Source organism: Panulirus ornatus, chromosome 10 (assembly GCF_036320965.1).
Source record: "Panulirus ornatus isolate Po-2019 chromosome 10, ASM3632096v1, whole genome shotgun sequence".
Lineage (NCBI taxonomy): Eukaryota > Metazoa > Arthropoda > Malacostraca > Decapoda > Palinuridae > Panulirus > Panulirus ornatus.
Genome location: NC_092233.1, coordinates 57,032,185 through 57,274,359, shown reverse-complemented (window position 1 = coordinate 57,274,359; position 242,175 = coordinate 57,032,185). Strand labels below are relative to the sequence as shown.

At 45.5% G+C, this 242,175-nt stretch overlaps 2 protein-coding genes and 1 long non-coding RNA gene across 4 annotated transcripts; 2 read left to right on the top strand and 1 right to left on the bottom strand.

Moving 5' to 3' along the window:
• Positions 1–50,391: 50,391 nt before the first annotated feature.
• On the top strand, positions 50,392–203,523 carry LOC139750966 (pentatricopeptide repeat-containing protein 2, mitochondrial-like). Of its 2 annotated transcripts, XM_071665936.1 has the most exons (8): positions 50,392–50,557; positions 69,100–69,238; positions 180,110–180,341; positions 182,988–183,090; positions 187,966–188,160; positions 191,339–191,527; positions 196,592–196,714; positions 203,353–203,523. In XM_071665936.1, the coding sequence occupies exons 3-8, from the start codon at positions 180,220–180,222 to the stop codon at positions 203,506–203,508; spliced, it is 888 nt and encodes a 295-aa protein (XP_071522037.1). In that variant the 5' UTR covers positions 50,392–50,557; positions 69,100–69,238; positions 180,110–180,219; the 3' UTR covers positions 203,509–203,523. The 2 variants fall into 2 exon arrangements, with proteins under 2 accessions (XP_071522037.1, XP_071522036.1); XM_071665935.1 differs by lacking the exons at positions 50,392–50,557; positions 69,100–69,238 and adding an exon at positions 172,269–172,418.
• A 4,517-nt stretch (positions 203,524–208,040) lies between these two features.
• Positions 208,041–219,729, top strand: LOC139750968 (uncharacterized). The gene is made up of 2 exons (XR_011713258.1): positions 208,041–208,417; positions 218,519–219,729. It is a non-coding gene; the product is annotated as an uncharacterized lncRNA (long non-coding RNA).
• A 3,113-nt stretch (positions 219,730–222,842) lies between these two features.
• On the bottom strand, positions 222,843–233,056 carry LOC139750967 (peptidyl-prolyl cis-trans isomerase 5). The gene is made up of 4 exons (XM_071665937.1): positions 232,866–233,056; positions 228,667–228,874; positions 225,065–225,249; positions 222,843–223,178 (listed from the first exon to the last, which is right to left on the bottom strand). The coding sequence occupies exons 1-4, from the start codon at positions 232,968–232,970 to the stop codon at positions 223,038–223,040; spliced, it is 639 nt and encodes a 212-aa protein (XP_071522038.1). The 5' UTR covers positions 232,971–233,056; the 3' UTR covers positions 222,843–223,037.
• Between the last annotated feature and the right edge of the window lie 9,119 nt (positions 233,057–242,175).

The window sequence follows — 242,175 nt, the reverse complement described above, 5'->3', positions numbered from 1 at the left end:
CGACAGTACGACCCTCGAGTACGAGGGTACGACCTTTCAGCAAGAGCGCTACAGTACGACCTTTGAGCATTACGATACGACCCTTGAGTACGAGCGTACACCCTAAGAGGTAAGTACAAGTACAGTTGAAGTACATGCAACGAGAAGTGCAGGTAGTACAATTACGGTACAGATTATAAGGTACAGATGGCAAAGTACAGGTACAGTCGAGCAACTACAGCGATGACAGTGAAGAAGTTAATGACAGGGGGAGAGAGAGAGAGAGAGAGAGAGAGAGAGAGAGAGAGAGAGAGAGAGAGAGAGAGAGAGAGAGAGAGAGAGAGAGAGAGAGAGAGAGGTGGCCACCGTGAAGGGCTCGCTCTGCTCGCCAGGTCGAGTGGGCGGGACCATATTAGGTCGTATGTCCCTCACAACCCGACCCTGATGACTCACTCTCCCTCACCCCTCACCATCACTCGCCCCTCACCCCCATCATCTCCCTCACCCCTCACCATCACTCACCCTTCACCCCCATCATCTCCCTCACCCCTCACCATCACTCGCCCCTTACTCCATTATCTCCCTCAACCCTCACCATCACTCACCCCTCACCCCCACCATCTCCCTCACCCCTCACCATCACTCACCCCTCACCCCCATCATCTCCCTCACCCCTCACCATCACTCACCCCTCACCCCATCATCTCCCTCACCCCTCACCATCACTCACCCCTCACCCCATCATCTCCCTCACCCCTCACCATCACTCGCCCCTTACTCCATTATCTCCCTCAACCCTCACCATCACTCACCCCTTACCCCATCATCTCCCTCACCCCTCACCATCACTCAGCCCTCACCCCATCATCTCCCTCACCCCTCACCATCACTCAGCCCTCACCCCATCATCTCCCTCACCCCTCACCATCACTCAGCCCTCACCCCATCATCTCCCTCAACCCTCACCATCACTCACCCCTCACCCCATCATCTCCTTCACCATCACTCACCCCTCATCCCATCATCTCCCTCACCCTCACCATCACTCACCCTCAACCCCCCCACCATCACTCACCCCTCACCCCATCATCTCCCTCAACCCTCACCATCACTCACCCCTCACCCCATCATCTCCTTCACCATCACTCACCCCTCACCCCATCATCTCCCTCACCCTCACCATCACTCGCCCCTTACTCCATTATCTCCCTCAACCCTCACCATCACTCACCCCTCACTCCATCATCTCCACCATCACTCACCCCTTACCCCATCATCTCCCTCACCCCTCACCATCACTCAGCCCTCACCCCAACATCTCCCTCAACCCTCACCATCACTCACCCCTCACCCCATCATCTCCTTCACCATCACTCACCCCTCACCCCATCATCTCCCTCACCCTCACCATCACTCACCCTCAACCCCCCCACCATCATTCTCCCCCACCCATTGCAATCACCCTCCCTCACTCCGCGTGACGAATGGGGTACCACAGGACTCACACACAGCCTCGGGACCTACACTGTTCCCCATTACCAACCTGGAGCCAAGACCCCGAACTGTAGAATCCTGAAGTGTTGCTCCGTCTGGGACCTGGGGAACACATCCAGTCAGATGAGGACAGCTTAGAGACTGAGCTGGCTTGAGACGAACTGACACAGTAGTGAGAGACGAGGCCAAGACACGGCAAATAGACTTCATTGTCAACATATGCACAGGAATGCATTTTTGGTGCCAGTGACCAGATGATCTTTACACTAAGAGGGCGAGGTGGCGCCTTGTCTTCAGTCTTGGCGCTCACTCTCACTGCGTCTCACGCGCCCTTATTGTCATTCCAACGACCATGATGTTCTCAGTCATTCCCCCATGAGTTCCACACTAGCTGAGGTGAGTCTGTCGACCCTAGGAACCCTTCGACGGAGGAGGTCTTCCCCTCTGGGTGGCTGAGTTTCGTTCCCCAACTGTTGTCGCTAATATCCGTCTCCGCTTCATGTGTTCTTGATCATAGGTGACGTCACCAGTATTGCTGGACGACTGGGTTTCACTGAACGACTTCGCTCCCTCGCTGAGGAAATGAGCCCCGTTTTCAAGCGCTCTAAGGATGACGCTAATGTAAATAACGTAAATAAAGTAAATAGACTCAAAGGCCCAAACTGAAGGACTTTGACGCAGTGAGTTTGTGAGAATGGCTTGCTTTTTTCCCTCCTCATCTTCGCCGTCTCCAACTGCAGGAATGACTGCCTTACATCCAGGTCCCCCCGGCACCACCACGCCACCATCACCCTCGTCAGGCTAGAGGCCTGTAGCATATACATACACCTGCAGCGGTCTTCGATCTCCTGCTCAGGTTCAGGCGTCACTAACCACAATATTTGGAATCTAATCCCACTCACACCTGAGAAAACAGTCTTTAACCGACTCACGCAGACGATTCGACTCCCTAAGCACGACGGTCAAAGTCCAGATTGTCGTACCTGAAGGTTCGTACTGTCGTGCTCAAAGGATCATTCTGCAGAAGGTTAAGGGTCGTACAGTCGTAGTTAAGGGTCGTAACGCCATGGTTCAAGGGCCGTTCTGTCGTGCTTAAGGGTAGTCTCGTCGTGCTCTGGGGTCGTAGCCTTGTGCTCAAGACAGGGGTTCCGTCTTGTTCAGGGGCCGTACCATCGTGCTGACAATGCACGGCTGTTGTGAAGAGTCATCCCGTCGTGTCCAAGGCTCGTACCGTCGTGCTCAAGAGGTTCAGAATCCTTAATCACCGTCAGTAGTCAAAGCATTAAGAACGCCCATCCCCTACCTGTCAGCCAGTCGTGGTTGTACCGTCGCTATAGCGCCACAGAAAAGAAGGTTAACCCACATCATTTTTTTTCTTTTGGAGTTGCAAGTTTTACGTCAGAGGATATGAGAGAGATGACAGAAGACCTGAAGCTCTAGCTCAAGATGATCTGCATGCAGGACGGTAAAAGGATCCTAAGTACCTAATCTACAAGCACTGAGAAGGGATAGCAAATCAAAAGGTTCCTCCCCACCCATTACGATAGATGGAGACAGGCAAATAAGGAGGCAGAAGGCTCCTCTTTTATGTCAAGGTGTTGCACCACACCTTCAGCGTGATGTAAAGGTGTCCTGGGGAAGGTGTTTCAAGTCTAGCCTAACTGGAGTCCAACCACGGAAGCAGAGTTGATGACGAGACGCCACCTTACGACGGGGAAATCTCCTCTCGTGCGAAGTGTCTTGTTTACGGTGTCGGTTTGACGAGACTACCAGTACCATCGCTCCGGGCGAGCCTGGTCTCTCTCTCTCTCTCTCTCTCTCTCTCTCTCTCTCTCTCTCTCTCTCTCTCTCTCTCTCTCTCTCTCTCTCTCTCTCTCCCACAGCCGCACTCACCGGACTCTCTTACACCGACGAAGCACTCCACACGTAACACCTGATTCCCAAAGTCTGCGATAGATGGCCAGGAGAGTGCCAGGGTCGAGGTCGTATGTTCTGCTTTATTTCTGTGTGTATATCCAGTTTTCGTAGCTATCCTGTAGAGGGGGAAGGAGTTCTCCACTCATGGAGTGCCCCCCACATCTCTTGGACATACCGTACACCTCCCAACACTTCCGTGTGTTGTCTACGTTCACTATCTCATGGCTCAGTTCTTTCCATCATTCATGTACCACTCCTACACAACAGATGTATTCCTTTACACACACACACACACACACACACACACACACACACACACACACACACACACACACACACACATTCTCTCTAATCCAGTGAATACCTCGCGTTAGCTCTGCCTTGTGGCAGTATCACTCGGTAGGTACTCGTAGGTAAAGCCTTAAAGTCCACGTCAGAAACCATAATACCAGAAGGTCGTACCGTCGTGCTTATGGGTCGTCCCGTCGTGGTCAAGGGATATACTATCGCAGTCGCATGTCGTACACACGTCGTGCCCAAGAGACTTACTGTTTTACCTCCAAATGCTCAGGAACGTCCATGTCGGACATGAACTTGAGATTTACAGACCCTTTGTGATAGGACAACAAGACCCCTGTGTTCACCCTAGGGCGAGGGAGCATCCTGCGTCTCCAGCAACGCACTGACCACAACAGCTTGGTGTATCCCATCCCCTTGTGTATCCCATCCCCTCCACCAACCCCCACCTGAAGACACGTTGCCTCCGCCCTTCACCAACGACTCTGACTGCATCCTAACCAACATCAACTCTACTGAGGACAGAAACAGGTGATCGAAGGATTATATTCACATTGAATGTTGTGTTCAGACAGGATGCGTCGTCCGTCAGTTGTGTGAGTGTAAGATGCGTCAGTCCTGGCTGGACGACCTGACCACCTTACGACATGCAAATTGGTAATGCCATTAAAGCAGACAGGTTTGTGGCGAGGCTAGGCAGCAGACTTACCCCGAGGGGGCTGCTGACGGTTGGCTGTTGCACACACACACACACCAGGGTGCGACAATATGAGCCTGTTTCTGATGTCTGGCTGTTCCACACACCCCCAGTGTACAACAGCAAGAGGCTGCTGCTGACGCTTGGCTCTTCCACTCACAAGGATGCGACAACATGTGACTGTTGCAATGACATTAAGAGACCTGTCATTGCTCGGTCAAAGAACGACCAATCATTTCTGTGTTAAGGACGGGATCTATATTTGCTGGGCTCAGCAAAGGTTCCTCTCACTGCTAGGCTCAGATAAAGGAAAAATATCATTTCCAACACTTGCAAAATATTACTTGAATATTACTTGCTATCAGCACGTATCACGGATGTCAGGAAGAGGTGTGTGTGTGTGTGTGTGTGTGTGTGTGTGTGTGTGTGTAGCAGCCACCTGCAGCAGAAGTGGTCATCCTGACAGGAGACTTGCACTGAACCCCCAACTCTGGCGCCATCATTCCGACGTTATCTCTCCAGCAGTGCGAGTTTACAAAGCTCTGCGAAGTCCTCTTTGGTCTCTCCACTCACCGTCGTGCGTGAGGTGTGTGAGCTGTGGTCTCTCGTGGAGGAGAGTAACCGATCTAACAGAGGAGTGGTCACCGCGGACGGTGACATCACCGAGGCGTTAATGACACTGGTTACGACGTCTGAGAGACTCGGTCGTCCCCCTTCCTTCTGTGAGCACCACGACGGTAAGCATCGACAGCACGTTTGCTGTGTACGAGGGTTCGAGCCTCCGGGGTAGATTCTTGTACTGGCACCGCCATTGAGATTTTCTCCCTCCGCCCTTCGCTCACTTGGTTGGTTAGTTAGTCCCGATGTCATACTAATCACCAGATGATATTGGACGAACCTCACATTTTTCGTACGGAAGGGAAGCGTTAAACTTCGTCAAAATTGGCTGAAAACTGGCAACAAAATCCTGAAGTTATCATCAAGTCCAGCAGGGCAAAATTTTTTTTCTCTCTCTCTCTCTCTCGTTGGCTGTGGCTGGGAATACCTGGACTGGACCGCCGCGCCTCCTGCCCTCATCTGCGCCTCGCTGCACTCGTCCCCCCCATGAGCATCCCACCCGTAGGAACTGCTGTGACACTCGCTAGTCGTCCAAACACAGCCCCTGGAAAGGTGCCCTAGAGCGGTCTGTCGTTACAGCAGGTAGAGGAGGAGAAGGAGGAGGAGGAGGTGTGCAGCATTAACAGCATTCCTGCAGGCGATGTCCTTGAGCTGGGCTCACGGGTCACATTGCTCAGGCCGGACCTGCCACCTTACTGCACTCCAGGTTTCCACCTCGTGTCCACCTCCGAGCCCACGACTCTTAGGGAGGGACCGACACTTGTGAAGATCTGGTGACAACACGCTGGCGAAGACCTGTTGACAGTACAGGATTACGTTGCATGGGCCACTTGACGACGAAGACGAGGGAGAGATATATATGAGTGTGTCTGCGAAGGATGCCCACCACTGCTTAGGGCAGTCCGTCTCGCCGAGCAGATGGCGCCACCTAGCCTTCGCTTTACTGCCTTCAACTTTACTCCTTTTTATCTTTTATGTGTTGCCTTACTTTCACGTGATGAATAAGCTAAACCGATAACCAATTCTTGTTTTATTACCAGGAGAAGTAAACGTGGGGCGTGGTGATTGGGAAAGGAGGGGGGCGTAGTGATCGGGGAAGGACGGGGGCGTGGTGATTGGGAAAGGAGGTGGGCGTGGTGATCGGGAAAGGATCGGGGCGTGGTGATGGAGAGGGAGGGGATGGGGGGAAGGAGGAGGGGCGTGTGGGCGGGCGGGGATGGATGAGGCGTGTGGGCGTGGTTAAGGCCGCGTGGTAACTGCGGAGGAAGAGTCAGGCTCTGGGGGCAGGTCAGCCCCCGCCAAGGACACCTTCCTCACGCTCTCACCGTCAGCACGGACGCCCGCCCCCGCCGTCAGCACGGACGCCCCCGCCCCCCTCCTTCAGCACGGACGCCCTTCGTCAGCACGGACGCCCATCGTCAGCACGGACGCCCGTCGTCAGCACGGTCAGCCATACAACTTATCAAGGCTAAGTACGTTGGAGGTAATGTCTACTCGGAAACAAAGGGCCCAGGGATGATGATACGTAATCCAGAGAGATTATGCAAATGACACCACCCATTGTCTACCGACGACGTAGCCCGCAGAGGACAACTGTAAATGGAGACCCACCCCACACAAATCCTTCTCCTTCTTCTGCGAGCCTGGCACTTCGTATCGGTCACACGACTTGCGTCTACAAGCTCACGAAAGGGATCGTGCTTCTCACGGCGAGGCTTCAGCGGTCCGACGGAGCTGGGAAGCAGCACTCATGAGGCACTTGAACCTTCCCTCCCTCTCCCGGTAGCAGGTACGAAACGTGGGTGGAATATTGTCGATGGGGAGAGAGTGTAGTCCCTCACTCGCTGCCCCATTCTCTCGAGGGCAGCTCACAAAAGCTGAGGCTTCCCAACGCCCAGTCTTACAACAGGAGGCTCATTCCACACTCTTACCCTTGAGCTAGAATCTACTCCTTTTCATATATATATATATATATATATATATATATATATATATATATATATATATATATATATATATATATATATATATATATACACACACATAAAGGCTCCTAAGGGCGCCCAAAGACTGAACTATTTTCAGTAACAGGTCAATGTTGACAACTCTTTTAAGGTGAAAAGTGTTTCATTTTCTTTTTGGCGAGTCTTGGACGCTATTGAAGGTTGACTTTTCAACTCGCGGTATAACCCTCAGGCAGGAGGTGTCCGGTAACACCAACGGTGTTGATGATGATAAGCAACGAAGACCTTTCCCCTGGCTGCGTTGTGATCGCTGCAGGAGTTTGTTGGTAAGGGGCGACTGAAAAGCTAGACGGAGGGAAAGGGGGTGAGACCAGACGACCTCGTCCAGCGGAGGTTTCCCTTGAGCACCGTCAGCAGACCTCTACCAACAGTGCACTTGACATGGACCAAGTGTGTGTCAGTGTGTGTGTGTGTGTGTGTGTGTGTGTGTGTGACAATAATGTCATGCGGTGTTCAGCTCTGGTCAGGTACTCACATGCAATCCTCCTCTCAGCACGTGCGCCTCCCTGCAGCAACACTGACCGTCTGCTGATCACTTTGTTTACATGATACCCGTGTCACGCGGGAGGCGCCAGCGGTGCACGGAGCACTGGGTGGGGGGGAAACGTACGCGAAGCACGGAGCACCGAGCCTTCTGTGTGACAGGAACACTTGGAACACCAACCACTGACTGAGGCCACAGCCCAGCCAGCCGGCCCAGCTTCCCGTAAGGAACCCGCTTGGCCCACGCGGCCCGCTTCACTGGCCCGCCCACACACACCGCCCACCTTACACGGTGTGTGCTTCCCCACCCACGTGCCCGGCCCAAGGTCAAGAGCCAGGAGCGGAGAGCAGCAGCAGCAGAGAGCGGACCCCACCACGCCTGACTCTGGCCTCAGATTTATCACACGTCATATTTAATTATTTCTATTGAGGACGATGAATTTGGGGCCTCCAAATACAGAGGCGGCCAAGCAGGGGGCTTCCTGGAGCCCCCGTGGGCGAGTGCGTGAGGACCAGCGGAGCCTGGAACACCTCCAAGGGAACCTCACTGAACTGGTTCTTCTCGTCGTCGAAGGCAACGTCCTGAGCCGAAACCCTAGTGCAATATGACACTTGAAGCCTCCAACACTCACCCGCCTCAGATGAATAACACCATCATTCCCCTTCGTTGCGAGGCTGGTAATCCATGTATTATTCAAGGTAGAGGAGTTGTTGTGTCTGGTGCCAGTTTCCATGAAAGGCGACGGTGCGCCTGCTTGCTACACAGCCTGTGTCGTACCTCCAGCCCCGCGCACCACGCAGTCACCACACACACTCACAATTCTTCAGTCATCGTCTCGAGCCATTATCGCCCCGCGGACTTGGGAGGAGGTTATGCTTAGCATTTGCCATGTGAAGTACTGCCGTGTGGCGAGCGACGAGCGCCAACGTCATTCATTCCCAGTAGAGGATCATTGTGTGTGTGTGTGTGTGTACCACTGAGACGCTGTAGCGGCCTCCCCACCACACCTCGGCCTGGCCACCGGCAGCAGTGCTTCCCCTTCCTCTCCTCCAGCGCCCGACCCATGCTGGATTCTGAATCCCTTCCGTGGCCCTCCCAGCTGTATTTCCCAACAGCGCCTCCTCCTCGTCCTATCATGTTGCCAACAGCACCTCCCCCGTCCCGTCGTGCTGCCAACAGCGCCTCCCCCGTCCCTCCCGCTGCCAACAGCACCTCCCCCGTCCCGTCGTGCTGCCAACAGCGCCTTCCCCGTCCCATCCTACTGCCAACAGCGCCTCCCCCGTCCCATCCTACTGCCAACAGAACCTCCCCCGTCCCGTCGTGCTGCCAACAGCACCTCCCCCGTCCCGTCGTGCTGCCAACAGCACCTCCCCCGTCCCGTCCCGCTGCCAACAGCACCTCCCCCGTGCCAGCCTGCTGCCAACACCACTTCTCCTGGCAGGAAATACCACAGTCGAGGTCATGTGTTTCTCTATCCTGGACACATGTTCTCCTTCGGTGATGACAGATGTTTTTCTCAGACGATGCAACGCCAAAGATATTCTCGGAATCTGTATGATCTACATTGAAATGTGTCGGTCGTGCTGTAATCTTGGGGGGGGGGCGTGTATAATAATTACCTGCTGGTGAGGTACTGGTGGAAGGCCATCACTGTGAAATTATCATACAACTTCTCAAATGGAAGGCCATCACTTTGGAATTATCCTACAACTTCTCAAACTTTTATAGATTACAAGCAGGTGGGAGATATAACCTCATTGTTAGGGGGTTATACTCTTCGTCTACTACTCTCATACCATAAGATATATCTTCACCATATTTTCTAACGTTATCCCTGGGGATAGGGGAGAAAGAATACTTCCCACGTATTCCCTGCGTGTCGTAGAAGGCGACTAAAAGGGGAGGGAGCGGAGGGCTGGAAATCCTCCCCTCTTGTTTTTTTTTTTTTTATTTTCCAAAAAAGGAACAGAGAAGGGGGCCAGGTGAGGATATTCCCTCAGAGGCCCAGTCCTCTGTTCTTAACGCTACCTTGCTAACGCGGGAAATGGCGAATAGTTTGAAAGAAAAAGAAAGATTTTCTAACGTGTTGCTTTCAGTGTTCTGTAACCCTACAGTAACACTTACTGTTCCTGGTGGACCAGGTAGTGGTCCTACAGTAACATCTGACCTCCCACTGCAACTATTGCTGCTCCTGACGGATGAGAGAGTGACGTATCTCCCTACCCCCTACCTCAGCGTTACTGCTACTGTTACGTAACACTATGAATTTCACCAGGTAACACCCGTCACCCTCAGAGGACATTATATCACCTAACCAACCTGTTAATCACCTCCACTGTCATGTTATACAGTGCTAAACAACCTGTTAATCACCATCACTGTCATGTTATACAGTGCTAAACAACCTGTTAATCACCATCACTGTCATGTTATACAGTGCTAAACAACCTGTTAATCACCTCCACTGTCATGTTATACAGTGCTAAACAACCTGTTAATCACCATCACTGTCATGTTATACAGTGCTAAACAACCTGTTAATCACCATCACTGTCATGTTATACAGTGCTAAACAACCTGTTAATCACCATAACTGTCATGTTGTACAGTGATAAACAGCCTTTTAATCACCAGCTTCACTCAATCTTACTATTAAATCACATGAACATAAATTCGCTGGTTGAGACATACAGATAAAAAGGAAAATAGAAAATAGTCAAATGAGACACATTCTCAAAATAAGAAATAAGTGAACAGCAATAAAGTCAAATGACAGATAAAGAGTTTTATGAAAATGATATAAATCGAGAAGAAATATGAGACAAATAGATATTCCGAAGAGAAATATATAAGTAATGATGTCAAATGAAAGTCAAACTTTCAGATGAAGTCAAATGAGACATATTTCCTACGTACGAAATACATGAAACGTCATATGGTCAAATGAGGGTCAACGTTCAAGTTAAAAGTAGATAAAAACATGAGTCAAATGAACTTTCAGATAGGAAATGTCTAAGACAAGCAAAGGAATCGAATGAAAGTAACCATTATCTGCGGGCGATGACGCTGGTGTGTGTGTGTGTGTGTGTGTGTGGGTGTGTGTGTGTGGGTGTGTGTGTGTGGGGTGGGGTGTGTGTGTGTGTGTGTGTGTGTGAGGGGGGGGAGGGAACATTTGCCATCAACGAGACGCTCCAGCCTTCAGCAAACACTTCCTAAACTACGGTTGAGAGAGAAAACGTATCTAATGTTGACCAAAAGGGGTTTTAGGGGGGACTTAACCCATTTTGAACACTATGGTAAGGACCCTTGTGTATACAACGGAATATCATTCGAGTGCGATGGTATACGACCTTCGTGCATGACGGTATATACGGCCCTTGAGTATTACCAAATACGACCCTCTGAGCATGACGGTATATACGACCCTTGAGCACGACGGTATATACAACCCTTGAGCATTACGGGATACGACCCTTTGAGCACAACGGTATGCGACCCTGGTATACGATGGAATATCCTTTGAGCATGACGGTATACGACCCTTGAGCACGACGGTATACGACCCTTGATCACGACGGTATACGACCCTGGAGTACGACGAGAGAGAGAGAGAGAGAGAGAGAGAGAGAGAGAGAGAGAGAGAGAGAGAGAGAGAGAGAGAGAGAGAGAGGTGCGCGCACGCCAGCATAATGCCTGAGGCATCCAACTCGTTCTCAAGTACCTTGAGAGCCATAAACACGGAGGGATCTTCCTCCCCTTACTCCTCCTTTATTCAGCTTCGCTTCTCTCCCTAGAGCACAGCTCGCTGTCATCGTGACAGTCTCCGCCGTTGAGACAACAATAATTACGTCAAATTACCTTTGGAATGACCGAATTTCGACAAAACTCTAATTTGGTCGTTAGAGTTATCCTTTGACAGTTTACTAAGGGATGATAATAATCTTGGGCCTCGGGCCTACCACTCTGGCTGCCAACTTGATGACTAGATCATCTTGGATTATATGATTCAACTTGAAAACTGTTTTTAACAAACTACGTCTCATCCCTCTCTCGTGTGTGTGTGTGTGTGTGTGTGTGTGTGTGTGTGTGTGTGTGGTACCTCCATGCTATTGACTATGTTACCACGTCTGTAACCATTATTGTTACATACACTACCAACGTCTTTGGTCCTCTTGTTTTTTTTTTTCACTTTCACGCCATGAAAGTGAGAGTAAAAAAACAAAGTGATGCTTCTAAGTGTCGGAGGAGCCTCTAGACGATCCATCATTCCCCCCCTGTGTGCTCTGCTGTACTAACTTTGAGTGATGTGGTGTCAATAATGTTGGTGAGGGATGGTGTGGGGCGTTCTTCTCTTGTTGCCACGCAATGCTCTCCTGGGAGCTTCTCTCTCTCTTTAATGGCCCTTCAGGAGGACCTAACCGCTTTACTCACGTGAAGATAACATCCATGAACAGATTTGTTGCACTGGAAAGAAGATGAAATTTAACCCGTTGAATACGACAGTACGATACCTTGAGTTCGACGGTACGATACCTTGAGTTCGAAGGTACGATGCCTTGAGTTCGACGGTACGATGCCCTGCGTTCGACGGTACGATGCCTTGAGCTCGACGGTACGATGCCTTGAGTACGACGGTACGATACCTTGAGTTCGACGGAACGATGCCTTGAGTTCGACGATACGATGCCCTGTGTTCGACGGTACGATGCCATGAGTTCGAATGTACGATACCTTGGGTTCGACGGTACGATGCCTTGAGTTCGACAGTACGATGCCTTGAGTTTGACGGTACGATACCTTAAGCATAATGAAACGACCTACAGGTACGATGGCTCGGCGTTTGACCTGACCTTAGCGAGTCGTGTCAAAGTTCAGGCCATCATGCACAAGGAACGCACGATCGTGCTCATGGCGACGTCGGACCTTCGTATTCAGGAGGTTAAGAATATCATCCTTTCTGAAGTAATGGCTATAAGAAACCAGTGATTACAGAAAATGGTGTTTATCTCCCATCAAAATCATTATATACGAGAAGGAAGGTAAGTGGGGGGTGGCCAGGCGACGAGACTAGACCAGCAGGTGTCAGGCCAGCATGTCTTCTCCTGTAGTGAGGAACCTAAAAGCTTCTCACTCCTCCATCCCTCACCCCCAAGCCCGTCTCCAACCCCCATTAGCTCATGGCCCTCCGGAGGACTCGTTTCTCGCCCAAGAGTGAGAGTGAATGGCCAAGCGAGCTTGGGGGAACATCAGGCCACTCCCTAGTCTCCAGTGATGAGCCACCTTCTCGCCTCTCTCTCTCTCCTCTGATAATCTGTGCCGGTAACCCAGGCAAATCTATTGTGTGCACCCCCCCTCCATGCCTCATCCTGTGAGCATCAGCGCAAAAGCATTACAGGGGGTCACAAAGGGTCTTAGTCAGACCTCCAGTGGGTTGATATTACGTAGGATGTTACAATTCATAAGGTGTTTCATTACGTACATTACATAGTTTCGTATAGTAAGTTTTACCGACTATAGCCTAGCCTTAATCTAGCAGTTACAACATCATGTAATCTGCTGATAATATTACTCTCTCCATATACATGCTTTACTTGACACATCTCACTGTGATAGAAGATGTTTCTATTTGTGCTTATCTGAACTTGTCTTCGTGCTTCAAAGAGGTCAGTTAGCTCCTTTCTAATCACAGTTTTGAGGCTTCAAAATCACCTTTACTTAGTGCAAGTTTGGCTAAAGCATCAGCTTTGTCATGCTCACAAAGGCCTATATGGGAGGGAATCCATAACAATTTGATTTGAATCCTTTGAGCAATAACGTCTGAGTATCTGTGGTCTGGCTTCAGAGACCAGCATGTTACATTCTGATCTCATAGTATGAGGGGCAAGTAGAGAAGATAAAGGATCAAAGATAATCAAACTGACTGTAGCAGTGATTTCTACCTACGCAAGAGCGATAAGTATGGCGAACAATTCAGTTTGTAGAGTAGATGCTCAGTTGTTTATCCTAACATTTTTCTCTAATCTATTTCCATTGGGCTGGAACACACTAGCAGCACTACCTGCCCTCCCAGTGGTAGAGTCGCGAGAACCGTCAGTATAGATGCACTGGGCTATGTTATTTTCAGTCTGGAGTTTTTATATATGTTCAAGAGCACCGGTCTTGTCTAAGTGTTGAAGGTGAAGATTATAAGTAATTAGATTCTTGGGGCGGATAAGTAGGTGTAGTGACGTCAATGGGAGGTATCTGCCAGGGAGGCAAGAAGTGCTGTTGCTCTCTTACTTAAGACAAATTGTGTACACCAAACATTGCCGTGTGGTTGGCTGTTGTTTGGGTCTATTTGGATTCACTTGTGCCATGGCGTACGTAGTTTAACAGTTCTTTGGAGACAACACTAACTGGATCACCACATAGCTGCTGTCCCTCATCACGGATTCAGAACACAAGTTGATTAGCTTTAGATCGCATAGAAAAACACCCCTGTGACCAATAGATATCCGACGTCCCTCGCGGAGGACATGTAGGAGGAGGAGGTGGAGAACATGGTGAGGGAAGAATCGTGTGATGAGGAGCCGCACGCCTCCGAGAGAGAGAGAGAGAGAGAGAGAGAGAGAGAGAGAGAGAGAGAGAGAGAGAGAGAGAGAGAGAGAGAGAGAGAGAGAGAGAGAGAGAGATCAAAGGACGAATCCTATTGATGCCGAGTATTACCTGACACTGAATTTCTTTTTTCCTGTCGGTAAACTGAGCCGTAGGGAGACGATGAAAGAGGAACATGGTCGTAGCAGCTATTGCTTACAAGACGAGACATGACATGCACTCGACTAACTGGAGGGTTATAAAGCTACGCGGATACAGGTGGGTATGAGGCAACTTACAGAGGTGGGCTGAGGGCCCAGTATAACTCTAAACACATTACAGAAGGGGATTGAGGGCCCCCACGTACTCTAGACAAGCTAAAGACGTAGACGAGGGGCCCAACGGACCCCAGACAAACTACAGACGTGGACGAGGGGCCCCACGTACTCCAGGTAAGCTACAGACGTGGACGAGGGGCCCCACGTACTCCAGGTAAGCTACAGACGTGGACGAGGGGCCCCACGTACTCCAGGTAAGCTACAGACGTGGACGAGGGGCCCCACGTACTCCAGGTAAGCTACAGACGTGGACGAGGGGCCCCACGTACTCCAGGTAAGCTACAGACGTGGACGAGGGGCCCCACATACTCCAGGTAAGCTACAGACGTGGATTGAGGGCCCCACGTACCCTAGACAAGTGAGAGAGGTGGATCGAGGGCCCTGTGTACTCAGTATGGCGGGAAGGCCAGACATGCGTGTAGGTGAAGCCGTGACGACACACTGGGAGGTTGAGGGCCAGGACCATGACATAGTTCACGCGGCCACCGCCTGAGGCCACTCGCTGCCGCTCCCGACGTCGCTTCAGCTGCGGCAACTTTCATTCTTGCTGCGGCAACACTCCTGCTGAGCTACACTGAGAAAACCTCCAGGACGCTGAAGTGGTGCTGAGGTACACCATGCTCTCAGCATCTCATCTCTCCATCACAACGACCTCATCTCTCCAACACCACCACCACCTCAGCTACATCTCTTCCATCACTGCCACCTCATCTCTCCATCACTGCCACCTCAGCCAAATCTTTCCATCACTGCCACCTCAGCCAAATCTTTCCATCACTGCCACCTCAGTCTCAACCCTCCATCAATGCCACATCTCTCCAACACCACCACCTCAGCTTCATGTCTCGAACACTCTCATCCTCGCGTCGTGCCTTCGACCTGACCCTCAAGGGCCACTTATAAAGGTCAAGCTAACGTATCGGACTTGGTGATCAAGCTTTTCTTCCTGACCTGACAGCCACTGACCCTTCCACTGGATCTTCATCTACCTGTTCCACCTCTTCCGTCTTAAGGTCGGGCCCGAAGCTCCTAAACCACTTTGTATAGATTTGATCTGTGCCAATGGTGTGTCGGTTAGCGATCCCGACCGTGACGCATTCAAGGGCAGGTCCAGGGTTGAGTATGGCTTAGGGTCGAATCCTGGTTACGGCAGTCGATCCACAGTCAACCCAGCTCTTCATCCACCCTAGAGAGGGTCGGTCGATAAAATGGGTACCTGGTTCAGGCTAAGGTATATGCTGCACACCCCATGCTCCTCCTGTGAGCGGTAGCGCCAAAGGATCACAGAGGTCACAAAGGGTCTTAGTCACACCCCAGTGGGTTGATATTACATAGGATGTTATCTTATATTATCCCACCACTCCCTCCCATCTTTCCACCTCCTCCTCCCTCCCCCAACACCTTCACCTTCACCCCCTCTCCTCAATCCAATGCTCCATCTCCCCCTCTTCCACACACCCCTCCATCACCGCTTAGCACTGTCTTCCCCCACAATACTAGACGACACAGTCGTGTAAGGCAGCAGTAACTCGTGATTATGAACTAATTAAGAACCTCTGGCAAGCAAAACCCTAGCTCACGACACACTGGGGTTAGAACGAATGTGTCTACAACACACACACACACACACACACACACACACACACACACACACACACACACACACACACACACACACACACACACACACACACACACACACACTTACGAGACCAGGCCTCCACAAGTGTAAAACTCTCTCTCTCTCTCTCTCTCTCTCTCTCTCTCTCTCTCTCTCTCTCTCTCTCTCTCTCTCTCTCTCTCTCTCTCTCTCTCCTTAATGTACAAATGGGTAATTACACAAAAGAGAAGGTTGGATGGATCATTATGTCTGGTAGGCAAGACATTATTTGACTCCGTGGTGTAGCGGTTAGCGTTCCTGACCGTGAAGTATTCACGGGCCGCCCAGGGTCGAATCCTGGCTGCGGCAGTTGGTCCACAGTCAACCCAGCTGTTCATCCAATTCTAGAGGTTAATCGATAAAAAGGGTACGTGGCTCAGGCTAGGATATATATATATATATATATATATATATATATATATATATATATATATATATATATATATATATATATATATATATATATATATATATATATATATGCGTCTCTACTATCGAACTCTGTACTATATCAACACTATCAATAGTCACTCCATCTTGAGAGCGAACCCGCTCGCACCCATACCACACTTGGGCAGTACTGCAACCCACCCATGTTAATGTACAGAACCCACTGAACACTCTGTGCTTGCCTTCACCAACCTATGCTAATGAACAGAACCCACTGAACACTCTACTGAACACTCTTTACCTGCCTTCACCCCTTTCTAGCCATGTGCCATGTATACGATCGTGAATATGATACATTCATGTACTATGACTGTCTGAGTCATGTCAGTATTCGTATGTGAATCATGCAACATGTATATGATGTATCCTGAACCCTCTATGTATTGTGGCCAGAGTCATGTTGCACATTGCAAACTCGAAATGTGATTTGTTTTCACTCTCCACTGTAATGGTTTTTTTTTCCCTGTTACTAAGGATAATATCTTCCACGGAAAAGAACCTTGATATTCTTACGTTACTTCCCTTTGAATTATGTCATTGCAAAGGGGTGTTAGATGAGCTCTCTCGGGCACTATACTTGCCTCCACTTACCACTCCTCACGTACCCTTCATCTACGCTGTCACTAATTTTGTGTACGTAAATTTAGACAAACAGATGTTGTAAATCTAAACCTAGACCTACGGAGAGCACAGGTGTTAAACCTCGCCTATGGAGCAAGCCATCATACGAGGTGTAGTGTTTTGTTCACTACTCCTGTCGCCACAGAGTCGCTAATAGTTAGTCGCATATTTTCTCTTCAGTTCTATTTGACACACACACACACACACACACACACACACACACACACACACACACACACACACACACACACACACACACACACATATATATATATATATATTTATATATATATATATATATATATATATATATATATATATATATATATATATATATATATATATATATATATATATCTTTCTTTTTTCTTTCATACTATTCGCCATTTCCCGCGATAGCGAGGTAGCGTTAAGAACAGAGGACTGGGCCTTTGAGGGAATATCCTCACCTGGCCCCCTTCTCTGTTCCTTCTTTTGGAAAATAAAGAAAAAAAAAAAACTGAGGCAGGTACCTATTCCATCGACCAACCTCTAGTGCTGGATGAACAGCTGGGGTTGACTGTGGACCGACTCCTGCAACCAGGATTCGAACCTATACCATACTCGACCCTAGGCGGCCCTTGAATGCGTCACGGTCAGGAGCGCCAACCACCGCGCCACCACGGGTGTGTGTACCTTCATCTCTGATATTCCCACTGCTTACGATTGGACCGTCTGTTGCCCAACAAATCATCAAAGACCTTTACGTATTTACTCTCTGGCAACCTATGACACGATGATGCCCTGTGCTCAGCTATCGTGGCAAGATGCCCGCCGTTATCTTCATCACTCTGTTATCTCAGCTGGAGAGTGTGATCTGCTGAGGACATTTTGCGTGGTAATGTTGACTTGCGTGACGAAGGGGTGAGTGGTGCCTTCTGTGAGGCACTGAGCCAGAGTGAAGCAGGTCAGGCAGAGAGATTCTGTTGTACCCGTTTATATGTCTGTCTGTTGTACCTGTTGAGTCCCTCTGTTGCCAAGAACTCTATGTATATATAAATCTGTTGGAAATGAGATCAGCTCTTTGTTTATGGTAGGGGTTTATTGATGTTGTAGTTCTCAGTGGTGATGAGATACAGGTGCAACCTGTTGTTGTTGTGGTGGTGGTGGCGGAGTAGTGTGTGTTTGTGTGTGTGTGAGTGTGTGTGTGTGTGTGTGTGTGTGTGGTAGAGGTGTGAGTGTCGGGCTGGGTGAGTCACAAAGCCTTATAAGGTTCAGTTGGAGCTACAGCTCTGGACGTGGACGAGACCCATACCGCCTCCCTCCCTCCTCCTCCCTCCACCCTGCCACTCCCTCAGTCTCACTCCATTATGCCCCCCCCTCTCACCCCCCCTCCCTCCTCCCCCCATCCCCCCCCTCCTCCCGTCTAACCTTAATGGCCCTCTCGTACTTGTTACACCTTCCTGTAGCAGTGTTACGACAGCCCGCGTCACACAGTGTTACATCATGCGATGGAGAACTCGCTCCGTTCCGTGTGGTGCCAAGGAGGTCAGGCGTCATTGGCCTTCCACCACTGGTGTCAGGGGGGTCGTCATCAACCATCACTGGCCTTCCACCACTGGTGTCAGGGGGGTCGTCATCAGCCACCACTGGCCTTCCACCACTGGTGTCAGGGAGGGGTCAGGCATCATTGGCCTTCCACCACTGGTGTCAGGAGGCAGCTGTCACTGGTCGTTCATCTCTGGTCATAACATTAATTTAAATAAACCAGATGCAAGTGATGCTTCTGGTTGTCAAAGGCCAGCTGACCCGTGTGCCGCTAGGTGGCAGCATCCAGCTGTCTCGTGTACCGCTGGGTGCCAGCGTCCAGCTGACTCGTGTGCCGCTGAGAGCCAGCGTCCAGCTGACTCGTGTGCCGCTGGGTGGCAGCGTCCAGCTGACTCGTGTGCCACTGAGAGCCAGCGTCCAGCTGACCCGTGTGCCGCTGGGTGCCAGAGGCTGTGTGGCGAGCAGAACTTAAGGACCCAAGAGGAATGAAGTCTGACGTACTATGAGTGCCAGGACCAGTCGACCTAAGGGTCATGACTAAGGGTAGCGGGTGCCATAGTAGGTGCAAAACACACACACACACACACACACACACACACTAGGTAGCAAGGCGAGTCTTCGTGGGTCAAGTAATTAGGGGAAACTCTACGTGGTGTTGGTCGCAAGCAATGTGCTTGGGAGTGGGTCCCGCGCCAGGGGATCGCCACATATCATATTCCACACTATAATTGGTACGTTGGCCAGGCATGCTCAGCCGATACTGGAGCTGTGTGTCGACTTGGTCGTCCCTACCTTTACCAGCGAAGGCTTGGGTGACCTGGGTCACAGAGAGCTGGGGCGAGTCAGCGAGGCCACGGATGACAAGCCGCCCCCGAAAGGAGACATGGAGCCCCTGATGAGGAGAAAGCTCCCCCGGTCTTGCTTGCCCCAGCAGGAGGTGAGGTGAGGCTTAAGAGGCAAAGCCCTTGACTAAGACTTCCATCTAGAACAGTACCTTATCCAAGACAAGCTCCAACGGCAACGTGACCGCAGAACAGTAGCGCGGGACGAGGTCGGAGAGGTCAGATGCCTTCATCCAGTCGCTCTTACCGAAGTTCCCATCAAGAAAAGATCGAGGGTCGAGAGTAAAAGGCCACGTGACGCAGGCAACAACGAAGATCTCGGCCAACGCCAAATACGGCTTGTGTTTTACGTCTTGCCCTAATGCTTGTCCTTAGGGATCCCTGACCGCCCCAGTAAGGCTTGGAGGAGACGTAGGACAGCTTCAGGAGGAGGTAGCAGGGGGCGTGGAGGATGTAATGGGTGTAAGTATGTCGGAGGATCTACAGAAGGCACCAGGAAAGGCCGCAAGGAGACATCAAGGACATGGGAAAGGTAGATAGATATACAAGAGAAATCCACCGAGAGAGACGGGGTCAGCCAGTGGTAAACTTGGAGGTATGGGGGAGCCAGCAGACGTGTGGGAGAACCATAAGACGCGTGAAAGAACCAGCAGACGTGTGGGGGAACCAGCAGAACGTGTGGTAGAGTCACCAGACGTGTGGGGGAACCAGCAGACGTGTGGGAGAACCAGCAGACATGTGGGAGAACCAGCAGACATGTGGAGGAGCCAGCAGACGTGTGGAGGAACCGGCAGACGTGTGGGAGAACCAGCAGACGTGTGGAGGAACCAGCAGACGTGTGGAGGAACCAGTAGGTGTACATGTGAGTCAGAACACAGTAAGCCTTCAGGAGGCAAACTTCCCACCCCCATCCCCAACCCTCTCCCTCCCTCCCTACACTGGTGGAGGGGAAGGGTGACAGTGCATCGTGGACGGTAACCATAGGGAATGCGGTTAAGGGGGAGGTAATCAGTTGGAAACGAGTTCGTGAGGCACTCAAGATACAGACCTAAGTTATGGTGTACCGTAGGGGCAGGTCATGAGGTAATCATAGAACAGACATGAGGCACAGGTGTACCGTAAGGGGCAGGTCTTGAGGCACTGACAGAAAAGACATGAGGTACAGGTGTACCATAAGGGACAGGTTATGAGGTAATCACAGAAGAGACATGAGGTACAGGTGTACCGTAAAGGAGAGGTTATGAGGTACTCAAAGAAGAGACATGAGGTACAGGTGTCCCGTAAGCGACAGGTTATGAGGTAATCACAGAACAGACATGAGGTACAGGCGTACCACAGAGACAGCTTATGAGGTACTCACGGTACAGAAATGAGGTACAGGCTTACCACAGCGGCAGGATATCTCACTCTTGATGTATACTATACACTATACAAGACTCACACGACAAGCGCTGCTTGGCATACCAACCTCTGGAAGAAGAAAACACACAGTGTTACCACAAGTCATTGCAACACATCAGTCAATAGAATGATCCATAACTCCATGCTATGTACTCTGAAGGTGTGAAATTACAGACATTATGATACAGACTTGACACACTGTAAGTTCCTCAACCTTGACACTCTATGAAGTTATGATGATCCATTGTGTGAGTTGAAGAAGTTTAGGATGATTTAATGTGTGTTAAGACAGTTGATGATGATGATGTATTTGTGAGTGTTATGATATATTATGAGTAGTGACATTTCCTTTTAGGATCCCGTGACGTGACAGGGTCATTTGCCTTTCTTTTGTATCATGTCTTAATTTTCTTTAACTTCTTTTCGTTACTTTACCCTTCCTTACCTTCCCTTCTTTACCTTACTCTTCCTTACCCTACCTCTGTTACCTTACCCTTCCCTGCACTAACTCCCCTTATCCAACCCTTACGGTCATTCCAAAAGATAAAACCTTACCTAATGACAATCAAGAAATGACTATCCCACTAAACAAGTGTTGTGATTCAGTGTTTTTACAACCGAACGTCACTTTGGTCTACCACAAGAACTAGCTACGAGGAATCAAACGAAAAGGTATATATATATATATATATATATATATATATATATATATATATATATATATATATATATATATATATATATATGATACCTAAGCTTTTTTTTAACGTTGGAGGCTCCAATCATGGACAAAGATCTTCATCAAAGCCAGGCCTTAATTGAAATATAGGAAGGATTATGAGAAGAAAAAGGAAGAGACAAGAAAAACCATATACGAATGTTGGAGTAGATGTTACAGTAATACCAAGTATGTTCACTGAGTCAAGACGTGGAATTACAAAACCGGCGAAGGAGAGAGGAAAGTTGTGAAGAACTTTCGATGGAGAGATGGGCAGGAACTGGGTCTTGGAGTAATTAAACTCAACCAAATTTCGTCTACCTTGCTGAATATATCCTGTCCAAATCTGATTCTAATGAGAGAGAGAGAGAGAGAGAGAGAGAGAGAGAGAGAGAGAGAGAGAGAGAGAGAGAGAGAGAGAGAGAGAGAGAGAGAGAGAGAGAGAGAGAGAGAGAGAGAGAGAGAGAGAGAGCTGAACTGAAGGATGTGGAGGAACGCAGAGTTGAGTCCTCAGCGTATGAGTGCATTTGTTTATGTGTGGAGGAGAGGAAATCGTTGATAAAATGGAAGAAAAGTATCAGGGACAGGACAGAACCTTGAGGGACACCGCTGTTGATGGAGAAAAGGGGTGAGGTCTGATCCATCAACAAGAACGGAGATAGATCGGCCAGAGAGGAAGCTAGATATGAGGGAGCAAAGCGAGGGAGGGAAGCCAAATGATGAGACCTTAGAAATGAGACCCCCCGATGCCAAAACCTGTCAAAAACTTTGGATATTTCAAGGGCAACTACAGAGGATTCCCCGGTAGTCGCATTTTGATGAGACAGAAAGCAAGACCAGTAATCGTAACATGGAGGGTGGAAGATGGTTCCGGGCACCACTTTGACACTCCTCAGTCATGACGGTAGCACCAACCAAAGCAGCTGCTGTCAACCACCTACTAGTGCTTCGATATGTCAAGGATCAAATCCTAATAAGTCAACAAGTTCTGACGGCATATTTCCCAGAACCTCGATCGTTGTAAGTCGGCAAGTGGCATTTCCCCTCATCAAAATATTAACCAAATCGCTTAAAGAAGCGTAGAGTGACTGGAAGGTTGCTCACGTAACACCAGCATTCAAAAAAGGACAAAAATAGGAAATACGCGTCAAACTACAGTCCTCTTAGATCTCCTGTTTAGGAAAATCGTAAGAAACAATAAGAAGAATGAGAATCGGTAAGTATTCAGATGATACACTAATGAAACCTTATCAAAATGGGTTTAGCATTAGATTAACTTTGAAGAATCATACAGAAGGCTTTAAGTCGTCTCTTGTAATGACTGGGATTCCAAAAATACTTTTATATATTATAATGCATTTACACTTCCATAACACTTATACTTTCATAAAGCTTACGACAAAACATTACATGAAACACTGCAAATGAGAATAAAGTTCACGGTGTGGGAAATGTAATCCGTGGGTGGGTAGTGAACTGGTTCACAGGGAGGGAAGGCAAGGCTTGGGAATACATGGGAGAGCCTCCAACTAGCCAAATGTGACGAGCTGGGTACCACAAGGATCAGCCCTGGGACCCCAGCACCCTCCGTTTTCTCTTATTACCAACCTGGACACAGGACGAGAAACTAAGAAATATAACCTAGTTAAAAAAAAATGACTATTTAAAGATTCAAAATGATTTAAACAGATTGATGAAGCTGTCAGGGATACAGCAAATGAACGTCAGTGTACACATCATTGTAACACAAAGTTATAATCTAAAATACGAAAAAAAAAAAAAGAAATAATGCCTGGATGCATTTAATAACGCAAAGTCAAGCTTCACAAATAACGACATTGACTTTACAACGACCTATGCAATCATAAGTTAGTAACAACGTCCTGGCCAGACCTGAGCTGAAATAGGTTTGACACTTCTGGTCAAGGAATTCGATCAAAGACGAAGAAAGCTAAAGAGAATTCTGGAAAGAAAAAGAAAAAACAAATTCAGTTGAGGCGCTCAGATATATAAGCGTTGAGAAGCAACACTCAAGAGATCAAGAACCATCCTGTTTATAACCCACTGATTCACGCATCCGGTAGCCATCAAAATACGACATTAGTTCGACCATATAACATACGAAAATTGACTCACGGTTTCATTGATATTCAGAATTAAATGTAACAGTAACATAGGCATTGTCTTTAAAGAGTTATAAAGCATTGAAATACATTATCAAAAGATGTGTTTTCCATACGAAGCCTATCATCACCTTCGAATCAAGGACAATTTAATATCTTTGTGATTTTCATTCATCTCACGTCCTCTGCACAGATGTGAAGCTAATCTGTTATGCAGATATACATATTATCAGCTACACAGAGGTACAGATAGATCTATAGTTTAGTTATTCCTCTCATTGTGAAAAAAAAAGAAAAAAATTGTACGTAATAATGCTCGAGGCAAGTTAAGAAAATTCATTTATCTATATATCTATATTCTATATCTATCTATCTATCTATCTATCTATCTATCTATCTATATATATATATATATATATATATATATATATATATATATATATATATATATATATATATATATGTGTGTGTGTGTGTGTGTGTGTGTGTGTTTTCAGTGGATGTTTTCGCTGAGTGACGTCTGTCTACTCTCAGGGTGGTGCTAGTAGTGGTGGTAGTATCAGGCCTCATCCATCTCCTGATTCATTAAGTATAAGGGTCCCTACTTTTCCCCCTAAAGTATAAAAGCCCAACCTTTAAGGGCCCACACTTTGTCCCCTAAAGCCTAAGCGTCTGCCCTTGCCCATACTCCTATAGAAAATGAATTACAAAATCCCATTTTCTTTTTTAAAATTATCCAGACGAAGGGGAAACTGAAGCAGTCTGGACTTTCTCCACTATCCATCTTTAATTAGTATTGGTCGCTGCACGTCGTTAGCTTACTGTGCCCGTAAGTGGAATGTCCGACAGCCATTGATTAAATGGACAGGTTCTGTTGTTCATTAGCATAAACAAGGACCCGGATGACTGTCCATCAGAAGATTTTATGCGTCGCACCCGTAGTATACAGAAACTGACGGCCATTAATCTGGGTGATCGCTAACATACATTCATGTATTCTAGCCTCTCTCTCCCAAGAAACAACGGTCTAGCTCAGCTGCAAGGAAATAGTGATAGATAGATAGATAAATAGATAGATAGATATAGATAGATAGATAGATAGATAGATAGATAGATAGATAGATAGATAGATGGATAGATAGATAGATAGATAGATAGATAGATAGACAGATAGATGAATAGATAAATAGATAGATAGATGATAAATAGATAGATAGATATAGATAGATAGATAGATGAATAGATAGATAGATGAATAGATAGATAGATAGATAGATAGGTAGATAGATAGATAGATAGACAGACAGATAGATAGACAGACAGATAGATGAATAGATAGATAGATAGATAGATAGATGATAAATAGATAGAGAGATAAAGAATAGACAGACAGACCGTCAGATAGACAGATGGACATATAGAAAGTTAGAGGTCTCACTTGAAAAATATATATATAATAAATCCTTGTGGTAGAGATACCACGCGACCACAGGCAGTGACCTCCTCTAAACATTTTCCCACCACTCCTTACGTGGATATACTCTCTCACTTCATACTCCACATACTCGTAAGGCTAGCTACCCTCCCTCGAGCTAGCTACCCTCCCAAGGGCTGTCTACTACACTCCCCCAGGGTTATGTACACTCTTCAGGTCCTAGCTATCCTTTCCCTTGCTTATCTACGCTCCCTCAGGGCCTGCTTATACTCTCCAGTGTTATCTTCACTCTCTAGGGTTAGTTACATCCATCCCTAGGGCTTACTACACTAACTGAGGGCTAACAATACTCTCCTAGGGCTAACGACACTCCCTCATGGCTAACTACACTCTCCAGGAGGGTTACTGTCTCCGCCTCAGCGAACTACATTCCTCTCCACGGTAAGCTAAGCCACCCCAGCCACCTACAGTCTCCATCACAGCTAACTTTCCTCCTTCTACGGTAAGCAAGACTCCCCCTTTCCCCTTCCCCTCTCCAAGATGGCTGGCTACAAGAAGCTCCATCCCCCGCTCCCGCCAGGCTGGGCCGCCTCTTCCCCGAGGTCAACAACTCGTGTCCCAGGCCGCCCTCATGCAGCGTTGTGAGGGGCTGGGGATGATCTTGGCAACCCTCCACCCGCCTCCATCAGATACATGCACACCCTCCAACCCATGCTTACTGCTCCCCGTGCATACTAACCCCCCCATCATCCCCCAACCACCCCTCAGTGCATGCTTCCACCCGCCGCCGCCGCTGGCCGCCCCCAGCCTTCGACCTGTAAGATCAGCCCAACTTTCATTACCTTACACGTCAGTGTGAGTGGGGCGGTCCGTGCCCCGGTCTGCACTCCCACCCACCTCCTCTCCCCAACCTCACTCAACCCCGTCCAACAGGCACCAAAGGCTCTAAAACCCGCAGTCTCATAGGGTCATTGAAGAAAAGTCACTCTTGGACCGGTGGACAATGTGTGGTTTGGCATGCTGTTGCTGCCTGAGTCTTGACAATCAATGTGGGGGAGGGAGGGGAGGGGCATTGTAGTGAAGGTTGTGGGGATGGTGAGAGGTTGTGGGGACGGTGCAGGTTGTGGGGATGGTGACAGGTTGTGGGGATGGTGACAGGTTGTGGGGATGGTCATAGGTTGTGGGGATGGTGACAGGTTGTGGGGATGGTGACAGGTTGTGGGGACGGTGCAGGTTGTGGGGATGGTGACAGGTTGTGGGGATGATGACAGGTTGTGGGGATGGTCATAGGTTGTGGGGATGGTGACAGGTTGTGGGGATGGTGACAGGTTGTGGGGATGGTGACAGGTTGTGGGGATGGTGACAGGTTGTGGGGATGGTGACAGGTTGTGGGGACGGTGCAGGTTGTGGGGACGGTGACAGGTTGTGGGGATGGTGACAGGTTGTGGGGATGGTGACAGGTTGTGGGGATGGTGACAGGTTGTGGGGATGGTGACAGGTTGTGGGGATGGTGACAGGTTGTGGGGATGGTGACAGGTTGTGGGGATGGTGACAGGTTGTAGGGATGGTGACAGGTCGTGGGTATGATGGCAGGTTGTGGGGATGGTGACAGAAGATGGTGACATGATGAAGACAAGACGTTAGAAAAAAAACTAAGAGAAAAAACATTTGGCGTCCTGACCTGCAACGGGGGAGCCCAACAGGAATGGAATTCAACAGGGATAGAGTCCAACAGGGATGGAATTCAACAGGGATAGAGTCCAACAGGGATGGAATTCAACAGGGATAGAGTCCAACAGGGATGGAATTCAACAAGGATAGAGTCCAACAGGGATGGAATTCAACGGGGATAGAGTCTAACAGGGATGGAATTCAACAGGGATGGAGTCCAACAGGGATGGAGTCCAACAGGGATGGAATTCAACAGGGATAGAGTCCAACAGGGATGGAGTCTAACAGGGATAGAGTCTAGCAGGGATGGAATTCAGCAGGGATAGAGTCCAACAGGGATGGAATCTAACAGGGATAGAGTCCAACAGGGATGGAATTCAGCAGGGATAGAGTCCAACAGGGATGGAGTCTAACAGGGATGGAGTCCAACAGGGAATGAACAGAAAGGATTATGATGGGATGGGGAAAGGGGTGAATTACGAAGCCTTCGGAAAGAAGAGGGAGTGGAGAAGGATGGAGGGCAACAGAGAGTAAGATGGAAGTGATGGAGGAGGAAGGAACGTAACATTTATGAAAAACCAGAAGATCAGCAGGAAGACGTGAGAGTGGGTGTAGTGTGGGCGGGCAGGTCTGCGATGAGGTAAGTCTGGGGTGAGGCAGGTGTGTGGTGAAGCAGGTGGGGGGGGGGTGAGACAAGTGTAGAGTGAATCAGGTGTGTGGTGAAGCATATGTGTGATGAAGCAGGTGTGTGATGAAGCAGTTGTGGGGTGGGACAGATGTGGGGTAAGACAGGTGAGGCAGGTGTAGGGTGAGGCAGATGTGAGGTAAAGCAGGTGTGGGGTGAGACAAACGTTGGGTAAGATAGGAGTGGGATATGGCAGGTGTGAGATGAGACAAATGATGGGTAAGGTACGAGTGGGATATGGCAGGTGTGAGATGAGGCAAATGATGGGTAAGGTACGAGTGGGATATGGCAGGTGTGAGATGAGACAAATGATGGGTAAGGTACGAGTGGGATATTGCAGGTGTGAGATGAGGCAAATGATGGGTAAGGTACGAGTGGGATATGGCAGGTGTGAGATGAGACAAATGATGGGTAAGGTAGGAGTGGGATATGGCAGGTGTGAGATGAGACAAATGATGGGTAAGGTAGGTGTGGGAAAAGGCAGGTGTGAGGTGGGACACATGTTGGGTAAGGCAGGTGTGGGATGAGGCAAGTGTGGGGTGAGCAGGCTGACGCCTTTCGTAGAAACCCCATGAGAGTCCTTGTTGGGGTCTCACCCCATCAACTCTCCTGGGAGGCTAGGGTGGGCGCTCGCTCTTCCCCCCCAAGGGTGGGGGCAGCTGGGGGATGGTGCCTCCAGGGTGGGCCAGGGGGAGGAGGGAGAGCGTGGGTGGGCATGGGTCAGTGTCTCTCAACCATAACGGGGTCTTTGTGGACGTGGGCGGGCGTGGGCGGGGCTTCCCTTGATACTCGCCACTCTAAATCCTCCCCTGCCTGTGTGGACATGCCATACTGCACCACTGGGAGGACATACGCCAACGTAAAGAGAGAGAAAAAAAAAGAAATACCGTTCCAGCGTGTGTGTGTATGTGTGTGCTGACACTTACTTACTTACTCACACCCTTTTTTACACTAATCAGTCGGTCGCACCCTTAATCAGCCAATGCAAACTCAATCACCCACCCACGCTGACCATATCAGTCTCACGACTGATTTACCAACTTCCTGCCCTGATTTTCTTTTTTTTTTGCTCGTTTCAGTTCTAATTGACCAGGTCCAGCATTAACTTGTTGGTTAAGAACCGTAATTTAGTAGTTCAGGTTTTAATCTACCGTCCCCCAGACCCAGTTTGCCGGATCCATCTCAGTAATACGTATGTGCTGTTGGTCAGGAGGTGGGTGTCTGTGGTCGTGTGTGGGGATCGGGAGGTGGCTGCATATGGCTGGTAGATCCTGGTACACTTTCCTGCTTTCCTGAACCCACATTGGGAGCTTTTCCCTCCCCGATCCTCTGTCTTCCTTCATCCCGACCTCCTCTATTCCCTCATCCTCCACCACTAGTTCTTCATCCTCCACCATTACTCCTTCATACTCCACTACTATTCCCTCACTCTCCATCATTATTCCCTCACCTTCCACCACTATTCTTTCATCCTCCACCATTATTCCCTCACCCATCACGAGTATTCTCTCACCTTGCCCCAACGCTTCCTCACCTAAGCCCTCTGGCAAAGGAACTCCACAACCACCCCCTTCCAAACGACTTCATCGTCCTGTTGAACATGCGACAGTCGCATCCCCAACCCGACCCTCTCCACCTGCTGCTCCTGTTATACCAAAAAATCTGGTCCTTGCAACCAGTCTCAAGACTCTGACCGATAGTAACTACCGGCAATGCACGATCGTATTTAGGAATGTTGTTTACATTCTGAAATACCACTTACGATAACTAAAGGCGTGTGTGCCTCAGTGTGTGTATCTGGGACAGCACTGCTGCTAATATTAGGGCCCGGACCTCACCATCAAATCTACAGTCACGTCCATTCCTCCACTATATACGAACACAACCCTAGCCACTGTGCATAACTTCCCATCCTTACCACCACCCAGTCATAAGTTACCATGATCATTCTGCTCCACTTACAAGAGACATTTCTTTACTGAAAAGTCGTTCTCATCGTAATCCCGTTTCCTACCCTAACTGCGGAATAGTGACTGCAGGATACACAGTTCTCTACTACATATGTATGTATATACATATGTATGTATATCCCCCTCTCACATCATGACTGGAGCATCTGGCACTCTACCGGAAACATATTGGAGGTTGTTTTCCCTCTGGATGGTTCATCATATCCTCATCCAATGATCATCATCGCCTGTAGCCTCTCCACTCATCAACAGGTGGGGTAATTGTCGTCATTGCACATCAGTAGGCCTCACCTGCCATGATAGGCCTCATCAATAGTTACTATGTCCTTAACGAACGTCGTGGAGGAAGTGTATACGTCCACGGCGACTTCTGAATGAACACAAGTGATGTTTAAAATGCCCATCGACAACCCCACCCCCCTCTCTACACACCTGACCTCAGCGCACATCAGCTATAGCGACATCCGTACAAGTCTACGCGCTCCGAATCATCAACAGGTGCGACGTCAACATTAATTTACATCTATGACGTCACTTCTCCCCAGCTACTTAACTCCTCCTCCCTCCTCATACCTCACCACCCCCTTCTCCCTTCCCTTCCTCCCCACCACGACCCGGCTAACCCGCCGCACCGGGCGGGGAGAGAGAGAGAGAGAGAGAGAGAGAGAGAGAGAGAGAGAGAGAGAGAGAGAGAGAGAGAGAGAGAGAGAGAGAGAGAGGGCCAGGTCTATCTGATCGGCTGTGGATGACCTTGGCAACATGAGTAGAGAGAGAGAGAGAGAGAGAGAGAGAGAGAGAGAGAGAGAGAGAGATGGCTGAAAACATTAACACAACTTTCTCCAGATGGTAATGGCTGCCTTGCCACCCCCCCCCTTCCGCAACCCCCCCCACCGTTCAACACCTGCCCGACTCAAAATGTGTCTTACCTTCGACAGGAGAAAAAAACCTCTCAAGTGTTATATATATATATATATATATATATATATATATATATATATATATATATATAAACACTACCCTCATACCCTGAAACACGAGGGACGTGTTGATTAAACTACCAGACGCTAGTTAACTTGTTAACTTATGATGGTGTGGTTACACAATGGTTTTAAGCATGGACGACTATTGCGCCACATCCAACCACCGATCTGCTTATGATACACGGGTTATGAGCGTGTACTGAAGTCTGTAGGATGGAGTGGGCAGGTTAAGGTGGTGTCTGGAGACAGACAGAGTGAGGGGTGCAGTGTATGGAAGGGTATGGAGGCTGAGTGTGTGTGTGGAGACTGAGTGTGTGTGGAAGGAGGGTGTGGGATGTGAGAGGGCTGTGTGGAGGTAGGAGGCCGAGTGTGTGTGTGTGTGTGTGTGTGTGGAAGGTAGAGTGCGTGGAGGGTAAGAGTGTATGGAGGCTGAGTGTGTTGGAGGGTGGAGTGTATGGAGGTGGAATAATGTACGTAAGGTAGAGTGAAAAACGGGGGAAAGTGCATTTTGTGTGAGGGTACGAGTGTGTGGAGGAAGGTGGAGTGTGTGGAGCCTGAGTGTGTGGAGGAAAGCGATATCAACAGCAGATCATAACACACGGGGCTGAACTGAACAAGATACATATACAGAGCCTGTACCTTTCTTCTCCCAGTATGGACGCCGACCTCAGCCTCTTCTTCCATCACAGACTCAAATCATTCATCATTCTTCCCAAAGTTTACAAATTTCTTCCCAATTATTGCCTCTTAACTCGAAATTAAAAAAGAGTACTTTTGTAAGCAATTCAAAGGTCGATAATGTACAAGGAAAGTTTCGTTTCAATGACTGTTAAAAGGCAAAATTCCTATCACCTGCGATAAATAAAAAAAAAAAGCCACTAATGCTCAAGGTAAAACAATTCAGTACTGGGGTACGATAATTCACAGGTACGATACTTAAACCTAAGGGTACGGTACAACAATGTACGTCTAGATTGCTACAACACAGAGCTTGAATAATTCTTATTATTATCATCACTTACGAGGAGCTAAGGAAGGCAGCATTGCGAAAGAAAAGGTACAGGAATTATCAGCTGTGGCGCCGGCCGGCTAGGATGTTCCAGTTTTCACTTTCCGTGATGGTATCGTACGTCTGACAGTGACTCCAGCGGCAACAGTATAATCACGAACGTCTCGTACTCCCCTTGGCCACCCGGAGCATCGAGTTAGCACGGTAAGCAGAGGATGTGGATTGCGTGACTTTCATAATGTTTAACAATGAATTTTGTGCTATAACTCACAGACCTACCGTGTTGTAAGTGATGTTTTCCACAGTTGAGAACTAGCACCACCTTCCCTCACTGCCGTGTCACCCTAGCTCCTCTGAAGACCAAACCAAACAAGCCCAAAACTGGTTATTGATTTTTTTTTTTTTTTTGTTTTGCCCACACGAAAGGGAATCATTCACCATAATCCATTACATTAGACGAACGGATCAAATTCTAATGAACGGGTGAGATGTACGAAAATCAGGTGTGTTTAGGAGTTTGATGATGACGAGTGTGTTTTGATGATATATTTGAATACAATTGCATGAAAGGAGGGGGAAGTGGAGCACAGGAGGCTTGTTGAGCGAGGGGGGAGGGACAATGAGTGAGTGTGACCGGCCTAAATTAAGAGGCGCCAACCATAACTCTGTTGACACTTGGCCATCATGACCAGGAGCGAACGACAGGTCAAGCACTGGGCGCCTCTCCCTTTACGATCTCTCTCAGAATGTACAGACTATCTGGAAGAGGGGGTGAAGCATGGTGTGTGTGTGTGTGTGTCCAGAACAGACGACCCCCTTCAACTAAGCAACCCTCGTCTTGCTTTTGATTTGCTCTTGTGCGGCAGCTGGTCGTGGCGGGCGGCCGTGCGGGCGGGCGGGCGGGCGGCACCACCACCACCGCGGGCGGCTCCCCTAACCAAACATTGCCATCCCCACAGACTCTAAAACCGCACCGGCTCTCGCCTTACCTCGTCAAGCCATGAAAAAACTAACAGCTACCACTGGAGAGGCATCGCCCGTATCGTCTTTCCTACACTCCCACCACCGCGTTCGCTTCCTCTCTGGCTTTTACCTCGTCTTATAGCAGAGGCTACGTCTCGGGCTGGATGGCTGTGTGGCTGGATGGTTATGTGCCCCCCCTTGTAAGGACGTCCTGGCGTCAGGAAAATATTCTTGTGTAAAATGTCAGTAAGAAGAGACAACAGTTCTATGATTACCTACGACGAAATTATATCTTAAAGGTAGTATTACAAGGTGTTATTAGGCCGATTATCATATTTTTTTAGCATCAACCACAATGGTTGTTTAGAGTCACGTCATTACTGAAAGGGATCACAAGTTTGCATCACATTATGATGCACTTTAATGCCCTTCAAACTTTTGTTTACGTCGGTACAATGCGGTCCTCCAGCTACCTAGCCAACCAAGGACAACCTCTCTCGATGATCTCATCTTGAAGCGTAAGGTGGGGAAAAAAAAAAAAAAAAGAGTCCCTCCAAGGCTATAGATAATTCTGGACTGAAGATCCTGTTTTTAGGGACCAGAAAAGCCTTCTCGCATTATATGAAGGATCCCTCAGGCCTTCCATGTTACCCTGTTGTGGGGAAACTTCAGCCAAACATCCCAAATTCACATTGTCCTTAGGATAGGAAAGCCACCTCGCATCGGTGACTCTAGCTGACCTTCCAGAGAACCAGGTGGGGGAACCAGGCTGCCCCTAGAGGTGTGTATGGGTGGAACTCCTCAAAGTGGTGATGCATCCACTCCTCCAACACCCTGGGTCATTACGTTTATAGGCGCACCATATCACCCCGCCTGTCAAGTACGTGTTCAAGCTCCCCTCCGGCCGACACAACAGGAGCCCAGGTGCCCAGGCGACACAACAGGAGCCCAGGTACCCAGGCGACACAACAGGAGCCCAGGCGCCCAGGCCCTCCTCCAGGCGACACGATCCCAGGCGCCCAGGTCCCCCTCCAGGAGACACAACAGGAGCCCATGTGCCCAAGTCTTCCTCCACGGGAATACACCTTCCAGTGGTGCCCAGGTCTTCTAGGGAACACAAACCTTCCAGTGTTGATCACTTCTGTGGATTGATCACGTATGGTTTCGTGTGATGCATTTGACAACGTTCTTCGTGACCATATTTTCTTCTCTTTGCGTCAAGGAAAATCTCTATAACTTCCCACGTATCATGAGGGCCGCTCAACCAAGGGTCACACCTGCAAGGGAACAGCAGCGCGCAGGACACCTGTTTTATGGGCAGGTCAGGTGCGTGCCCAAACTTAGCATCTGGTGCTGACAACACTCACTCCAGATTAAGTCTGGACCCTCCTCCAGTGGTGGCTAATTACACAAGACCGAATTATACATCACACCTTCTGTGTACTGGGCTTCACTAAGACGGCTGGCCACAGCAACACCTTTCTGACACCACAGCTGGCCACAGCAACACCTTATTGACACCACAGCTGACCACAGCAACACCTTATTGATACCACAGCTGGCCACAGCAACACCTTATTGACACCACAGCTGGCCACAGTAACACCTTACTGACACCACCGCTGGCCATGGCACCATTTTACTGACACCACAACCGGCCACAGCAAAACCTTACTGAACTACAGCTGGCCACAGCGACGCCTTACAGAAATCACAGCTCGCCACGGTTGGCCACAGATTCATCGACTTGGAAGCAGCGTTCTGTGGTGCTATTTCACTAATCTATGCGTAAGTACATGGGGCGTGAAGTGTATGGTTCCAGAGGCTGCAGCCGAGACAAGCGTGTGAGTGCGTGTGTGTGTGTGTGTGTGTGTGTGTGTGTGTGTCCCTCTGAGGTGGGCGAGGTCCTCTGGCTGCCGAACCTCCTGCTGGGGTCACAGGTCTGAAAGAAGACTAGAACACGTCCTCATTTCAGACCTCTACTCCCCGTGACCTCTGCTACTAGTGGGGTCCAGAAATCTGTGGTATATACGAACAGTGTTTTCCCCTCTCTTGTTTAAATACTTTTGTCAAGAAGAAAAGTTTCCACAAATTGTGTAAGAAACGCTAGCGTGCCATCATCCACCCTATAATGTGAGAGTCAGGGCCCGATCAGGACTAGATCAAGCCCCCATTCCTGAGGGTTAAATCTAGCCCAGCACTGAGGGCGAAATCAGGCCTAGCCCTGAGGGTCATATCAGGCCCAGCACTGAGGGCGAAATCAGGCCTAGCCCCGAGGGCCAGATCAGGCCCAGCACTGAGGGCCAGCCAGATCAGGCCTAGTCCTAAGGGCCAAATCAGGGCCAGCCCTGAGGGCTATATCAGGCCTAGTCGTGAGGGCCATATCAGGCCCAGCCCTGAGGGCTAGATCAGGCCCAGCCCTGAGGGCTAGATCAGGTCCAGCCCTAGGGGCCAGATCAGGCCCAGCCCCAAGGGTCATATCAAGCCCAACCCTGAGGGCCAGATCAGGCCTAGTCCTGAGGGCCATATCAGCCCCAGCCCTTAGGACCATAACAGGCCCAGCCCTGAGGGCCAGATCATGCCCAGTCCTAAGGGCCACATCAGACCGGACAATAGGATCAGACCTGGATCAATCATGAGACCAGTCGTCAGGGCCAGACCAGGTTCACTCATGAGGCTGGTCTTGACCACCAGTTAGACACTTGCCACTTTATCCGGGATGATAACCCGTTCTCTTATCCTGATTAGCATACGATGTGTAGTCCCTTGTACCTCACTAAGGCCAGGGCCATAACAGATGTACTGGGCCACCACAGGTGTACAGGGCCATCACAGGTGCATTGAGACACCACAGATGTACAAGGCCATAGCAGATGTAAAGGGTCATCACAGGTGCATTGGGACACCACAGATATACAGGGCCATCACATGTGCATTGAGACATCACAGGTGTTATTGGGGCATTACAGAGGCACTAGGTCACCACAGGGGTATCGGACCATGACAGATGCACTAGGGTACCACCGATGCACCAGGGCCAGCACAGATGTACTGGAGGTAGTGTCTCCTATACATTTACCAATCCAACAATTTCGACGCGTGGGGACAACGTATTACAGTCGTGTTAGAGGTCACCTTCAGGAGGTGAGGTTCACCGTCAGGAAGAGATGTTCTGCGTCAGGAGGAGAGGTTCAGCGTCAGGAGGAGAGACTCAGCGTCAGGAGGGGAGGTTCACCGTTAGGAGGAGAGGTCATGGTCAAGAGGAGAGAATCAGCGTCAGGAGGGGAGGTTCAGCGTCAGGAAGAGAGGCTCAGCGTCGGGAGGAGAGGCTCAGCGTCAGGAGGAGAAGTTCAGCGTCAGCAGGAGTGGTTCAGCGTCAGGAGGAGAGGCTCAGCGTCAGGAGGAGAGGCTCAGCAACAGGAGTAGAGGTTCAGCGTCAGCAGGAGAGGGGTCCGGCAGGAGGTAGGTACCCCCTGGCGCTGGAGTATATCCTCACCTGGCAATAAACACACTCCCGCCTCCTCTCACACGTCCTCGGGTTACACTCGCTAGGATTGTGGTGGCCAGGTTCATGTCTTGCACCAGTACTGATCTCTCTCTCCCTCTCTTTACCAGCGCCCTCACGCAACCCCTCTCCCTTCTACCACTCACCCCCTTCCTCTTCCATAACCCTCCCACTGCCCATTACCTCCCACCATCCACTCTTGCCAATCATGACGCCAATCGTTAAAGGTGCTGGTTCATACCTTCCCCCTCGGCCAGCTCAACCTGTGCCCACTCACCCTCCTGCCCATTCATTCTCCTCCCACTCACCCCAGTCCACTCATTCCTTGCTCGCTCCACCCCTGCCCACTCATCCTCCACCCACTCATTCCCTGCCCGCTCCACCCCTGCCCACTCATCCTCCACCCACTCATTCTCTGGCCACTCACTCCCAACCACTAACACTCCTCAAGGACCCCCTGCAGCAGCAGCTTCATTAGCAGCAAAAGTACAGTAAACAGAACAGATTTCCTACATGCTATCACCGAGGCTATGACGCTATAGTGGCTCTGTGGTGGGACTCTTTTGGCACTGTTGTGGCAGTGTGGTTAATCTCTTGTGGCACTGGTGTGGTGGCACTGTGGTTGATCTTTTGTGGCACTGGGGTTAATCTCTTATGGCACTGTTGTGAATCTTTTGTGGTACTGTTGTAGCACTGTGGTTAATCTCTTGTGGCACTGTGATGGCAGTGTTTTCGCATCACGGTGGAAATATTGTGACACTGTTGTCACACTGCTGTCATTACTGTGGCACCGTGATGGCTCCATTGTAGCACTATCATGACCCTGATGTGGCACTGTAGTGGAGCCATTACACTGCCAGGGCAATACTATTGTGGCAACTGCAGCTGTGATGTTGTGGCACTGTCGTAGCACTGTGGTGGAACAGCTGTGAGTGTCGTGACAACCATGGACCTAGGGTGCTGTGGTGGCACTCTTGAGGCAATATAGTGGCATACGGTGGCAATGACTTCAGTGTGACTGGTAACACTGTATGCTGTCAAATGTGGCGTTACCATAAGACCAGTGATGGTGGCAGTGGTGGGAGGGCTGACACCACCACCTGCCAACATCCAACACGCTGGCAATGGCTGGTTCACCACCACAACGACATTGATGAAATTAAAGGAAGGGGCGTAATGACTCCCCCATACACCCCAGCCCTGTGTGAGGCAGAACCCCACCCCGACGAGCCTTGAGCGGTGTGACACGCGCCAGGCTTTCTCTACCGCCCCTCCACACGCCTCCTGGTCGCCCTCCACAAGCCTACTACTGGTCGTCCTCCGCACACCTACTGGTCGTCCTCTGTACGCTTACCGGTCGCCCTACACACAACTCTCGGTCGTCCATGTTGAAATCCTTTATCCCTGGATCATTCTTGTCATTTTAGTTCAAGAGAATTTTAGACATAGATCAAGTTACAGTACGAAGATCTTGAATGAGATTTCAAAGTTCCTGAGGCTATCTGACACCCGTGACAACAACGTATTAACAAGCCTCGTTGGTGTAGATAAACACAGCAACAGTATGTGAAGGAGATGACTTTCGCTCTGACCTCCATCGACAGGAAAAAAAAAACAAAAAACAAAAGCGCATCAGGAGTACCATGGGATGGGGGAGGAGGGGCTATGGAGGAAGCCGCAGACACAACTTCCCAGGCCAGACCACGACGCAGTCATTACCGGATACGAGAGAGAGAGAGAGAGAGAACTGCTCTGCAGGAATGTCGCCTTCAGCAGCCAGCGAGGCGGAGGAGGACGTACGCTATATCATTCATCTATTGCCCAGACCTTCCAACATGCTTCAGGAGACAAGGTCCATCACACACACACACAGACACACACACAGAGAGAGAGAGAGAGAGAGAGAGAGAGAGAGAGAGAGAGAGAGAGAGAGAGAGAGAGAGAGAGAGAGAGAAAACTCTCGTCCTAACTACTGGGTGAAAAAAGAAATGAAACTGTTAAGTCTTTCCACTTCGTCAGGAAGACACGATGGGGTAGGAATGCAAGGGGCTGACTGTGAGCACCACGGGGTCAGCACAAAACATCGTCACTCAACACCAGACGTGGAGTGAAAGCTTGGCTCGTTTGCCCGCCAACCTCACTCCATTGTCATGGCGAAGGAGAGGAATGATCACTGGCGTCAAAATCCTTCAGCGCACACGAGACACAGAGCCCAAGTCTACATGGAAACAGCAATGATGAACGCACTTCATGACTGATGTAAACGTGATGTATAGCGTGATACACATGATATAGTTCTCTCCCGTGTGTCGAGGCCATTAATATTCACTCTCCCAAAGGGTTGGCCTTGAGGCTCCCGGAGGCGAGGCTGGTGGCTCCTCCATGAACGTGCCTCTAAGACAATAGTTATTATGATGCCGAGGCCGTGACCCCGCGCGCCACCCTCACCAGCCACAGACGATTGGGATGGGTCGACACCTCTGGGGAAAGGGGAAGAGAGGATCCAGGAACACTTAAGTATAGACGCATAGGGTTTTCTCTGAGTGCAAAGAGAGTTGGACGGATCTGCGTCCTCAGATAGAGTCGAATCCTCTGCGTTGCAGGGAATGTCACACGCTCCCGGTTGGGTGTCTATGAATCTTACAAATTTTCTATGTGATTTTGAGGCATGGGCTCCTGATATATTCTCCCTCAACCGTTCAACGGTTTTTGTTCATATTGAATAGAGACAATTTATATTGTTATCCATCATTTTTAGGATATAGAATTTCCACGTATGCAGAGAGACGTCAGCACCCATGATATTTTCTGACTGTTGAATGTAAAACAAGACGCAAGTGGGAAGGAAACACCGTGGGAAGATTATTGCGGAAGAAAACATAGAACACAGGTGAACATTACGCTTGGAACACTGGTGAACATCACACGTGGAAGACAGGTGAACACCACACATGGAACACAGGTGAACACACGCATGGAACACAGGTGAACACACTCATTGAACACAGAACACACTCATTGAACACAAGTGAACGCACTCATTGAACACAGATGAACACCACTCATTGAACACAGATGAACGCCACTCATTGAGCACAAGTGAGCACCACTTATTTAACACAAGTGAACATCAAGTATAGTTAAAGCTATGCAAAGTTGACGACGGAATGGGTCGGTTTGCTTCATGTTCCTCTACGAACAAACGTCTTCCAATATTGAACATAAGATTTCAGTTTTTTAAGAGCTTACGTTCACCAGACTCACTGTTCAGTACGTTCGCAGCTTCGGCGAGAACACGTCGTCTACCTCACAGCAACAGCAACAAATTTATGTTTTATTCTATCACGTTAAGTGACCTTTTTGTCATCCTTATTACGGGAAAGGAGAACCGTTTTCGTGGTTCTGTCCATTGATCCCATCCCACAGTTCCAGTCCATCATCTCGCGATTCATCTGTTATGTCTGGCACCAACGTAAACAAGTTCGCTCCACACGCACACTTCCCCTGAGGACGTGTCTCGCCACATGACTTTCTCCGGTGGTCTTACTGAGACAAGCCATGAGGGAATGGCACAAACTCCTGTTCGTGTTTCTATAGCTTGAACGTAACTACCGTCACTTGAAAAGGGTTTGTGGATGAGTGGGTAGTTATGAGGAACACTGCCTCACTGCCTTCCCAACCCAACACACTCGTAAAAATCACACCCCACAGATGCTGCTGTTTCTGGTCATCACACAGATCCTGATGTGATTATCAGTACGACTACGTTCTCACACTCCATCTTTTTCCTTATCTTGCCCCGACACTTGTGTACTCAAACCCCTTGTTATCAAGATAAGACTAAACACCTCTGAATGGTGGGGGCGGCTCTATCTATACCTGATGGATCTGTGTGGAGGAGAGTTGTATATTGCTACTGACGAAGTGTTTGGCGTCCAGCTTATCTCGGTTAGGGACCTGAAGATTGCTCCTCTCAATGGGACACATTCCATCGTACCTGAGAGGCCCTGTATCTGTTATTATGAGCAAACCAGAACATGTTAGATTTAAGCCGATTTCCCATCAATTTCAAGCAATATGATTGAACTATAGGCCCGTCCACAGCTGTGAGTTCATTCAGGCCCTCAAACATCAATATCTAATCTATCATCAAGTGAAATGTCTGTCTGGCACACTTTTAATCAGATGGTAAGGATAGCTCACAAGCTACTTACACTTTCTTCCCCTTGTTCATATGACCCGTGCCCCTACCCACACACACACACACACACACACACACACACACACAGATAACGAAGGGAAACGATTCGTGTTCGTCAGGGTTACGCTGTCTCCGTTGCTTGTAATGAATGATCCGGCGGTTTCTTCGTTATTAGGACGCATCTGTGTAGCAGTTAGCGTTCGTGACCGTGACGCGCATTCACGAGCCGGGCCCGCCCAGGGTCGAGCATGGCATAGGTTTCGAGTCCTGGTTTACGGCAGTCGCTCTACAGTCAACCCAGCTGTTCATCCATCCTTAGGGGAGGGGGGGGGGGGTCGACAAAATGGGTGTATCTGGCGTTAATTGGAATGGCCTTGATTAGGCGACAGTATGGCTGGGAGATAAACACTGTACTCGAGTGCAAGAATCAGCAAAATATATTCTTAATTGTTCCATTTATTGATTCTGACGTCTGGATGAACCTGACGTCTGGATGAATCTGACGTCTGGATGAACCTGACGTCTGGATGAATCTGACGTCTGGATGAATCTGACATCTGGATGAACCTGACGTCTGGATGAACCTGACGTCTGGATGAATCTGACGTCTGGATGAATCTGACGTCTGGATGAACCTGACGTCTGGATGAACCTGACATCTAGATGAACCTGACGTCTGGATGAACCTGACGTCTGGATGAACCTGACGTCTGGATGAACCTGACGTCTGGATGAACCTGACGTCTGGATGAACCTGACGTCTGGATGAATCTGACGTCTGGATGAATCTGACATCTGGATGAACCTGACATCTGGATGAACCTGACGTCTGGATGAACCTGACATCTGGATGAACCTGACGTCTGGATGAACCTGACGTCTGGATGAACCTGACATCTGAATGAACCTGACGTCTGGATGAACCTGACGTCTGGATGAATCTGACGTCTGGATGAATCTGACATCTGGATGAACCTGACGTCTGGATGAATCTGACGTCTGGATGAACCTGACATCTGGATGAATCTGACATCTGGATGAATCTGACGTCTGGATGAACCTGACGTCTGGATGAACCTGACGTCTGGATGAATCTGACGTCTGGATGAACCTGACATCTGGATGAATCTGACGTCTGGATGAACCTGACATCTGGATGAATCTGACATCTGGATGAATCTGACGTCTGGATGAACCTGACATCTGGATGAACCTGACATCTGGATGAATCTGACATCTGGATGAACCTGACGTCTGGATGAATCTGACGTCTGGATGAATCTGACGTCTGGATGAATCTGACATCTGGATGAACCTGACGTCTGGATGAATCTGACGACTGGATGAATCTGACGTCTGGATGAACCTGACGTCTGGATGAATCTGACGACTGGATGAATCTGACGTCTGGATGAACCTGACGTCTGGATGAACCTGACATCTGGATGAACCTGACGTCTGGATGAATCTGACATCTGGATGAACCTGACGTCTGGATGAATCTGACGTCTGGATGAATCTGACGTCTGGATGAATCTGACGTCTGGATGAATCTGACGTCTGGATGAACCTGACGTCTGGATGAACCTGACGTCTGGATGAATCTGACGTCTGGATGAACCTGACGTCTGGATGAATCTGACGTCTGGATGAATCTGACGTCTGGATGAACCTGACATCTGGATGAACCTGACGTCTGGATGAACCTGACGTCTGGATGAACCTGACGTCTGAATGAATCTGACGTCTGGATGAACCTGACATCTGGATGAACCTGACGTCTGGATGAACCTGACGTCTGGATGAATCTGACGTCTGAATGAATCTGACGTCTGGATGAATCTGACATCTGGATGAACCTGACGTCTGGATGAACCTGACATCTGGATGAATCTGACGACTGGATGAACCTGACGTCTGGATGAATCTGACGTCTGGATGAATCTGACGTCTGGATGAATCTGACGACTGGATGAACCTGACGTCTGGATGAATCTGACGTCTGGATGAATCTGACGTCTGGATGAATCTGACGACTGGATGAACCTGACATCTGGATGAATCTGACGTCTGGATGAATCTGACGACTGGATGAACCTGACGTCTGGATGAATCAGACGTCTGGATGAATCTGACGTCCTGGATGAACTGACGTCTGGATGAACCTGACATCTGGATGAACCTGACGTCTGGATGAACCTGACGTCTGGATGAATCTGACGTCTGAATGAATCTGACGTCTGGATGAATCTGACATCTGGATGAACAGACGTCTGGATGAATCTGACTCTGGATGAACCTGACGTCTGGATGAACCTGACGTCTGGATGATTGACATCTGGATGAACCTGACGTCTGGATGAATCTGACATCTGGATGAACCTGACGTTGGATGAACCTGACAGTCTGGATGAATCTGACGTCTGGAATGAATCCTGACGTCTGTGATGAACTGACATCTGGATGAATCTGACGTCTGGATGACTCTGACGTCTGGATGAATCTGACATCTGGATGAACCTGACGTCTGGATGAACCTGACATCTGGATGAACTGACGTCTGGATGAACCTGACGTCTGGATGAATCTGACGTCTGATGAACCTGACGTCTGGATGAATCTGACATCTGGATGAACCTGACGTCTGGATGAATCTGACGTCTGGATGAATCTGACGTCTGGATGAATCTGACGCCTGGATGAATCTGACATCTGGATGAACCTGACGTCTGGATGAATCTGACGTCTGGATGAACCTGACGTCTGGATGAACTGACGTCTGGATGAATCTGACGTCTGGATGAATCTGACGTCTGGATGAATCTGACGTCTGGATGAACTGACGTCTGGATGAACCTGACGTCTGGATGAATCTGACGTCTGGATGAATCTGACGTCTGGATGAATCTGACGACTGGATGAACCTGACGTCTGGATGAATCTGACGTCTGGATGAATCTGACGTCTGGATGAATCTGACGACTGGATGAACCTGACGTCTGGATGAATCTGACGTCTGGATGAATCTGACGTCTGGATGAATCTGACGACTGGATGAACCTGACGTCTGGATGAATCTGACGACTGGATGAACTGACGTCTGGATGAATCTGACGACTGGATGAACTGACGTCTGGATGAATCTGACGTCTGGATGAATCTGACGTCTGGATGAATCTGACGTCTGGATGAATCTGACGTCTGGATGAATCTGACGACTGGATGACCTGACGTCTGGATGAACTGACGTCTGGATGAATCTGACGACTGGATGAACTGACGTCTGGATGAATCTGACGTCTGGATGAATCTGACGTCTGGATGAATCTGACGACTGGATGAACCTGACGTCTGGATGAATCTGACGTCTGGATGAATCTGACGTCTGGATGAATCTGACGTCTGGATGAATCTGACGTCTGGATGAATCTGACGACTGGATGAACCTGACGTCTGGATGAATCTGACGACTGGATGAACCTGACGTCTGGATGAATCTGACGTCTGGATGAATCTGACGTCTGGATGAACCTGACGTCTGGATGAATCTGACGTCTGGATGAACCTGACGTCTGGATGAATCTGACGTCTGGATGAATCTGACGTCTGGATGAACCTGACGTCTGGATGAATCTGACGTCTGGATGAATCTGACGTCTGGATGAATCTGACGTCTGGATGAATCTGACGTCTGGATGAACCTGACGTCTGGATGAACCTGACGTCTGGATGAATCTGACGACTGGATGAACCTGACGTCTGGATGAATCTGACGACTGGATGAACCTGACGTCTGGATGAATCAGACGTCTGGATGAATCTGACGTCTGGATGAACCTGACATCTGGATGAACCTGACGTCTGGATGAACCTGACGTCTGGATGAATCTGACGTCTGGATGAATCTGACGTCTGGATGAATCTGACGACTGGATGAACCTGACGTCTGGATGAATCTGACGACTGGATGAACCTGACGTCTGGATGAATCAGACGTCTGGATGAATCTGACGTCTGGATGAACCTGACATCTGGATGAACCTGACATCTGGATGAACCTGACGTCTGGATGAATCTGACGTCTGGATGAATCTGACGTCTGGATGAATCTGACGTCTGGATGAATCTGACGACTGGATGAACCTGACGTCTGGATGAATCTGACGACTGGATGAACCTGACGTCTGGATGAATCAGACGTCTGGATGAATCTGACGTCTGGATGAATCTGACGTCTGGATGAATCTGACGTCTGGATGAATCTGACGTCTGGATGAATCTGACGTCTGGATGAATCTGACGACTGGATGAACCTGACGTCTGGATGAATCTGACGACTGGATGAACCTGACGTCTGGATGAATCAGACGTCTGGATGAATCTGACGTCTGGATGAACCTGACATCTGGATGAACCTGACATCTGGATGAACCTGACGTCTGGATGAATCTGACGTCTGGATGAATCTGACGTCTGGATGAATCTGACGTCTGGATGAATCTGACGACTGGATGAACCTGACGTCTGGATGAATCTGACGACTGGATGAACCTGACGTCTGGATGAATCAGACGTCTGGATGAATCTGACGTCTGGATGAACCTGACATCTGGATGAACCTGACGTCTGGATGAACCTGACGTCTGGATGAATCTGACGTCTGGATGAATCTGACGTCTGGATGAATCTGACGACTGGATGAACCTGACGTCTGGATGAATCTGACGACTGGATGAACCTGACGTCTGGATGAATCAGACGTCTGGATGAATCTGACGTCTGGATGAACCTGACATCTGGATGAACCTGACATCTGGATGAACCTGACGTCTGGATGAATCTGACGTCTGGATGAATCTGACGTCTGGATGAATCTGACGTCTGGATGAATCTGACGACTGGATGAACCTGACGTCTGGATGAATCTGACGTCTGGATGAATCTGACGACTGGATGAACCTGACGTCTGGATGAATCTGACGACTGGATGAACCTGACGTCTGGATGAATCAGACGTCTGGATGAATCTGACGTCTGGATGAACCTGACATCTGGATGAACCTGACGTCTGGATGAATCTGACATCTGGATGAACCTGACGTCTGGATGAACCTGACATCTGGATGAATCTGACGACTGGATGAATCTGACGTCTGGATGAATCTGACAACTGGATGAACCTGACGTCTGGATGAATCTGACAACTGGATGAATCTGACGTCTGGATGACTCTGTGATTCATCCATCGGTTCCTTGACGACCGTGTCAACTTCTCTGTTTCCAAAGTTTGTCTCAAATTGTTTGAGTGTACGACCAAGCAAGCAACCCCATCCCATCCTTTTCGTTTCTTTCACTGGCTCTGGAACATCTTGAATAAATTCATAAGAGCCGTACTTAATGTACAGAGGCCATGGTAGCTCTGAACACGTAATACTTTTGGATGAGTTCATCTTTAAAAGGCTAGTTAGTTCCTAACACTCTTGTCAAATGGTTGTCGAACCTTAACTGCTGGTTGTAGGTTAGTGTGTGTAGTGTGTGTGTGTGTGTGTGTGTGTGTGTGTGTGTGTGTGTGTGTGTGTGTGTCCAAGTGACTCAGCATGGTGAATCCAGCAATGACCCAGCATAGTGACCCAGCATAGTGACCCACCTACCTCATCCTCAACACAAATCTAATGACCCCACACGTAGAAAGTTCATGACGTAACAGATCACGTGCCGGTGATCAGCCCGAGGTCACGTGCTCAACATGTTATCACCCAATCCCATCAAATGAGCTGAAGTTATTTTGCCGACGATCATGGTGATTATCGCCGGCAAACGTGGGGTCCTCCTTAGCTCCCGTCAGGAGCTAGACGTGGAACAAAGTGGTCATTATCGTTTTACAATGACCATTCCATCTCACGTTTATAAACATAACGAGCTACAGGTGATTTGAGAAGTCATATAGTAGTTCTCAAGGGCTTAATCATCTAAGAGAGAAGACTTAAGTGGCCAACGAGGGGAACACCTCGTTTAGATAAGGTCACTGTCCAATACACGATTAAAGGCATGGTCAAATATCAGAGGTCAACTCCTCCAATGACAGGAGTTTCAATTTTAGCTCTTCTGAGAACGAGACACTGTAATGACTTGGGTAAACAGGATAACAATTGCAACTCACGTTCCCAGAACCCGTCGGGGTAGCCGACGATGACGTAACTGGTGTCGCAAAGGACCCACTGACATGGTGTTGGACACTAGCCTCAACGAAAACTGCTGCTGGATACGTGTGTCATTGGCCTACACACACACACACACCCACACACACACACTCACACACACACACACGCACATACAGTTCTTCGAGTGGTGTGTTGTAAGGGTTAGAACAACCAGGGGACATAACAGTTGTGGCTGAATACAGTAAACTTAAGGACGACGTGGTCAATGCAGACAGCAGACAGAGCTAAAAAGCTGTATGAGAGAATGTTCAAGACACGTGGGGGCGGCAGGGGCCCAATGAGTGAAAAACTCCCTCCTTGTAAAGTACCGTTAGGTAATTAAACACACACACACACACACACACACACACACACACGTACACACATACGCCACATTCTTCATAATGGAGCAGTGTGGCACAGACAATTATGTGTTGTGGATGAGACGAAGGTGAATTCAGAGGAAGTGAAACTCTTTGTCCCCCCCCCCAAAAAAAAAAAAGAAATGAAAGGGAAAGTACATGGACGGGAGACGCAGTACGTTTTCTATGTAATCCCCAACTCAACACATCTGAGTATCAATCACTGGGTCAGTATATCTGTATATCATCGTTTCCTTCTTTTTTTTTTCAGTCAAAATGACTCGTTCAATGCCGGACCTTATCATTGCTTTACTCGTTTCAACACAAGCTTTGGCTCTGGCTTCGTCGTGTTCATGGCTCAGGTTAATGCTAGACGTGCCCACGATTTTAAATAGCTGAGCTGCCCTCACAGCACTTTGTTTTTACTTGCACATTCTTGGGTGGTTTAGTTTAGCTCTCCTAAGTCAGTAAGACCGTCTCTGGTGAGGTAAACCGACATTGTTTACCTAATCGGAACGCAAGAAGTCAAGGCATCTTGTATCTAGGAACAGAAATTCCATTTTCATTCCTTGTTTATTTACCTTAATTATCGTGTCTCGCGGATAAAAATATCGTCATTACCGTTGCTTTACTGGTACCTTATTTTTCATTGGATGAAACTGAGAGACAGTTACAGTCCGTCAGAACGAACCACTCGAACAGCCAGACAAACTGGGGAGGCTCGTTAACAGCCATTCCCTCGTTTGGGAGGACGATTCAATTGGCAGAAGAACAGGCAGAAGGTCACAGGGGCCTGGTGGATGGCCATGTGTAACACACAGGTCTCGCGGCTCGTCCCTCGCTTGACCTGAATCACTGAAATCTGCTTCCGGTAAAAGCCAGAGTGAGTGGTTAAGGTAATGACCTGAATTACACCCACCGTTGTTAGGTTCCCCCATCATGCGTGGCGGGATGGCACTGGGGAACGATGGTACGACCAATGAGTGTGTGAGAAGGATGAGATGACCCCTTCACTAGAACCCTTAAGGGTCAGAGATAAGGCGACCCTTCACTAGAACCCTTAAGGGTCAGAGATAAGGTGACCCCTTCACTAGAACCCTTAGGGACCAGAGATAAGGTGACCCCTTCACCAGAACCCTTAAGGACCAGAGATAAGATGACCCCTTCACTAGAACCCTTAGGGACCAGAGATAAGGTGACCCTTTCACTACAACCCTTACGGGCCAGAGATAAGGTGACCCTTCACTAGAACCCTTAGAGGCCAGAGAAAAGGTGACCCCTTCACTAGAACCCTTAGGGGCCAGAGATATTCAAATAAGCTTAAGAAAGGGCCAGGATCCCTGGCACTAGAGAACCAGCAGTTCGACCGTGAGTGTTAACGAGTCACCCATAAAAGCCTGAGTTTTATCAGTCGTAGGGCGACTGGCAGGTGCCAGGCGCCGGAAAAGGGCATGAGGCCAACACCGTTATGGCCGTGTGGTCTAACACTCTTATCCCCCCTTATCATGTCTCTCCGCGGGGCAGGACTAGGTCAAGCCACATCCCTTAACACACAGCTGCGGGCCGTGGCTACGACCCCCCCCCCCCCCACCTCACCCCCGTCACCCAAGCAAGACATTGAGCCAAGCCCTTGGGACGATGGGCTGACCTGTGACCGTCTGTGGAAAGAAGACTGAAGTGTCGTCATAATGACGTTCTCATGGTGGTGGGGAGCGTCGACGTTGGAGGACACAGGTGCCTCCTGCCTGCTTCAGAAGGAGGAGGAGGAGAGGGAGAGGGATGTAGGAGGAGAGGGAGGGGGATGTAAGAGGAGAGGGAGAGGGATGTAGGAGGAGGAGGAGGGGGATGTAGGAGGAGGAGGAAGAGGGATGTAGGAGGAGAGGGAGAGGGATGTAGGAGGAGAGGGAGGGGGATGTAGGAGGAGAGGGAGGGGGATGTAGGAGGAGAGGGAGAGGGATGTAGGAGGAGAGGGAGGGGGATGTAGGAGGAGAGGGAGAGGGATGTAGGAGGAGAGGGAGAGGGATGTAGGAGGAGAGGGAGAGGGATGTAGGAGGAGAGGGAGAGGGATGTAGGAGGAGAGGGAGGGGGATGTAGGAGGAGAGGGAGGGGGATGTAGGAGGAGAGGGAGGGGGATGTAGGAGGAGAGGGAGAGGGATGTAGGAGGAGAGGGAGGGGGATGTAGGAGGAGAGGGAGGGGGATGTAGGAGGAGAGGGAGGGGGATGTAGGAGGAGGAGGGAGAGGGATGTAGGAGGAGAGGGAGAGGGATGTAGGAGGAGAGGGAGAGGGATGTAGGAGGAGAGGGAGAGGGATGTAGGAGGAGAGGGAGGGGGATGTAGGAGGAAGGGGATGAGGGAAGGGGGGGTTGATGCCAACCTAAGTTGCCACGCCTTTCATGGACGTGACCTTGGCTGTTAGAACCTAACTTAACCCAAGCTAACACTTACTTGTCTTACCTCCAAGTTGTCAACTTTCTCCCAAGTGCAGTTTCGTGTAATGATCGCATCATCAGGGGAGATACAAGAAAGAAATATAACAGTCAGTTGATTATATATATATATATATATATATATATATATATATATATATATATATATATATATATATATATATATATATATATATATATATATATATATATATATACTAACTGCTACATTTTTTCTTGTATCTCCCTAGATGATGTGATCATAACACGAAACTGCACTTGGAAACTTCTCGTGTTTCATTTCCTTGTGGTTAAGAAAGAAATATTTTCATTTTCCCCGTGGACTCATAGGAATATATATATATATATATATATATATATATATATATATATATATATATATATATATATATATATATATATATATATATATATGGATGGATATATGAATTTTGATTTATCTAGTAGAAAAAAGCCACCGTTTGAGTTTTTACATTGCACTGTAATCGTGTTTTTAGACAAATCAGAAAATGGCAGAACGACACGAACGTGTGTGTGTGGTGGTGATGGTAGTGATGGTGATGGTGGTGATGGTGATGTTGATGATAGTGAGGGTGATGGTGATAGTAATGGTGGAGTCTGTCTTTCCAACCTGGTGGCATCCAGCAAATCCACCACAAGAAGCCATCATCACTATCTACAGTAAATGAATCACACTTGTGGTGAATATCCTTCCATAGAAATGGTCGTTAACTGACCCCTTGATTAGTAGTTTTACTCTTATTATCACTGTGACATAGTATGGCGCAGACCACAGGTGCTGTACACAGACCATGGCCTGACACACACCCACCCCGCCCCAACAGTCTTTCTTAAAGAATAAAATGATAGCAGTTTGAAATCGCACGTAAAGTATCGTATTTAGCAGATCCTATACATGGAAACGGATGTAATTTTCTTGGAACTATTACGTCTCCTTCGTTAGTCTATAAGGAAGAGAAGAGTGGCTGGGTTTGTGATGGCCAGTACCTAGGGCAAATACTCGTTGTATCTGGCTCACACAAATCATCGACGCTGGTAAACAAACAGATGACACCTACTGCTGCCATCTGTTGAGGAGACCCGCCACTAACATCACTGAGTTACCAGTTAGCCCATTGATGGCAAAAAGGGGCTGGATTTCTATCCTCTCGTCTTTCCTTGGGACAAACGACCTCTGTCTCCGGCGGCCCACACAGTGAAATGAGACGGTCACGAAAGAGCCCTTAGGGGTACACAGTGCACGGGTTATCACCTTTTGTTCGGCTGTCGCTCCAGTCATTCAACAACGGGAAGGGTTCCTTCTTATCCACGGCCGGGAGAACGGAACAAATGGGAACTCCAGCAGGTAGGTCATGCGAGCGACCCTCACCTCTGTAGCCGGGTGTTATTATTGCCTCCGTCCTTGACAGCGCGTGTCCGGCTTGTCTCCGTCATCGTACCGATTGTCTCCTAACCCCTTGAGCTACCTAAGTACGACCCTTGACCCACCCCCTCCTTCTTCCCCTCCGTCGTCGTACGACCCTTGACCCCCCTCCTCCTCCTCCCCGTCGTACGACCCTTTGACCCCGTCGGTACCACTCGTCGATAACAACGTTACGACTCTTGAGCAAGAGTTTACGTCGACCTTTGGGGAGTTATGGCCTGACCCCTTTGACCTGACCCGTAGGAGCTGGCTCGAAGGCCAGGCCCTAACACCCAAAGGCCACACCGTCGTGCTCAAGGGGTCGTACTTTCCTCTGTCAGGGTCGTATATTCTTTTTGAAATCAAGAGGATGTTTTCCCACAGTGAGTCCGAACCATGTCACCCTCCTCTAGTGTCGATGTTCTCTAGATACTCCACCTAGACATGGAGTATCCCTCCACCTACCCCTAGAGATGTACCACTCCACCTACCCCTAGAGATGCACCACTCCACCTACCCCTAGAGATGCACCACTCCACCTACCCCTAGAGATGTACCACTCCACTTCCTCGTAGAGATGTACCACTCCACCTACCCCTAGAGATGTACCACTCCACCCACCCCTAGAGATGTACCACTCCACTTCCTCGTAGAGATGTACCACTCCACTTCCTCGTAGAAATGTGGCACTCCACCTACCCCTAGAGATGTACCACTCCACCTACGCCTAGAGATGTACCACTCCACTTCCTCGTAGAGATGTACCACTCCACCTACCCCTGGAGATGTACCACTCCACCTACCCCCTAGAGATGTACCACTCCACCAACCCCTAGATGTGTACCACTCCACCCCCTAGACATGTACCTTTCATTCATATTATCAACGAAATGCTTTTTCTATGTACATTTAGACACGTGAAGTTTTCATACGTGAAAAAAAAAGAAGATTGAACCCCTTATATAATCCTCCGTGCCTCCTGCAGGAGATCCCATGTTGTTGTGGTTGGGTGAATGACTCAAGAGCTTTCTTGCAGACAATGTCGCCCACTTAGCAAGAGTTGTTTGCGGTGGCAAAGGGACAGTACTTTCTTGGTATTACTTTACTGATACTTTCCAAGTATCTGGGATACTTTCCAAGTATCTGGGATACTTTCCAAGTATCCGGGATACTTTCCAAGTATCTGGATACTTTCCAAGTATCCGGGATACTTTCCAAGTATCTGGGATACTTTCCAAGTATCCGGGATACTTTCCAAGTATCTGGGATACTTTCCAAGTATCCGGGATACTTTCCAAGTATCCGGGATACTTTCCAAGTATCTGGGATACTTTCCAAGTATCCGGGATACTTTCCAAGTATCCGGGATACTTTCCAAGTATCTGGGATACTTTCCAAGTATCCGGGATACTTTCCAAGTATCTGGGATACTTTCCAAGTATCTGGGATACTTTCCAAGTATCTGGGATACTTTCCAAGTATCCGGGATACTTTCCAAGTATCCGGGATACTTTCCAAGTATCCGGGATACTTTCCAAGTATCTGGGATACTTTCCAAGTATCTGGGATACTTTCCAAGTATCCGGGATACTTTCCAAGTATCCGGGATACTTTCCAAGTATCCGGGATACTTTCCAAGTATCCGGGATACTTTCCAAGTATCCGGGATACTTTCCAAGTATCCGGGATACTTTCCAAGTATCCGGGATACTTTCCAAGTATCTGGGATACTTTCCAAGTATCTGGGATACTTTCCAAGTATCTGGGATACTTTCCAAGTATCCGGGATACTTTCCAAGTATCCGGGATACTTTCCAAGTATCCGGGATACTTTCCAAGTATCCGGGATACTTTCCAAGTATCTGGGATACTTTCCAAGTATCTGGGATACTTTCCAAGTATCCGGGATACTTTCCAAGTATCCGGGATACTTTCCAAGTATCCGGGATACTTTCCAAGTATCTGGGATACTTTCCAAGTATCTGGATACTTTCCAAGTATCTGGGATACTTTCCAAGTATCCGGGATACTTTCCAAGTATCCGGGATACTTTCCAAGTATCCGGGATACTTTCCAAGTATCCGGGATACTTTCCAAGTATCTGGGATACTTTCCAAGTATCCGGGATACTTTCCAAGTATCCGGGATACTTTCCAAGTATCCGGGATACTTTCCAAGTATCCGGGATACTTTCCAAGTATCCGGGATACTTTCCAAGTATCTGGGATACTTTCCAAGTATCTGGGATACTTTCCAAGTATCCGGGATACTTTCCAAGTATCCGGGATACTTTCCAAGTATCTGGGATACTTTCCAAGTATCTGGGATACTTTCCAAGTATCCGGGATACTTTCCAAGTATCCGGGATACTTTCCAAGTATCCGGGATACTTTCCAAGTATCTGGGATACTTTCCAAGTATCTGGGATACTTTCCAAGTATCCGGGATACTTTCCAAGTATCTGGGATACTTTCCAAGTATCCGGGATACTTTCCAAGTATCTGGGATACTTTCCAAGTATCCGGGATACTTTCCAAGTATCTGGGATACTTTCCAAGTATCTGGGATACTTTCCAAGTATCTGGGATACTTTCCAAGTATCTGGGATACTTTCCAAGTATCTGGGATACTTTCCAAGTATCTGGGATACTTTCCAAGTATCTGGGATACTTTCCAAGTATCTGGGATACTTTCCAAGTATCCGGGATACTTTCCAAGTATCTGGGATACTTTCCAAGTATCTGGGATACTTTCCAAGTATCTGGGATACTTTCCAAGTATCTGGGATACTTTCCAAGTATCTGGGATACTTTCCAAGTATCTGGGATACTTTCCAAGTATCCGGGATACTTTCCAAGTATCCGGGATACTTTCCAAGTATCTGGGATACTTTCCAAGTATCTGGGATACTTTCCAAGTATCCGGGATACTTTCCAAGTATCCGGGATACTTTCCAAGTATCTGGGATACTTTCCAAGTATCTGGGATACTTTCCAAGTATCTGGGATACTTTCCAAGTATCTGGGATACTTTCCAAGTATCCGGGATACTTTCCAAGTATCTGGGATACTTTCCAAGTATCCGGGATACTTTCCAAGTATCTGGGATACTTTCCAAGTATCCGGGATACTTTCCAAGTATCTGGGATACTTTCCAAGTATCTGGGATACTTTCCAAGTATCTGGGATACTTTCCAAGTATCTGGGATACTTTCCAAGTATCCGGGATACTTTCCAAGTATCCGGGATACTTTCCAAGTATCTGGGATACTTTCCAAGTATCCGGGATACTTTCCAAGTATCTGGGATACTTTCCAAGTATCTGGGATACTTTCCAAGTATCCGGGATACTTTCCAAGTATCTGGGATACTTTCCAAGTATCTGGGATACTTTCCAAGTATCCGGGATACTTTCCAAGTATCCGGGATACTTTCCAAGTATCTGGGATACTTTCCAAGTATCCGGGATACTTTCCAAGTATCCGGGATACTTTCCAAGTATCTGGGATACTTTCCAAGTATCCGGGATACTTTCCAAGTATCTGGATACTTTCCAAGTATCTGGGATACTTTCCAAGTATCTGGGATACTTTCCAAGTATCTGGGATACTTTCCAAGTATCTGGGATACTTTCCAAGTATCTGGGATACTTTCCAAGTATCTGGGATACTTTCCAAGTATCTGGGATACTTTCCAAGTATCTGGGATACTTTCCAAGTATCCGGGATACTTTCCAAGTATCTGGGATACTTTCCAAGTATCTGGGATACTTTCCAAGTATCTGGGATACTTTCCAAGTATCTGGGATACTTTCCAAGTATCTGGGATACTTTCCAAGTATCTGGGATACTTTCCAAGTATCTGGGATACTTTCCAAGTATCCGGGATACTTTCCAAGTATCTGGGATACTTTCCAAGTATCTGGGATACTTTCCAAGTATCTGGGATACTTTCCAAGTATCTGGGATACTTTCCAAGTATCTGGGATACTTTCCAAGTATCCGGGATACTTTCCAAGTATCTGGGATACTTTCCAAGTATCCGGGATACTTTCCAAGTATCCGGGATACTTTCCAAGTATCTGGGATACTTTCCAAGTATCTGGGATACTTTCCAAGTATCCGGGATACTTTCCAAGTATCCGGGATACTTTCCAAGTATCTGGGATACTTTCCAAGTATCCGGGATACTTTCCAAGTATCCGGGATACTTTCCAAGTATCTGGGATACTTTCCAAGTATCTGGGATACTTCCCAAGTATCTGGGATACTTTCCAAGTATCCGGGATACTTTCCAAGTATCTGGGATACTTTCCAAGTATCCGGGGTACTTCCTACGTATCTGGAGTACTTCCCAAGTATCTGGGATACTTTCCAAGTATCCGGGATACTTTCCAAGTATCCGGGATACTTTCCAAGTATCCGGGATACTTTCCAAGTATCCGGGATATTTTCCAAGTATCTGGGATACTTTCCAAGTAGGGGGGTACTTCCACGTATCTGGAGTATTTCCCAAGTATCTGGGATACTTTCCAAGTATCCGGGATACTTTCCAAGTATCTGGGGTAAAACTTCAATCGTCATGTATGAATGCTAACACAAACTTTGTAATAATGTGTGGAAGAGATGGTCTCTGAAGCTACTGGTTTTGCAAGAGGTAATTACATAGTGTTGTAGGGTTGTTATAGGGTTGTGCTAGAGTTAATGATATCCACGTGCCACTTCACCAGTGTGGCCTGGCCAGACAGGACAGGGAAGTGTTACCACCAGCTAAAGGTCGTCATGCTAACATTAGCACCATATCCGCTAAAGGTCGTCGTGCTAACATTAGCACCATATCCATCATCGCTTTCGCGTTGGTATGTGAAGAGTGAGGGGGTTGTGGTGGGAGAAGGTGTGTGGAGTGAGGGGGTTGTTGTGGGAGTAGGTGTGTGGAGTGAGAGAGGGTTGTGGTGGGAGTACGTGTGTGAAGAGTGAGAGAGGGTTGTGGTGGGAGTACGTGTGTGGAGAGTGAGAGGGTTGTGGTGGTGGGAGTAGGTGTGTGGAGTGAGAGAGGGTTGTGGTGGCGAGAGTAGGTGTGTGGAGAGTGAGAGAGGATCGTAGGGAGAGTAGGTGTGTGGAGAGAGAGAGAGAGAGAGAGAGAGAGAGAGAGAGAGAGAGAGAGAGAGAGAGAGAGAGAGAGAGGGCTGTGGCGAGAGAGAGAGTGTTGTACAGAACCACAATTTCTCCCTCTTTTGGTCTTAATCTGAGAGCTGTGGCTCGGTATGGCTTCCGCAGTGTTATTACCGTTTCTCAATGGCTCGTTTGGCCAATGGGTGCGTGTACGTACGAGTACCCTACGACGGGTTTCGTGTCCTTACATACCCACCAACGAGTACCTACGAACGAGGAGCTATCTGAAGAAGGTGTTTAACACATCTTACTCAACGGTAAAAGAGAAACCGCTTTATATAGATATCCTTCTCGTCATTTAACCTCCACTTTCGCCCCAACGACATCTGAAGGACTTGTACAGCCTGAGGCACACATCAGTGGTGGACTTATCAGCATCATCTGATGTGGTACTGTGGTGTCCAGGGCAGGCAGGTGTGTTGGGAAGGGCAGGATTACTCACTGGGCTGAGTGCACCTTGCTAATAAGTCCACAAGGTAAACGGGGCTCAAGGCAAGGAGGCCCAGTGCAAGGGGGACCTTAAGACAAGGTGGTCCAGGGGCAGAAATGCCCCCAAGATAAGGGGACCCCCTCCGAAAAGGGGGTCCCCATGACTATAAGGGGGAGGGTCCCAAGAAATGGGAGACCCAAAACATGAGGATTCCGAGACAAGAGTGTGCCCCAAAAGAAGGAGGGTCCCTAAAAGAAGTAAATGGCTAAATTATCTTCACGTGAGTGGCACGTCACTGACCACTTTGCCTCAAATAAATCCCAGTAACGAGAATCAAAGTCTATCTTGACCTTTCCTGTTTCTTGTGTGTTGTCCTTGATGTAAACAGATCAATAGTAAATATTGTTTTCGTAATGGGATTGAAATACTTATCCATGTTGGGTTAGTGGTGGTGAAGATATGAGAGTTATCTCGCTGTTTTCTCTAGATAACTTGGTGGCTCACTGACTGGCATGGCGCTCTTTAGCTCCTCGTTAACCAACACGACATTATAGCATCGGTTTTTTATCAGCGTTCACTCTAACCCTCGTGTTCAACACCAGGTTTGAAATAGCAAGATGTGTGGTCGAGCTAAAGGCGAGCGTTGTGATAGTGTTTTGCTTGCTTGGTCCTAGAGGGCCGTGAATATCGAGACTAGCCACACAAACACACTGTCACACTGTGGTGCAGTGGGAAGCGTTGCTATCCACGAATCTTAAATCCCGTGTTCGAATCCCAGGTTAGGGCAACTAGCTCTCGGTTAACCCCAGCTGTCCATCCTTCCCTCTGGGTCTGGTCGATGAAGCGGTGTGTATATGTATGTATAGCTAATGTTAAGACGCGATATATATATATATATATATATATATATATATATATATATATATATATATATATATATATATATATATATATATATATATATATATATAAGGTTAAGAGAAGGGGCAACACGAGTGTAAAACTGTTCCCCACGTAACACACAAATAGTAACCACACATATTTGGGAACCGCGCACACGCACATGACCACGGTAATGGAGAGTGTGACTCAAGGGACAGACGGTGCGAGAGGCTGGGTACAGACACCTAGCACACGCACACACACACACACACACAACCATCATGCAAGACCTTCACACCAAACACAGCGGACCTGTTGTGTTTAGGGGTCGGTCACTCGTTAAGGCGGGAGGTGGATGAGTTCTGCTTCCAGCAGCTGAAAAGGAGATCACAGAGGACCTGCACTGAACGTTAACCACCTGATAACGACGGTACGACCCTTCTGTACCTCGATGACGATGGTACGACCCTTCTGTACCTTGATGACGACGGTACGACCCTTGTCCACGGTGTGTGTGTGTGTGTGTGTGTGTGTGTGTGTGTGTGTGTGTAAGTATATAGCCATGTGCCTATCTATATTCCATATTGTGCGTAACTTAAGTAATATCGGTCGAGTTTGTTAACTGATAAGAGAGTAGTAAGAGCCCAGATAACACCTCAGTAGGTCTACAGATCAGGTAGAACCCACGTAAGGTGCCCAAGCCATCGTGACGTCACCAAATTATCACAACAACCTCCCTCACATGCCAAGCCGCCGCCTCCCACCAGCCAGCCACCACGGGTAGACACCACCCAGCCACCAGGGGAGGAAGAGGTCTCCCATCGTCACCACCAGGGGGGTGAGGCGTGGCGGGGTGTGTGCCCAGCTCAAAAAAGCGTGAAGCTGTGGACGTGACAAGTGGTGGAGTGTGGAGATGTGGCGTCAGGTCGAACGAGGGACCAGGAGAATACTGTTGGAGTCGGCGAGGTGAACTGAGGTTTGGAATGCGAGGATGTTACAATGAGCCGACCTCTCCCTGCCAGGCACTATAGAGGGTGCGTTCACGCAAATGACCTTCGACCGGATTTGATACTGCTAACTCCCTTATATTTGGCTTTTAATGAGATCCACGACTGAGGGTCGACACTACTGCCAACCGTTCCAATGAGTTTGCGAAAGAAAATTTACAAGAGAGGCCACGGTATTGTCCCCAGCCCAGGTATAATTCCTTAGTTAAGCCTGAAGAATACAATGAATGTTTTAGCATAATCCTTTTACCGAGTGTGGTCATATTAGACCTAGTGGACCTGGCCATGGATCGGGGCATTTCAGGCCAAGGATGAAGTAACTTGCCTCACCTCAGACTCCATTAGCCATGGGTAGGAGGGGCACCTCTCGACTGAGGTAAAGTATTATCATTGTATCATCTAAGGCTATGGGTAAGGGCACCCTTAGCCTGAGGTCAGGTCCCTGGCAACACCTCAGGTTCCACTGGCCTTGGGTAAGGGGCACTTCTAGCTTAGGGGGGTCAAGTTCCTCCCCCACTTCAGGTTCCACTGGCCATGGGTAAGGGGCACCCCCCTGGCCTGAGGTGAAGAAGACCCCCCCCTGACCCAACTCATCCTCCACTTCACTCTCCTCCCTCAGTGACGTCCCGGAACTCTTTCAAGTCTAGAGGACCTTGATTGCCGACTCATGGTGCCCGAGCACCAGCTGCTTGCTTCACCAGGAGCGGAGAAAGAAGTCTTATCGTTATGACAGGACTCATCCACCACGACTGACCACCGATGGTTCCCTTTCAAACATCGTGCGCAAGAGCAACATAAACATCGCCACTATTTATATACTTCTACGTTACCTGAGACGGCGATACGGGCAACTGAGGCCCTGATCAAGGCCATCCCATTAACTTTCTCTCTATATATATACCTTAGCCAGGTACTTATTTTACCGACATCTACAACCTACGCCAGTCATCTACAACCTACGCCAGTCATCTACAACCTACGCCAGTCATCTACAAGCTACGCCAGTCATCTACAACCTACACCAGTCATCTACAACCTACGCCAGTCATCTACAACCTACGCCAGACATCTACAACCTACGCCAGTCATGTACAACCTACGCCAGACATCTACAACCTACGCCAGTCATCTACAACCTACACCAGACATCTACAACCTACGCCAGTCATCTACAACCTACGCCAGTCATCTACAACCTACGCCCGTCATCTACAACCTACGCCAGTCATCTACAACCTACGTTAGTCATCTACAACCTACGCCAGACATCTACAACCTACGCCAGTCATCTACAACCTACCCCAGTTATCTACAACCTACGCTAGTCATCTACAACCTACGCCCGTCATCTACAACCTACACAAGATATCATCTACACAGTCTACAGCTCTCCTTCGTTTCTCAGTTTTTCATCATATTGACACCCCCTGACTTGTTACCCGTCTTAACCACACACAATGAAAAAAAAAGCGAAGCGTGTTCTCATTCGTTGATACTCGTGCCTTACGTTCCTCTCTCTCTCTCTCTCTCTCTCTCTCTCTCTCTCTCTCTCTCTCTCTCTCTCTCTCTCTCTCTCTCTCTCTCTCTCTCGAAGCTTCAATAAAAAAAAAAACTGGTGTTTCTCCATCAGAGGAATGATCCTCGAGTACTAATTACAGAGGACGATCGAACGACCCACTCCAGAGACCTACTCCTACAGAGACCTACTCCTACAGAGACCTACTCCTACAGAGACCTACTCCTACAGGGGACTACTCCTACAGGGAACTACTTCTACAGGAGCTACTACAGGTGAACTGCCGCAGGAGAAATGCTGAAGAACCGCTGAAGGAGAAGATGAAACAAGGAGTGAACTACTGGAATTGAAAGATAGGTAGACAGAACACCTCTCATGACGATAGATAGACAGGACACCTGTCGTGACGATAGATACGTAGAATATCTCTCGTGTCATGACGGTCGATAGACAGGACACTTATCATGACGTTAGATATAGACAGTTACATCCAAAGTCGAAGAGAAGAACTGTTCACAGAGAAACATACATTGTACGATTCACGTCTTGTGTCCTGTTTCCTGTTGGAAGAGCGGAAGGAAATGGGTGGCATTGCCTAGCTTTGATTCCTATACCGTTAACGGTTACTCATGAACGTGATTACTAGGAAAAGATAAGGGGCACTGTCTCCATCAGCCCTTCTCATCTGTTGTATAGGATTGACTCAAATACCTCGTACTGAACTCTTACGTTGTGCAGGCTCGTAACTATTTCGTACACGCTCGTAAATCGACGAGTTCTTTTTATGGACACCCGGGATGTATCGTTTAGCGTTCCTGACCGTGACGTATTCACGGGCCAGGCCCAGGGTCGAGTGTATAGGTTCGAATCCTGGTTGCGACAGTCGGTCCACAGTCAACCCTGCTGTTCATCCACCCCTAAGGGTTGGTCAGTGAAATGAATACTGGCTCAGGCTAGGATATATATATATATATATATATATATATATATATATATATATATATATATATATATATATATATATATATATATATATATGTGTGTGTGTGTGTGTGTGTGTGGTAGGGTGGCGGTAGGAATGGATGAAGGCAGCATGTATGAATATGTACATGTATATATATGTATATGTCTGTGCATGTATATATATGTATACATTGAAATGTATAGGTATGCATATGTGTGTATGTGGGCGTTTATATATATACATGTGTATGTAGGTGGGTTGGGCCATTCTTTCGTCTGTTTCCTTGCGCTACCTCGTAAACGCTGAAGACAGCGTCAAAGTATAATGAATAAGTAAATTATATAGCGTTAATGGGATGGCCTTGATTAGGGCCTCAGCTGCCCGTGCCGTTTCAGCTAACATAAAAAAAAAGACACGATAAAAGTAGGGGACTCCAACGTACAGTTTAGTGGGTCGGGTTCTCGTCTTGGTAATTACGTAATGATCACCGGAGGGCAATTAACAGGCACCAGAGTTCCGGGCTCGTGTACGGATGAATGGTTAGACTGTACCACTGAAGGGGCACTTGATGATGATATTACCTGAGTGTGTGTTGATGATCTGGGCTGAGTGTGTGTTGATCTGGGCTGGTGTGTGCACGTTTGTGTTGATCTGGGCTGGTGTGTGCACGTGTGTGTTGATCTGGGCCGGTGTGTGCACGTGTGTGTTGATGATCTAGGCACGTGTGTGTTGATCTAGGTACGTGTGTGTTGATGATCTGGGCTGAGTGTGTGTGTGTGTATTGATGATCTGGTCTGAGTGTGTGTGTGTGTGTGTTGATGATCTGGTTTTAGTGCGTGTTGATTATCAAGTGTGAGTGTGTGTGTGTGTGTGTGTGTGTGTGTGTGTGTGTGTGTGTGTGTAGATATCTATTTATAAATTGACATACAATTTAGATATATGGAAAAATCTATACAAAGGGCGAGTACTGTGATAACTGATGACCTCCGACCTAAGGAACCTGAGCCACATGAACGATATGACCTTGTAAAATGTAAATTACGATGTAAACTGTAAATGTGGGTGAGTTCATTTACATCAGAATTATGATGTGCTGGTGTCAACAGAGCCCCCCCCCCCCCCCCCCCCACCCTCCCAAGGCTTAAGGCGTGTGGGACGCTCTTCAGCCCACAAGGGACGTGTGGGATGTCCTCAGGACTACATGGGACGTCTTTAGGATCACTTGAGCCGTGCGGGATGCCCCAGGCCGACATGGTCGTCTGGGATGTCCCTAGGACCAGTTGGGCTGTGTGGGGCGCCACCAGGACCACTTGGGACGTGTGGAATGGATCCAGGAAGAAACAAGTGAAGTGGGACTGTTCCCAAAAATAAGCGGAACATAAGGGACGCTCTCGGGACCACTGGGGACGTGCAGGATGCGCCCAGAACTACATGGGGCATGTGGAACGTCCCTAGGACCATTTAGGACGTGTGAGATTCCCTCAGAACTACCTGGACGTTTGGGATACCTTAAGGACCAACTGGGACGTGTGGAGACGCCCCAGGACCACGTAGAACTTAACTCGCGTTGACACTTTGTGTGTCGAACCTCTGGAAGGGAGGCGGGGGCAGATATGTGGTTGTCGAACCCGTGTGCAGGCTGGGAGTCACCAACGTGTATGTCGAACCTCTGGGCGTGGGTCACCACCTCGCCCACTAAAGGTGGAGTTCAGTAGTGGGTGGTGAAGTGTCATCAGAACCTGATTTATTTCTTTTTCTTTTATTCCTGGCGGTGAGGAAAGGGTTTCCAGCTTACGTAACTCGGAGATTATAAAGAACTCGCCTCCTATGGATTCCAACCAACGACCCCTCGTCCCGTCTACATAACATTAGAGGCGTTCCACCTGTGGATTCGACCCAGCGACGCCTGGTCGAGCTTACATCATCTTGGGGTCTAAGAAATGTCTCATCCATGAATTCGAACCAACGACCTTTGGCAGCGGCACCGCTGTTCCCTATACTACAGGAGGGGGGTTCGCTGTGGCATATTTTACCAAGTTCAACTCGAATAAGTTTCATCAGCTGCACAATATATGAATTACCAACAGACACCCGAAGTAGCATGCTTCTGTCTGCTGCACAGTCCCCTCACATTCTCATCTAGACCTCCTGTCTGCCGTTCCCCCCTGACTGTCAGCTGCACCCTCCTGTCTACTGCTCCCTCCGTCGTCAGCTACACCCTCCTGTCTACTGCTTCCTTCGCCGTCAGCTGCACCCTCCTGTCTACTGCTTCCTTCGCCGTCAGCTACACCCTCCTGTCTACTGCTCCCTCCAACGTCAGCTGCACCCTCCTGTCTACTGCTCCCTCCAACGTCAGCTGCACCCTCCTGTCTACTGCTCCCTCCAACGTCAGCTACACCCTCCTGTCTACTGCTCCCTCCAACGTCAGCTGCACCCTCCTGTCTACTGCTCCCTCCAACGTCAGCTACACCCTCCTGTCTACTGCTCCCTCCAACGTCAGCTGCACCCTCCTGTCTACTGCTCCCTCCACCGTCAGCTGCACCCTCCTGTCTACTACTCCCTCCACCGTCAGCTGCACCCTCCTGCACTGTTAGCTGTTATTCCTCCTACACTTTTAGTTGCACCCTCCTGTCTGCTGCTTCTCTTTCATTCCCAGCTGCTCTCTGCTGTTCCTTGAGCACTGTCAGCTGCAGCCTCCTGTCTGCTGTGCTCCCTGCCCACCTGCAGTGTCAGCAGACCGTCTGGTCAAGCAGACTCCAACGTCGTGGCTCCAGCAGACTCCTGGACTGTGTGTGTGTGTGTGTGTGTGTGTGTGTCAACAAGAGAGCAAAGTCGTATCACAACACACTTTAGAATGCTCTCCACCTGCTCTCCATACACAGCCTCACAACAGTTCCCACTGCCCTACAACCTCCACACAACAGCCCTCATACTGCCCCATAACAGGTCCCACTCTGCCTCGCAACAGCCCCTAATGCCCCACAACTAGGCCCCCCAGAAAGGCCTCACCCTGGGACCAGACGCTTCCAGGAGATAACCCTAAGCAGAAACCAGCGTTGTGACGACACACATCACTGTCACTGGCGGTGACCCAGACACCGGTACTGAGGACTGTGGAACGACAGCACACACTCTGAAGCCCCAGGAGACACTCAGAAGCACCATGGATCCCCATCAGATACTCAGAAGCACCATAGATCCCCATCAGACACTCAGAAGCACCATAGATCCCCATCAGACACTCAGAAGCACCATGGATCCCCATCAGACACTCAGAAGCACCATGGATCCCCATCAGACACCCAGAAGCACCATGGATCCCCATCAGACACTCTGAAGCACCATAGGTCCCCATCAGACACTCAGAAGCACCATGGATCCCCATCAGACACCCAGAAGCACCATGGATCCCCATCAGACACTCTGAAGCACCATGGATCCCCATCAGACACTCTGAAGCACCTTGGTCCCCATCAGACTCTCAGGAGCACCATGGGTCCCCAGGAGACACTCACAGGTTCCAGGAACCTCAGGAGACACTCACTGAGACAAGGAGACACTCAAAAGGACCAGAAGGCACTCACTAGGACCAGGAGACCCTAACTAGGACCAGGAGACCCTCATTAGGGCCAGGAGACCCTCACTAGGACCAGGAGACCCTCACTAGGGCCAGGAGGCACTCACAAGGACCAGAAGACACTCACTAGGACCAGGAGACCCTCACAAGGACCAGGAGACATTTACAAGGACAAGGAGACGTTCATTGGGACCAGAAAACACTTTTCAAAGGACCAGGAGGGACGAACAAGCACTCAGGAGGGGAGAGTCTGAGGCGCCAGGGACCCCCCAGCAAGTCCCCGGACGCTAACTTTCCCTTCCATGGCCTCGACCTCTCCATATGAAGGCAAGACGGCCCCGTCGCAGTGGCATTTGCTTCTGTTAATGGTGGGTCGTGGTGGGAGGGGGACAGTGGCACCCCGTTGGTTGTGCCGGGACATTGGGGGGTTTGTGGTGGGAGGGGACACTGGCACCTCCTGGGACGTGTCGTTACATGGTATAGAAAATGGGGTGTCGTCACGAGATGATACAGTGGTCAGTTGATGTGGTAGAGGTTAGACGGGATGGAATAAAAGAGGTCGTTGGACGTCATGGAAGGGTAAGGGTACTAGAAGACGTCGTGGAAGGGTGGGGGTACTGGAGGACGCCTTGGAGGAGAGGGGCTACTGGAGGACGTCGTGGAGGAGTAGGGGTTCTGAAGGACGTCTTGGAGGGGTAGGGGTACTGCAGGACGTCTTGGAGGAGTGGGGGTTCTGGAGGACGTCTTGGAGGAGTGGAGGTACTAGGGGGGGGGGGGAGGGTTCTGGAGGACGTCTTGGAGGAGTGGGGGTACTGGAGGACGCCGTGGAGGAGTGGAGGTGCTGGAGGACATCTTGGAGGAGTGGGGGTACTGGAGGACGCCGTGGAGGAGTGGAGGTGCTGGAGGACATCTTGGAGGAGTGGGGGTACTGGAGGACGCCGTGGAGGAGTGGAGGTGCTGGAGGAGTGTGTTTAATGGAATTGTTGTGACGGTGTGTGGTGATCTGGCACATGTGGAGGTAAGCAAGGACCGGGAAGGTGTGTGTGTGTAGGGGGGGGGGGGTTGTGTGGTCTTCAAGATGCATGTGTGGGGGTTGTGTGGTCTTCAAGATGCATGTGTGGGGGTTGTGTGGTCTTCAAGATGCATGTGTGGGGGTTGTGTGGTCTTCAAGATGCATGTGTAGTGGTTGTGTGGTCTTCAAGATGCATGTGTGGGGGTTGTGTGGTCTTCAAGATGCATGTGTGGGGGTGGGGTCGGCGAGGTGCATGTGTGGGATGGGGTAATCAAGGTGCATGTGTAGGATGGAGTCGTCGAGGTGCATGTGTGGGATGGGGTCGTCGAGGTGTATGTGTGGGAGGGGGTCGTCGAGGTGCATGTGTGGGATGGGGTCGTCGAGGTGCATGTGTGGGATGGGGTCGTCGAGGTGTATGTGTGGGATGGGGTCGTCGAGTTGCATGTGTGGGAGGGGGTCGTCGAGGTGCATGTGTGGGAGAGGTGGTCAGGTACATGTGTGGGAGGGGTTCGTCAAGATGCATTTGTGGAGGGTCGTCCGGTACATGTGTGGGAGGGGTTCGTCAAGATGCATTTGTGGGGGGTCGTCTGGTACATGTGTGGGAGGAGGCCGTCAAGGTGCATTTGTGGGGGGTCGTCAGGTACATGTGTAGGAGGGCGTCGTCAAGATGCATGTGTGGGAGGGAATCGTCAAAGTGTATGTGTTGTGGAGAGACGGGAGAGTTGTGAAAAAATCATGTTGGACGTAGGAAAGCCGACTGACCCGACGGAAGATGTGGGGCAACAGATGTGTATCAGTGTCACGCGATATCCGTCAGTGGTCAAGATACGGACGCTGCGATATAAAGACGATAGGAAAGATAGCGACTTGAGGGTCACACACACACACACGCGCGGCATTTGTTAGAAGTGGTGATCAGATTTCATCAGTGAAGTGTTTGAGATGTCCTAATTTGGCGAGAGTGCGACAGGATAAGCCATAGCTACCACCACACACCAACACGGACTCGCTAGTAACCCTAGTAACAACAAGACAGTGCTATACTCTCGCCTCATACCACTATGAGCACAGGCTCAATTGCTAGGTGTCTCAGGGGTCTAACGAGGGACTTCGGTCCTTATCGCATGACGGAGGAGGCTGTGCATGGTAAAGACAGTGCTATACAGAGGGGCAGTGTGCGGCCCCCTGCGACAGTGAAGAGCGGGACAGTTTGACGAGACGACACGGACAGGAGGCGATGGCAGTTTGACTGTGACAGGTAAACAACATAACGACTGTTGATTGTGTTGGTGGTGATGGTAGTGGTGGAGATGTTGGTGGTGGTGGAGGTGGTGATGGTGATGGTGGTGGTGTTGGAGACAGTAGGTGAGACAGCAGAAGGCAGGCGGTACCAGTAGACAGCACCAGCAGCGTCGTCATTACCATAACACGGTGACTGGCAATGGGTCAGTGTTGCTACAGTCTAGCCAACCCCCAGCCCCCCGCGCCTCCCACACTCACCTGCTGCCTCCCACACTCACCTGCTGCCTCCCACACTCACCTACTATCTCCCATACTTGTCTGCTACCTCCCACACTCATCTGCTGCCTCTCACACTCACTCATGCCACCCACACACCTGCTGCCTTCCTCGCTCACCTGCTGCCTCCCACATTCACCTATTCCTGCCTCCTACGCTCACTTTCTGCCTCCCACACTCAACTTCTGCCTCCCACATTCACCTCCTGCCTCCCACGTTCACCTCCTGCCTCCCACATTTACTTACTGCCTCCCATACTCGCCTTCTGCTTCACATTTACTTATTGCCTCCGACGCTCACCTACAGCCTCCTACACTCGGCTGATACCTTTTGCGCTCACCTACTGCCTCCCACACTCACTACCTTCCACATACACCCACTGCCTCCCACGCTAATACCCCCCACTCACCTGCTACCTCCCACAGTCCACCCCTCACCCCCCGTCTCCCAAACTCACTGCCTCTCACACCCACCTTCCAAACTCACCTATTGCCTCTCACACTCGCCCTCACCCTCCCACACTGGCCTTCCAAACTCGCCCACTTCCTCTCGCACTCACCCTCTGCCTCCCAAACTCGTCTGCTACCTCCCACACTCACTCGCTTGTCTCCCAGACTCGCTTAATGCCTCTCACACCGACCCTCTGCCTCCCACACTCACCTGCTCCCTCCCACACTGGCCATTCTGCCTCCCACACTCACCTGCTGCCTCCCACACATACCTGTTGCTCCTCACGCTTAGCTTTCGTGAGACTTTAGGACGGGATAACTTGCTTGTCACATTTTCTTGGATGACAAATTGTTCACGTAAAACAAAATACAAAACACACATTCACGTGTATATATATATATATATATATATATATATATATATATATATATATATATATATATATATATATATATATATATATATATATATATATATATACACACACTTGTTTTGTCATTTCCCGTCCAGCGAGCACACGACTGCAGGCAGCCTTACTAGAAGAAATCTTCGCTTGGCTCATTCGCTGTTCTTCGTTTCGGAAATTGATAATACAAGAGGGGAAGATTCCTAGACCACCTCTCGTCCCTTCTCAGACCCTATTACGAAGGAGGTATATGGGTACTGTTCTTTGTCACCTATTCCTAAGGACAATTAATATAAATATATGGCTTAGACATCAATTTGGCTGTGGCATATCTAAAGACATATTGTTATTGTTTATATTTATGTATATCATGATAGTTTCTGATGTCCATTTTATCCCAAAAATATTGATGAATTGACAGAGTCGTTACGTGGTCCCTGAACCCACTTCTGTAACTCCCAAGGGTTAATATAGTGACCCCCACAGCTGACTCATTAATCTTACGTATGGAAGTACGTTAGGGGGGTCCCCTCAGCCCATCTAAGACACTTTACCAGGAATACACGAGGCCCTTATTTCTAACACTTGTCTAGAGTACGTGGGGCCCCACCCTTAGCTTCACTGCTGTATCATTTTTGCCTGGTCTAGAGTAACGTGGGGGCCCCACCCTTAGCTTCACTGCTGTATCATTTTTGCCTAGTCTAGAGTAACGTAGGGCCCCCACCCTTAGCTTCACTGCTGTATCATTTTTGCCTGGTCTAGAGTAACGTAGGGCCCCCACCCTTAGCTTCACTGCTGTATCATTTTTGCCTGGTCTAGAGTACGTAGGGCCCCCACCCTTAGCTTCACTGCTGTATCATTTTTGCCTCATCTAGAGTACGTGGTGCCCCACCCTTAGCTTCACTGCTGTATCATTTTTGCCTGGTCTAGAGTAACGTAGGGCCCCCACCCTTAGCTTCACTGCTGTATCATTTTTGCCTGGTCTAGAGTACGTAGGGCCCCCACCCTTAGCTTCACTGCTGTATCATTTTTGCCTCATCTAGAGTACGTGGTGCCCCACCCTTAGCTTCACTGCTGTGTCATTTTTGCCTGGTCTAGAGTACGTAGGGCCCCCACTCTTAGCTTCACTGCTGTATCATTTTTGCCTGGTCTAGAGTAACGTAGGGCCCCCACCCTTAGCTTCACTGCTGTATCATTTTTGCCTGGTCTAGAGTACGTAGGGCCCCCACCCTTAGCTTCACTGCTGTATCATTTTTGCCTCATCTAGAGTACGTGGTGCCCCACCCTTAGCTTCACTGCTGTGTCATTTTTGCCTGGTCTAGAGTACGTAGGGCCCCCACTCTTAGCTTCACTGCTGTATCATTTTTGCCTGGTCTAGAGTAACGTAGGGCCCCCACTCTTAGCTTCACTGCTGTGTCATTTTTGCCTGGGTTGTGTTTGGCACTTGGCCCAACACCCTCCCGCTCTTTCCTCTCCTCCTCCTCCTCCTCCTCCCTCCCCCGTGTAACTTTCTTGACATTCCTCAACAATTGTATAATTCTTTACTCTTCCAGTGTGCTGCCCAGTGTCTGTGATGCGCCTCGCCCACGCCAATGATACATGAGGCTGTTCCACCACTATTATGAAACGCCCTTCAAATTTCCATGGGTGGTGGAGGTGGTGACGCGCCACGCCATCATCTGGCCTAAAGAGGTGAGGGGTGATTCATTGTCAACATTTCCTGGTCTACCTATCTCGAACGCATCAAAATCACCATAATCTACCACATGCATCTACGTTTGGCCAGGTGTCGTCGTGGGTTTTTGGACTTGAGTAGATCTGCAGGTGGCAAATACTTTCCAATGAGTCCCCCCTTCCTTCCTTCCTTCCTTCCTCCTCCACCAGCCCCAAAGAAAACAGCTGATGTTGCCCTACGTTGAGCTTGACGGTAATTTGCATGTTAAAGAACTTGGTGACGGTCGAGAAAGGACCAAGATCCTAACAGGATTACAGTCGATGTTTACATAGAGTCGATATGTCATATTATCGAGTGTCGAGTAGGACGTGAAACAAGTGTTTCTCCCTAGATGGTGTCATACAAGAATTCTGTCCTTGGAACAGTAATAGAAGAAGAATCCTTCCCTTTGAATAACAGCTTAGAATCCTTTCCTTTAGGGTACCAAATACGTAAGAATCCATCCATTAATTTGCAACTCGACGTCCCTTTACTCGAATTAGATACACAGAAATGCTACCCTTAGATTAAGGTATGAGAATCCTGCCCAGAATTCTACAACACAATTGTCCCGCCCATCCTAGGATTCGCTTCATCAAAAAAAATTCTACCTTGGAATTGGGAACACAAAACATACTTCCTAGAATCCACATGACTGGAATCCTCTCCATTAATATCACAGTACGAGAATTCTTTCATGGAATATGCAACACAAGAATCCTTCCCTTATAACACAGGAATCCTTCCCTTGCAATACAGGAATCCTTCCCTGGCAACACAGGAGAATCCTTCCCTTGCAACACAAGAATCCTTCCCTTGCAACACAAGAATCCTACACCACCTGAAGTCGCAGGACACTTGAACTGCAACACACCTCAGAGCCATCATACTTACGAGCCGAGATGAGGACATGAGTATGTGTATGATGGCGAAGGTTGAAATAGAGATCCCAAAAAATCCCAGCGTGAATTGAGCAGAGCAGCCTATCCCAGTCCCAGCCTATCCCACCGGGCGTCGTAGACCCAGGCTGTGGAAGCAACAGTGATGGTCTTACCGTAGGGGTGGTGGGTGGTGGGTGGTGGTGGGTGGTGGGTGGTGGGGCGTGGTGGGGTGTGGTGGTGGTGATGAGGAGCGGCAGGAGGATGGTGTGTGTGTGTCCGCGGCCACAGCGTAAGGCAGACTGAGGGGGCCTCGGCCCTGCATGCCCGCCCTCAGCCTGCCCCGCCCACCCTCCCTCACTCACCACCACCCAGCCCACCACCTTCACCCACCCACCCACCCAGCGAACATCTCTCTAAAGCATCAGAAACCCGTCTGACTGCTTGTTTGTGTGCCGCCTTGCCTGCTGCACTGGCCTGGTGTTTACGTTCTGTTTCAGGTGAGGTGCCTGTGTGGCCCGAGGGCAGGTAGACTCGTAGGTGAATCTGACGTCCACCTCCACCTGCTGGCCTGTCCTCTAGGTGACACCCATCCACCACCTGGCCTGTCCTCTAGGTGACACCCATCCACCACCTGACCTGTCCTCCAGGTGCTACCCATCCACCACCTGACCTGTCCTCTAGGTGACACCCATCCATCACCTGGCCTGTCCTCTAGGTGACACCCATCCACCACCTGGCCTGTCCTCCAGGTGACACCCACCCATCACCTGACCTGTCCTCCAGGTGACACCCATCCACCACCTGACCTGTCCTACAGGTGACACCCATCCACCACCTGGCCTGTCCTCTAGGTGCCACCCATCCACCACCTGGCCTGTCCTCCAGGTGACACCCACCATCTCCTGCCACCCAGGTGCCACCCACCACCTGTCCTGTCCTCCAGGTGCCACCCACCGCCTTTCCTGCCCTCAGGTGCCACCCACCACCTGGTCTGCTCCCCCAGGTGCCACCCACCACCTGGTCTGCTCCCCCAGGTGCCACCCACCACCTGGTCTGCTCCCCCAGGTGCCACCCACCACCTGGTCTGCTCCCCCAGGTGTCATCCACCACCTGGCCTACTCCCAAAGTGCTGCCCAGCACCTAGCCTCCTCCCCCACCCTCTAGGTGCCACCCACGTCTGACCCACCTTCCACGTGCCACCCAACATCTTGCCTACCCCCCCAGGTGCCACCCACCACCAAGCCTGACTCCCAGATGCCACCCACCACCTGGCCTGACTCACAACCACACTACACCTCTCCTCTGCCCTGGCTGGACTGGTTCCCGCCAACAGTCATATTCTCCACCTGATGAAATGTCGTCGCTCTGCTTCCTATGCCTCCTCCACCTGTGGTACAACTCCACCTTTCCCCGCCTTCTGTTACAGCTCTACTCGCTCTCCACCTACCAGATGACCAAAGCAGTGCACTTCCCTCCCCACCGACGCTGCTTGGGTACGCACTACCCACAAGCGGCTGGTTAGAAGAACTGGAGACAACCATTGGAATCATGACACTTGTTGTTACACGTACCGTCCAAACACATTACCCTTGACGACAATTTGTGTAGACCACATGTGTGGGCCTGTGGTCTTGTGGTGTCCTTTTTGCCCCCCCCGAGAGAGATGGCGTTCCTTTTTGCCCCCCGAAGAGAGATGGCGTTCCTTTTTGTCCCCCCCTAAGAGAGATGGCGTTCCAAGAACGTTTGACTGGACCATTAGTGGTGGAGGCACACCCCCTGTCGCACGTCCCTTTCCCCAAGCACACAAACACAGCCTTCCAGGTCACGTCACACCACCTCCTCTCTCTCTCTAGGCCACAGCCCTCCCTTATGATGTTTTTTTTTTTTTACCACCCATATGTCTAGTTTCTCTGCTGCTTTTCGACGGCTTTTATGACCGCATCCTTTCTGCTTAAATAACCAAGTGTGTCTGACTACTTGCTTATTTGCCTTCCTGACCATCTCCCTTTCCACTGATGTCTTCATAGACGTATACATGCTTTACCGTCCCGGGGGTATGCCTTCTTGTTCGCCAGCTTATGTGGTCGACTGCCTGTTTGCCCGCCATCTGTTTGGTTCGCTGGCTGTCTTCTGACATCTCTTCTCCCGTCTGTCGGCCTACTTAATCCAGGATTGCAGTTCTTGCTTTCCTACCGTCCTGCCTGCCTGCTGGTCTTCAGTCTACCCCACTCTGAAGTCTCACTTTCCACACGTTTTCCACTCGCTTCGTCTCCATCAGGTCTAGGTATTTTGCTTGTTGTAGGCACGTCTGCTGGTCTACGGACCTCCCCGCCCTGATCGGCTCCTACCATCCCTCCATGCTAACACACACACACACAGACACACACACGCTGGGGTCTCCGTGGTGTAGTAGTGTTACTGACCATGAGCAAGCACGTGTCTGCCCGGGGGTCGGAACTCGCATGTGTCTGAAGTCTGGACATTGGCAGTCGGCTTACACCCAACCCAGGTCATTATCCTCCCCTTGGGGCTTAAGCCGAGGTGTGTGTGTGTGTGTGTGACGGCAATTAAATAGACGACTTCCTGCAGAGGAAAAATTGCCTAAAAGATAAACAATAGAGTCTCAGGGAATGGAAGTCAATGTCTTAGACAGAACTATTGCATCTAAACGGTCAGAATTCTTTGACACTGTGCCGCAAGGAAGGCTAATTGAGAATAGAATAAGGAATAGATTCCTTCAGTGGATAGATTATCTAAATGGTCTTTCACTGGATAGATTATCTAAGTGGTAGGGAACAGAGGATACATAGCAGAGAATCCTCTTTGTAAATGGGTTCAGGTCACCAGTAGAGTGTCATAGGGGTATCATGGGAGCGTTAAACTCTTCTTGACCTATGTAGATGACATGTCAGAAGGTATGGAACTCTGACTTGGATATGTTTGCAGATGACTCAAATGTTTTAGACGTGAGTGAAAAGTAGGAAAGGTTTCATCCACTCACAAGGGGGAAGTAGACAGGCTGCTGCAAAGTGGGTCTGATACATGGTTGATGAAATTCAACCCGAGCAACTGTAGTGAGGATGGGAGAGACACCCCGTGAAAGAAGGCTTCAGTATGGATATTATGTAGTAGAAATCTGTATGTGAGAGGAACTTTGGAGTTGATATCGTCTATACCCTGTTGCCAGTGTCTCACACTAAGAGGACACTAGAGGAGGTCTTCTTGTGAAAAGGGTTCTCCTTTTTGGGTATATGGAAAATATCGTGGGCGTAAGGGAATAGAAATTATGCCTCAGATTTACCTCTTCATTTTGGGTATAAGTGACCCAATGGTGTTCCCTATGTCCCTGTCTTGGTGCCTCTGGTATTCGTAATCTCTATATGTATTACTTGCCGGAAGTCTCTCGTACCGGAATGTATTCTGCAAATGGTGTTAGAATTAGGAGAGAGAGAGAGAGAGAGAGAGAGAGAGAGAGAGAGAGAGAGAGAGAGAGAGAGAGAGAGAGAGAGAGAGAGAGAGAGAGACGGGGGGATGGGGGTTCAAACATTTGTTAGATACATGGTCGATGGGGTTCAGTCTATCGCATAAGGAAAATGATGACAACTGGAAACACCGAAATGAAACTGAGTGATAATTATCTTTCATCATCCCAGGAATATGTAGGAATCTTATGGTAAGAGGGAATTAAGAGATCCTTTAACACCCTGTCTGTTACATCAGGATATTAGGATATTGTTCATGGAAACGAAGGACATATGTTTGAGTGTCAAAAATACCTTTGGATCCTTGAGCAAACACGTGTAAAAAAAAGAAATATATTTGCATGAAACTGGAGTAAACAAGTTGGTCCCTCCACTTATGGAGACATTTAAATTTGCTGGATAGTCTCCAAGGGAGGAGGATAATATCTGTACATGCGTGTACACACATACAGACACGCATGCGCAGGCAAGCACGCTTTCTAGATTCATAGCTTCGTACACATCCCATGATCCCTGATGAATCCCTCGTCTCCTTACCCAGGGCAAAAGTGAGGACCATGGCTTGGTTGATGATTGTCCTGGTGTATTATGATCAAGGTGGGGCCGCCCCCATGGTCCGTGTCTGGCCAGGTATATGGCCAACTGCCTGCCTCCCCCGCAAGCAGAGGACAGAACAGGTGACCTTACCGGTGGGGACCTGCTTGCCTCCCACCCACACCTTCCCAAACCCCTGCTGCCCACGCCTTCCACCACGCCTTCCACCACACTTGTTGATCACATCGGACACCCATGCTGGCCACACCAGCCGCTGGCCACACCAACCAACCCCTGCTCGCCACCAAGACGTATATATTCAAACACCCTGCGTAAAATTATGTGGCCGATTTTCCTATACGTTCCTTAGTTTGAGCAGAGCTTTCTTATGTCTGTTCTCACAACATGCAAACCCCTCAGTAGCCCAGGGTTAGTTTCGTATTCCATATTGTTCTTGTGTCTTCCTAAGAGGGCTGAGCAAGAGCTTGACTTGTTCCCTCGTAACTCCTTAACACCTGCCTCACCAGGAGGGGGACCTGGTCGTCACAACGTACCACCATGTGCCTCACCAGGAGGGCGACCTAGTCGCTGCTGAGTACCACCATGCTCTTCACCAGGACGGGGACTAAGCTTTCGGTACCTCTGGTTTGGTTTCGATACAATTCAAAGACGAGGTGGCGGTATGGGTTTGTCACAGTCATTCTGCTTTGACTGTTCGTGTCACAAAATTGTCAGTTTGTTTACTACCACAGTCAGGCTATCGTAGTTGGTGACCATGACGTAAACGTAATATGGTCTGATAGTAACCTTTCCCAACGTCGTACTTTCCATCGGTTTCAATTAAGCTTCACTTGTCGTTTATCGACGAGCGTTGCAACCGGCGGACGTCACCTTGCAGGATGTTGCACTGTAGAGACGTTCGTTTTAATAAGATAATTATCATGAGCGAACATGATAAGCTAAATCCTCTTTCTTTTTTTCCCCCATGTTATTTATAGTAGTGAAAGATAAGAACTGTCCCAACACTGAATTCTGAGGGACTCCGTTTGTGACCTTGTGGCTTTTCTTCCTCTCACTTGTATGTCCTCTTCTTCCACTTATGTTCTTTCCCCCTCACGCTATCTCACTCGCTCTCTCATATGTCCTCTTCTTCGCCGCACTAACTAATTCTTACTCCATTTTTCCTGCACGTCGTCAGTATTCCCTGGGACTAATTTTCCCCTAACCCTCTCTGGGCGACGTTAACTCCCTCTAACCTCTCCAGAAGTAGGGAGTTCACCCGTCTCTCTCTCTTTCCACCGCGATTTAACTCTCGTAAAAGACCAGAGGGTTTGGTGACACATGACGCTCACTCGCTGAAAGCCACGGTCTCTCAAAGTTTACTTTGTTCCAAGGAAGAAAAATCTAAATTCTATCTCCCTTGATTATCCTTTTTCAATGGTCTCAACACCTCGTTGGGTAATGGCTTTGTGGTTTGGTAATGGCTTTGTGGTTTGACATTAGTTGTCTGCTGCTATTTTGAAAGACGATATATCCTCCATCTGTGTGGGCGTACTTCATGACGATATTGTGGTCTAAAGTTATTTCTCTATCATGCTGTTGAGAAATAGGATCTGTACTTCTTCAGCGGAATCTCTCGCCCAGCTTAAGAACAGGGCCAGTGGAACAGGTCCTTCATCCAGTGTACCAGACACTCCCCGAGATCATCCTCCTCCTCCAGCAGAAGACTTAGACCGAGGACCTCGATGTCGATGCTGTTTCCCGAGTCTTCTGCATCCTTCTGATGGTCCTCCTATTCTGTAGGGTCTTGCTGCCTTCCCACCCTGGTGTTGTAGGGGTTTCTTACTCCAATTCAGCAGATAACCTCGTTAGAGATCGTCATATCTTTTATCTGTCCTTCCCATGTATTGTCCCACAGTAGGTGACCTTGTCATACACCATCAGGTCCTCTGTTATCTGTCCTTACCATATATTGTCCTCCAGCAGATATAGCCTCGTCATAGACAATCCGTTCTTCTATTTTCTGTCCCTCCCATGTACTGTCGTCCCTCAGCAGATCACTTTGCTATAGACCATCAGATAACAACATCATAGACACGGAGTTCTTCTGTTAACTGTTATTTCCATATCCTGTCCTCCAGCAGATAACGTCATAGACCATCAGGTCTTCTGTTATCTGTCTTTCCTGTGAACTGTTGCCCAACAGATAACGTTGTTATAGACTAGGTCTTCTGTGGTACAGGATTTGACGGTTGGGAGACAGGCCAGTGGTACGTGGTACAGATGGCCATGGTGGGGAGACAGGCCAGTGATACGTGGTACAGATGGTCATGGTGGGGAGACAGGCCAGTGGTACGTGGTACAGATGGTCATGGTGGGGAGACAGGCCAGTGGTACGTGGTACAGATGGCCATGGTGGGGAGACAGGCCAGTGGTACGTGGTACAGATGGTCATGGTGGGGAGACAGACCAGCGACACGTGGTACAGATGGTCATGGTGGGGAGACAGGCCAGTGGTACGTGGTACAGATGGTCATGGTGGGGAGACGGGCCAGTGGTATGTGGTACAGATGGTCATGGTGGGGAGAGAGGCCAGAGACAGGCCAGTGGTACGTGGTACAGATGGTCATGGTGGGGAGACAGGCCAGTGTTACGTGGTACAGATGGTCATGGTGGGGAGACAGGCCAGTGGTACGTGGTACAGATGGTCATGGTGGGGAGACAGACCAGCGACACGTGGTACAGATGGTCATGGTGGGGAGACAGGCCAGTGGTACGTGGTACAGATGGTCATGGTGGGGAGACGGGCCAGTGGTATGTGGTACAGATGGTTATGGTGGAGAGAGAGGCCAGAGACAGGCCAGTGGTACGTGGTACAGATGGTCATGGTGGGGAGACAGGCTAGTGGTACGTGGTACAGATGGCCATGGTGGGGAGACAGGCCAGTGGTACGTGGTACAGATGGTCATGGTGGGGAGACAGGCCAGTGGTACGTGGTACAGATGGTCATGGTGGGGAGACAGGCTAGTGGTACGTGGTACAGATGGTCATGGTGGGGAGACAGGCCAGTGGTACGTGGTACAGATGGTCATGGTGGGGAGACAGGCCAGTGGTACGTGGTACAGATGGTCATGGTGGGGAGACAGGCCAGTGGTACGTGGTACAGATGGTCATGGTGGGGAGACAGACCAGTGGTACGTGGTACAGATGGTCATGGTGGGGAGACAGGCCAGTGGTACGTGGTACAGATGGTTATGGTGGGGAGACAGGCCAGTGGTACGTGGTACAGATGGTCATGGTGGGGAGACAGGCCAGTGGTACGTGGTACAGATGGTCATGGTGGGGAGACAGGCCAGTGGTACGTGGTACAGATGGTCATGGTGGGGAGACAGACCAGTGGTACGTGGTACAGATGGTCATGGTGGGGAGACAGGCCAGTGGTACGTGGTACAGATGGTCATGGTGGGGAGACAGGCCAGTGGTACGTGGTACAGATGGTCATGGTGGGGAGACAGACCAGTGGTACGTGGTACAGATGGTCATGGTGGGGAGACAGGCCAGTGGTACGTGGTACAGATGGTTATGGTGGGGAGACAGGCCAATGGCACGTGGTATAGAAAGGTTGGGAGCAGAGGATAAGGCACCGGTGGTGGGGGGGTTGGCGGCCCACATACGGTTGATGTCCGTCTGGCTGTAGGGTTGGTCCTCGCCCTTATCTCGTCGGATCTGTTGACATCTGTCGATGTGGGATGAGACTTTCTTCCCCAGAGAGGTTGGAGACAGTTCTTAAAAGCAATGCCTCACAGTTGAAGGTTGAGTCAAGAGGATGAGATACGAGTCGTAACCTCTCCACCCTCGGCGTCATTCTTGCCAGAGAAGATAGTGGTCATAGTTTTTCCCAGCGTCAAGATGCGACAGAATCTGGAGACAGAAGGCAGTCAACCCTGACCTCCATACTGGCGCGGCGCAGAACTTGGCCTCCCTACCGAGAATATCACTCCATTACTAATCTTGGTTTCCGGCCACACACACACACACATACTTATATTTATAAGGCATTACCCGTGTGTGTGTATGTGTCCCTGGCAGAGGGGCGGAGGCGGAGCTGGTAGCTGAGGGTGTCACGTCTGATGACGTACTCTAGCGCCTCGTCCAGCAGGAGATTGCCTCATTATGCCTGGCTGTAGGGGAGGAGGGGTCAAGTAGGAGCGGCACCTGCTAAGGAGGCTTTGTAGGTCAGACCCACAACCACCCTCTCCTCCCTCGATGATCATCATCGCCCCGTCCATACCAAGAGAGACGTGCCAAGCAGATAACCCGTAGAAAGTGGATGATCTGTATGTGACGAGGGACGTGCAGCTTACGCCTCTCTCTCTCTCTCTCTCTCTCTCTCTCTCTCTCTCTCTCTCTCTCTCTCTCTCTCTCTCTCTCTCTCTCTCTCTCTCTCTCCCTTACGTCACGGGTGAGGTTCAGCTGAGTCATGGGGGGGGGGTCTGGGTTCAGCACGTCCACACGTCAGCATCTTCGGTGCTGATTTTCGAATGACAGAATGAATCAAACACCTGTGCTTGGATGGCTACAAGCACACCTGCCTTTTTTTGGGCCACTCATTCACCACAGCCTGACCGTGTACACCTGTTGTCCTCCGACCCACCCACCCACCCACCACACCTGATGTCCTCCCACCTACCCACCCACCAACACCCGTTGTCCTCCCACCTACCCATCCATCGCACCTGCTGTTCTGACACCCACCCACCACACCTGTTGCTCTGCCACACACCCACCACACCCGTTGCTCTGCCACCCACCCACCACACCTGTTGCTCTGCCACCCACCCACCACACCTGTTGTCCTCCCACCTACCCACCCACCACACCCGTTGTCCTCCCACCTACCCATCCACCGCACCTGCTGTTCTGCCACCCACCCACCACACCTGTTGCTCTGCCACACACCCACCACACCTGTTGTTCTGCCACCCACCCACCACGCCTACCCGTCCCCTAAGCCCATCAGAAGTACAATGGGTGCGTAACACAGGCGACAGAAAACCGTCATGTGTCAGTCTGACGGTACCAGCCAGTCATGGCTGCTGGCACCAGGTCGTGGCACCACCACGACCCTGGGCCAGTGTGGTACCAGGTCGTGGCACTACCACGACCCTGGGCTAGTGTGGTACCAGGTCGTGGCACCACCACGACCCCTGGCCGGTGTGGTACCGGGTCGTGGCACCACCACGACCCTGGGCTAGTGTGGTACCAAGTCGTGGCACCACCACGACCCTGGGCCAGTGTGGTACCGGGTCGTGGCACCACCACGACCCTGGGCTAGTGTGGTACCAAGTCGTGGCACCACCACAACCCTGGGCTAGTGTGGTACCAAGTCGTGGCACCACCACGACCCTGGGCTAGTGTGGTACCAGGTCGTGGCACCACCACGACCCTGGGCTAGTGTGGTACCAGGTCGTGGCACCACCACAACCCTGGCCAGTGTGGTACCGGGTCGTGGCACGACCACGACCCTGGGCTAGTGTGGTACCAGGTCGTGGCACCACCACGACCCTGGGCTAGTGTGGTACCAGGTCGTGGCACTACCACGACCCTGGGCTAGTGTGGTACCAGGTTGTGGTACCACTAGCTAGGTAGGTAGGTAGAGAGAGAGAGAGAGAGAGAGAGAGAGAGAGAGAGAGAGAGAGAGAGAGAGAGAGAGAGAGAGAGAGAGAGAGAGAGAGAGAGGTTAGTCACAGGAGAAAGTGACGGGGGATGGCATGGCTCGTGGCCACCAGACGTGAATTGTGGTCCTGCTGGTAGTGCTGCTGTTGTTATTGTGGTTGTTGTGGTGGTTTGTTGTCGTGATTGTGGTGGTGGGTGTAGTAGGTGGGTGGTAGATGTGGCCGTAGATGGTCGCCTCCCTAACCATACTCACGGCTCGTGTCGTCTGCGACCCGACCTGGCGCGTCAATCACAAGCAACACCATCTTCTCTGACCTCTCCATGTTGATCCCAGGATCACACATCACATACTGTATTGCTTTACCTTACGTATACACCAGCATCAATATATGTACACCTTACATGCTGTAATGCTTTACCTTATGTACACACCAGCATCACTATATGTACACACCTTATGTACACACCAGCATCACTATATGCACACCTCACATACTGTATTGCTTTACCTTACGTATACACCAGCATCACTATATGTACACCTTACATGCTGTAATGCTTTACCTTATGTACACACCAGCATCACTATATGTACACCTCACATACTGTATTGCTTTACCTTACGTATACACCAGCATCAATATATGTACACCTTACATGCTGTAATGTTTTACCATACGTATACACCAGCATCACTATATGTACACCTCACATGTACTACTTTACCTTATGTACACCAGCATTACTATATGTACATCCCACATGCTGTACTGCCATGATGCAGGCTCCCACTTTATGTACACTAGCATCACTATATGTACATAATAATGAAATGACGAACACCCGTTGTTCAGTACCTGCTGATGAATCCAAGGCACACTATACAATGGTTGGTTCTCTCTCTCTCTCTCTCTCTCTCTCTCTCTCTCTCTCTCTCTCTCTCTCTCTCTCTCTCTCTCTCTCCAACAGCGTTGCCACGCTGGGAACAACGTTGTTCAACACGATCAGGGTAGTTAAGCAACTTGGAGGGGTAACAGTATTAGACGATTGTTGGCACAGACGCGGTGTCTCAAAAATAAGTCTCATATGTACTGCGTGTGTGTGTGTTGTGTGTGTTGTGTGTGTGTGTGTGTGTTGTGTGTGTGTGTTGTGCGTGTGTGTGTGTGTGTGTGTGTGTGTGTGTGTTAATCATACAACCTCAGGACCCCTTTTCATGGGTCTCCTTGTGCTTCAAAAGTTACGCTCCACACAGGAGCAGTGAAATCCTGGACTCCTTTTTAAGAACGAGAGAAAGTCCTCAGAGGGTATTTCCTGTCTGTACACTGACGGAGGAGTCCGGTAACACCTCTCTATGTTATATGGACGGTTCGACGAACTTGAGAGAGAGAGAGAGAGAGAGAGAGAGAGAGAGAGAGAGAGAGAGAGAGAAAGTCTTTAGACATAGAGGAAGAAGACCAGCAGTTGCCTCTCTCTCTCTCTCTCTCTCTCTCTCTCTCTCTCTCTCTCTCTCTCTCTCTCTCTCTCTCTCTCTCTCTCTCTCTCTCTCTCTCTCTCCATGAACGTCCCTTCCGCTCTTCCTCGCTCCATGTTGACCCAAGTGTAGTGTTGTGTGTCAGTCATGTAGGTTAAACTTCTACTTGTATGTATCTATGTATACCAGGACACACACTGCTGGGCTTGCTTGCTCTCTCTCTCTCTCTAATTAGTAAGTGATATCACTGTTATCATCACTATTATCATCATAAATATTATTACTTTCATTATCATTATCATTATTTATATTATTTGTAGTAGTAGTAGTAGCAATAGTTAGTAATATTCTTATCATTGTCATCAATATTCTAGAAAACAAGACAGGTTAACTGTGTCATATATATATATATATATATATATATATATATATATATATATATATATATATATATATATATATATATATATATATATATATATATATATATATATCCCTTTTATCAACAAACGAGAGAAGACGAGGAACAAGCAATGTAATGTCGGCCACGTAAACTATTAAGAGCCAATGCGATGGCAGTCTGGGGAACTAGCGACGGCTGAATAGATAAAAGATGAAGAGAAGGGAGGATCAGAAGTGAGAGCTACTTCGCTTGTGAGCCGTGTAGCCTTGGACTGGATTCTGTCAAGAACGGTTAAGGAGGATTGGAATGTACCTCCCAAGTGTTGGCATTGTGGTCTATGTGAGAGCCAAAATGGCTCATGGAAAGGAGGGCGAATTTCCTGTGTGTTATGGACGGGTTAAGAAAAGATGTGGTCCGGTCAAGAAATGATATGGTCCGGTTAAGAGACATATGGTTCGGTTAAGAAAAGATATGGTCTTGTTACGAAAAGATATGGTCCGGTTAAGAAAGATATGGATCGTTAATGGTTCAGTTAAGAAAGATATGGTCGGGATAAGCAAGATATGGACAGGTTAAGAAAGGCATAGACAGGTTAAGAAAAATATGGTCGGGGGTTAATAAAGATATGGACGAATTCATAAAGATAGGGTTGGGTTGATAAAGATATGGATAGGTTAATAAAGATATGGACAGGTTGATAAAGATATGGATAGGTTGATAAAGATATGGACAGGTTGATAAAGATATGGATAGGTTGATAAAGATATGGACAGGTTGATAAAGATATGGATAGGTTGATAAAGATATGGATAGGTTGATAAAGATATGGATAGGTTGATAAAGATATGGATAGGTTAATAAATATAGGTGTGGACGGTTGGTAATGTTGTCAAATATATTCATCTCAAGTGTAAACTAAAATTGTGTGTTTCTGGCGAGTCCAGTGTCATGGTGTGAGTGGAGAATGCCTTTTCGCTGCAGACAACATGTTGATGGAAGTTTGTATTCTCTGCGAGACATGATGAATGCGTGAGTCTTGGAACCCCTTGACATATTACAAGATTATAAATTCAACTGTCTGAGGTCAGTGTGGGGGAGGTGACATTATTGTGGTTTGCTTGAGGCATGTGAAGTTTGCTCAGCAGACGCTGTTCCTCAGCTCTCTCTCTCTCTCTCTCTCTCTCTCTCTCTCTCTCTCTCTCTCTCTCTCTCTCTCTCTCTCTCTCTCTCTCTCTCTCTCTCAGGATTACTCGTTTAGCTTTTTTTTGCTTCGTTAAACCTAAGCTAGAGATTTGAATTGATATCTATCCCTTCCATACACCAGACACTCACCACCCTCTGGTCGTAACGTCTTGGCTTCATTCAATCTCATTGTCTTTTGACTTTTCTCCAGTTGTTCTGGTCTCCCCGAGGGCCCCTGTCCGAAACTGAAGCCTCTGTTGCCTCCAGATGAGGGGCCCTTTGTGGGCCCACGTTTATTACTGTTGTTGCTAACAGAGGAGACCTCGTGAGAGGGTCATTTTTACCATCGTTGCTGCTAAGAGAAGGGCCCTTATGGGCCATGTACACTAATGTTATTGCTAAGGGAGGGCTCCTTGTTGGGGGGCCATGTTTACTGATGTTGCTAACAGAAGGGCCCTTGTGGGACCACCTTAACTGATGTTGCTGCTAACAGAAGGGCCCTTGTGGAACCACCTTAACTGTTGTTACTGCTAAAAGAAGGGCCCTAGTGGGACTATGTTAAATGATGTTTGCTGCTCACGGAAGGGCCCATGTGGGACCACATTAACTAATGTTGCTGCTAACGGAAGGGCCCTTGTGGAACCACGTTTACAAATGTTGTTACCAAGAGAGAGGCGGACCCCTCCTCTTGTGGGGACATGTCCCTAGTGTTGACGGGTTCACCTGATGGAGGCAAATTCTATTACTTCTCTCGTGTCACGTGGTTGGGTGTTTTACGTGAGGGTGTTTTTTGGTCATGTGGGAGTTGTGTATCGGTGTGGGATAACTGACATCTTGAGGAAGGTGCTGATGAGCACCAAGGGTAGTATAGGGACAACTCGCCATGATAATAGGTCGTGGAGGAGTGCCAGTCTTATGGTGTTATGCAAGATAGGGTTGTGTGTTAGTCTGGTGTTTTGATCAGAAGGGATATAATCTCTCTCTCTCTCTCTCTCTAGTTTGTTTGTATTATACTTGCGTGCCTCCGGTTGTGTTGCGGCTCCGGTCACGGGCGAGAGAGAGAGAGAGAGAGAGAGAGAGAGAGAGAGAGAGAGAGAGAGAGAGAGAGAGAGAGAGAGAGATTCTTGGATAAAGTGAAAAACTTGCTTTTGAATAATGGTCAGGTGGTAGCTGGTAGGGAAGACATGAAAAGGCAAAGAATTTCAAAGCTTAGGCGGTTTAGGAAAAAGGTTTTCAGGTGGCAGGTATTAGGGTGTGTATGGAAAGAAACGGACATGAATAAAAGTTTAGTTTTCTATATGTTTGTATGCATATTATCTCACCACGTGCACACTATCTCACCACGTACATATTATCTCACCACGTACATATTATCTCACCACGTGCACACTATCTCACCACGTACATATTATCTTACCACGTACGTATTATCTCACCACGTACATATTATCTCACCACGTACATATTATCTCACCACGTACATATTATCTCACCACGTACATATTATCTTACCACGTACGTATTATCTCACCACGTACATATTATCTCACCACGTACATATTATCTCACCACGTACATATTATCTCACCACGTACATATTATCTCACCACGTACATATTATCTTACCACGTACGTATTATCTCACCACGTACATATTATCTCACCACGTACATATTATCTCACCACGTACATATTATCTCACCACGTACATATTATCTCACCACGTACATATTATCTCACCACGTACATATTATCTCACCACGTACATATTATCTCACCACGTACATATTATCTCACCACGTACATATTATCTCACCACGTACATATTATCTCACCACGTACATATTATCTCACCACGTACATATTATCTCACCACGTACATATTATCTCACCACGTACATATTATCTCACCACGTACATATTATCTCACCACGTGCACACTATCTCACCACGTACATATTATCTCACCACGTACATATTATCTCACCACGTACATATTATCTCACCACGTACATATTATCTCACCACGTACATATTATCTCACCACGTACATATTATCTCACCACGTACGTATTATCTCACCACGTACATATTATCTCACCACGTACATATTATCTCACCACGTGCACACTATCTCACCACGTACATATTATCTTACCACGTACGTATTATCTCACCACGTGCACACTATCTCACCACGTACATATTATCTCACCACGTGCACACTATCTCACCACGTACATATTATCTCACCACGTACATATTATCTCACCACGTGCACACTATCTCACCACGTACATATTATCTCACCACGTGCACACTATCTCACCACGTACATATTATCTCACCACGTACATATTATCTCACCACGTACATATTATCTCACCACGTACATATTATCTCACCACGTGCACACTATCTCACCACGTACGTATTATCTCACCACGTACATATTATCTCACCACGTACATATTATCTCACCACGTACATATTATCTCACCACGTGCACACTATCTCACCACGTACATATTATCTCACCACGTGCACACTATCTCACCACGTACATATTATCTCACCACGTACATATTATCTTACCACGTACGTATTATCTCACCACGTACATATTATCTCACCACGTGCACACTATCTCACCACGTACATATTATCTCACCACGTGCACACTATCTCACCACGTACATATTATCTCACCACGTGCACACTATCTCACCACGTACATATTATCTCACCACGTACATATTATCTCACCACGTACATATTATCTCACCACGTACATATTATCTCACCACGTACATATTATCTCACCACGTGCACACTATCTCACCACGTACATATTATCTCACCACGTGCACACTATCTCACCACGTACATATTATCTCACCACGTACATATTATCTCACCACGTACATATTATCTTACCACGTACGTATTATCTCACCACGTACATATTATCTCACCACGTACATATTATCTCACCACGTACATATTATCTCACCACGTACGTATTATCTCACCACGTGCACACTATCTCACCACGTACATATTATCTCACCACGTACATATTATCTCACCACGTACATATTATCTTACCACGTACGTATTATCTCACCACGTACATATTATCTCACCACGTGCACACTATCTCACCACGTACATATTATCTCACCACGTACATATTATCTCACCACGTGCACACTATCTCACCACGTACATATTATCTCACCACGTACATATTATCTCACCACGTGCACACTATCTCACCACGTACATATTATCTCACCACGTACATATTATCTCACCACGTGCACACTATCTCACCACGTACATATTATCTTACCACGTACGTATTATCTCACCACGTACATATTATCTCACCACGTACATATTATCTCACCACGTACATATTATCTCACCACGTACATATTATCTTACCACGTACGTATTATCTCACCACGTACATATTATCTTACCACGTACGTATTATCTCACCACGTACATATTATCTCACCACGTACATATTATCTCACCACGTACATATTATCTCACCACGTACATATTATCTCACCACGTACATATTATCTCACCACGTACATATTATCTCACCACGTACATATTATCTCACCACGTGCACACTATCTCACCACGTACATATTATCTCACCACGTGCACACTATCTCACCACGTACATATTATCTCACCACGTACATATTATCTCACCACGTGCACACTATCTCACCACGTACATATTATCTCACCACGTGCACACTATCTCACCACGTACATATTATCTCACCACGTGCACACTATCTCACCACGTACATATTATCTCACCACGTACATATTATCTCACCACGTACATATTATCTCACCACGTGCACACTATCTCACCACGTACATATTATCTCACCACGTGCACACTATCTCACCACGTACATATTATCTCACCACGTACATATTATCTCACCACGTACATATTATCTCACCACGTGCACACTATCTCACCACGTACATATTATCTCACCACGTGCACACTATCTCACCACGTACATATTATCTCACCACGTACATATTATCTTACCACGTACGTATTATCTCACCACGTGCACACTATCTCACCACGTACATATTATCTCACCACGTGCACACTATCTCACCACGTACATATTATCTCACCACGTGCACACTATCTCACCACGTACATATTATCTCACCACGTGCACACTATCTCACCACGTACATATTATCTCACCACGTGCACACTATCTCACCACGTACATATTATCTCACCACGTACATATTATCTTACCACGTACGTATTATCTCACCACGTGCACACTATCTCACCACGTACATACTGTCAAACCACGTACATATTATCTTACCACGTACGTATTATCTCACCACGTGCACACTATCTCACCACGTACGTATTATCTCACCACGTACATATTATCTCACCACGTACATCCACTCTCTGTATGACACATGTTTTCTGTGCTACATGCACCATGTAACATAACCTGCTATTGTTACATACAATCTATGTAACATATGCTGTTTGTGCTACAAGCGGTGTCTACATTATATAAACTGTTTGTATACATACACTCTCAGTGTAACACAGATTTTACGTGTTATATACACTTTCGGTGCTGTAAAGACTGTGTTACAAAGACTGTCTGTGTGACATAGTGTCAGTATGACATACTGGGTGTGTGTGAAGTAGATCTACCCTGTAACACACACTATGTATGACACAGTCTCCGCGATATAGAATGTGTTACATAGATCCTCTGTCCTATACGACCTATATCATGAGACTTGCATAGGAGTCATGAGGCTTACATAGGGGTCATAAGCCTTAAATAGGGATCATGAGCCTTGCATAGGGATCATGAGCCTTACATAGGGATCATGAGCCTTGCATAGGGATCATGAGCCTTACATAGGGATCATGAGCCTTATATAGGGATCATGAGCCTTACATAGGGGTCATGAGCCTTACATAGGGGTCATGAGCCTTACATAGGGGTCATGAGCCTTATATAGGGATCATGAGCCTTACATAGGGGTCATGAGCCTTACATTAGCGCCATGTGCCTTACATAGTGGTCATGAGCCTTACATAGGGATCATGAGACTTGGATAGGAGTCATGAGCCTTGGATAGAGATCACGAGCCTTACATAGGCGTCATGAGTCTTGTATTACGATCAAGAGCCTTACATAGGGGTCATGAGTCTTGTATTACGATCAAGAGCCTTGCATAGGGGTCATGAGCCTTGGATAGAGATCAAGAGCCTTACATAGGGGTCATGAGTCTTGTATTACGATCATGAGCCTTACATAGGGGGTCATGAGTCTTGTATTACGATCATGAGCCTTACATAGGGGTCATGAGTCTTGTATTACGATCATGAGCCTTACATAAGGGTCATGAGTCTTACAAGGGCGCCATGAGCCTTACATAGGGGTCATGAGTCTTGTATTACGATCATGAGCCTTACATAGGGGGTCATGAGTCTTGTATTACGATCATGAGCCTTACATAGGGGTCATGAGTCTTGTATTACGATCATGAGCCTTACATAAGGGTCATGAGTCTTACAAGGGCGCCATGAGCCTTACATAGGGGTCATGAGTCTTGTATTACGATCATGAGCCTTACATAGGGGGTCATGAGTCTTGTATTACGATCATGAGCCTTACATAGGGGTCATGAGTCTTGTATTACGATCATGAGCCTTACATAGGGGTCATGAGTCTTGTATTACGATCATGAGCCTTACATAGGGGGTCATGAGTCTTACAAGGGCGCCATGAGCCTTACATAGGGGTCATGAGTCTTGTATTACGATCATGAGCCTTACATAGGGGTCATGAGCCTTACAAGGGCGCCATGAGCCATGCATAGGGGCCATGAACCTTACACATTAGGATCATGGGCATGAGTGACTGGCCTTCAGCAGTGTACCCTTTCTAGCTCTTTCACTGTTCTCCCAGATGCTGTTCTCCGTCATCACTGTACCACCACCACCACTGCTGAGGTGGCTACAGTGGCTATCCAGTGTGAGTTCGTCATGTAAGCTCCTCGCGCGTCTTTGCATCATAATACTCTGCAGTCCTCCACTGTGACTCACTTAGCTAGATAACCTTATTATGTGACCCATACTATCCTCGTTATGTGACCCATACTAACGTCGATGTGACCCATACTAGCCTCATTATGTGACCCATATTAACCTCATTATGTGACCCATACTAGCCTCATTATGTGACCCATATTAACCTCATTATGTGACCCATACTAGCCTCATTATATGACCCATACTAACCTCGTTATGTGACCCATACTAACCTCATTATGTGACCCATATTAACCTCATTATGTGACCCATACTTTGATATTAATGAGTTCATGGGAAATTGTGAAGTGATCTACCTTATGGCTGACTTTCGTAATGTCTGTATCTCCACAGCAAATACCTCAGAACTTTTACTTTATGACGTCTTTTAATGAACCAAACCTCTCTCTCTCTCTCTCTCTCTCTCTCTCTCTCTCTCTCTCTCTCTCTCTCTCTCTCTCTCTCTCTCTCTCTCTCTCTCTCTCTCTCTCTCTCTCTGTTCTAGCCCTCCCCTCTGTACTTCTAGCTAAATGAACCCTTCGTTCTCACTCCTTCGTTATGAACTTCGCGGAACTTTCCCTTAACTGTACGTAATATAGAACTCCATCTTCCCAATACTGTTCTTCAACAAATATTGCTCAACTCTTTGTACCTTCCATGATCACCACCTCTTCTTTCAGTTTGGATTGCCTCGCCCATATTTGTATGTCCTCATCAGTTGGATAATTATATCCAGTCAGTACATAAGCCTTTCTCCAGTTGGTGTATCACATCTGATATCATTAGTTTCTTTGTGAATGATCAGTATCAATACTACAGTATAGAGGGAAAGGGAATCTAAACCCTTGAGGCCCCCCCATCTCCTGAACTTTTTCCCTGCTAACATAAGAGCATTCTAAACCTTTATATACTGTCAACACTCACAGTGTCATAGGCTTATCTATTTCCTTATAATCTACTATGATGCTATGAAAATCTATCTTTACATTCTTTTTCAACATTTCTATGATTATGTATTCTTTCTTATATACATTCTCGTTATGGCCTTGATTGGATTTTTCCTCTCGTCCCATCTCTCGAAGATCTGTTCACCGTCTACTTCCTCAACCTAGTCCAAAAACTCGAAGGTCACAATCAAGTCACCCCTCCTTACTGTTCTCTTTCCGCGGTGGGTAAGTATGTGGCCTTTAAAACCCTCGCCGTAACTCGGCTCTCTCTCTCTCTCTCTCTCTCTCTCTCTCTCTCTCTCTCTCTCTCTCTCTCTCTCTCTCTCTCTCTCTCTCTCTCTCTCTCTCTCGTGATAGCATCTTGGTTGCACTTTTCTGCGTACTTCTCTCTGTGAGTTCTCTTTCCTTCTTTCAAGGCACCAAGCCAAACTTCATAAGCATTATCCTCACCTTGGCTTAATGGGTGATGTGTGTAGCGTACCGAACACTTCCTTACCCCACGTACTTTTTAATGGCCGCAGTTGTTGTAACATTTGCCAGCAGACAGACAGTTCGCTTCCTTTACAGTCCTCCTAAGATGGACAACCTCTTGGGACTGTTTAGGTAAAAATGTCGACTCCTGAGTCCGTCTCGAAGACAAATTCCCTCAGTTTATTTCCTTGTAGATGAGAATCGTATCCTCCATTCACTGTGCCTCCTCATCTTCATGCCTTTGCCTTTCACTCGGGTTGGATTCCATGTACCACGTCTCCGACTCAAAACTTTGGCGTCCACGTCTAAGGCCCATTGTATGTTGATGCAATCTTCATGATTCTTTACTTGCCCTCATGTGTACGCTCGCGCGTGTGTGTGTGTGTGTGTGTGTGTGTGTTGAAGCCTCACCCAATAGTGTTGGCTTATCTCCTCATCCGGCACACGTCCAATAAAACTTTATTATTGTTCTTAAAAGGATTTCAGTTCATTATGGAAAATACCTGGAAATGTTACCACCCACAAATATGGAACACACTTCAGCTGGCTACTGAATATTTCATATTCTGCTTCGAGGTAAGGAAAACAAAGAAAAAGATCTGGCATCTGAATTGACCATGTTGAGGAAAAAACATCTTGTGAAGTTAGTGTTATACATGCAGTCTGATGGCGCAAACTCGAATCGTTTAGTGTTGTAGTACGTATCTTAAACTGGTTAATGTACGGAGCATTTATTACGAAAAAAAGAATAGGAACTGAACAGGAAATAGCGTTTGTTTCATTGATAATGTCAGAGATACGTTATGGGTGGGCTCAGATGTGCCATGGCTTCATCTCTTGTTTCGATCGGTGTATGTCTACTCCTGCTAAGGTTTTGATCACGACCCTTTGAGCGTAATGGCCACAACCCTTGAGCGCCAAGGTACGACCCTTGAGCATGCAGGTACGACCCTTTGCGTGGGATGACCTGGATTTTTTAAGGGGGGGCCCTTAAGGATCAAGCCAAAGGTCAGACAGGCATATCCAAAGGCCTCAGGTATCGTGGTCAAAAGAGTCGGAAGGCTTATCCCAAATTGTGTCCCGGGGGTGGAGTAGACTGGGGTGCTGGTGATCATCATGTAGTGGAAGGCTGCGGAGCTGGTGGTCATCACCTAGCGAGAGCCTGGGGAGCTGCTGGTGGTCATCACATAGCGAGAGCCTGGGGAGCTGGTGGTCATCACTTAGCAAGAGCCTGGGGAAATGGTGGTCATCACTTAGCAAGAGCCTGGGGAAATGGTGGTCATCACTTAGCGAGAGCCTGGGGAGCTGGTGGTCATCACTTAGCGAGAGCTTGGGGAGCTGGTGGTCATCACTTAGCGAGAGCCTGGGGAGCTGATGGTGGTCATCACTTAGCAAGAGCCTGGGGAGCTGATGGTCATCATGTAGCAAGAGCCTGGGGAGCTGATGGTCATCACTTAGCGAGATCCTGGGGAGCTGATGGTCATCACTTAGCGAGAGCCTGGGGTGCAGGTGGTCATCACTTAGCGAGAGCCTGGGGAGCTGGTGGTCATCACTTAGCAAGAGCCTGGGGAGCTGGTGGTCATCACTTAGCGAGAGCCTGGGCAGCTGGTGGTCATCACTTAGCAAGAGCCTGGGGAGCTGATGGTCATCAATAATAGGGAAAAAAAGGATTATTGACCTGCGCAGAAGAAATGCTACACCGCAGATGAATAATATAATCTATAAACACGACATACATTTCAATGGATTTCACATCTCAAGCATAAAGACGAACAGAAGCGTCAGAAGAATTAATGTAGTGTCTACTGCATTGTTTCAAATGACATCATCTGTTCGAGGGAACCAATGAGGGCAACAGTGGTAGAGGATCGACGAGAAGTAATGATTGAACGGCAGAAGAGGACAACGACCCACTTCTACCACCGAAAGTGGATGACCTGTTCCTAAAGAGGCTGTCCAAGTCAATATGCACGAGGAAGTACTGGTATAAAGGCCAGTGACAGTGCAGAGGAGTGAGAGAACCATCTGCTGGAATGAGTGTTCAAACATATGACTATGAGGTGGGGTTGAAACTACAGAAGCGACAGAACAGATCTGTTCAAAGAAGAAGAGAGGTATCCATCTTCACACACACACACACACACACACACACACACACACACACACACACACACACACACACACACACATTCACATTGCAATATGACAAAAGATGACTATACAGGGTTTTTGTTGTTGTTGTTGTTGTTGTTGTTTGTTGTACGGTATAACCATGTGTACACAAGACATGACTCCCAGGCAAGTCAATCTATTTTTATCATTAACACTAGTCCTACTTACTGGCCAGCAGACACTGACCTTAGACAGACGACTGGATATAGGAGTTGGGTGATGCGAAGAAGCATTTTCATTTTATTCATTAAAAAACATCATTGACAGTGATTACGAAGCGATTGTCATAGAATTCGACAAAGTTCAGACAGGGATCAACTTAAAGAAAAGAGAGAAAAAGTCTCTGGTTCTGACGAGTCGACCACTGATGATTATAGATACAGGGAAGGAAGCACTGAATTAATGAATGACAAGGCCCCAACACAGCTCGGAGCCAGGAGAGAGTGCAGGAGTGGAGCAAGGCAATCATCTCCCCAGTATATATATATACAAAAAAAAAAAAGGTGATAGTATAACATGTAATTTCTGAGGCTTTCCACTCCTCCTCCTACACACTGGAATGAATTATGATAACAATATTGAACATAGAATATGAAAGTCCATCAAGAGAGAGCTACAAGTGAATGGTACCCTGGCCTTTCGACCAGATACAAGCACCTCTGATCATATTCTGCCACTGGATGATGCCTAGGCTGCTCTACGAACTGGATGTCACTAGATACTGGTGATCTATGTTGGAGGCTTCAGTCATAGACAAACGTCCACATCAAGGCTGGGCCTTAATTGTTATATAGAGAGAATGATAAAACGGTGAAAAGAAAAGGCAAGGGGAAAGTATTTATGAAATTTTTTGAGAAAGTGACAAACCTGCCTTTTGAAATGTGCCAGGTCATAGTTATTGGGAAAAACGTGTGAAGGTAGAGAGTTCCAAAGCTTCGACGCGTAAGGAAAGAAGCAGTTGTCCAAAGGGACCATCCTTGAGTTGCTGATGGCCATACAATAATCATGTGACGCAGCAACTTTAGACTATCGCGTGATCTAGCTAGTGGTGTAAGCACACAAGTAGCCAGCTCTCGGGAGCAAAAATCCAAGTAGTATCTATAGCATAAGCAAAGTGAACCAACATTGCATCATAGGGCAAGGGGGGGTCAAGCTTGGAAGTTAGCCTAGGACAATCTATAAGGCAGATCGCTTTTGACTCAACTGTGTTAAGTAAAGATGCAGAGCCATTGCCACCCAAATGTGAGAGCAGTATTCCATACAAGGACGAATCAATCTATTGTATAAACGGAGCAACTGTTCTGAGGAAAAGAAATTTCGACATCTAAACAGGACACCCAGTTTTTTTTAGAGGCAAACTTAGCTATTCCTGTAATGTAAGATTTACAAGAAAATGTATGTTATAGTAATGCCAAGTATGATAATTGAGACAAGAGGTGGAACTGCAGACTCGTCAATGGAAAGACGAGAGTTGTGAGGAGTTTTCCATAAAAAGATGGGCAGAAACTAGGTCTTGGAAGCATTAAACTTAACGAGATTTTGTATTCCCTACTGAGATATCCTGTCCAAGTCTGAGCTTATTGGGGAGGCTGTGTCAGTACGAGATGCAGGTTGAGTGAAAGAGGAGGAGGCAGTTTTAAAGGATGTGGATGAATGCAGTGTTGAGTCATCACCGTATGAGTGCACTGTATTATTTGTGGAGGAGAGGAAATCGTTGAAAAAAAGGAGAAAAACTGTAGGGGACAGGAAGAACCTTGAAGGACAACGCTGCTGATAGAGAAAAGGGGGGAGGATGATCCATAAACAACCACAGAGATAGATCGGCCAGAGAGGAAGCTAGATATGAAGGAGCAAAGTGAGGGAGAGAAGCCAAAAATGGGAGCTGAGAGATGACATCCCGCTGCCACACTCTGTCAAAAGCCTTAGATATGTCAAGGCCAACTACACAGGACTCCCCAAAATCTTTCAGGGATGATGACCAGTCACTATTAAGTTAGGAAAGAATATCACGAGTGGATCTCGCCTTATGGAATCTATACTGGTGATCAGAGAGAAGGGATTCAAAGACTTTGGAAATGGTAGAAACGGACAGACGAGCAAGCACACGTGTAAGTTCAGAGGCACACTCCATCCTTACACGAGAATGGATGCCATCAGGACCGTGAACCTTGCTTGTGTCCTGAGAAAGAAGTGCTTTTCGGACAATCCATAAAGAGATTACCGGACGAGGCATAGGATTAGTCGGAGGAAGATCAGGGAGTGAGGGATTTGCAAAGAGCGATTGACATTAAAACGACTTAAGATATTCAGACTCTGTTCATTATACTTATAGGTGATATGGTAATGTCTTCCCACTTGTTCCTGTCTATGTCATGTAGGTAAATGTGGTAACGTCATATATATATTTCGACCTAAGACAGTAACTCTTATGCACGACGGTTCGACCTTTGAGCACGACAGCAGGACCCCTTGAGCACGACGGCACGACCCTTGAGCACGACGGCACGACCCCTTGAGCACGACGGCACGACCCTTGAGCACGACAGCAGGACCCCTTGAGCACGAGGCACGACCCTTAAGCACGATAACAGGACCCTTGAGTACGACGGCACGACCCTTGAGCATGACAGCAGGACCCTTGAGTAAGACGGCACGACCCTTGAGCACGACGGCACGACCCTTGAGCACGACAGCGGGACCCCTTGAGTACGACGGCACGACCTTTGAGCATGAGGTTATGAGCTCGGGCTTAGAATGATGGTCCGTTCTCTCCACAAGGGCAGTAATCGTCGCATCCCATTTCTTTATTTTCGGATTTCCAGGATTTCGTGGCTGGTCAAAAATCTGTCAGATGGGAAGTCGGTGGAGGTCCCAGCTTCTGAGGGGGTTACAGAAGGTGTGCACGCGCCTGTCCTGCACGTGTTGGGGGAGTCTATGGAAATCCTTCCACACCTCCTTGACCTCAGCGAGCGAGACGGTCTGCACCAGTGGTCTCCTTTCCCTCCGAACACGTCCTTATTGGTGGACAAGTGAATGAGATTATTCAGGGCGTGACTCCATCCCTTCCGGCAGGCAATTTTTGCACCGATCGAGAACACCGCCAGTCCTCAGACCTAACCTTGCGGTACGCCGCCAGTCACCTCAACCCACGTGACTGAAGGTTCCCTCTCACAGCGTCCCCTGTCCCCTTCCAGCGAGATAACTTTCCATCCAGCCTGGAAAATAGAGGGGTCTTCATCAGCGCCCGTGTAAGACAGCGTTCAATTCTCTCTGGCAATTCTGATAAGATACAGCCCATCCAATTTTTAATTTACTTCAAGCAGAACTACTTATTATGTCATGGAAGTTTAAAAAGACTCCTGTTTGCCAGTGATAGGTCTTTCCCTCCAGCCCTACAACATACCTTCCCATGGTGGACCCACAGTGTATCCGGGTAGTTGAAGTCTCAGAAGATGGGAAACTGATCGACTTACGAGATGTTTTCGCTCGTAACTTTAACTATGTACGTAGGATCTACTTTAAGTCAGACTCGTATGATTAAAAATCACTCTTGTAGCTCTTACCTTTTTTTCTTTTTCTTTCGTCAGTATACTGAAGTCTGTATGTCAATGTATGTTCTGAGTTTACCGTGTCATTTTGGGAACCAGTCATCTTAACAATCTTCAAATATTTCTTGAATTATGTGAAGAACGTCACATAAACTGGATATATCGTCTTTCTCAGTTTCTACGTAATGTCGTCTGGTAAAAGCTTCAATCGCGGTTCACTCATTTACTGAAGTGTTTTAAGAACAGATACTTCGTGTCTTATTCTATATTACCAAACGAAAACTACCACCATAAAAAGATACATAAAGTGAGTATTAGCCAATTAAAAACGAGGCCCATGAATTCTTCCCAAAGTTAAAACGGTTCGAAAATTAAGTTAATGAATCTTAACTAGATGAGGATGAGAATTAGTTGAATTCTAACTAATTGAAAATATATCATTTGAATCCTAACTGGCTACATGATAGTTGTCAAATAGACAATTAAGAGCGATTTAAATCCTAATCGTAACTGTGACTCCCTTGGTGTGGCGGTTAGCGTTCCTGACCGTGACGCATTCACGGGCCCGCCTAGGGTCGAAAGCATAGGTTCGAATCCTGGTTGTGGCAGTCGGTCCACAGTCAACCCAGCCCTTCATCCACCCCTAGGAGTTGGTCGATAGAATGGGCACCTGGCTCAGGCTAGGATATATATATATATATATATATATATATATATATATATATATATATATATATATATATATATATATATATATATATATATACATTCCTATGAGTCCACGTGGAAAATGAAACACGATAAGTTCCCAAGTGCACTTTCGTGCAATAATCACATCATCAGGAGAGACACAAGAAAGAAATATAGCAGTCAGTTGATATACATCGAAGAGACGAAGCTAGGACGCCATTTGGTAAACATATGCGATTGTCTTGGACCAAATCGCATGCTGCCTCGGCTCATATAAAGAATAAATCAGTTACGCCCTAGCTAGTTAGAAGTAAAGTAGTTACACTTAGACTAGCATAATGAGACGAGAGTTGAGTGCTAACCTATTCAACCTTTACAGTCAACAACAGGACTGGACAGCCCGGGCAGGGTACAATGAATTCACAGACTTTCTCTGGCCAAGATCTGCTGTCTGTGTGACACTCTGGGCGGAGCACCGTGTTCACCCAGGGAGACCGACCTGAGTCACCGTGTTCACCCAGGGGACCGACCTGAGTCACTTCGTTCACCCAGGGGACCGACTTGAGTCACCGTCTTCACCCAGGGATGACCTGAGCACCGTGCTCACCCAGAGAAGAATAGAAAATGGGAGGAACACACCACTCTCTTCACCAAGGGATGAACGGAACACTACGAACAGCTGGGGACCCAAGAGGCTGGGGTAGCAGCTGGAGGGTTAGACAACTGTGGACCCCAGAGCTTTGGGTAGCAGCTAAAGGGTTAGACAACTGGAGACCCCAGAGGCAGAGGTAGCAGCTGGAGGGTTAGACAACTGGGGACCCCAGAGGTTGGGGTAGCAGCTGGAGGGTTAGACAGCTTGGGACCCCAGAGCCTGGGGGTAGCAGCTGGAGGGTTAGACAGCTTGGGACCCCAGAGGCTGGGGGTAGCAGCTGGAGGGTTAGACAACTGAGTGACCCCAGAGCCTGGGGGTAGCAGCTGGAGGGTTAGACAACTGGGGACCCCAGAGGTTGGGGTAGCAGCTGGAGGGTTAGACAGCGGGGGTAGCAGCTGGAAGGTTAGACAGCTGGGTGATCCCAAAGCCTGGGGTAGCAGCTGGAGGGTTAGACCGCTGGGGACGGCTGGGGTCAGGGAATTAGTCGCTGGTGACTCATGACAGGACTGGGGGATGTCATAAGGCCGCTCTATAGCCATATTAAGGCCTCAGCTACTGACCCGGTACAGTCGTCTTCCCCTACACGTAGTGAGAGCCAGCCAGTGTGGCGCACACACACACACACACACACACACACACACACACACACACACACACCTGCCCAAGTCTGGCACACAAGAGAGACGGAGCATTTGCCACAGTGTGGTGGTGGTGGTGGTGGTGGAGTGGGGGTTTGGATGTGGTGGTGGGGGTGTGGGTTTGGACTGCCATGCTCCAGGGTGGGTAGATGCATTAAGGAGTTGCATCCTTCCACGAGTATGAGTTTATGTGAAGTGATGATAATGATAATATCAATAATGATAATGATAATGATAATGAACCTTTCTGTGTGTGTGTGTGTGTGTGTGTGTGTGTGTGTGTGTGTGTGTGTGTGCGTGTGTGTGTGTGCGCTCGCGCAAAAATTTAACTACTGACCTCACCCATTGTGGTTGGGTCAAAGGTCAGTTGGTATCGAGGTTGTAGTGATGATAAAGGCCTTTGTAGTGAAGATGAGGGAACAGCGAACACTATGGAACTAAACGGGATCATGAAGTTATTATTGTCGTTTGTATAATGATGGCCAGAGGGGCTGCCTGTTTACTGTTTTGTCGACCAACACAAACAAACAGACAGACAGACAGGTCCAAATGTGGCCAGAAGAAACAAACAGTTGCCACTTGACGAATGAAACTCAGTTGTGAACATGACCAAGGTGAACAGACAGGTGTGAATGTAACCAAGAGAGACCATACTAGACTCCCACACACACACACACACACACACACACACACACACACGTACCCATCAATATACGTGCACATAAACACCTACACCTATGCTTGTGTATCGCCACGTAACATCTTTATAATTCTATTATTGTCGGCGATTTATCAAGATTATGGTAATACTTTAAAGTCCACTAGATACGAGGTGTTGCATGTGTGGGTTGTGACCCCTGGTGAGTGTGAGTGTGTGTGTGTGTGTGTGTGTGTGTGTGTGTGTGTGTTTCCTCTCGTAAGTGTGCATGTCTTCCTATGTACGTGTGTAAACGTTATATCTACTCATACAGGTATACACTGTCCTTACGTATATTTCTCTGTGTATACATGTAGGGGAAGCGTGATGTCACTTAAGATTTGCCCCACGAGAGACAAATTCAATATGTTTTTACAAGCATGCTGGATAAAGCTGGAGCAGAGCTGTAAAGCTTTGTGGGCGGGTAAGCTGCTCTGGATGTGTGTGTGTGTGTGTGAGTATGTGTGTGGTGTCTAGAGGGTGTCAGTGGCTGGGGGGGTATCTGAGTGGGTGCGTGTGTGGGTGGGTGGAGAGTGTCTGTGGCGGGGAAGGGAGGAGAGAGGGAGTCGAAAGGGTGAAGACCATGATAAAGAACACTTCGCTCTTAAACTCAGGCAATGAATGTGGCGAATCAACAGTACATCCTCGCCAGACTCGCAGTAATCCTGAGTCATGATGGGGATAGGGGACTATTGACCCATAGGTCACTCTAGAAAGGCGTCATGAGTCAATCTACCGACCCACTTCCCCAAGCTGCACTCCCCTGCTTTGGTCTTGTGTCAACCCTTGGGGCACGAAGGTCCAAGTCCCTTGGGCATGATGTGTCGTCTTGGTGACGAGGCTAGTCTGTAATAATGATGGTATTGTTAGTTTCAGTCACTGACGTGTTTCCTCCAACTAGTTTCATCGTCTAGAGTCACTCTAGGCTCTAGAGTGACTCCGAGGTGGAGGGGAGACTAGGGGCCTAGTGAGACAGTAGGGGTTGGGACGTGGTTAGAAGCAAGGCTGATGTGTGTGACAACGGGTCTTGGTTTGGCTAATGGTAACCACTGTTTATGGTGGCTCAGCTTAAGGTGATGTTAAAGTTGAGTGTAAGGTAGGCAGAAGAGGTATAGTTAACGTTCTTAAGAATAACAGAATGTCATTGTCGGCTCCCGCCGAGCAAGTGCATCCATTAAGACAACATTTTGATTACCTCAGGGACAGGAGACATATTGCTGTTGCAATATTACTGTGGAACACGTAGGAGTCTCACAGTCTGGTATGAATTATATGATAGAAGTGGAAGGAATGAATTCATAGAGATTATAGACACTAATGTTAATGTAGATAGACGAAAGATCTTTTTAAAGGAATCCAAAACATTTATTCCTACATGAATAGTTTTATATTCTTTTGATATCTTTTCAAGGACACCAAAATATGTAATTCTGTATTAATAAGTTTGAGGTTTTTGTCACTTATATTTGACTGCAAGGTACACTTGATAACCATTAGGTTGTAGCGCTTTACAAAGTCCACGAGAGCACTCGATCTTTTATGAGGTTGAGGAGACAATCGAGTCCCATCCTTCTGACCCGTGGGACGCCATAGGTAAGAGACTGGAAGGTGAAGGTGGCTCCCTGGGAAGCGTACAGACTGACGACGCTCACTGAGGAAGTCTACAAGTAATTGAATTGGACTTCTCAGCTGCCCAATGATGATGGCTCTCTTATTGATTATATTGTGGTCGACGAAGTTGAAACCTCAGATAAATTTAATGAAGAAAAGAGCCACAGAAGTTTTGCGTCTCCAAATGTTGCGATAGACAACATCCAGTAGCTATTGACCTACTGTGTGGTAAAGGAGGTCTTCATGTCTAACCACTGAGGTTCTTTGGAACCTAAGGTGTCTGTGTCAATAGTCAAACGAGAATCTTTCAGACAGTCAGTCGAGAATCTTTCTCAGATCAACATGGGGATCGCGTTGAAGGTCAGAGCTTGCTGTGTGCTTTTTGTGTGTGTACAACTACCAATTTGTGCTGTATATGGAGGAAGTTGTACTCCCGTGGGGCCCGATCTCTTTTCAAATAAGGTTTTTGCTTAAATTCATCTTTTGGTATGTTCTTTGACTGGTAATGTTTTCCTGATGGTCACGTAAAAGTTTATGATTATCTGCTTCTCTGTCTCCAATATTCGTCACAAAGTTTCTCTGGTTCCTCCTTTCTTATCCTGCTGTACTTATTGTTCTCTAATACCTTTCCAACCTTGGCTGGCTATAGTGGCTACGCCTTAAACTATCTCAGTTTTCAACATATATCATTGAACAGTAGCTCTTATTTTTCACCGTCCCTCCTTATTTTGAAGTTAGAAGTCCTCTTGTCCCAATTTCTTCGCTGTGAATTTCACCGGACCTTCCACAAAAAAGGACTTGGATCCTTTCTTCAGATCTTCATTTGACGAATCGTGTTCCCTTGGAAATCATTTATTTCTACGTAGTTTCGGGGATTATATTTTCTTTGTTCCCTCTATGTCCTCAATCTACTACGTCAAGAACTCTAGTATATCTTGATCACTTTGTATCGTCTGTAATTTTCTCGGTTTCCACGTTACTACGTGTGGAGGTGTAAGATCTAGTAATGCTGCTGTATAATTTCCTGTGATACTGGTGTGTGTGTGTGTGTGTGTGTGTGTGTGTGTGTGTGAGGAGGTTGTAGTGAAGTGTGTGGGCAGGACCGGTCAAGGGAGCGTGGGTAGCTTCCTATCATTGCCTCAAGCATCGCCCAAAGTTGGTGCCCCCCTCCACCACCACCACTCCGCCAGTAGTACGACCCACGGTCTTCACCGTCCGTGACCTGGGCGACACGAGTCATGGCTCCGGGTAGGGACATAAGGCTCCCTCCCTGATGGGTCCAGATCCGAACGCACGGTACCTGACCTGGGAGACAAGAGCCACGGGTCCAGGTCAGGACACGCGGCCGCTGCACCAGGAAGCGTTGGCTGGGCAAGGGGAGGTGTGTGGGGGGGTCGGTCAGGTCAGCCAGCACTTCTTCATCGTCTTCACCATTGGTGTGTGTGGATCACTACGGTCCAATGCAATCGTGAGCCTTAAGGTCCCCATGAGAACATGGCCCTGTCTTCTCCCGTTCGTATATATTCATGGCTCTTCTGTACGATGGCTTCCTGGTGTCTTGTGAACCATAACGTAATGATACGAGAGGGGCTCTTTGCCTCCCTCTGGTGACAGAGGAAACCATCCCTCCATCCCACACACACACACACACACACACACACACACAGACACACACACACACACACACTTCGAACGACACCGACAGCTCACACAGCAGTTGGGTAGTAAACAAGTGACACCCTCCCACCACCAAGACCTCCTCATGAGCCTCGACGCCCCACCCCTTTAGACCGCCGTTCGTCATAAACAAACGACCCTTACCAATATTAGCTCCTGCGGGAAGATACAAGAACAGTCCTATACCTACCATGGTGAGCATCATTAAAAAAAAGAAGTCGATGACCAATAGGTTCGAATCCTGGTTACGGCAGTCGGTCCACAGTCAACCCAATTGTTCATCCATTCTTAGGGGTTTGTCGATGAAATGGGTACCTGGTTCAGGCAGGCATGTTTACCAAATGGCGTCCTAGCTTCGTCTCTTCGATGTATATCAACTGACTTATATTTCTCTCTTGTGACTCCCCTGATGATGTGATTATTACACGAAAGTGCACTTGGGAACTTATCGTGTTTCATTTTCCCCGTGGACTCGTAGGAATATATATATATATATATATATATATATATATATATATATATATATATATATATATATATATATATATATATATATATATATATATATATCGTTAATGGGATGGCCTTGATTAGGGCCTCAGCTGCCCGTGCATAATGTATATACCATGGCATTCACACTAAAGATCCTTGTATATCCGCCACCTCGATTATGTAGATGTCCCGCACTCGTGTGCTTATCCAAAGTGTGGAAATATCCAGCCCACCTTGATCTTAAGGTCATCTCTGAGGTGTGAACTAGAAGTTACTATCACGACCTCTCCAGTTAATGTAATGTCTGTCATGCCTCACCTCTGTGTTTTCAACCGAATGGCTGCCTAGATTCAATAACCGTTATTTAATTATCTATCTGTTTAGATACTCATCATTTACCCACCCACCCACACACACACACACACACACACACAGACTGGCCTCTGCATTTTGACGTCGCAGAGTTCCCAACACCACCACACAGCATCACCAACACCATCACACAAACATTGCATCACCACCACCACCTCCACTACCACACAACACTGCACCGCCAACACACATCGCACCACCACCACAACATCGCACCACCACCACCACTACCACCACAACAAAAACATCGCACCACTTCATACGCACCACCACCACTACCACAGCTACAACATCGCACCACCACATCATCGCACCACTACCATAACATCGCACCACCACCACACAACATCACACCACCGCCACACAACATCGCCCCACCAACACACATCATCGTACCACCACCACAACATCGCACCACCACCACACAACATCGCCCCACCAACACACATCATCGTACCACCACCACAACATCGCACCACCACCACAACATCGCACCACCACCACACAACATCACACCACCGCCACACAACATCGCCCCACCAACACACATCATCGCACCACAAACACAACATCGCACCACCACCACACAACATCACACCATCGCCACACAACATCGCCCCACCAACACACATCATCGTACCACCACCACAACATCGCACCACCACCACACAACATCACACCATCGCCACACAACATCGCCCCACCAACACACATCATCGTACCACCACCACAACATCGCACCACCACCACACAACATCACACCATCGCCACACAACATCGCCCCACCAACACACATCATCGCACCACTACCATAACATCGCACCACCACCACACAACATCACACCACCGCCACACAACATCGCCCCACCAACACACATCATCGCACCACCAACACAGCATGGCACCACCACCACACAACATCACACAACCGCCACACAACATCGCCCCACCCACACACATCATCGTACCACCAACACACATCATCGCACCACCACCACAACATCGCACCACCACCACACAACATCACACCACCGCCACACAACATCGCCCCAACAACACACATCATCGTACCACCACCACAACATCGCACCACCACCACACAACATCACACCATCGCCACACAACATCGCCCCACCAACACACATCATCACCACCACAACATCGCACCACCAACACACAACATCGCACCACCACCACACAACATCACACCACCACCACACAACATCACCCCACCACCACACAACATCGCACCACACCGTTCGCTGGTTCAGGCGGTGTACACAGCGAGAGCCGCCACACAGCGCGAGCCGCCTACCATCCGCAGCAAATATAGCGTATCTGTGTGGGCAGCAGCTGACGGAATGTGGAATCGGAGAACAAATAGGTTGGCAACAAAGGTGAGGACCCTGGGATGACTGGGTAGAGGAGGAGGAGTATGGCGGGCGGACCACTGGCACACACCTGGGCGGAGCCACCACCGCCCAGCGCTCTACACAAGCTCTCATATTCCACGCGATCTACCATCATCAAGCAGGCCGCTGGAAAGGCAGTTTGCCGCTGGTTAGTAACGAGGAGGAGAGAAAAAAAAAAAGAAGAAACTACTTAGATCTTATCCTAAATGATTCGTGACGTTGAAAGAAGCAGCCAAGTGGAGTTAAGTCGGTGGTAAAAAAAGAGACTAAAAAAAAACTGATTTAGGTGCGACTCTATTTGGATTGAAGATTATTCTCTGTCGCGAGGACTCTGCTATCGATCCTGTATCAATCTTCGTAAAATGTGGAGGTCAGCCGCACCCCCAGGACTTCATGGATATACTTGAACCACAACGAGGGGGTCTTTCTGCCAAATTGGACTGTCGCTTTATGGACATAACAGTATTGTATGGCGTGTCTATTGGCACCTCAGCTGGTGGCTGATAGTATGTGAGGTGCACCAGGATGGTTGTTGGATGGTGAGGTCGGCTACGACCCTTGGGAGTGTGTGAGGTGCACAAGGATGGTTGTTGGAGGGTGAGGTCTGCTGTGACCCTTGGGAGTGTGTGAGGTGCACCAGGATGGTTGTTAGATGGTGAGGTCAGCTACGACCCTTGGGAGTGTGTGAGGTGCACCAGGATGGTTGTTGGAGGGTGAGGTCAGCTACGACCCTTGGGAGTGTGTGAGGTGCACCAGGATGGTTGTTGGATGGTGAGGTCAGCTACGACCCTTGGTGACGTTCGTCAAGGACTTAAAAGGATGGTGAATCCCTGAGCCGGGGACAACGGGCTTTCGAGGAGGATGTTATCCCTCAAGACCAGAAGTGGATAGATATACTTGCCAGATGCTATGGTGGAGGGGAAGGTCTGCCAGGAAGCATGGTGTGTGCTCAGGTCCCTTCAGGTCTGATACTTGGTGGCCAGGTTCCCTCAGGAGCAAGACCTGCAGCAGTTGGTGGTCAGGTTCCCTCAGGAGCAAGACCTGCAGCAGTTGGTGGCCAGGTTCCCTCAGGAGCAAGACCTGCAGCAGTTGGTGGTCAGGTTCCCTCAAGAGCAAGACCTGCAGCAGTTGGTGGTCAGGTTCCCTCAGGAGCAAGACCTGCGGCAGTTGGTGGTCAGGTTCCCTCAGGAGCAAGACCTGCAGCAGTTGGTGGTCAGGTTACCTCAGGAGCAAGACCTGCAGCAGTTGGTGGTCAGGTTCCCTCAGGCGCAAGACCTGCAGCAGTTGGTGGTCAGGTTCCCTCAGGAGCAAGACCTGCAGCAGTTGGTGGTCAGGTTACCTCAGGAGCAAGACCTGCAGCAGTTGGTGGTCAGGTTCCCTCAGGAGCAAGACCTGCAGCAGTTGGTGGTCAGGTTACCTCATAAGCAAGACCTGCAGCAGTTGGTGGTTAGGTTCCCTCAGGAGCAAGACCTGCAGTAGTTGGTGGTCAGGTTACCTCAGGAGCAAGACCTGCAGCAGTTGGTGGTCAGGTTCCCTCAGGAGCAAGACCTGCAGCAGTTGGTGGTCAGGTTACCTCATAAGCAAGACCTGCAGCAGTTGGTGGTCAGGTTCCCTCAGGAGCAAGACCTGCAGCAGTCGGTGGTCATGTTCGTCATAAGCAAGACCTGCAGCAGTTAGTGGTCAGGTTCCCTCAGGAGCAAGACCTGCAGTACTCGATGGTCAAGCCCCTCAGGAGCCAAACCTGACGTAGTTGTTGGTCATTCCTATTGGGAGCAGAACCTTTGGTACTTGGTAAGGCCCCCCCAGGATCATTTGAGGTGGCAAGGTCTTCGGACACTTTTGGACGGGCGCTGGGGCACCCGAGAACCTGTTTAGGCTATAAGGTTCCAATGATACTGAAGGGGCTCAGGAGATTCCAAAGACATGGAGGTTGCTAAAATCCCCCAGGACTCTGGGTGGCTGCCGAGGTCAACTAGATCGTGGGTGATGATGTCTCTCATACATCGTGGTGGTTAGTCAGGTCCCCAAAGGCTCTATAGTGGAGGTTGACCTCCAGGAGCATTCACTGGGTATTGAGGTCCTCCTAGGCCAGTGGCAATTGAGATCTTTTCGGACCTACGATAAATGGAGCCGTTTTACTAGGTCATCTGGGGGTTGGTTGAACCCACAAGGCTTTGTGATGATTCTCATTGGTGGTGAGTTTCTCCCAGGACCCATATGGTGTCCCAGGACCTGTGGTGAGGTGTCCCAGGACTTGTGATGGGTGGCGTAGTCTGCCAGGACTAGTGGTGGGTGCTGAGATGCCGTAGGACCTGCGAAGGGAAGTGCAGTCTACCAGAACCTGTGGTGGGTAGTGAGGCGTCCCAAGACCTGTGGCGGGTGGTGAGGCGTCCCAAGACCTGTGATAGGTGGCGTAATCTGCCAGGGTCTGAGGTGGGTGGTCAAGGGGGACGACACACCCTCACTTGAAGGTGGGGAAGGGAGGAGGAGAAGGGGGAGGGGCGGCTGCGCAGCTCCACTCAAAGTGGGTGGGAGGACTAGTTACCCTCTAGCTCTGCGTGTTCTCAAGGTTACTATACTACTTCTTATGGCGTGCGCGCGCACGTCCTTGGTCAGTTCTCCCGTTTGGTGTGTCTCATAAATCTTAAGAATTACTTGTTTACTTGCTGTCTGTTCGGAGTAGTGTTGGGGTAACTGGAGTTAGGGATGATGAATGGTCATAATGTGGTTCGAGATGTATCCGATATGCCCTTGATTTTTGCGCATGATGGCCTAATATGGCTCCTTTTTCTGTTTATATCCTGGTGATCGTGCGCTACGGTATACCGCCTGACCCTATAGTGTTCTTTGCTTATCCTTTACGGTTACTTTCTGTGTTAACGTCATGGTGTCATCAGAGGTGAAGGTTACTGAGGCTATAAGGAACGAGAGGAGGTTTCGTACCCTCGTAGCCATGGTTTATGGTCCTCCTGTCAACCTTTGAGTGATAGTGTTCCTTTCGCCAAACGGAAATACCATTAGAGAGACGTTAGTGTACACAAGAGACGTCAGATCTGCCCTCTTTCAGGTCACCATCAGTAGGAAACACTACATATCTGCCTCATTCAGGTCACCAACAGTAGGAAACACTACATATCTGCCTCATTCAGGTCTTCATCAGTAGGAAACACTACATATCTGCCTCCCAGCGACCCATTCCAAGACCCCCTAGCACCTCCCCAGCGACCCCTTCCAAGATCCCCAAGCACCTCCCCAGCGACCTAGCCCAAGATCCCACTAGCACATACCTTAGCCTGAGCCAGGTACCCATCTTATCGACCAACTCCTTAGAGGTGGGTTAACAGCTGGATTGACTGTGGACCAACTGCCGTAACCAGGCTTCGAACCTATGCCCTCAACCATGGGCGGCCCGTGGAGATGTGGATGCGACCATCCTGAAGGATGCTATGATATGGACCTTCAGTGTGACAGTCGTCCTCCACCATTCTTCCACACCAGCTCAACTGTCGTCCTCCAATAATCTAACAGGAATCGATCGATTACAGTGTAGCTGGCGCTACATCACGGCGAGGTAAAGACCAGACAATATTGCGCATGCGTGTGAACACACGAGCACAACACACACACACACACACACACACACACACACACACACACAGGTCTAGCCGGTGCATGGAGATGTGCGTCTAGACCCCGCCTCCGTGTACCAATCCTTTATACGCAGTCGGGAAAATCATCATCATTCACGGCACAACGATGCCAAACGTCCACAGACCAGCTTGAGGCTCAGTACGAGAAGACAAGGAGAGACAGATGTCTCTGCTGACAGCTTGTCTACCCAGGGTAGAAGACACCGTGAGAGACAGCTGGTGTGGACAAGTGTTGGAAACCTGACCACCTGTGAGGCTCCCCGCTGGTGGTGGCCAACCTGCACAAGAGGAAACGGAGGACGTCCCTCACATGATGCTGCTGGATCCTGTGGCCTCGCCTCCTGCAGGACGCAGGATAGGCGATTGGATCTCTTATCATGAATACGTGTAGGAGGATCGAGGACTTGCGAGTGTTGCTCCTTCTTTTGTGAGGGGGGGAGGGCACGAAGGCCCCCACCATGGGTAGGACCTCCTCACAAGGAGCCTCGGAACACCTGGCCACCTGCCCCTCCTTAAAGACACCGCGTCTCTTGGTACACCTCCGCACTCCCGGCATGAAGCCACCGCTCCCACGCTGGCGCATGAGAGAGAGAGAGACACTTGTCGCTGAAGGACATCGGAACGTAGATAAGCCCAAAATCAGACCAATAAACAAAAGGGTGAATCATACCCCGCTGTATAAGGTGTCTGTAGGTGGAATCCTTCACCAGCAACAGTGGTTCTGGCTGCGTGTGAGGTGTGGACATTGTCTAACACGCGTACAGGCTAGACCCCCCAGCCGTGCCTCGCTCCCTCACCCCACTAAGTAAGCCACACCTCACACCAAAACGAAGTCATGCTCAAAGGCTCGCAAGACACGAGACAGACACTTGAACAACACAGCCTTTCTAATTTGAAGGGCAATTTTGCTTCACATATGAAAACATAGGAACTACTTAACCATTTCTGATTTACATAAGAATTAATCTGTCTTAATGGATATGATGAAGCTGTCAAAGGTACATGGAAGTACATGGGAAGAATAGATAGCAGGAGACCTGATAATCCATATAAGTAACCGAACGTAGAACTCTACCAGCTTACTCGTGGGTGTTAGAAATCTCCGCTAGACAATATACCTCTGGAATTTACCTTCATAATTTACCTCAGGATAGTGAACCACCAGATGGTTTACCACTGATAGTTTACCTCAATGTAATATACCACTAAACAGTACAGCAGACGATAGTTTGAGTATTACCGGGTAGTTTACCTCATCAGAATGTGCCACTAGAGAGTAGACTATAACATAGTCTACATAGGATGAATTGTAACCAGTCGACCACCAGACACTTTAGAAGCATCAGGTTTTGCTTATACATTAGTATCACTATGATAGATGAGTAACGTTGCGAAAATCCTTAGCCTAAGGCTGCTGATTCTTGAAATGGGTTGACTAAACGTGTGTGTGTGTGTGTGTGTGTGTGTGTGTGTGTGTGTAGCAATGGACCTGGTCTGATTTTGACAACCAGGATAGAAAAAAAAAAAAAGAAATGAGTGAGAGAAAAGGAGTAGCGGAAGATGATCAAAGGTCCGCAGGTGTTTGTGGAGGTTACTGTAGCAGGTGGAGAGGTTGTGGGAGGGAAGGAAGGAGGTCTGTCAGGTGGAGGAGCATCACACAGCATCGGTGTAGCTGAACCAGGAAATAAAGGCTATTGACAGGCTGTGATATTAGGGTCTTATGTCTATACTTCTTTGGGCTACCTTCCTTGCTTAGCTCCTTCCTATCTAGCTTCCTCTCTGGCCGATATCTCTCTTTGGTTGTTGATAGATCAGCCTCCTCCCTCCCCCCTCCTTTTTTTTTTCTCCATTAACAGCTGCGTCCCTCAAGATTCTGTCCTGTCCCCTACACCTTTTCCCCATTTTATCAACGATTTCCTCTCTACAAACAATCCAGTGCACCCATATGCTGACGACTCAACACTACATTCACCGATGTCCTTCATTTCTGCTCCCTCTTCTGTCATTCGATCTGCATCTTGTCGTGACACAGCTTCCTCGGTAAACTCAAAGTTGGACACGATATCTCACTGGGGTACACAAAATCTTATGTTTAATGTCTCTAAGACCCAGTTCCTACCCATCTCTCTATCGAATACTCCTCACAACTCTCGTTTCTCCTTTGTCGGTTCTGTAATTCCAAATCTTTGACTCGATGAACATACTTGGTATTATTGTAACACCCTCTCTTTCTTGGAGACCCCACATTATGGAAACAGCTAAGTCTGCCCCTAAGAAACTGAGTGTCTTGTTTAGATGTCAAAACTTATCTTCTGAACAATTGCTCTGTTTACACAAGGGATTGATTCGTCCTTATATGGGGTACTGCTTTTACATATGGGGTGGTTCTAGCGCTGCATCCTTACTTGACAGAGTTGAGTCGAAAGCGGTCCAGCTTACAAACTGTCCCAGGCTAACTTCCAAGCTTGACCCCCCTTGCCCTACGCCACATCGTTGGTTCACTTCCCTCTTCTGTAGGTATTACTTTGGTTTTTGTTCCTTTGAGCAAAGCGCTTTTATGCCCACACCACTAGCTAGACCACGCAATACTTGGCAAGCTGCAGCGTCACATGATTATTGTGTGGCTGTCGGTAATTCAAGGGTGGGCCGTCTTCATATCTTCTTCTTTCCCTACACGTCGAAGCTTTGGAACACTCTACCCTCTCATGTCTTTCCCGATAGCAGAGTTTTTCTTTCTCCAAAATTCGAAATTCCTTCCCTTATCTTTTCTTTTTCCTTTTCATGATTCTCCTTCTATTTTAATTAAGACCCAGCCTTGACGTGGACTTTTGTCTGTGAGTGGAGCCTTCAACATCAAGAAGAAATCATAACAGTCACTCCTTACGTGGCTGTGTATATGTGTGTACACGTGTTTATAGACGAGGAAATACACAGAGAATGGGCTGCAACAAGGAGGTAAGGGGGAGTTAAACTTAGTGTCTACACAAACATTAGGACGGCTGTCGACTGATTACATTATTAATGTTTCGCAATGGTTGGGATACGACTGTCACTGCAGCGGTCTGAGCTAGTTTGGATGGACTCTTATGTAGTTGTGGCACCGAACTTCAAGTCGAAGACGAGAGGATCTCAGGTGACAGGAGGGTGACGGTAGCGCCAGTGGCGCAGTAGCTTTTTCCCCGAATGGTTGGATGAGGCCCAAGTGATGGTTAAGAAGCGCTGAGACGACCAGTGTATAATACTAAGTAAATATTGGTCAACGGTGTCTTAGGACCTAGAAGGAACTTCCATACCTTTCTTGCGATGTTGTAGCAGCTCGTGTTGTGTGTTGGATGAGGAGAGAGACACCTGGAAAGGAGGCACAGGTAGTCCTGGGATGAGTGGAAGTGGCTTAGACGGTTTTTGAGATTCAGATGTAAGGAGTCTCAGTGTCTTGAGGTACAGAGCGAAGACACGATGGCTGGAGGGGGAGGACCTGATACTGGCACTGACGTGCTGCTTCAGCTTAATCTATCGTCCAGGGTGACGCTGAGAAGCGCTGTGGACTGAACAACCCTGGAGGCGACGCGACGGGGGCCTAGTGAGACAACACTGGTTGGGACATACCTGGAAGCGAGGCTGGCGTGCAGGACTACAGTCTTGATGTGGTTGATGATGGCGTTTGTTGGCGGGGGGTCCAGCTATGGAGGCTCTTGAAGGGGGTTCTGGAGAGCGATGCAGTCGAGGGATCCTCCCCCTTCAACGCTGATCCCAATGTTAAACTTATAAACGCTCCACCAGTAGATAGGCGCATCCAGAGCATCATGAATGAGGATGAGGACGTATAAGGGTTCATCTTAGTGGTCTGTGAGACGCCACAGGTGGGGGACTGGAAAGTGAGTATGGCTCAACAAAAGCGTACAATCTGTCGAACCTCGCTGAGAAGCCTGCAAAATAGGGAATAAGACGTCTCCACAGCATGTGTTTGATAGTTTTATTGATGATTGTGTTATGGACGAGCAAGCTGAAAGACTTGGTGGAGTCAGTGAAGGTGAGAACAATGGAGATGTTCGTTTGTCTTTCTAAGTCACTGTACCCATACTCTTGGCCACTGTGACCACTTTTCTAATAAGAACAATAGAGATGTTTGTCTCTCTAAGTCACTGTATCCATATTTCTGGCCACTGTGACTACTCCTCTAATATTCTGGATCTGTCTTTCACCTCTAATCCTTCGCGCCATTACTCGGCAACTTCACCCCAATTGTTTCATCTGATCACACTCTTACAAATGTATCCAGTTTAATGGCACCTTCTCCTTCAGTAACCCCTTCTTAAACGTAAATATTGCCACGACAACAAAGCTGATTAGAACAACTTACGAAAATTCTGTCCTGACTTGTGTAAATTACTGTCTCTTATGTAGTGATGCTTCTGTCTCCATCAAACGCATAGCAGAGGTTATTGTTGCAGTTATCTCCTCTTCCTCCAACTGGACCTTTTCTTCCAATCAATGGTTCAACCGTTCCTGTTGTGAAACCATTCAGGCAAGGGATCAGGCATATCGGACTCGGAAAAACTCTCCCATCTCTGGCTACCATTCAGCATTTATCATTACTAATAATCATTCCATTTACGTTGTCTACGAGGTAAAGTGTTCCTTTAATCGAACGCAGTGCGATAACCTCTCCTCGTCATCCACTAATAGATCTTTCTGGTCTTTAGCCTAGGGCATCGCTAACAACTTCTGTCGCTCTACCTTTCCTTCACTTTTCCTTTTTGACGGTACTATAGCTGTCTCTGCCGTAGACAAAGCAACTCTCTTTGGTTCCCGTTTCTCCTGTAACGCCACCTTGGATGACTCTAACATTCCTTCACCCTCTGATGCTCCTCTTACCAATCCTATGCTCCTCCTCGTAATCTCTCTTCGAAATGTGCGAAAAGCGATTCTTTCTCTGGACACAAGCAAGACTCATGGTCCTGATGGCATCCATCCCCGTGTACTGAAAGAGTGTGCCTCCGAACTTGCACCTGTGCTTGCTCGTCTGTTCCATTTCTGTTTAAGAAAAAAAAAATAGATCTTTTCTTCCTGCTTGGAAGCATGCGTTGGTACATCCCATCCATTAGAAGGGTCACCGTCCTGTCCCCTCTAACTATCGTCCTATTACTTTTGACGTCACCCATTTCCAAAGTCTTTGAATCCCTCCCTCCTCAACTCCCATACCCTCAAGCGTCTTGAATCTCTCAGTCTTCCTTCTGATCAACCAGTATGGCCTCCGTTAGGGTAGATCCACTGGGGATATTCTTTCCTCTTTTACTAATTGTCTGGTCAACGTAGAGGTGGTCAATACAGAGAAGAGGAGGAAGTTTTCTTCCTCAAGCCACACAAATCTCTCTCGCATCCGCCTCCCTACACCACCACCACAGATGCTGGAGTGGTTCAGGGGGTTGTACATACCTTGGGAGGAGAGCTAGAGCTCTTCACACAGCTTTGCTTCGTGACTTCGATACGGAAGGTTTCGTAGAGGTTGGTGGTGTTGTGGTAGAAGGGCTAGTCCTGTTGCTGTACTGGTGTATTGGTACCAGGGGATTGTGGCCCAAGGGTACGTCTGCTAATTGTGGCCCAAGGGTACGCCAGCTAAGTGTCGTCCAGGGTACGTCGGCTGGGTGTGACCCAGGAGAGACGCCTGCTGGGTGTAACCCAGGGTGTACGTCTGCTAATTGTGACCCAATGGAACGTCAGCTGGGTGTCGTCCAGGGTACGTCAGCTGGGTGTGACCTTAGGAACGTCATTTGGGTGAGACCGAATGACGTATTACAGTATCATTATGACCACTATTTATGTGTTAGGAGGAGAGAGTTTTACACTTGTGTTGCCCCGTCCTCTTAACCTTGTGTATATGTACCATTTCTTTACCCCTATATGTGTATGTACATATGTACACACACACACACACACACACACACAGACACACACACACACACACACACATATATATTTATATATATATATATATATATATATATATATATATATATATATATATATATATATATATATATATATCATACATATTCGCCATTTCCCGCGTTAGCGAGGTAGTGTTAAGAACAGAGGACTAAACCTTAGAGGGAATATCCTCATTTAGCTTCCTTCTCTGTTCCTTCTTTTGGAAAATTAAAGGAAAAAAAAAAAAACCGGGAAGGGAGGATTTCCAGGCACCCCGCTCCCTCCCCTTTTTAGTCGCCTTTTACGACACGCAGGGAATACGTGGGAAGTATTCTTTCTCCCCTATCCCCAGGGATATATATATATATATATATATATATATATATATATATATATATATATATATATATATATATATATATATATATATATCCTTGTCTTCATCATGGTCGTGGGTCGTACCGTCGTGCTCGAGGGTCGTACCGTCGTGCTCGAGGGTCGTTCCGTCGTGCTCGAGGGTCGTACCGTCGTGCTCGAGGGTCGTACCGTCGTGCTCGAGGGTCGTACCGTCGTGCTCGAGGGTCGTACCGTCGTGCTCGAGGGTCGTACCGTCGTGCTCGAGGGTCGTACCGTCGTGCTCGAGGGTCGTACCGTCGTGCTCGAGGGTCGTACCGTCGTGCTCGAGGGTCGTACATTCGTCCTTAAGACCCTCGGGATCATAGGGTAGAAGGCGGGTTGGGTCGGCCGTTTGGCATCATGGACGCCACTCGCTTGAGCATCTGGGGTAAAGACAGTGTTACATATGACGGAAGGACGTTCGCCCATATATATATATATACAGTCAATAACGAGGCATAGGTCGTGTCATCAGGTTGGGAGAAAGGCATCACTGGCCGACGAAGAGGCATCGAAGAGGCATTTGCCGTCGCAGATGGACAGGAGGATGGACTGTGGTGTTTTGCAGCTAGAGGGAGACTTCGAGGGTTAGAACAGCCACGGGTGAGGTGAAGGACGAGAACCAAGAGACGATCGAGACACCGGTAGCGTCGGCCGAGCCACCTTAATGACAACAGAGTGTGTGTGTGTGTGTGTGTGTGTGTGTGTGTGTGTGTGTGTGTGTAGTTTTTCCTGGTGTCTCGTAACCTTGTGGGGTTTGGGCGACAAACACGTCAGGACGCCTCGCCAGGAGTAGCCCAGAGCTGCATAATACGTCCCTATTGGGACTGTGCGTCAGCCTGGCTCCCTAAGCGGGATCCTCAAGGCCAGGTTCCCCCTCAGCACAGCGGGGCATGACGCAGTCTGCTACCCACTACTGATCATATCTGTTGCCAATGAAATATTTCTGTTCATCACTAAGGCAGAGAGATAAGAGAGTGCCACGTCGTTTCTCTGTATAATCCCATAATAGCATCTTCCATCTTGGGGTTTTGAGCCATTGACAACAAGATGCGAGACACTGTATACCTCAGGGCTGACCAGACATGATTGTGGTGGTAATGATTCTTCGTTGGTTACTGAACTACGCTTGACGTACCTCTTTTGCACGGTGGTGTCAAAATAGATTGTGCGGGTAAATGCATTTGATGCTATTGATATCGTTGCTGCAGTTGTCTTAATTTGGGTCCTGACATCCAAGATCAGCATTACATTATCAATGGTAACTTGTGGTAAAGATAACATACAAGACCCATATTACGCCTCAAAAAGTTTGTGTCTATTGCCATTCTATCATTCCCTATCTATCTTGCCGTCTACTTGTACCACACGCAATTCTGGAAGGGTCCTTCTGCCTCATCATGAACCAGTAACGCAGACGTGGTGGCCACACCACCCACATCCCCTGGGCTGTCTAACATCGTCAGCATCACAATGCAGCTTAGCGGTGCAGCTGGGTCCAACCTCTCTGTTTACCTCCTCCAGCTAGCCCCAGGTGGGCGTCTAGTATGGTTCCTCCACTCTGGTACACCCGCTCGGAATTCTAGCGTTAATGTTTTCAGATTTATGTCTCGTTGCATAGTCTCCCTCCAGCACTTCCCGTCTCTCCTGTATCTCTTCTTGTTGCCGTCTCTAGTACTTCCAGTCTCCCTTGTGTGGCGTTTTGATGCACAGTCTCTGGCAATTCCCGTCTCTTTCGTGTGTCTCGTCTTGATGCAGTCTCTAGTACTTCCCGTCACAAGTCGTCTCGATGCGGTCACCCTGTCTCTCCAATCTCTCTGTCTCTCCAATCACACTAACGGCACATAATTCTACATGAACAGGTACACATGTCAGGGCATTATTGCTATTGTACAGGAGATAGATATCAGGACCCAGCAGGAGAAGGTGTGCAGGACCCAGCGGGAGAAACTGTGCAGGAGGGAGTGTGCAGAACCCAACAGGAGACGCTGTGCAGGAGGGAGTGTGCAAGACCCAGCAGGAGAAGCTGTGCAGGAGGGAGTGTGCAGGACTCAGCAGGAGAAACTGTGCAGGAAGGAGTGTGCAGAGCCCAACAGGAGACGTTGTGCAGGAGGGAGTGTGCAGAACCCAACAGGAGAATCTGTGCAAGAGGTAGTGTGCAGGACGCAACAGGAGAAACTGTGCAAGAAGTAGTGTGCAGGACGCAACAGGAGAAACTGTGCAAGAAGTAGTGTGCAGGACCCAGCAGGAGAAGCTGTGCAGGAGGGAGTGTGCAGGACCCAACAGGAGACGCTGTGCAAGAGGTAGTGTGCAGGACCCAGCAGGAGACGCTGTGCAGGAGGTAGTGTGCAGGACCCAGCAGGAGACGCTGTGCAGGAGGGAGTGTGCAGGACTCAGCAGAAGAAGCTGTGCAAGAGGTAGAGTGCAGGAAGCAACAGGAGACGCTGTGCAGGAGGGAGTGTGCAGGACCCAGCAGGAGAAGCTGTGCAGGAGGGAGTGTGCAGGACTCAGCAGGAGAAACTGTGCAGGAGGGAGTGTGCAGGACGCAACAGGAGAAGCTGTGCAAGAAGTAGTGTGCAGGACGCAACAGGAGACGCTGTACAAGAGGTAGTGTGCAGGGCCAACAGTCGTATGTTGTTGTCTCTCACTAAAAGTGTAATTGTAGCGATGCTTTATATATAGGCATGACTTAACGACGCCTCACGTCACGCATCCATGTTCACTGTATGCAGTCAGCACGAAATACTAACTGCCCAATTGCCGAACTGCCCTTCTCAGCAAGACGTAATGACGCTCACGATGCTGACGAGCCATTGTGGGCAGCGCGTTATTGTGTTGGCCAGTAGCTTCTCAGATGGTGAGGTGGTAATACTGGAGTCCCTCCTGGTCTGTTCTACAGGGGTGCAAGTGACTCATTCACGTGCCGCCCAGGGTCGAACGCGTAGGTTCGAATCCTGGTTACGGCAGTCGGTCCACAGTCAATTCATCTTCTCATCCATCCTGAGGGGTTGGTCGATAAAATGGGTACCAGGCTCAGGCTAGGATATACATTCTATATATATATATATATATATATATATATATATATATATATATATATATATATATATATATATATATATATATATATTCTTTCTTTCAAACTATTCGCCATTTCCCGCGTTAGCAAGGTAGCGTTAAGAACAGAGGACTGGGCCTCTGAGGGAATATCCTCACCTGGCCCCCTTCTGCTCTTATGTTTTATTTGATTTAGATTAGAATCGTCCTCTTGTTTAGTGTGCGTTTTAATGTTGTTTACTAAAAACGAAGGATTTTAATCTAGACGATGAAATATGGTCAGCTATTATTTAGGTATTCTAGTTTCTTCGGACAGTTTGAAACCTACCCAGGGTCATTCTAGGAGGTCAGGTCAGAGGTCATCTTCACTGTTCCACATTGATACTAAAACATTGTCTTCACCACACCCATGTGTTCACTATAGTCTCATCTTGATCACATTCACGGCTTCACTTCTTCCTCATCTTCACTATTCCCTCATTCTCAGTGTGTCCTGGTCTTCACCAGATCTTCATCTTCACATCACCATAACTACTCCGTTGGCACCAATGGCCTTTAACCTAATCATTACGAGTAAGGTTAAGGGCTACCTTAACTACACCCTTACCTTGCAATGTGTCCTCACCTTCCTTACAACATCATCTTCATCATACATCATCTTCACTACACCCTTACAGGTCAGGTCTTCCATACCTTCATGACACCAAAGTGACATTAAAAAAAGAAATATATTCTTTAGAAGTGCACTTGATATGTTTGTGTGTAAACAAATTGCATATCATTAAGAGGTGGCATTGCATGATAGATGTGGGACACGAATCATCACTTCAGTAAATTATGTGTATCATATTAACATTGCTTTTATACTTAATGGCACGTAAAGAGTAGAGGTTTGATGCCATTAAACCCAAGGGAACAATTTCAGGTTTGATGACTTCTCCCGGGTCCCTAGTAACTGATTCCAACTAGAATGATAAAAAAAAAAGGGAGATTTAGAAGCTAGTTTTAACGGTGGGGTGACGGTGGGGTTTGGCTCGCTATCGTATGTTAGATAAGTAGGACAGCAGCAGCAGCAGCAGCAGCGCCAACCCAGCCCAGCCCCGCCACCACACACCATCTGAGACCATGAATGGTGATGAACATGTTGTCTCTCTCTGCCACACCAGCAGACCCAGCGTGTGTTTAGGACTGCCTCCCTCACTAGTGTCACCTTCTCGAACGCAACGGCTACGACCCTTGTGCGACGACCGTACGACCCTTGGACACGATGATGCATGATCTCTTGACCATGACGGTACGACCTTTTTAAGCAAGTCGGTACGACGACTCTCTGATCAAGAGAGTACAATCCTAGAGCAAAAAGGTACGGCTATGAAGTACGATGATCCTCTCCTCCCTAAGGATTATGGAAGGAAGAATTCTACCCAGGTACCTCTGGCCTCATGAGGAAGGTTGAATAAGAGGGACAAACTGCAAAACAAAAAGAAGTCATTCAGAATCAATGCCTTGTCTTCGCTGACGTGCATCAAATCATCGTTATAATTAATCAACTAATTAAGTAGTGACTCTCATGCCTCCAACATATCCATAAAACTGCAGATTTTCAGCAATATGCGCTTTATTCTGACGTGTCCTGAAGTCTATTAGTTTACTGTGAGCAGACTGGCACAGTTTGCTTCATCAAGCTGGTTATTGGTCTTTAAGGTTGTTTTCCTACGTTAGCTGAGACGGCACGGGCAGCTGAGGCCCAAATCAAGGCCATCCCATCAACGATATATATATATATATATATATATATATATATATATATATATATATATATATATATATATATATATATATATATATATATATATTCCGATGTGTCCACGGGGAAAATGAAACACGATAAGTTCCCAAGTGCACTTTCGTGTAGTAATCACAATATATATATATATATATATATATATATATATATATATATATATATATATATATATATATATATATATATATATATATATATCCTAGTCTGAGCCAGGTACCCATTTTATCGACCAACCCTTAAGGGTGGATGAACACCTGGGTAGACTTTGGACTGACTGCCGTAACCAGGATTCGAACCGATGCGGTCGACCCTTGGGCGGCCCGTGAATGCGTCACGGTCAGGAACTCTGTATGTTCTAAACTACCTTCTACTACGCGTTGGCACAAATGTCGTTTGATGGTACAGTAGTTTCAAAGACGATGATGCATGGGTGGCAATACTGAATATCCAAAATGCAAAAGGACGGAAGAGTAAATGTGATTGGAAATGAAAGATCCCTAAGGATAATCTAAGGTGAGAGAGAGAGAGAGAGAGAGAGAGAGAGAGAGAGAGAGAGAGAGAGAGAGAGAGAGAGAGAGAGAGGTGATGGGGGTGGGAAGGGGGACATAAGTACACACTATGACTGAGAGAGAACTGATCATTCATCGTCTCCAAACATCTATACCATTCTAGCACGCCTTGCTCAGCTCTCTAAGTTATATATACATACCCCGCCTTACACAGTGACATGGTTGGTGCAAGAGGCTGGCGGGCATGACTATAGATGGTTGAGAGAGAAAGCTGTTGCCATGGATGATACTAAATGACAGAGTCATCCATGTAATCTTTCTTTTTTTTTTAATCGAGCAGATGCGTCCATCAAAACAATACATGCGAGGACGACGAAACGAAAAGGGGGGGAGTCCCATCTTTTGTGGCCCTTTGGAACGAGAGAACGCCGCGAGTGATGAGCTGCTGGGGGAGAGAGAGAGAGAGAGAGAGAGAGAGAGAGAGAGAGAGAGAGAGAGAGAGAGAGAGAGAGAGAGAGAGCATATGAGCAGAAGGCTAGGCAACAGTGGCATAGCGTCGGGCTGAGCAATGTCCATGGCGGCCTGTGATGTTTGTTGCTGTAGCCAGGTCCCTCGTCAGCTGTGCACACATCAACATCTCTGGCGTGCAACATTCACAACGACCACTTGATCGTGAGCTCATACGATGATGATTCAGGATATGTATATCTATTGAAAAAGTGGTGTCTGGTTTGATGGTAAGGTTCGTAATCCTCTACCTTGGCTGTGACCTGACATCCTTCTGATCGCAGCGAGAAGAGCTGAGTGTGTGTCCCCAGATGGAAGTTTGTAGTGAAGACAGTTTGTTGTGTTTTGGTGAAATCAGCCAAGGGGAATGTAGCAACTGTGGCTTAACTTCTTCTTGAGCGTGACACTTGAACACAAAGGTGTGACCCTTCGATATGATGTGACCCTTGAAGGTCAGGTCAAGAGCCAGGTCATCATACCCAAGGATCGTACCCTTGTCCTCAAAGGTTCAAGGGAAAGTAACAGGTGTGGTCAGGTGTCACACTGCTACAGCATGGGTGAAGGACAGGTGTTACACCTGCTACACATGGGTGAAGGACAGGTGTCACACCGCTGCCAACACCTGTTGAGCCCATCACTCTGGGTCAAAGTTCGCCACTGTGGTAGAGCAGATGCGCAAAGGAGCGATATACGACAGATGTTCTTCGAGCGGTACGAGAACAGGTGTGCGGTGCAGCGGTACACATCTAACTGGGTATAAAGAGGTACATGATGAGAGTGGAGGAAGGTACGTGTAACTTTCATCGCTGGTAATGGTACACTGGCCATGTTGAGGGATGGGGTGATGGTACACTGACCACGTAGGGTACGGTGGTGATGGTACACTGACCACGTAGGGTACGATGGTGATGGTACACTGACCACGTAGGGTACGGTGGTGATGGTACACCACTGACCACGTAGGGTACGGTGGTCATGGTACACTCACCACGTAGGTACGGTGGTGATGGTACACTGACCACGTAGGGTACGGTGGTCATGGTACACTGACCACGTAGGGTACGGTGGTCATGGTACACTGACCACGTAGGGGTTCGTGGTGATGGTACATCCTGACCCCGTAGGTACGGTGGTGAAGGTACACTGACCACGTAGGTTCGGTGTTGATGGTACACGACCACGTAGTTACTGTTGAGATGGTACACTGACCCACAGTAGGTACGTTATGGGATGGTACACTGACCACGTAGGGTACGGTGGTGATGGTACGCTAGTCATGTCGGTTACTGGAGACAATATGCCACTCCTTTCCCTCCGACGTAGGGCTAAGACACCAGAAACCCCTCCCGACACCATTGTACCTGCCAACACCACCGTGGTGTACCTGCTGCCACCAACCTACTATAGTGTATCTGCCACCACTACCATGGTGTACCTGCCACCACCACTATAGTGTATCTGCCACCACTACCATGGTGTACCTGCCACCACCACCATGGTGTACCTGCCAACACCACTATAGTGTATCTGCCACCACTACCATGGTGTACCTGCCACCACCACCATGGTGTACCTGCTAACACCACTATAGTGTATCTGCCACCACTACCATGGTGTACCTGCCACCACCACCATGGTGTACCTGCCAACACCACTATAGTGTATCTGCCACCACTACCATGGTGTACCTGCCACCACCACCATGGTGTACCTGCTAACACCACTATAGTGTATCTGCCACCACTACCATGGTGTACCTGCCACCACCACCATGGTGTACCTGCCAACACCACTGTAGATTACCTGTCACCACTACCATGGTGTACCTGCCAACACCACTATAGAGTACTTGCCACCACTACCTTGGTGTACCTGCCAACACCACCATGGTGTACTTGTCACCACCACCTTGGTGTACCTGCCAACACCACCATGCTGTACTTGTCACCACTACCACGGTCTACCTGCCAACACCACTATAGTGTACCTGCCACCACTACCATGGTGTACCTGCCAACACCACTATAGAGTACTTGCCACCACTACCATGGTGTACCTGCCAACACCACTATGGAGTATCTGCCACCACTACCACGGTCTACCTGCCAACACCACTATAGAGTACCTGCCACCACTACCATGGTGTAAGTTCTACACTAGCAAGGCCCCACCATCTCTCTTACTATCTCTGCTATCACAAAAAAATTCCCTTTTGTGTCATGTAATACAATTTGACACTAAAGCCTTCTTCTTATCATATCTTAACACTTTAAACTTCTGTATGTTATCTACATTCTTTACTTCATCATTACTGAGCCTACTCCAGTCGCCCAGCACCTCTGAACTACGACAGGACTTCACATTTATCTTGTAACATATTTCTTGTTGAATTTCACGATATGGCCTCTTGGTTCTTTGACATCCCTTACATCTCTCAAAGACCTTTACACCATCTCCGTTGTGTGTGATTATAATAATCATTTGTGTGTGATTATAATAATCATTTGTGTGTGATTAGAATAATCATTTGTATGTGATTATAATCATTATTTATGTGTGATTAGAATAATCATTTGTATGTGATTATAATAATTATTTATGAGTGATTATAATAACCATTTGTGTGTGATTATAATAGTCATTTGTGTGTGATTATAATAGTCATTTGTGTGTGATTAGAATAATCATTTGTATGGGATTATAATAATCATTTATGTGCGATTATAATAATCATTTATATGTGATTTCATTTGTGGGTTTATAATAATCATTTGTGTGTGATTATAATAATCATTTATGTGTGATTATAATAATCATTCGTGCGTGATTATAATTTTCATTTGTGGGTTTATAATAATCATTTGTATGTGATTATAATCATCATTTGTGATTATTGTTGGTGTGTTACTGGGTGGGAGTTTTACGCCCACACGTGTTGCCCCGTCATTGTAGACGTGGTGAGGTCACTGTAGACCCTACCTAAATGCACCACCACCACCAGTCACCATTACCTAGGGCCACGTCACCACTACCTAGGGCCACGTCACCACTACCTAGGGCCACGTCACCACTACCTAGGGCCACGTCACCACTACCTAGGGCCACGTCAAACCCTGCCCAGATACCACTCCTCTGGATGTCCTCCCTCCCACACCACAGGCATCACACACTCACTCTTCGCGAGTAGCAATTGGACGTATATTTGGAAGTCGTGACGCACTTGCATCCACGACTGGAAGCTGTAACGCACTTACGCATAAGCTTGGAAGCTGTGACGCACTTACGCATACGTTTGGAAGCTGTGACGCACTTACACATACGCTTGGAAGCTATGACGCACTTACACATACGTTTGGAAGCTGTGACGCACTTACACATACGCTTGGAAGCTGTGACGCACTTACTCATACGCTTGGAAGCTGTGACGCACTTACGCATACGCTTGGAAGCTGTGACGCACTTACTCATACGCTTGGAAGCTGTGACGCACTTACGCATACGCTTGGAAGCTGTGACTCACTTACACATACACCTGGAAGCTGTGACGCACTTGGAGCTCTCGTTAGCGTAAGGCACAAGCCGTGATAATGCCACAAATGCCAAGACAACTTGAAAGATCATATGGTTTCTTCGAAAGTGTTCTTTAACAGCTGCAGGAAACAGATGTGACGAGAATGGACAGGTGTGTTAAAGGACACAGATGTGCCGATGGTGAGGGACATGGCGCTTGAGATGGAACAGGTGTGGTTGATGACAGCTGTGCTTTAAGGGATGGAACTTACAAGTGTGTCTCTAAGGTGCTGATGACATGTGTCTGAAAGCACAGATGTCGAAGATGGCACATGTGTTCCGTTTGACAGGTGCGTTAACTGTGAAAAATAGAGTGCGATGTCGTTAGGCGAAGTTACTATCAGTAACCATTAAAGTAATCGATAAATACGGGTCATAGTTAGTGATCAGTTTATCTGAATTTTCGGACACTGAAAAAAAAAATGGGTGTAAAAAGTCAGTATACAGACGACAACTTGAAACCAACTTATGATGCTAAGTGATAACCACACTGTCAATATTAACCTCCTATGCCTCTGTGACTTACTTAAGTTGAGAGGTCACAAACTCTACCGTAAGAAGGTTGTGGTAGGGTAATGGTATAATGTATTGGTGGCAAAATGTATTGATGGCAAGGAGTACACCGATGGTGTATCATATTGATAGGACTGTTGTGATCGAACAGGATAATGTATTGATGCCCAGAGCTATCAATGAATTATAGTGATAGCAAGTATAGTATTCATAGAGTTGCAGGGTCCATAATGACACATGGATCAATGGTCATTACTCATTCCTCCCTCCTGAGCTGGGTCGTGGGTGCTGACTACACACACACACACACACACACACACACACACACACACGTGTTCTACACGCACGCGCGCGTGCACGTGATGACCCTTTGGTCATTTTCCTCTCATGTGGAAGAGTAGCGATGACAAGGTGGCTGGTTGAGCGGCGGACGGGTAAGTGGATGGCTGGCCTTACTGCCCAAGTGAAGGTCTCCAAGTGAACAAGGTGGTGAGGTACCCCAGGGTAATGTGTTCCCTCCGTCGTGGGTTCTCATCACAACTCAATGACCCAAACTCCCAACCGAATGACCCAACCAACCAACCGAATGACCCAACCAACCAACCAACCAACCAACCGAATGACCCAACCAACCAACCAACCAACCAACCAACCGAATGACCCAACCAACCAACCAACCGATCGAAAACCTACCAGACTCAAGGCTTCACGTCAGGATCCAGTATTTTTCAGCTTGAACTCGAATATCAGGCTTATCTGGGAAAGCTTATGTCATGTGTAGATGGCGTCTAAAAGCTGTATGATGATGATGGTTCACCGTTTAACATGAGGCAACTCAAGCTTGAAGGGAATTAACCCTTGCGGCAACTGAATGTTCACAACATGCAACACTGCCAGCACTACTCCAACACTGACACTATCAACAACACTGCTGGCACTCCAACATTGACGCTGACAGCAACACTGCTGGCACTCCAACCATGACGCTGTCAGCAACACTGCTGGCACTCCACACTGACGCTGACAGCAACACTGCTGGCACTCCAACCTTGACGCTGTCCGCACACTGCTGGCACTCCAACACTGACGCTGTCAGCAACACTGCTGGCACTCCAACACTGACACTGACAGCAACACTGCCAGCACTCCAATATTGAAGCTGACAGCAACACTGCTGGCACTCCAACCTTGACCCTGTCACCAACACTGCTGGCGTTCCAACACTGACGCTGTCACCAACACTGCTGGCACTCCAACTTGTGCCCGAGACCCTCAGAGTAGGTTGGGAAAACCTGAGTGCGTCTGGAAAGCCTTCGGGAGAGATGCAAGTCTCAGAGTGCGTCGGGAAAGCACTCTCGAGTGAGTTCGGGAAAGCCTCACATTACGTTAAGAAAGCCTGGGTGCTAGCAGCCCGTCGGGAAAGTCAAAAGCCTCTGGGCACGTCGGGAAAGCCGTCAAAGAAAACGATATCAACACGAAGTCCATCATCCCTCAGGAGATATAACTTGGCGCGCACACCTGCGCGCAGGCGACAGAGTTGGTGAAGGACGACCTCCACCCCGTCACACACACACACACACACACACACACACACACCTGCAGTTGTCTTCATCCCCCACCTCACCCCACCCGGCGCCTGTCCACAAACGGTAGCGGACAACATTATGTGACTCGTTGGAAAGTAGGGTTGAGAGACAGGTGTGTGTGTGTGTGTCATCAGCGGCTGGTGAGGCCGGGCCGGGACGGGGCTCGGCGTGTGGACCTGCAGCAGGCAGGCCAACCTGAGGGGGGAGGGAGCATATGACACCAGGCATCTCTATCGTGTCCGAAACGATCGGCCCACTTCGCTCACGACACCATCCGACACTGTGGACATCACGGAAGTGCTCGTTGGCGGATAGTGCACCCCGAATCCCCTCAGAGGTTTGATGATGGGACAATTAGCTTAACCCAGCAGGTGCGTCCACGCTGCCCTGGGGTTCCCTGTAGCGGGGTCCTGGTGTAAGACTGCTCATTGGGGGGGGGGGGGGGGTATGAGAGAGGGAGAGGACGTGTGAGTCATACACTGGGTTACATCCCTCCCTCCCTCCTCCACCCCCTTCTCCGCACGTGGTCGCTGCCACGTACTGTTACCTTGAGACACCGTGGTTATGTATGGTCACTACTCCCAGCATTCGATTGGAACTTGCGCTAGGCGACGGAGACGTGTTATGACCTGACCCACCCTTACCCCACCTCACCCACCACGCGACCCACCTCCCTCCCTCTCTCGTGTTCTCTCTACATCTCTCTTGTCCATTTATAGTGATGGTTCAGTGCCTGGCCTCGATGACGACTTCTTCTCTCCTTGGCTGCACCACTTGGCATACACTTAAGGTAACACTTGGAACCACTGGGTATGTACAGAGTCGAGCAAGCCAACTTCGACCATCGTTCGTCAAGCGAACCAATTGGTGTTTCGTCATAAAGTCATCCCTCGCTGGCGCACGCGCTCCGCGAGCGCGAACGGTAGCGCTAAAATACACGGCGATATGTGCACTAATGTATTCCTCCTTACCGTAAATGGTAGGTCAGGAATGTGAAATTCAGACCATTAAACGTCAGTCTGTTGTTCCGTATAATAAATCACTATAACCCCGTCATCAGTGTGTGATGACTGATATGGAGAAGAAGTCCTACAATGGAGTTAGGTACACCATGTCTGAACCTCAGTGGTATGCGTCATTACTAGGACCATATTCTTTTTTTTTTTCTTGGTATCTACTCTATGTAAACTAGTGAAAGTACTCCTGAATGATTGTGAACGTAAAAGACGCTCACCATCTGGCAACATGACGTAGAAAGGGGTAAAATTTTTTTTTTTTTCTACAGCTGCTGGAAACTACGTGGGTTCCCATGCTTACCACGGTGGGGGAAATTTCTGTAGGAATATGACACCTTACATTGTTATGACCGACCACTCTCGCATTCGCGTAGATAAGGAAGATAAAGACAAACTTTGACGGAGGGTATCCTTGAGGTGGTGGCGTCTGGCAGCGCGTCGTTGCGACATGATGCATGGTGTGATAGTAAGAGTTTAGCCACCTGAAAGAATTTCTTGAATAAACGGTAAATGGTAGGATTCATAGCTCGAATCTGAGGCACGGCTAGTGTAGACGGTTATCAAAACTATGATATAAGGGGATGTGAGATCTCTAGGGCAGCAATATGACAAAGAGAAATGGCGATAAACAATTGTGTTTGAGAGTCGTGTACGGCAACCGCAGGATTGTTGGCTCTGAGTTGCTAGAAAATCCATGTGCCCGAGACCACTTCTTTTTTTTTTTTTTTTCACTTCGTGTTGCGGGTCATTCATTCATGCCTGCAAGATTTATTTGAAAAGCAAAACATCAGTTATTATTCTTCTGATTTTTATGCGAGAGGTGCCAAATAGTCTTTCAGAATTTCCTGCTGTAGCTGTTAAATAAATTAGGGGTCGTTCCAACAATGAGTGAGCCTAGTGGCTCTTCTCTGACATACAAGTTTATCTGAAGGATTTGTGACCAGAATGTCAAGTGCATTATTTTTCGACCTGCAGTCTTCCCATGATGTTCTCCTTCTCCACCTATTAATGTCGACCATCTTGTGACTTGATATATTACTTGATTATGTCAAATACCTTAAGTACTTCATGACTGAGTGAAGAGATCCCAAGGAATTACAAACGATATTAGCAGGATTGTGTTTACGAGAACGAAATTGAAAATGATGAAGGTGGTGGTGTTGTTGGAGATGGTGAAGAGGTGGTGGTTGTTGTGGTAGGCACAAAAAGGGGATGTTCCTCGTTTCTCTTTCTGAAATCTCCTCATTTGAACGTTGATATATGGAACCGTTCATGGTAGAAAAAAAAAAAAGGGAAATGGCCCGAGCGAGAGTGTGACCCTAAGCACAAGTGACCCTCCCTCCCTCCCTCAGCCCCAACCCCCCAAGGGTGACCACATAGCACAGCCTAGCAACTGGACCAAATTGGAGTTACATGAGCGAGAGTTTCCGAAAGTGACCTCAGCAAAGACGAGGGTAGGGAAAGTGACCTAGACTGTTGTTGGTGTGACCCCAGGGCGAAGGTGCAGTGCACTAGGTCAAAGACGCACGGGTTGCGAAAGGTCGCCACAGGTCACAAGGGAGCATCACGACCGCCACGTCACTCGATGGCATTGTTGAAACAACTGTAATTATGAAAGGGGAATTAGCAGTACTGGCGTAGAAAACGGGGGGAATGAGTGAGAAACGCACATGAAGATTAAATGGCATGAAACAAGGAATAGATAAAGAATTACCGAAAATAACAGAAAGTGATGGAGTGAGAGGAGGATGAAGAGAACTGGGAGATACATGGAGAGATATGAGACACATATGAAGAGATGGAGAGAATGAAATGAAACATCTTTAAAAATAGTGCTGGCAACTGTGAGTTAGTGGCTACAATGGTACTGACAACTGTGACTTAGTGGCTACAATGGTGGTGGCAACTGGAGGTTAAATGGCTAACACAGTGCTGGCAACTGGGGGTTAAATGACTAACATGGTACTGGCAACTGGGGGTTAAGTGGCTAACATGGTACTGGCAACTGGGGGTTAAGTGGCTAACATGGCACTGGCAACTGGGGGTTAAGTGGCTAACATGGCACTGGCAACTGGGGGTTAAGTGGCCAAGATGGCACGGCAACTAAGGATTAAATGGCCAACGTTTTTCAAAGTCAGTTCACAGGAAAAAGCTGGAGATAACAAGAGGAAGGTATGAGAGATCTCTAGGAGAGCGAGAGATAGTATGAGAGGAAGGGGTCCGAGATGAGTGAAGGATGAGACTGATGAAGGAAGCGAAGCTGTGGCTGAAGGAAGCTAAGCTGTGGCTGAAGGAAATGAAGCTGTGGCTGAAGGAAGCGAAGCTGTGGCTGAAGGAAGCGAAGCTGTGGCTGAAGGAAGTGGAATTACAGTGATACCAAGTGCGTTCACTGAGTCAAGAAGTGGAATTACAGTGATACCAAGTGCGTTCACTGAGTCAAGAAGTGGAATTACAGTGATACCAAGTGCGTTCACTGAGTCAAGAAGTGGAATTACAGTGATACCAAGTGCGTTCACTGAGTCAAGAAGTGGAATTACAGTGATACCAAGTGCGTTCACTGAGTCAAGAAGTGGAGGTTACAGTAATACCAAGTGTGTTCACTGAGTCAAGAAGTGGAATTACAGTGATACCAAGTGCGTTCACTGAGTCAAGAAGTGGAATTACAGTGATACCAAGTGCGTTCACTGAGTCAAGAAGTGGAATTACAGTGATACCAAGTGCGTTCACTGAGTCAAGAAGTGGAGGTTACAGTAATACCAAGTGTGTTCACTGAGTCAAGAAGTGGAATTACAGTGATACCAAGTGCGTTCACTGAGTCAAGAAGTGGAGGTTACAGTAATACCAAGTGTGTTCACTGAGTCAAGAAGTGGAATTACAGTGATACCAAGTGCGTTCACTGAGTCAAGAAGTGGAATTACAGTGATACCAAGTGCGTTCACTGAGTCAAGAAGTGGAATTACAGTGATACCAAGTGCGTTCACTGAGTCAAGAAGTGGAGGTTACAGTAATACCAAGTGTGTTCACTGAGTCAAGAAGTGGAATTACAGTGATACCAAGTGCGTTCACTGAGTCAAGAAGTGGAATTACAGTGATACCAAGTGCGTTCACTGAGTCAAGAAGTGGAGGTTACAGTAATACCAAGTGTGTTCACTGAGTCAAGAAGTGGAATTACAGTGATACCAAGTGCGTTCACTGAGTCAAGAAGTGGAGGTTACAGTAATACCAAGTGTGTTCACTGAGTCAAGAAGTGGAATTACAGTGATACCAAGTGCGTTCACTGAGTCAAGAAGTGGAGGTTACAGTAATACCAAGTGTGTTCACTGAGTCAAGAAATGAAGGTTACAGTAATACCAAGTGTGTTCACTGAGTCAAGAAGTGGAGGTTACAGTAATACCAAGTGTGTTCACTGAGTCAAGAAGTGGAGGTTACAGTAATACCAAGTGTGTTCACTGAGTCAAGAAGTGGAATTACAGTGATACCAAGTGCGTTCACTGAGTCAAGAAGTGGAGGTTACAGTAATACCAAGTGTGTTCACTGAGTCAAGAAGTGGAATTACAGTGATACCAAGTGCGTTCACTGAGTCAAGAAGTGGAATTACAGTGATACCAAGTGCGTTCACTGAGTCAAGAAGTGGAGGTTACAGTAATACCAAGTGTGTTCACTGAGTCAAGAAGTGGAGGTTACAGTAATACCAAGTGTGTTCACTGAGTCAAGAAATGAAGGTTACAGTAATACCAAGTGTGTTCACTGAGTCAAGAAGTGGAGGTTACAGTAATACCAAGTGTGTTCACTGAGTCAAGAAGTGGAATTACAGTGATACCAAGTGCGTTCACTGAGTCAAGAAGTGGAATTACAGTGATACCAAGTGCGTTCACTGAGTCAAGAAGTGGAATTACAGTGATACCAAGTGCGTTCACTGAGTCAAGAAGTGGAATTACAGTGATACCAAGTGCGTTCACTGAGTCAAGAAGTGGAGGTTACAGTAATACCAAGTGTGTTCACTGAGTCAAGAAGTGGAGGTTACAGTAATACCAAGTGTGTTCACTGAGTCAAGAAGTGGAATTACAGTGATACCAAGTGCGTTCACTGAGTCAAGAAGTGGAATTACAGTGATACCAAGTGCGTTCACTGAGTCAAGAAGTGGAGGTTACAGTAATACCAAGTGTGTTCACTGAGTCAAGAAGTGGAATTACAGTGATACCAAGTGCGTTCACTGAGTCAAGAAGTGGAATTACAGTGATACCAAGTGCGTTCACTGAGTCAAGAAGTGGAATTACAGTGATACCAAGTGCGTTCACTGAGTCAAGAGTTGGAGGTTACAGTAATACCAAGTGTGTTCACTGAGTCAAGAAGTGGAATTACAGTGATACCAAGTGCGTTCACTGAGTCAAGAAGTGGAATTACAGTGATACCAAGTGCGTTCACTGAGTCAAGAAGTGGAGGTTACAGTAATACCAAGTGTGTTCACTGAGTCAAGAAGTGGAATTACAGTGATACCAAGTGCGTTCACTGAGTCAAGAAGTGGAATTACAGTGATACCAAGTGCGTTCACTGAGTCAAGAAGTGGAGGTTACAGTAATACCAAGTGTGTTCACTGAGTCAAGAGTTGGAGGTTACAGTAATACCAAGTGTGTTCACTGAGTCAAGAAGTGGAATTACAGTGATACCAAGTGCGTTCACTGAGTCAAGAAGTGGAATTACAGTGATACCAAGTGCGTTCACTGAGTCAAGAAGTGGAATTACAGTGATACCAAGTGCGTTCACTGAGTCAAGAAGTGGAATTACAGTGATACCAAGTGCGTTCACTGAGTCAAGAAGTGGAATTACAGTGATACCAAGTGCGTTCACTGAGTCAAGAAGTGGAATTACAGTGATACCAAGTGCGTTCACTGAGTCAAGAAGTGGAATTACAGTGATACCAAGTGCGTTCACTGAGTCAAGAAGTGGAATTACAGTGATACCAAGTGCGTTCACTGAGTCAAGAAGTGGAATTACAGTGATACCAAGTGCGTTCACTGAGTCAAGAAGTGGAATTACAGTGATACCAAGTGCGTTCACTGAGTCAAGAAGTGGAATTACAGTGATACCAAGTGCGTTCACTGAGTCAAGAAGTGGAATTACAGTGATACCAAGTGCGTTCACTGAGTCAAGAAGTGGAGGTTACAGTAATACCAAGTGTGTTCACTGAGTCAAGAAGTGGAATTACAGTGATACCAAGTGCGTTCACTGAGTCAAGAAGTGGAATTACAGTGATACCAAGTGCGTTCACTGAGTCAAGAAGTGGAGGTTACAGTAATACCAAGTGTGTTCACTGAGTCAAGAAGTGGAATTACAGTGATACCAAGTGCGTTCACTGAGTCAAGAAGTGGAATTACAGTGATACCAAGTGCGTTCACTGAGTCAAGAAGTGGAATTACAGTGATACCAAGTGCGTTCACTGAGTCAAGAAGTGGAATTACAGTGATACCAAGTGCGTTCACTGAGTCAAGAAGTGGAATTACAGTGATACCAAGTGCGTTCACTGAGTCAAGAAGTGGAGGTTACAGTAATACCAAGTGTGTTCACTGAGTCAAGAAGTGGAGGTTACAGTAATACCAAGTGTGTTCACTGAGTCAAGAAGTGGAATTACAGTGATACCAAGTGCGTTCACTGAGTCAAGAAGTGGAATTACAGTGATACCAAGTGCGTTCACTGAGTCAAGAAGTGGAGGTTACAGTAATACCAAGTGTGTTCACTGAGTCAAGAAGTGGAATTACAGTGATACCAAGTGCGTTCACTGAGTCAAGAAGTGGAATTACAGTGATACCAAGTGCGTTCACTGAGTCAAGAAGTGGAATTACAGTGATACCAAGTGCGTTCACTGAGTCAAGAAGTGGAATTACAGTGATACCAAGTGCGTTCACTGAGTCAAGAAGTGGAATTACAGTGATACCAAGTGCGTTCACTGAGTCAAGAAGTGGAGGTTACAGTAATACCAAGTGTGTTCACTGAGTCAAGAAGTGGAATTACAGTGATACCAAGTGCGTTCACTGAGTCAAGAAGTGGAATTACAGTGATACCAAGTGCGTTCACTGAGTCAAGAAGTGGAATTACAGTGATACCAAGTGCGTTCACTGAGTCAAGAAGTGGAATTACAGTGATACCAAGTGCGTTCACTGAGTCAAGAAGTGGAATTACAGTGATACCAAGTGCGTTCACTGAGTCAAGAAGTGGAGGTTACAGTAATACCAAGTGTGTTCACTGAGTCAAGAAGTGGAATTACAGTGATACCAAGTGCGTTCACTGAGTCAAGAAGTGGAATTACAGTGATACCAAGTGCGTTCACTGAGTCAAGAAGTGGAGGTTACAGTAATACCAAGTGTGTTCACTGAGTCAAGAAGTGGAATTACAGTGATACCAAGTGCGTTCACTGAGTCAAGAAGTGGAATTACAGTGATACCAAGTGCGTTCACTGAGTCAAGAAGTGGAATTACAGTGATACCAAGTGCGTTCACTGAGTCAAGAAGTGGAGGTTACAGTAATACCAAGTGTGTTCACTGAGTCAAGAAGTGGAATTACAGTGATACCAAGTGCGTTCACTGAGTCAAGAAGTGGAATTACAGTGATACCAAGTGCGTTCACTGAGTCAAGAAGTGGAATTACAGTGATACCAAGTGCGTTCACTGAGTCAAGAAGTGGAATTACAGTGATACCAAGTGCGTTCACTGAGTCAAGAAGTGGAGGTTACAGTAATACCAAGTGTGTTCACTGAGTCAAGAAGTGGAATTACAGTGATACCAAGTGCGTTCACTGAGTCAAGAAGTGGAATTACAGTGATACCAAGTGCGTTCACTGAGTCAAGAAGTGGAATTACAGTGATACCAAGTGCGTTCACTGAGTCAAGAAGTGGAATTACAGTGATACCAAGTGCGTTCACTGAGTCAAGAAGTGGAGGTTACAGTAATACCAAGTGTGTTCACTGAGTCAAGAAGTGGAGGTTACAGTAATACCAAGTGTGTTCACTGAGTCAAGAAGTGGAATTACAGTGATACCAAGTGCGTTCACTGAGTCAAGAAGTGGAGGTTACAGTAATACCAAGTGTGTTCACTGAGTCAAGAAGTGGAGGTTACAGTAATACCAAGTGTGTTCACTGAGTCAAGAAGTGGAATTACAGTGATACCAAGTGCGTTCACTGAGTCAAGAAGTGGAATTACAGTGATACCAAGTGCGTTCACTGAGTCAAGAAGTGGAATTACAGTGATACCAAGTGCGTTCACTGAGTCAAGAAGTGGAATTACAGTGATACCAAGTGCGTTCACTGAGTCAAGAAGTGGAGGTTACAGTAATACCAAGTGTGTTCACTGAGTCAAGAAGTGGAATTACAGTGATACCAAGTGCGTTCACTGAGTCAAGAAGTGGAATTACAGTGATACCAAGTGCGTTCACTGAGTCAAGAAGTGGAGGTTACAGTAATACCAAGTGTGTTCACTGAGTCAAGAAGTGGAATTACAGTGATACCAAGTGCGTTCACTGAGTCAAGAAGTGGAATTACAGTGATACCAAGTGCGTTCACTGAGTCAAGAAGTGGAGGTTACAGTAATACCAAGTGTGTTCACTGAGTCAAGAAGTGGAATTACAGTGATACCAAGTGCGTTCACTGAGTCAAGAAGTGGAATTACAGTGATACCAAGTGCGTTCACTGAGTCAAGAAGTGGAATTACAGTGATACCAAGTGCGTTCACTGAGTCAAGAAGTGGAATTACAGTGATACCAAGTGCGTTCACTGAGTCAAGAAGTGGAATTACAGTGATACCAAGTGCGTTCACTGAGTCAAGAAGTGGAATTACAGTGATACCAAGTGCGTTCACTGAGTCAAGAAGTGGAGGTTACAGTAATACCAAGTGTGTTCACTGAGTCAAGAAGTGGAGGTTACAGTAATACCAAGTGTGTTCACTGAGTCAAGAAGTGGAATTACAGTGATACCAAGTGCGTTCACTGAGTCAAGAAGTGGAATTACAGTGATACCAAGTGCGTTCACTGAGTCAAGAAGTGGAATTACAGTGATACCAAGTGCGTTCACTGAGTCAAGAAGTGGAATTACAGTAATACCAAGTGTGTTCACTGAGTCAAGAAGTGGAGGTTACAGTAATACCAAGTGTGTTCACTGAGTCAAGAAGTGGAATTACAGTGATACCAAGTGCGTTCACTGAGTCAAGAGTTGGAGGTTACAGTAATACCAAGTGTGTTCACTGAGTCAAGAAATGAAGGTTACAGTAATACCAAGTGTGTTCACTGAGTCAAGAAATGAAGGTTACAGTAATACCAAGTGTGTTCACTGAGTCAAGAAGTGGAATTACAGTGATACCAAGTGCGTTCACTGAGTCAAGAAGTGGAATTACAGAACCGTCAAAGGCGAGAAGGAAGTTTTGAGAAGTTTTCGAGAGGGAGACGGGGACACACTGGGTCTTGGAGGCATTAAACTGAACAAGATTGTTTACCCTCACTGAGATACCCTGTCCAAGTCTGAGTTTATTGAGGAAGTTGTGTCGAGACGAGATGCAGATCGAGTGAGAAAAGAAGAAGGAGCAGCAGTATTGAAAGATGTGGAGGAATGCAGAGTTGAGTCGTCAACAAATGAGAATATTTAGCTAGTTGTGAAAAGGAGGACAAAGTGTAGGAGACAGGACAGAGACCATGAGGGACACCACTATCAATGGAGAAAGAGGGGGAAGAGGTTGATTCATCAATACCCACGGAGATAGAGTGGCCAGAGAGGAGGCTAGATATGAGGGAGCAAAGTGAGGGAGGGAGGCCAAAAGAAGAAAGATTAGAGATTGGACCCCGATGCCAAACCTTGTCAAAAGCTTTGAGTATGTCAAGGGCAACAGCATAGGATTCCTCAAAATCTTCCAGGGATGATGACCAGACATTAGTAAGATAGAAAAGAATATCATTAGTGGATCTCGCCTTATGGAAGCCATACTGGTGATCAGGGAGAAGACTGTGATTTTCGAAGTGTTTAAGGATATGGGAGTTGAGAAGGGAATAAAAGACTTTGGAAATGGTGGATGTCAGAGCAATAGGACGATATAGTTAGACCGGTCAGAATGGTCACCCTTCTTAGGGAAGGGATGTATCAATGCATGCTTCCAAGGAGAAGGGAAAGTTCTAATTTTTTTGATAGAGATGACATAGACAAGCAAGCACAGGTGCAAGTTCAGAGGCACACTCTTTCAGTACACGGGGATGGCTGCCATCAGGACCATGAGCCTTGCTGGTGAAAATACAGAAGCAAGCACAGGTGCAATTTCAGAGGCACACTCTTTCAGCACATGGGGATGGCTGCCATCAGGACCATGAGCCTTGCTTGTGTCCAGAGAAAGAAGCGCTTTTCGGACAGCCCGAAAGGAGATTACGAGAAGGGGCATAGGATTAGTAAGAGGAGCATCAGGGGGTGAGGGAATGTTAGAGTCATCCAAGGTGGAGTTGCAGGAGAAACGGGAGCCAAAGAGAGTTGCTTTGCCTACGGGAGGACAGATAGAGTATCGTCAGAACGGAAAAGGGAAGGAAAGGTTGAGCGACAGAAGTTGTAAGCAATGCCCTTGGCTAAAGACCAGAAAGACCTCTCGGTGGATGACAAGGAGAGGTTGTCGCACTTTCTTTAGACAATCACACGCACTCTAATAAGACTGTTCAATGTCTTTGATAATACTGTTCAATATCTCTACTACCACTGTCCCTTATTAGTAATGTATATATATCATCTTTACTAACACTGTACATTACAAACGCAGTACGTTACCCACATCCTTGTGGCTACTCAAGACGCGACCATATAAGTAGAAATTCGTTTACATTTGCTATTAAAAATACTGAGAGGAATGTAGCGAGAGTCTGTGCATGACCAGCTGTTAGCGAGAGTTTGTGCATGACCAGCTGTGTGCATGACCAACTGTGTGCATGAGAACGCATGAATACATTGACACGCGCAGTGCTCGTGGTCGCTGAAGGTTGTTTGATGGTTTTGAGCACAGCTTAGCTGGATTGTGCACCATTTACATCTTAGGGGGTGTCTGTCAGGCTGGTGAAAATGTAGAGCTTCAAGATGCATGTTGATGGGATTTTGTAGGGGTTAGAGCTGCGTGTGTGACATGGGTGTGTAAATGTTAGAGCTGTGTGTGTGACATGGGTGCGTAAGTCTTAGAGCTGTGTGTGGCATGGGTGCGTAAGCCTTAGAGCTGTGTGTGTGACATGGGTGTGTAAATCTTAGAGCTGTGTGTGTGACATGGGTGTGTAAATGTTAGAGCTGTGTGTGACATGGGTGTGTAAATGCCTTAGAGTTGTGTGTGACATGGGTGTGTAAGCCTTAGAGCTGTGTGTGTGACATGGGTGTGTAAATCTTAGAGCTGTGGTGTGAGGAAGTCGTGTTAATGTTAGAGCTGTGTGTGAGGGAGTTGCGTAAAACTCAGAGGTAAATGTGATGTGTCCTTATTGAGCCTTGGGTTGAATATATGAGAGGTTTTGTAGAGCTTAGAGCTGTGTATTACGGTGATCTCTAAGACAAATTGACTGGTATTATCTACAATGTGTTGTGAAATCCCTATCGACTACATATGTAAACATTGTAAAAATGCGAACTTTCCCGTGTAACGTTGCCATGTGTCGCCGTTTGAAAAGTACCACTGGGTTAGGCCACAGTGACCTTTTGGTGACCCCCCGCGAAGGAAAGGTCAAAGTCGCGGAGCACATGACCTCGGGGTCGGGGAGGGGCAGCCCATCTGTCAGTGGGAGGTTCTGTAGTTGTTATAACAAGGTGGCTGTACTTCGGGTTGTATTACAGAGTTCTATGACAGGACCACTATACTCGGGTTATGCTACGTGTCCACTGTACTCGGGTTGTATTATACAGCCACTGTCATCATGTTTATGTTACAGGGTCAATCTGTTCGGGTTATATTACAGAGGTATGGTATAGAGCCACTGTATTCAAGTTATATTACAAAGCTGTATTGAAGAACCACTGTACGCAAGTTATGATATAGAGCTATTATACCCGGGTTATATTACAGGGACTTTGTAACCAGGTCATATTATAGAGATGTATTACAGCGCCACAATATTCAGGTTATATTTCAGAGCTGTATTACAGAACCACTGTATTTAGTTCATCTTAAAAGACCCATAACACAAGGGTTCACTTTACTCAGATGATATTACAGGGGCCACTGTATTTAGGTTATATTACAAGGCTATATTACAGGGCCTCTGTATCCAGGTCATATGACGGAGTCATATCTCAAGGCCATTCTTCTCAGCTCATGTTACAGGGGTCACTGTATCAAAGCTATGTCACAAAGCTATATATTACAGGGCCACTGTACCACAGGGTAATATTACAAAGCCACTGGACTGAAATTTCAGGGTTATGTTACAGACCCACTGTATTCGGGTTATACCCCCATGAACGGTATACTCGGAATATTATAACAGAGTCCAGATGTTTTATGACAACAACAGTGTTTATCCCTTGAGCACAACAGTAAGGCCCTTGGATTCAACGGTACGACCCCTGAGCACAACGGTAAGGCCCTTGGACGCAATGTTACGGCCCTTGAGCACAACGGAGAGGCCCTTGGACGCAATGTTACGACCCTTGAGCACAACGGTAAGGCCCTTGTACGCAACGGTACGACCCTTGAACACAACGGAGAGGCCCTTGGACGCACCGGTACGACCATTGAGCACAACGGTAAGGCCCTTGGACGCACCGGTACGACCATTGAGCACAACGGTAAGGCCCTTGTACGCAACGGTACGACCCTTGAGCACAACGGTAAGGCCCTTGGACGCACCGGTACGACCATTGAGCACAACGGAGAGGCCCTTGGACGCAACGGTACGACCCTTGAACACAACGGAGAGGCCCTTGGACGCACCGGTGCGACCATTGAGCACAACGGAGAGGCCCTTGGACGCAACGGTATGATCCATGATTAAAACAGTCTTAATCTTGGGTATGAGGACGCATCCTTTGACCTGACCCTTTAATGGTTAGGTCAAATTCGCACTAACAAGATGGAGGGAACAATCACACAAGCAGGGTGGAGGAAACAACGTTGTGGAGGGAACCATCAATATAAATGATGGAGGGAACCATCGACACACATATGGCGGAGGGAACCATCAACATAAATGATGGAGGGAACCATCGACACACATATGGTGGAGGGAACCATCACACCAACGTTGTGGAGGGAACCGTCAATATAAATGATGGAGGGAACCATCGACACACATATGGTGGAGGGAACCATCAACATAAATAATGGAGGGAACCATCGACACACATATGGTGGAGGGAACCATCACACGAATGTTGTGGAGGGAACCATCGACACACATACGGTGGAGGGAATCGTCACACCAACCTGGTGGAGGGAAGCATCACACCAACCTGGTGGAGGGAAGCATCACGCCAACCTGGTGGAGGGAAGTAGCCAGGTGCAACAAGCGCAGTGGAGGTCACCGGCCCTCTGGAAGCCCCCCCTGGTCGTCATGATTCACAGTTTTCACTTTTACTGGATGACGCTAACGACCCAACTATTGACGAGGGTCGTAACGAGTGAAACTGACCCTCTTCTGCCTCTTCTGCACTCAAGCCCATCTATTTAGTGATCTATTGCATTTATTACAACCTCTTAGACTTTAGAGTACGACTTTACGACCCTTAAGCACGACAGTACGACCCTTCAGCACGACAGTACGACCCTTCAGCACGACTGTGTGTCCCTTCAGCACGACTGAGTGTCCCTTCAGCACGACTGTACGAGTCTTGCGCACGACTGCGATATGACCTTGGAGCACGACGGACGGTACGACCCTTGAGCACGACGGTGCGACCTTTGAGTAAAACGATACGACCCTTAAGCACGAGGGGACGACCCTAGAGAACGACGGTACGATCCTCGAGCACTACGGCACGACGCTTGAGCACGATGATGTACGACCCACCCTCTTAAGCGCGACAGTACGACCCTTCGGTATGATCTGGTCAAAGACTTAGGCCATCTTGGTCATTCATTAGTCGTACCGTCGTGGTCGATGGTCGTATTATCGTCGTTTTCAATGGTCGTACCGTCGTGGTCGATGGTCGCACCGTCGTGGTCGATGGTCATATTATCGTCGTTTTCAATGGTCGTACCGTCGTGGTCGATGGTCGTATTATCGTCGTTTTCAATGGTCGTACCGTTGTGGTCGATGGTCTTATTATCGTCGTTTTCAATGGTCGTACTGTCGTGGCCGATGGTCGTATTATCGTCGTTTTCAATGCTCGTATGGTCAATGGTCATACCGTCGTGGTCGATGGTCGTACCATCGTCGTTTTCCATGGTCGTACCATCGTCGTTTTCCATGGTCGTACCGTCGTGGTCGTAGAGGAAAGGGTATCCCGTAAGTCGTGACTGATGACAGCTCTTGTCATTACACTCTGCTTTATCTTGGACTCGTCGTCAGTCTGGATCGGGTTCTGTGCGCCCATTCATGACTGAACCACCAGTTTGCCTAGTGGTCCACTGAGCACCACCACACTGGGGATGAACTGGGGGGAGACGACAGGATCTTCATTCAGTGTGGGTCACAGAACCTCCGGAGAAATTCTACCTTTCAGAGTGACCTTAGGATACAATGGTCTTGGAGGTTGGTTCGACCTTGTTCGATGTCCACTTTTCCTGTGGTTGGAGGTGGATGAGGGAGGGAAATGAATTGCGACAGACCCTGGCTGGGTGGAGGTGGGTGAGGGAGGGAAATGAACTGCGACAGACCCTGGCTGGGTGGAGGTGGGTGAGGGAGGGAAATGAAGTGCGACAGACCCTGGCTGGGTGGAGGTGGGTGAGGGAGGGAAATGAACTGCGACAGACCCTGGCTGGGTGGAGGTGGGTGAGGGAGGGAAATGAACTGCGACAGACCCTGGCTGGGTGGGAGGTGGGTGAGGGAGGGAAATGATCGGTCAGCTGTATTGTTGTAGTTTCGCCAGCACTTCCTCCCTCCTGACACCAATTTCACAATGAAAGTGAACCTTGTCATTAAGAGGACTATTGTATCGACCCTCCGGTTCGTGCGTTTTCAATACAATCTTTGCTTATTTATGGGCTTGCTCCTGCCACAAATCCCCTGTCGAAAGCTTCCCACGTCTACAATTATGCAGGTTCCGATGGGATGAAAGTTTGACTGGCGCAAGTTTTCGTCAGTTTGACCCTCCTCCTCCATCTACAGGTCAGACGAAGCCATAACCACTGCAACACTTGATGTTTTGGTGGTACGGAGCATGATGGCAGGTCTACCGGGACCTGTTGCAGGTCATGGGGGCAGCCAGGTGCTGGTGACCTGAGGGCCGTCGGTAGAATATGGGAGAGGCCGTTAAGAGGGATGGATAGGAGCAACCTGCTGGTGCTAAGGCCGCAGTTCCTAGTCCTAGGGGTAGTAGCTGGTCCTAGGGGTAGTAGCTGAGCTGGCTGGCTGGCCAGCGTTGTGGTGGGGATCAGACAAGGTTGCAGGCCGACCAGCTGAGGTGGTTTTCAGGGGGTCGTCTGAGTTCGATGTCTGGTTCTTGCCTTGTCGAGGTCCTCTTCACAGGTGTGCCTCTAGTTGATGTCACTTGGTCGAGGATCTTAGTCCTTGGGCGCCAGACTGGTGGTCGCACAGGGCCCCTTACTGGTCGGGAAGAGCCTAGACTGCTGATCTCCACACACACACACACACACACACACACACACACACACACACACACACACACACACACACACACACACACACACACACACACACACACACACACACTTGAATCTTCGCATATTACTAAGATTATGTCGATATGACCATTTAAACACATTTTCTTCAAGGAACGGACTGGTTTTTTTTTTTTCTTTTTTATTCGATTTCAAAAATGTGTACTTACATCCCCTCGCACGTTCTCCAGTCGTACACAGAGAGACGTACACGTGTGCACGGTCATGTGCGTCCGTGTGTGTGTGTGTGTGTGTGTGTGTGTGCTCTGTGAGTCATAGACTAGAGCCTTACAATTATCATACAAGAGAGGCGCCACCTGTCTAACCTCGCGAGTTTCACTGCCTTCCATTGTTAACCTACTGCCAACATTGCCAATAATGCTGACTTATTGTAAACACACAGCCACTGCTAACCTGCTGTTCAACTCTGCCAACACCAGACACGACTGACTTACTGCCAACGCCAGGCACTGCTGACCTAGTGTGCGAACACTGCCAACACCAGGTATCGCTGACCTACTACCAACGCTGTTGGCATCAGCTGTTGTTGACCTTCTACCAACACCATCCATTACAAAGCTTCCTGTCCAAACTGCCAACACCAGCCATCGCTGACCTACAGCTACCACTGCCAACACCACGTAGTAGTGTGGTCAGTAGTAACCTTCTGCCAACATTCTGCCTCAGGATTGCCTTCCATCAACGCTCGCCACAAGCAACGACCTGTGTGACGAATATTGACCACAAATGATATCCTCCTGCCAACATTTATATGATCCACTGCATTCATCATTGAACAGTTGTCACCTGTTGTCAGTATGAGTCACCAGTTGCCAAGACACGTCACGAGAGGACTGTTGTCAGCATTCTGATTCATCAAGTTCCATTTGCCAACAGTAGGAGTCCGCCACCAACTTGTGCCACCTGTAGAAACGACTGCCAACGCTCGGTGCCAACAGTGTCCTGTTACCACAGCTAAACACGACTTTTAGGACCCTTGAGCACGACGATACGACCCTTGAATACGACTGTACGACCGTTGAACACGAACGATAAAACCCTTGACCACGACGATACGACCCTTGAACACGACGATACGACCCTTGAACACGACTGTACGACCCTTGAACACTATGGTACCATCCTTAAGTAGGAAGAGCTGAACTTTGCCTTGACATACATAGGCCGTGTCAAAGTCCAGACCATCATATACCAAAGGGTCGCACCGTGGTGCTCAAGGGTCGTGCCGTCGTGTTCAAGAGTCGTACCGTGATGCTCAAGGGTCGTGCCGTCGTGTTCAAGGGTCCCACCTTGGTGCTCAAGGGTCCTACCATCGTGTTCAAGGGTCGTGCCGTCATGCTCAAGGGTCCTACCATCGTGTTCAAGGGTCGTACTGTCGTGCTCAAGGGTCCTACCATCGTGTTCAAGGGTTGTACCATCGTGCTCAAGGGCCGTACCGTCATGCTCAAGGGTCGTACCGTCGTGCTCAAGGGTAGCCAAGGGTAGCACCGTGGTGCTCATGGGTCCTACCATCGTGTTCAAGGGTCGTACCGTCTCGCTCAAGGGTCGCACCGTCATGCTCAAAGGGTCACACCGTCATGCTCAAGGGTCATACCATCATGCACAAGGGAAGTTCTCCCTCGTTCAAAGGTGGCAGAGTCATGCACCTGGGGATAACAAGGTCTGACCATATCATTCCCTTGTCTTTCTGTTGATCTGTGAGGTTTCTGTGACGGCAGAACAACATCTGTCGTGTTCCTACTGCTGGAGAGGAACACGTCGGCGACAGGTGTGTGTGTGTGTGTGTGTGTGTGTGTGTGTGGTGCCCCTCCTGACTGACTCAGCTTGACCCCCTTGTGTTCACCCCATCTGACACCTGACCGACCCACGACCACCTCAACTCACCACCAGCCAGGCAGGGTTAGTCGTCGCCTCCTCTCACCGCTATGAATGAAATTAAACGAAGGGGGTGTGTTGGGGGTTTGTGCCCGGCTCAGACGTTCGAGTAGTCTCAGCGAGGGTGAGACGGGATGATGGGATTCGAACGGGTCCTCATGATCACACTGCTGTGTCCGTAAGTGCAGAACATGCTTCCTACAGCGCCTACCCTATGGGACCTGAAGAAGAGGGAATGCTACACACACACACACACACACACACACACACACACACACACAGTGGGCCCACACCCAACTCAGGTCCTCACCCTCTCGTCGGTGCTGGTCAAAAAATGGGCACATGCCTTAGGCTGGTGTGTGTGTGTGTGTGTGTGTGTGTGTGTGTGTGTGTGTGTGTGTGTTTATACATAGGAAAGAAGACTTGGCCCATATGTAAAAAGATAAGAAATAGGACAACACGAATGTAAACTCATCCCCAACCATCGTTCCTCTGATCATGGAGGTAACAAGCGCTTAACGGCCATTGTGTTCTAAAATGCGACAGAAACTATACCATCGTACTATACCATTTTCTTTCATCTCTCTCCCTAGAATGATAGAGAGTGGGTGAAGCTTGGGGAAATATCTCCCAGGCGGCGTCAATAGGGCAGTCTTGCCCTCCGGCAGCGTACGAGTGTACTAGTGTACACAGTACACGAGAGCACACCCAGACGGTGGACTGGTATGAAAAGCCATATGAGACACTGCATCCAACCCCTCGCTCACCCTTTAGACTCCAGCCTTACTTGTGAATCAGAGAATAAAAGCATGAAAGAAAATGATTTACACGAATGCCAGAGTTAGACTGTGTTCAGTAGGCTGTTGGCTTCCCGGTCGTGCGATCACGAATGTTTTCAGCACCTCAGCTGGGATGCACAGTCCCCCTATTGGTCCATGGTGGAGGGGGCTACGTGGTGGTGGTAGTGTTGTGTCGGAGCGTCGTCCGCGGGAGACGTAACACCCTCTGTCTCGTCTCGAAGTGTGTGTGTGTGTGTGTGTCTACCTAGTGGTCTCTTGCCCCACCACTGATGAAGGAAGTTGACAAGGGGGGTGTTTACGCAGGGGTAAGCCACCCCACACCTCCACCCCATTCTACCCTCCCAATGCGTCTGAACGAAGAGAACTGGTCTCATAAAAACGTCATGACCACCTCCCAACCCAAATGACATGACAGTAAAACCATTTCAATATGTTTCCGTAAGTTTCTTTTTGACGTGGCATTGCTCGGGATGATTCTACACTATATATCGTTAATGTTGAAGGAGATAACAACCAGACTGTGACCCAATGAACATGAGTTATGATGCTGATAAGCTCAGTCGGTCCTTTAACTAGGCACCAACTGCCCTCACCACTCATTAGGTACTTAACGACCCTCACCATTCATTAAGTACTCGATTGTCCTCACTATTCATTAGGTACTTAAGTGCCTTCATTATCCATTAGGTACTTATGCCCTCACCATTCATGAGGAACCCAGCTGCCCTCACCATTCATGAGGTACTCAACTGCCCTCACCATTCATGAGGTACCCCTAACATTCGCAAGTACTCAGGAAACAGCGATCAAGTATGAAAAAGATTTATATATATATATATATATATATATATATATATATATATATATATATATATATATATATATATATATAACAACACGATACGTCCTAGCTTCGTCTCTTCGATGTATATCAACTGACTTATATTTCTCTCTTGTGTCTCCCCTAATGATGTGATTATTACACGAAAGTGCACTTGGAAACTTATCACGTTTCATTTCCCCGTATACTCATAGGTATATATATGTGTGTGTGTGTGTGTGTGTGTGTGTGTGTGTGTGTGTGTGAGTCGAATAAGCACCGCGTAGCCTCAGGAGGGAAGCTGAAGAGCGTGGGAGGTTCAGCGAGGTGGGAGTGTGACCTCCCAGTTAAGTCAGGTGCAGATGGCACTTAACCCATGATCCAGTCGCTCGTCAAGACCCTTTTATCTGGCCACAACTCTGTGGCAAGCTCGCTCAGTGAACCCATTAGGTTACACCGGTATAATCGGTGTTTGGGGAGGAATCATTACATAATGGTGCTTGAAACTGTATCTTCGAGTCTTGGATGTTGTTCGTCCAGTCGATCGGGTTACAGCCGCCCACCACCCCCGCCCCCTCGCTCCACTGCAACCCTTGCTTTATGTAAGGGTCTTACGATGCCAGGGTGTCCAGGGTGGAGGAGGGGGGGCTGTGGTCTGTGTGGCCCGTGGTGCGAGGACCAGCACACCCCAGGTGATGTAGAGGTAGGGCCTGTTGTAGCAAAGACGAAGGAGTGAATACCTAGGTTCCTAACAACCTTGATGTAGTTTAAAAAAGACTTACTGTGAGGAAATCACTTCGTTCAACATGAACAAGTTACACCCAAGATCCAGGTCAGCCCTCAACCAACTAAGGTGGGGAGGCTGGAGCAGCGGAGGAGTTGGTAACCAGGCCACTCACTGCAGGGGGTTCAAACCACCTACCAAAGGTGCTCCCCAAAGTCCAGCTGAAGGATTACATCAGACTCGGATATTTGTGAGGCATTCTGGAAACTACGACAAATGAAGAATGGTTCAACACATGTACATTGTACATACAAGACAAAGAAACAGGTATATCAAATCACACAAACTTATATATATATATATATATATATATATATATATATATATATATATATATATATATATATATATATATATATGCCAAGTGAAGGGGCAAGGGTAAATCATATGACACTTCATGTCGTTGGTGGTGTGTGGCCCATGGTGGTGTGGCCATCAAACAGGTGCTGCTGTGGTGTGTGGCCCATGGTGGTGTGGCCACCATACCAGGTGCTGCTGTGGGGTGTGTGGCCCATGGTGGTGTGGCCACCTCAGGCCACCTTGGGCAGTATGGTGTCCACTATAAACATCTCAGTAGGTGATCGCATCACATGACTTGCCTCTCTTATAATCCCTCTTCCCCTCCCTCACTGCCCACACCTGTCACCAGCCACTGCCCACACCTGTCACCAGCCACTGCCCACACCTGTCACCAGCCACTGCCCACACCTGTCACCAGCCACTGCCCACACCTGTCACCAGCCTCTCCCCACACCTGTCACCAGCCTCTCCCCACACCTGTCACCAGCCTCTCCCCACACCTGTCACCAGCCACTGCCCACACCTGTCACCAGCCTCTCCCCACACCTGTCACCAGCCACTGCCCACACCTGTCACCAGCCTCTCCCCACACCTGTCACCAGCCTCTCCCCACACCTGTCACCAGCCACTGCCCACACCTGTCACCAGCCTCTCCCCACACCTGTCACCAGCCACTGCCCACACCTGTCACCAGCCACTGCCCACACCTGTCACCAGCCACTGCCCACACCTGTCACCAGCCTCTCCCCACACCTGTCACCAGCCACTGCCCACACCTGTCACCAGCCACTGCCCACACCTGTCACCAGCCTCTCCCCACACCTGTCACCAGCCACTGCCCACACCTGTCACCAGCCACTGCCCACACCTGTCACCAGCCTCTCCCCACACCTGTCACCAGCCACTGCCCACACCTGTCACCAGCCACTGCCCACACCTGTCACCAGCCACTGCCCACACCTGTCACCAGCCACTGCCCACACCTGTCACCAGCCACTGCCCACACCTGTCACCAGCCACTGCCCACACCTGTCACCAGCCACTGCCCACACCTGTCACCAGCCACTGCCCACACCTGTCACCAGCCTCTCCCCACACCTGTCACCAGCCTCTCCCCACACCTGTCACCAGCCACTGCCCACACCTGTCACCAGCCTCTCCCCACACCTGTCACCAGCCACTGCCCACACCTGTCACCAGCCACTGCCCACACCTGCCACCAGCCACTCCCCACGCGTGTCACCAGCCTCTCCCCACACCTGTCACCAGCCACTGCCCACACCTGTCACCAGCCTCTCCCCACACCTGTCACCAGCCTCTCCCCACACCTGTCACCAGCCACTGCCCACACCTGTCACCAGCCACTGCCCACACCTGTCACCAGCCACTGCCCACACCTGTCACCAGCCACTGCCCACACCTGTCACCAGCCACTGCCCACACCTGTCACCAGCCACTGCCCACACCTGTCACCAGCCACTGCCCACACCTGTCACCAGCCACTGCCCACACCTGTCACCAGCCACTGCCCACACCTGTCACCAGCCTCTCCCCACACCTGTCACCAGCCACTGCCCACACCTGTCACCAGCCACTGCCCACACCTGTCACCAGCCACTGCCCACACCTGTCACCAGCCACTGCCCACACCTGTCACCAGCCACTGCCCACACCTGTCACCAGCCTCTCCCCACACCTGTCACCAGCCTCTCCCCACACCTGTCACCAGCCACTGCCCACACCTGTCACCAGCCTCTCCCCACACCTGTCACCAGCCACTGCCCACACCTGTCACCAGCCACTGCCCACACCTGTCACCAGCCACTGCCCACACCTGTCACCAGCCACTGCCCACACCTGTCACCAGCCACTGCCCACACCTGTCACCAGCCACTGCCCACACCTGTCACCAGCCACTGCCCACACCTGTCACCAGCCACTGCCCACACCTGTCACCAGCCACTGCCCACACCTGTCACCAGCCTCTCCCCACACCTGTCACCAGCCACTGCCCACACCTGTCACCAGCCACTGCCCACACCTGCCACCAGCCACTCCCCACGCGTGTCACCAGCCTCTCCCCACACCTGTCACCAGCCTCTCCCCACACCTGTCACCAGCCTCTCCCCACACCTGTCACCAGCCTCTCCCCACACCTGTCACCAGCCTCTCCCCACACCTGTCACCAGCCTCTCCCCACACCTGTCACCAGCCACTGCCCACACCTGTCACCAGCCTCTCCCCACACCTGTCACCAGCCTCTCCCCACACCTGTCACCAGCCTCTCCCCACACCTGTCACCAGCCTCTCCCCACACCTGTCACCAGCCACTGCCCACACCTGTCACCAGCCACTGCCCACACCTGTCACCAGCCACTGCCCACACCTGTCACCAGCCTCTCCCCACACCTGTCACCAGCCACTGCCCACACCTGTCACCAGCCACTGCCCACACCTGTCACCAGCCACTGCCCACACCTGTCACCAGCCACTGCCCACACCTGTCACCAGCCACTGCCCACACCTGTCACCAGCCTCTCCCCACACCTGTCACCAGCCACTGCCCACACCTGTCACCAGCCTCTCCCCACACCTGTCACCAGCCTCTCCCCACACCTGTCACCAGCCTCTCCCCACACCTGTCACCAGCCACTGCCCACACCTGTCACCAGCCTCTCCCCACACCTGTCACCAGCCACTGCCCACACCTGTCACCAGCCTCTCCCCACACCTGTCACCAGCCACTGCCCACACCTGTCACCAGCCACTGCCCACACCTGTCACCAGCCACTGCCCACACCTGTCACCAGCCACTGCCCACACCTGTCACCAGCCACTGCCCACACCTGTCACCAGCCACTGCCCACACCTGTCACCAGCCTCTCCCCACACCTGTCACCAGCCACTGCCCACACCTGTCACCAGCCTCTCCCCACACCTGTCACCAGCCTCTCCCCACACCTGTCACCAGCCTCTCCCCACACCTGTCACCAGCCACTGCCCACACCTGTCACCAGCCTCTCCCCACACCTGTCACCAGCCACTGCCCACACCTGTCACCAGCCTCTCCCCACACCTGTCACCAGCCTCTCCCCACACCTGTCACCAGCCTCTCCCCACACCTGTCACCAGCCTCTCCCCACACCTGTCACCAGCCTCTCCCCACACATGTCACCCTCTCCCCACACCTTTCACCACCCTCTCCCCACACGTGTAACCACCCTCTCCCCTCACCTGTCGCCAGTTTCTCTCAACACCTGTCACCAGCCACTGCCCACACCTGTCACCAGCCTCTCCCCACACCTGTCACCAGGCAATCCCCACACCTGTCACCAGCCACTGCCCACACCTGTCACCAGCCACTGCCCACACCTGCCACCAGCCACTCCCCACGCGTGTCACCAGCCTCTCCCCACACCTGTCACCAGCCACTCCCCACACGTGTCACCAGCCACTCCCCACACCTGTCACCACCTCCTCCCTGCTCAGCACTTCACCATCATGATCCATGGTGGCAATTACTCCACATTTGACGTCTTGATACAGAGCACCGTCCCCTCTAATACCTTACCACTTGACTGTGTCTTTCTGCCAGCACTGTACAGCACGATATTACTTGTGGTTGTATGCAAAATAGATTTATTTATTCAGTTATAAGGTAGAAAATCGTTCTATGCTCAAGAATAAGCAGTGCTTGCTAGTGGTGGGTTAGTTGTTGTGGTGGGTTATTTTCTTGTTGTAGGTGGGCTGTTGTCATAGGTGACCTGGGGTTGTAGGTTGGCCGCTGAGGTGGGTTGCTTGTTATGGTGGTTGGGATATTATGATCGGTTGGCTGTTGTGGTGGGTTGGCTGTTGTGGTAGGAGGAGGGTTGTTGTGGCGGGATGGCTGTTGTAGTAGGAGGGCTCTTGTGGTGGGTTGGCTGTTGTGGTAGGAGGGCTGTTGTTGTGGTGGGTTGGCTGTTGTGGTACGAGGGCTGTTGTGGTGGGTTGGCTGTTGTGGTAGGAGGGCTGTTGTTGTGGTGGGTTGGCTGTTGTGGTAGGAGGGCTCTTGTGGTGGGTTGGCTGCTGTGGTAATTGGGCTGTTGTGGTGGGTTGGCTGTTGTGGTAGGAGGGCTCTTGTGGTGGGTTGGCTGTTGTGGTAGGAAGGCTGTTGTGGTGGGTTAGGCTGTTGTGGTAGGAAGGCTGTTGTGGTGGGTTGGCTGTTGTGGTGGGAGAGTTGTTGTTGTGGTGGGTTGGCTGTTGTGGTAGGAGGGCTATTGTGGTAGGTTGGCTGTTGTGGTAGGAAGGCTCTTGTGGTGGGTTGGCTGTTGTGGTAGGAGGGCTGTTGTGGTGGGTTGGCTGTTGTGGTGGGTTGGCTGTTGTGGTGGGTTGGCTGTTGAGGTGGGAGGGCTCTGTTTCGCCGGGGAGATGATGAGACATTATCTGAGGACATGAGCATCACTCTGAATATCAAAAAGTTTCCCGACATTTACGGAAAGTGAGACAAGGTCTCTGCGACCTGGCGTCGGGGCTGGCCAGAACACTGTGTACAATAATCAATAAAAACAGCTTACCAGAGCTTTCGCAACTCGGCCATAAAGTAATTCAGAAAAGATGTTGAACTTTACAAACGCACTTAATTGTTTGGTTTGTGTGATTAACTGGTGCTGTTTATAATCCTATATAGATCAATAGACGGTGATGATTGTCGACATAGGTCTCTGCTCTTAAGTTACGAGTTGACTTGAGTTTACATGAGAAAGGCAGACAACAGGAGGGATGGTTTGACCACGAATGGGTTGTTTGGGAAAAGAAAAAAATGGAGTTTTAACTTGAAGGCTGGCTTGCTGGTCCTGGGACGTCTGCTACTGTGAAGAAGGCCAACTGTACATTTCCTGTAGGACGTGACTGAGGGGCGTTTAGGACGACATAAACACCAGAGATCCTGGTGGTGGTCAGGTAACCTGGTGTGATGACTGAAGGAGTGCTTAGTGAGGACCAGGTGTAGGACAGGTGAGGAGGTTGCTATCCGATAGATACGTAGACCAGGTGTAGGCCAGGTGTGGTGATGACTCTCCAATAGACACATGGACCAGGTGTGGGCCAGGTGTGGTGATGACTCTCCAACACACACGTGGACCAGGTGTGGGCCAGGTATGATGATGACTCTCCAACAGACACGTAGACCAGGTGTGGGCCAGGTGTGGTGATGACTCTCCACCACACACGTGGACCAGGTGTGGACCAGGTGTGGTGATGACTCTCCAACACACACGGGGACCAGGTGTGGGCCAGGTGTGGTGATGACTCTCCAACACACACGTGGACCATGTGTGGGCCAGGTGTGGTGATGACTCTCCAACTCACACGTAGACCAGGTGTGGGCCAGGTGTGGTGATGACTCTCCAACAGACACGTAGACCAGGTGTAGGCCAGGTATGGTGATGACTCTCCAACAGACACGTAGACCAGGTGTGGGCCAGGTGTGGTGATGACTCTCCAACACACACGTAGACCGGGTGTGGGCCAGGTATGGTGATGACTCTCCAACACACACGTGGACCAGGTGTGGGCCAGGCGTGGTGATGACTCTCCACCACACACGTGGACCAGGTGTGGGCCAGGTGTGGTGATGACTCTCCAACACACACGTGGACCAGGTGTGGGCCAGGTATGGTGATGACTCTCCACCACACACGTGGACCAGGTGTGGACCAGGTGTGGTGATGACTCTCCAACACACACGGGGACCAGGTGTGGACCAGGTGTGGTGATGACTCTCCACCACACACGTGGACCAGGTGTGGGCCAGGTATGGTGATGACTCTCCACCAGACACATGGAAAGTTCTGCACCTCGATCTCTCGATCTTATATGTTGCCTGAAGGTCGACTGATGAATATTCCTGAGGGTTCTGTACTCATTCTGCTCAATAATTTCTTCTGTATATGGCGAGACTGTGATAAAGACGGAGATAACATGAAATTTGTTAACATTAGTGTTTTCTGCTGTGTGGTCTGAGAGGGAAGAGGCACAGGACCTGCTGTTTCTCTCCGTCACGTACACAGCGTTTCATGTCTGCGTTACGAGCACTGATCCTGAAAGAAATATACTTACTTTTTTTTTTTTCATCTGAAGAAGAATTTAGTTATTTGTCATCTTCATCATCTGCTCTGGCTACAGGAACTTGTATCGGGATGTATGAATGAAAGATCTACACTGACAGTTCTTCTCTCTGGGGCTCTGGGGTGCGACAGTGTGTAGCTGTGTGTGTGTTAGGCAGTTCAAGCAACCAGTACCAGCCATCCTTGACACGTTCATGTTATTGTTTCCGGCCAACGTGAGCCTCACCTAGAGTGCGGCTTGTGTTCAATACCCGGAGTGTTGCTTGTGTCCAGCGCCTGGGGTGTTGCTTGTGTCCAATACTTGGAGTGTTGCTTGTGTCCAGCGCCTAGGGTGTTGCTTGTGTCCAATACTTGGAGTGTTGCTTGTGTCCAGCGCCTGGGGTGTTGCTTGTGTCCAGCACCTGGAGTGTTGCTTGTGTCCAGCACCTGGAGTGTTGCTTGTGTCCAGCACCTGGAGTGTTGCTTGTGTCCAGCACCTGGAGTGTTGCTTGTGTCCAGCACCTGGAGTGTTGCTTGTGTCCAGCACCTGGAGTGTTGCTTGTGTCCAGCACCTGGAGTGTTGCTTGTGTCCAGCACCTGGAGTGTTGCTTGTGTCCAGCGCCTGGGGTGTTGCTTGTGTCCAGCACCTGGAGTGTTCCTTGTATACAAAACCAGGTGTTACACACGAAACATGGCTCTTGTTGACTTAGCAAAGTGACAGAAGACCGTGTTAGCTCATGGCTTTAACTGAAGATTGTGTGTTCAGTAAACAAAAGACCAGTGAATATCCACTACGTGGCTGAAGTGAGGGGGATGAGTATTCTGAGGGAAGTGTTAGTGTTGACATTTTACTTGACTCCATATTAACAGTTTTGGTTAACGTTTCCACAAGGTCGTTTAAAGTTACCTGGTGCGTTTATGCTCCACATACGTCATTATGTAGAGAAAGAAGAATGAGTCTTGCAACTTACATAGAGGCTCTCTCCCTCTTCGGGATCTGACCTCCGAGACTCTAGGTCATGGACCATGACGTTAGAACCCTCAAGCACGAAGGACTTCGAAGACCCCGAAGCCCGACAGGACAAACCTTTAAGTACGACCTTACGATCTTTGAGCACGACGATACGACACTCGAGTACGACGTGATCTTTAAACCATACCTTTAAGCTTGGAGTCAAAAGCTAGGCTATCATGCCTCAAGGATCGTGCTCAGGGATAACACTGACGTTATATAGGGGGTAAACCCCGTTGCAACGCAGGCGATGATGATGCTTCGGATCCCCATCAGCGAGGGTCGAGGTTGGTGAAATTGCCTCCCGTTCGCCAAGACAGATCAACATGACCAGTAGCCAAGCAGTTGCTGGACCTCATCGTAAGCTAAGCCACATGTATGCACGATCTCTCTCATGAGTGTGTCGTATATATACGTTCTGACGAGATAGGAAAGCATCGAATCACTTAATTGTAGACTATAGCGTGTTTATGACAGATGAAAGTGATAGAAAGGGGTTTCATGTCTCTTCCTCCCTTGAACCTTCTCTATAGCACCGATATAGCCTAAAAAGTTCTCTCTCCAAGTTCAGGGTAAATCTGGGTGTAGCGTTTAGCGTTTCTGACCGTGACGCATTCACGGGCCCGCCCAGGGTCGAGCGCATGGGTTCGAATCTTGGTTGCGTCAATCGGTCTACAGTCAACCCAGCTGTTTATCTAGCCAAAGGGGTTGGTCGATAAAATGGGTACCTGGCTCAGGCTGGAATATTATATATATATATATATATATATATATATATATATATATATATATATATATATATATATATATATATATCAGCTGCCCGTGCCGTCTCAGCGAACATAGAATCAATATATTAGGTTGTTAGCAAGCCTATATAACCATGTTATCGGCAGTATTTGGCAGCAAAGAGAACACAACCAAACTGGTAAGTATAGACGGGCGTATCTTACGTGATAATTACCTCAATGATAATAGGCTACACAAAGTCCCTATTAGTGTTACTAAGAGAAATGGTATCTCTAACTCACAAAAAGATAGGCACTAAGTTAGAGATATCTTTAATGCTAAACAGCTTCTATTTAAGTATATTTTCAAGTGAATCATAAGACTTTAAGTGCTTGGCGAGGACCTGAAGTTCAGCCGTGTGGGGATCTGAAGTTGAGCCTTGCAGGGACCTGAAGTTGAGCCGTACTGGGACCTGAATTTGAGTCGTGGTGGGACCTGAAGTTGAGCCGTGCTGGGACCTGAAGTTGAGCCGCGCGGGGACCTGAAGTTGCGCCATGTTGGGACCTCAAGTTGAGCCTTGCGGGGACCTGAAGTTGAGCCGCGCGGGGACCTGAAGTTGAGCTTGCTGGGACCTGAAGTTGAGCCGTGCGAGGACCTGAAGTTGAGCCACGCGGAGACCTGAAGTTGAGCCTTGCTGGACCCTGAAGTTGAGCCTTGGTGGGACCTGAAGCTGAGCCGTGATGGGACCTGAAGCTGAACCGTGCGGGGGCCTGAAGTTGAACCGTGCTGGAACCTAAAGTTGAGCCGTGCGGGGACCTGAAGTTGCGCCGTGCTGGGACCTAAAGTTAAGCCGTAGTGAAACCTGAAGTTGAACCGTGCTGGGACCTGAATTGAGGCGTGGTGGAACCTGAAGTTGCGCTGCGCTGAAACCTGAAGTTGAGGCGTGGTGGAACCTGAAGTTGAGGCGTGCGGGGACCTGAAGCTGCTGCAGCTAGCCAGAGCATGGGGGGGCCTGGGCTGGCTGGCCCGGTCGGGCCGCGCTGTCAACCGTTGCTGGGTGTAGCCCGCGTTGGACTCATTTGATCCATTAGGGTAATTTCGATGCAGTAAGGTCAAAGACCTCCTGTTGATGTTGCGTCACCACGAATTTCGTTTTTGCTTCCGGACTACCTGATTTGTGAGTGTGTGCAACAAGCTTAATCTTAAATGACACCACTGGATGGGTCTGGTTTTACTGACAGAAAACTGTCATCGTCTCTGACACTCATGACGGACCAGGCCTGTCTACCTACATGCATGGATACACTCTGTATTCTTCAGTTTGGATCCCATGTCTTTAGATGTATATTGTCCTTGTTTTGTAGATCTCTAGGTCAGGTCATATTTCAGTTTAATCTGAGGTATAAGGAAAGTTATTCTGTATCTAATGCAATGTAGCTGTGCTCGCCCGTGTTGTTTTGTGAGGTTCGTGAGTTTGTATCCCGTCAATTTTGCACTAAGATTATGCTATATGACCATGGGACAGTATGGACGTTGTGTTCTCTTGTATACTGTGTATACCATGATCATGGTACTGCCCTGCGCTGACATTACCATCAATCATACATGAAACCTCTTCCGTAGAGCGTCAGAGAAGTGAGCAGTACCAGCGCTGTATTGCGCCCAGATGCGCTAGGCTGGCTCACTTTACGTAAGGCTGGGTGCTGTGCTTGAGGGACATGCATGAAGGATTTATAAAGTGGGTGTTGGTGTTGGTGGTGTAAGCCACGACCAGTTCCAGATGACTGGGGTGTAGAGAGCATGTGCTTCCCCGAGCTGGTCGGTGGGCGGTGTGTGCCCCAGGCTATTTTGCCGGCCCGCGTTTGTGCCTGGTGGGCGACTTGCTGCCGCTCCCTACCTTTGCCGCACCTGCCTTCGCCCACCGTCCTCTGGGCACCGTCGTCTCCTCCTCCATGAACGTTACGGTACGTCTCACGTCCCTCACACCAGTCACCACGGTACAGCAGGAAGACAACTTAGTAGTACTGAGGTCCTACTGTCGGTCTGAGTTGCCGTACTGGAGCGAAATGTTTTGTAACTGGAACTGCGCAGATGGCAAGGCTTGTGTGTGTGTGTGTGTGTAGGTGTGAGGCAGGTCCCGGATGAGCTGCACTCGACCACACCACGGCTTACAGCAACCTATTATGTCATCATTAGTTTTATTTTGCATAATAACTTGTTCCCGGTCAACCAACATCATTATCATTTGTCCAGAATGATTCGCGGACGAGTTAAGACGCTGATGTGTTAAGGTACAGTCTAGGTGCAATACTAGGCTGTGAGGCAGCCAGCGTGGGCGTCAGGCGGGGGCTAAGGGGGGGTGTGTGGGGGTTCTGACGCCCACCACCGACCTTCAGGACGCGAGGTGTCAGGACCCTGTGAATGTGGTCAAACCGGGAAGTGAACCTCAAGCGCTGTTTATTTATCTTCAGAGCAGATAGGGGGCCCACGGGTGTTGAACGCCCTTCCCGTACTGAACAAATAGGTAATTGCACCGTAAGACGGTAGGAAACTACTCTCTTATTGCTAAGCACTGGTCGCGGGCTTTAATGACAAGAATCAGGTTCGGGTCTGACTATGAATACAGGTCTATACATACATAGCTTGTTACCGATACCACTTATCATCCAGCTCCAACATACAGAAAGAATTAAATGGTGAAAAAAAGACAATTGTATCTTGAAAAAAAAAGTATGCTCCTCCCGCATATATGTGGAAAGGGGCGAGTATGCAGTCACCTGGGGATGAGAAGGCCTGGGAAGTGAGTCGATTGCTGTTTGCCGATGATACAGCAGTGGTGGCTAATTCGAGTGAGAAACTGCAGAAGTTGGTGACTGAGTTTGGAAAAGTGTGTGAAAGGAGAAAGTTGAGAGTAAATGTGAATAAGAGCAAGGTTATTAGCTTCAGCAGGGTTGAGGGACAAGTTACTTGGGATGTAAATTCTATGGAGAAAAATTTGAGGAAATGAGATATTTTAGATATGTGAGAGTGGACTTTGCCGCGAATGAAACCATGGAAGCTGAAGTGAGTCATAGGTGTGGGAGAGGGGACGAAGGTTCTGGGAGCGATGAAGAATGTTTGGAAAGAGAGATCATTATCTCGGAGAGCAAAGATAGGAATGTTTGAGGGAACAGTAGTTCCAACAACATTTTATGATGCGAGGCATAGGATATAGATAGGGTTGTATGCAGGAGAGTGAATGTGTTAGAAATTGAATGACTGAGAACAAAATACACAGAGACAACCAACCCGCTCATATCAAAAGAGATATTGGACATAAGTGGCAGAGATAGTAGTGCAATACACAGTCGTTACCAGCATACATGGCAGAGTTATTAGTACAACACCCAGCAATACCCGGCGTACATAGCAGAGATGTTAGTACAACACACAATGTACTGAAAGAGTGTGCCTCTGATCTTGCAACTGCGCTTGCTCATCTGTTCCGTTTCTGTTTACAAAGTAGGACTTTTCCTCCTCCTTGGAAGCATGCGTTAATACATTCCGTCCCTAAGAAGGGTGACCATTCTAACCCCTCTAACTATCGTTAAATTGCTTTGACATCCACCATTTCCAAAATCTTTAGATCCTTCCTCAATCCCATATCTTTTGTCACCTCGAAAATCACAGTCTTCTCTCTGACCACCAGTATGGCTTCCGTAAGGCGAGATCCGCTGGTGATATTCTTTCCTATCTTACTAATGTCTGGTCATCATCCCTGAAAAATTTTGGGGAATCGTGTGTAGTTGCTCTCGACATATCCAAAGTTTTTGACAGGGTGTGGCATCGGGGTCTCATCTCCAAGCTCCCCTCTTTTGGTTTCTTTCCCTTATTTTGCTCCTTCATATCTAGCTTCCTCTCTGGCCGATCTGTCTCTGTGGTTGTTGATGGATCAGCCACCCAGCTTTTATCCAACAACAGCAGTGTCCCTCAAGGTGCTGTCCTGTCCCCTACACTTTTCCTCCTTTTTTTCCAACGATTTTCTCTCATCGACACAGTCCAATGCACTCTTACACTGACGACTCAACACTGCATTCATCCACATCCTTCGATTCTGCTCCTTTTCTCACTCGATCTGCATCACGTCTTGATACAGCTTCCTCAATAACATTAGACTTGGGCAGGATATCTCAAAGGAGTGGACAAAATCTACTTAAGTTTAATGCCTCCAAGGTCCAGTTTTTACCCATCTATCTATCTTAAACTTTTCACAACTCTCGTCTCTCATCTGACGGTTCTGTAATTCCACCTCTAGACTCGATGAACTTACTTGGTTTTACTGTAACATCCACTATTTCTTGAAAACCCCACATGATGGGAATAGCTAAGACTGTCTCTAACAAACTGGGTGTCCTGTTTAAATGTCGAAACTTCTCTTTTGAACAGTTACTACGTTTATACAAGGGATTGATTCGTCCTTATGTAGAATACTGCTCTCACATCTGTGGTGGTTCTAGCTAGCTCTGCATCCTTACTTTACAGAGTTGAATCGAAAGCGATCCGACTTTTAAAGTGTCCCAGGTTAACGTCCAAACTTAACCCCTTTTGCCTTACGTCGCAATCTTGGTTCACTTTCCATCTTCTATAGGTATTACTTTGTTTTTTTGCTCCTGAGAGGTGTCTGGCTTTGTACATGGCAGAAATTACAGTATGCATGAACGTCCCTCTTCTCTAAAAGGAGAGAGAGAGAGAGAGAGAGAGAGAGAGAGAGAGAGAGAGAGAGAGAGAGAGAGAGAGAGAGAGAGAGAGAGCGTTGAACAGATCGCCTCAACAGCCATTATGTGAAGAATGACATCAGTAGTTAATTACCGTGGGTAGGGATGGGAGGCATGGACCATACACAGCAGATAAGGCCAGACATACACGCATGAGCTGCATCGAGCTAGGCTGGTTGGTATGAGGCCAGCGTGAGGAGGCCTCAAGTGGAGAGAAAACGATACAGTTTCAAACTGCTCTACAGAGGAGGAAACTCTCTTGGAGAGGCGCGTGTTGTGGGAGATGGATTTGGCGCGTCAAGTAACGCGATATAACCACTCGAGCTCCGCGCTGCAGCTCTTCTCCTGTGAGATTGAGGGTGATTTCGGAGACGTAAAGTTAGTGAAGTTGGTCTTGTATGATTGTGGAGTGAGCAAGCTCAAAGCTCGATCTTCATATAGTATTTATGCGGTCGCTAACTGCCCCTACTGTGAGATTCAGCGTTATTTTACTTCCAAAGTCTACGAGAATCTTTAATTGGTTGTTTTGGCAAATGGATTGTGAGACTCTCGAGAGATAATTAGCCTGATTTCAAAAGCTTTTCCTTTGCTTTATCGCACGATATGTAAGATTTCTGGAGATTGTCTGCCAAGTCCAAAAGGCTTCTAGCGGCGGGGTGGCGACGGAAATGGATGAAGGCAGCATATATAGACATGTGTATATATGCATATGTCTGTGTATGTATATGTATGTATGTATATGTGCATGTATAGGCGTATAAATATATATATATATATATATATATATATATATATATATATATATATATATATATATATATATATATATATATATATATATGTGTGTGTGTGTGTGTGTGTGTGTGTGTGTGTGTGTGTGTGTATGTGTGTGTTGGGGGCTAGGCCATTCTTCGTATGTTTCCTTGCTCTACCTCGCTGACGCGAGAAACAGCGATTAAGTATAATTATTAGATAATATATATATATATATATATATATATATATATATATATATATATATATATATATATATATATATATATATATATATATTATTATTATTATTACAATAGTTCAGTGGTGGGCGTGATCTAGTATATGGTGATAACCACGAGGAAAATGAAACAAGTTAAGTTTCTAAGTGCAATTTCGTGTAATCATCACATCGCCAGGGGAGATACAAGATTAAGGTAGAAAGCTTAGAACAGTCAGTTGATATGCAAGGAAAAGACGAAGCTAAGACGCCATTAGTAAACAAACATTACCGGATGGTGGTGTTCGGCTCTGGCATCATGCCTGTCATAAAATCGTTATCATGACACCACCAACTCGAACACCACCATCCGGTAATGTTTGTTTACCATCGGCGTCTTAGCTACGTCTCTTCCTTGTATATCAACTGACTGTTCTATGTCTTCCATCTCATTCTTGTATCTCCCCTGACGATGTGACCATTAGACGAGAGTGCACCTGGGAACTTATCGTGTATATAGTTCTGCGAGCGATGAAGAATGTGTGGAAATAGAGAACGTTACTTTGGAGGGCAAAAATGTGTATGTTTGGGGGTATAATAGTCCCATCTATTTATGATATTATATGGATGCGAAGCACGAGTTACGCTGAGGAGGGTGAATGTATTGCAGATTTAATGTTTGAGGACAATATGTGGTGTGAGGTGGTTTGATCGAGTAAGTAATGAAAAGGTAAGAGAGATGTGTGGCAGTTAAAAGTGTATGGTTGAGAGAGCAGAAGAGGGTGTGTTGAAGTGGTTCGGACATATGTAGAAAATGAGTGAGGAAAGGTTGACAAAGAGGATATATGTGTCAGAAATGGAGAGAACGAAGGAGAAATGGGAGACCAATTGGAGATGGAAGGATGGAATGAAAAAGATTTTGAGTGATATGGGCCTGAACATACAGGAGGGTGAAAGGCATGTACTACATAGACTTGGACTGTGCCAGGGCGTGTGAAACGCCTGAGGGAAAACAAGGAAAGGTCTGTGGGGCCTGGATGTGGATAAGGAGCTGTGGTTTGGTTGCATTACACATGGCAGCTAGAGAATGATTGCTAGTGGATGTGGCCTTTCTTCGTCTGTTTCCTGGCGCTATCTCGCTGACGCAGGGGGCGGCGATCGGGTTTGAGGAAGAAGAGATTGTATATGTTATCTTTTTTTTTTTCTTTTCCTTTATGCATTTGTGCTGTTTCCTGTGGGGTGGAGTGGCATCGAAATGGATGAAGGCGAGCAAGCGTGATTATGTACGTGTATATATGCATATATATATGGCCCATAGCCTAGCAGCTACATTCCCGCCTCTTGCACAAGGGTCCCGGCACATAGCCTAGCGGTTACATTCCCGCCTCTTGCACAGGTGTCCCGGGTTCGATCCTGGCTGTTGGAGGTTTGTATGATATATATATATATATATATATATATATATATATATATATATATATATATATATATATATACACGTGTATGTGCGTATATGTGTACCTATCTTCATGTGAGCGGACGTGTCTTTGTTTCTAGGCGCTACCTTGCTTGCGCTCGAAAAAAGCGATATATATATATATATATATATATATATATATATATATATATATATATATATATATATATATATTGATCTAATGAGATCACTGAATATTGCTACAGGGGAGATAATAATGAATGTATATAATACTTAAAGACCTTTTCCGTGGAGTAATCAACGTAGCATATGATCATTCACACAGGCGAGTAACCATATGAAAGTTCTCAACGCCAAAAGACCTTTTTCCAGAGGACTTTTTTACTGCAGTACATAACCATTCACACAGGAGAAAAGCTATATAAATGTCCACAGTGCCAAAAGACCTTTTTTTTCTTCTTAGGAGTCCCTTAACGCAGTACATAACTATTCACACAGGAGAAAAGCCATATGAGTGTCCACAGTGCCAGAAGACCTCTGCCCATGGTTTGTGAGCCATGTGGATATTTATTGACGAGGGAGGCCATATTCAGGTTTACAGTACCCAAAACCTTCCCGAGAAGTGGTTTAGTGGACCACACCGTTATTCGTACTAGAAGGATGCCATATTGATGTTTGCAGTGTTACAAGATATTCTTCTCTTGGAATAAAATATAATAGCACATGACTGTTCCTACAGGTAAGAAGCCATATGACTGTTTATACAGGTAAGAAGCCACATGATTGTTCATACAGGTAAGAAGCCACATGACTCTTCGTATAGGTAAGAAGCCACATGATTGTTCATACAGGTAAGAAGCCACATGACACTTCATACAGGTAAAAAGCCACACGACTGTTCATACAGGTAAGAAGCCACATGACTCTTCACACAGGTAAGAAGCCACATGACTGTTCATACAGGTAAGAAGCCATATGACTTCATACAGGTAAGAAGCCACATGATTGTTCACACAGGTAAGAAGCCATATGACAGTTTATACAGGTAAGAAACCATATGACTGTTCATACAGGTAAGAAGCAACATGACTATTCACACAGGTAAGAAGCCACATGACTGTTTATATAGGTAAGAAGCCACATGATTATTCATACAGGTAAGATGCCACATGACTTCATCCAGGTAAGAAACCATATGACTTTATACAGGTAAGAAGCCACATGACTGTTCATACAGGTAAGAAGCCACATGACTATTCATATAGGTAAGAAGCCACATGACTCTTCATACAGGTAAGAAGCCATATGACTGTTTATACAGGTAAGAAGCCACATGATTATTCATACAGGTAAAAAGCCACATGACTTCATACAGGTAAGAAGCCATATGACTGTTTATACAGGTAAGAAGCCACATGATTATTCATACAGGTAAGAAGCCACATGACTCTTCATACAGGTAAGAAGCCACATGGTTATTGATACAGGTAAGAAGCCACATGACTCTTCATACAGGTAAAAAGCCACATGACTTCATACAGGTAAGAAGCCACATGACTCTTCATACAGGTAAAAAGCCACATGACTTCATACAAGTAAGAAGCCACATGATTATTCATACAGGTAAGAAGGCACATGACTCTTCATACAGGTAAGAAGCCACAAGATTGCTCATACTGGTAAGAAGCCACATGACTGTTCATACAGGTAAGAAGGCACATGACTCTTCATACAGGTAAGAAGCCACAAGACTGCTCATACTGGTAAGAAGCCACATGACTGTTCATACAGGTAAGAAGCCACATGACTCTTCATACAGGTAAGAAGCCACATGACTGTTCACACAGGTAAGAAGCCACATGACTCTTCATACAGGTAAGAAGGCAATGACTCTTCATACAGGTAAGAAGCCACAAGACTGCTCATACTGGTAAGAAGCCACATGACTGTTCATACAGGTAAGAAGCCACATGACTCTTCATACAGGTAAGAAGCCACAAGACTGCTCATACTGGTAAGAAGCCACATGACTCTTCATACAGGTAAGAAGCCACATGACTCATCATACAGGTAAGATGCCACATGACTCTTCATACAGGTAAAAAGCCACATGACTTCATACAGGTAAGAAGCCACATGACTCTTCATACAGGTAAGAAGCCACATGACTTCATACAGGTAAGAAGCCACATGACTCTTCATACAGGTAAAAAGCCACATGACTTCATACAGGTAAGAAGCCACATGACTCTTCATACAGGTAAGAAGCCACATGACTCTTCATACAGGTAAGAAGCCACAAGACTCTTCACACAGGTAAGAAGCCACATGACTCTTCATACAGGTAAGAAGCCACATGACTTTTCATACAGGTAAAAAGCCACATGACTGTTCATACAGGTAAGAAGCCACATGACTCTTCATACAGGTAAGATGCCACATGACTCTTCATACAGGTAAAAAGCCACATGACTTCATACAGGTAAGAAGCCACATGACTCTTCATACAGGTAAGAAGCCACATGACTCTTCATACAGGTAAGAAGCCACATGGCTTCACACAGGTAAGAAGCCACATGAATGTTCCAGTGCCTGACGTCCTCTGAGTGTAGAATCTATACGGTGATGCACGTTGCTGAAAGTAATAGAAAATACAAAGGACTTGCAAAAGGCGACAGACCACTGGCTCCTCTCGAAGCTGTTTGTGATGTTGGAAGATATCAAAGACTCAGAGAATTGTGTGGATAAAGATAGAAGATATACAGATAATTCAAAGAAAATAACCTGCAAATTGTCACATTTCACTATGGGCACACAAAAAAATGAATGTCGTGGACTTGGCACATCGTTCCATATGTTTAGATAATTCCGTTGAAGTATTTCGCCTTATTCGGGGTAAATCGTTTGCCCACGCGTTCGTATCCATAACTACTAGTATAAATCAGACGAATCAAGTCTTTGGTGACTTGATCAGATCAACATTATCAAAGCCTTTGATTACTTTAAATACTTGTATTAGATCACCTCTTAACCTTCTCTTTTCTAAGCTGAATAGATTCCGTTGGACTAATCTCATTTGTTTTCAGTCTGGGAACCATCTTGGTGGCTCGGCGCTGTACTCTATACATTGTCTGTCTTTCTTTTTTTTTCAGTTATTGTGACCAAAACTGAATACGATGCTCAAGACGAGGACGCATCACTGAATTGTAAAGATTAAGGATGGTATCCCTGGACTTGAATTGGAAGGTTTTACCTATAAAACCAAGATTTTTGTTCGTTCATTTTTTCTCACTGCTTCTGTGCACTGCTTACTTGGCTTTAGGTCACCAGAGATTACTACACCCAAGTCTTTTCCCTCATTTACCTTTTACAGTTCAACGTAATTCATACTGTAGGCTGCCTTTTCATTTTCACTGCCAGTTTGTAGAACTTTGCACTTACCGATGGATTGAACGAACGGAGAGAATGAGTGAGTGGAAGTTGGCAAAGAGGATATATATATATATATATATATATATATATATATATATATATATATATATATATATATATATATATATATATATATATATATATATATGTGTGTGTGTGTGTGTGTGTGTGTATATGTGTCTGTGTGTGTGTGTGGTGTGTGTGTCAGCAGTGGAGGGGAATAAGAAGGGAGAGACCAACTAGGAGATGGAAGGATGGAATATAAAGAAAAAGATGTGAGTGACTGAGAATTGGAACGGTGTGGTATACAGGGGGCGACATACTGTCAGTGGACTGAACCAGGGCATGTGAAAGTGGCGTGGAAAGGTCTGTGTGGGGGCCCTGGTTGTGTATCAGGATTGAATAAATTGGCATCTTATAAAATTATCATATGTTCACCGATGCTGATAAGTGCGTCCCACGACCCAACTCTCCACCAGCCACTGGTACACGACCACCAAGAAATCGGACGAACGTTACTGGAAGACATTCGGGAGAAGAGTTGAGCAAGTTGGCTGGGCAACTCGGCTCGTCCTTTTAAAGTGGTGCCCAACCCCAGGCAGCGGCCATGTTGGGACACCGGCTCCCAACCGCCCTCACGCGTCACTTATGTTTTTTTTGTTTTAGCCTTTGTAGGAAACTTGTCTTGATGGCTGGAACCGTAGGTGGCTGGCTGGCTGGCTGGCTGGGCTCTCTCTCTCTCTCTCTCTCTCTCTCTCTCTCTCTCTCTCTCTCTCTCTCTCTCTCTCTCTCTCTCTCTCTCTCTCTCTCTCTCTCACTGACTCACCTCGCGTCGTAAAAAAAAAATACTACTGTTACTACGAGCCGATCATAGAATGTGGGAGGTGGTCATTCATCCTAGTCAAATATGAGATGCTCATTTTCTTTCTCTTTTTGTTTTTTTCATATGGACACGACGGGTTCATGACAAGTAGTTCCTTTTGATATTATCTTAGGGAAATCTTTAGGAAAAAAGAACACTTGCAGATGTTATTATGAATCTAGATAACTTCTTTCTAAAAAACCTGGAAACTACTTTCCAAACTTTTATACCAATAACTGACAAAAAAAAAGGAATACTTCACAAATCTCCTTATCTCTAAGGCATTTTTTTTTCTTTTTTTGAGAAATGGCAGCTTTTAAAAAGACAATGGCTAGGATATGGTTTCATCACAAAGTTCCTAGCAAAGTCTCATAGTCTTTGAGTAAGCCGTTTCCCTATTCTCTCACCTGTCGATTTGATTTGACAGTAAAACACATTTTCAATGGAGTGTGATCTTTTCAATCAAGACCAGAGAGCAAATTTATGACATGTCAGGTCCATGAATGAATTACAAGGTGACAGCTGTCATACTAACAGGTTAATGGAATCTTTAGATTTTTATTATAAATCTTAACTATTTTTGTTTACTTTATAAAATCAATATGAATTTCTAAGAATATTTTAGTCTATATTAAGAGCGCTGGATAGCCTTAGATGCTCCAGAGCTTGGCATTAAAGCCTAAGTTTTATAATCCAATCCAATCTTGGGATGAAGGAAGTCTCCTCCTCGACTTCATATCGTCGTCTGCTTTTTCGTCTCGAGCTTTACGTTATAACTCCTCTGTGGCCTTTAAGCTGGTCTTCGTCGTCTGTAACCTCTTGCGCTGTCTTCGTGCCTCCGGCGTCAGTATGCGAAATGCCCAAAACTCTTAACAGAGACATTCAACACCCAAAGCCCTTGAGAACTCACTGAGTCTCCAAAGTTCTTTAAGAATCTACCAGATTTCCACGGCCCTTAACATTAAACCCGCCAGTCTAGAAAGCCTCACCTGTGACCTCTATTACCTTCCTTCACATCATTCAAGTGTATTGACTTCCATCTTTCTTTCACTTCTTATCCACCACATCATAATATATTAAAAGACTCACTCCCAATCACCTTTCACCAAATGTTCCTCGTGCCACATCTCTCTTCACTAGAAAGAGGCGCGCTGCACATTGCCATTTCCTTACGTGAAGATTGTGACAGCAAGAAAGGGAATGATATAAATCTTTCCCGTAAAACTCATTAGAAGCAAATGGTTTGTTGCAGAGCAGGTAATCAGGCTCAAGGGTCTCAGGTGGAGAAGAATTGGAGAGAATAGAATATATGTGCAAGGATATGAATGACATGCTAGAAAGTGGAAGACAATATTGCCATATGCCAAGCGAGACGGGATGGGGAAAGAGATGTTGAAAAAAAACGTTAGAATAGCCGTTAGAATAGCTGAGGCAGACTACAGGGCCATAACCTACGTAAACATTTTATGGTCTTCTAGATTTCCATATATGTTGAGGAAGTGTGTAATTACGCTCGACAGTTCGCTTTGACTATTGTTCAGTACGTCATCTTGAGGACTGTATAGTGCCAAGGGAATGAGAAAGGGTAATTGTCGTGCTCATTTTCCAGGCAGGTGATCGGGGAAAATATGAACGACGAGCCGATCTCTTTAACAGATTTGGTTTGTGAAAACCTGAGCAAGATGATTACACTGCAAATGAATAAATGCCTGCAAACGAGAGAGACTGCCTTAGTGAGGGACATGTATTCACGAAGGGAGACCAAATGAACTCTGTTCTAGACAAAAAAAAAAAAAAGGTTTATTGTGTATTCCAAGATTACCAGAATGCATTTGATGCATAGGAGATTGATGAAAATACAACTGTATCATCGTGCAGGAATAAGGAAAATAATTTCTAATGGGAAGAAAATTTCCTCGTTGGAAAGAAATAAAAGACTGGCCTTCTGAGAATGGGTTTGAGTTATCACTGTTTTTTCCCCTAAGCTGGAGGTTCCATTCATGGACAGTGGTCCAATTCGCTGCCGAGCCTTAATTGATATATAAAGAAGATTATCAAAAGGAAGAGAGATGAAAGAGTAATTACGAATATTGGAGGAAGTGGAAAATCTTTCCTTAAAATGTACCAGGTCGTAGTTACTGGTAAAGACATGAGAAGGTAAAGGTTCCAAAGCTTCGAGGTGTAGGGCCAGAAGCAGTTATCAAAACCACCCTTCCTGAAGTTTGCCAACGGCCATACATTAATCATGTGACGCAGCAGAATGCTAGTGGTGGTGACACACGAGCAGACAGCTCTCGGGAGCAAAAGTAAAAAGTAATACCTATAGAAGAGGGAAAGTGAACCAACATTGCAGTGTAGAGCAAGCGGGTCCACTTTTGAAGTTAACCTGGGAGCGATAATTAGTCAAACTGCTTTCGACTTGACTCTGTCAAGTAGGGAAGCAGAGCAAGAGCCACCCCAGATATGAGAGCAGTACTCTACACAAGGACAAATTAGTCCCCCCCTTTTTTTTTTTTTTATCAACGGAGCAACTGTTCAGAAGAAAAGAGTTTCGACATCTAAACAGGACACCCAGTTTCTTAGAAGCAAACTTAGTTATTTCCGTGATGTGGGGTTTCCAAGAAAGAGTGGATGTTACAGTAATAGCAAGTATGTTCATTGAGTCGAGAGGTGGAATCATAAAGCCATCAGAGAGAAAAGAGGGTTTTGACGACTTTTTTTTTTTTTTATTGAGATATGGGGAGACAGTGAGTCTTGGAGGCATTGAACTTGATTAGATTTCGTCTTCCCCTCTGAGATACCCTGTCCATATCCAAGTTTATTGAGGAAGTTGAAACGAGATGAAGATCGGGTGAGTGAAGAACCAGAAATGAAGGATGTGGAAGAATGCAGTGTTGAGTCTTCAGTGTATGAGTGCACTTGATAGCTTGTGGAAGAGAGGAAATTGTTTATAAAAAGAAAAAGAAAATAAGGGACAGGACTGAACCTTGAGGGACACCGCTGATGATGTCTCGAGAAAAAAAAAGGGATGCTAATCCATCAACAACCACAGAGGTAGATCGGCCGGAGAGGAAGCAAGCTAGGTATGAAGGAGCAAAGTAAGGGAAGGTAGCCAAAAGAAGGGAGCTTAAAGAGACACCCAATGCTACACACTGTCAATAGCTTTGGATATGTCAAAGGCATCTACACAGGACTCCCCAAAATCTTTCAGGGGTGAAGACCATCAGTAAGATAGAAGTATCACCAGTGGATCTCGCTTTGCGGAAGCCATATTGATGATCAGAGAGGAGACTGAAATTCAAGGTGTTGAAGGATATGGGAGTTGAGGTTGGATTAAAAAAAAAAAAAATGGAAATGGTAGATGTCAAAGTACGATAGTTAGAGGGGTTAGAACGGTCGCCCTTCTTAGAGATGGGATGCACCAACGCATGCTTCTAAGAAGAAGGGAAAGTCCTGTTTTTTTTTTTATACAGAAACGGAACCGACGAGCAAGCACCAAGTGCAAGTTCAGTGGCACACTTTTTCAATAGATGTGGATGGATGCCATCAGGACTATGAGCCTTGCTTATGTCTAGGAGGGAAGCCATCTATGGACAGTCCGAAAAAAGATTACGGGAAAGGGGGGATAGGATTAGTAAGAGGAGCATTAGAAAGTCGTCCAGGGTGAAGTTAGAGGAGAAACGGAAACCAAAGGAAGTTGCTTCGTTTACGGGAGAGACAGCTATAGTACTGCCAGAACGGAAAAATGAAGGGAAAGTAGAGCGACGGAAGTTCTTAGCGATGCCCAACGTTAAAGGCCAGAAAGACCTCTCAGTGTATGACGAGGAGAGGTTATCGCACTTCCTTGGAATAAAGGAACGCTTCGCCTCACGAATAACGTACTTGCAGCTGAATGGGAGTCGGAGGAAGGAGAGTTTTTCCAAGCCCGGATATGCTTGATCCCTTACCTAACTGGCCTCAGAGCAGGAACTGTTGAACCATTGATTGAATGAAGAGATCGTCTTGGAGGAAGAGGAGATAATTTCTTCCTTTCCTTCAACAACAACCTCAGATATGCTTCTGGTGGAGACAGTAGCATCACCACATGAGACAGTAATTTATCCAAGGAAATTCAGAAAAAAAAAAATCTTATTATTCCAGTCAGCTTTGTTGAGGTGTCAATATTTACGCTTATACGAGGCTGCTGGAGGGGGAGACGCTATTGGAATAGATACATTTCTGAGTGTGTGGTCAGATGAACCATTTGGGGACGAGATTGTGTCGTTACAGCAGAATAGACTAGAGGTGAAAAACAGGTCGAGAATATTAAAAGATGGTCACAGCGGTCACGAATATGGGTACGGCGGTGGATAACCTGCTCCAGATCACTGAAAATGGAGAACATGTGGGCCTCAAATTAGCCCATGTCATCCGTATGGGAAGAATTCGGCCAACTCCTATGGTGGAAGTTGAAATCTCTTAAGTAGAGGATCTCTACTTGCTATTAAGAGAATGCCAGTCTCATGGCAGATTAGACTGCCCAAGAAAGATATGAAATTTTTTAGAATTAGGAGCGTTATGGGCGAAACAGAGAGAAAAAGTGTGGTAGTTGGGAGACAGACTTTGAGCCACATCAAAAAAGTTTAGGGACTCGAGGTCTTCGAGGCTTGTGACAGGTGTGTTGATGTTGGAAGAAGCACAGACACCACCTATGAACGGGAATCGTGAGTGGCGATTATAATCCGATATGAAAAAGGGGCAAGTAAAAAGCATTAAACAACTGGGTCTCAGAGAGAAGCAAGATATTAGGAGAGGTATGAAATAGATGGTGTTCAAGAGAAGCAAGGTTACTCGAGAGACCACAAACTTTGGTAGTGTGGATAGAAAATGAGGAAGATCTATCAGAGAAGGAAAGCTCATCCAAGCCCTTCCTCTCATTGGCAGTAGAGTCAGGTGGAAACCCGGAGATTCTTAACACCCAATGATGTTGGGGATTGGGGGCAACAGATCTATTCTTTATGATTATAAATAAACGAATGATTAAACGGGAGGTGGCATGAGTGCTTATATGAAGAAAATAAGTGAGTTTTGAGTTGGCGTATGATGCTTGTAAGAAGGAGATGGCAGGACCAGACCCGGTAGTCCCGTTTTGATGGGACAGAGAGTAAGACCAGCAACTTTAATATGGAGAGTGTAAGATGTTTCCAGGCATTCCACAGTCGGAGCGGTAGCACCAGCTTGGGCGACTGCTGTCAGCAGCCTAGTTCGTAATGGGTTGCGGCAAGGCTCGTTTCTGGAGCCATTGATTTTCTTATTCTATGCAAGTAGTTTGCCGAAAAAAGAATTGGATTCATACCAGTGGATGATGCTAAGGTCATGGAATAAGGAAAGAAAATTTAGGATTCCATCAACTTAAGGAACATTTGCGGAAGTACGGCAGCTGTTGTTGCAGGAGGGAGTGGAGGGTAGAGAGAGAGAGAGAGAGAGAGAGAGAGAGAGAGAGAGAGAGAGAGAGAGAGAGAGAGAGAGAGAGAGAGAGAGAGGTCTATCCTTACCTCATCCACTTCAGATCGATTTAGGTTCAAAATGCATGACCTAAACAGGAGCTAACGGGCCCTCTGTTGTCTCTCATGCCCTTGTACCAATGCATTCTCTCTCTCTCTCTCTCTCTCTCTCTCTCTCTCTCTCTCTCTCTCTCTCTCTCTCTCTCTCTCTCTCTCTCTCTCTCTCTATCTATCTATCTATCTATCTATCTATTTATCTCTATCTGTTAATACTTAACATACTTATAACAATTATAATCAGGGCTGCAATATAGAAAGGGAAGTATCACTAAAAAAAAATAAAAACATCGAGCACCCACTGCTCCCTGAACAAACTCCAAAATTGGACTGATATATCATTGACGAAGATGACCCCAGCTAAATTTAAAGTACTGGGTACTGAGCACAGTGACAGAAGGCCTCTGGAAGAACAGTATCTTCAAGGAAATAAGCTGCCAGAGCTTTGCTTCAGAAGTATTGTAAAGAAAACAAACTATCTGCTGACAGATATCGGAAATGCATGTAAGCACACGAGTAAATGAATGTTCAACAAGTTATTAATATCATAGGACTGGATTATCTTTATCAAGTTTGTCACTACACTAGAAGAGGCATAGATAAATACGAGGCAATGTCCACAGGAAGGCAACCAAGATGGTGAATCATAGCATTAAGAGAGCTGAGTTACAGTGAGAGTTTAGAGGAACAGAGAAAAGTGTTATGACCACAGTCTTCAAGTCTTTTATCCAAGTGTGATGGTGTCGAAAAATTTCTTGGAAAGATGCAAAACATAGAGAAATCAGAGCCCATAACAATTTACTAAAGCAAACAGTTTATCAGAAATGATAGGCAGAAGTATCATAAATGGATTAAACTGTGATGATGAAATGTCCAATCTATTCACACCCTTCTCTGCTCTTTGTACCCTGAATCTCAAAAATCTACAGATCAAGTCTTCAATTTTCTATATCTTTAATTTCAGAGAGCGGTTCTATTATCTGATATTGGTTGGTTATGTGTGGTTGCTGCATTTTTTTCTCTCTCTCTTATTCCTTCTCTCTTCGTTGTATTCTAGGTAAAACAAAATAAAATAAATTTACGTAGGTCGTATCTCCTGAAAATCCTGACCAGACGTAAAATTTTGGAGGAAATTCGGATTACGGATTCACGTGGCGAACGGACTGTAAAGTGTAAACAAAACAGTGATGGCCGCACTAACAGTTTCAAATACTTGTCGGAATATGTTTACCAGGTTACCGAGGTTATGTAGCTCAAACTCATCATTATCAATATGGCCTTTAGGTAAGAGTTTAGGGTTCTTTAAATTCACATAAGTATCTTGGTACGACATTGTCATAAATCACAAAGCCTATTAAAAAGAGAAGAGTGTGTGTCACCATTTTCAGGGATACTAAATGCTTTATGGCACATTTGACTTATGTTGGTTTTCGAGATGGGTATTTTGCTTTCATAGTTCGGTGTTGGAACAATGGCCACACTTTTTACTTTCATAAGTCAGTGTTCAGGACCGCGGCTTTATATCGGACACGCCATAGGGTGTAAATCCTGCCAACTGTTAATAGAACAGATTGATTTTACTGAACGATGATAAGTAATGCGATGAGGGTTTTCTATACTAGGGGAAATGTGTGGTTGATTTTTGAAGCGGCACTTAAGTGTGAAGAGAGAAGATAGAGAATGATTGAGAGCTGTATGTTCAATTGTACATTAATGTCAATAGTGATGTGGGCTATAAAGATCAGGGAAAATGTAGGATTTATTGACATGAAATCAGATGAAACACTAGTAATAATTGACAGAAAATCTCCCTAGTAAGCAAAATCACTTCTGCAAAGTGCATTGAGTCCATTGATAAAGCTGTGTTTTATTCCAAATCCATAAGCTGTTTCTTTGATATCCCTAAATTGGTACATTACCAACCTAAGGGTGGAATATATCTTGACCGATATATCATATAAAGAATACAGCAAACCTTTGGGACATGATTGTTATAATATTTTCATAACCTACGATAATAAATAAGGTAATTATGAACGGATACCTCAAAAGTAGCAAATGGAAGTCGAAGGGAACATGTGTACCTCATTGATCCAATTCATGCTATCCATATTACATTCTCTATCTTCCTTCCTTGCTCTGTCTCTCCTTCTCAGTTGCCCTCACCACTTTGTTCCCTTTACTTTTGACACATAGGTACTTATAGTTGGTCTTTCTTCACCCATCTTATCCATATAACCAACTTAAATAAGCACACCATATTTGATCATTTTGATAAGACTTTGACTCTTATCATTCCTTATGTGAATAAACTGCCTTATCTAAGAAATAGTCATCTGGGAAAGAGAATGCAAAGGAGGTGGATTAGCCTATTAAAAAGAGACAATCTTTAATTTCAGGATAAGGTAGTAGAAGCCACATTCAGACAATACATAATGGGAAGAGTAACTGTGGGAAAGAAGAGTGTAGTAGTGTTGATACTGGATAATTCTCTTGAGAATTTTAATAATTCAAGATAAGTATACAAAAAAACAGTGAAGGAAGAATCTGGGTGATACATGAAGTGGTAAAACATGCCCTTCTCAGGATAGATGAAATAATGATATTGGAAAATCTATTTTATAAAAGAGATAGACTAGGGAATTTGTATTCTCACAGTGACAGTTAAAGGAGATAGACTGGAGAATTTGTATTCTCATGGTGACATTTAATCATTTATATTTATCGAGGATGTAAGGCATGTGTACGTGTAGGAAGAGAGGAAAGTGATTGGTTCTCAGTGAATGTAGGTTTGCGGCAGGGGTGTGTGATGTCTCCATGGTTGTTTAATTTGTTTATGGATGGGGTTGTTAGGGAGGTGAATGCAAGAGTTTTGGAAAGAGGGGCAAGGATGAAGTCTGTTGGGGATGAGAGAGCTTGGGAAGTGAGTCAGTTGTTGTTCGCTGATGATACAGCGCTGGTGGCTGATTCATGTGAGAAACTGCAGAAGCTGGTGACTGAGTTTGGTAAAGTGTGTGAAAGAAGAAAGTTAAGAGTAAATGTGAATAAGAGCAAGGTTATTAGGTACAGTAGGGGTGAGGGTCAAGTCAATTGGGAGGTGAGTTTGAATGGAGAAAAACTGAGGAAGTGAAGTGTTTTAGATATCTGGGAGTGGATCTGGCAGCGGATGGAAACATGGAAGCGGAAGTGGATCATAGGGTGGGGGAGGGGGCGAAAATTCTGGGAGCCTTGAAGAATGTGTGGAAGTCGAGAACATTATCTCGGAAAGCAAAAATGGGTATGTTTGAAGGAATAGTGGTTCCAACAATGTTGTATGGTTGCGAGGCGTGGACTATGGATAGAGTTGTGCGCAGGAGGATGGATGTGCTGGAAATGAGATGTTTGAGGACAATGTGTGGTGTGAGGTGGTTTGATCAAGTAAGTAACGTAAGGGTAAGAGAGATGTGTGGAAATAAAAAGAGCGTGGTTGAGAGAGCAGAAGAGGGTGTTTTGAAATGGTTTGGTCACATGGAGAGAATGAGTGAGGAAAGATTGACCAAGAGGATATATGTGTCAGAGGTGGAGGGAACGAGGAGAAGAGGGAGACCAAATTGGAGGTGGAAAGATGGAGTGAAAAAGATTTTGTGTGATCGGGGCCTGAACATGCAGGAGGGTGAAAGGAGGGCAAGGAATAGAGTGAATTGGAGCGATGTGGTATACCGGGGTTGACGTGCTGTCAGTGGATTGAATCGGGGCATGTGAAGCGTCTGGGGTAAACCATGGAAAGCTGTGTAGGTATGTATATTTGCTGTGTGTGGACGTATGTATATACATGTGTATGGGGGTGGGTTGGGCCATTTCTTTCGTCTGTTTCCTTGCGCCTACCTCGCAAACGCGGGAGACAGCGACAAAGCAAAAAAAAAAAAAAAAAAATTATTTTATTTAATATACTTTGTCACTGTCTCCCGTATTAGTGAGGTAGCGCAAGGAAACAGACGAAAGAATGGCCCAACCCACCCACATACACATGTATGTACATACACGTCCACACACGCACATATACGTACCTATACATCTCAACGTATACATATATATACACACACACAGACATATACATATGTACACATAATTCATACTGTCTGCCCTTATTCATTCCCGTCGCCACCCCGCCACACATGAAATGAAAACCCCCTCCCCCTGCATGTGCACAAGGTAGCACTAGGAAAAGACAACAAAGGCCACATTCATTCACACTCAGTCTCTGGCTGTCATGTATAATGCACCAAAACCACAGCTCCCTTTCCACATCCAGGCCCTACAAAACTTTCCTTGGTTTACCCCAGACGCTTCACATGCCCTGGTTCAATCCATTGACCCTGGTACCACATTGTTCCAATGCACTCCATTCCTTGCATGCCTTTCACCTTCCTGCATGTTCAAGCCCCGATCACTCAAAATCTTTTTCACTCCATCTTTCCACCTCCAATTTGGTCTCCCACTTCTCCTTGTTCCCTCCGCCTCTGACACATATATCCTCTTGGTCAATCTTTCCTCACTCATTCTCTCCATGTGACCAAACCATTTCAAAACACCCTCTTCTGCTCTCTCAACCACACTCTTTATTACCATACATCTCTCTTACCCTTTCATTACTCAATCAAACCACTTCACACCATATATTGTCCTCAAACATCTCATTTCCAGCACATCCACCCTCCTCCGCACAACTCTATCTATAGTCCACACCTCGCAACCATATGACATTGTTGGAATGACTATTCCTTCTAACATACCTATTTTTGCCTTCCAAAATAATGTTCTCGACTTCCTTACATTTTTCAACGCTCCCAGAACCTTCGCCCCCTCCCCACCCTATGTTCCACTTCTGCTTCCATGGTTCCATCCGCTGCCAAATCCACTCCCAGATATTTAAAAGACTTCACTTCCTCCAGTTTTTCTCCATTCAAACTTACCTCCCAATTGACTTGTCCCTCAACCCTACTGTACCTAATAACCTTGCTCTTATTCACATTTACTCTCAGCTTTCTTCTTTCACACACTTTACCAAACTCAGTCACCAGCTTCTGCAGTTTCTCACCCAAATCAGCCACCAGTGCTGTATCATCAGCGAACAACAACTGACTCACTTCCCAAGCTCTCTCATCCACAACAGACTACATTTAATCATAGAGGCACATATCCTTAGAATGTGTACAGGAAAATTTCTTAGACCAGCATGCCATTGAATTTATAGAATTTATAAGGATAAGAGGGACTGATAACCACCATTACTAAATCATATCTTCACATATATTTTTCTCTGTTTACGTTGGAGGTTCCAGTCTTACACAAAAATCCACATCAAGGCCTGGTTCACTCCATTGAAAGCACGTCGATCCCAGTATACCATATCATCCCAATTCACCCTATCCCATGTATGTCTTGTACCTTCCAACATGCTCAGGCCCTGATCACTCAAAATCTTTTTCACTCCATATTTTAACATCAGTTTGGTCTCCCGCTTCTCCTTGTTCCCTCCACATCTAACACATATATCCCCTCTTTCAACCTTTCCTCACTCATTCTCTCCATATGTCCAAACTATTTCAACACACCCTCTTCTGCTCACTCAACCAAACTTTTTTTTATTACCACACACCTCTCTTACCCTTTCACTACTTACTTGATCAAACCACCTCACACCACATATTGTCCTCACACATTTCATTTTCAACACATCCACTGTTTTCCACACCACTCTGTCTATATAGCCCATGCCTCGCAACAGTATGATATTATTAGAATTACTATTCCTTCAAGCGTACCCATTTTTGCTCTCTGAGATAACATTCTCTTTCCACTCTTTCTTCATTGCCCCTAGAACCTTCGCCCCCTCCCCTACCCTATAACTCACTTTCGCTTCCATGGTTCCATTCCCTGCCAAGTCCACTCCCAGATATCTAAAGCACTTCACTTCCTCCAATTTTCCTCCATTCAAACTTTTATCCCAACTAACTTGTCTCTCAACCCTGCTGAACCTGATAACCTTGCTTTTATTCATATTTACTCTCAACTTTCTCCTTTCACACACACTCCCAAACTCAGTCACAAACTTCTGCAATTTCTCACTTGAATCAGCCACCAGTGCTGTATCATTGTCATTGAACAACTGACTCACTTCCCAGGCCCTCTCATCACCAACCCTCTGCATGCTTGCCCCTGTATCCAAAACTCTTGCATTTATCTCCCTCAACTCCCCATCTATAAACAAATTAAACAAGCATTGTGGCTTCACACACTCTTGTTGCAGACTGACTTTCACTGTGAACTAATCCCTCTCCTCTCTACCTACTCGTACATACACCTTACACTCTTGATAAAAACTTATCGCTGCTTCTGGCATCTTACATCCCACACCATACATTCTTAAGACCTTCCACAAAGCATTTCTATCACACCTATCATATGGCTTCTCCAAATCCGTAAATGCCAGAGACAGATCCATCTGTTTTTGTAAATACTTTTTGCACACATTCTTCAAAGCAAATACCTGATCCACGCATCCTTTACTACTTCTGAAACCGCATTGCTCCTCCCAAATCTGATGCTCTGTACATGCCTTCACCCTCTCATGTAATTTTCCAGGTGTACTCGACAAACTTATGCCTCTGTCATTTGAACATTTACCTATGCATGCATTCCTCCAATCCTCAGGCACTTCAAAGTGACTCATACATACATTAAATATCCTTACCAACCAATTAACAACACAGTCACCCCCTTTCTTAATAAAGTCAACTGCAATACCATCCAATCCCACTGCCTTGCAGGATTTCATCTTCTGCAAAGCTATCACAACCTCTTCTCTGTTCACCAAACCATTCTCCCTGACCCTATCACTTCACATACCACCCCTACCCAAACACCCTCCTTCTAACACTATCATCAAACACATTTAACAATCCTTCAAAGTACTCACTCCATATCCACATTGTTCCATCACTACCTGTTATCACTTCCCCTTTTGCTCCATTCGCTGATGTCCCCATTTTTTTCTCTTGTCTTTTGCACATTATTTACCTCTTTCCAAAACATTTTTTTATTCTTTCTGAAGTTAAATGATACTCTCTCACCTCAACTCCCATTTGCCCTCTTTTTCTTGGATTTTCATGAGAGGGTAAGCCAGTGTTGGACAATAGAAAAGGCTGGTTATATTATTTTGTACCTGGACTGTCAGAAAGCATTTAACACCATACTACATGAGAGGCTAATTAAGAAGCTGGATAACCAGGCTGGGAAAGTGAGGGGGGAGGTGGGAGACTCCTTTGATGGATAGACGATAGAAAGTGGAAGGAAACAAGGGATGCACGTCCGACGAGTTTAATCAAAATGAGTTGAGGTCACCAACAGAATGCTGCAGAGTTCTATTCTGGAACCATTACTCTTCTTGATGTATGTGAATGACTTGCCAGAAGTTATGGACTTTGTATGTTTGCAGGTCATGATGGAAGTGAAAAGCATGGAGAACTGCATCATAACAAGGGAACCTAGACAGACTCCAAAGTTGGTCTGATACTATTTGATGAAGCTCAACCTATGTAAATATAAGGTAGTGAGGATGGGTAATGGCAAAAAAAAAAGGCCTCAGAATGAATATCTTCCAACTGGTATTAAGTTGCAAGAATCTGAGTGTGAGAGGGGCTTGGTTACTACTGACATCATCCTTCACCTGTTGCAAGAGTCCCACCTTAAGAGAATAGTAAAGGAGACCAACTGTTTGCCAGCTAATATATAAGAACTACTTTCTTGGTTGTGGATAAGAAAATATTCAGCACACTGTTCACATCTTACATAAGGCCAAAACAAGAACGTGCCTCTTAGGTTTGGTCACCACATGTAAAGGAGCACAAAGATCTAACAGAGAAGGTTCAGAAGAGAGGAACAAAGGTGGTACCAATATTAAGAGAGCTGAATTACAAGGAAAGATTAGAAGCCTTAGATTTGCCTACCATGGAAGAGAGAAGGTTGAGGGGTGGCAGGATCACATCCTTTAGGTTTTTGAATCAGACTGATGATGTAGACAGGAAACGTTGTTTTTGAGATGTAAGAACAGGACAAGAAGAGAACATAACATGAAATTAAGCAAGAAACTTTGTTAGGAAAATGTAAAGTTGGATGATGAAAAGAATGTTCAAGAGATGGGGCCCCACAAGTGTAAAACTCTTTTCACATATGATACAGATAGGTAATTACATCCACCCTCTTCCTTTCTTTTGCGTTTGATGCCCAAGATGCAGCCATACAACACTGTCTTGACCACTGTAGCTGTAGACATATCCATATTTGACCTTGCTGACTGACCTCTCCTTTCATTTGCTCCTTTATGTGCCAAGACTGTAGCCCCTCCTCCATCCTGAGGCTCTTCAGTTCCCTGATTCCATCTCCTGCCATGTCCACTCCTAAGTACAGAGTGCACTTTACTGCCCTCAGGTTTTTCAACTTGAACTTCTTTCAAACAAAAAATCCATGCTGTACCTCATTACCTTACTTTTGTTTACATTTAACTCTGCTTTTGCCCCTTTCACACATGTGCAGATTCTTTTACTAACTTCTGAAGTATCTTTGTGGGGTATACATCAAGAGCCATATCACTTTTCACACATTTCCCATTTGCTAACAAACTACTGAAGCATCTTTGTAGAGTCTGTGACCAGAGCCATGTCATTTAATGATATTCGTGATCTCAGTATTTTCATTCCATCCACTGCCATGTCCAATCCTAAGTACCTAGTGCACTCTACTGCCTTCAGGGTTTCCCATTTAAAACTTCACTCAACAAAGTGTCCCTGCTGTACCTCATAATCTTACTTTTGTGAACGTTTAACTCAGCTTTTGCCCTTTGCGCATATTCAGTGATTCTTTAATCAACTTCTGGAACATCTTGATGGAGTCTGCAACCAGTGCCATGTTTTTAATTCAGTTTACTCCTTTTTCAGGCTATCATCATCTGTACACTCCAGCTGCCTTAGGACTCAATCATTTTGTATCCTCAAGAGAAAGAACTGCCATTCAGTTCACAAACAAGAAAGACCGATTTTTAGAACATATGATGCAAATATTGGTTTCAAAAAACAATTGTATGATTTTCACTGAGGACTTGAAGAATATAGTGCATCTTGCTGAAGCCAATGACAGAGACCTTTCTTTAGTTTTAGAAATGGCAAAAAGGTAAGAATTACAGTATGAACAAAAAAGGAAAGAATGTAGGTATTGTTGGTCCCCAACCATTTGACCACAAAATTCACTATTTTTATGTGTGTGTTTAGGGGGATCCATCCACTTACATACAGTTGATTTGCTATAAATGTCAATTGGATTCTTTGAAATGAAAATGAAAATATGAATCAGTATCTTACGGTAGTCTTGGTTAAAAGTACTTTTTACTTACCTTGCATTCAGCTGTAACATCCTCAGCAATTTTGTAACTTAAATCCTTCCACATCATCATTAGACATAACACAAAGCGTCGACATCCATGTGCATCATTACAAGATACTCAGGTGTATGCTTGTTTGATTTTATGATTGTGAATCACACTTCAGTCCCATTTATCTGTTTCATTTATTGCTATTGGAAAAGTTCAGGTGAATGAAAGTTTGCCATTGTAACAACATAAAAGAAATGTCACTGCTTGGAAATTATGGTCCTATTAGTTTAGTGTCTGTACTTGGAAAACTTATGGAAACTATCATTCAAGATAGAATTGTAAACCATTTAGAGGACCACTGCTTAATAAACAATTCTCAGCATGGTTTTCAACAAAATCGCTCATATCTGACAAATCTGCTTGATGTCTTTTATGGTATAATCAGTATGTATGACAAAAGGAAAGCAGTTGATGCTATCTATCTAGATTTTCAAAATGCTTTCGACAGTGTTTTGCATCAAAGGCAACTAGCAAAAATAGTCACCATTAATGGGGTTATACTTCTAAGGATAGGAAATTGGTTGACTGACTGTAAACAAAGTTGTGATTGATGGTCAAATATAAAGATTTGTTGATAATACAAAGCTGGGAAATAGATGTACAAATGAACTTAAACAAGAATAGCTTCAAACTGACATAGACAAACTCTTGAACTGGGCTCATAAGTGGCAAAATTTTTATATAAACAAGAGCAGAGTTTTACGGTAGTAAAAACAAAATGACAAGCTACAGATATGAATTCCGTTGCACTGTGAAAGGTGAATGAGGAAAAAAGACTTGGGTGTAATAATCTCTGGTGACCTAAAACCAAGTAGATAATGCAAGGAAGAAGTGAAAAGAGTTAACAAAATTCTTGGATTTGAATTTAAAAGTAGGAGAAATCATCTGTACTCTTTACAGTTCATTGGATCATTTACATCTTCAGTATTGTTTTGGTCACCCTACCAAAAAAAGACATAGGGAAAATGGAGAGAGTACAAGGTTGAGCTACTAAGATGATTTGTGGATTGAGAAACAAATCTTACGAGTTCAGATTAAATAATGTGAATCTATTAAGCTTAGAATAGAGAAGGCTAAAAGGTGATCTAATACAAGTATCCAAAATTATCAAAGGCTTTGATAATCTTCATCTGTCAAGTTACTTTAGACTTGATTCATATAATTTTACAGATAATGGATACAGACTTATTGGCACACATTTTACCTTGGATGAGGCAAAGTACTTTTTCTTCAACAGGATTGCTAATATATGGAACAAACTGCCAATTAGAGTTGCTGAAGGCAGTATGATAGATATCTATAAGAATAGACTTGATGAATACTTCACTTCAAGTCCACAACTTACATTTATTTGTACCTCTATAATCACAGGGTGATTTGCAGGTAATTCTCTTTGAATTATCTGTCTGCATTCTAACTTTTACCACACTAATCCATGAGTTTCTGATATTTTCCACTATCAAAAACAGCCTCAAAAGTACTCAGTGTCTGTTGCAGTTTGGATTCCTTTTTGTTTTTTTGTATTTTATACATAGTTTCTAGCAACACTTTCCTCACGTTTTCAAAATATATAAATGAACCACATATAAAAGCCCTACCTGGGGATAGAGGAAAAAGAATACTACCCTCATGTCTTCAGCATGGCATAGAAGGGGACTTCAAGGGGCAAACACTTATGTACGAGTATATCCCTTTTTTTCCAAGATTTCTCCAGTGACATGACCTGACTGGGTGTATTACTATCCTTCATTGACTGTTTGTATTATTTTTAGTCCATCTTCTTAATAATCTCCTTAGAAATTTACCCATACCTCACATTTTACCTTCTGAACTAATGGAGATACAAGATATTCTTGTGCTTAATCCACATCTACTAACTTTTTGATATTTCCCTTCCATCTCATGCAAAAGTTATTACATAATGAAGGAATGATATTTGTATGGGGTGGAAGGGATATATTATGAAAAAAAGTTGATGTTGATGTACCATAGGAGTATCTTTTATGTGCATTAGTCCAGCAGTAGGTAAAATGTGTGTTATGAGTGAATTTTTAAGGGAGGTTAAGTAAGAGGACGAACAAAAAAACAAAAAATGGGTGAAATAGGTATAGTAACATGCCTGGATTGAACCTTGTGTTTGGGGAAATTCTGGGACAGAATAGGATGAAGTCATATATAAGTGTTTGCCTCTTTTAGTTGCCTTCTAAGATTTGCTGGAGATACAAGGGTGGTATTTTTTTCTCCCGTATTACCTTATCCCCTGGGTTAAGACTTTTGTACCACTTTATATACTTAGATGAAATATCAGGTATGTTCTTTTAAAGAAAGATTTAAAACTTATTGTCTGTAGATATCATTTTAAGGTAATACTACATCATCTCTTGTAGGTTCAATCAGCAGCATCAGGGTGTACGATTTGGAGCATTTGTTTTTGGGCCAGTTGTTATGCGAATGTATTATCATCTAAACCAACCTGATGCTGCCTTAGCGGTAAGTGTATGACATTGTATTTGAACATTTCAAAGAAGGTACCCAGTACAATATTGTGCCCATACAGGCTTTTTAAATGCAAGCTTTGAAGAAAGGGGCAAGTATGCAGTCATGCAGTCTGTAGGGGATGAGAGGGTCTGAGAAGTGTCAGTTGTTGTTCGCCAATGATTCAACACTGATGGCTGATTCGAATGAGAAACCGCAGAAGTTAGTGACTGACTTTGGAAGAGTTTGTGAAAGAAGAAAGTTGAAAATGAATATGAATAAAAGCAAGGTTATTCGGTTCAGTAAGGTTGAAGGACAAGTTAGTTGGGATGTAAGTTTGAATGGAGAAAAATTGGAGGAAGTGAAGTGTTTTAGATATCTAGGGTGTACTAGGAATGAATGGAACCAAGGAAGTGGAAGTGTCATAAAGTGGAGGAGGGGGTGAAGGTTCTGGGAGCGATTAAGATTGCGTGGAAAGAGAGAATGTTATCTTGTAGAGAAAAAATGGATACAAGTAGTGAGATATGGGAATAAAAAAGGCAGTGCATGGTGGACAGAAGAGATTAGCAATGTTGTGGAAGAGATGAAAAAGGTATATGGTAGGTTGCTCAATAGGAATGTACCAATGGAAGCTCAGCAAAGGAAGAGGGAAGAATACATGATATGTAAGTGGAATGTTAGGAAGCTGATAGAGGAAAGCAAAGGAAGAATAGATGAAGATTTTGGAAGGAAGTTAAATGGAAAGTTTTGGGATGATAAGAAACTATACTTGAAGGAGGTAAAAATGGAAAGAGGTGGATGTGAGAGTGGAAATGTTGATGCTAAGGTGCTAAGGTTGTATGTAGCAGTAATACGAGAATAGGTCTGTTAAGTTTACCAGGGAAAGTTTATGCAAGAATATTAATTGACAAAGTCATGGAAGTGACTGTATGCAGAATAAGTGAAGAGCAATGAGGTTTTAGGAAGGTAGGGGATGGGTTGATTTGATTTTTGTAGTAAAGATGACCGTGGAAAAGTATTTAGCAAAAGGCAAGAAGTTGTATGCATCTTTCATAGATCTGGAGAAAGCATATGACAGAGTCGAGTGGAATGCTTTATGGGATGTTTTAAGGATATATGGTATAGTGGGACAACTCTTGGATGTTGTGAGAGCCTTCCATTGAGGAGCAAATGCATGTATAGAAGTGGATGGACAGCTGCGCAAAAGTTTTGGGATACATGTGGGTATGAGGCAGAGCTGTGATGTCACTGTGGCTTATAAATATATAAATGGATAGAGCAGTAAGAGAGATGAAGGCAAAACTAGGGAATGGGTGCAGAGATGGAATGTGGCAGTGATATATGGTGGCTAGTGGTAAGCTTGTTAGCATATGATACTGTGGTATTTGCTGAGAGTGAAGAGGAGTTGCAGAAGGTTGTATGTATGTATTGTGATGTGTGTAAGCATAGGTGATTGAAGGTAAATGCAAGTAAAAGTAAAGTAGTGGTGTTTAAAAGGAAACAGACTGAAATTACAGATTTTGTAAGACCATATAGAGTGAAAGAAGAAAGTTTACTGAATTGTGCTTTGGATATGGGGGAAAAATTGAGAGAAATTAAGTATCTAGGAGTTTTCTTCGGTAATTGTAGATATGGAAGGAGAGATAAGCAGTACAGGGTAGTAGAGTCATTGGGTTCCTTAATAGAATAATGAAAGGTGGAGGTGTAAGTATGGAAGTTAAGAGAGGATTAAGGGACAACATAGTCTTTCCAACAGTGACATATGCAGGGGAGACATGGAATGAGTCACAGAGATCAAGAATCCAGGCTGTGGAAATGAGCTATTTGAGAAGAGCATGTGGTGTGACTGGATTGAATGAAGAAACAAATGAGAGGGTGTTTGAGAGATGTGTTATGACGGGGAATGCAATGGGAGTGAACTGTGAGAGTGGTAGAATGGGTGAAATGTGATACTTTGAGGTGGTTTGTGCATGTGGAAAGAATGCGAGACTGGGAGTCTACAAGGAGAGTGTATGGGGAGATAGGGTAGGGTGGATGAATACTGGAGGGAGAGAAATATTGGATGAATGCATGGAATGGTGTACACAAGGAAGGCATATAAGAACAGGGATAAGTGGAGACTCTTTTGCATCCCTTAATGGGTGTTCTGAGAGGGAATGTGCATCAGAGATATAGATAGCAAAAATGAAGAGGACTCCCAGTTTCTTGGAGGCAAACTTATCCATTTCCATAATGTGGGGCTTCCAAGAAAGAGTGGATGTTACAGTAATACCAAGTATGTTCATTGAGTCAGGAGGTGGAAAGACAGAACTGTCAAAAGAGAGCGGAAAGTTTTTTTGAAAAGAATTTTCAATAAAGAGATGGGTAGAAACTGGGTCTTGGAGGCATTAAACTTAACCAGATTTTGTCTTCCACAGTGAGATATCCTGTCTAAGTTTGAGTTTATTGAGTGGGTTGTGCTGGGATGTGATGCAGATCGAGTTTGAGGAGCAGACTTGAAGGATGTAAAGGAATGCAGTTTTGAGTCTTCAGTGTATGAGTGCATTTGGTTATTTGTGGAAAAGAGGAAATTGTTGATAAAAAGGAGAAATAATTTAGGGAACAGGACTGAACCTTTAGGGATATTGCTGTTGTTGAAAATGGAGGGCAGGCTAATCCATTAACAACCATGGACATAGATTGGCTAGAAAGAAAGCTAGATATGAAGGAGCAGAGTGAGGTAGGGAAGCCAGAAAAGGGGAACTTTGAGATGAGACTCTTATGCCACACCCTGTCAAAAGCTATAGATATGTCAAGGGCAAGGGCACCCACACAGGATTCAACGAAAATTAAATATTTCAGGAATGATGACCAGACATTAGTTAGATGGGAAAGGATATCACCAGTGGATCTCGTCTTACTGGTGATTTGTTAGAAGACTGTGAGATTCAAGATTTCTAAGAATATGAGAGTTGAGGAGGGGTTCATAAACTTTGAAAATGGTAGATGTCAAAGAGAAGAGTTAGAATGGTCACCATTTTGTGGGTGTAACAATAATTGTATTGTCAAAAGAAAAGAATGCTAATTAACCAGCCAATCATGTGAGCGACTTTCAGTGTAGCTGTAGGAAGAGTATTTAGAATCACATTCCGACTGCTAAAGGTCTCCTTGTGAGGATCACAGTTTTCATACACATTACTGAAATGCTAAGTCACCAATAAATCTTAATTGTGACATGCTAAATGGGTAAGTGCATGGCAACATAAATGAAGGAAGGTGACCTGTACTACTGTGAGTAAGGAAACATGTTTCTGTTTGCAGGCCATAGTGTTCCTGCTAGTAGTATACAGCTGTGATATATTTTCCTTTGCCATCTTCATGAAGTACATGAGGAATAGGAGCATGTAAATACCTTTGATTATTTTACTATTGATGGAAAATGATACTGGGTATTTTATATGCAAATAGAGAATGTGAAATTGTTTTTCCTTTTTCTCTCTTGACGGTTGTTGTGTACCCGTATTCTTATCCTTTCACAATAAAATGCAGAGTGTCCCAGACTCACAATTGGGTTACATTCCTAATTGTGATTGTAAGTTGAATTATTAGTAAGTTGGAAAACATAAAGAAATACATACAAATAGAGTAAGCACCTATACGTGACTGTATAGATATTAGCTGTTGTATTCCAAAGTAGGTATAGTTAATTGAACATCACATTAAGGAATACTTGAAAAAAGATGCAGTTGTGTGGTTCATAAGTATGAATAATTGATTGCATATTGGACTAGGAATTACATAGTGTTTGGGAACTCTTTCATAAGTATGGGTGTTCATAAGCTGATCATTCTTAAGTCAAGAACCCCTTGTATAGGTAAATAATGATATTTTAAGAATTTTTTGAGTTATTTATATATTTATAATGACAGCAAAGCAAAGTAATTCATCTTCCGCATCCTCAGCTTTGATAAGTTTAGTTCTGTATCCCTGTTGAAGCACATCTAGTGTTTACACAACATCCCTGTAGAAGCACATCTAGTGTTTACATAGCATCCCTGTAGGAGTACATCTAGTGTTTGCACATTATGCCTTTTGTAAATGAGATTTGTAATACAAAGTAAGTTTATGCATATCTGTATGATATTCAGTTTTTGTAGACATATATCATGATCATATATTGTGTTGTTTAATGGTTTAGAGTAAAGTAGTTCATTTATAAGGCAATTAAAAATCCTGAATGTGATATTGGTATTCTTTACAAGTCAATTATTAGTAGATGCATTGATTGTATATGATTTATTCAGTGCTTGTGGAAAATGAAACTAATATTATTTAACCATGACATCATTATAAAAGGTGTTTTGACTGAAGAACCTTACTGTACCATATCTTGAAATACGGGTACTTCTTTGCAGTACTTAATGCTTGCATTTCATAAATGGTGACGATGAGTGGGTGGAATATGATTCTTAATCATTACCCCTCTAGTTTTGGGATAGAAATCTAACACTGTTTAGCTTGGACATTATCATGAAAGGCATTATGACTTAAATCTTCAAATATTGTATCTGAATACTGGTATTTTATTACAATATTTGGATATAAACCTAAGATTTCTTAAATGACAACCATCAGCAGATGGATAATGATCCAAATGATTTTCTGTCTTTGTGGGGTATAAACCTAATTTTGATTAGCATGGGCATTGTTATGAAAGGAATCATCACTGAAAAACTTTACAATAGTTTTGTATATTTCATAATCAGTGGAAAATGATGGTGTAAATAAACCAAAACTTTGATGCCTTTGGAAAGCAGATCAGTAGACTTTGATGACCATACTAATTTAGTGTTTATTGTTGTATGCATCATTTTCTTTCTTTAGGTAGTAACGACATAATATATTTTTCAGGCATTACAGACCAAGGAGTTGGAAGGTTTTTTTGATCAAATGATATCGCATCAGCTTTTAATGGACCTCTTGTATAACAATGAGAGATATCAGGATGCCCTGGATGTGTTTGAGTTACTACAAGAAAAGAGAATAGCTGGTATTAGGTATCCAAAGCCTTGCTTGACTATTGCTGTAGCCACTTGTTTGAAAATTGTGAGTATTTTTTGAAATGTACAATGCAATTCTAGTTTGTTTTAGGTTTAGGATTAACTTGTTTATTAACAGTTAGCCACCTGTATCCATGGATATGTAAATGAATGACATTTCATAATGTGAACATCATGAGTGTGTGGTATTTCATTTTATACTGTATGGAGTCAGTGGATTTCTTTAGGAACTGTATCATGTGATACTAAATGATATCACATCAGCTTGTAATGGACCTGTTGTATAACAGTGAGAGATATCAGGATGTCCTAGGTGTGTTTGAGTTACTGTAAGAAAAGAGAATAACTGATTTAAGGTATCCCAAGCCTTACCTCACCATTGCTGTGGCTACTTTTTTGAAAAGTGCAAGTATTTTTTTATATTCAGTGCAGTTCTAGTCTCTCTTATTTCTAGAGGCTACTATTTTATTAATAGTTGGCCTTCTATACCCAGGGACAATAGAACTTCAAGAATATGTACTATAAGTGACCTTTCATTCAATGAAAACCATTTTGAGCGTGATAGTTTCTTGTGCATTACATGTGGAATACATGGATTTCTTTAGAAATTGCATCATGTGTAAAGCAATCCATTTTCTTGGATTCATGAGTCATTACTTAGGCATATTAATTATATAAGTTCATGGAACATACAAAAATATCATCCATGGGGATGGAGAGAGGGAAAGGAGAATTCCTATAATGAAATCAGTATCAAAGGAGGAAATAAAAGCTTCCTGCTTTAGTGATGTAGCATCAGAAGCAATTGAACGGTGGTCTTACTTGCACATGTCCAATCTTTCACTGTTGTGCATAATACACAAAAGATATTGACAGCACATCACCTTTCCATATACTATATAGAAGCAATTCATTCTATCCAGTGCACACCTCTTACTCTCCTGAGTGTTCAGGCCCCCTGTATCACAAAGCCTCCATCATTCCATCTTTTCTTCTCCCTCCAGATCACCCCCTTCCCCTTGTCCCCTTCATTTGTAACACCTATATCATCTTCGTCTTTCTTCACTCATCCTTTCCACATGCACACATCATTTCAGCATACCTTAGTTGGCCCTCTCAGTCAGACTGATCATGCTACCTTACCTCTCTGACACAGTCCCTATGTGATCAATACATTTCACATATAAGGCCCACAGACCTTCTCATGATTTATCCCAGATGCTTCACATGCTCTGGCTCAGTCCATTGACAGCATGTCAACCCCAGTATAACACATCATTCCAATTCACTCTGGTCCTTGCATGCCTCTCACCCTCCTGTATGTTCAGTCCCTGATTGCTCAAAAATCTTTTTCACCCCATCCTTCCATTTCCAATTTGGTCTCCTGTTTCTCCCTGTTCCCTCCACCTCTGACACATATATCCTCTTTGTCAACCTTTCCTCACTCACTCTTCATATGTCTAAACAGTTTCAACACACCCTCTTCTGTTCTCTCAACCACACTCTTTTTATTATCACACATCTCTCTTACCCTTTCATTACTTACTTGATCAATCCACCTCACACCTTATACTGTCCTCAAGCATTTCATTTCCAAAACATCAACCCTCCTCCCTGCAACCCTATCTATAGCCCATGCCTCACAACCATATAATATTGTTAGAACTACTATTCCTCCAAACATACCCATTTGTGCTCTCCTTGATATCATTCTCTCTTTCCACACATTCTTCACCACTCCCAGAACCTTCATCCCTTCCCCCATCTTGCGCCTCACATCCGCTGCCATGGTTCCATTCCTTGCCAAGTCCACTTCCAGATATCTAAAACACTTCACTTCCTCCAATTTTTCTCCATTCAAACTTGTCCCTCAACCCTGCTGATCCTTGCTCTTATTCACAATTACACTCAACTTCTCTTTTCGCACTCTTCCAAACTGTCACCAACTTCTGCAGTTTCTCATTTGAATCAGCCACCAGTGCTGTATCATCGGTTAGCAACAACTGACTCACTTCTCACTTCCCAGGCCCCCTCATCCCCAACAGTTGGCATACTCACCCTTTTCTACAAAACTCTTGCATTTGCCTCCCTAACCATCCCATCCATAAACAAATTAGACAACCATGGGGACATCATACACTCCTGCCACAGACTGACCTTCACTGTGAACCAATTGCTCTCCTCTCTTCATGTTTGATCACCGTTTCCCACCTTAGTGAGGTATCTCCAGGTACAGACAAAGAAAGGCCGCGTTTACTCTCAATCTCTCTCTAGCAGCAATGTGTGATGCACCAAGACCACTGGTACCCATTCACAACCAGGCACCACAGACCTTTCCATGCTTTACCCCATTTTATCATTCAAATCCAAGCTGTTGAAATGAGCTGTTTTAGAGGAGCATGTGGTATGACTAAATGGAATGAAGATAAAAATGAGTGGGTGTATGAAATATTTGGTGTGGCAGGGAATGCAAAGAGAATGAATTGTAGAGTGGCTGAAATGTAATACTTTGAGGCGGTTTGGGCATGCTGGCTTATGTCACTACCCAGATATTAGTTCCTCCCTGGTCATTGGCTGCCTACCACCCATTACTTAGAGACTGGATATAAAATAGGAGGAACCGTTTAAGGTGGTTAATTATTTACATATGATACATGTATATTCCTGGTATTGTTTGAGGAATTCCTTTGAAATTCAAGCAGCTGGGAATTGTTGCATCATTAGAAAATATGACATAATGCTTCTAGTCTTCATCTTCTGTATGTTATTCAGTCTTAATTACACAATACATCTCATCTATCTTTTGAAGTATACACATCTGCCTATTCTTGAATTTGCCAACAGTACAATTATTGCTATATTGCTATATATGAGTTCTTAGATTTATTTAATTCTGCCTTTCCTGCTCATACTTTCCTTCATCTGAGTTTCTTCATTACTGGTGGATGCCATTTCATTTTGTGTTTTGAATGTTATATTTCCCACAGCAGATTTTGATTTAAGATATATGTAACCATAATCACAAACAGTATTCTTTGTGAAACATTTTTGAGATTTATTATTTGGTCTTTTTCAGTAAAGAGTGTTGAGATAAGTAGTGACTTCAATGTGTTTATGGCAATTATTTCCTTGCATGCTTTGATTAGAATGGGAAGTGTATTGAATATAGAAGTTATCTTAGCTATTCTCAACAACCAGATTAACAAAATGTTTTTAATTTTCAGAATACACAAGAGAGTTTGACAAGAATGCTGAAGCTTCTTGAGAGTACACAGGAGTATGGTTTCAATATCAATCGGAACATTATCTTATATGCAGCAGCTCTTGCTCTTAAGCAAAATCATCCTCATTTTGCCTTGGATTTCTTATTGAAGTCTTTTTCTCCCAACCACTTTGCTATTCGCACCATGAAAGTAAGTTCTGCTGTGTACTTACTTAATAGATTAGCATTGAATAGTGATACTGTTGCTGTACAACAGTCCATGTAGTTTTTCTCTTTACCTCTTCTTTGCAGTCTGTCCCATAACTGTGAAACTCTGTATAGAATTTCTCTAATAAGATCACACTTAGGACCTTCCAACCCTTAGTACTTCAGGTCAGGAAGCACTGGTCTTTCTTACCCTTCACAAACCAAGTAGTGGCTTACTTATTTTGGGTCTCCTTCAATCTGTCAGAGACTGCCATCATTTCACTCAGATCCATCCCCTAGCAGCTCAAAATTCTGTAGGATTCTGTGCTGCCAACACACTTGCTTCATGCTACCGAAGCAGCTTTTTCTATCTACTCATATCTCTGATGTCCACTTCCTCTGGACACTCCCATTAAATGGTAGCCACTACAAAAGTCTCCAGTTATCCCTGTCCTTACATTCCTCCCTCACACACACCACCCCATGCATTCTTCCTACATTGCTCTCCTTCCAGTAATCTTCCACTCTGTTTATCCATGTCACAGGTGGTCATCCTCTCACACCAGTCCCTTTGATTTTACTATCATACACTCTCCTTGTAATCTCCCAAACTCACATTTATTCCACATGCCCAAACCACCTCAAAGTGGTTTCACCCACTCTGCCACTCCACAGTTCATACCCTGCTATACCACATCTCTTATACACCCTTTCATTTCTTTCTTCATTCCATGTAGTCACACCACATGTTCTCATATAGCTCATTTCCTCAGCCTGGATTCTTGAAGTGTGTGACTCATTCCATGTCCATGTTTTGGCTACATTGGTCAGGGTTTGGAGGACTATGCTGTCCCTTAATCCTCTCATTCCATTTCCATGTTTTGGCTACATAGTTCAAGGGTGGGAGGACTATGCTGTCCCTTAATCCTCTCTTTGCTTCCATACTTACACCTCTTTTCTTTCTTTCATACTATTCACCATTTCCCGCATTAGTGAGGTAGCGTTGAAAACAGAGGACTGGGCCTTTGAGGGAATATCCTCACCTGGCCCCCTTCTCTGTTCCCTCTTTTGGAAAATTAAAAAAAAAGCGAGAGGGGAGGATTTCCAGCCCCCCGCTCCCTCCCCTTTTAGTCGCCTTCTACGACACGCAGGGAATACGTGGGAAGTATTCTTTCTCCCCTATCCCCAGGGATAGGGACCCAATGATTCTTCTACCCTGTACCTCTCTCTCTCTGATCTCTCCTTCCATATCACCAAACTTAACCAAGACAGCTCCTAAATACTTAAATTTTCTCTTTTCTTCCAGTCTTTCTCCGCTCATCTCCAAAGCACAATTTAGTGCACCTAGTGCACCTTCTTTTTTCATTCTATGAGGTTTCACAAAACTGTAAACTTTCACTCTGTCTTCTTTCAAAAACCATTACTTTTTCTATTTTTTCATACATCTTTGCTATTTCCTGCATTAGCTAGGTAGTGTCAAGAACAGATGACTGAGCTTTTGTGGAAAAAATTCTTACTAGGCCCCCTTTTCTATTCTATACATTAATACTCATTTTTACTTCTTTTTTGTATTCATTATATGATTTATTGATTAACCCTTACACTGCTGTGGACCTCATGTGAAGATTTGATGGTTTCTGCTCTCATTTGAATTCCCAGTTCATGATTGATTTCATCATTTCTCCAAAGATGACATTAGCATTCTCCCATCATTGCTGAAACAAATTTCATGTGCCTGAGTCACCCAAGGTTTATCAGTGGTGACATAAGATGACTTAGGATATTTACACATTTACTTTTATGGTATAAAAGTGGTGGATGAATGGAACAGAATGACTGAGGACATAGTTAATGCAGACAACTTACTTAAATTTGAGTGGTTGTATGACATAAGAGAATGAGAGATGGGGGCCCCATGAGTATAAAACTCCCTCCCCTTACAGCACAAGTAGGCAGATACAGATAAGTATTTGCAGGAAGTGAAGTGTTTTAGATATCTGGGAGTGGACTTAGGAGTGGATGGAATCATAGAAGCAGAAGTGAGTCACTGGGTTGGGGGAGGGGGTGAAGGTTCTGGGAGCGATGAAGAATGTGTGGAAGGAGAGAATGATATCTCAGAGAGCAAAACTGGGTATGTTTCAGGGAATAGTAGTTCCAACAATGATATATGGTTGTGAGGCATGGGCTATGGATAGAGTTGTACGGAGGAGAGTGGATGTGTTGGAAATGTTTGAGGACAGTATGTGGTGTGAGGTGGTTTGATCGAGTAAGTAATGAAAGGGTAAGAGAGATGTGTGGAAATAAAAAGAGTGTGGTTGAGAGAGCAGAAGAGGGTGTGTTGAAATAGTTTGGGCATATGGAGAGAATGAGTGAGGAAAAATTGACAAAGAGGATATATGTGTCAGAGGTGGAGGGAACAGGGAGAAGCGGGAGAGCAAATTGGAGGTGGAAGGAAGGAATGAAAAAGATTTTGAGTGATCGGTGCCTGAACATACAGGAGGGTGAGAGCCATGCAAGGAATAGAGTGAATTGGAACCATGTGGTATACCAGATTCGATGTGCTGTCAATGGACTGAACCAGGGTATGTGAAGCATCTGGGGTAAACCATGGAAAGGTTTGTGGGGCCTGGATGTGGATAGGAAGCTGTGGTTTTGGTGCATTACCCATGACAGCTAGAGACTGAGTGTGAACAAATGTGGCCTTTTTTGTCTGTTTTCCAGGTGCTATCTTGCTGAAGCAGGAATCATTGACCGCAAATAAGAGAAAGGTTATTAGGTACAGTAGGGTTGAGGGACAAGTCAATTGGGAGGTAACTTTGATTGGAGAAAAACTGGAGGAGGTGAGATGGTTGAGGACAATATGTGGTGTGAGGTGGTTTGATTAAGTAATGAAAGGGTAAGAGAGATGTGTGGTAATAAAAAGAGTGTGGTTGAGAGAGAAGAAGAAGGTGTTTTGAAATGGTTTGGTCACATGGAGAGAATGAGTGAGGAAAGATTGACCAAGAGGATATATGTGTCAGAAGTGGAGGGAACGAGGAAAAGTGGGAGACCAAATTAGAGGTGGAAAGATGGAGTGAAAAAGATTTTGAGTGATTGGGGCCTGAACATGCAGGAGGGTGAAAGGCATGCAAGGAATAGAGTGAATTGGAACAATGTGGTATACCGGGGTCAACTTGCTGTCAGTGGATTGAACCAGAGCATGTGAAGTGTCTGGGGTAAACCATGGAAAGTTTTGTGGGGCCTGGATGTGGAAAGGGAGCTGTGGTTTCAGTGCATTATACATGACAGCTGAGTGTGAACGAATGTGGCCTTTGTTGTCTTTTCCTAGCGCTACCTCACGCACATGCGGGGGGAGTGAGTTGTCATTTCATGTGTAGAGGGATGGCAATGGGAATAAATAAGGGCAGGCAGTATGAATTATGTACATGTGTGTATATATATATATGTCTGTGTGTGTATATATATGTATACGTTGAGATGTATAGATATGTATATGTATGTGTGTGGATGCGTATGTATATGCATGTGTATGTGGGTGGGTTGGGCCATTCTTTTGTTTGTTTCCTTGCGCTATCTCGCTAATGCGGGAGACAGTGTCAAAGTATGATAAATGAATGTAAAATATATTTCTTTCTTTTTCTTTTTCTGCCATTTCCCACGTTAGCGAGGTAGCGTTAAGAACAGAGGGATGAGCCTTTAAGGGAATATCCTCACCTGGCCCCCTTCTCTGTTCCTTCTTTTGGAAAATTGAAAAAAAACAAGAGGGGAGGATTTCCAGCCCCCCGCTCCCTCCCCTTTTATGTATATATATTTTATGTATATGTATTTTTTCTGTTTCCCCTTTTAGAAAGTGAGTCAGTTGTTGTTCGCTGATGATACAGCACTGGTGGTTGATTCATGTGAGAAACTGCAGAAGCTGGTGACTGAGTTTGGTAAAGTGTGTGAAAGAAGAAAGTTGAGAGTAAATGTGAATAAGAGCAAGGTTATTAGGTACAGTCGGGTTGAGGGTCAAGTCAATTGGGAGGTAAGTTTGAATGGAGAAAAACTAGAGGAAGTGAAGTGTTTTAGATATCTGGGAGTGGATTTGGCAGCGGATGGAAGCGGAAGTGAATCATAGGGTGGGGGAGGGGGCGAAAATTCTGGGAGCCTTGAAGAATGTGTGGAAGTTGAGAACATTATCTTGGAAAGCAAAAATGGGTATGTTTGAAGGAAGTGGTTGCAACAATGATGTATGGTTGTGAGGCGTGGGCTATGGATAGAGTTGTGCGGAGGAGGATGGATGTGCTGGAAATGAGATGTTTGAGGACAGTATGTGGTGTGAGGTGGTTTGACCGAGTAAGTAATAATAGGGTAAGAGAGATGTGTGGTAATAAAAAGAGTGTGGTTGAGAGAGCAGAAGAGGGTGTTTTGAAATGGTTTGGTCACATGGAGAGAATGAGTGAGGAAAGTTTGGCCAAGAGGATGTATGTGTCAGAGGTGGAGGGAACGAGGAGAAGTGGGAGACCAAATTGGAGGTGGAAAGATGGAGTGAAAAAGATTTTGAGTGATCGGGGCCTGAACATGCAGGAGGGTGAAAGGCATGCAAGGAATAGAGTGAATTGGAACGATGTGGTATACTGGGGTCGACACACTGTCAATGGATTGAACCAGGGCATGTGAAGCGTCTGGGGTAAACCATGGAAAGTTCTGTGGGGCCTGGATGTGGAAAGGGAGCTGTGGTTTGGGTGCATTATTACATGACAGCTAGAGACTGAGTGTGAATGAACGGGGCCTTTGTTGTCTTTTCTAGCGCTACCTCGCACACGTAAGGGGGGAGGGGGTTGTCATTTCATGTGTGGCAAGGTGGCAATGGGAAATGAATAAAGGCAGACAGTATGAATTATGTACATGTGTATATATGTATATGTCTGTGTGTGTATATATGTATACATTGAGATGTATAGGTATGTATATGTGCATGTGTGGATGTGTATGTATATACATGTGTATGTGGGTGGGTTGGGCCATTTCTTTCGTTTTAACAGACTAGTGGGGGAAGGGGTGTCTGTTAATGCTTCATTTTTTGCAGGTTATGGCTCTTTGTGACCTTGACCGGGTAGAGGATATTTTTCCAATCCTGAGGTCTATAATGCAGATAGATCTTCCTGCTACTTCTGGATCAGATAAGGGGTTCCATATTCTCAGTGAAGCAGTAAGTCATAAAAATATCTTTTCTATTTTTTATTATCTCAGGGCCTCTATCAGAAAGGGCCTTGGTGTTACCCCAAGTTGTTTTTTCCAGGGGCTCCTGCAGCTCCAAGGCTGCACTACTTTCAGTACCAGGGACAGATGTACTTCTGTGAAACAAGTTCATTGAAGAGACTGCATACTGCTTTGTGAACTGACAATGATAGAGCCTCACCAAAGGTGACTTTTCACTGACAGTTTAACCTCAAGCAGGCAGAGTCAACGCTAGTTTTTCTTATAAATGCTTATTCATTTCTTCATAAATTCTACCTTAGACTGGACCTGGCATGATTAGTCTGGCCAGAGTTGGTGCTAGACACAGGATCTTGCATCAGATCTCATTTCCTCTGACATCAGCCTAATAATGCTGCAGCAGCATAATAGTACCATAGTGCATTTACAGGCTATGTGCTTATGAAACAGAATCAAATTTCATGACCTTCAGGGGATCATTGTGAAATATTTGCTCAATATATGTAGAACGTCATTGCCATATTAAGACTGTAAAATAAAGTAACCTTTCTCACTTATAAGGACATCATCTGACAAATTTACAGATGGAGTAATAGCCATAAGCCATCCCTAACTGAGACTTTACTTTAGACAGAAAGCACACACACACACACACACACACACACACACACACACACACACACAAGTGGTGGGTGAATGAAAAATGACTGAAGACATGGATGATACAAATTAAAAAAGTCACATGATAGCAGAGACTGTTCAAGGGATGGGTCCCCATGAGTGTAAAACTCCCTTTCCTTACATTACATACACCATACACAATGAAGTTGTGTGTAAACATACAAACAGACCTCTTGAATTGGTGTTCAAAATGTTGCAAGAGAATGACAAAGTGCTAAGGGAATAGAAAAGGGCAAACTTCATACCTGTCTATGAGAAAGAAGACCGGGAAGAGGCAGTTACAGACAGACCAGTCTCACTAGGATGGTCTGTAAGGTTTTGGAAAAGATAATTAGAAAGCAGTTGGGAGGCTTTCTTCAGAGGAGAAATGACCTACATGAGAGGCAGCACACTTTTAGGGAAAGTAGGCCATGTCTAATGAACATCTTAGGTTTCTAATTTCTACAAGAGTGTGAGCTCTTCCTTGGACAAAAGGAAAGGTTGGGTGGATTAGCCTCCTGCTGCTTTCTCTTGTACATTCCCAGTCAGGCACACTCCATTCTTGCAAGTAACGTCCATACACCTCTCTTTTCTCTTTCACTAGCAACTTTGTCATCCCACCACTCACTGCCCATCTTACACCATCTGCATGCCACACACATTTCTTGCAATGTCAGCATTGTAGCCCTAATTACTTCCCATTCCTCATGCACTCCCCTAGCTTCGTTTACTCTCACCTTTTGCCTTTCTGCCCTCATTCTCTCTTGGTATCTCTTTACATAAACCTCTTTTCCAAGCACTCACTTTCATTTACCTCTTTCCAACCAAATCATTTCCCTTCTCCTTAAGTTTCACAAACCATCTCACTCACTTCCACAACGTAATGATCATACATTCCACCATCTACCCCTCCTACCACTTTAACATCAAAGAGTCTTTTGTATACCTGTCACATAGTACATAAACCAGTAATCCCTGCTTTCCATCTACCCACTGATGCTTATGTATGTTCCTTTTTTAAACCAGGTATTTGCAGTCACTAGAGAGAGAGAGAGAGATGTGACCAGATTACACCTGCTTGTAGATACTTTGCATGTGAAAAATCACCTTTGGCTAGGTTATATCATTGGAATAAAACCTCATCTTCTCACTCCGAAGGTGTTCATCTCTTTTTCTGCTACTGCATGTACTACAGCCTTAAAACTGCAGGAACTCCAGAAGAAGGGGTCCCAGATCTATTAATGGCAAGAATTACTTTATATAGACAAATGGATGTATAGGTAGGTAGATAGGCATCACCAAACTTTGCCTGCTTGTGGTTATGCCACAAGCGAAGAGTCACTGACATTTAGGTTGTATCATCAAATTACCATACATACATACACCAACATATATATACATATACACATATACACACACATTTATTCATTATACTCTGTCACTGTCTCTTGCGTCAGTGAGGTAGCGCAAGGAAACTGACGAAGGAATGGCCCAACCCACCTACACAAATGTGTATACAAACACATCCACACATGCACATATACATACCTATACATCTCAACGCATACATATGTATACATACACAGACATAAAATATATACACATGTACATAATTCATACTTGCTGCCTTTATTCATTCCCGTCGCCACCGTGCCACACATGAAATGACAACCCCCTCCCCCCACATGTGTGCAAGGTAGCACTAGGAAAAGAAAACAAAGGCCACATTCGTTCACTCTCAGTCTCTAGCTGTCATGTATAATGCACCGAAACCACAGCTCCCTTTCCACATCCAGGCCCCACAAAACTTTCCATGGTTTACCACAGGCGCTTCACATGCCATGCTTCAATCCAATGACAGCACGTCGACCCTTATATACCACATCGTTCTATTTCACTCTATTCCTTGCACGCCTTTCACCCTCCTGCATGTTCAGGCCCTAAATCACTCAAAATCTTTTTCACTCCATCTTTCCACCTTCAATTTGGTCTCCCACTCCTCCTTGTTCCCTCCACCTCTGACTTATATATCCTCTTTCTCAATCTTTCCTCACTCATTCTTTCCATGCGACCAAACCATTTCAAAACACCTCTTCTGCTCTCTCAACCACACTCTTTTTATTACCACACATCTCTCTTACCCTTTCATTATTTACTCGATCAAACCACCTCACACCACATATTGTCCTCAAACATCTCATTTACAACACATTCACCCTCCTCCGCACAACTCTATCTTTAGCCCACGCCGCATAATCATATAACATTGTTGGAACCACTGTTCCTTCAACCATACCCATTTTTACTTTCCGAGATAATGTTCTTGCCTTCCACACATTTTTCAACGCTACCAGAACTTTCACTAACTTCCCCCACCCTGTGACTCACCTCCACTTCCATGGTTCCATCCGCTGCAAAATCCACTCCCAGATATCTAAAACACTTCACTTCCCTCCAGTTTCTCTCCATTCAGGCTTACCTCCCAATTGACTTGTCCCTCAACCCTACTGTACCTAATAACCTTGCTCTTATTCACATTTACTCTCAGCTTTCTTTCACACACTTTACCAAACTCAGTCACCAGCTTGTGCAGTTTCTCACCCAAATCAGCCACCAGCGCTGTACCATCAGTGAACAACTGACTCACTTCCCAAGCTTTCTCATCCACAACAGACTGCATACTTGCCCCTCTCTCCAAAACTCTTGCATTCACCTCCCTAACAACCCCATCCATAAACAAATTAAACAACCATGGAAACATCCCGCATCCCTGCCGCAATCCGACATTCACTGAGAACCAATCACTTTCCTCTCTTCCCACTCGCACACATGCCTTACATCCTCGATAAAAACTTTTCACTGTTTCTAAAAACTTGCCTCCCACACCATATATTCTTAATACCTTCCACAGAGCATCTCTATCAACTCTATTATATGCCTTCTCCAGATCCATAAATGCTACATGTACAAATCCATTTGCTTTTCTAAGTATTTCTCACATACATCCTTCAAAGCAAACACCTGATCCACACATCCTATACCACTTCTGAAACCACACTGCTCTTCCCCAATCTGATGCTCTGTACATGCCTTAACGCTCTCAGTCAATACCCTCCCATGTAATTTCCCAGGAATACTCAACAAACTTATACCTCTGTAATTTGAGCACTCACCTTTATCCCTTTGCCTTTGTACAATGGCACTATGCATGCATTCTGCCAATCCTCAGGCACCTCACCATGAGTCATACATACATTGAATATCCTTACTAACCAGTCAACAACACAGTCACCCCCTTTTTTAATAAATTCCACTGCAATACCATCCAAACCCGCTGCCTTGCCAGCTTTCATCTTCCGCAAAGCTTTTACTACCTCTTCTCTGTTTACCAAATCATTCCCCCTAACCCTCTCACTTTGCACACCACCTTGCCCAAAACACCTTTTATCGGCCACTCTATCATCTAACACATTCAGACAAACCCTCAAAATACTCACTCCATCTCCTCCTTACATCACCACTACTTGTTATCACCTCCCCATCAGCCCCCTTCACTGATGTTCCCATTTGTTCTCTTGTCTTGCGCACTTTATTTACCTCCTTCCAAAACATCTTTTTATTCTTCCTAAAATTTGATGGTACTCTCTTACCCCAACTCTCATTTGCCCTTTTTTTTCACCTTTTGCACCTTTCTCTTGACCTCCTGCCTCTTTCTTTTATACATCTCCCAGTCATTTGTACTATTCCCTGTAAAACTCGTCCAAATGTCTCTCTCTTCTCTTTCACTAATAATCTTACTTCTTCATCCCACCACTCACTACCCTTTCTAATCTGCCCACCTCCCACGCTTCTCATGCCACAAGCATCTTTTGTGCAAGCCATCAATGCTTCCCTAAATACATACACATACACAGACATAAAATATATACACATGTACATAATTCATACTTGCCTGCCTTGATCCATTCCCAGCACCACCCCATCCCACAGGAAACAGCATCGCTACCCCTTGCTTCAGCGAGGTAGTGCTAGGAAAACAGACAAAAAAGGCCACATTTGCTCACACTCAGTCTCTAGCTGTCATGTAATAATGCACCGAAACCACAGCTCCCTTTCCACATCCAGGCCCCACACACTTTCCATGGTTTACCACAGGCGCTTCACATGCCATGCTTCAATCCAATGACAGCACGTCGACCCTTATATACCACATCGTTCTATTTCACTCTATTCCTTGCACGCCTTTCACCCTCCTGCATGTTCAGGCCCCAAATCACTCAAAATCTTTTTCACTCCATCTTTCCACCTCCAATTTGGTCTCCCACTTCTCCTCATTCCCTCCACCTCTGACACATATATCCTCTTGGTCAATCTTTCCTCACTCATTCTCTCCATATGACCAAACCATTTCAAAACACCTCTTCTGCTCTCTCAACCACACTCTTTTTATTACCACACATCTCTCTTACCCTTACATTACTTACTCGATCAAACCACCTCACACCACATATTGTCCTCAAACATTTCTTTTCCAACACATCCATCCTCCATGAGACCCTATCTACAGCTTATGCCTTGCAACCACATAATATTTATATTAATTCATTTATTATACTTGATTGCCTTTTCCCGCATCAGTGAGGTAGCACAAGGAAACAGACAAAGAATGGCCCAACCCGCCCACATACACATGTATATACATACACGTCCACACACGCAAATATACATACCTATACATCTCAACGCATACATATGTATACATACACAGACATATACATATGTATACATACACAGACATAAAATATATACACATGTACATAATTCATACTTGCCTGCCTTGATCCATTCCCAGCACCACCCCATCCCACAGGAAACAGCATCGCTACCCCTTGCTTCAGCGAGGTAGTGCTAGGAAAACAGACAAAAAAGGCCACATTTGCTCACACTCAGTCTCTAGGGACAGGGTAGTTGGGGTGTATGTTTGAATGTAGAAAATTTGGAGGAAGTGGAATGTTTTAGATTCTTAGGAGTGGACATGGCAGTGAATGGAACCATGGAAAGGGAAGTGAGTCAAAGGGTGTATAAGGGGACAAAAGTTCTGGGAACATTGAGGAAAGTGTGGAAAGAGGTCTTTATCTAGGAGGCTGAAAAATGTGTTTGAAGGTATGTTAGTCTCACTGTTACTGTATGAATGTGAGGCATGGGCTACAGATAAGGATGTACAGAGAAGGGATGACATGTTGGAAATGAAATGTTTGAGGACAGTGTGCAATGTGTGGCGGTTTGACTGAGTAAGTAATAAAAGAGTAAGAGAGAGGAGTGGTAATAAGAAGAGTGCAGTTGGAGAGAGAGCAGGGAAGGATATGCTGAAATGGTTTAGACATATAGAGAATGAGTGAGAAGGTCAACAAAAAAGATATATATCTCAGAAATGGTAGGGAAAAGGAGAAGGGGGAGATCAAACTGGAGATGAAAGGATGTAGTGAAAAAGTGTTTTGAGTGGTCAGGACCTGAACACACAGGAGGGTGAAAGGCTTGCATTGGATAGAGTTAACTAAGTTAACAAGGGGGTGATGTGCTGTGAGTGGACTGAACCAGGCATTTGAAGCAGCTGGGGAAAACCATTGAAAGGGCTGTGGTCTGGTTGTGCAGAGGGGATTGTGCTTTCAGTGCTTTATACATGAGAGCCAAGAGAAAGGATGTGAGTGAATAAGGCCTTTTCTTCACCTGTTCATGGCACTTGGGAAACAGTGAACAAGTTCAACAACCCCAGGATCCCTTTTCCAGGGCTTCCTGAAGCTGCAAGGCTGTGTTACTTTAGAGTAAGAAAAATTCCTCAGTGAGACAACCTCACTAAAGGTACCTTTTCACTCTTGAGATTACCACAAGCAGGCAGAGTCCATTAATGTAATTTGTATTTTATTTGATCATGTTACCATTGGTAATCATTCACCTTTCTTTAATTCCCAGGTGGTAGCTGCTGAAAATGCTGTAAGAAAAACTTTAAAAAAAAATCTTATTGCTGAATTTGAAAGTATTTCAAGAAGTCTTCAGGAAAACAGCCTTATCTCTGATAAGGTAAGGTTTTTCATTTATAGTTGTGGAGGATCTGTACATGTTTACTGACTATATTGTGGATCATTGTGAAAATTGTTTTGCAGTTGTCTTTAGGTCATAACCTATGGATCACCCTTAGGTTGTGTTTGTTTGTTGGGTTATTTGATTATTTCAACAATCTACCAGTGTTTCAGAAAGGCAAACACACTGCAAGTGGTTTTGTTAGTGTAAAGAGTATTTTGAATAAATTTATTTATTTGCTTTCTCGCTGTCTCCCGCGTTAGCAAGGTAGCGCAAGGAAACAGACGAAAGAATGGCCCAACCCGCCCACATACACATGTATATACATACACGTCCACACACGCAAATATACATACCTATACATCTCAATGTACACATATATATACACACACACATATACATATATACACATGTACATAATTCATACTGTCTGCCTTTATTTGTTCCCATCGCCACCTCGCCACAAATAGAATAACAACCCCCTCCCCCCTCGTGTCGAGGTAGCGCTAGGAAAAGAAAACAAAGGCCACTTTCGTTCACTCTCAGTCTCTAGCTGTCATGTATAATGCACCGAAACCACAGCTCCCTTTCCACATCCAGGCCCCACAAAACTTTCCATGGTTTACCACAGGCGCTTCACATGCCATGCTTCAATCCAATGACAGCACGTCGACCCTTATATACCACATCGTTCTATTTCACTCTATTCCTTGCACGCCTTTCACCCTCCTGCATGTTCAGGCCCCAAATCACTCAAAATCTTTTTCACTCCATCTTTCCACCTTCAATTTGGTCTCCCACTCCTCCTTGTTCCCTCCACCTCTGACTTATATATCCTCTTTCTCAATCTTTCCTCACTCATTCTTTCCATGCGACCAAACCATTTCAAAACACCTCTTCTGCTCTCTCAACCACACTCTTTTTATTACCACACATCTCTCTTACCCTTTCATTATTTACTCGATCAAACCACCTCACACCACATATTGTCCTCAAACATCTCATTTACAACACATTCACCCTCCTCCGCACAACTCTATCTTTAGCCCACGCCGCATAATCATATAACATTGTTGGAACCACTGTTCCTTCAACCATACCCATTTTTACTTTCCGAGATAATGTTCTTGCCTTCCACACATTTTTCAACGCTACCAGAACTTTCACTAACTTCCCCACCCTGTGACTCACCTCCACTTCCATGGTTCCATCCGCTGCAAAATCCACTCCCAGATATCTAAAACACTTCACTTCCTCCAGTTTCTCTCCATTCAGGCTTACCTCCCAATTGACTTGTCCCTCAACCCTACTGTACCTAATAACCTTGCTCTTATTCACATTTACTCTCAGCTTTCTTTCACACACTTTACCAAACTCAGTCACCAGCTTGTGCAGTTTCTCACCCAAATCAGCCACCAGCGCTGTACCATCAGTGAACAACTGACTCACTTCCCAAGCTTTCTCATCCACAACAGACTGCATACTTGCCCCTCTCTCCAAAACTCTTGCATTCACCTCCCTAACAACCCCATCCATAAACAAATTAAACAACCATGGAAACATCCCGCATCCCTGCCGCAATCCGACATTCACTGAGAACCAATCACTTTCCTCTCTTCCCACTCGCACACATGCCTTACATCCTCGATAAAAACTTTTCACTGTTTCTAAAAACTTGCCTCCCACACCATATATTCTTAATACCTTCCACAGAGCATCTCTATCAACTCTATTATATGCCTTCTCCAGATCCATAAATGCTACATGTACAAATCCATTTGCTTTTCTAAGTATTTCTCACATACATCCTTCAAAGCAAACACCTGATCCACACATCCTATACCACTTCTGAAACCACACTGCTCTTCCCCAATCTGATGCTCTGTACATGCCTTAACGCTCTCAGTCAATACCCTCCCATGTAATTTCCCAGGAATACTCAACAAACTTATACCTCTGTAATTTGAGCACTCACCTTTATCCCTTTGCCTTTGTACAATGGCACTATGCATGCATTCTGCCAATCCTCAGGCACCTCACCATGAGTCATACATACATTGAATATCCTTACTAACCAGTCAACAACACAGTCACCCCCTTTTTTAATAAATTCCACTGCAATACCATCCAAACCCGCTGCCTTGCCAGCTTTCATCTTCCGCAAAGCTTTTACTACCTCTTCTCTGTTTACCAAATCATTCCCCCTAACCCTCTCACTTTGCACACCACCTTGCCCAAAACACCTTTTATCGGCCACTCTATCATCTAACACATTCGACAAACCCTCAAAATACTCACTCCATCTCCTCCTTACATCACCACTACTTGTTATCACCTCCCCATCAGCCCCCTTCACTGATGTTCCCATTTGTTCTCTTGTCTTGCGCACTTTATTTACTTCCTTCCAAAACATCTTTTTATTCTTCCTAAAATTTGATGGTACTCTCTTACCCCAACTCTCATTTGCCCTTTTTTTTCACCTTTTGCACCTTTCTCTTGACCTCCTGCCTCTTTCTTTTATACATCTCCCAGTCATTTGTACTATTCCCTGTAAAACTCGTCCAAATGTCTCTCTCTTCTCTTTCACTAATAATCTTACTTCTTCATCCCACCACTCACTACCCTTTCTAATCTGCCCACCTCCCACACTTCTCATGCCACAAGCATCTTTTGTGCAAGCCATCAATGCTTCCCTAAATACATACACATACACAGACATATACATATATACAAATGTATATATTCATACTTGCCTGCCTTGATCCATTCCCAGCACCACCCCATCCCACAGGAAACAGCATCACCATCCCCTGCATCAGCGAGGTAGCGCCAGGAAAACAGATGGAAAAGGCCACATTCATTCACGCTCAGTCTCTAGCTGTCGTGTGTAATGTGCCAGAACCATAGCTCCAGGCCCCACAGACCTTTCCATGGTTTACCCCAAACTTTTCACATGCCCTGATTCAGTCCATTGAAAGCATGTCAACCCTGGTATACCACATCGTTCCAGTTCCCTCTATTCCTTACATGCCTCTCACCCTCCTGTATATTCAGGCCCTGATCACTCAAAATCTTTTTCACTCCATCCTTCCTCCTTTAATTTGATCTCCCACTTCTCCTTGTTCCCTCCACCTCTAACACATATATCCTTTTTGTCAACCATTCCTCAATCATTTGTTCCATATGTCCAGACCTTTTCAACACACCCTTTTGTGCTTTCTCAACCACACTCTATTTGTAACACACCCTCTTCCTCTCTCTCAGCCACACTCTTTTTGTTACCACATATCTCTCTCATCCTTTCATTACTTAATCAAACCACCTCACACCACATATTGTCCTCAAACATTTCTTTTCCAACACATCCATCCTCCATGAGACCCTATCTACAGCTTATGCCTTGCAACCACATAATATTTATATTAATTCATTTATTATACTTGATTGCCTTTTCCCGCATCAGTGAGGTAGCACAAGGAAACAGACAAAGAATGGCCCATCCACTCACTCATATACACGTAAACGCCCATACACACTCATATACATACATATACATATCAACATATACACATATACAAACATATACATACACAGACATATACATATGTAAACATAGAACATACAAACCTCCAACAGCCAGGATCGAACCCGGGACCCCTGTGCAACAGGCACTTTGTTCATATATATAAACACGTACATATTCATACTTGCTTGCCTTCATCCGTTCCCAGCGCCACCCCGCCCCACAGGAAACAGCATCGCTACCCCTTGCTTCAGCGAGGTAGTGCTAGGAAAACAGACAAAAAAGGCCACATTTGCTCACACTCAGTCTCTAGGGACAGGGTAGTTGGGGTGTATGTTTGAATGTAGAAAATTTGGAGGAAGTGGAATGTTTTAGATTCTTAGGAGTGGACATGGCAGTGAATGGAACCATGGAAAGGGAAGTGAGTCAAAGGGTGTATAAGGGGACAAAAGTTCTGGGAACATTGAGGAAAGTGTGGAAAGAGGTCTTTATCTAGGAGGCTGAAAAATGTGTTTGAAGGTATGGTAGTCTCACTGTTACTGTATGAATGTGAGGCATGGGCTACAGATAAGGATGTACAGAGAAGGGATGACATGTTGGAAATGAAATGTTTGAGGACAGTGTGCAATGTGTGGCGGTTTGACTGAGTAAGTAATAAAAGAGTAAGAGAGAGGAGTGGTAATAAGAAGAGTGCAGTTGGAGAGAGAGCAGGGAAGGATATGCTGAAATGGTTTAGACATATAGAGAATGAGTGAGAAGGTCAACAAAAAAGATATATATCTCAGAAATGGTAGGGAAAAGGAGAAGGGGGAGATCAAACTGGAGATGAAAGGATGTAGTGAAAAAGTGTTTTGAGTGGTCAGGACCTGAACACACAGGAGGGTGAAAGGCTTGCATTGGATAGAGTTAACTAAGTTAACAAGGGGGTGATGTGCTGTGAGTGGACTGAACCAGGGCATTTGAAGCAGCTGGGGAAAACCATTGAAAGGGCTGTGGTCTGGTTGTGCAGAGGGGATTGTGCTTTCAGTGCTTTATACATGAGAGCAAGAGAATGGATGTGAGTGAATAAGGCCTTTTCTTCACCTGTTCATGGCACTTGGGAAACAGTGAACAAGTTCAACAACCCCAGGATCCCTTTTCCAGGGCTTCCTGAAGCTGCAAGGCTGTGTTACTTTAGAGTAAGAAAAATTCCTCAGTGAGACAACCTCACTAAAGGTACCTTTTCACTCTTGAGATTACCACAAGCAGGCAGAGTCCATTAATGTAATTTGTATTTTATTTGATCATGTTACCATTGGTAATCATTCACCTTTCTTTAATTCCCAGGTGGTAGCTGCTGAAAATGCTGTAAGAAAAACTTTAAAAAAAAATCTTATTGCTGAATTTGAAAGTATTTCAAGAAGTCTTCAGGAAAACAGCCTTATCTCTGATAAGGTAAGGTTTTTCATTTATAGTTGTGGAGGATCTGTACATGTTTACTGACTATATTGTGGATCATTGTGAAAATTGTTTTGCAGTTGTCTTTAGGTCATAACCTATGGATCACCCTTAGGTTGTGTTTGTTTGTTGGGTTATTTGATTATTTCAACAATCTACCAGTGTTTCAGAAAGGCAAACACACTGCAAGTGGTTTTGTTAGTGTAAAGAGTATTTTGAATAAATTTATTTATTTTGCTTTCTCGCTGTCTCCCGTGTTAGCAAGGTAGCGCAAGGAAACAGACGAAAGAATGGCCCAACCCGCCCACATACACATGTATATACATACACGTCCACACACGCAAATATACATACCTATACATCTCAATGTACACATATATATACACACACACATATACATATATACACATGTACATAATTCATACTGTCTGCCTTTATTTGTTCCCATCGCCACCTCGCCACACATAGAATAACAACCCCCTCCCCCCTCGTGTGCGAGGTAGCGCTAGGAAAAGACACCAAAGGCCCCATTCGTTCACACTCAGTCTCTAGCTGTCATGTAATAATGCACCGAAACCACAGCTCCCTTTCCACATCCAGGCCCCACACACTTTCCATGGTTTACCCCAGACGCTTCACATGCCCTGGTTCAATCCATTGACAGCACGTCGACCCCGGTATACCACATCGTTCCAATTCACTCTATTCCTTGCATGCCTTTCACCCTCCTGCATGTTCAGGCCCCGATCACTCAAAATCTTTTTCACTCCATCTTTCCACCTCCAATTTGGTCTCCCACTTCTCCTCATTCCCTCCACCTCTGACACATATATCCTCTTGGTCAATCTTTCCTCACTCATTCTCTCCATATGACCAAACCATTTCAAAACACCCTCTTCTGCTCTCTCAACCACACCCTTTTTATTTCCACACATCTCTCTTACCTTTACATTACTTACTCGATCAAACCACCTCACGCCACATATTGTCCTCAGACATCTCATTTCCAGCACATCCACCCTCCTGCGCACAACTCTATCCATAGTCCACGCCTCACAACCATACAACATTGTTGGAACCACTATTGCTTCAAACATACCCATTTTTGCTTTCCGAGATAATGTTCTCGACTTCCAAACATTCTTCAAGGATTTTCGCCCCCTCCCCCACCCTATGATTCACTTCCGCTTCCATGGTTCCATCTGCTGCCAGATCCACTCCCAGATATCTAAAACACTTTACTTCCTCCAGTTTTTCTCCATTCAAACTTACCTCCCAATTGACTTGACCCTCAACCCTACTGTACCTAATAACCTTGCTCTTATTCACATTTACTCTTAACTTTCTTCTTTCACACACTTTACCAAACTCAGTCACCAGCTTCTGCAGTTTCTTACGTGAATCAGCCACCAGCGCTGTATGATCAGCGAACAACAACTGACTCACTTCCCAAGCTCTCTCATCCACAACAGACTGCATACTTGTCCCTCTTTCCAAAACTCTTGCATTCACCTCCCTAACAACCCCATCCATAAACAAATTAAACAACCATGGAGACATCACACACCCCTGCCGCAAACCTACATTCACTGAGAACCAATCACTTTTCTCTCTTCCTACCCGTACACATGCCTTACATCCTCGATAAAACTTTTCACTGCTTCTAACAACTTGCCTCCCACACCATATATTCTTAAAGCCTTCCACAGAGCATCTCTATCAACTCTATCATATGCCTTCTCCAGATCCATAAATGCTACATACAAATCCATTTGTTTTTCTAAGTATTTCTCACATACATTCTTCAAAGCAAACACCTGATCCACACATCCTCTACCACTTCTGAAACCACACTGCTCTTCCCCAATCTGATGCTCTGTACATGCCTTCACCCTCTCAATCAATACCCTCCCGTATAATATACCAGGAATACTCAACAAACTTATACCTGTGTAATTTGAGCACTCACTCTTATCCCCTTTGCCTTTGTACAATGGCACTATGCAAGCATTCCGCCAATCCTCAGGCACCTCGCCATGAATCATACATACATTAAATAACCTTACCAACCAGTCAACAATACAGTCACCCCCTTTTTTAATAAATTCCACTGTAATACCATCCAAACCTGCTGCCTTGCCGGCTTTCATCTTCCATAAAGCTTTTACTACCTCTTCTCGATTTACCAAATCATTTTCCCTGACCCTCTCACTTTGCACACCACCTCGACCAAAACACCCTATATCTGCCACTCTATCATCAAACACATTCAACAAACCTTCAAAATATTCACTGCATCTCCTTCTCACATCACCACTACTTGTTATCACCTCCCCATTAGCCCCCTTCACTGAAGTTCCCATTTGCTCCCTTGTCTTACGCACTTTATTTACCTCCTTCCAAAACATCTTTTTATTCTCCCTGAAATTTAATGATACTCTCTCACCCCAACTCTCATTTGCCCTCTTTTTCACCTCTTGCACCTTTCTCTTAACCTCCTGCCTCTTTCTTTTATACCTCTCCCACTCATTTTTGCATTTTTCCCCTGCAAAAATCGTCCAAATGCCTCTCTCTTCTCTTTCACTAATAATCTTACTTCTTCATCCCACCACTCACTACCTTTTCTAATCAACCCACCTCCCACGCTTCTCATGCCACACGCATCTTTTGCGCAAGCCATCACTGCTTCCCTAAATACATCCCACTCCTCCCCCACTCCCCTTACCTCCTTTGTTCTCACCTTTTTCCATTCTGTACTCAGTCTCTCCTGGTACTTCCTCACACAAGTCTCCTTCCCAAGCTCACTTACTCTCACCACTCTCTTCACCTCAACATTCTCTCTTCTTTTCTAAAAACCCCCACAAATCTTCACCTTTGCCTCCACAAGATAATGATCAGACATCCCTCCAGTTGCACCTCTCAGCACATTAACATCCAAAATTCTCTCTTTCGTGCTTCTATCAATTTGAATAAATATATCGTTCAAACTCTGGTGACTGGAAATATGGCATTACTCCTACATATCAGGGGCATGGCTAGGTTTCAACCCAAATATATGGTTAAGAAGAGCCTTAACCATTTCAGTTCTCTCTCATAAGGAAAATATTTAAGAATAGTTAATTAACAAGTTGTTCAAAATTGATGCATCAAGATCATTCTTTTACTTATGATACCGAATACTTAGTGATGTAATTTAGGTGATACAACTGTACAGATCTTGTTGCATTATTTTGCATTATTTTATGATTTGTCTAGATAAAATCTCTCATGTACAAAGTAAAAGCTTTGGGTATTGTCTTCCCTTTAATCTCAATTTCCAGAGTCATGTGGTTACAAACTTGATTTAACCTGATTTTCATATGTAGCCAGAGAGTTGACACATACACCATCAAAACCTATCTATTTGATGAACAGGTTCTTTCCAACCTTGCTAAATGGTAAGAAGATATTTAGACCTGGGCTTATTGTGTTTACCATTTACTAGTTTCACAGGGAAAACTAGAGCTTAGATCTATTGGAACATTGTTGAGCACATGGCCTTGTTTGAAACACAACACACATCTTGCTTTGGTGGTGTCTTATTGTTCTTAGACAAATAAATGCAGAACTAAGAAATGGAAGGTAACTAGACAGTCAGTTTTACTCAAACCAGGTAATATGATCTGTGATTTTCTTGACCCTTACTGTTTAGCATGTAATATTAAGAAACTCAATCACTATATGTGCAATAACAATAGTAATAATAATAATAATAATAATAGTAATAATAATAATAATAATAATAATAGTAATAATAATAATAATAATAGTAATAATAATAATGATAATGATAATTAGAAGCACTGAAAAGTTTTTATCGAGGATGTAAGGCATGTGTACGAGTAGGAAGGGAAGAAAGTGATTTGTTCCCAGTGAATGTTGGTTTGTGGCAGGGGTGCGTGATGTCTCCATGGTTGTTTAATTTGTTTATGGATGGAGTTGTTAGGGAAGTGAATGCAAGAGTTTTGGAGATAAGGGCAAGTATGCAGTCTGTCTTGGACGAGAGGGCTTGGTAAGTGAGTCAGTTGTTGTTCGCTGATGATACAGTGCTGGTGGCTGATCGGGTGAGAAACTGCAGAAGCTGGTGACTGAGTTTGGTAAAGTGTGTGAAAGAAGAAAGCTGAGAGTAAATGTGAATAAGAGCAAGGTTTTTAAGTATTGGAGGGTTGAGGGACAAGTCAACTAGGAGATAAGTTTGAATGGAGAAAAACTTGAGGAAGTGAAGTGTTTTAGATATCTGGGAGTGGATATAACAGGAGATGGAACCATGGAAACGGATGTGAGTCACAGGATGGGGGAGGGGGCAAAGGTTCTTGGAGCATTGAGGAATGTGTGGAAGGCGAGAACATTATCTCAGAGAGCAAATATGGGTACGTTTGAAGGAATAGTGGTTCCAACTATGTTATATGTTTGCGAGGTGTGGGCTATAGATAGGGTTGTGCATGGGAGGGTGGATGTGTTGAAAATGAGATGTTTGAGGACATTATGTGGTTGAGGTGGTTTGATTGAGTAAGTAATGAAAGGGTAAGAGAGATATGTGGTAATAAAAAGAGTGTGATTGAGAGAGCAGAAGAGGGTGTATTGAAATGGTTTGGTCACATGGAGAGAATGAGTGAAGAAAGATTGACAAAGGTATATGTGTCAGAGGTGGAAGGAATGAGGAGAAGTGGGTGACCAAATTGGAGGTGGAAGGAAAGAGTGAAAAAGATTTTGAGCAATCTGGGCCTGAACATGCAGGAGGGTGAAAGGCTTGCAAGGAATAGAGTGAATTGGAACGATGTGGTATACCGGGGTCGATGTGCTGTCAATGGATTGAACCAGGGCATGTGAAGCATCTGGGGTAAACCATGGAAAGTTTCGTGGGGCCTGGATGTGGAAAGGGAGCTGTGATTTTGGTGCATTACACATGACAGCTAGAGTCTGAGTGTGGACGAATGTGGCCCTTGCTGTCTTTTCCTAGCGCTACCTCGCGCGCACTTGGAGGGAGGGGGGTGTCAATTCATGTGTAGCATGGTTGCGGCGGGAATGGATGAAGGCAACATGTATGAATATGTGCATGTGTATATATGTATATGTCTGTGTATGTATATGTATGTATACGTTGAAATGTAGAGGTATGTATATGTGCATGTATGGGCGTTTATGTATATGCATGTGTATGTGGGTGGGTTGGGCCATTCTCTTTGTCTGTTTCCTTGCGCTACCTCGCTAACGCGGGAGACAGTGACAAAGTATAATGAATGAATGAATGATAATAATAATTCTGATAATAATTGCTAATGCAGGAGATGGCAGTTAAGTATAATGAAAATAATAATGATGATGATAATAATAATTATGATAATAATTATAATAATAATGATAATTATGATAATAGTAATAACAAGGATGATGATAAAGTAAGATGAAATGAAAAATAGAATATAGTCAGACATATTTTTTCTCACAATGAATTTATCCAATTAATTTTAATTTCAATATCCCTATTTGTTCGAGTATAGGAAAAGCATTTCATTGGTAGAATTGTTGGTTAGTTGTGGGGTGCTTTGCACTAGATCCCATCCAGACCACTTCATAAATAACCAGTAACCACCACAAGTAGAACTATAAAGCTTACTCCTGTCTCACACTTAAATTATCTATTCATACATATCCCCCCCCCCCACACACACACACACACACATCACCACCACCACCACTCCAGTAAACACAAGTGATGGAATACACCCACACCAGAATGACCTGACAAACCTGAATGAACTGCCATTCCACCCAGTCTCGCACAAAACCCCACCAGACATATAACTATATAAACATCATCACTCCACAGAAATGCAAGTTACTCTTCCTTATCAGAGCTCTAGACATCATCCATCCCTATGATATAACAAACACAGACTTACCATTATCCCAGAATCCCTTATATCCAAGTTGGAACTTTCACACTGCTCCTAAATTATCTTGCATTTACACAGACACACACATCACAACACTCCTTGATGGATTTGGCAAGCATTGCAAGTGCTGCAGGAAGGTAAAGTATTGAATTTTCAAAGGTACATACATAGTTAGGGATAGGATGGGAAATGCAGAATGCCTCATATGTTAAATGCATAGCACTGGTAATCTTGATTGGAGTGAAATCCTACATCCTATCTAAAACTTTCTTCCCTCATTTGTGGCTTGATAGCTCCTGCTCCAATGCCCATCACTCCAGGGACGGTGCATACCATCCCTGAAACTCACTCCACTTTGATTTTTGCTTGGTAAAGGATGTTCTTTACAAAGTCAGTCACACTTTCATAAAAAGAAAGTGTGCTGCCTCAACTTCTACAAACAAAACTTTTTGGTCCTTATGCAAAAACATCTCCAATAACTTCTGTAATCTAACCATTTCTCCTCTCTTCAGATGATTAATCTATTGCCAACTCTCCAACAGATAAAGCCACTGTTTTTGGTAACATTTTCCTCTAACTCAACTTTGATTCAGCATATTATCCTCCAGCCTCATCTTTCACTGAACCTATGTCATCCCTTATATGCTCCTTATACAGGGTCTTTTCAGTTCTCTTCCAGCACCAGGTAGATAAAGGTTCATGACTCAGATGACATACCTCCTCAAGTTCTAAGCAAGCGTGCCTCTGAGCTAGCACCAATCCTTGCTTGCATATTTTGCCACTTTGAAAACCCAGATTTTTCTTTCCATTTCAAAGCTTGCCTTGGTGCATCCCATCCTTAAGGGAAACTGCACAAACTCTTTCACCTATCACCCTGTCAATCTCACTTCTGCTATCAGCGTGGACTTTGCAGTGCTAGGTCTCCTGGTGATTTCCTTTCTTATGTAATCTACCTATGGTCATCCTCTCAGGGATTTTGGCGAAACATAGTCATGACCCCAATATCTCTAAAGCATTTGACAGGATTTAGCATAAGTCTTTGCTTTCTAAACTCCCTTACATTTGGAATCTCACCTTTTCTCTATTCTCTTATGGATGGTTTCCTCTCTGGTCGTTCCATTTTATGAATCATTGATAGAGTGACTTCCCCTCCCATCCAATCAGTAGTTGTGTTCCTCAGGGCTCTTTATTATTTCATACTCTTTTTCTCTCAGCACATTATCTAACCCAGTTCACTTTTATGCTGATGGTTCCCTCTTAATACTTCAGTTAACTTTTCATCCCTCTTTAATACCCTTTCTCATAGTGATCATATTTCCTCTCTCATTTCAGGCCTGAGCAGCATCTCAGAGTGAGAGAGCAGTGTCCTTTTTAAATTCAGTGGTGTTAAAGTGCATTTTCGCCCTATATTTGAATATTTCAATTTCAGAACACCAAAATTCAACCCCACAGTAACACAGACATATTAGGTATAACCATATTGTCCACAATGTCCTGGAAACTCCACATAATCACCACAAATGTGCTTCCCAAAAGCTGGGTGTATTTTAGAGGCGACATATTATTTTTCTTGTTTGCAGCTTTTTCATATTGACTGGGGTATTCTTCACACAAGTATGGAATACTCCTCACATATTTGGGTGGCTCCTCCTCTCCTTCACTATTACTTAAGAGTGGAATCAAAAGCATTTTTTCTCTCTAATTTTCCTGGCATCACATTTCTTCAGCTTTCCCTTTACATATGCCATGATGTTGCTGCTTTCTATTCTGTAGGTATTATTTTGGCCATTGATCTTTTGAGCTTTCTCTGTCCTCACTCCCAAGATTTGGACCCATGGCATGCATTTAGCTTCTATTTCCCAGTTTGTCTATAGAATGGCCACTTGAGGATTGTTTGTTACAGCACCTTTTTTCCCTGGAACAGCTGAGTTTAGTTTTTCTTTTCCTTCTTTTGCCCTTCTCTCTTCATATAACCTTTTCTCCTATAGAAGTTAGGTTTGTGAACACCTGCATAGCCCTGATTAATGGACACATGAATGTTTTCTTATTTTAAATTTTGCCAAAAATCCTCACCACCAAAGGGTACCATGGAAAAAAAAAGCATACCCATTAAAGCATCAATGTCTGTTGCTGTTAGCATTTCTCAATTAAACTGACATTTGTAGCAAGAAGCATAGTAAAATTTTATGCATTAAAATATTACCAGTTAGCATTTTTAATAAAGCTACTTGGTTTTGATACATAGAAGTTATAATTGTAAGATATATAACTGTAGATACAAAAGAATTGTCAATTCCCATATATTTGCTCATGTATATATTTATTTATTTTGCTTTGTCGCTGTCTCCCGTGTTTGCGAGGTAGTGCAAGGAAACAGACAAAAGAAATGGCCCAACCCACACCCATAGACAATGTACACACACACACGCAAATATACATACCTATACATCTCAATGTACACATATATATACACACACACAGACACATACATATATACCCATGCACACAATTCACACTGTCTGCCCCTATTCATTCCCATCGCCACCTCGCCACACATGGAATACCTTCCCCCTCCCCCCTCATGTGTGCGAGGTAGCACTAGGAAAAGACACCAAAGGCCCCATTCATTCACACTCAGTCTCCAGCTGTCACGCAATAATGCCCGAAACCACAGCTCCCTTTCCATATCCAGGCCCCACACAACTTTCCATGGTTTACCCCAGACGCTTCACATGCCCTGATTCAATCCACTGACAGCACGTCAACCCCGGTATACCACATCGATCCAATTCACTGTATTCCTTGCCCACCTTTCACCCTCCTGCATGTTCAGGCCCCGATCACACAAAATCTTTTTCACTCCATCTTTCCACCTCCAATTTGGTCTCCCACTTCTCCTCGTTCCCTCCACCTCCGACACATATATCCTCATGGTCAATCTTTCCTCACTCATTCTCTCCATGTGCCCAAACCATTTCAAAACACCCTCTTCTGCTCTCTCAACCAAGGTCTTTTTATTTCCACACATCTCTCTTACCCTTACATTACTTACTCAATCAAACCACCTCACACCACACATTGTCCTCAAACATCTCATTTCCAGCACATCCACCCTCCTGCGCACAACTCTATCCATAGCCCACGCCTCGCAGTCATACAACATTGTTGGAACCACTATTGCTTCAAACATACCCATTTTTGCTTTCCGAGATAACGTTCTCGACTTCCACACATTCTTCAAGGCTCCCAGGATTTTCGCCCCCTCCCCCACCCTATGATTCACTTCCGCTTCCATGATTCCATCCGCTGCCAGATCCACTCCCAGATATCTAAAACACTTTACTTCCTCCAGTTTTTCTCCATTCAAACTTACCTCCCAATTGACTTGACCCTCAACCCTACTGTACCTAATAACCTTTTGCTCATGTATGGCCAGGTATTCTAATATCTCAAAAAAAAGAACATTCTTTTGTTTTTGTTTTAATGGGTCTTTGGAAGAAAATTTCAGTTAATGGTGTATTTGAAATTCATTTTCTTTTTTATGTTCATGGCTCCAGTCAGACAAAAGTCCAAGTCAAGGACAGTCCTTGATTTAAATACACAAAGAACTATGAAACAGGAAAAGACAAGGGAAAGTATTTACGAATTTTGGAGGACGTGAAAGACCTGTCTTTTGAAATGTGCCAGGTCATAGTTATTGGGAAAGACAATAAAAGGTAGAGTTCCAAAGCGTAGACATGTAGGGAAAGAAGCAGGTATCAATGCAGCCCACCCTTGAGTTGCCGATGGCCACAATAATCACGATGCAGCAGCTTGCTGAGTATTGCGTAGTCTAGCTGGTATTAACAAAAGGTGTGATGGATGGATGTTGAGATGGTAGGAATTATTTGTTTAAATGTACAGTATTTTACTCCAATAACACCTATATTTTTATAAAACTTTGTCATTCATGTATTTTTCGAAATGTGTATATTTTATCAATCTTGAGAAATATTGGTAGAACATAAAGCAGAAAAATACTATGTATGTGTTTTGCACAGTAATCATGAAAAATCATAGTTGTTATAGAAGATTTGGAAAATACTTACACATATGAATGGTTTTGCACGGGTAATGTTTTAATTTGTTTCTTCAGTCTTTCATTTTATCCCCTTATTTTCAGACTCTGGATATGGTTTTGTCTGAGCCCATTGATAAGATTAAGCCACTGGATCCTAGAAAACAAGAAAAGGCTATGCTTGCGGCATCTTTTTATGGTAACGACAGGAAACCCAGATGGCGTCACTCTAACCGCAGGCAAGGCTTAGCTGACATGGAGTAGATTATTGAATAATTTGTTAGTGACAAACTGAACTAACATCCAAGGAATCTTGAATAATTGTGTCTGTAAATTGTACAACGATAAATCAGTTGTATTTGTTAGTATTTGTAGATAAAGTATTAACCACCCCAAGTGCTATTAAAAGCTAATAGCACCTCAGGGTGAATATTTATGGACAACAAGCTCTCCAATGGAGATAAATCTGTGCATCGCATCAAGTTTTGTGCCACTGGGTGGTTGCTGAGAGGTAAGTGTTCAGTAATTTCTCCCAACAGTCAGTTATCCTCCAGCCATACCAATGACAGCACATTCTCTTGAGTGGTCTAGGAAGGAATTGAATGGCTTTTATATAGATATAGAGGATTAGGTAGAAAATGATTGTAAATGTCCTGACTATGATGACCTCTCTGTGGATCATGTAGGATGATTTTACGGACACTGACTCTTCCAGCATTGATAGTTGACCAAGATAAGGTTGGAAATGTTTCTTGCATTAGTTAAGGCAGTCACCAGTGCCTAATTGACCTGGATTACACTGCTTCTGATTGTTTCAGCTGATAATTTACAAACTTTATGCCTTTTTTATGAAGAAATTATCAGCGAATCCCATTTATTAGAACAAGATTAATATATGTATATGTGCATGTGTAGGCATTTATGTATATACCTGTTTATGTGGGTTGGGTCATTCTTTCGTCTGTTTCCTTGCGCTACCTCACTAACGTGGGAGACAGCGTGGTAGTTGGGAACACTAACCACTTGGTTATGATTGCTCCTAATAGGGAAATGACTTCGATTACAAGTAATCGAATACCTTCGTCTCATCAATGAGCAATGAGGTGTAGATTGATCATATCCCATCATGCTCACATTACCAGTAGTTAGCAATTTTACAAAACTTCCTGTCAAACATGGAGGTATATAAACACAAATACACCCCTTCCCTGACATACATCCGAGTTCCGTTCTGGTTGGATCTTGATATGGATGAGAGTCAGATGTATGTTGGCATGGCATGTAAAATTTGTATACTAGTAAAGCATTCTTTTATCCTTCTCAATTTTTATCTTCTCATTTTTTATTAACCAGCTTTATTATATGAGTCTGTAGTTTCTTTTCACTTTTAAGATTCTTTAATTCATATTTCAATTTTAAATTCATATTTTCTCCATTTGTGTGTATGGATGGTTTCACGTTGCACAGGTTTAAGTATGGGAGAGCCTACTTCATGATGCAAATGAATGCGCACTTTTATAGAACACATAATGCTCTCTAACAGCAAGGATTCAAACCCTGGACCTTTTGCATGGTAGTTGGGAATGTTAACCACTTGGCTATTACCCCTAACAGGGAAATGACTATTCAACTACAAGTAATCAAATACCCTTTGTCTCACATCTAAGAGAACTGGGGCCTAGACTGGTCAAAACCCTTCAGTCTCAGTCTCTTACATATACCTATGTGCAAAGCTTTTCAGATTTCTTCATCTTCCAATTACCTCACCTCTCTTACCGTTATTTACTTGGTCAGCCCTCCTCAAACCACATAGTCTTCAAACATTTATCAAAACATTCACCCTTTTCCATACATCCTCATTTATAGTCGATGCTTTGCATCCATAACTAACTTTGCCCTCCCAGATTGTGACTTCTCTTTCTCCTGATTCCTCAGTGCTCCCAGAACCTCTGCCCCTAAACCACCCTATGACTTACCTCAATTCCCATGGTTCCATTTGCTTTTCATGGCAGTTGGGTGTTGTCAGTATCATTTGGGTGCTGGCAATGTTAGAAATACCATTTTCCAGCCTCATCCTTGTCAACTTGAAATGCTGCAAGAACCAGTGAAAGTAAAATCACTCTCCACAGGATCCAAAGATAGATAATCAGTTAATTCAGAATCATCCAAATAGTCCTCTAAATCTAGCTTAAAGCCACCAAGACTCCATCCCAGAAAACTCAAAAAAAGTGCAATCATTGAAATGCCTGGAGGATTACACTGGGTTGAAATCATCACACTTACATGAGCAACCATTCATGTTCAGCAAGCAACTGTGAAACAGGTGTGAGACAAGATGCACGAATTTCAGTGTAAAGGCCTGTCTACACGAGCGGGCCTGATTGGCGGGCTTGCCCGTTAATGGGCATATTTGACGGGCAAACGATTAAATTGCCCGAAAGCCCGCCTTCACTGCTGTTATGAGTTTGTCTCTGTTCTTATAGCATTTTTAGCTTCACATTCCATAAACATGGATTCTTACAATAAAGGTCAATCAAAGTACTAGTAAGTGCTTTAGACCAAAAAATTGTTGGTGGCTCACTAGAGTTATCCTGGGCTGCCATCGTTAAATGTTCACTGTGCTACTATGCCGTGGGATGTGGGATGAAGGCCCACTGTGGGTTCACGATATTATCTTGCGTCTGGCAGGGTAGAAACTCCAGTTACCGGGCACCAGCTCAGTGATTTCACTCGGCGGGCTTTCGGGCAATTTGATCGTTTGCCCGTCAAATATGCCCGTTAACAGGCAAGCCCGCCGATCAGGCCAGCTTGTGTAGACAGGGCTTAACATAACATACAAGTCAAATGTGGGAACATATGTCATTTAGTGCCGATTTAAAATTTTCTACTAGATCAACAAATGTCATGAGTGACTGTGTCGAGGCGATTACTTAAAAATTTTAATCTTTCCAGCTCAACAAATGTTATTAGCGACTCACTTTGTCGAGTCTCCCCCTCCTCAATTCGCTATTTCATTACAGGCACCAAAAAGAAAATGCAATTAGTTTTTCAAAGATACATGACAGGGGAGAAATAAAACTTCCCATGTATTCCCAGCATGTCATAAGACTAAAAGAGGAGGAAGCAGGAGGCTGCAAATCCTCCCCTCTTGTCTTCAATTTTCCAGGAGGGACAGAAGGGAGCCTAGTGAGGACATTCCCTCTAAGGCTCAGTCATCTGTTCTTAATGGTACCACACCAATGCGGGAAATGGCGAATATGTATGAATTAAAACTACAAATTTTTTCATACATATTTGCCATTTCCCATGTTGACGTAGCATTCAGAACAAATAATGCAGTGGGACAGGAACCTACATAAGAAGTGTCCACAAAATGCTTTGAGTGATCAGCCTGAACATGCAGATATGAAAGTGGGATATGGAGGTTTTGACCAAAAGGCCATCAATGGACTGAATCAGGGAAGAGAAAGCAGGTAGGGAAAGCCATGGATAAAATTGTCAGGCTTTTTTGCTCAAGATAGGGTTGCTCTGATCCTTGTACATTATACATGGCAAACAAGTATAAATTTTTCATACTTATTCGCCATTAGCTGCAAGCAAGGTAGCGCCAGGAACAAAGAAAAGACCTCGTTCACTTCTTTCTGTCATGTGCAGTGCATTAAAACATCCCCCTATCCACTAGATCCAAAAAACCTTTCTGTTATTCCCCCATCAGCTTCATATGCCCTGATTCAGTCATGACAGTATGTTGCTCCTCTGAATACCACATCGCTCCAGTACACTATCGCATGAATGCCTCTCTTGCAAGTTCAGGCTCCCAGTACTAAATCTTTTTCAGTGCATCCATCCTTCTCCAATTTTGCCTTACCATTCTCATTCCCTCCCCCTCTGAACATTCCTATCCTCTATCAGACTCTCCTCACGCATTATATCCATGTCCAAAACCATTTCAGTACACCCTCATCAACTCGCTCAACCATACTATTCTTAGTACCACACCTCTCTTACCCTATCACTGTTTACTCTATCAACTCTCCTCATGCCACATATTAAGATTTCATCAACACGTTCCCTCTTCCCTGCACACCCTGTATAACTCATGCCAGAACCACACAGCATCATTGGAACAAAATTCAATTATATAAGTGACCACATGCAGGCATATTTCATTAATGCAAATACAATTTATTGGACTCCACTTGCTCGTGGTTATGCCCCAGTGAAAATTTCACCATCAGAGAGGCTTTATCATTATCAGTTAAAATGACATACACTGTCATTGAGAAACTTTCACTATGAATGAATACACTTCCCCTCTTCCAATTTTAATGCAGTCCTGAATCTGCAGGAATCCCATAAAGAGGTTTGGGAGTTATATATACCAAAATTAGGAACATTAAACCTTATCATTTGGATACAAAATAGAACATACTTAAAAAAATTTATTTCCCCTCTTACAAACTGATGGGTACCATTCACAATTAATGGAATGCACAAGGACTAACAAATGCAGAGTAAAGTTAGGTATTTATACTATCTTCACAAGCTAAATTTTATAATCGTTATGTTCAAAGAAAGCTTTCAGTCTTTGAAAATTGGTCAAAATGATTATCAAAAGCCATTCTCAAGCTGAATCAGGTGTGTCATCTTTTGTCACTGCAAACGGTATATCCACTTTTTCACCACCACAGTCTGCTATTTTCACCTCTTCAAGTGGGCGGTCGGTAGCATCTGTACTTGTTTTCTCAATAGTGCGTATCACACTCTGTAAATTAAGAATCAATCATCATCTTCACATTCTTTGGTATGGTTAAACATTAAATCTTAATTCCAGAATGGCTTTAACTGATCAAATCAAATTCAAAGTTATAAAATTCTGCCTTCTGCAAGGAACAAAGCAACAACCTAAATCTAAACATGACAACATTCTCCATTCCACTAGTGTTCATTTCCTCTCCCGCACATTTACACATTTTGCAAACTTCCCTTTCCCCAGTCAAACTATAAATAAAGCCCCTACATGATGACAACAGTACACCTATTCCACACTTTACAGAAGACAGGTATTTGGACATTTAAAACCACAAATTTGAAATTAGGGAACAAGATCCAATACTTTTAACACAAGAAAACTCCAAAGTTGTGTAAAACAAATATGGGAAAATTCCAATTCTCGTTTTATGTCTAATAACATCGCTAAAAGTAAATACATTCAAAACAACTAGCAATGACCAGCCAGGTCAAACGAGTTATGTGCCTGGTTAGTACCTGTCTAGCAGTAGCCTAGCCAACATTTCACAGCAAGCCATGTTAATATTAATTTTGCTAAGACTAATGTACTGCACTGTACTAAAGAATAGTGCAATAGTGTTCTACCTTTTCCTCACCCAATATGACGATTCCATAATGACAGTGACTCGCTTCACATGCCAATCAAAGGAGTTTTCGTTGTGCTTTTTTATCACCATTTCCTGCATTATCGAGAAAGTGTCATGTACAGAAAAAAATGCCACATCCACTCTCATCTAATCTCTACCTGCAAGACCAGAATAAATGGAACATGCCCATGACAATAACGATTCTGCAAGCCATCAAATAATGAGCGAATTAGACAAGGCATCCCATCAAGGAGATATGAACAAAGCAAAATAGTCTCCATTTATCCCTGTCCTTACACACCTCCATCGGATACATCATTCTATGCATTCTTCCACCATTTCTCTACCTCCAATACTTTTCCGCTATTTCCCCATGTCTTCCTCTCATACCAAACCCTTTAATCATACTGTCATACACCCTCCTTGTAAACTCCATCTTGCATTCTTTTCATATGCCCAACCACCTCAAAGTATCATATTTCTACCACTCCACATTCATTCCCTTTGCATTCCCTGCCATATCAAATTCCCCCCACCCCCCATGTTTTTTTTCTTTTTCATCTAGTCTTACCACATGTTTCTCAAACTGCTCATTTCCACAGCCTGGATTCTTCACTCCTGTGAATCATTCCATGTCTATGTTCTGGCTAGGTTAGGGTCAGGAGGACTTCACTTCCTCTACCCTTCATTATTCTATTAAGGGACTAAATGGTTTCTACCCTGTTCTACTCTCTTCTCTCTCCTTCCATATTACCTAGCTTACCCAATATAACTAAATTCTGTCACCTTTTCCAGTCTTTCTTCCCCCATTATCTTTAACATAGTTTACCTTAATTCTCTCGCATTCTAGGGCTTTAAAACAATCGATATTTTCACTGTTTCCTTGCATTTACCTTCAATTACCTATACTTGCACACACAAAATTCCTAATCTTATGCAACTCCACTTAAAAACAGCATCATCTGTAAACAGGCTTGTTATTAGCCTCCATAACTCACTGTCAAACTGCACCCCCTTCTCCTAAATCATTATGAAAATAGTTACTTCTCTGCACAAAAATGAAAAAGGCCCATCCTGTTAGACCTTGAAAATCTTGAAAGTTTTTGTAACTGGTGATGAACAAATCTATAAATAACTTGACTTATCCAAACCAACTACATGACAAATATAAAGGAACTTGAAACAAACAATTTCAATTATTATCAAAATAATGCCCATCATAATCAGCAACTATATTCTATAATGCTACATGAAAAACTTGCATAAACCTTACCATGCCCGAGAGCACTTTGCCAAAAACTACATGTTTGCCATCAAGCCAGTCAGTCATTTTTGTAGTGATGAAAAACTGAGAGCCATTAGTATCTTTGCCAGCATTAGCCATGGATAGCCAACCCGCACCATAGTGCTTCAGCTTGAAGTTTTCATCAGGAAAGCGTTCTCCATAAATACTGCGACCTGAAAAATAAAATTTTAAGATTCAAAAAGCCTAAACTCACCCAATTTACAACATGCTAGGATCCTTCCTGAGCCACTTCAAATCCAATATGCTTGCTACTGTCAAGTTTATGATTTAAAATCTGACATCTAACTATACTAGTTACTGTCAAGTTCATGAAGTGACTTGTTGCAAGCCTCTGTAAAGTGTGGAGAACATCTTTAGTTTCTGTCTTCTGGTGTCTACTTTCTGATGCAACATCTACCACCTTAATGAGCAGCATTAACATGGTAGGTAGTTGGTAGGCAGCCAGTAACAAGTATTAACCACCTGGGTATTGGTAGGGTTAGTGATGGCTATGTAGTGAGCCAGCACTTCAGAGGCTGTCAAGTTTCATTCCTCTGACCCAGGTAGCCATTTCTTCTTTCTGCCTCACCCACACATGGACTGCTGGCATTCTGTCCAAAGACATATAATCTCTCCTTGTCACACATCAAAACACTTCTCACACCATTCACTCTACATAACTATATTTTCCTGTGGCAAGTTATGCAGAACCTTTCCTTTTGGCAAAATGGTAAAGGCAATAAATAGAAGCATTAGGTAGGAACACTAGGCAAGAGCATTTCGGCAGGAGGTAAAAACATTAGGCAGAAGTATTAGGTAAAACAAGTGGGTAGGAACATCAGGAAGGAGCATATAAAAACACTGCACTAGAGTTGCAGTGTGCCAGTATCCTGTTATGAGAAAGGTACCAAAGGCTAAGCCGCAGCACTAGAGTTCAACAGTTATGAACACATTTTTTACATGGCCACCCCTTGATGGAATTCCTACTGGGAAAGGGTGCCAAAGATATAGCCGGAAAAGGTTAGAGATGCAAAGTTCTGTAGGGATGTGCTTGTTAAACCTTATCTAAAATTAAATTCAAAAGAACCTGACCTTGGGGCAGAGGAGGGCATATTACTGGGGGAATTCTTAAACTATCATGGTGCAAAACTTAGCCTGCTTTGTATCTAGGGAAGGGGGGGGGGGGAATGACCACTGGTTAAAGGCATTAGTCACTGATCTTTAGGGTATTTATATCTTGCCAAACACATTCAATGTTTTCTTAGCATATATCTCTTTCATAACTAATGTGTATACCTTCTGTCCTATGTGCTATCTATTACAATCTAGTGCTCAGTACATTCCTTCACCCTTTCAATCAATACCCTCCCATACAATTTCCCAGGAATACTCGACAAACTTTTGCCTCTGTAGTTCGAACACTCACCTTTATCCCCTTTGCCTTTGTACAATGGCATTATGCATGCATTCAACAACCGTCAGGCACTTTACCATGATCCATACATACATTACATATTCTTACCAACCAGTCGACAACAATTACCCCTTCTTAAATTCTATTGCAATACCATCCAAACTCGCCGCCTTGTCGGATTTCATCTTCCACAAAGCTTTCACTACCTCTTCTCTCTTAACCAAACCACCTTACACCATTCTCCTCTTCCTACTCATACATATGCCTTACATCCTTGATAAAAACTTACTGCCTCTAGCACCTTTACACAAAGCATCTCTATCAACCCAATCATATGCCTTCTCCAGATCCATAAATACCATGTACAAATCCATCTATTTTTCTATGCATTTCCCTCACACATTCCTCAAAGGTAGTGCCAGGAAAGTGACGAAGAATGGCCCATCCACTCATATACACATATTTTTTTTTTTTTTTTTTTTTTTTTTTATACTTTGTCGCTGTCTCCCGCGTTTGCGAGGTAGCGCAAGGAAACAGACGAAAGAAATGGCCCAACCCACCCCCTACACATGTATATACACACGTCCACACACGCAAATATACATACCTACACAGCTTTCCATGGTTTACCCCGGACGCTTCACATGCCTTGATTCAATCCACTGACAGCACGTCAACCCCTGTATACCACATCGCTCCAATTCACTCTATTCCTTGCCCTCCTTTCACCCTCCTGCATGTTCAGGCCCCGATCACACAAAATCCTTTTCACTCCATCTTTCCACCTCCAATTTGGTCTCCCTCTTCTCCTCGTTCCCTCCACCTCCGACACATATATCCTCTTGGTCAATCTTTCCTCACTCATTCTCTCCATGTGCCCAAACCATTTCAAAACACCCTCTTCTGCTCTCTCAACCACGCTCTTTTTATTTCCACACATCTCTCTTACCCTTACGTTACTTACTCGATCAAACCACCTCACACCACACATTGTCCTCAAACATCTCATTTCCAGCACATCCATCCTCCTGCGCACAACTCTATCCATAGCCCACGCCTCGCAACCATACAACATTGTTGGAACTACTATTCCTTCAAACATACCCATTTTTGCTTTCCGGGATAATGTTCTCGACTTCCACACATTTTTCAAGGCTCCCAAAATTTTCGCCCCCTCCCCCACCCTATGATCCACTTCCGCTTCCATGGTTCCATCCGCTGACAGATCCACTCCCAGATATCTAAAACACTTCACTTCCTCCAGTTTTTCTCCATTCAAACTCACCTCCCAATTGACTTGACCCTCAACCCTACTGTACCTAATAACCTTGCTCTTATTCACATTTACTCTTAACTTTCTTCTTCCACACACTTTACCAAACTCCGTCACCAGCTTCTGCAGTTTCTCACATGAATCCGCCACCAGCGCTGTATCATCAGCGAACAATATACACATATATATATATACATAAAAGCCCACACACACACACACATCAAAATATACATATATATACATATACACACACACATGTACATATACTTGCTTGCTTTCATCCATTCCTGTCGCTACCCTGCCCCACAAGAAAACAGCATCGCTATCCCCTGCTTCAGCAAGGTATATTATCAACATGTGTGGCAACATTTCATGTGTGGCAGGGTGGTGATGGGAATGAATATAGGCAGACAGTATGAATTATGTACATGTGTATATATGTATATGTCTGTGTGTGTGTATATATATATGTATATGTTGAGATGTATAGGAATGTATATTTCCATGCCTGGACGTGTATGTATATACGTGTGTACGTGGGTGGGTTGGGCCATTCTTTCGTCTGTTTCCTTGCGCTACCTCACTGATGCGGGAGACAGCGACAAAGCAAAATAAATAAATAACTACATTTTTGTTGCAGCCAAGGCAGCATAGAAATGATGCACTACCCCTAACTAACAGCATTTTGATGTACAAATAATTACTTGCTTAAGCCATATTCCTTCCATTACTTTAAAGAAAAAATTGAAAACTGATACCTATCAAACCTCTTTGGCTTTTAAGTCCTCAAACAAGGAAAATATAAAATACATTTTCAGTTACTTTTACAGTACTGCATTATCACTTCCTCTAATTCTGACAACTCCAAAAATCTGTAATGTCAAGATTGTTAAGAGTACTTACCTCCAGTTCCATCTCCTCTTGTGAAGTCTCCACCCTGGATCATAAAATTGCTGATCACTCTATGGAACTTGGACCCTTTGTAGCCCTCCCCTTCAGGTTTCGAAGCTAACTCGAAAAAGTTCCGGGCTGTTTGAGGAACAGTCTTACCAAAAAGGCCAATCACTACACGGCCAATAGGTTTACCACCAATGGTTATATCAAACCATACCTGAAACAAAAAGAATTTTTTAAAATACCAATAACATTCACATTAAACCAACTCTGCAAAAAGTACAGTGAAGGAGCACACAGTCTTGGGTAATAGGAAAAGTAAAGAAAGAAAACTATGCCTTGATGCAACATTCCCTAACCTCTTATCGTGCCAAGCCACATATGTGGCTGGGCTTTTCTCCTGTGCTTTGTATACAATCTACGGTAGATAACATGAACACTGAACAAGGTGCTTTCAGAGTGTTATGTTCTGCTCTTCACTTGAGAATTTCAGCTCTTCATCTCTCTCTAATCTCTAATTCCATATTCATCACAGACTTTTCAGCAATTAAAATTCAATTTTGTAATATGCACAGCTATGTGGCTCCCAGTCTTCCCTTCAGCATACTATTTTGTCTGCACATTCACCTAGAAACTTTCACATATATCAAGGAGAGTCTTCATTTTCTTTTGATCTTCCAAACATCAATATTCAAGGGATTAGACAATGTTTAGAAAAAAAAGAAAAAAACAAGGGCAAATGCAAGTCCTTTTGTTTCACTTATATCAAGCAGAGTCTTTCTTCACTTTGCGATTCGTCCTCATCAGCAGTACAAGTTAAACTACGAAAATATAAAGGTATCAAGAACAAATTTAAAGCCCTTTCTAACATGAAACTGCAGTTCCTAGATATTAAGGTCTTAGTAACACAATAATATAAAGTTTTCAAGGCTTTTCAAGGATCTCAAACGACCCTTCTATAAAGGGGGAACAAGCTCCACCAACATTTAAAAATACAACAGGAAATAAATCAAGGAACTTTTTCTTCAGATATTTGACTATGGGACTGGACATTGTGCATCCACAGATCTAATGAAGTTTAAAATCTCAGTCTTGGGAGCATACTGAAACAAATATTTATCTTGCAATGACTGTGTTCCATAAAGATAACATATGACTAGTGGAGCATGATTTGGATCATTTTCATCCCTGAATGATAAAGTTAATGGGTGGTAAGGTAGGATGATCAGAAAAAATGCAAGCTCAATACAACAGAACTATGTGAACCTTCTAGAAATCAACCTATCAAAATCTCTGCTAAATTTCCACAGAAACAGGGTTTCCTTAAATGGCAGCATTCAAGTCGAAACATACAAAAATTCATGTCTGCTCCCTCCTGTCATATAGCAAGAATGTGTGATACAAATTTGCTTTGTGTGAACAAACAACTCATTACAAGTACTAGATGGTAGGGAGCCAACGACTAGGGAGGTAAATTAGTAGTACTACTCACCTGGGTACAAGGAGGGTTAGTAATGCCTCCATAGTAAGCCAGCACTAAAGTGGATGTCAAGCTGCACTCCTCTGACCTAAGTAGCTGTCTTTTCTTTCTGCCTCGTTTACATGTGGGCTACTGGCATTCTGGCCTCAAACATACAATCACGCCTTGTCATACACAACACTTGACAACACTTAACTCACAGCTAATTCTTCATAACCATAAATTTTCCTGTGGAGAACTATGGACTAGTCCTGCCTTTTGGCAAAATGCTACGAGCAATAGATAGTAGTAGGTAGGAACATTCAGGATGGAGCATCAGGTAGGAACATTTGGTAGTATAACATTTACAAGGAGAATTAGAAGTGGTCAGTAGGAAAATTAGGAAGCCTCAGCAAACACTATGCCAGGAACAAAAATGCCACATTTAATCACATCCATTCTCTAGCTGTCATGTGTAATGCATCAAAACCACAGCTCCCAACCCACAACTAGGCCCCACAAACCTTTCCATGGTTTACTCCATATGCTTCAGATGCCCTGGGTCAGTCCACTGAAAGCACGTCAACTCCAGTACACCACATTATCCTAATTATCTTGTGTGCAAATCTTTCACCCTCCTACAAGTCAGGCCCTGATCCCTCAAAAGCTTTTTCACCCCATCCTTCCTTCTCCAATTTGATCTCCCTGTTCCCCTTGTTCTCCACTTCAGATACATCTGTCATATGCTCTCTCAACCACTTTTTTCTATGTTTAAGGCTCCAGTCATGGAAAAGACACACAAATGGTTACTGTGTATGTGCTGCCATTCATCAATAGTCAGAACTATGCTATCATGAGTCTAGTATAGTTTCACTAAGCAAGTTTTCCATTTGTTCTGGTGAATTTAAGTACTTAATATACTCTTACAATTAGACCTATATATACCTCACCACTAACATGTGATTCAGAATAGACTAATATTGCTCTTAATCATTCACTGCAACTTGTACTCTCTAAACACCATACTAGCACTGTAAAACAAAAACTCTATATCCAAAGCCAGTTACAATGCAGTTAAACTGGCAATTTACCCGGAAAGGCTTACATGCTAAGATATAAAAACAAAGCCAACTGTTTCAAGTCTTCATGTGACCCCAGCCAAAATATACTGGCAGCATCAAGTACCCATGACGAAAAGATATAAAAATAATCTGCACCACTACATTAATGGCATATGGAACACGAAACATTCAATGCTAAAGATATAGTTATGGTGACACGATTTTTAAAATCATGAGTGGGGGGGACACAAAGATTGTTCGGCAGTAATATCATTGGCACAGGTGGATCAAATGGTATTACCATACTTAGATATTACTAAATTAACAGGCTTCTTTCCATAAAATTCAAGGAATCCATCTTTGACTTGTTAGGGTAAGCTAGGGTCAGGTTGAAAGGGAAAAAGCCCCCATTTGATGGGTCAAACACCAAAGGATGGGGATTAGGCAAAGATGACCGACTTAACCCACTTAAATGTGGTGATGGATACATGTTCTCTGGCTACAACCACAGGACTTTAGACCTTAAAATCCCTATCTTTTCACTCATAAGTGATATACATATGTGCACAAGTCCTGTTATACACAAAATCTTTTCAACAAAAATATCAAATGCACTTATAAAGCAGCAAAAGAAACCAATATTGGCATAATACAAGTGTGACCAATTGGTTCTAATATGTATCCAAAACATCCAGTACCTACAATGAAAGAAAAGATTTTTCAAACTAACACCAGCAGCAGTTGGTAACCAATCAAAAAAAGTAAAATCATATATACTCGTACTGATTAGTCTGACCCATTGGTTTGGATATATTGGTAAGAAAGCCACTATCGACAACAAAAGTGACAAGATTTCCCAAACAAATACCCGCAAAAAAATGTCACCTATCAAAAATCTCAAGTGTACAAATGCATAAATCACAAGATTAAGTGCCAGTGTAAACTTCTCGTTATCAGTTAAAGCAGTTTCATCTAAGTTTGTCGTAATTCCATTTTAAGTCAATGCTTTTATTTTCTTGTTTACTAATTTCTTGCCATGTTTACTAGTCATATAATTGTATGAGGACCCTAATGGAAATAAGGGTAAACAATAAGTTTAAGGTATACCACTGAAATAACTTTTCAATTTGGAAAAAATGCATATCAACTCAGACGTGATTTGGACATAGTTTGGAGCACCAAGTTTTATGTCCTAATAACAATGATACTGAGGAGACTACGATGATCTGGGAAAATTTGGTAATAGTAGTGGAATGGAATCTTTTTTTTTCAGAAATTATTAGAACCAGTACCACCAAGCTAACTTCCACTAGCAACCTATACATTTTTGACAACTGAAAAAAAAAAATATCTCGCATGACAATCATACAAAAGTGCACTTAGGACTTATTGTTTCATTTCTCCATAGTTATCTTTAAATACCATCTCTATAACTTGATTCCAAATATAGTCAATCGATGGAAATCTAAACGAACTGAATACAGATTATAGATACTGGTAATTAACCACCAGTTAACTACTGGACAGATGTCAACCTGACAACCAGAAAGATATATTTACACGGCACGAGACAGTTGTGTATAGTGCCTTACAGACTAAAGTCCAACACAGTTTCAATTAAGGCGATTACACTCACTAACAACATCCAAGCTTTCCCCCCCAAACCTCCATTTCTAAGTCGCCCTTACCTTTGAGGTAACCTTAGGTCCCTTGGGAGTTTGAGCCTCGCCACCGACTCTGTTGAATATCGTGAACACGACACCCAGCACCGCCACCACTACGAGCGCCTTCATTGTCAACCTGAGGATGCGTGTTACCGCCACCTTCTCCGGGTATTCATCCACCCCCAAGCCGTCCTGTTGCTGTTGACCACCCGCTCACCTCGCTATGCAGCGTAAACCGCTACAAAGCTCTTTAACATATATATATATATATATATTTCTTGCATCCGAAAGAATTATCGGTGTAAGATAGTACAATTAAAAGAAAATTTAAACATAAAATTATCCCACACACACACACAATGTATACATACATCACTTTTTCTTCATAAGATTAAAAAACGAAAAAAGCGCTTTCTTTATGGCATTTGTTGTGGCACTGACGTTTAATTAAAGACATTGATCAAAAGGTAAACATTACGTTCATCAGTTACTTGTCATATCACAGTTATATTATCACTGATTCTTTATTCTATCATGAAGATGACTTATTTGAAATGTAAAAACATCAAACCACCAAAGATGAGATAATTCTAAGTAGGGGATAGTGGAGACGCTAACACATGGGGAGTCTTGATTGGTCCAGAGCACAGACATGAATCTAGCGCTTAGCGCTAGCTTCTCTAAGTATTCTTTACATCAAAGATAATCTACATCATCTTATTGTGCCTTGATTAATAACTAGGAATTAATTTGGTTTGTTAAATAATCCTTTCATAATCCCAAGTGTCATGTTGGTATCATTATAAAGGGGCACTAACCAGTTGACTTAAAAAAAAAAGTAGCACCACGTCAGCATGTACCAAAAGCTACAGGTGTCTCGCTAACCACACATCTATGGCTACCATAAAACTGCTTCTAATGTCCCTACTTTATCTATCATCCTTGGAACCATCGGTCTGGCAAGAGCCTGCCTAGTTAGGATAGCAACAGAGCACAAATACACCATTATACAGAGATCAAGAACTTAGAAAAAGTATACTAAATACTAAGGACAATTTCAAATTTCTTTCATATTAGATTTTTCTTTCATTTTATCTCGTTTCAGGGTACGATAATGTCTAACATTTCGCTGACACCTGTTTACTACGAGACATTTAAGTTCTGTTAACGTGAAAACTAGATTATCGTACGGATACAAATGTAATACCATGTAATACAGTTCGGAAAGTAAATTTTAAAACATACTTGGTGAAAGTGATATTTTCTAATCATTAAAAGGGATTAGAAATTTACAGATGATGTATAGAGTTTGAGGGGATGATGTGTCGCGTGGAAGCATTGCTGACCTTTGACACTTGTTCAAGGAGTCGGATTTGGGGCCCCAATCACTCCACCAACTGGCCGTGCAGTAGCTACTTTGCCTTAACTATTCTAATTATATCAATGCATTTACGCCGGTGGTCGATATCATAATTTGATAAAGTTAAAGATATGGAGTAAAGGAATGTTTTTTTTTTTTTTTTTTTTTAACATCCTTGCCATAGAATATGACTACCTACATTTTGTTTTCTTTCAAAGTAATTGGGCCTCCTAAAGTTAATTACCATGCAGAGATATAAAATTAGTAGGTAAAGGTACAACTGGGCAAAATTGTGAAATAATACAAAGAGATCTGAGCAAATTACGGTAAACTATAGGCATATGAAAGTTGATGCTGACAAAACTTTACACTTAAGAAGTAGACAAGAAAGGAAATAAACATGACCATCAAATATTCGGAAATTCACTGAGTACATAAAGAGGGATCATGAACTTGCTACTACCACAATATATATATCATACTATACAGTGTCCAGCAGCAAGTAAAATGGAAAACGGATGCTCGACAGGGAACACTGATTACAAAATAACTGATCCTTTTCAGTGCTCTAGTAAGACCACATCCTACCTATACCGTCCAATTCCGGTCCCCAAACTACAAGAAAAATGTGAAGAAAGCTAAAACAACTATAGATATATATGTGTCAAATTGGTTATGCGAATCTTTAATGGGAAAAGATCCTTTGCTGACTGATATTATCAATTGACTATTAAATTCTTAATGTTTACAAGCTTCTAAATCATTTCAGATGTTTTAGTACATACTTGTTGGTTTCATAAAAACTGTGTTATTCTTAAAGTTTAGGCGACAAATCTGTTTTTCGAAGTTCAGTATTGTAAATCATAAATATATTTTTGAAATACAGATACCTCCAAAATCCGTTCTGATATTTTTTTTTCGTCAGTTCAGTTATCTACTGAATGAACAAATCAAAAAATAAATATATGATTTGATCCCCTTTTTCTCATCGCAGCTCCTCATAATACAGTGTAGTGCAGCGGAGGGTGAGAGAGAGAGAGAGAGAGAAGAGAGAGAGAGAGAGAGAGAGAGAGAGAGAGAGAGAGAGAGAGAGAGAGAGAGAGCAGCAAAAGCTGATATCAGGAATTTCCCTTTCGTTCTATGCTGTCCATTGCCATGCAGGCTTTCTTAACAAAGGCATGGTACTTCTTCAGTTCTTTTTTTTTTCTCTCTCTCTCTACCGATTGTTGTCGCCAGAGGGTTGGGGAGAGGGCTGTTCTGACCTTGTCTCATTAGCTGAGAAAAGAAGTACGAATATGATGTTCAAAACAAACAACTTAAGACATACGCCAAAGGGCGCTCCGTGCTTGTATTTCCCATTGAAACTTTCCAGATACATTCCAGAGCAGTTTTACCACAATTTTTCACCGTCTCCCTCACCACTTCATCCCTGGGCTTTACAGTATTCATTACTTCCTCCTTCTTAATGCCATCCCTTCCTATATATCTGATTACTTTCTCTCCTCACCTTCGATCCTATTGTACCTATAGAATTGTCTCTTTCACCACCTCTCTAGTTAGCTCTTCGAAATACTCTCTCGATCTCATTATTTGTCATTACTGTTTACCAGAATTATACCATATACGTTTGCTCTTTACAGATTCATCTCCTACATTTATTCTTCTTCCAGAATACTTTTGTGTCCTTTACTTTTTTTTTTCTCTCCAGAGACTCTCATTTGTATTATGCTTTACTTACTTAAACCATGCTTTTGACTTTTCCATTTAGGAATTTCAATTCTACATTGTTTCCCCTTTGTTCATCACTTTTCTAGCAGATTTAACCTCTCCCAAACTCTGTTTCTCTCATTCGCCCGCATTCTTACATTTCCATTCCACCATGCTCGCTGTGCTGACCTTTCGACCATTTATACACGCAATACCACACACCTACATGGCGCCCTCTTATAATTTCTTAAACTGTCTTCTTATTACCGCAACTCAGGTTTTTATATCAAACTTGGAAGTTGAATTCCAAACCTTCATTCCTCAAATTTTCTACTCTCACCCTCTTCAATCTTCGTTCCTATATCCATTCCTATACCATCTGCCACAGAGTTTAAGTTAAAAAGAAAGAAAAAATGGCCATCAGCATCCTAAAACAAAATCAGGTTATGGTAATGACCAGATATCTTGTTTCGCATATCAGAATATTTGCTTCCGTGCCTCACCCCTGAACCGTGTGTGTTCACTTAAATGTCAATAGATGACTACACCTTTTGCATTCTACGTCCTTGATGGGCGCCGTTATGTGAGTCGAATTTCTTTTTTCCTTTTGAACTTTGACCTATAGATAATCAACGGAATACTGCAGGGTTTAGTTTCCGTAGGATCCCACCAGAAATAGGAAGCACGTCCGTCCCATATGTAGCGATATGGACTGGCGGGAATAGGGTCAGTAAGGAGTATACATTACCAACTTTACTGCCATTAACTTTGAACTACTTGATGTTGTTAGTATAACTGCAGGTCTTAATGCATGTTCTTGGTAAACTAGAGGTCTAAGTGCATGTTCTTGGTATAACCAGAGGTCTAAATGCATGTTCTTGGTATAACTAGAGGTCTAAGTGCATGTTCTTGGTATAACCAGAGGTCTAAATGCATGTTCTTGGTATAACCAGAGGTCTAAATGCACGTTCTTGGTATAACCAGAGGTCTAAATGCATGTTCTTGCTATAACTAGAGGTCTAAGTGCATGTTCTTGGTATAACCAGAGGTCTAAATGCACGTTCTTGGTATAACCAGAGGTCTAAATGCATGTTCTTGGTATAACTGGGGGTCTTAATGCATGTTCTTGGTATAACTAGAGGTCTTGATGCATGTTTTTAAAATAACTGCGGGTCTTAATGCATGTTCTTGGTATAACCAGAGGTCTAAATGCACGTTCTTGGTATAACTGGAGGTCTTAATGCATGTTCTTGGTATAACTGGAGGTCTTAATGCATGTTCTTGGTATAACCAGAGGTCTAAATGCACGTTCTTGGTATAACTGGAGGTCTTAATGCATGTTCTTGGTATAACTGGAGGCCTTAATGCATGTTCTTGGTATAACCAGAGGTCTAAATGCACGTTCTTGGTATAACTAGAGGTCTAAATGCACGTTCTAGGTATAACTGGAGGTCTTAATGCATGTTCTTGGTATAACTGGAGGTCTTAATGCACGTTCTTGGTATAACCAGAGGTCTAAATGCACGTTCTTGGTATAACTGGAGGTCTTAATGCATGTTCTTGGTATAACTGGAGGTCTAAATGCACGTTCTTGGTATAACTGGAGGTCTTAATGCATGTTCTTGGTATAACTGGAGGTCTTAATGCATGTTCTTGGTATAACCAGAGGTCTAAATGCACGTTCTTGGTATAACTAGAGGTCTAAATGCATGTTCTTGGTATAACTGGGTCTTAATGCACGTTCTTGGTATAATTAGAGGTCTAAATGCATGTTCTTGGTATAACTGGAGGTCTTAATGCATGTTCTTGGTATAACCAGAGGTCTAAATGCACGTTCTTGGTATAACTAGAGGTCTTAATGCATGTTCTTGGTATAACTGGAGGTCTTAATGCATGTTCTTGGTATAACCAGAGGTCTAAATGCACGTTCTTGGTATAACTAGAGGTCTAAATGCATGTTCTTGGTATAACTGGGTCTTAATGCACGTTCTTGGTATAACTAGAGGTCTAAATGCATGTTCTTGGTATAACTGGAGGTCTTAATGCATGTTCTTGGTATAACCAGAGGTCTAAATGCACGTTCTTGGTATAACTAGAGGTCTAAATGCATGTTCTTGGTATAACTGGAGGTCTTAATGCATGTTCTTGGTATAACTGGACGTCTTGATAATAGATCGTAATACTGAAATACAGAGGAGCCGAGAGAGTTTACGGTCCAAAACAACATCGTTGAATTAGGACACTAACGCCTTATACGAGTTCCATACCTTGGCACTGTAGTGCACTGGGTCAGTGCACGTCTTAAACTACTGACTTTTAGTATAATGGGTAGTTAATGGACTGTAGTTAATATTTTCACGTAACAGGAACTTCAAGGATCACTTGACGTATAGTAGGCTTGGACAACGAGTGCCCATTTGAGAAGCAGGTTGTACTCCTATAGTATTATACATTCATATATGCTTATCAGATATATGTATGATTATGAAATACATATCCCGAGTTTATCTCAAAGTTTCAGTGAGACCTGGAGAGTAAGGTTACAAGGTGAAAGGCAGTCGTGCAACCTTTGCACACACACACACACACACACACACACACAGCTGCAGTCCTCACAATTGAGCTGGAAGGTACCACAATATTGTAATAAATTGATCTCTTACTGTGATACTGTATCTTCTGTATAACTTTCTATACAACCTAGCCATAATAATTCTCCCTCGCTTGGTGCACGTACAGATGTCACAGTGAGAGGATTAAGTGTCTTCAGGACTATACTTAGTGAGTGGACCATCCGACATGAGAGGAAGAAAGAGAGAGAGAGAAAAAAAAGATATATTCATATACCCGGCTGGGCAACTTTCGCTCTGAAGGAGTAAGTGACTGGTACCACCGCCGCCCACTCTCCTTTGCAACAAGCTACCCACTGACAAAATCCACGACCTTCTACCGTTATGTCTATCATTTCTTCACTTCCAGTTCCAAATGGTGGATTTAACTACTGTGCATAAGCTTCAATTTCCAATCGCAGAGGTCTCATATATGTCGTAAGAGCTTTCGTTCATGTCGCTGGGCTTTTAAAGTGTCTGCAAAAAACCACTGTCCACCCTCCATATATTCTCAAAGGCGATACACGTGAAGGTAAAAAAAACCATGGGTACAAATATATAACGCTCTTCGGGTGAAATGACTGTATATCTGGTCGCTGGGACTCATGCTTCTAACGGCGTGAGCACCATCAAAACAAATCTAAGCATCCTACATCAGTGTGCCTTAGGCTATCTTGAGGTTACGGTGTCATTTCCTGACTTTTCCAGGCTGTCATTTCATTTCGGGAATTTCACTTCTGGGCGCTGCCTTCTTCCACATTTGTGTCAAGATGGTTGGCTCTCACCTTTCTAAGGAGGAGAAAGCCCGATTGTATCGTCTGGAAACAGGAGAAAACGGATCCACGTGAGATTTCTTGGTGTACTGGGCACTAAAAACACACGATCAGGGAGGGGTCCTGCTTTCTGCAACACATCAATGCCTCGCTTCAATCAGCAGATTAATACCCTACGGACCCAAAACACGGATCTAGAATACTTCAGAAACCTTGCCAATTCCATACCCAGACGTCTGTAGATAGTAATAAAGGCCAAAGGGGAGATGACAGAGTGCTACAAGTGTGACATCGCATTGAAAACGTCTTGGGGACACTGTACATGCCACAGACCCTAGCAACATTCGTAACTATTTATTCTGAGTCACGTCCAATCTCCTTCGAGTTCAACCGTATGCTGAAGCATGTATTTGTGAACCATAGTCGATTCTAAGTGTAATCAGTAACTTGCACCATCAGCAAAGACTTCCAACCCTATCCCTAACTTGGTACCAAAAAAAAAAAAGAATATGAGTATCTATTCCTTTATCACAATTTTCTAATAAACAATGAATATGGCTTTTAAAAATTCAGCTTGCTTTCAAATTTCAGCTCACACGAAAATTGTGGATAAGACGAAGAAGGTAATATTGAGAAATCATCAGAATTAAGCGAGTATTTCAAGAATATGAGAGAAAATAGCTGGAGACAAGATCACAAAATCATGATACTGAATAGCTCCGTGTTCAGAAAGCTGCCTAGCAGCGCCAGTCTTTCGATAGACAAGAATGCATGTCTTACCAACGCAACAATAAACTGCCAATTATATACATCGTTGAAAAAAAAACTCATGCTTAAGATATTAACCAAATGAAGCAAGTAAGTGATAAGAAACAAAAGAGATAGGTATGTGAAAGAAACTAGTATCGAGTTACGATTTCCAACAATGGGTAGTAAATACAATGGTTTCCTTAATTTCAGGCTCATTCAGTAGTTGACGCGAATGTGAAAATAAGTGACATCTCTGACATCTTCAAGTAAGTTTTGTTTGGTTATTTTCACCCAGGCTCTCTCTCTCTCTCTCTCTCTCTCTCTCTCTCTCTCTCTCTCTCTCTCTCTCTCTCTCTCTCTCTCTCTCTCTCTCTCTCTCTTCTGTAAACTGTTCCTTTTACAAGATGTGATGGTCAATAATGACTCATTTCTTTTTCTATCTGATTCTGTCCACGAGACTTTTAAGGTGCGCTCAACAAACACCAAACCCTTAACTACTGAAGTCACTGAACGCAACTGTTTACTTCCGCTATATTGAATCAACTTTTAAAAAACCATGTTTGCGTCAAGAACGTGAACCTAATGGGTAGATCGTAGTAGATGATGCACTATATTACAACAAAATTGGCAAGAATTCAAGTAATATATCTTTCCCGACCGAAAAAAACAAAAACAAATAGAAGAGTGATTGTTCAGATGACTACGACAAAACCACATCTTTTCCTTGGCTTGTTTGGAAGAGCAGTCACGTTAAAAAGACAACTTGGTTCCTATACCTGCTTAGTCACAGTGAAAGGTAGTCGACACACCTCTTATGGTGTGGTGAGGCCTGATCTCTGCTGGTGGATATCGTGTCATGACGAGGCGTTGGTGAAAAATTTGCTGCTTTGAGGCCATGTTGTTGTGGTCCATCCAACACAGTCAGGCAGCACACGCTCTGGCCATTTGTCTGTTTACTGAAGTTGATAGAAGTAATGGGGCTATTCTAAACACAACATATCAAGCTGTGTTTATAGATAATACGTTGCGTTTGAATATCATATGTTATTGCTATTAACTGGAACTTTAGACGTAATGGATACCCGAGGAAGTAATATCAATTACACAAACACTTCTGTTTGTTTTTTTTCTCTCTCTGCCGGGAAGAGCCTCTTTATTTAAAAATTGTCCTTTGACAGAGCTCCAAAACCAGACTCGCAACGCAGTCCTCCTTCCTACATTGTGCAGCGTCAGCAGGTCACCAAGTGAGAACAGATCGCTACGTTAGAGTGGCTCACCAATCCACTAACAGTATCCTTTGCAACCTGACTCATCTCTGTTTTTCTATTGGTTTGTACGTCTTTGAATGGGACGAGTGTTAAGCTATATATATATATCTTATATTTTTTTTTTTTTTGCAAAGCTTCATTCTATCTTTCAATTTCTTAATAAGACCAATTTACCATAATGTACAAGCATAGTCGAAATGACAGAGAATCAAATCCAACACAAGAAATGTTTTTGTTCTTAAAAATACGAGTGTGCGTTGTTAATACGTTATTCAAAAGCCATACTGTCACTCAATAATGAATGACTCGACTAACGTAGCTCCTATACAGGTTGTGTGACTGGTTCATTATTATTTCTGGTAACTTGACAGACTCAACATTATTCAACCGTAACTCTCAAGCCAACAAAATGGACTTAATTGTAGTTACACTTAAATGTACTGACAACTTGTTTATCAAGGATAATTCGAACAATACTGAATCAGTCACATGTTACATCCACTTTGGTACACTGGGATAGCTCAAAGGGGTACACTGGGATAGCTCAAAGGGGTACTCTGGGATATCTCAAAGATTATCCCTGCCCAGCTTCCTGTGTGACGTTCCTTGGAATGGGTACTGTTTCTGTGGTTGGGATACATCAAGTTGGGCTGCACATATAGCACAGGTTTTCTTGTGGAGTCTTACACCCTCAATCTGGTGTTGGTTATCGCTCCTTTTCTGATGTCTGCCGCATCAGTGAAGGTCGGTAGCAAACCACAAGACTCCTCTTCCCTTCCCGTGAAATTCACTTCGCTTTCATTTCTTCGAAGGATCGCTGCAAAGCCATCATCCTTCGCAAAGTCAAGGGAGAACATCCTTCACGAA

Bases quoted from the DNA above. Each gene is read 5' to 3' on its own strand.
- LOC139750966 (XM_071665935.1), top strand. From the start codon at position 172,322: ATGGCCGCACTAACAGTTTCAAATACTTGTCGGAATATGTTTACCAGG. The intron at 188,161-191,338 runs GTGAGTATTTTT...TTTAATTTTCAG, and splicing joins TAGCCACTTGTTTGAAAATT to AATACACAAGAGAGTTTGAC. The intron at 196,715-203,352 runs GTAAGTCATAAA...TTTAATTCCCAG, and splicing joins TCCATATTCTCAGTGAAGCA to GTGGTAGCTGCTGAAAATGC.
- LOC139750967 (XM_071665937.1), bottom strand. From the start codon at position 232,970: ATGAAGGCGCTCGTAGTGGTGGCGGTGCTGGGTGTCGTGTTCACGATA. The intron at 228,875-232,865 runs GTAAGGGCGACT...TTTTTGTTTCAG, and splicing joins GACCTAAGGTTACCTCAAAG to GTATGGTTTGATATAACCAT. The intron at 223,179-225,064 runs GTAAGGTTTATG...CTTAATTTACAG, and splicing joins GCAAAGTGCTCTCGGGCATG to AGTGTGATACGCACTATTGA.